General features: G+C 40.7%; 3 protein-coding genes and 1 long non-coding RNA gene across 12 annotated transcripts; 2 read left to right on the top strand and 2 right to left on the bottom strand.

Annotated features, from left to right (window-relative positions):
- Nucleotides 1-31932: 31932 nt before the first annotated feature.
- Nucleotides 31933-33312, top strand: NKX2-4 (NK2 homeobox 4). Its single transcript, XM_036321147.1, has 2 exons — nt 31933-32457; nt 32675-33312. The coding sequence occupies exons 1-2, from the start codon at nt 32034-32036 to the stop codon at nt 33310-33312; spliced, it is 1062 nt and encodes a 353-aa protein (XP_036177040.1). The 5' UTR covers nt 31933-32033.
- A 6381-nt stretch (nt 33313-39693) lies between these two features.
- On the bottom strand, nt 39694-127243 carry XRN2 (5'-3' exoribonuclease 2). 7 transcript variants are annotated; one of them, XM_036321215.1, is made up of 32 exons: nt 127237-127243; nt 110741-110746; nt 109907-109912; nt 108033-108162; nt 107839-107950; nt 105444-105555; nt 103694-103752; nt 103528-103617; nt 102084-102156; nt 101894-101944; nt 101233-101390; nt 94545-94619; nt 94325-94458; nt 94170-94227; nt 93979-94086; nt 90147-90191; nt 87177-87305; nt 83122-83240; nt 80451-80586; nt 78833-78940; nt 78651-78740; nt 77776-77848; nt 74066-74149; nt 73070-73167; nt 72352-72431; nt 70844-70900; nt 61802-61870; nt 61575-61706; nt 59143-59270; nt 47526-47589; nt 42738-42876; nt 39694-40238 (listed from the first exon to the last, which is right to left on the bottom strand). In XM_036321215.1, the coding sequence occupies exons 4-32, from the start codon at nt 108071-108073 to the stop codon at nt 40173-40175; spliced, it is 2688 nt and encodes an 895-aa protein (XP_036177108.1). In that variant the 5' UTR covers nt 108074-108162; nt 109907-109912; nt 110741-110746; nt 127237-127243; the 3' UTR covers nt 39694-40172. The 7 variants fall into 7 exon arrangements, with proteins under 7 accessions (XP_036177108.1, XP_036177105.1, XP_036177106.1 ...); XM_036321212.1 differs by lacking the exons at nt 109907-109912; nt 110741-110746; nt 127237-127243 and adding an exon at nt 124271-124458 and having other exon boundaries at nt 108033-108160; XM_036321213.1 differs by lacking the exons at nt 61802-61870; nt 109907-109912; nt 110741-110746; nt 127237-127243 and adding an exon at nt 124271-124458 and having other exon boundaries at nt 108033-108160.
- On the top strand, nt 124531-127088 carry LOC118662620. Its single transcript, XR_004969811.1, has 2 exons — nt 124531-124831; nt 125455-127088. It is a non-coding gene; the product is annotated as an uncharacterized LOC118662620 (long non-coding RNA).
- A 22391-nt stretch (nt 127244-149634) lies between the features above and the next one.
- On the bottom strand, nt 149635-269822 carry KIZ (kizuna centrosomal protein). Of its 3 annotated transcripts, XM_036322771.1 has the most exons (14): nt 269627-269821; nt 262639-262701; nt 256916-257081; nt 247165-247257; nt 229417-230062; nt 228721-229033; nt 209455-209568; nt 201802-201949; nt 184016-184181; nt 183057-183122; nt 160194-160295; nt 157133-157226; nt 151678-151721; nt 149635-149783 (listed from the first exon to the last, which is right to left on the bottom strand). In XM_036322771.1, the coding sequence occupies exons 1-14, from the start codon at nt 269713-269715 to the stop codon at nt 149680-149682; spliced, it is 2208 nt and encodes a 735-aa protein (XP_036178664.1). In that variant the 5' UTR covers nt 269716-269821; the 3' UTR covers nt 149635-149679. The 3 variants fall into 3 exon arrangements, with proteins under 3 accessions (XP_036178664.1, XP_036178665.1, XP_036178666.1); XM_036322772.1 differs by lacking the exon at nt 209455-209568 and having other exon boundaries at nt 269627-269822; XM_036322773.1 differs by lacking the exons at nt 256916-257081; nt 269627-269821.
- Nucleotides 269823-288358: the final 18536 nt, after the last annotated feature.

Here is a 288358-nt window from a genome sequence, read left to right as displayed (position 1 = left end):
ATGGAGGAGAAACACCTATACAGGACCTTTTTCAGATAAAAACTAAAATTTAAATATTGAGTATAGTTAGATAACAGTATTATATCTATATGAAATTTCTGTCTGATAATTATACTGTTGTTATGGAAGATAATGACCTTTTTCTTAGGACATGCACACTGAAATACCTACATGTAAAGGGGGCATGATGCCTGCAACCCAAATCATTAAGAAAGAGAAAGAAAAAGGATGAGAAAGCAATGGGGTAAAATGTTAACTAATAGTGAATGGTGAATGTGGCATCTGGGAGCCCTCTGTACTATTTTTTTGCAACCTTTCTGCAAGTTTGAAATTATATCTGAATAAAAAGTCACCAAACAGTCCTTAGACTCAAGCTTCAACTAGAGCTAATATCTTGTTTCTCTCTTCTATCTCATGCTGACTTCACTCCCTCATTTCACATTCATATAACTTCCAATTCCAATTACCTTTTTATTTCTCATCCATCTTGAGCTCCTTTGAGTTTTTAAAAATTCCCAACTCTCCTATAAAATCTTGATTTCCTGTGGGTTCCACATCACAACTCTCTCTTGTTTTTACCTACTCTTCCCACCTTCCCTGGTACATTCACTGACTACTCATCAAGTGGTTGTCCCCCAAGACATCTTCACTTTCTTCTTTCCATTCGCCCACCTCTCCCTAGACATTCCGTCCATTCCCATTGCTTTCTCCCAAGCAGTTCAATCCAGCCCTGGCTCTCTTCCAAACTCCAGAACCACATTATCAATAGCCTAGTTAAGAGCTTCTTGCAGATGTACCCAATTTTACCAAATAAAACTTATCCTCTCTCCCCCTTCAAATTGTCTTCTGTAGTCCTTATCTCAATCCCTAGAATCCACAACCACTCAGTTTAGCTTGGAATTGCAAGATTGCTTTAACCCATCTCCCTTCCTCACTTTGCCAACTCATCCTCTCCTCCACTCTGAAGAGCAGGGGCTGAGCCTGGCTGACTACTAGAAAGCCAGTAGAGTGGCTGGTATTAATGGCATCCAGATTCTTACTGGATTGTGGCCCAGATCTCTAGCATGAGAGTCAAAACCCTTCCCCCTCCAGGGGCAGCCTACGTCTGGCTTCACCCCCTACCACTTCTGCAGCACTCCTCATGCTCCGGTTACACTCAGCTTCTCCTGGATACAGGCACACCATGGTGTCTTATTCCTTTACTCCTCCTCTCATGCTATTCTCTCCTCTTCCCTAATTATCCACCTGATGACCCTACTCATCTCTCAAGACCAAGTTTAAATATCTCTTACACTACTAAGCCTTTCCTTATCCCTCCAGTCAGATTCAATTGAACAATATTTAATTCTCTGAGCTTCCACAGCACTTGATTTACTAGTAAACTCCTGTTTTAATGCCATCTGCAAACTAAAGTATAGCCCAATTAGTGGTGTACATACCTGTCCCTCTACACTTCAAGCTCCTAGGAGACAGAGCTATGTATGATGCTTTTTAAAAAAAAAACAACGTATGTTTTTATTGAGTTTTAGAAAGAAAGGGAGAGGGATAGAGATATTGATGAGAGAGAAACATTATCGATCAGCTGCCTCCTGCCCGCCCCCTTCTGGGAATCAAGCCCCTAACGGAGGCATGTACCCTGACCTGGAATCTAACTGAGACCTCCTGGTTCATAGGTCGACACTCAACCACTGAGCCATGCCCGCTGGGCTGATTCATTTTTTATTTCCAGGAGCTCCCAAGCATGTGGTAGGCTCCCAACAAGTGTGTAAAAGAACGTTCCTTTCTGCACGCTGTAATTACACCAGTTGCCCTGAGACATTTCTAACAAAGTCTGTTTCTCTTATTTTGAAGTGCCTTTGTTGGCAGCCCAATTACAGCTCTTCACTCCTTTCTCTACTGCTCAGTTTTGGCTCTATCCATGAGGTCCTGGCTTCCACTTTGGTTTTCACCTCTGTCCTGCCTTGCCTTGCCCCGAGTGCTGGTCATGCATTCTGCGCTATCCCGATGTCCCATCTTCCTCTTTCCTGCCCTCCTCTCCAGAACCTGGGCTTCTAGCGGAGGGGGATTACACCTTGACTTGGAGGAATGGGAAGAGCATTTAGTAGAAACCCTCTAATTTGCAAATAAGAAAACTGAGACCCAAAGAGGTCATCTACGCAGCTGGCAGCGGCCTTCTGAGTCCACAGCTTTTTCCACTTACGCTGCCTCTGTGAAGAGAGGTTTACATATCATCACTCATGATTATAAAAGTCTCCCCATCAAAGTCCATTTTACAGCCCTAGCTCATCTTTTTTAGTACCAGACAGTCATGACTCAATTTTTGATTGTATAATGTATTATATTTCTCTATGCTTGCTAAGTAGGTTTTCATGTATTGTAAATACCACAGAAAGACAATGCCTTACATATGGGAACTGACTAAACATTGGTCCTTATTTTGCCGGGGAATTGTAAAATAATAATTACCTGTGAAAAAAATCAGATACATTTTTCTATGCTATATTGTCTTCAACAACATTGGGTTTGATTAACGTGGGGGAAAAACAAAGCTGAAATGAGAAAAATAAAGTCATTTACATCCTGCTTTGTATGTCCCCAAAGAGGCTATAATGAAGCACAATTTCAATGATTGTCACAAAATAGGTAGTTCTCAGCAGCATACAAGATTCTCCATTGACCTGATTGTTCCTGGAATTCATTATAAAAGAAAGATAAGGATCATTTTCCTAGGATTACTGTCAAGCATCTGACTGTATAATCAACTACCATTTTCAGGTGTTTTCTGATCATAAAAGCACAACAAACAGAAAGCAGTGATTAGGAATAAATCCACAAAACACAATATTTAAACTTATTTGTCTATGTTTGTATTGTTCTGTCTTCTTTAGAATTCAAAAATCAAAGAAGGCAGAAACAACTTATTTTTGGATTCACTTTTACTTAATACTAGCTTCCTGTAGTTTATGTAAATATTTTTTTCCACTTCTTATATTTGGCATGGGTTAAATGCTTTATTTAAAAACAAAATGAATCTTTTAAACAATGCACGATCCATTTCCAAAATAAAAAAGCACATTCAGTTACAAACAAAAGTTTCATGATGCCTAATATGAACTAATTATATGATCATATATGTGATGATTTTCTCTCTCACTCGACATTAAGAGCCAGTAAGCTCAAATGTTCTGGTTTGGGTTCCTCCAAAGGCAGGTCTTGAGATAAGGATTTTAGTGCAAGTGGTTTATGGGGAAATGATCCCAGGATCCCCTTTAGGAGGGGGAAGTGAGCAGAGAAAAGAAGGAAGTCGATATAGGGTGCATTACTGACCAGGTCACCAGCATGTGCCACTGGGCTCAACCCCACTGGGAATTTCTGGGATACTATTAGAACATGCCTGAGAGTTGTCCCCCCTTGGAGATTTATATACATACCAACCCCCATCTGGCACAGCTTGAAGGCTGCTGGGGTGGGGAGGCATGAACTCCTCAGTATTTTGGCCTTGAGGCTAGATAAAACCTTCAGCAACAACATCAAGGTGCTGAGGGTTGGAAGCTGTAAGGTAAACATAAAAAGGGATGGTGAGTGCAAAGGAGATATGGGAAGGGCACCAACAGTTCCTGCTATAATACTTTAAGCCCATTTTTATCACTATTGCATCGCCTAGCAGAAAGTGTGCCATGTGGTAGATGCTCGATGTGAAATAAAGGGAGGAGGAAAGGAAGGGAGAAAGGGAAGGAGGGAGGGAGGAACGGAGGAAGGAAAGGAGAATGAAGGAGAAATTGTCCTTCTAAATTCATATACAACCTAAGCATCACACTGAAAATAAATAATTGATGGATCCCCTGGTTCATGATATGTCCATGTATTCTATGTTATATATCAAGTAGAGGCCCGGTGCACAAAAATTTGTGCACTCTGGGGGGCGTCCCTCAGCCCAGCCTATGCCCTCTTGCAGTCTGGGACCCCTCGGAGGATGTCTACCTGCTGGCTTAGGCCCACTCCTTGGGGGATTGGGCCCAAGCTGGCAGTCAGGCATCCCTCTGGCAGCCCGGCATCTCTCAGGGGATGTCCACTTGCCAGCAGGGAGCAGGCCTAAGCTGCAGTTGGACATCCTTAGCACTGCTGAGGAGGCGGGAGAGGCTCCCACCACCACTGCTGTACTGGCAGCCGTCAGCCTGGCTTGCGGTTGAGCAGAGCTCCCCCTGTGGGAGCACACTGACCACCAGGGGTCAGCTCCAGCATTGAGCGTCTGCCCCCTGGTGGTCAGTGCGTGTCATAGTGACCAGTCATTCCCAGTCTTTCTGCTGTTAGGGTCAGTTTGCATATTACCCTTTTATTATATAGGATAGAGGCCTGGTGCATGGGTGGGGGCCAGCTGGTTTGCCCTGAAGGGTGTCCCAGATCAGGGTGGGGGTGCCGCTGGGGTGCCTGGCCAGCCTGGGTGAGGGGCTGATGGGTATTTGCAGGCTGGTCACACCCCCTTCAGGGTGGGGGTCCCCCCTGGGGTGCCTGACCAGCCTGGGTGAGGGGCTGATGGCTGTTTGCAGGCTAGTCAAACCCCCTCCAATGGGGACCCCACCCCATGGAGGTTTGGCTAGCCTGGGTGAGGGGCTGATGGCTGTTTTCAGGCTGGCCATACCCCCTTTAGGGTGGGGGGTCCACTGGGGTGCCTGGCCAGTCTGGGTGAGGGGCTGAGGGCCGTTTTCAGACTGTCCAAGCCCCTTGGCAACGGAAGCTCCCAGCCTCTCCTTTTTTTCTTTTCTTTTTTTTTATTCTGGGTTCTATTTACCTTCTATAATTGAAACTTTGTAGCCTTGAGAGGAGCTTAGAGCCAGCCAGGGCAGGCGGGAGGGAAGCCTCCTGCTTGCTCCAGCTCCGTGGCCACAGACCGCTGAAAGCAAGTATCTGGGGTTTATTTACCTTCTATAATTGAAACTTTGTTGCTTTAAGTGGAGCTCAGACTGCTGCGGCAGGCGGGGAAGCTTGGCTTCCTCCATCATTGGGGCAACCAAGCCTCCAGCTCACTCCAGCTCTGTGGCTGCTGGCCACCATCTTGGTTGGGTTAATTTGCATATAGCCGCTCTGATTGGCTGGTGGGTGTGGCTTAAGGTGTAGCGAGGGTGCGGTCAATTTGCATGTTTGTCTTTTATTAGCGTAGATATTGCCCACTGTGCACCACAGCCTCCAAAAATTCTTTGAGGAAGTAAGAAATGCAATTGAAAAGTTAAACAGAAGCTAACCAGCAGAGAAAAAGTATACAAAAAAGTAAAAATTTTATCTTCCAGGTCATCAGGAAAACCATGCAATGATGCATGTTATTCACTGCAACATCATTTGTATAGCAAAAGACTGGAAACAACCTAAATATTTATCAATAGGGGACTAGTCGAATAGGTACATCCATACAATGGAGTGTCATCCAGTTGTAAAAAAATATATATTATATATAAACACTATTTCTTATTGCTTATAGATTTATTGCTTATTTTTTATCTGATAGTAGTATTATGGTTATTTTTTTAACACACTCATAAAAAGAAGCATTGAGAGGTACACTCCAGCAGAGCAAGAGATATAGGAAAAACTGAGAGTTCAAAAATAAACAAGCTGAACACAGATGCAAACATCCATAACATTTTGTGAAATCTATCGTTTCATTAAAGGATAATATAACTAGAGGCCCAGTGCTTGGGTCCCTCAGCCTGGCCTGCGGGGATTGGGCCAAAACCGGCTCTCCGACATCCCCCAGGGGGGTCCTGGATTGCTAGAAGGCGCAGGCCAGGCCAAGGGAGCCCACCAGTGCACAATCGGGGCCTGGGAGGGACCATGGGAGGGCTCCAGGGCGGGAGCTCCAGGGCGTGAGGGCTCCAGGCTGTGTCCGGCCCATCTCGCCCAGTCCTGATCAGCTGGACCCCAGCAGCAAGCTAACCTACCAGTTAGAGCGTCTGTCCCCTGGTGGTCAATGCACATCATAGAGACTGGTCAAACTGTCGAATAGTTGGACACTTAGCATATTAGGCTTTTAATATATAGGATTAAGAGAACTTTATCCCAGTACAGCAAGATTAGCTAAATATTTTCAAATAAGCAATGTAACTCACCATATTAGCAGAACAAATGAGAAAACCATATATGATTTTAATATATGCAGAAAAAGCATTCAGCATTTGTTCAAGATAATAATTCTCAAAAAACAACAACAACTCTCAGCAACCTAGGAATAGAAGAAAACTTCCTCAAACTGATGAAGGGCATTAGCAGAAAATGTATAGCTAACATAACACTTAATAGTAAAAGATTGAGTGATTTCCACTAAGACTGGAAAAAAGGCCGGGATATCTCCTTTTATCACCTCTATTCAATATTGGGCTAGAGATCCTAATCTTTGCTGTAAAGCAAGGAAAAGAAATAAAAGGCATAGAGATTGAAAAGGAAGAATTAAAACTGTCTTTATTAACAGATATGATCATATATGTAAAAATTCCAAAAGAACCTACAAAAATCTACTGGAACTAATAAATGAATTTCACAAGATCACAGGATACAAGGCTAATATGCAAAATTCAACTGTATTTCATACACTAACAATAATCAAAAATTAAATGAAAATATATCATGTTTAATAGCAACAAAATCATGAAATACTTAGAGATAAATTTAGTTAAGTCTATATAATATGTATACACTGAAATACCTAAAACATTACTGATAGATATTAGAGAAAACCTAAATAACTTTTATGAATTGGAAAACTCAATATTGTCACAGTGACAATTCTACGCAAGCAAATCTATAGGTTCAACACAATTCCAATCAAAATCCCAGTGAACTGTTTTGTTGAAATTGAGTATATCTGATGAAAGATCCCAGACCCTTTGATATTATATACCCATCCTGGATCCATTTGAAACCAGTTTCCTATCATCAATGACCAGAAATGAGAATGGCCACGATAAAGAAAAATGTGTATTATTTACAATCAGCCAACCAGACATCTCAATTCAGAATATTGCCTGATTTGGTATACTTTTTCTTTTTTTGTATATCTAATCTTTTAAATTTTTTGCTCAGAGTAACCCACTGAACTGACACCTGAATTCAACTTTGTTAAGGAAAGGAAAAATGAAAAATGGTGGCATAGGGAACTGGTAGTTTGCACCAAAAGGAAGGGGGGTAGGGGAGCGGGGCAGGAAGGAGGGAAAACATTTGGCTTTGGTGTGTAGTTTGATATCTGGTATAGTGATCCTTCCAACTTTGTTCTTCTTTATCAAGATTGCTGTAGCTATTCAGGGTCTTTGGTGGTTCCATATAAATTTCTGTTTTTAAATACATCACTCTTTTTTTCTTTTAATATATTTGTATTGATTTCAGAGAAGAAGGAAGAGGGAGAGATAGAAACATCAATGATGAGAGAAGGTCACTGACTAGCTGCCTCCTGCATGCCCCACATTGGAGATCGAGCCTGTAACCCAGGCATGAGCCCTGACCGGGAATCAAACCTCCAGCTTCATAGGTCGACACTCAACCATTGAACCACACTGGCCAGGCCCAACATCACTCTTTTGATTAGAAGATTATTGTCCCTATTTTAAGAGAAAATTTGTTCAACATTTTCCAGGTAAGCTGGACCAAGGACTGTTACTTTCCTATTTTGATTTTTAGAGGGTTCTATATTAATACCTTTTATATTTGCCAAATATGTCTAGTGACGTAATCCCCCAACTCCATGAACTTGTGAAATTCCTGTGGGTCTCTCTCTGGTTTGGAATTGCAACAAGCAGAAAAAATTGAATAAAAAGGATTTATACAGTGAAAAGCCCTTCAGTAATACCTTGAAAAACAAAGCAAACTATTTGTACATACAATAAAAGCCTAGTAGGAAGCATGGACCAAAAGATCAAAAAAGATGTAGTAGCTTGGAGTGGTGAACACACAATACAATAGGCAGATGATATATTATAGAATTGTACACCTGAAACTTACAGAATTTTATTAACCAGTCACCCCAATAAATTCAACAAAAAACCCCAACATGAGACAGATTAAAAATAAATAAATAAGTGCAATGGAAAGGAGTACAAAGACATAGTAGTATCAAAACAAAAGGGCAGAATAAAACTCTTTAAAAACAAATAACTACAACTGAAACCTATGACACAAGAGCCTAGTATTTGATAGGCTTTTACAGAATGCAAAATTCAATCACATAGCATAGCACTAAGTGGTGGTGGGGGAGGGGGAAGTGATATTTGATTCTTCAGTTTTCCAACCAATCATTCAGGCCTTGGAAATTAGTATTGAACATGAAGCCCAAGTTTTCTCAGAACTAAGTACGTTCGGGAGAAACTAAGATGGCGGCATAGGTAAACACCGGGAAATTGTCACCTCACACAACAATTGAAAATTACCGCAAAGGACTGAGCAAACATCATCCAGAACAACAGAAAGGCTGGCTGAGTGTAAATTCTACAACTAGAAGGAAAGAAAAGCACGCTGAGAGCCAGAGGCGCTGCGGAGGTGAAGTGCAGAGGTACGGCGGCTCGCGCGCGCGAGGAAAGGGGGTGGCACCTGAGGATGGGGCTGTCTTTTTGAATCACAAGCTCCCGACTGCTCTGAACTCCGCTTCTGGGAAGTCTCTGGGGACCCAGGACTCATACGGGGAGAAGCTGGTCTGTCCAGCAGCGGGCGAACTTGAAGGCGGCTTTCCCTCAGAGGTGCTTGCAGCAATTAGCTGGTCACTGAGACCCGCGACTCCAGGCGGAGAATCAGCCATAGCTCCTTGATCCGCCCTTTGATTCCCTGAGACCCCGCCCCACCCAGGCTGCGGCAGAGGCTTTTGCATGTGAATGTACCTAACTGCAGCCGAGCCAGGCAGACCCAGAACTTCCAAGAGAAGGCCCAAGGCCCCGCAGCGGCTTGCATTGCTTCACAGCTGAGCCTCTTCGTGGCTCCTGCTGTGTGGCCTCAGGCAGAGGCTGAATTAGCACCTCCTTAGATCCAGGAGCCACTGTACCCAGTGGTCAGAGGGGGACCATCCAGACTGCAACTCCTCAGATCCATAAGGGACACACTCAGGGAGCAGACTCAGTGAGCACCAAAGCCCCACTGAAGCAAGTCTTGCCCCAGAAGGGTGTCTTCAGCACAGAAGTTCTCCCACTTTAGACACAGCTGATTCTCACAGCCAATTGGCCTGGAGGTCAATTCCTCCCAGTGATCCTACAACAACCAAGGCACCAAGAGTGCACCAAGAGTGTCCACCCCAGGTAACTGGGGAGGCTGAGCTACTGGGCCCTACAGGACACCTGGCGCGCAGGGCCACTCTATCAACACAGGGAAGCTGCCAAAATGCGGAGACAAAGAAACAGGTCACAAATGGCAGAAATGGAGGAAAGCAAACGATTGGATATAGAGTTCAAGGCCACGTTTATAAGGTTTTTCAAGAATTTTATGGAAACCGCCGATAAATTTAATGAATCCCTCAATAAGTATAGTGAGACCATGGAGGACATGAAAAAGGACCAACTAGAAATTAAGCATACACTGACTGAAATAAAGAATAATTTACAGAGATCCAGCAGCAGACGAGAGGATCCCAAGAATCAAGTCAAAGATTTGAAATACAAAGAAACAAAAAATACCCAACCGAAAAAGAAAAAAGAAAAGAGATTCCAAAAATATGAAGATAGTGTAAGGAACCTCTGGGACAACTTCAAGCGTACCAACATCAGAATTATAGGGGTACCAGAAGGAGAGAGAGGGCAAGATATTGAAAACCTTTTTGAAGAAATAATGACAGAAAACTTCCCCTACCTGGTGAAAGAAATGGACTTACAAGTCCAGGAAGTGCAGAGAACCCCAAACAAAAGGAATCCAAAGAGGACCACACCAAGACACATCATAATTAAAATGCCAAGAGCAAAAGATAAAGAGAGAATCTTAAAAGCAGCAAGAGAAAGACAGTCAGTTACCTACAAGGGAGTACCCATACGACTGTCAGCTGATTTCTCAACAGAAACCATGCAGGCCAGAAGAGAGTGGCAAGAAATATTCAAAGTGATGAATAGCAAGAACCTGCAACCAAGATTACTTTATCCAGCAAAGCTATCATTCAGAATAGAAGGTCAGATAAAGAGCTTCACGGATAAGAAAAAGCTAAAGGAGTTCATCACCACCAAACCAGCATTATATGAAATGCTGAAAGGTATTCTTTAAGAAGAGGAAGAAGAAAAAGGAACTCTTACCATATGCCACAGCATGGATGGAACTGGAGAGCGGATAAATACCACATGATCTCACTCATTTGTGGAATATAATGAACAACATAAGCTGATGAATAAGGACTGATCCAGAGACGGAGAGGCATTGATTGGACTGTCGGGACTTGGAGGGAAGGTAGGGGAGGGTGGGGGTAAGGGGGAAAGATCAACCAAAGGACTTATATGCAAGCATATAGGCCTAATCAATGGACATGGACAACGGGGGGGTGAGGGCATGAGCGGGGGGGGGGGGGGGTAGAGGGTAACGTGGGGACAAGGACACATATGTAATATCTTAATCAATAAAAAAATATATTAAAAAAAAAGAACTAAGTACGTTCACAAAGATATATATATATATATATATAACTAATCTATGTTGAAGAACCCACTGAAATGAAATGGCCATTTACACTCTCAACAAAAGCAGGAATATCTAAAAAATAAATGCTCCACTATGTCAGTTTGTACTGATTACAGAAAATCTGAAAAGCAAGCAATCAGAGGCAGTAATGGCTACCTAAGGAGAGAGAACAAAGTTACTGATGATGATGATGGAATGATTTCAGGAGGAAATGAGAAAATCACATATCAACAAATAGAATCTTCACAAAGGAAAATAGCCAGAATTTATCCACTCAGTATTCTAGAAACAAATGCACTGCTGACATCTGATTCATAGAACATTAGTAACTTACCATGTAGTGGAAAAACTCAGGACTGAGGCATTACTGCCAGAGAAGTATAAGGTCATGATGCCCATGTGGCTGAGGAAGTATTTTAAAATCTGTCTCAATGTCTGGCAGGCAGGACTCAGTGATTGAGTATTGACCCATGAACCAGGAGGTCATGGTTTGATCCTGGTCAGGTCACATGCCCAGATTGTGGGCTCGATCCCCAGTAGGGGGCATGCAGGAGGCAGCCGATGAATGATTCTCTCTCATCATTGATGTTTCTATCTCTCTTTCCCTCTCCCTTCCTCTCTGAAATCAACTATATTTAAAACCTGTCTCAACACAAATGTCTGGGCTATCAAGGAGCCTCAGGTTAGGTGTGGTGAATACCCACATCATAATTATATAGACTTCCTGAAAAAAGCATTATTTTTTAAGATGTTTGGTTGGTTGTCTTTGGCTATTAGAACTACATAAACACCTTTGGGAATAAATTAGCATATTGTGGGAGTGAACTCTTCAATATCCTGGGTGCTCCCACCATTCGACACTTCTAGGAGCCTAAGGATATGTAAATGTGACTGTTCAATGGTTGGTGGTTAAAATAAGGAATCTGACTGCTCTCACCTTTTAAGCCACACCTCTCCCTCTGCCCCTTTTTGCCACCTGTGGGCAACCCACAGAAATCCTGGGTGCTCCCTCCTTTGACATCAGAGAAAGATTCAAACTAGGCAGTCCCTACCCACAGATAGGAACCCTCTCCCCAGACCTACCCTGACCACAATAAATATGCCAGTCTCTTTTCCTTGTTCTTGCACCACTTCAGACTTCCTTGAATGCCTGCCCTGCTCTCCCCAGACAGAGACCTCTATTCTGTATGTAATTGAGCTTTCATATCCTCTTGGTATTTGTAGCATCATCAATCTCAGTATCTGAAACAAATTTTGACAGGATGCCCATTCTATTTCTCAGAGTGACTACAATAGTAATTAATAACATATTGCTTAGTCAGTCTTCTTTCCCCTTACACAGAAAAATCCAGGCCAACTGGTTAGTAGCTTAAAAATGATAAAGATGGTTATATATTTGGTCAAGGCTGGAAACAAAAGATTTGTTCAACTTAACAAGAAAATTATAAGTTCTACTTTTCATTTACATATGAGATATTTGGGGCAATTCTGTAAACAACTGAATAGACACAACCAATGTCATCAAACTGAGCTCTTGGTTCTACTCAATGTCTATGGTGCTCATAAGATTCTTTTCAACAGACCCATAAAGAAGTGATTTCATGTCACCCTTCACCATTCAGCATGTAGAGTCAGCCTATATTTCTTCCCTTCATAAAACAGATTCTCTAAGCTTAGAAGATTTTTTTTAAATCACTAAAGCAGTAAATACATTTAAATATTTTTATAATCTTTGAGTTAAAAAAAAAAAGAGTGAAAAAACAGAAGCCACAATGGAGAAAATGCCAACACATTTGACTACATAAAAATTTGAGTTTATTTGGCAAAACTGCAATATACACACAATAAGACAAAGAGTTAATGTCTTTACTGTATAAAGAAAGAACTCTTACAAATTAATATGGAAAATATGAACACTACAGTAGAAAGAAGGTATGAACAGGCAATTTATAGAAAAATTCAAATGACTATCAAGTATATGAAATGATACTCCACCCCACTAATAGTCAAAGAAATGCAAACTGAAACCATAAAATACTGTTTCTCCTGGTATGGGTATGGTCTAAGAGAGGTGAAAAAGATAAAACTCAATGCTGGTGAGAGTGTAGGGAAAAGGTGATTCTTATGTACTTGGGGGAGCATAGGTGGTGCTGCTTTTCTAAAAGGTAGTGTGCATCAAAATATATAAAGTCCATCAATTCCACTTCTAAGGATACATCCTAAGTAAATCATCATTCAGGTGCACAAAGATGCACAAATACGGATGGTCACAATATCTAGAAATTGGAGCAACATGACTATCAGTCAATAAGAGTGTGGTGAAGTAAACCACACTATAATTATACAATAAAATGTCATGCAACTGGGAGTGTCAACATGCCATCAACACGGGAGTAAATAAAGAAGACTACAGTCTTTATTTACAACCCCATGTACGCTTTTAAAAATGCATAAATGAATCGAGAAGACTACAGACCAATTTTTAAAATGGCTGACTCTAAGAGTCATGCCTTGGAAAAGAGGGCAAGGGAGGCATGACCAAAGGCCCTGGGATCATTTGCACAGGTGCCTCCCTAAGAGACTGAAATTTGGAAAGTGGAGTGATGACGGCTGCAGCTCAAACCAGCTTCTCCTCTGGCTCCAGCTGGCTGCTGCGCCAATGGTTGGGTCGTTAAGGGTACAGGGAGGTGTCCTCCAATATAGCAGTCCCCATAACTAAGGTACCAAGAGCCCAATGAGGGTGGGTGCTGACTCAGAAAGCTTAGAAACATTTTCAGGTAGCACCACCCAGCGAGTTATTCCTGGCTATAATGCCCTCAAAAAAAGGAAGATGAAACGGTACACTGCAACACTGGGGTGGGGAAGAGAGTGTTACAAAGTGCTGAGGACTCTGTGACCCCCTCCCCCAAGGCTGGCTTAACGAGTTGTGCTCTGACCTAGGAGCGGGGATGGGCAGGAGGATTACTCACTTCATCAGGAAGGAAGGGAAATGACATGAAGAAAGGGGCAATGGCTTGCCTTCTGGGAGCTGTGGACTTATTGGGGCACAGGCCCTCAGAGGCACCCTCTGCAGGCTGAGGGTGCCTTTGGAAGAGAGGGAGCCAGGGCTTTGGCAAGCAGGAAACGCCACAGCACAGTGAAGGCAATCTAGAGACCCTTCGCAGGCGTAGTGAATGTCCCTATCTCTAAGCCCAGCTGCAACTCTCAGGAATTTGGTGATCAGCCATGTGCACTTTGGAAGAGAAGAGAATAGATCAGGGTTCTCTGGGTCACAGTAGAAAAACTTCCCTCTCATTTCTCTCCCATCCACAGCCATGGTTATCCCCAGGACTAAGTGATTAATTCAAAACTGAAGGCCCCTAGGGTGTAGGGAGGAGTACAATTTTTAGTGACTGATGCTCCATCCCTTACTCCCTGTACCCCTACCATCCCAACAATAGAGACAAAATCTACCTACAGCTGACGTACTTTAGACACAGAATAGCTAGTGGACTACAGCTCTTGTGTAAGGAACCAAAGAAGTCTGGCTTTGGATGTAGGCAAGGGAGAAGCTGGGGTTCCCCCAGTCTTAAAGTACACTCTTGCAACTCAAACTCAGGCCAAGCAAGATGAAGTTACACCAAAAAAACTAAGAGACTTTTATTAGGAGTTCAGGGAAAGAAATTTCTCAACTTTCTTAGTAATGCTTTACTCTTGAATAATTTTAATATTGAAACAGATTTTCTAGAAAATAGAAAGTAATTATGAAACCAGGATTGCATAAACGGTTTCATCATGATATCTGAAATTTTTTCACATGACATGTTAACATTTTCATCTCGTTATACTGGCACATAATTAGTTTCAGAATATAAGTACCAACATGTTAATCCAAATGTAATCTCTGCATTTTAGCTCCAAAATATAAATGCCAATGAGTTATAGTTGCCTAAGCCATTTTTAAAAGTAAAAAGAATACACACATCCATAGAGTTTTGCTTTGTACTCTTCAGCATGTCACAGCTTAAGTACTGAGATAATCATGGCAGTAAGTATTTGGTCTTAACCACATCAGTGAACTTTAAATTTGTGAGAATTATAGACATATAAATCAATGGAATAGAAGTGAGAGCTCAGAAATTTTAGATATATATGTATATGATGAATTGATTTTCCACAAACCAAAAAGGCAACTCAACAGCTGGTTCTAGAATAATTGGATATTCACTCACAAATGGAAGGAGGAAGGGGAGAGAGAGAGAAATGAATTTATTATTATTTTTTTAAAATATATTTTATTGATTTTTTTTTTTATAGAAAGGAAGGGAGAGGGATAGAGAGTTAGAAACATCGATGAGAGACAAACATCGATCAGCTGCCTCCTGCACACCTCCTACTGGGGATGTGCCCGCAACCAAGGTACATGCCCTTGACCAGAATCGAACCTGAGACATTTCAGTCCACAGGCTGACGCTCTATCCACTGAGCCAAACCGGTTAGGGCAAGAATTTTAAAAGTAAAATAACTAGATCCATACTTCCTTAAAAACTCACAAAAAAAATGACTGGAAATGAATCACAGACCTAACAGTAAAAAATAAAATTTTAAAAGGCGCAATTGAATTTTTTAGGTTAATGGAAATATTCCATATTTTTATTGTAATGGTGGTTACATCACTGTTTGCATTTGTCAAAGCTCACAAAACTGAACTTTAATGTGTGGATATTATATCTTAATTTAAAATCTGTAAAATATTATGAAAGGATCAGAAAGGATCACTTTAAAACCTATCAACTGTGCCACTAATATCACTTGTAACTTGTGTAAAACCCAAATTTTCTGGGCTCAGCTCTTTAATAAGTTCATTGAAGTCAGTATAATGGGTTCCTGGAACACAGCCTATATAAAAAAAAAAAAGGCTAATATGCAAATTGTCCCCTCGGGAGTTTGACCAACTGCTATGATGTGCACTGACCACTAGGGGGCGGCGCGGAATGAAGGCAGGCCCCGATTGGCCCTAATCACCGGCTGGGCCTCTAGTAAAAATATATTTGTAAATACATCTTGATTAGAGGGGGAGAAACAATGAATTATATAGAGTTCAGAAACCAGGAATTATAAAATTCAGAAACATTATTTAAAAATAATGTCTTATCCCTTGAAAACAACTTTTAAAAACTTGGTTTATTTTTTTAACCTTTGGGGATATAGATGTTTCTTAGAAATTAAACGGTAAGATGTAAAACAGGTAACAAAAGTCTTTCCCTGTTTTATCATTAGCAATAAAGCTTTTAGTGCAAAAGCAGTATAAAGCAGCCATACCACACACAAGCCTTGTATTGTCAGCAAGCTTACTACATACAGCAATTTCCAGCAATGGACATAAATCTTAAAATGTCTTGAATTGATCTCTTCCCTGCACATGAGTTCCTGCAAAAGGGGAAAGTCACTTACAGGAGATTGTGCACACGGCATATTCTCTTTCCTGTCTCACAGACACACTTACAAGCAATGTCACAACAGCCAAGCACTACGTATACATGCACACTTGCCCACTGGGGTATCACTGAGGTGCATTGCTAGGGGCCAGGCTGGTAACATATTCAGTCTTCTGCTTCGGAGGAGCTCATGCCTAACCCTTAGCTGCAAACTTGGAATGGGGTTCAGGACACCATATCAGTTTCCTCAAAGGCCACCACCATTATGTGTGTAAATGGATTTAAACTCTATTTAGACAAAAGTCTGGAAGAGAAGTGGGCTTTTTCTCCTTAGGAAAGTTTAAAGGACACATTGTCTGAAGAATCAAAGAATCTCCACATTGGAGGTTACCCAGAGCCACCTTCCATCCAACACAGTTCACACTTTACCTTAATACCCAAGGAGGTGCCACTCGGTCCCCTCTTTTGCATTCTCATCCTGGGGAGTAGGGGAGACTCGGTGGCTTTCCCAAACCAATTCACAATTAGAGATGGATTTTCAAGTTCATAAACTACCACCTACATGTCCAACACTGTTGAAGAATTTTGCTAGAAGGTTCTTATATTGAATTAAAATCTTAAGATCAATCTACATATATAAAATTTCCACTAATAGATCTTTTGAGGCCATCAAGAACAAAGCTAATCTCTCTTTTACATTATAACTTTCTAACTATTTAAAGACAGCTTTAATTTTCTATAACTGTTTTTTATGTAAGCTGGCAACTCCCAGAACAACAACAACAAAGAAGTCCTTAAACAAATACACAAAATTCTGCTGTCTAATAAGCAGTTTATTTAGTGGCTACTTAGTGCTCAGCACATTTCAACTCCAACATGTAAAGGGTTGAAAGTCATCTCTCTCCTCTTTATAAGATAAAGGCTAGAGAAACCAAGATGGCGGCATAGGTAAACACCGGAGATTGCTGCCTCGCACAACTACTTCAAAAATACAGCTAAAAGACGGAATGGACATCATCCAGAACCACAGGAAGGCTGGCTGAGTGGAAATTCTACAACTAGAAGGAAAGAGAAAAGCATACCGAGACTCAGAGGAGGTGTGGTGCGGAAGTAAAATAAAAAGGTGCGGAGGTGCATGCAGAGAGGGCTGGCGGCTGAGGACACGGTTCTCTTTTTCAATCGGAGGGAGTCTCAAGCTCTGAGCTCCAGTTCCGGGCGAGTCTCTGGGGACCCAGACTCATACGGGAGAAACGGGACTGTCTGGCATTGGTTGGAACTCGAGGGCAGCTTTCTCTCGGAGGTGCTCTCAGCGATTGCCGGGACACTGAGAAGCGGGGCCTCTAAGGGCAGGACTGAGAGCAGCCATAACTGCTCGCTCCGCCCTGTTGATCCCCTGGGACCCCACCCCGCCCAAGCCGTGCATGGAGGCTTTTGCATATGAAAGGCCCAGCCCTTTGCAATCTGAAAATTACTTAACAAACTGCAGCTGGCCCAAGGCCCCATGGCAACTTGCATTGCTTCACAGCTAGCTTCTGCTGGGTAGCCTCAGGCAGAGGCTAGATTAGCACCTCCTTAGAGATCCAGGAACCAGTGTGCCGGTGGTCAGAGTGGGACCATCAAGATTGCAGCTCCTCGGATCCATAAAGGACACACTCGGGGGCAGACTCAGTGAGCACCAAAGCCCCACTGAAGCAAGTCTTGTCCCGGAGGGGTGTCTCTAACACAGAAGTTCTCCCACTGCAGACACAGCTGATTCTCACAGCCAATTGGCCTGGAGGTCAATCCCTCCCAGTGATACCTACAACAATCAAGGCTCAACTACAAGAAGACTGTGCACAAAGTCCATAAAGGGGTTCACCAAGAGTGTCTACCTCAGGTAATTGGGGAGGCTGAGCCACTGGGCCCTATAGGACACCTAGCACAGAAAGCCACTCTATCGACACAGGGAAGCATAAAAAATGCGGAGACAAAGAAACAGGTCACAAATGACAGAAATAGAGGAAAGCAAACGACTGGATATAGAGTTCAAAACCACACTTTTAAGGTTTTTCAAGAATTTTCTAGAAACTGCCGATAAACTTAATGAGACCCTCACGAAATCTAGTGAGACCCTCGAGGTTGTGATAAAGGACCAACTAGAAATTAAGCATACACTGACTGAAATAAAGAATATTATACAGACTCCCAACAGCAGACCAGAGGATTGCAAGAATCAAGTCAACGATTTGAAATATGAAGAAGCAAAAAACACCCAACCAGAAAAGCAAAATGAAAAAAGAATCCAAAAATCCGAAGATAGTGTAAGGAGCCTCTGGGACAGTCTTAAATGTACCAACATCCAGATTACAGGGGTGCCAGAAAAACAGAGAGAGCAAGATATTGAAAACTTATTTGAAGAAATAATGACAGAAAACTTCCCCTACCTGGTGAAAGAAATAGACTTACAAGTCCAGGAAGCGCAGAGAACCCCAAACAAAAGGAATCCAAAGAAGGACCACACCAAAAACACATCATAATTAAAATGCCAAGAGCAAAAGACAAAGAGAGAATCTTTTTTTTTTTAATATATTATATTGATTTTTTACAGAGAGGAAGGGAGAGAGATAGTTAGAAACATCGATGAGAGAGAAACATCGATCAGCTGCCTCCTGCACATCTCCCACTGGGGATGTGCCCGCAACCCAGGTACATGCCCTTGACCGGAATCGAACCTGGGACCTTTCAGTCCGCAGGCCGACGCTCTATCCACTGAGCCAAACCGGTTTTGGCACAAAGAGAGAATCTTAAAAGCAGCAAGAGAAAGACAGTCAATTACCTACAAGGGAGTACCCATACGACTGTCAGCTGATTTCTCAACAGAAACTTTGCAGGCCAGAAGAGAGTGGCAAGAAATATTCAAAGTGGTGAATAGCAAGAACCTACAACCAAGATTACTTTATCCAGCAAAGCTATCATTCAGAATTGAAGGTCAGATAAAGAACTTCACAGATAAGGAAAAGCTAAAGGGGTTCATCACCACCAAGCCAGTATTATATGAAATGCTGAAAGGTATTCTTTAAGAAGAGGAAGAAGAAGAAAAAGGTAAAGATACAAATTATGAACAACAACACATCTATCAACAGTGAATCTAAAAATCAAGTGAATAAATAATCTGATGAACAGAATAAACTGGTGATTATAATAGAATCAGGGGCATAGAAAGGGAGTGGACTGACTATTCTTGGGGGGGAAAGGGGTGTGGGGGATGCGGGAAGAGACTGGACAAAAATCGTGCACCTATGGATGAGGACAGTGCAGGGGCGGGTGAGAGCGGAGGGTGGGAGGGGAACCGGGTGGAGGGGAGCTATGGGGGGGAAAAAGAGGAACAACTGTAATAATCTGAACAATAAAGATTTAATTTAAAAAAAAAGATAAAGGCTAACAAATTATCGGCATAAGAAACGTCTCTGCCCAAGAAACCAGAAACACCAATCAGAAAGGATATATGCACCCCTATGTTCATAGCAGCACAATTCACCATAGCTAAGATTTGGAAACAGACTAAGTGCCCATCAGCAGATGAGTTGATTAAAAAACTGTGGTACATCTACACAATGGAATACTACACTGCTGAAAAAAAGTAGTTCTTACCATTTGCAACAGCATGGATGGAACTGGAGAGCATTATGCTAAGTTAAATAAGACAGTCAACAAAAGAAAAAATACATGATTTCACTCATTTATGGAATATAATGAACAACATAAACTGATGAACAAGGACAGATCCAGAGACAGAGAGGCATCGATCGGACCGTTGGGCCTCGGAGGGAAGGTAGGGGAGGGTGGGGGTAAGGGGAGAGATCAACCAAAGGACTTATATGCATGCATATAGGCCTAACCAATGGACACGGACAACAGGGGGGTGAGGGCATGAGTGGGGGGGGGGGGATAGGGGATAATGTGGGGATAAGGACACATATGTAATAACTTAATAAAAAAAGATTGTATAGCAGAAAGAAAGAAGGAAAGAAAGAGGGCGGGGCGGGGCGGGGCGAGAAAAGAAAAGAAAAGAAAAGAAAAGAAAAGAAAAGAAAAGATCTGTTTGGTTGATTCCAGAATTACCCAGTTGATTTTCTTCCAAAAGGAAAGAGGAAGGTACTTACTTTAGGCTTGAAGATTCATGTATTTCCCAAAGGGAGAGTAATATTATTCAACATTTTGGATTTAGAATGTCATGGAACAAGAGGAAATTAAGTGAAGGGAAGGTGTCAGGGGATGTTGAAAAGACTCGGTCCTCAAAACAATAAATCTTTCTCTCCACAAGTCCAGATGCATCCCCACAGCTGTCCCCTTAGACATGTGTGGGTCAGCAAGTTCAGTGATACAGCATGGTATTTTAGAGAATATGTCCTTTTGCTTGTGCAGAAAGAAAGCAGTGAGCGAGAGCAAAAGAAAGGAAGCGATAAATAAAGCAAACATTTTTATGGAACAGCAACGATAGGTGATTTCATCTATTACTTAAACCTTATTTAATCTAACCGTAACGTTGTTACAGAAGAGAAAACAGATTCCCAAAAGATTACATAAAGGTTGCCAACAAATTTTACAGGTTAGTATAGCAGGATTCAAGTGATGTCTTTTTAAAAACTGTTTTCAACTACAGTTTACATTCAGTATTATTTTGTATTAGTTTTCAGCTGAAGTTTTAATTATAAAGCATAATTGCTTTTTACTATGCCATATTCCTCTAAAAGAAAAATAACAAGGATGAAAACGCAAATATATCAGAGTCCTACACTAAAATTTCTAGCTTGCATACTTAAGTGGTTATATTTCTTGGTTAATATTTTCTTTTTGGTTTTTTAAACAAGCAATAGTGTTTCAGTAAATGGAAGAATATTAAAGAGATACTAAAGTATGTATGTCAAACTAAACTAGACTGGTAAATTTAATGATTATCTATATTGGGGAGACATGTGGGGAGAAAAAGGTACATCATATACTGCTAACATTGATACAGTCTTTTCGGAGGGTAATTTGCAAACCTCTACCAAAATGTATAATAAACTTACCCTTTATTCCAATTTTACTTCTACAAAATTTATCCTGCAGAAATATGTGGACCAGTACATAAAGATCTGTATGTATGTTCACTGCAAACACTGTTTGTAATAGAAAGATAAAGGGAGAGAGAGAGAGAGAGAGAGAGAGAGAGAGAGAGAGAGAGAGAGAGAGAGAGAGAGGAAGAGAGAATAGAAACAGAAGGGAAAGGAAGGGAAAGGGAAAGGGAAGGGGAAGGGGAAGGGGAAGGGGAAGGACCTAAACTCATTAATAGGGGATTAATTAAATAATGTATAGTAAAATGATATCGTGGAATAACATGTGACTAGAAAGAATGAACATCCATGGTAACACACATTTGAACTACAAGCAGCATATGTATAGGCATTGATGTGAAAACTTATATAAAATATACAGGGTGTCCCAAGAAAATGTATGCACACTTTGAATGGGTTAAATCTGAAAAGAAAGAAACATTAATTGAGCTATCAGCTGTTAAATGTGCATACATTTTGTGTGTCGGGGGGGAGACACCCTATAGTTAAGCAAAGCAAGGAAATCAATATATGAAACTAGAGGCCCAGTGCACTGGTGGGATCCAGCCAGCCCCACCCCGGACCAGGGTGGGGGGCTGATGGGGGTGAGGCCAGCCAGGGGGAGGGGCCACGGGTGGTTGACTGGCCAGCCCTGCTCCCTGGTTGAACTCCCGGTCGAGTGGACAATTTGCATATTAACCTTTTATTATATAGGATGATACCATTATATTTTTTTAAAGAGTGAATAGCTGTTCTAGATGCATAAGGAAATATAACTACAGAAAATTTGTATTTACATGGACACACATAGAAAAACAGGTCTGGAAAAAAAACACACAGAAAACCCTTAATGATAGTGATTACTCTAGAGACAGCTGTGGGGGTGGGTATCTGTGAGGGTGACTTTTACTTCTACTCTAGCAGAGGTTGAAAGGGCTACAGGCAATGTTTTAGGTCTCTGTTGAAACTACTCAACTCTGACCCCGAGGAAGTAGTGTGGCTATGTTCAATAAAACTTTATCTATGAACACTGAAATTTTAATTTCACATAATTTTCATATCACAAAATATTATTATTCATTTTTTTCAACCATTTAACAATGTGAAAACCATTCCTAGCTCCTGGGCCCTACAAAAACAGGTGCAATATTCAATTTGGCCTGGAGGCCACAATTTTCTGATTTCTACTCCAGAGCTACTTTTTATGTTTTTTTATTTTTATTTTTTTAAAATATATTTTATTGATATTTTACAGAGAGAAAAGGAGAAGGATAGAGAGTTAGAAACATCGATGAGAGAGAAACATCGATCAGCTGCCTCCTGCACACCCCCTACTGGGGATGTGCCCGCAACCACGGTACACACCCTTGACCGGAATCGAACCTGGGACCCTTCAGTCTGAAGACCGATTCTCTATCCACTGAGCCAAACCGGTTAGGGCTACTTTTTATTTATTTATTTGTTTTTTATTTCAGAGAGGAAGGGAGAGGGAGAGAGAGGGAGAAACATCAATGATGAGAGGGAATCATTGATTGGCTGCCTCCTACATGCCCCCTACTGGGGATTGAGCCCACAACCCTGGCATGTGCCCTTGACCGGAATCAAACCCAAGACCCTTCAGTCCACAGGCCAACACTCTATCCACTGAGCCAAACCAGCTGGGGCCAGAGCTACAATTCTTAATACAAACCACTACTAAGCACTTGCAATGTGACTGGTCCAAAATGAGAAGTGGAGTGTGAAATCGTTTCTCTCTCCCCCCTTCCTCTCTCTGTAAAATCAATAAAAACATTTATTGTAAAGTACTGTTTCAAGATCAGCATGTGGATGCCAAGAATAAACTTCCTCTCTCTGTTATCAAGGGGCTCCCTTCTCAATTTTCTAAAGCACTCAGGACACCCTTAAGCATATGGTAATCACTTGATAAATTCTTGGTTCATAGAATTGTGTATGTTCATTCCAGATCTTTTCATTCTGGGGGATTTTTTGTATGAAAAGTAGAAAACTAGTAGAATAACATGATACGGTATCTTTTTTATATTTAGAGGGCTTTATGGGAAGTGACTACACTTTATAGTTTGACATCAAAGGACTGAACAAGGAACTGCAATTACAGTGACATATTTAACCTCAGTATAAGAACTTTCTAATAGCCAGACTGTAGAATAATAAGGTGGCTTTTATGAAGTCTTCTTGGAAATGTATGCAGTTTGTTTCTGGAATAGAAGATAACTACCTGGACCCTATCATTTTGCTCCCACCCCTCAGAGTTGCCTGATTTGGTATGGAGGTCTCACATTTTTTGAGGAATAGCCACTATAATGAGCCAACTTTAGGAAACAACTTCGCCCGCTACAGAATTTTACATTCAGTGCGCACCATGTGAAGCCCACCCCCACCCCCATGAGACATTTCTTTTAGAGCCAAGAGTTCTTCTTTCTCCAAGAAATCAGAGGGTTTTTCCTTCCAAAAAATGTAGGAAGTGTAACCCACTTTTTCAAATTAACCATTAGGATTCTTAGAGCCAAATTTGAGGCTCAACTATCAGAACTTGGTAGGCTTTGTGGTCTGAATAGTTGACTTTTTTTTACTCATATCTTAACTTTTTACTCTCGTAAAGTCCTTATTTATGAGGTCCTAATCCTGTGTTGTTGTTTTTTAATATGTTTTTATTGATTTTTAGAGAGAAGAAGGGAGATGGATATAGAGAGAGAAACATCGACGAGAGAGAAACATCATCAATCGACTGTCTCCTGTACGCACCCCTTACTGGGGATCGAGCCCACAACCTGGGCATATGCCCCGACTGGGAATCGACTGGCGACCTCTTGGTTCCTGGGTCAATGCTCAACCACTGAGCCACACTGGCCAGGACTTACTAAGTGTTTAAAGTACACAAATACATTTATTTATAATCTGCCTCATATCCTTTATGAACCAAGGTAGAGGAAGATTAAATGTAATTTTTTTTGCTTCATTAAGTTCCTCATGAGCCTCTATGTCAAAATATCTGTGAGAGAGATACAACTAACTTGCTTGAACACATAGAAATGTGGCAATTTATTCATAGAAAGCAAAGGACATTTCATAATTAGACTTCCTTGGTTTTCATAAATATTTACCTATGTTCATTTATTGCCTATGTAGTGCGACACAACCACATTTGGAATACTGAATGTTAAGAGCATCCTTAATTTCTCTTTCTGAAACTCCAATTTGATCATTTATGATCCATGACCAAATAATCTCTTTATTCCACTTAAATATTTTTTTCCATGAGCAAAGCACTTAACAACACATGTACATACTAAACCTAGGCTTTATGTGAAAATGATTTCAGAGATCGCTGAAACCCCAGGTTTCTTTTCAATCCTCCAGTGTCCTTAGAAAGCAATTCCTAAACCACCATTTCCATCACCCTTTTCATCTCTGCAAATTGTTGGTAAAAGCTGCATCAAGGCAGTCTGCCATCAATTTTGCTTACAATGGTAGCTCAATCATATATGCACTATCACTGATTATCCTAAAGAAATACTGCATTTAATAAAATCAACTCTAGAAGAAATCATCATATACACCAGACTATAGAAAAATAAAACTTCATTTGTGTAATAGTTTTCATTCAGATCTTTCAGAGTACTTGGTTCCATTAGTAAGCATATAAAGAACATATGAATATAATTACCTTGTAAAATATTCCATTATCGAATTCCTAGAACAATTTATGTATAACATAAGGTCCAGTGCACAAATTTGTGCACAAGTGGGGTCTGGCTGGCCCACTCCGATTGGGGCGATTGGGGCTGGGCCGGTTGGTGGGAGGGGCCATGGGCAGTTGGCAGGCCAGCTCCACCCCCTGGTTGAACTACCAGTCTAGGGGACAATTTGCATATTAGCCTTTTAATATATAGGATTCCACCTTAATAGACCTTTCACAGTTCAAGGTTTAGTTATTCCATTAAAAAATAAACTTTAAACAATTCTAAATTCCTCTTTTTTTAAGTGTGTAATTTTAAAAAATCTTTCACTCAGTGAGGTGTGCCATTTTTTTCTTAAGGTTAAGTTCATTTTATTTTAAAATGTATTTTGGATATATATGCTTTTTATTTTGGAAGGGATGATCTCCAAATGGTATATATTTCTTCTATCAGATAATTATATCTTTAAAAGATATATTGTATACCAATGATAAGCTGCTTTCATTAGGGCTGGTACTGATTTTCTCAAGCAACTCTTATTTCTCTAGCTTGGCATTTTTGGTTCAATACTAATAGCTGTGGTTTACGAAACTTTTGTGAAATTTCCATTATTTCTAAAAGCAATTCCCTATATAGTGACAAAATCAAACTACCTTTTAAATGTAGAACTTCATTTTCAAGAACTTAATAAACACTAGATTCACTGACAAGTCAGATTCCATTATTAGTTTACTTTACAAACTGGATATTTTTTAAAAAATATTTTTATTGATTTCAGAGAGGGAAGGGAGAAGGAGAGACAGAAACCTCAATGATGAAGAGAATCACTGATTGGCTGGATGCCTCCTGCATGCCCACAGTGGGGATTGAGCCTGCAACCCAGGCATGTGCCCTTACTGGGAATCGAACCATGACCTCCTGGTTCATAGGTAGATGCTCAACCACTGAGCCACCCCAACTGGGCATAAACTGGATATCTTGAAGTGATTATTAGTAATATCAAACCCATCTGACAGGTTAGTTGTGGTTTAAGACTCATTAGGAAAACCTGATGAGAGAACTTTTACCAGTTAGGCTCTCCTTATGATATATAATGTCCACATAAAATAGACTAAGTTATTTCATGTTAAGCTTTTTAATGCCAAATACTGATTCAATAATTGAATTGCTTAAAATCTATCAAAACAAAGAAAATTTTAAAAAATCTACCAAAACTGATATTGATGTATGAGGTGAACACTAGCCTACTGCTTCAAGCACAATTCTCAACCCGAAATGCAGAGACATATACAGTAAATACCTGTCAAATTTCTCCTCAATGTTAGCATTGCACAAAACAATAAAGGACAGAATAGGTCAAATTATTCTCTAATCTTGTCATAGTTCTTTTGTAAAATATATTTTTATTGACTTCAGAGAGAGGAAGGGAGAGGGAGAGAGAGATAGAAACATCAATGATGAGAATCATTCACCTGCTGCCTCCTGCACTCCCCTATTGGGAATGGAGCCCGAAACCTGGGCATGTGCCCTGACCAGGAATTGAACTGTGACCTCCTGATTCATAAGTCAATGCTCAACCACTGAGCAATACCAGCTGGGCCATAGTTATTTCTTTTTACAGGTAAAAGTTTATTAATAAATGCAGCAAATAATCAATGTATCCAACTATCAAAAATTGGAGTTTCTCTTTTAAGTAAGAGATATCAATAAATATAACCCAATTTCCTGATTCAGGTGTAAATACTGATACCTCCTTGATAATTACAAATTAATTTGTAAATATAAGGTGGTACATCTTTAATGGGAACTGTAGGAGAGGAAAAGACTTTACATTAAATTAACTGAACCTCTTAGATTTGGAAAAACTGAGAGCATATCAGAAACATTTTTAAAATATGTATTTTTTTTAAAAGCTATATGATTCACTCTAATCAGGTATGTGTAGAGCAAGCATGTCAAATTGCATGTGGCCTGCCGGCTGCGAGTTTGACATGCTTGGTGTAGAGATATGGTAGAACTTTTAGAATGACTAGCTCCTCATACAAAATAATACATGAAAATATGGCTTTGCTTCTAATTTGAAGGATTTTTTTCTATAAAAGAGCCATTTAATGACATTCTAAAACATATAAAAACCATCAAAGACATTGCTCAATTAAAATGCCATTATATTCTAAAAAGTTTTAAACTCTGTGTAAGCAAGATGTACAAGTAAATTTTTTCAAAACATTGCCATTATTTTCCATGTCATGTAAAAATAATTTTAAAAACAGAAATTAAATTTCTAGTTCAAACTCACAATCCTAGGGTGAGAGAGTTGTAACATACTAGGAAATTTTAATAGTTTACACGACTGGAATAGCCTAATGTTATTCTCTGTGACTGTAAAAACTAGTATTACAGCTGGACCCTAGAAAGGGTGGGAGCCTTCTACTTCTTGTTTTTTAGGAATCATTTAATTGAACTCATTATTATAATGACTTCAACAACAATAATGTCTTTGACACCTACCACTCATTCTCACATTGCATTAATAATCATGTTAACTTAAAATAATAGCTGGTCAAATAAACTAATACACTATTTTCAACCTAAAATATCTGAATCTCAGAAAAGGATGAATCAAGAGTTTTTATAGGAGTTAAATTACAAGAATTGCATTTTGTGATAAAAATATGAAAGGATGACTGTGTCACATAGAAATAACAAAGTCATATAAATACACATGTAAAATTATCATAAAGAGATTCAAAAGTAATTGAAGTGAATGTTCAAACAAAAAGCCTTTAGGACTGAAAAGAACTAAGAACCAGATTTTAGACACTGGTGAAATTAGCAAAAATATTAAAAATAATTAATCTGTGTTTCATCTCTATAGCAATTTCATTTCCTCTTTAGAACCTTAAAATTTGGTACAAAACACCAGTACCCTGACATATTTCTTTATTCCTTCCCAAATGCACAGATGATAATTTAAAGCTACTTCAAAAAATGAAGATTTTGTTAATTAAATTACACAACTGTTTTAAACTAATTACAAATGTTTCAAGTTTCTCATTTCTAAAAGGTGCTTATCTTCTTTAGTATCAAGCAGAAAGTTATATTTTCAAATACAGTTTGTCTTTATAAATAAATAAATTCATTACACATTAGAAATCTGTTTGCCACCCCAGAAAAACACTTCCCATTAAGTCCTCAGGCCCTTCTCTGAGCTTCGACAGCAAATCCCAACTCTAGGGAAGGCTCCTAGTACAGAATTATTCTGCCAAATATCTTTGGCCCTAAGGTTAACTAACCCATCAGAAATTTTCAACAGATACCACATTTTTGTCATAAAGCCAAGAAATCCTACTGAATTTTTTTGTTCATGAAAATTTCCCGTATCTGCAGAGCCCATTTAGGTTTTCAGAGGTAAGTGTGCTGTGTGAAATTGCAAAAACCTAAACTATAAAAAGGTACCAAACAATATAGAACATGTACACCTTGTGTGTAAAATGGTAGGTTTCCAGATGTATAGGACATCCCAGAAGAAACAGGTAACAGAGGTGCGGGTGCCTCTGAGGAGGGAGACTGGGAGGATGGAAGACAGGGTAGGAGGGACATCTCTTCTCACTGTATTCCCTTTGACAGCATTTGCTTTTTCTTCTGAGTGTTTTCTTTCCTTGTTTTTAAGAGGAAAGAAAACACTCCTTAGGAAGACATTTCCTATGGAATCCAATTTCGTCAATAGTATTCGATAATCTACTGACTATAAACTTCTATTCATAATTTCGGGAGATAATAATTTGATGAAACCCATTTGATGAAAAGCTGTGATGAAACATTAATTGGATTTTAACTTGTCTATATAAATGTACACAGGCATCCTCCAAACCAGCGGTCGCCAACCGGCGGTCCACAGATCACTGGTGGTCCGTGAGGTCCGAAAGGCTGGCGACCGCTGCTCCAGACTACATCTATTTTTGGAATAATCTGCACACATCCAAAAAGTCCAGCATGGAAGTATATAATTTCTGGAACAAGAAACAAATAATTGATAGGGAGAAATATTAAACATTGTGGATCCCCCCTCCCCCCAGAACTGCTCACCAGTGAAGGAGCACCATTTAGGCTGTAAGGTTCCCCAGCAGTCAGAAAGTGACTCTCTGCAGAGAGCCTCCAGATACGATAAAGTGCTGTTTGATTTAAAGATGGGAACCTTTCAGATGTAATGTACCTGTAGCAGAGCCTATCGTGTTGAAAAACAAAGTAAGCAACAACTTGTGGTATGTTAATACCACTTACGTGAGCTTCTATCCTGAAGTCCTATTAAAAAACAAAAGAAAACCAACAAAAAAGAACACAAAAAACTGCATGAGATAAAATGCATAGCCTGAAAACACAGTAAATAACAACAGTCTGGGGGAGGGGACTGTAATTATAAACATGTTTTCAATTTGGATAACTAATCAACTTGAAGATTATGATCTTGGGTTTCATTTCTGAAACATGCTTGAACTTGAAAAATAAAATATACTGGTTTGCAAGAGATGTGTATATCCACAGATGATACAACCACCACTTTTACTTACTCAGGTGTCTCTGAGGAAAGTTGGAACTGACTGACTTTCTACTGCTTTTTATTTAAGCTAACACAAGTAAAGAATACTGAATTAAACCAAAACTTAAAACTCAAACTACAGTTTTCAGGATCCCAGCAACCACTTAAATACACACGTAAATGCTTCTTTGTGTATCACTAATGGAAAAAAAAAAAAAAAAGTAGGCAATTCCAGTGCAGGCGAGAATGAAGAACTAGCCCCAAGTGTTTCAAGATCAGGAAAGACCTGTAAAAATAGCATCATGTTAAAGTTGAAGCAATACTAATCTTGCTAAGTCAATAATTGATGACTGCAAACAATTCATGTAATCTTGTGTTTTGTCCTTTTAGTATTTTAAAGTACTTCTTTTCACACTTGCCTTGTGGATACATTCTTCCCAGAGGTGACCATACTAGTCCCACCCCCAAAACCCAAGAGCAGATTCTTTGAAGTACAAAGGAAGAATGAAACAATGATTAAAACAACAAAAACAAAATCTTGGAGGGCATTTCACCCAAAGGGCTGAAATGGCACAGGAAAAGGATTAGCTAACACTGTCCTGCCTTCAAGACTTGTACTGTGAGGTTATACTGAAATGATTGGCGTACATATATCCTTTTCGTTTTTAAACAATAAAATCTTGCTTTAAAAAGCACTTTCCTTGTTCCTTTTCTTTCTCCTGCCCCAGTCTCCAGAAAAACTTAAAAACTGCAATGTCATTTTCCTTTTGTCATTATTTTTAACTGTAAGATTATCTTCAAACTTTAGTCGATATGCAGTGCACACTTCTTTTGTCTTATCGTGTTCTGCATTTGATGGAGAGTTTACAATGTCTAAATTCTTTGCTATGCAGGTATATTTGCAAATGAAATGATGATAACGTGTTTGTTTTTAAAGAGAAACTACCATATCCACTTGATTTCTGCATCCATTTTATATTTTTTCCTCAAACAGGTTATATTTTCCCGACAATAAAAAAAAAGACACATTATGAACAGTTAGAAATATTTGTACTTTGGGGTTTTTTTCCCCTCTTCTTTTTGATCATGGGAGTGATAGGAAAATAATCCCTAAGAATGAGAGAGAGAGGGAGAGAGGGAGGATGGAAGAGGGGGGGGGGAGGGGAGGCGAGAGAGAGACAGAGAGAGAGAGAGAGAGAGAGAGAGAGAGAGAGAGAGAGCGAGCAAGAGAGAGCGAGAGAGAAAGAGAGAGAAGAAGGGAGAGGGAGAGGAGAGAGAGAGAGAGAGAGAGAGAGAAAGAGAAGAGAGGGGAGGGAGGGAGAGAGAGAGAGGAGAGAGAGAGAGAGAGAGAGAGAGAGAGAGAGAGAGAGAGAGAGAAGAGAGGGGAAGGGAGGGAGGAGAGAGAGAGGAGAGAGAGAGAGAGAGAGAGAGAGAGAGAGAGAGAGAGAGAGAGAGAAGAGAGGGGAGGGAGGGAGAGAGAGAGCGGCGAGAGAGAGAGGAGAGGATAGAGAGCGAGAGAGACAGATCAGAGAGGGGGAGAGGGAGGGAGAGAGAGAGAGGAGATAGAGAGAGAGAGAGAGAGGAGAGAGAGAGAGAGAGAGAGAAGAGGGGAGGGAGGGGATGTGGGAGAGAGAGAGGGGAGAGGAGAGAGAGAGAGAGATCTAGAGAGAGAGAGAGAGAGAGAGAGAGAGAGAAGGGAACTGCAGAAAGCTGTAAAGAACTTTACAGGTGCAAATTGAACTTGTAACATTTTAACAAATACAAGTTACCCTCTTTGCCTTAACCAACCTCAACCTCCATTCCCACGGAGTAAAAACAGAATACTTACAAGTTAGCATCTGAGTGTTTGTGAGTGTCTGTCTCTCTGTGTTTTCTCTCTTCTTTGGATTCGGGTACTTGGAGCTAATTTAGAAGTGCCCGTTTGGTTGCCCACAAAATGATGCTGAAGGGTCTAGAGATGCATAAATTAGGAGCCCTACAATGGCAAAGGACGGTCATTGTACCTCTTCTCTTCGTGCGCTCTTATGCTGGAACCCAAGAGCTTTTTTTTCCCTTTTTTTTTTTTTAACACTTAAAGACGAGTAGATGATGTTGCGAGTGAGGGCGGCTTGGGGTGGGGGGGTAGCTGGAAAGGACGGCGCGAGCCCTGCACGCCCCCACCCCAATTTAGCACCAAATCTCCCGTCCCCAAGCATACCGGACTCGGCTACGAAGTCACTTTAGGGAATCAAGAGTCTGCACGGGCGAAGCTCGACGTCCTTCGCCTTCAGCCTGGACGCCGGCCTCGGGGTGTCTAATTCTGGTGCTGGGGGGCTGGGGTGACTGCCAGGGCAGAGGTGGGAGCACGCACAAAGCAAAGGGGGGGGGGTTGCTCTTGTCAAGAGACATCCAACTGCCCCCTTTCCCCTTTTTGCCTCGGTGATGGGGAAGGGGGAGAAGGGGCGAGAGAAAAAGATGCCAATGACCATTGTTTGCTCGTTGGGGCTGTTGCTCCGCCCCCCGAGTCTGTCGTCAACCTGGCGCGGGACTAAAACAAACCCCAGACCCGCAGCTCCGGGGGCTCGCGGCGCCTCCGACTGCTCCTCGCCGGCTCCGCGGCCGCGGCCGAGGTGGCGGCGACAGGCGGCCGCCGCATCCCGCCCGCGCCCGCCCCGGGGCCCCCTACCCGGCGGCCCGCCGAGCCATGTCGTTGAGCCCCAAGCAGACGACGCCCTTCTCCGTGTCCGACATCCTGAGCCCCATCGAGGAGACCTACAAGAAGTTCAGCGGCGCCATGGACGGCGCGCCGCCCGGCCTGGGGGCGCCCCTGGGGGCCGCGGCCGCCGCCTACCGCGCGCCGCCGGGTCCCCCCTCGCAGGGCCTGCAGCCGCACCCCATGGCCGGGCACAACGCGGCGGCGGCGGCGGCGGCAGCAGCGGCGGCGGCCGCCACCTACCACATGCCGGCGGGCGTCTCGCAGTTCCCGCCCGGCGCCGTGGGCGGCTACTGCAACGGCGGCCTGGGCGCCATGGGCGAGCTGCCCGCCTACGCCGACGGCATGCGGGGCGGCGCGGCCGCGGGGGCCGCCGGCTGGTACGGAGCCAACCCGGACCCGCGCTACTCGTCAAGTGAGCGGGGCCCGGAGCGCGGGACCGAGGACGGGCGGACGGCGCGGGCTCTCCCCGCCGCGGCGCGGGGCGCGTGGGGGCCGGTGTCCGGGCGCGCGGGGGGCGGCGGGTCCTGGGCTCCGGGCCCGGGGCGCGCGGGACGTGGCGGGAGGGGGCGGGCGGGGGGCGTGCAGCCGGCCTCGCGCTCACCCGGCTTCCCCTTCGGGCCCCTCCCCAGTTTCCAGGTTCATGGGGCCGTCGGCGGGCGTGAACGTGGCCGGCATGGGGCCGCTGGCGGGCATCGCGGACGCGGCCAAGTCGCTGGCGCCCTTGCACGCGGCGGCGGCGGCGGTGGCGGCGCCGCGCAGGAAGCGCCGCGTGCTCTTCTCGCAGGCGCAGGTCTACGAGCTGGAGCGGCGCTTCAAGCAGCAGAAGTACCTGTCGGCGCCCGAGCGCGAGCACCTGGCCGGCATGATCCACCTGACGCCCACGCAGGTCAAGATCTGGTTCCAGAACCACCGCTACAAGATGAAGCGCCAGGCCAAGGACAAGGCGGCGCAGCAGCTGCAGCAGGACGGCGGCCTGGCCCCGCCGCCGCCGCTGCCGCCGTCCCCGCGCCGCGTGGCCGTGCCCGTGCTGGTCAAGGACGGCAAGCCGTGCCAGAACGGGGCCCCGGGCCCGCCGACGCCCGGCCAGGCCGGCCCGCAGCCGCCCGCCCCGACGCCCGCGCCCGAACTGGAGGAGCTGTCGCCCAGCCCGCCCGCGCTGCACGGCCCCGGGGGCGGCCTGGCGGCCCTGGACGCGGCCGCGGGGGACTACGGCGGCGGCGGCGGCGGCGTGCTCGGGGCCAGCCTGCTCTATGGCCGGACGTGGTGACCGCGCGGGCGCCCTGGGCGGGGTCCTGCCCGAGGCCTGCGGGGTTTGCAGGACGTGGCGAGGATGGATGGAGGAGACGTGCCCACGCGGACTTCTGTGTCCGCGGCTACGGAAACGCACACACGGGTCACGGAGGGGGGCCGTCTCGGAACCGCTGCTGCGGGCGGGAGACAGCAGCAGCCCCAGGACCGAATGATGTGACATGCCAGGAGGCTCTGCGGTGGCGATCTCCTCCTTCCAGAAGTTCCAAATGATGCGAAAAGCTGGCTGAGTCCACACCCACCACATTCCTAGCCAAAGCTCTCTTGAGTTTTAAGTGTTGGAGACTTTGTTGGTGTTTGTAGTTCTAAAAATCAACCCAGCTTTAACAATGAATCTTTTTGAAAGTGGAATTTATCTTGGGAGATTAATTTTTGAAGAGCACCCCCCCCCCTTAAGTGCAATTTCATTAATGTTGGAAAGTAAATTGGTGGATCATGCACATAGAAACATTATTGCAGAGGAATTATTAAATGGAATAAAAGTAATCAAAATACTGCTTATATGGATTGATAGAGCTTTTTAAATTTAATGCTGATTTTAAAATGTTTTGATCATTATTTGGCAAATGAGTGTTTGCGTATTACCCTAAAACAAGACCCCCTTCCCACCTCCAGCCATGCGGTTCATCGTGGAGGGCTGTAAACTATTTTTTATATGGAATCTGGTCTCCCCAAATCAACTGATAAAATAAATACACTCATTCTTCTGTAGACATATTACTTACTCTTTCTAAGATATTTGCTTGTCTGATTTTGAATACCTTGATTAAATGCTAGGGAAAGCAAACACAATTGCTAAAATTGACATCAATTTATATTTCTAAGCATGCCAAGAAGAAGGAAGAGAGTAAGGTAACTTATTGAATTGTAGCCAGGATGTAAAGAATAAGTAACTAAAATTTGTATAATTTTTCCGTCATATTAGAACTTAACAGGGGTTGCACACCGATTTTGTTGGTGTTTTATTGTACAAATGTATTTACTCTTTAATATGCCAATTTATATTTCCTATGTTCAATGGATATTTAAATATAACAAAAGAAACTTAAGTGCTTTCTTGTGAAAGTCAAGTGGTCATTTCTTTTTCGCTGAGTTATATAGGTTTTGTTTTGTTTTTTATAATAGTTGACATGATGTTACAATACATCTCAATTAACGTATCATTGGAATAACTGGTGTTGGAGTAAAAATACTAAAAGCTAAAAAACCATGAACTTATAACATTAATGAAAATTAAAAGACATAACATGGATAAAGCATGATTTATAAATGATCGAAACAGTTACCAAGGAACCCAGACCTCTTCTACATGTGAAGAACTACAGTGTGAGGTTGAAACATTTTATTTCACTTCATTTTGTTTTCGTTTTTTCTGAATGTGCAAAGTGAATCCTTAGGAAGGTGTTTTAGCAGTTAAACGTGCACCTTTTCTAAACTATATTTTGTATAGTAAATAACAATAAACTCCAGACATTTTCACAGATGAAAAAAAAAAATACTAAAGTAGCAAGGGAACCAGCCTTTATCAAGGGGCCGTGAATGCATTTTTGGAAAATGAGAATTAATTTTTAAAACATCTTACATAAAAATAAATAATTTAAACAAAAAATAGTATGAAATGATGCAATATGCTTACAAAAAAATTCTCCCAATTTGGGTTTTTGCATGTTGATGAAATTGCCTTTCAAAATGTTAACTAAGCAAGCATAACTATTTCTGATGTGCTTTGATTCCCTCATAGTACCAGAATTCAAAAAATTTACTTCATTTACATCGTTTGACATATATATATATATATATTTAAATGTATAGAAACAGCCCCAAATGCAACAGAAACAGCTTATGGACTAAGGCAGTGGTTCTCAACCTTCTGGCCCTTTAAATACAGTTTCTCATGTTGTGACCCAACCATAAAATTGTTGTCGTTGCTACTTCATAACTGTAATGTTGCTACTGTTATGAATCGTAAATATCTGATATGCAGGATGGTCTTAGGCGACCTCTGTGAAAGGGTTGTTCAACTGCCAAAGGGGTCGCGACCCACAGGTTGAGAACCGCTGGAAAAAGGGCTCCAAGTAGAAAATAAATCTTGATGGACAGTTTTTTCCTTTATAATTTAGTTCTGGAACAAAGAATCCCTTAGACTAAGTGAACTCTGTATCAAAAGATCATTAAGAAGAAACAGCCTCTTTATACAATATTTTCTTAAAGTGTATTTGGTACAGGCATATCTTTTCCTTTCAGCGTTCTGTTAAGTAGGAAAGAACCCAAGCCACAGTAATTGCTGCAGAGGGCTTCACATTCTACACCCAAAAACTACTGAGCTTATGTGTGTGTGCACATCCTGAAGTGAGGATAAGGCTTGATTCTTGAAACATGAAAATTAAAAAGCATGTTTACTCTAGAACTCCACATTCTGATTAATGCAAAACAAGAACTTTTTTCCTTTTGCAATTAGTGCTTTGCAGATCTTTTGTAAAAACCAGAACAGCCAGACTAGGTGAAACTCATTAACTGGAGAGGAGGATAAGTGTCTTCAGGACCAAGAGGGAAGGTCTGAGTGGAACAAAGCCCCTTGGAAGTTTAGCAGAGGCCACAGCCGAACTCGATTTCAGAAATGCTAGCTGCACATGGGACATTCTCCTGTTTTGGAGGTTTTATGACAATCTAACTTATCTTTTCTAATTGAGACACAGGAATCAAAACCCAGAATCAAATTGCACGGAGGAACAACCGCAGGGATTGCAGGTACTTCTCTGTAATCTGTGTTGGGATGTAAATGCAAGTGTTATGTGTGTGAGAGTGTGTGCAGTGTTGAAGTGAACAGGAAGGGTGTTTTGTATATGGAAGGGTGGGGGTGTAACCCAGTTGTCTTCTATTTAAGGCTTTGCTTAGAACAAATAATCAATCAGACTTTCATCAACTGATGTTGTGTTCAAACTCATTCTGCTGGCGACTGTTTACTTTCAGTTTAAAGCAAATCAGACTCAATCCTGCTCACTAAGGGCAGGCAGCTTCCAAACACTTGCTTTGTTAGCTTCGTTGAATCCTGATGATTTAGAAAGACTTTTAGAATAAATTTGTGGACCACAATCACTTAAGAAACCAAAGATTGCATTTTTAGGTACGAATTTGTGCGTAAGAGAAATTTATGGTGGCAACATAAACTTAAGATACAGTTCAAAGTGAGAATTATATTGCCCAACTGTGTAACACAATACTACCATGTGTGGATAAAAACCTTCATCTAAATTATTTCACTTCGATTTTTAAAAATACTGCCACTTGCTATGCCCAAAACCAATGAGACAGAAATCTAGGGTAGATTTTATTAAGAAAATAAATAGCTTTTTACTGCTAGTGAGAACTGATGAGAAGACTCAAAAGACTATATTCTCGGGTCAGGAACTGGCTCTCCAGTACGTAGAGAGAACTGTGATTTCAAGATCACTTTGATTTCATTGTTTTTAAGTTAGGAGGTAATGGAAGCTTATGGGAGAGGTTTTGGGGATTCGTTTGTTTTTTACTTGGAAGGTTTACCTGCCATTGAGTGAAAGGCGATTGTTTTAAATGCCATGCAACCTAGTTTCAGCAATTGTTTGGGTGACTTCTCTAATACGACTTTAACCACTAATTTGCTTACCTCTAAGTTGTGCAAACTATTTTGTAGTAGTGAGTAGCTATATTTGATTTTCACACAAAAATCAAAGCGTGTTCTCCCTTGGCCTTATTTAATATGGTTTTGGGAAACAAGCTGCGCAAGCAAAGCGTTCAATTGAACCCTGAGTGGAGGGGAAACTCATCAAGAATGGGCTGCTTGTTATTCTATCAGTGTATTGACTTCTTTCCTGGTTGGAAGTAGTAGAGCAGTCAATCGCCAGCACGACCCTCCCTGGAGTGGGCAGGAAAGAAGCGTCCGACGAGCGCGATGGAGCCAGGCAGCCGCTCTGCCGGCTGGGAATAAGGAATCCTAGTGAATTCTCCGGAGAATGCACACAATTCGATTTTTAAGCACAGCTAAATTCGGTTATGTTCAGACTAAGAACTTAACACAGCAGCCTCGGAAGGGAGGACAATCTCCGCTCTTCCCTTTCAGGTTTCGGTGCATTCGTGCCGGGAGCTGAGATGAAACCAGTTAGATGGAGAAACTGCGGCGCTGAGTCCCGGAAGCCGAGAGGTGATGCTGCAATGTCCTGCTTGGGCCTGGTGGCGGCCGGGACACACGACCACCCCAAGGGTCGGAGATCTGAGCTTTCCGGCGCCCACCAGGCTCCCCGCCCGGCTCCCGGGGCTGCGGCGGCACGTCGGACCGGCGGGTCCGCGGAGGGAGGAATCGGAGCCAGGGCTTGGGGCACGCGCCCCACGTGCGCCGAGTCCGTGGGCTTCCCAGCCCGGCCGGGAGGGTGACCGGGCCCGCAAACCAGGACCTTATTTCTGAAGAGCCGCACCTCTGTTCCCACCGCATCAGGCTCACAGCTCCCGGGCGCCACCACCATCCCGCTGCGAAGTCGCCGTGCCCTGGTGGCGGTGCCCCGACCTCCAAAGCATCCAACCGACAACGCGCACTTGAGACCTCCAGCCACACCCCCAGCGTGCTGCCACCCAACCCCCTCCTTGTCCCGCGTCATCGAACTAAAGTTAACCTACCGGTCATTACACCCAATTTGCCTTTGTAACGCTAAATGGCAATTTAATAGTCATTTGTAGATGGCTTTGTACTTTAATGTGCATTACCTCATTTGATCTTGACGTAAAGGGAGGACCACTGCTCAGTAAGGGCCCTTAGCGCCACAATAAAGTCAGGCCCTTTCCAGGTTCTAAGGTCTTTAAGAATCTTTAAAGACTCTCAAAAACTTTGCCCTACTTAAAGGTAATATAATGGAGTACAGTTAATTATTTAAAATTGGTCTGTTAACTTTATTTACATCTGAATGTGGAGGGGAATGTTTATGGCTTTAAACATTGCATTTAACGTTCTCAAAAGCTTTCGCTTGTTGAAGTAACGGGATATTTTCTGAAACACTCAAAGATGGGGACAAGTTGGGGAGAGATGGAGGTAGAATGAGGAGAGAGGATGCCAGGGTGAAGGAATGGGGGAGGCTGAAGTGAGGGTTCAGCTATTGGCAGATGTCCTTCAGGGCACTCCACCTGTTAGGGGGAATCCAGCCTCAACTTTTCCATCAGGCTTTTTGCTTAGGCGTCTTCAAAAGGACACTATACATATTAATTTTAAAATTTAATTTGTTTTGAATAGTTACATATAATTGTGGAAAAGCCAAGTCCAAACGGAATTATTTTACAGACACACACGATAGCTTGAAACAATGCTAAACTAAACCAAAACTGAAGGTTGGAGAAAATACAGGTTCTGTAGAAGTGTGTGAGCTTTGGGTACCTATGAAGATATACACAATAAGACATTTATATAAGCTCCTTTGGAATATGCAATGCTTGATTTAAGTGGCTATATGTTTTTAATATCTGGAAGAGAAATTTAATGGAAGGCATTACTATCATTTTAATGTATTGTGAAGGGAATACATAATGGTTGTGTTAATTCCCAGTTGAGAAACTTTGTCTCAACAGTAAAGGTTCCTGCTCTATTCACCCATCACCAGCAATGAACCCAATAGCTTCAAAATACCTTCTTCTTTAAGATTAAGGTGAGATTTTTAACACATAGAATAAGATTAACAACTGTGCTTTAGTTGAATATTAAAGCAAAAATATCCTAAGTCAGCAGGTCAAAGAGAAATCTTATTTTACAACCTTAGGCTAGAATGGAAAGAAGGAAACACAGCAGCAAGAATCTTTAAATGTATTTGAATTTGTTGTGGCGATCAAATTAAAACGCATATGGAAGTGTTGTATGTAAACTCCAAGCATTAATTTAAGGAATTATAGTGTGCTTGGTAACAAGGAAAAAAATGAGTACAAATTGGAATCTATTAAGAAGTAATGCCAAAAAAATATGCTAAGGAGCATACACTATTTACTTATAAATTAAACTTCTCACTTTCCAACTTTTCTTAAAATTTTTAAAGTCCTTAAAATTGATACAGGAGTCTACATGAAATTTGTAAAATGTAAATAACTTATTCTCACAAAGATTTTATAGTTAGCAAAATCAGAAGCTGACAGACATACTAACATATGCGTTGGTTGGGTGGTCTTGCTGAGCATATCATGTTAACATCTATTCTTAACTGATTTTCTTTTGACATCTAATTGGTAGAAATGAACTGTTTTCTGAAAAACTAATTTTAGAAAAACCAACATGGGTGGCCAAGATTTTCAAAGTTGAAATACTCTAAAAGAATAAGAACACAAGAAACCAGAATTTTAAAATTTTGTTTGTTTTTACTAAAGTCCAGAAATTTCCGTAAGACAAGTACATTAATGAAATGTTTCCAAAGAAATACCGAACAATATATACTCTAATTGGCTGAGGGTTCCAGCTTAAGAGTTCATACCTAATTCTTGTGCATTAAAAATTAGCATGGATCTTAGATGATCTAGAATACACTGTGTTTTGAAATCCACAGCTGGTTTGATTTTTAACCATAATGAAAAACCAGTATTCCTATTCCATCAAAATGTTTTACAAGCAATAATAAATTCAGATCCACTGTATTATGCAACACACATCTTTGGAAAGCAACATAAAACAGTGAGATCAGATCAGTAGAAATATACAGTTAAAAGAAATACACAAAGTACTGCAGTTTTCTTAAAAACTACTACTTGAGAAAGAAATCTTTCCACAAATAGCATAAAATTGTAGAATGATGAAAGGATTTGGGAAAGCTTTACAAAAGCCTAATTCCAATTGTATCTTCCTGAGGGTGGTGGCAAAGGGTACTTCCTTCCTTCTCTGGGATAGCCCTGAAAATAAGCAAAAGAAAGAGTTTATTTTCTGGATTAACACCCCTGCAAAAAAATTAATTTTTCAGCTATATGGAAAAATATATCATAAAGAAGGTAAACATGTCTTAAAGGTCTATCACATAGAAGGTCTTCATTTATACCAAGCTTGTTGCAAAGTGGGACATCAGTAATAGCACAAATGCTATTACTGACAACTAACCAAACAAGCCTTATCAAGCAATTTAAAAATTCCTTACAATCTACACAAATGAACTATACAGAGTTAAGTGTTTGTGTAAAACCGTTTAAGTTCTCAATCTTCCCTACCATCCCCAGCAGGCCATACTGTGGTCAGGTAGTAGATGTAAGCTTCATCTTTAGATTTACACTAGGAAAGTCAATTTGCTTAACCAAGGTAAGAAGTCAGTGAAGGCCTAAATACCTATGAATTTTATGGTGGTTTTGATTTTTTTTAAAGCTATAAATAGTAGAGCACTAAGTAACATATTAGGTTATTACATAATTACTAGGAACATTCCTAATATCTCCTAGGTATGTTTGTAAATAATATTTCTGTACATCTTGAAAGACACACTGTAGGCTAAGGCCTTGTAGTCATCTAAATTTCACTATAATTTAATAGTGCTTCAAAAATTGTTGTTTTTTTTTTTTAAATAAAAATCAGCGGGAAAGAGACTGAGAAAAAGGAGATACTAAAAGATTTATAAATTAACCAAGTGGTTTTGATCTCCTGTCAGGGGTAGGGAACGTCTGGCCCGAGGACCACATAGGGTTCGCAAAATCATTTGGCCTGGCCCTGGCAAGGCATTAGGGGTGAGTTAATTAAATGTTTGACAAAATATAGCAGGCTAGTTTTTAAGCTGATAATTCTGTATGGCCTGAGAATGATGTTATAAATATCCAAATGGCCCTTGGCAGAAGAAAGGTTCCCCACCCCTGTCCTAAGTGAATAAGAATTCCACCTCCTGTAATAGCAGAGAGCTCCTTAAAAAGGGAGATCTCCTCCTCGGAAGGAGGCAGGAAAGAAATGAACTGGGTTCAGAAGTTCCCAGCTTTGCTGTCAAACTGCAAGTGTTTAGGGTTTCAGTTTCTGACTGGGAAAATGAGGTGAGTGGACTAGACATTCTCTAAGATGTCTTCTAGTTGTAAGTATGTCCCTGTTTCAATAATACTCATTATTTAGATTATCTAGTCTCAATCTATGATATGGTATTTACAGGTTTTCAAAGTAAAATTCTACAAACTGAGTCGAATAAGCTAATAAAATTCTCTCTAAAGACAATTAAGATGATTGTTTTCTTGTAAAGTGAACAGAGACACTAAGAAACAGTGTAAAAAAGACTTTTCTTAGCTATCAGAATAAGGGGACACATAGTAAGACCCTGAGTTATAAAATTCATATTCGAAGCATTGCAAAACGCCTGTAGGCAACACCAGGTAAGCAATTTGAAATCACTTTGCATCACCAAAGGTGCCAAACTCCACAAACCGCACACACTCTGAGCCACAACACTCTGATCCTGTTATCTGGCAAGAATTTCATGACAAAAAAAAGAATTTGATGACAGAGCATGTAAATACTGGACAGGGTATCAAATGGCTGGGGGACAAATAAAATGAAGCTTACATCTACTAAAGGTATCTAGGAATTATTACACTCATTCAATGTACAGCTGTTTACATTTGGTAGAAAAATATGTGGAACATTTTTTATGAAGGAGAGATTTTTTTCCATGAGGAGAGAGAACAGATACATCAAGACATAAGACTTCTAAGATAAATATACAGTTGAAAAGATAGATTCCTGCTTTCATTTTTCTAGGAAATTATCATCTATTATGAGAGACTTAATTTGTAGTAAAACAAAAAGCAATATCCTTAAAGGATAGATAAATAAGGTTTCTGGTAACTGACCACATTTGTGCTAAAGGTCATTGATTGCTATGATTAAAAGAGCTTTTACTCTGGAAAACTGTTCAGCATCTTCAAGGTATAATTTACTTAGTGAGGCAGATACTTGCTTAATATACATTTTTAATGAGGGACCCAAGTTCAGCTAAGCCAGCGGTTCTCAACCTGTGGATTGTGACCCCTTTCGGGGTCGAACAACCCTTTCACAGGGGTCGCCTAAGACCATCGGAAAACACATATTGAATATATAATTACATATTGTTTTTGTGATTAATCACTATGCTTTAATTATGTTCAATTTGTAACAATGAAAATACATCCTGCGTATCAGATATTTGCATTACAATTCAGAACAGTAGCAAAATTACAGTTATGAAGAAGCAACGAAAATAATTTTATGGTTGGGGGTCACCACAACATGAGGAACTGTATTAAAGGGTTGCGGCATTAGGAAGGTTGAGAACCACTGAGCTAAGCTAATCTATCAATATCTTATCCAGAAATGTTTTAAAGAAAATATGGAGCCCTGAGAGGCATGGCTAAGTACACAGTATGTTTTTCGTCCCACAGCCCACGCCATATCACCTGTCTCCCTCCACGATCATCGCGTCTGGGTGGATACCCGCCAGGCCCGGCTAGCATCTGGTATTGGTTTGGCTGAAAGCCTGCATTTTGGGTCTGGAGCATCCGGTTCCATGGCAGTAGAGGTTCAGCCCCAACACCTCTGTGGAAAAGCATCATGTGTGCATTACAAGTCAAGCATGTATCATTTTTGCAATCCAATTTTGCTGCACTTGTCATATGAGATGTATGGTATCAAAGTGGCCTTTGTATCCCCCATATCCAGTATAGTCTAATGTTTCATAAAGTATCAGCATTTATTAAAGAGTGTTTAAAACTTAAGTGATTCAGAAAGGCCTGACTTTTAAAAAAATATTCTGTTCATTTACAATTGTGAAATTTCCTTTTTAGTCATGTAAAGATTTGGACCAAGATCTCCAAGTTGGCTACATTTAAGATGCTATAAAGAATGAGGCTTTATTTTTAAAAATGTCCAGACTCATTCTTGGAGTCCATTCTTTCTAGTTAATTGCAGGTTGCAAATGAATTCTTACTGCTGAGTATTTTGAATCCAGGGTAGGGGACTTGGCTGTTTTTTCCCATCCATTATTCTGCTCAATATGTCAGAAGGTCTGATCGGGAGGAAACCTTTTCAAGTTCTATTGATGCAGCTCTCAATTGACCATGGTGACCTAGCAACATGAGCACTAATTGGCATGGGCTGACTGGCATTTGGTGTACAGTTTACATGGGAACACAAATTCAACAGCTTTTATAACCCAGTTTGCCGGCCCAGATTACTAGTCAAAAGAAATGTTTTAATTGTCTTCAAGTGCCTATTTTAACTTTGCAGATACAAAGCAACAGGTATGATGTATGAAATCATAATTTTAATTAATTCACAATGCAGCAAAGACATCTTTCCAAAGGCAATCACCATTTAAAACTTTCGCCTTGAGACATTTTCCTCAACTTCAATTTTATAGAACAAAAGCAAAATAAAAAATAAACAAAAGCAATATTCTCCAGTATATTTTAACATTAAGAAGCTTTGGGACCATTAAAGATGTTAGGAGGAATTACAATAAACTTTAAACTTGCTAAAGCACTGACAACCTGGAATAAGATTATAACTGTATCAGCATATGAATTTTACCTTCTGGGTCTTAGGGGAAAAAGCCCAAAGTTGGGCTCATTGGATAATGCATTCTTCTCACAGCTATTCAAGCCTAAATCAATCCTCTCTACCCCCCAATCTCCTCCCTTCTCTTGGACTTGCCTTATTTTTTTTTAAAACACCAAAGATGATTATTTTTGTGTGATAAAGAACAGCTCTCTGAAGAACTCTAAAAAGGTCAATGCTATTCTTGACAGTGTTGAAACCAGGGCTCGCTCTTGCTGTAAGTGAATCCAAATAAAATAAATCTACTTTTCAGAAAGAATATGCATATATTCGGGGCCTTTAATTATTTTTTGGGTTCATTATGAACACAAATGTATTTTAGCAAGGATGCTTCATCTGTTTAGTAGTAATAGCTCTGTGTGCAGAGACAGGAATGGTCTCTTCTGGTCTCTGCAGGAGTGAGGGGGTAAGGTTTCTGCTGTGACCAAAGAGGCTCATCAAAACTGGGCCATTAATGCAAAACACACACACCAAAAATGCAACTCACACATTGTAGTAACCGTAATCAATTGTTCTTAGTTTTACAATGATAAAAATCACTCAACTGAGTTAAAGGTAAATCTGTTAGTAAGAATCGCATAACATTATATAAATGTAATTTTATATTATTTTGTTTTAAAAATAGGTTAAGAACAAAGCACAGTTTAAAAACAAAGTTCTTTTTGTTTGGAATTACTAATTAAAATGTTGACAAAGATAAGTTTTATAAAATAATTTAATTAAAATTAAACAGAATGAACAAGGTAAGAGGGGCACAGAGGCATGCATGTTCTTTGTTTTTGCCCTTTACTGGCAGAAAGGTTTTTATTTTCTACAAGCTTTATCATATTTCTATACTAATTATATTAATTGATAAATACAAACTGAAATTTGCCTTGGAAAATACATATTAAATATGAGATAGAAGTGTTGAGGCTAACATACTTTAACTTCTAAAAATTACTAGCTACTGATTGAGGCAACAATTTCACATCAGAGATGGCAACAATATTCTTAAGTACCTAATTACTGCTTTGCAAAGTAGCTGGCAATGTGAAGTAATGACTCCAATTTGGATGTTTTTAATTTATACAAATGGCAATCAGAGTTTTTAAAGCTTTTCCATGACTAAACTTAACACCCGTAAGTAAAAGACTAAATGGCCACTTTAAATATGGCTAGAAAAGACAAGCCTCCATTGGCAAGAACATAAATAATGGGGCGGAACTCAAGTGATGCAGAATGCTGGACACCTCTGCGTGTATCATTAGGTTGTTTTTGTGTGGGGAGGCAAGGGGTGTGTGTGTGTTCCTGTTGTATTTTTCAGTGAAATGAATATATGAATTATAAATACTATCTCAAAGTAGGAAATAATTTTAAAAAGTGGCTTAGAAAAATATGTACACTGAAAATTTTCTTTTCCATAGGGTTCACAAGCAAACATTCAAAATAGTGCAATGGAAAAGCACTGAACTAAGGATCAGTACCTTGTTCTAGTAAGAATTTCTACTGTTTACTACTTGTGACATCTTAGCAAAGTCAAAGTGACTATGAGTTTATACTTTCCCCTCTGTCTCCTAAGGTTGGGAGGATGAGAATGACAAGTGCTACCACAATGAGTGACAGACTGTATTTGCTAATAAGCTAATGAAGTTTTTAGGATGACTGAATCCAAACTCTCTTTATGAATAAATGATGTATTTCTTAAATGACCATGGTTTAAGACATAAAACAGAACTGTATTATGCTCATATCAAAGTTTTGTTTTAAGGCCTGGTTTTAAGTTTCTGACTAAAGCTAAACCAAAAATGCCCCACAAAACTTGTCCTTAATCTGCTGAGTTCACAAAGTTAGTAAGGATAATACCAATACTTGGCTAGGACAGAAAAAACAAAAAATATGACGGACACCAGGACAATGGTAATAACCTGAGGAAAATGTTTAATGTGTAGAAGAACGAAAAGCTACTGGGAAAGGAAGTATGCCTCAGAAGTGGAAGGAGATCCTTTACATCCTTTGAAGTTCCTATGGCTTTACTGTAATATGCTCGGAGTAAGTATTCTGATGAGCTTTGTTCAAGTGAAAAATTTCTTAGTAAAGAACGGTACAGAAGGAAGACCTTAAGCAAGCTACTGAACTGTGTGAATTCATTCTTTTCCTCCTCTATAAAAATAACAGCATCGTTAAAGGGTTGCTAGGAGGAATAAATGAAGGCATGATTTTAAGAGCATGTTAGCACAGTGCTGACATTTTTGTAAGCAGATGATAAATGTTAGCAATTATTAGTAATACGAGAAAGAGGAAAGAAACAAAGTTAGGAAACCAAGTCTTAAAATCAAACTTGACAAAAGTAATTCAGAAAGACAGTTATTTAAAAAGAGATCAGCTCTTATGTGCTACTATGTAATTTAGAAAAAATTTACCCTTTACTCATTTAATTTGTTTGGAAATGGTACAACTCTGAGGATATTGAAATAGTACATCCAGTGTGCTTTGAGCAATTATATTGAAAACAAAACAAATACAGGTATTATCAGTTGTCTTAAATTTAAAATGCAGCTTGCAATAAGTAGTTGATACTATTAATAAACAATTGAATAACATGATTTATCTTTTTGAAGAAAATAATGAAGTTTTAGAGTCTTTTAGTCTTTAGTTTTCTTAAAAGGGGTGTAGCATTTATAACCCTATTCATAACAAAACACTTTTCATTTTAGATGTGAACAGATCAGACTGCTAAAACGCTAATGGAAAGGGAAACAAAACAGATTAGAATTAGGAAGGCAAAGAAGGAAGCCTTACTATGACAGAGCTTAATTCGTTTTAGCACTAACTGAGGCAGCACACCAGCATGAAATGATAAATTTTAAAACTGTCCTTTTAAAAATTATACTATAGCTGTTAATATAATTATCCTACAGCTGTTAATATAATTATTCATAACATGCCTAGTTGTCTTGTCATGTAGAGACCACCTGACTGAGAAGCACACAACTTATCAATGAAAAAACACATGTCAAACATCCCTTGTTATTAAACCATGTCACATTCTTCCTAGTCCATGGTACTTATTAGACTGCAGATCCCATAATCCTCTTCTGAGTCCCTTCTGCGTTTAATTCAGTTCAGTCTTAAGTAGTTAAAGAAACTGTTTTCAGTGGCAACTAATAACTACTGACCTACAGTGACACTGCCCTACAATAGGCTTGTCAGCCCTGAAAAAGTTGTACCAAAGAAGCTGATTAGAACTTCAAGAGGTTTGCAGCAAGAATCAATGGTTGGTCTGTGCTGTGCTGCATTACCAGCCCAGAAATGATAAAAGTGGAACACCATTAGTTATGCCTCATTAAGCTGCACAACCCTTCTAAAAAGAAATTTGTTTAGCCTTACCAAAACCTAATACAATTTTAAGCTCTCTGAGTTGCATTTTCCAGGGCACCTCAAAAGCTTCAATAAAATAAAGGCCAAGGACCAAGAAAAGTAGGAAAGTATATAAACATGAGCCTTTTACTTCAATGTGTTAACCATCTATTTTCCTAAAGAACAGGCACAAGAGAAACTGTTTGGGGGAAGAAAGTATATTTCAAAACAGAAACCTCACATGTTAAAGCGAAAAAAATATTTAAAAGTGATGTTTGCTTTATTATTACCTGTCAAATCTTGGCTGCTGGAAAAGGGGAGGAGGCCCTCGCCAGGAATCCTGGGGCCTCATATCTGAAAAATAAACAGGGAAGAGTTAAACAGTTTTTTGTGTTTTTGTTTTTTTTTTAAATAAGTAATCACTATTTAGCTACTCACATATTTTATAATTTAACTCTTGCGAAAATCTGAGACAATATAAACTGAGTAAACTAGCATATTTACACAGACTGGAAATGTAAAAAGATATTAAACAGGGTCAGTAAATTCATTTTGTTATTTTTCCTTCAGTAACAAAACGCAGTTTTACTAACTTTGGTCATTAAATTCACACATTGCTCTCTCTTGCTATGTATGTGTGTGTAAAGATATACATGTATTTGGTTTTCCCCCACAAATACAAATTTAATGTATAGTAACTTTAATAGAAATCCTGAAATTTGCCTTGTAAGTGTGTAAACTGAAAAGGAACCGTGACTTACCTAGCTATCATAACATAGAACGGAGAGCACACAATCTCTCTAGCATGGGCCAGAAATATGCGTTAATAAAGGGACCACCCACTTTTCCATTGTTTTCTGACAGTCAAACCTCTTTCCCTAACACCAATCTGAACTAGCAACATCTAGCTATAAGAAACAATTAAATGGCTACGCTCCTCAATATAAGTGGGATTAAAGGAACACTCCATAACACTGGTCAGCAGGAGAGGTTAGTAGCTCAGTAGGTTGGTATCAACCAACCGCCACTCTGGTCTCCAGTCTTGCAGTCACCTCAGCACCCTTCAGCAGGGTTTGTGTGTGACCTAATTAAAACAGCTGGTTCCAGGAGTTGTCTAATGAGTTCACTTGTAAGGACAGTAACCTCCTCCAGACTCTTGAGACCCAAAGGCAACAAGGCTTACCGTAATGTATTCAGGCTCACAGTTTAATGGAAACACAAACTAGAAACATGCTTTTCAAAATTACTTTCTTGAAGGAAAGAAGAAATGAAATCTTATCTTTCTTTAGATTTAGAACCCCCACCCCCAAATGCAATCTGGGTTTACTTAAAACAAAAACAGAAAGAAAGAAAAGTGAAATTGTGTTTTAAAAAGCCCCTGCAAAGGAGAATATGGAACAAAGTAAAGTACCTGGCTGCTCACAATAATTCCAGTGTGAGACAACTGGCTATTTCTGCCCCGGGCTTCCTCCTACCTCAGCTCCCTGACAATGCTAGCCTGAAACAAGTGTCCTAAATGGACAAGCTACACCGGGGGGAGCAGCCGTGACAAGCAGCATCTGCAGCTCCATAACCTGCTGGCCCTAGGTCCACGGAGCCAAACCCACCATATGTCTCTCTTGGAAAGGAACGGAAAAGCCTTCATCATCATTATTTCCAAGAAGAATCCTACTCTAACTGCAAGAGAGGTGGCATCTCCAGTTAATTTGAATTAAGTCCCTTTTGAATGTCTTAAAAACCAAACTAGTAGCAGTCAAACTGAGAAGCAATGCTGAAGAGGTTTCACAGTGGTCACTTTATATTCAAAACCTGAATGGGAACTCAGGAAGTTAATCACCACAGAACCCACACAAAACAGGGCAAGAAGGATCACTAGTCTAGGTCCAGAATAACTTCCAAGTCACTACTACAGACTGTACACTATGAGTAAATCATAATTAGAGAAGGTAAAACCTAGAAGACAACCATTATCTATGTGGTTTATTTCTATGGAAAAACTCAAGACATATTTACCTTAACACATTATACACTTTTCAATGTGTTAACTACGTATGAGAGCAATTTATTGAAAATAAAATCAACATTTGGGCTATTTTTCCTGATAATTACTTTGTTAAACTTGAAGTCCTTTGGTCTATTCAAAATTGTACAAAAATTAGGTTAGTGAAAATTAGGAAGTATTTTTAGTGTGTTACATATATAAAATTAGCTGAAATAACGAAAGTCAAGAAATACAGTGAATTTCATTCAGACTCCCGTCTAATGCTGTACTTCACATGTGCCAGAATCACTGTGGTCAGTGTGAAAACATGCCCCCTTTACCGTTAAGACTTAATTCCTTGACTCTGGTTCCAGGGTGTTTCTTTATAAATGGTATTGTTAAAGAACACCATTCTGATATTGTTGAGTGGTTGAGGTGATTAACATAATCTCCATGGTACTTACAGAAACTCCCATACAGGATCTCAATCACAAAAATTTAAAACTGAATGAAGATTAAAAAAAGCTTGTATATTTTTTCCTAGGAACAGTAGAAGTAGAGGGAATGTTACCACTATCAGAAAGACATAGTCATTAGATTCAAATATGCTACATGTTAGGTTAAGCACGCCAATATTTATAAGCGGAAGTGGAATATAAAGTTCATTAAGTATAAATGCTTTTTTTTTTTTGAAAGGGGAAACCTTTTTTTTTTAAAAAATATTTTTATTGATTTCAGAGAGGACAGGAGAGAGATTAATGATGAGAGAGAACCCCTGATTGGCTGCCTCCTGCATACCCCACAAGGAGGATCGAGCCCACAACCTGGGCATGTGCCTTGACCGGGAATTGAACCATGAACTCCTGGTTCATAGGTCGATGCTCAACCGCTGAGCCATGCCAACTGGTAAAAGAAGAAGCCTTTCAATAGTTTACCTATCTATCTATATAAAAGCCTTAAATGACCGTTATGACCGAACAACTGGTTGACCAGTCACTGTGACGCATACTGACCACCAGGGGACAGACGCTCAATGCAGAAACTGCCTCCTGGTGGTCAGTGAGCTCCCACAGCCAACCTCCTGCGGTCCCTCCCTCCCAGCCAGCCAATCTACTGTGGCCCTCCCCCCAATCCCCCTAGCTAACCTCCCATGGCCCCTTGCCGGCCAACCTCCCCGCACTTCCCCTTCCCTTCCCTCCCCCACCACCGGCCAGCCCTCCAATAGGCCTCATTTGCTGGCCAGGCCAAGGGGACCCCACCCGTGCAATTCATGCACCAGGCCTCTAGTACACCTATAAGTGCCCAGAAATATGGCAAAAATTCTCAGTCCATCACTTCTACCAGGTATGCCAGGTACTTCCCCCTCTATTTTGCTTTTATTATTTCTCACTTCCAGAACAATTTTGTTTTTCATATAAATAGATTCAGTACATGCAAGAAATATAGTTCTTTATTAAAACCTAAATATATTTTGCAAGACTTTAAAAACTGTGTCACAGAATTATTAAAACATCTCTTGCTTTCAGTCCAAAAAATTAAAAAGAATCAAAGACAAACTTCAAGGCTACCTTTAAACAAATCTCCTCATGTGGTCCTGAGCAAAACATATACAACCCTTAAGTATTTATGAAGAAGAAACATTTCCTAGTCCGTAAGTAGTAAGTACAAGGTAAAAAAATTACTATCATTCATTTGCATAGCTCTATGAGAAAGATCCATTTGAGAGGGAGAGAAAAAAATTCTGAGATAGTGAATTGCACTTCAGAAATGTATAGGCGATAGAAGAAAAATGACAGTTAATTTTTCCTTTGGTCTTTAAAAACGTATCCCTTTTCTAGAGCTTCTAAGACCACACAAACCAAGACTTTGTCAATAACTCAAGTGGCAATTTACCTAATCAGCATGGCAATCGCAGAAAAATTCCATATTTACTGATTGCCCTAATCAAAAATCACATTTCAAATGGGGCTAATTGACAAGTTTACAGTCTGAAATTAAGAGAAGTGATATATTAGGTTCTTCGGGTTATAGAAACAAAAATGCTCTATTCATACTTACTGAGTACTCAGGGTTGCACTTCACTCCAAGAAATGATCAAAAACCGGACAATTACTCATCAGCCAAAAACTACACATCAAACACAAATCAAAGACCAATAGTAAAAAACACCTCCAGCAGACACTTGACAGAGTTGGCAGTACGACCAAATGGCCCTTCTTGTGTGTAATTAAAGAAAATAGCACCCGACCAGCTTGCTTGGCTCAGGGGTTGAGAGTCAACCTATGAACCAGGAGGTCATGGTTCAATTCCCAGTCAGGGCACATGACCGGATGGTGGGGCTTGATCTCCAATAGGGAGCCTGTAGGAGGCAGCCAATCAATGACTCTCTAATCATTGATGTTTCTAATCTCTCTTTCCTCCCTTCCTCTCTGAAATCAATAAAAATATATATATTTAAAAGACAGCTATACTAAAAACATTTTACAAGACTGATAAAATGGTTTAAATGTTAATTTCACTAAAATTCTTTCTGACCAAATTTTAAAGTTCAAAATTATATAAAAAGAAATCAGACTTAATATTTTCATAGTACTTATTATGTACCAGGTACTGCTTCAAGTGCTTAATAATGTAAACACAGTTATTGTGAATATTCTGTGAGATGGGTATTTTCTGCATCATTTAAGAAATGAGGCATGTACCTTGGATGCGGGAACATCCCCAGTGGGAGATGTGCAGGAGGCAGCTGATGGATGTTTCTCTCTCATCGATGTTTCTAACTCTCTATCCCTCTCCCTTCCTCTCTGTAAAAAAATCAATAAAATATATTAAAAAAAAAAAAGAAAAAAAGAAATGAGGAAACAGGATTACAGACAAAAACCTGCTTAAGATCACAGGCTATTAAGAGACAGAGTGAAAGCTACAGGATAAGTTCTCTTAAACACTCCCACTACACTATGCTACTCCAAGTTTCACACGCACTTGCTGGCTGAGATGCTGCTTCATGTTATTTTATTTCAGAAGGACCAAAGAAGAACCACCTCCTCAATCAGGAGGCTCAGAGGCTTAGGGGTTTTCAAGAAGACAGGATTAGGGATTTTAAAACTTTCAACGTTTTGAAAGTTTAGAATTAACCTTATTACACACTAGAGGCCCAGTGCACGAAATTTGTGCACAGGTAGGGTCCCTATCAGCTGCCAGCCAGGGCCTCCCTTCCCTGGCTGCCAGCTGTGGCCGTCCTTTGTTCCACGCTGTACCTGGTGGTCAGCGCACGTCATTGCGAGTGATTGAACTCCCAGTCAGTTGAACTACCGAGGGGACATTTTGCCTATTAGGCTTTTATATATATAAATATCTAATGAAGACAGGAAGGGAAAATAAGTATACTTAACACATGTTTAACTACACTTTGGTAGTAAGCATCTTGACAAACAGGGATTCATAGGGAGAAGAAAAAAAGATCTTGGTTAAAATATTTGAAATCACTGCTCTTTTTAAAATGGTAGCACTACCCTAGAAGATTGAGTATTCAACAAATCATAAATATAAGGGATCAGATAAAAATTAAAATAAGATAAAGACAGAGAGGTAAGGATGAAGAGATAGATGGACTGAAGGACAGATAGTTCTGTCTGCATAAATATGAAATCTAGAGGTCACAATAGACCATGAAAAAATATGCCAGAAAAGTCTTAAAGACAGTAAAGAAAATAAAAGTCAAATCATATGCTGAACTATGTATAAAGAGTATGGGGGGAGAAGGAGGGGAAATCACAGAACATGGAATTTACTTTCTTGAAAGCAGTCATTTGTCTGGGCTTACCATTCAACTGTGACCATTTACTATCCAGCAATGACCATTCCAGATTAGGCCAATTATTTATCCAACACATCTCCTACAAAGGTTATCAGGGAATAATCTGTGTTATGTATTACATCCTTACCTTCTAGAAAGTTCAACCTCAAAACCCCAAGTTTTTCTAGGTTCTCTTATAACCGAGGACAATTAAAATTCATTGATCTATCTAAATCTTTCTTGAACTACTTTTTAAAATATATTTTTATTGATTTCAGAGAGGACAGGAGAGAGATCAATGATGAGGGAGAATCCCTGTTGGCTGCCTCCTGCATGCCCCACAAGGAGGATCGAGCCTGCAACCTGGGCATGTGCCCTGACCAGGAATTGAACCATGACCTCCTGGTTCATAGGTTGATGCTCAACTACTGAGCCACACCGGCCAGACATCTTCCTTGAACTTTTATATTTCTGGTTTATATGCAGATAATTCCCAATTTTCTCCCCACTCATCTTCTCTCTTGAGCAAGTAATGGACACAAATTTAACTTCTAGCAGATGACTTTAACCTCTATAAAAATCAGATTCATCATATTTTTTTGTATTTCTTCATCCTCCTGGGTTTCCAAATTCTGTTAAAGGCCTCATTAGTCACTCAGCTATCCACAGTGTACACATGAGCCTCATTTGAAACTTCTCTCTCCCTCACTTATCACATTCAATTATCCAACCCTTCAGATTCCTTCTCCACTCTGAATCCACTTGGCCACAGACAACTTCTGACCTTCATTAATTATCTCTCCCTAATCAGAACCACCATCAAGTATCTTCCATAACCAATAGAACTGTGGTTCTAGAAAGGAGGTTTAACTGCACTCTTCTACTTAAAATGATACTTTAAATGCTCCTACAAATACAGAGAAAAACTTGCACTCAAATTAATAAGAACATGCAATTTATGAAAGAAAAACTGATTAGTAAAAATGTGATCAAAGCAGCAATTTTTAAAAAAATCATGCTTTAAAATGAAGATATTCTTCCTTATCAAATTAGCAAGAACTTTTAAAAAATGATAACACCTGATATTGGTGGGAGTTAGGATATTAGAAATTGTCATCTATTGCTACAGGAAATATAAATGGGTATGCTCTTTTTTTTTTTTTTTAAATATATTTTTTTGATTTTTAACAGAGAGGAAGGGAGAGAGACAGAAAGTCAGAAACATCGATGAGAGAGAAACATCGATCAGCCGCCTCCTGCACATCTCCCACTGGGGATGTGCCCGCAACCCAGGCACACGCCCTTGACCGGAATCGAACCCGGGACCCTCCAGTCCGCAGGCCGACGCTCTATCCACTGAGCCAAACCGGTTTCGGCAATGGGTATGCTCTTATCTGGAGATTAATGTCGTGATATTAACCAAAAGTTCAGAAATTCAACATAACTTTTCATCCAGCAATACTATTTGTATAGTTTACATTTAAGTAAAAAAAAACAACACATAAAAAAACGTTAAAAATATTATTAGAAGCATATATGTTTAAAATTTAAGCAATATACTCCTAGATAACCCATCCTATCTAATAAAAGAGAAACATGGTAATTAGCTGTACTTCCACTACCCTTCCCATTGGCCAATCAGGGCGATATGCAAATTAACTGCCAGCCAAGATGGCGACTGGCAGCTAGGCAGCTTGAAGCGAACAGGAGGCTTGCTTGCTTCAGTGACGGAGGACTCCAACGTTCCCCGCCTGCCGCTGCCGGCCTCTGAGCTTGCAGTCTGAAACATTGTTACAAATATAGAAGGTAAACAAAACTCCAGAAACCTGCTTTCAGCCAGCCGGGATATCAGAGCTGGAGTTGAAACAGTGTTTCGATTATAGAACCCAAACAAACCAGATACCTGCTTTCAGCAGCTGGAGCCAAGCCTCAGAGCTAAAGCTGGCAGAGAATAAAAAAAAGAAAAGAAAAAAAGGAGCAGTTGGGAGCTTCAGTCACCTGCCAGCCTGAAAACAGCCCTCAGCCCCTCACCCAGACTGGCCAGGCACCCCAGTAGGGACCCCCACCCTGAAGGGTGTGTGACCAGCTGCAAACAGCCATCAGCCAGCCCCTCACCTAGGCTGGCCAGGCACCCAAGCAGGACCCCCAACCCTGATGCAGGACACCCTTCAGGGCAAACCAGCCGGCCCCCATCTGTGCACCAGGCCTCTATCCTATATAGTAAAAAGGTAATATGCCTCGCAGCACCGGGATCAGCGGAGCCGAGAGGCCTCCTGGCACCAGGCTCAGCGTGACAGGGGCAGCACCCAAACCCCCTGATCGCCCTGTGGCTCTGTGTGTGACAGGGGGCGGGGCCACAACCTCCCTATCGGCCCTGCTCTGTTCGTGACAGGGGAAGGCACCCCAACCCCCTGATCGGCCCTGCTCTGTGGGTGATAGAGGGTGGCGCCCCAACCCCCCCACCCCACGGGCCCTGCTCTGTGTGTGATGGGGTAGAGCTATAACCTCCCCATCGGCCCTGCCCTGAGTGTGACAGTGGCAGCGCCCCAAACCCCTGATTGGCCCTGCTCTGTGGGTGATAGAGGGGGGTGCCCCAATCCCCGCCCCCCCCGGGCCCTGCTCTGTGTGTGACGAGGTAGAGCCATCACCTCCCCATCGGCCCTGCCCTGAATATGACAGGGTGTGGCACACCAACCTCCTGATCCGCCCTGCTGTGTGTGTGACAGGGGGCGGTGCCCCAACTCCCCTATCGGCCCTACTCTATGACAGGGGGGAGCTCCTCAACCCCCTGATCGGCCCTGCTCTGTGCGTGACAGCAGGGAGCTCCCCAACCCCCTGATGGGCCCTGCTCTGTGCGTGTCAGGGGGGAGCTCCCCAACCCCCTGATCGACCCTGCTCTGTGTGTGACAGGGGGCAGCGCCCCAACCCCCTGATTGGCCCTGCTCTGTGCGTGACGGGGTGGTGCCGCAACCTCCCCATTGACCATGCCTTGAGTGTGACAGGGGGCGGTGCCCCACCCCCCCAATCGGCCCTACCCTGAGCGTGACTGAGGGTGGCATCGCAACCTCCCGATCCGCCCTGCTCTGTGCATGACAGGGGGCGGCGCCCCAACTCCCCAATCGGCCCTGCTCTGAGCCTGACCAGGGGCTGCACCTAGGGATTGGGCCTGCCCTCTGCCACCCGGGAGCAGGCCTAAGCCAGCAGGCCGTTATCTCCCGAGGGGTCCCAGACTGCGAGAGGGCACAGGCCGGGCTGAGGGACCCCTCCTCCCCCCCGAGTGCACAAATTTTTGTGCACCGGGCCTCTAGTCCTATATAATAAAAGGGTAATATGCAAATCGACCAAACGGCGGAACAACCGGTTGCTACGACACGCGCTGACCACCAGGGTGCAGATGCTCAACACAGGAGCTGCCCCCAGCCCCCAGCCGGCCAACCTCTCAGTCCTTCCCCCAGCAGCAGGCTCCAATTGCCTGATGGGGAATGGAAAATGGGGAACTAGAGCTGGGTGATGGCAGGGGACGTGGCCAGCAAGTGGGCGGGAACGGCTAACCTCTCGGTCTCACCCCCTGGCTGGAAGGCTCTGATCACCCGATGGCGAAAGAGGAACCGGGGGTGGGTGGCGGTGGACACGGGTGGTACCAGGCTAAGGGCCCCATCCCGCCAGTTGGGAATGGCCAACATCTCAGTCCCTCCCCCCCAGCCGGCAGGCTCCAATACCCTGATGGCGAACGGGGAACAGGGGGTGGATGGTGGTGGGGGGTGGGGCTGGCTGCTGGCAGCCAGGGAAGATGGCCCTGATCGCAGGCCAGGCCTAGGGACTGTACCTGTGCAGAAATTTCATGTGCCAGGCCTCTAGTGTGTATATAATTCTGAAAGTGGAAATCAGGAATATTATGAACTGAATGACAAGAATATATGACACAAAATAAAAGGAATATATATGACATGAAGCTAAAGTGAAATTCATAACACTCAAGTGCATATATATTAGATATGAAAGACTACAAATAAATTACGTTAAGTTTCCATCTCCAAAAATCAGAAAAAGAATAGCAATTTAATTCTAAGGAAACTAGAAGTGAATAAGGAAGACAAAAGCAGAAATAAATAGAAAACCAACATACAATGGGGGGGGGGGGGGGGGAGATGCCCACAAAGCTAAAAGTTAGTTCAATGAAAAAAAAACCACAAAAAATGAAACCAACAATGTTAAATAGGCCCTCACAACACTATTCAAGAAGAAAAAAGGAACAGTACACATTACTAATACCAGGAATTGATTTTAAAGTCTATAGTCATTAAAAAGATATTAAGACTATAGCATGAGACAACAGAGGCAAGAAAATACAATGTGATAAAGACAGCCTCTTAAACAGTGGTGGAAATACTGGACAGATAGATGAAAAAAAACCAAAAAAACAAACTAGACCATTTCCTTATACCTTATACAAAAATGAACACAAAATGGATTAAAGATTTAAATATAAGACATGAAACCATAAAACTCCTAGAAGAAAACAAAGGTAGTAGACTTTCTGACATCAGTCTTAGCAATATTTTTTTGGATGTCTCCTCAGGCAAAGGCAACAAAAGCAAAAATAAACAAATGAGATAACATCAAACTAAAACGCTTTTACACAGTGAAGGAAACCATCAACAAAACTAAAAGGAGATCTACTGAATGAGAAATGAAATTTGCAAAAAATGATTTATCCTATAAGGGGTTAATACCCAAAATATATAAAGAACTCATCAATTTTACATCAAAAACCAAACAATTGACATTTCTTCAAAGAAGACATACACATGGTCAACATTACACAGGCACATTACACAGACATACACAGGCACATTAAAAGATGCTCAAATATGTGCTGGGGGATGGGAGCGGCCAGGGAGAGGTCAATGGGGGGAAAAGGAGACATATGTAATACTTTCAACAATAAAGAATTTAAATTAAAAAAATTAAAGATGCTCAAATCACAAATAGTCAGGGAAATGAAAATTAAAACTACAATGAGATATCACCTCACACCTGTCAGAATGAGATATCAAAAAGACAACAAATAACAAGTGTTGATGAGGATGTGGAGAAAAGGGAATCATTGTGCACTGTTGGTGGGATTGTAAACTAGAATAGTCACTATGGAAAACAGTATGATGATTCTTCAAAATATTAAAAATAGAGCTACTGTATGACCCAGCAATTCCACTTCTGGGTATTTATCTGATTAAAATGAAAATAATTTGAATAGACATATGTACTCTTAAGTTCATTGTAACACTGTTTACAATAGCCAAGTTATAAAAGCAACCTAGGCCTGGCCAGTGTGGCTCAGAGGTTGATGATATCTGGTTAGGTAGCAAGCAGACAACCAGGAATGAAGAAGAAAGGGCTTCATGAAGAAAGTGGTTTTGAAAACGACACATGACTTAAGACTTTCTTGATAAGGCAGCACACAGCCACGGAGCTCAAAAATAACATTAAATGGGAATACAATTTAAAATTAATGCAAAATTTATGAAGCCTAACATTTAACTATTTTGCCCCTATTCCACTGCAATCCAAATGCCATGTAATTATTTTCATGGTTACCATTTCTGAACCACTTCTGTCCTCGAAACAAGTTATAAGGGGTCAGGAAAAAACCAGTCTTCTCAGAACCACGGTATTAAAGGCATATTCCTACCAAAGCAATGCCTAACTTCATATTTGGTGGTTCTGAGATACAATTTGTTCAAGAAAGGGACACTGGTTTCTTTCAATTAAGTGGTTGTTAATTACATATCTATTGCATGTGATGTAATTTGCCTCACTACTTGTATTAATAAACAGCAATGCATTCACGTATCTTTTTGCATAAGCTCACTCAAAAGAAGATTTATACACGAAAATAAGAAATCCAACTCATACATTCAATTAACTATTTATATACAGTAAAAATATCTTAAGACTACATGAAGTATTCTCTTATAATCCTTCTAAATTGTATGTTTTTTGTATATTTTTAAGACCACTATTTCTGCATGGATACAATGAATCTTTTTTTTAGCAATTAAGATTTAGCAACCAACCTTTGTGTAATATTCAATTTAGCATTTAAAATAACCAACTAGTAAAAACTTACTTGACATAAGTTTTGGAATCTGGGCTTGTCCTCTCAACAGCGGCCTGTATAAGTTTCCCTGATAATTTACAGGTGGTGGCGCAGCATTGCTGTAAATGCCAGTTCCTGAGCCTCTTGGCATAACATGGCTGTAAAAGAACCCACCCAACCAGAATAAAAAAATTATATCTAGAGATATCCATCACATCACAGCTGACACAAATTAAACAAGTGCTAGTTGCCATCTCTTTACGATAAGATCTAATTAAGATAACACAAATTTAAAAGATTATTAAGCAAGTTCAAAATAGTAGCTGATATTAATGTGACAGCAGATGTTCATTTCCCCCACCAAGATTCTTAATGGATAATCATTTAAACATTTATTAATTACTGTAAGCAAAAATTAGTTTATTCTTTTTTTGCATTGTATTTCATTTGTGCTCTATCAGTGTACAGTTGTCTCTTCGTACTTGGGGGATTGGGACTAGGACCACTTGGGGACACCAAAATCCAAGGAGTCCCTTATATAAAATGGTCTAATATTTGTATATAACCTGTATTTCCACATAAGCTATACCAGGGTATGCCTATGATCACTTCATTCACATGGACTCAGGTGTAGTACTTAACATGGGGCAAATTCAAAGTTTTGCTTGTGGAATTTTGGAAGCTTAACCCCCACAATATTTTTGATCCCAAGTTGGTTGAATCCATGAATATGAAACCTGTGGATACAGAGGGCCGACAGTATACACTACTCTACTCTATACCATGCTTTTTTCTTTTCCAATTTAATATATCAAACATTTCCCTATATCTTTCACAGTGTTCAGAACTGTAACATATATATCTGAACACATATATTCTGTAGATATATATATCTACAGAATACTTTCCAATGTTCATGTCTCATATTTTACTAAACCATTCCTCTCATTTAGTACTAGCATTACAGATAACAAGGCTCTGGAGGTAATTAGGCATGTAACTTTATGCTCCTCTACAATTATTTTCTCAGGATAAATTCCAAAAATTAGAAACTTGTATCTAAGTTAAGAGCATCTTCAGAACTCAGTACTCTACTTAGAGGTACTACTATGTTGCTTTAGAAAACAGTTGAAATAATGCAAAAAAATATCTTAAGAATATTTTAGCCCAGCCAGCATGGCTCAGTGATTGAGCATCGACCTATGAACCAGGAGGTCATAGCTCGATTCCCGGTCAGGGCACATGCCTGGGTTGCAGGCTCAATCCCCCGTGTGGGACGTACAAAAAGCAGCCGATGAATGATTCCCTCTCATCATTGATGTTTCTATCTCTCGCTCCCCCTCCCTCCCTCTCTGAAATTAATAAAAATCTATATTTAAAAAAAATAGTATTTTAAATTTGCATTTCTTTTATTATTAGGAATAAAGGCTTCTAAAACAATCAACCGCAACAGCTCACATTTCCAGTGTTGAGATCTATTCTAAGCATTTGCTAAACATTAGCTTAATCCTCACTACAACTTTATAAAGTAGGTATAATTATTATTCCCATTTTACATATAGGTAACAAAGGCATAGACTGGTTCAGTAACTTGTAAAAAAATATCAAGTGGTAGAAAAAGCATTTCAGCCCAGACATTTAGGATCTGAAATCATGCTCTTAACCACTTACTATGCCACATTCACTGTGCCTTACTATTCATTGTATTAAGTACATGCTGATGGTGACCTAATGTCTAAATCGTATTTTCAATCTTAAGGTTTTCCAACGTATTGAAAATATCTATTTATGAGTTATCATTAATTCATAAACAATAGCTCATTAATGTTTCCCCCAGCCTGTTGTTCTTTTTATCCCATCTTGTCACCTGTTATTGTTTTAAGGTCTCCCTCTCTATATGGAGTTCCCTCAGTAACTAGGAAAAAGACAATTAAATAGCTCATAAGGGCACAGTATAAAAATCAGAAATTCACAGAAGAGGAAATACGTTACCAGTAGACATGTTAAGAGAGAATCTAACAGACAAAGAAATGAAAACTCAACAACAATGAGGCACTGCTGTTCAAATAATGGTTAAGCAAAAATCTAGGAAACTGGTGGCTTTGTGTATTCACGTCCTGCTTAACACTTTAAAGGGATTCTGTCATTAATTCAGCTAAAACTTTCTTAAAAATAAAAAGATTGTTTTATTCTCTTGAAATAACTATCAGAACAATAGCAAAATTTTAAAAGAGAAAACAGTGGAATTCTCAAACAACACATAAAGTAATACATAAACCAAAGAAAGAGCAGTGAATTTAAAAACAGAAGAAAAACAGGGAAGGATGAAAGTCATTAAAATATCTGCAAAAAAGTTGTACTGAATAGTCTCATAAAGTATCTGTGGCATAAATACTGACTTAGTGCTTTGTGGCTGGGTCAGAAAAAGCAAAATATACAAATGACAGAAGCTTAACACTCACCCCAAAGTCCTGAATGCTGCCTGATCCAGGTGGACAGGCCGCCGGTCCCGATTAAAGCCAAGCTGGGGCTTCCACTGCCGTCCATTGCTGGATTTTTCCCAGTCACCAGGTTTCAGTACCGGTGCTGGTTTTCTGACCATTTGAAAATACAAGAGTTACAGGGATAAACAATGTTCATAAAAAAACAAATCTAGATAGTTTATATTTTATAACTGCGTTGTTGTTACCTTGCTCCCGGAAGCATTACAGCTTTAAAAATGTAATCTTCGGCAAACTGTGGGTCTTTAAAATTAATACTAGAAAAGAACAATACATAATTTAGTGATTAGCCTGATTTAACCACCATATAAACTGACATACTTCTCACGTTTAAACAGAATAACTAAAATTCACGTCTTCAAAAATTATTGTAGTCAATAAATATCTTCACCAAACTGTTGCTAATTCTTAGCCTTCATGTAACTTTCTGTGGGAAATTCTAGCTAACTGTGGGTGATCACAGATCTTTAGTAGACATGGCCTCAACTCAAAAAAATCTTCCATTTTGTTCAGTCCCTGGCAAAGACTCTCCCTCTAGCATTTTAAGGAAAATCAGGTCTTGTTGCAATAGGAAAAGATACGAACATCAATAGAAACATCCTATATAATTAAAGGATAATATGCAAATCAACCGAACGGGGGAATGACTGGTCACTATGATGTGCACTGACCACCAGGGGCCAGACGCTCAACACAGGAGCTGTCCCCTGGTGGTCAGTGAGCTCCCACAGGGGGAGCAATGCTCAGCCAGAAGCCCTGAGCAGGGCTCACAGCTGGCAAGCACAGTGGCGGTGGCGGGAGCCTCTCCCACCTCCACAGCAGTATTAAGGATGTCCGACTGCCAGCTTAGGCCCACTCCCCAGGGGGGATGTCAGTTGGACATCCCCTGAGGGCTCCTGCACTGCCAGAGGGCGCAGGCCGGGCTGAGGCCCTGCGCCCCTCTCCCCCACCCCCAGTGCATGAATGTCATGCACCGGGCCTCTGGTTTGTAAAATAAAAAAATACACACAAATATTTGGGGGGAGGGGGATGGCAAGGAAAGGGGTGACACTAAGCTTTCCAGTCGAACCCTGTATTCTGTTCTACTAATGGGTGTTTTATAATGAAACAGTCACATTTGAAAATTATGCAAAGACTTTTATAAGGCTGTACAGTCCAACTTTGAGTATAATAAGCTGGGTCAAACTTCCTCTCTGGTGGTATGTATATGAGTCCATTCAAAGGCTGGTAAGTATAATAGTTGTCCTTCTGACAAAGCAATGCCTCTCTGGGATCCTGGATGTGCATCTGATTTATACTTAAGGATGCTTATAACAGTATTCATCAGGTGAAAAAACTGTAAAACTTAAAGTGCATGAATAATAGAAACTATGCTTCTTCCTAAAAATACTTCGTTGGTATTTTAAACATTTTACTAATACAATAATGACACGGGAAAATATATATTTACAAGGGACTAGACATATATTTAGCAAAGGGTCACCAGTGATATTCTCTGCATAATCAACCATCTCCTTTCTTTCTTTGTGTTTTTTAATATTTTCCAAAATTCCTCCAATGATTACAAATTACAGTTTAAAAGGTTTTAATGAATTGGTTGACATTTGATTTACTGATTTATTGATTTATTGAATTAACACACTGAGGACTGATCACAAGAATTCTCGCTTCAACAGTGTTTTACAAAGTATCATACTTTAAGAAAATATTAGCTTGTAAAAACATGTAGTAAATAACTTCAAAATGCAATGGGTATTTAATTTTAAAGTGTTCCTTTAACATTTATGTAAAACGTTTTTTTGTACTCGTTCAATAGAAACTTATCTGGCCACTGGGTAAAGCTAGCAATAAAACTACTGGTCCGCAATAAAATATTTTTACTGATTTCAGAGAGGAAAGGAGAGGGAGAGATAAAAACATCAATGATGAGAGAGAATCACTAATTGGCTGCCTCCTGCACGCCCCCCACCTGGGGATTAAGCTTGCAACCCAGACATGTGCCCACGACTGGAATTGAACGTGGGACCCTTCAGTCTGCAGGCTGATGCTCCATCCACTGAACCAAACAAGCTAGGGCACTGGTTGACATTTTTTTTTAAAGTATATATATTTCTTTATTGATTTCAGAGAGGAAGGGAGAGGGAGAGATAGAAACATCAGTGATAAGAATGAATCATTGATTGGCTGCCTCCTGTACGCCCCCTACTGGGGATCAACCCCCCAACTCAGGCATGTGCCCTTGGCCGGAATCGAACCTGGGACCCTTCAGTCCACAGGCCGACGCTCCATCCACTGAGCCAAACCAGCTAGGGCATGGTTGACATTTTATATAACTAATTTTTTTTCTCTTCAAATACTGGCACTTAAAATTATTAGGACCCACCTGGCCGGTGTGGGTCAGTGGTTGAGTATCGACCTGTGAACCAGGAGATCATGGTTGTATTTCCGGTCAGGACACATGCCTGGGTTGAGGCTCAATCCCCAGTAGGAGGTGTGCAGGAGGCAGCTGATTAATGGTTCTCTCTCATCATTGATGTTTCTATCCCTCTCTCCCTTTTTCTCTCTGAAACCAAAAAAAAAAAAATTAAAAAGTATTAAAAAATAATTAGGACCCATCTGTTATAAACTTTCCTTGCAGTACGATTTAATTATATTTTAAGTACACAAAAATAGTTTCGTTTATCATAAAAATGCCATGAGCTCAAGAACAGCTGGGCTTCATTTACTCTATCTGTTCCTCTTACAACTCACTTTTCACTAGTAACTAACTGTCTTTATCGCAAATGTTTTCTATTGGGCAAGGTGGCATAGGCAGGGCAAGTCCGAACAGGCAGTGTTAAAAGTTTAAGAGAGTGATAGAGAAAACAGTTAAGTATTTGGTCACATTAGTGCTTTGCAAACACAAAGTAAAAAGAAAATTGGTAATAAGGCAAGATTTATAAGTAAAGTATCTCAAAGCAGTTATTTCTGTGTCAGCAGGACTTGTCAGCCCAAGCAACTTTCACAGTATCTCAAAGCAGTTATCTCTGTCAGCAGGACTTGTCAGCCCAAGCAACTTTTACATAGTCTCATGGTGGAAGTGGAGGTATAAACGCATTGAGCTTGCCTCTTCTTCTAATAAAGAGGAAATGTCTAATTAGTTTTATAAGGAATAAAGTGAAAAAGGCAACAACAGGCTTGGAGTCAAAGCATGTGTGTGGACACATCTCCCCCACACAAGTCTTTGTGAGTGTGGGATAATAGCATGTGTGTAAGCGGGTAGAGTAAGGAGACCAAGGAAAACATCATCATCCAAAAGGTTATGGTGATAGGATGGCGGAGGAAATAATGGAACAACGACACTGAAAGGGGTCCCAGGACCAAGGAGTAGTTCAGTTTAATTGGCACAGCCTTCTTAATAGGGATCTGGGAGAGAAGTAAGCCCTCAAAAATGATTTTGAGTGACTACAGCCTCAATTCTTCCAAGATACATAACTCGTATCATTCTAAAGGCACAGGACACAAACCGACTCATTACATGCAACAGAGGCTGTAAGTTCTCCGACTTAATTCTCAGATGGGACCCCAGTTGTGAAGGGCTGGATTGGAGTGCCAAAGTATGTGAACAGAGTGGGCAGTAAGACAGGATGGTTGAACTGGGATATTGTTGTGAAGGGCTTGTTCTGACTATGATGTGAAGCTACTTCAAGATGTCAGTAAGGAAGTAAACGCAATCAAAGATGCAATTCAGAAAGAACCAGCCAGCAGCAGTGTGTGAGAACAGGGGGAAAGAACCAAAAGGAGCTTCAACATGTGCTTGAGGTGGGAATGCTGGGCAAGCAGGGCTGGAAATGAAATAAAGAGTACATTCAGGTGAGGGCTCAAGATGAAGATCTGCAGTCATGCACAAAAACAGCTGAGACTAAGAAAATGAAGGAGACAGCCAAAGTAACAAGCTATCAGGGAGAAGAGATAATCCCAAGGCCACAGGGATAATCTCTTCTGAAGGACAATGGTTATGACAAGAGATTTAATAAGATAGCTGAAACTAATGCTTGGGGAAAACAGATCCTTTTATCTGGCAAATATGTGCATATGTGCACTTTACTGTATGCCAATTATTCCTCAATAAAATTGTTTTTAAAATTCCTTTATTCATGCTCAATAAGGAAAAATATTTCCAAGCTAATAGGAAAACTATCTCCAAGATCTTCCTTAGTTCTTCTCATAATCGTACTTAACAGAGTGATCTATATACTTAACACGGTACAAACCACTAGGAGACAGAAAAGGAGTATCTGAACCTAAGCGTGGAGGTCCCTACTGAAGGGACAATGGACACTATTAATGATCTCAAAGAGGAAAGCATTCTTTTCCATTGGATCTTTGAGAACAGTTTGAAGACTTACTCTTTTCTAAAATGAGTTAACCTTTCACTTATTAAGAGATTTTAGTATTTTAATTTGTTTCCAAAAACATATACTAAGAATTGTTTTTAGAAATAACTAAATAACAAAAGAAGCTAGAGCACAACTCAACTGCACTTTTCCAATGTGATAATATAAGCCACAACTTGAATAAACCTCGTAAAGGCAGGAACCCATTAAGCAAAAAACCAGAGTAACTTTCATTTCATCCAAATTTTGGAAATTCCTGAGTTTTTCAGATTTATGTAACTCAAATTCTTATAGGTAGAGGATTAAAAATAATAAAAGTTATCTTATTTAATAAAATACAGAAATAAAAATACTGGAAATCATAAAGAGGAAACAATCCAGATCAGGCCTTGACAAATTTCCACCACCAGAAACAAAAGTGATTAATAATGGAGAGTTTACCAGGGGAAGGAAAGCAGTAAAACCGAGATAAGACAGACGCACTGTCAGGGAGGAAATGAGTTAACAGAACAGCTTAAGGACTCAGCAGGCTACTGAACTAAGAGATTTGTGCTTTGATTTATATTGTTTCATCTAATTCGCTAAACAGGAGAAGTATTTTTAACCATTTGTTCCAGGTGGGAAAATGCTGACATACCCAGTATAAGGTTCTATCCACCAGACCAGCTCTGACCCAGGAGTAGCATAATGGATCCCTTCCTTGGCAGATAACCTATTATTTTCATCACCTGTCTTCATAAACACAGCAAGGACAAATAAATATAAATTTAAAAGCTAAGTATGTTTGAAAGAAAACTGAACAGTGGTTTTACTTGTACCACAAGCAGCACTTTAAAACTATTTATAAGAAGAAAATACTGTAGTAGTGTAGCCAAGTCTCAATGGAAAAGGAATAGAATGTACAACACCTTCTTCCAATTCAGTTCATTTTAAGAATTATCCTTAGAAAATTGTATTGTTTGAGAGTGCTAGCACACTTCACAAAGAAAGCAGAAAACTCAATATCAAGTTTAATTTTTCCTCTACCTTTTCCTTGTACATTCCCTAATTAATGCTAAATCAGCATACCAATGCAAACTGTTCTTATAGAGAAAATTTTATGATTCATACTAGAGGCCTGGTGCACAAAAATTCATGCACTCGTGGGGGTCCCTCAGCTCCTGCCACCACTGCTGGGCTCGCAGCTAACAGCCCAACTTGTGGCTGAGTGGAGCTCCCCCTGTGGGAGTGCACTGACCACCAGGGTTTCAGTTCCTGTGTTGAGCGTCTGCCCCCTAGTGGTCAGGTCGCATCATAGTGACCGGTCTTCCTACTCTAAGGGTCAATTTGCATATTACCCTTTTATTATATAGGATACTTAACATTTTAAAACACTTAAGTTTATATAGGACTTAAGACATCTTTTCTGACATTCTACCTGAAGAGGTTAAGCAGTTCAGTGTCCTATAAAGTACTACAGGCAGTGAAAGTTAAACCCTCCCAAGTGTTTCAACCATTAAGTCTGTTACTGATTGCATGTACTCTACTTCTTTCAGGCTTTGGATTTCAAACTATCTGCTTGCCAATTACAAGCCTTAAGATCATTACAGTAATCCTACATAATAAAAGGCTAATATGCAAATAGACCGAATGGTGGAACAAACGGTCATTACGATGTCCACTGACCACAGAGGAAGCACCACTCAGTCAGAAGCTGGGCTCATGGCTGGCGAGCGCAGCAGCGGTGGCAGGAGCCTCTCCCGCCTCCATGGCAGCACTAAGGATGTCCAAATGCCGGCTTAGGCCCGCTCCTAAGCTGTCAGTCTGACATCCCCCGAGGGCTCCCAGACTGCGAGAGGGTGCAGGCCAGGCTGAGGGACCCCTCCGCACCCCCCCCCCCACCACCAAATGCATGAATTTTTAGTGGTTATAATAAAAAGAAACATCTTTACACACATTCACATTTTTAAAAAAAACCTCCCTGTTGATATAAAACGTTCTATACCTTGGCTGATCCATTCAAAGGTGAAAAAGTTTGAGAAACACTCCTCTGAAAAAGTAAATTTGGGCTTCTTTTTTTTAATCCTCGCCCAAGGATATGTTTTCATTGATTTTAGAGAGAGAGAGAGAAAGAGAGAGAAACATCCATCAGTAGCCTCCTGTACGCACCCCGCCTGGGGATCGAACCTGCAACCTAAGTGTGTGCCCTGACCAGGAATCGAACCAGCAACCTTTTGGTATACAGGACAAAGTTCCAACCAACTGAACCACCTGGCCAGGGCAGTCTGGGCTCTTAGAAGACTTTGGTAAACACTGGTTCCAACACTATGAACAACTGAACTTTTACCTAAGTTTAGAACTGTGCTAAGATCTGACAATGCTAGTGATGAAAAGAATATACAAAGATTATATAAATTATAGATTACCTTTAAAAGAGAAGAAAAGTAATGGAGGGTAGGCTAGAAAAGGAAAGAGGATTCCAAATAATGGAAGAAGGCACAGAGGTTGATGGGATACTGAAAGGACCAGCCTGGGTAAGGAGAAGGTGTCCTTGAGGAACTGTGGGGGTTCAGACACAGAACTATAGCTTTGCCAAATGATGGCAGGCCTTGAAGAAGCAAGAGTGTAATTCTACCGGCACTACATCGTAACCAAAGTTTTCCAAAGGGCAGTAGTCTTCTAGAAAAATAAGCTTTATGTCAAATGCCAAGAGATTCAGTGGGAAGGAAGGTGGAATCAAATAAACCAGCTGGGAGATCACTACAGTAATCCAGGAGAGAAGCACAAAACAGGCTCACCGTGAAAAGAAAAAAATATTACAGAATAGTGGTGCAGATATAGGGAGTAATATCACATGAGAAGCTAAACTTATAAGAAGCTCCAAAGCCTGGGCAATGGGAAACAGGACGTCCAGGGACAGAAAGAACAAAGCAGCCAGGAGAACTGGTGAGGGGCAAAGGACAAAGAAGTTAGTTTGGAACATGAGTCTGAGGTAAACAAAGATGTGTGTGCATATATCTGTGTATCTACTCCAGAGGAATATAAAATTACACCAGGAAAATAACTTTTCTGTAATTTAAAATTATATGCAGGATTTATACATTTAAAGTTTACAAAGAATTACTCTAAAAATAAACTATGTCAAATTACAATGGTGGAGGAGAAAGATGGCTTAGTTCTATTCAAAATTAGGCTGCTAATAGGTTGAATGATTTATGAAATCAGAACTGGGGAAAAATCTTCTAGATTATAGTTAACCATATTCTCTATAGGTCCTTCTATGACTTTTGAGACACCTCAATAATCTCTATAGTATACTTTCTCAACACTAAAGATAAGACATAATGTGATGGGAAGAACTCGCCTAAACGCACCTGAGTTTGAGATTTGTTTTATAAATTTAATACTCTTGTGAACACCAAATAATACCAAAGGCTCTTTCAGGATCAAAAACCACCAACAAACAACATCATCATACAAACAAAAACTCCAGGATCTGTCAATTTTGTAACGCTTCCCTTGGGCAATATCTCTATCCTAATTAGAAAGTTGAGTAGGAAGGCCCTTGAAAACATGCACAGAAACTGAGAAACACAAGCAAACACAGAACAATCCAAAGAGAGAGCTGATGGGATTAACTGGCCTGAAGCTCTGTGGCAAGCCAGAGACCCCAAGGGCTAACACAGTGTCCACACCGGATCTGTGGGGCCAGACTGCTTGTAATGGGTACAGGAACACGGTTACAATTCTAAAGTCCACCTTTAATAAAAGAGCCCAAAGACAGAGTCAGGACAAATTATGTGTATGTCTAAAGCAACTAATAATATGGAAGATTTTCCATATTCAATGGTTTTCTTTAAATAAAAGCCTTTCTAGCATGCTACCTAAATCCATTAAAGATAGGAAAATAAACATGCCTATACTTCACAATGAGAAATCTAAAATATTTCCTGAGAGAGAAATAGTAAGAATGAGTGGGAAAGGAAGATTTAAGAAGTTTTTACAAAATCCTTTAACTGCTAGGATGTGTTTGCTTTACTCTCGTCTAAAGACTGAAGAAAATGACAACATAAACCCTGCCATCAAGATTATTGATTATATATAATAACTAGAGGCCCAATGCACGAAATTCGTCCAAGGGCCTTGGCCCCAGCCCCCGCCCACCGCTGCTGTGGCCGGGGCGGGTGTGGGGTGGGGGGGGCCTCTGCCACCTCTGCCTCTGCCTCAGCCCCTGCTGCGGCTTTGTCTGGAAGGAAGGACGTCCGGACTAATTAGCATATTACGCTTTTATTATTACAGATTATAGAAATCATTAAGTTTGTAGATCTTTATTCTAAATAGTCATATTACACTTTACATTATTTTACTCAATAGAAAAATCCTGTCACCAAAGAAATAAGATATAAATAAGTTTATAAATGAGCAGAAATTAAGAGTTTAAAATAAATTTTGATCGAAATCACCACAAATTCATCCTATCTCATCTTAATCAAAATAAAGTATACAATAGTTTTTAAAATTGTCTGTTATTTCAAAGCGAAGCAGTATGGGCCTCTGGTATATAGATCTTTGTTTGCTCATATACAGCAAACTGCTCCTAGAAATTCCTACTTTCTATCTCCTCCCACTTGCTAATCCAGGGAGAATTAGAGGTTGTCAGGGGAAACTAGAAAGCAGAGAAACAAGCTTGTTAAATCAGTAACCTTAACAATGTATGTAATTTAAAGTCAAGAGGCTCTGCTCTGAAGCCTGCAACACAGGGACTTCTTCAGTCTCAAAGCATTGGTGGAATAATAGCTGCCATTTCCTTGTGAATCGGAAGTCTTCTTAAACTTATTTGCAAGTTCAAAATGCCATGAATTTTGGAAAACTTACCTGATTGCAGTGTTCTGTGTCAGATCCCGTAACATGGGAACAGGAGAACATACTACTCTAAGGAGAAACAAGAGAAAAAGCATCTATTTGTAAAGTGTAGCCTTTCAGATAAGTGGAAATAAGATGTTGCTATGTTTCTTAGGCTTTAAGAAAGAGAAATCATTAAAAAACACCAGTAACTAAAATATAATAATTTATATCTTTAAAAAAGAAACCTATTTCCTTAGCTTGTAATCTCATCAACAGAAAACAATTATGGGCAAAGGGCTTATATCATAATTTGTAAAGAATATGTACAAATCAAAAGGGGGAATTGGGGAACAGAAAAATAAATAGAAAAAGAGAACAGGTATTTTATACATGAGGAAAACCAAATATATGGCTTCATTCTCACTAATCAGAGAAATGAAACTGTAAACATAACAAGATGCCAAGAAGTATCCATCAGAGTGACAAAAATTAAGGTTGTGACAATTTCAAGGATCTTGCAAGAACACAGAGTAACAAGATCTCTCACAAATTGCCTTTGAGATTATAAAACAATGTAATCACGTTAAAAGACCACCAAATATTATATAGAAAAAAAATGAAGATACGTATACTCTATGACCAGCAAATTCTATTCCTTGAGCAGCAGTTCTCAAATTCTGATCCCAGGACCCCTTTACATTTTTAAAAACTGATGACACTCAAACAGTTGTTTTTTGGTTTTTTTTTAATATATTTTATTGATTTTTTACAGAGAGGAAGGGAGAGAGATAAAGAGTTAGAAACATCGATGAGAGAGAAACATCGATCAGCTGCCTCCTGCACATCTCCTACTGGGGATATGCCTGCAACCCAGGTACATGCCCTTGACCGGAATCGAACCTGGGACCCTTCAGTCCGCAGGCCGACGCTCTATCCACTGAGCCAAACCGGTTTCGGCCTCAAACAGTTTTTATGTTGGTTATATCTGTCAATATTTATCTATTAAAAATTAAAACTAAGAAATTAAAAATTACTAATTTAAAGATACCAATAATACACCTATTACATTTAAGTTAAATAACATTTTTCATGAAAAACACCTATTTTGCAAAGCAAATAAAAAATAAATGAGATCATTGTTTTTTAAATATCTATATTATAGCTGATTTCTCTTATATGCTTCTAATTCAATCTCTTAAGGTAACACACTACATGTAGCCTCTGGAAAATTCCAGTGCACATTCAAGAGAGAAAGAGAAACAATAGTAAATAACACCATAATGTCTCCGTATTATTGTGAAAATAGTTTTGACCTCGTGGCTCTCCTGAAAGGGTTTAAAGAACCCCTGCACTCCCTACACAAAGTGGCACAGCTATTATGTCAGAGCTGGGCTTTGACTCCAAGTCCTTTTTAGTCCAACAAGTTTTCTGTTGTTTCATTTTTCTATTTGTAGAAAATAACACATTCATGGAACAAGGTAAAAATTCTAACTAAACTTTGTCCCAGTCATACCAATTATGCACAAATGAAAACTTACTGATCTGGAAGAATGGCTTCTTCATCCAAAGAAAACTTTCCTTGAATCCCATGACATAATTCAGGTGGTACATCCACTGGCTGTGGAAAAATGCATTCCTGATTATATATCCCAAAAGAACGAAAAGCAGGAACTCAAACATGTACTTCTACACCAAAATCATAGTAGCATTATTCTTAAGACCCAAAAGATGGAAACAACTTAAGTTTTCATCAACAGATGAATAGATAAGCAGAACATCGTGTATACATACAATGGATATTATTCGGCCATAAAAGGAGTAAAACTGTGACACATGCTACAACATGGATGAACCCTGAAAACGTGCTAAGTGTTAGACACAAAAGAGTTAGACACAAAAGAACAAATATAACTCCATTTATGTGAGGTACCAAGAATACGTAGGTAACATAGAGATAAAAAGTAAGAGAGGTTACCAGAGGCTGGGGAAGTGAAGAATGGGAAGATACTGTTCATTAATATTGTTTAATGGGTGCAGAGTTTCTAATTGGAAAAATGAAAATGTTCTGAAAATGGATACTGGTGATGGTTGCACAATATTGTGTATGGTCTTAATGCCATAGAATTATACACTTAAGGATGGTTAAAATAGTAATTCTGTTTATATTTTACCAAAATCTTAAAAATGCATTCCTGATTAATTAACCAAATAAATATACTGTCTAAAAACACTCCATGACTGAAAAAGAGACCATACCTCTGTGGAACCTGTCTGGTATAGCTCTGAGATGAAGTCATGGAGTTGATGATGTTTCCCTACAAATAAGACATCACCTCCAAGACTGTTTCTTCTAGCTGGGGACAAAGTAAGAAAAGAATGAAGGTTAAACAATTACATCTGCAAGAGCAATATTTATGAGAATGAAATAAGAAGCACCTATATTTTAAAAACTTAATTATAAGTTTATAAAAAATAATTTAAAAGCAATAAAACCTGCATGTGTGATCTCTAGAGAAAAAATACCAACTCTTTGGCAATAAGGTTTCAAATATCAATGACTATCAGAAAAAATTAGCACTAAGAGATATCTGAATATAGTATTATAAGATAAGGGACAAAGTTTCTTATTTACAAAGAACCAATATTTTTACTTTAAGAAATAAATATTCCCTGAGGAAACACAAATTATATCATGTAATAACAAGGGTACTCTAAGGAAGATTGATAGAGAAATTATTTCAATAGGTTTATTATACTGATACTAAATCAACTTTTCAGTAGAGCTCAGCTCTGCAATTTCCCAATACTTTTAACTGTCAGTAATATGACAAAATACCTCTTTTTGTGCAAAATAACATTTTAAAGTTAGCACTCTGAGGGCAAATGCTTTTGTTTCAATCTAACCATTTAAGAAAAGTTATTGTTATTTGGGGGAGATGATAGGAAAAAAAGAGAGAAAGGAAATTAACAATACTCTTGCAACACACAAAGTTAAAGGATATTCTTAAAATGATGTTTTCTTATAAATTTAATAAATATTTGTGACTTAAAATTTTTTATTTATTATTCAATTTATGGATAATAAATTTTACAAAGCAAAGTTAACTTTTGTTAAAAAGAGGTAAAATAAATGATTTATGTCCCATTTATTGGAAATTTGACAAATGAAAAAAAGGGGTCAAACTTTATAAGAAAATGTAAAGTCTACATTACACAGACTCAGTGCTGACCAAGTGAAAGTATAATTCTTACTCTCTTCTGGAGTGAGGTCTGGGTATACCTCTTCAAGGGCAGCTCGCAGCCTGCGCTCATCCACAAATGGCAACAGAGCAACACCTGGGGAGACAAATGTACACCAGCCACCCGGGCTATTAGAATCACAGATTCACCAATAAACATTTCTAGTGGGGTGTCCCTGCTAATATCAAAACATTTGGAACTGAACTCTATTCGCCAAAATTAAGGTGTAAATACTTTCCACTTTGTGGTATAAGAAAAGATCCTTTATATTTTCCACCCTTAAAATGGCTCATATGAAAAAACCACATCTGCTAAACCTTAACTCTCTGATGATAAAATTTTTGAATTAAATGAACAAGAGGTCCCCTGGATATCAGTCTATGTTCTAGCCTTACTTATACTAGGAAGTGCTTGGGCAAGCCAGTTAATCTCCCAAGGGTGTGAGCTTAGCCTTTCATTTTTCTAGGACTTAGTTTCTTCTTTTGTAAAAAAAAGAGATCATAACAACTAAAATACTCAGGAAGGCCCTAGCCAGTTTGGCTCAGTGGACAAAGCGTTGGCCTACAGACTGAAGGGTCCTAGGTTCGGTATCGGTCAAGCACACATGCCTGGGTTGCAGGCTCGATCCCCAGTGGGGGACGTGCAGGAGGCAGTCAATCTGTGTTTCCCTCTCAAATGGATGTTTTTTTTCCTCTCTCCCTCTCCCTTGCACTCTCATTAAAAAAAGAAAAGTATGTTTGTTTAGTGTCAAAAGGACACTATCAACAGAGTGAAAAGACAACCCACAGAATGTAAGAAAATATATGCAAATCATGTAATAGATTAGTATCCAGAATATGTAAAGCATTCATATAACAAAAACCCAATTCAAAAACAGGCTAAAGACGTGAGTAAATGTTTTTCTAAAGAAGACATAGAAATAGCCAATAAGTACATGAAAACAATGCCCACTATCAATAATCATTAAGAAAATGAAAGTAAAAAACATAGTGTGATACCAATTCACACCAATTAGCATAGCAGTTATCAAAAAACCAGAACTAACAAGTGTCGGCAAGGATATGGAGAAATTGTAATCACTGTGCATTGCTTTACTTTTCCTCTTGACAATTTATACTACAACTAGAGGCCCAGTGCACGAATTCGTGCACAAGTTGGGGGGGGGGGGTTTCCCCTCGGCCTGACCAGTGATCAGGGCCCATCGGGGCTGGCCAGGAAGAGGGACCACGGGAGGTTGGCCGGCTGGGAGGAGAAGCTGCGGGAGGTTGGCCGGCCGTGGGAGATTGGCTGTGGGAGCACACTGACCACTAGGGGGCAGCTCCTGCATTGAGTGTCTGCTCCCTGGTGGTCACTGTGGCGTCATAGCTAACAGCCGGTAATCTGGTCGTAACAGTCACTTAGGCTTTTATATATATAGACTAGAGGCCCGGTGCACAAAATTCATTCACGGGGGGAAGGGGGGGTCGTCCCCTCAGCCCAGCCTGCACTCTCTCCAATCCGGGACCCCTCGGGGGACATCCCTCTCACTATCTAGGACCACTGGCTCCTAACTGCTCACCTGCCTGCCTGCCTGCCTGATTGCCCCTAACTGGCCCCCCTGCCAGCCTGGTTGCCTCTCACTGGCCTCCTCTGCCAGCCTGGTCGCCCCAACTGCCACGCCCCCCCTCGCCGGCTTGGTCATCCCTCACACTCCCCCCTGCTGGCCTGGTCGCCCCCAACTGCCCCATCCCTCTGGCCTGGTCGCCCCTCACTGCCCCCTCTGCCGGCGTGGTCGCCCCACACAGCCTGCTGTTCAGTCGTTTGGTTGTCCCTTACTAACCCCTCTGCCAGCCTGGTCGCCCCACGTAGCCTGCTGTTCAGTCGTTTGGTCGTCCCTTACTAACCCCCCCGGCCAGCTCTGTTGCCCCACTCAGCCTGTTCGGTCGTCCGATTGGTTGTTTCGGATGTGACGGCCCCTGGCTCTTTATATATATAGATGATATAATCATCAAGTCACCTGCATGCTTATATATTTACTTATATTTAATAAACCCACATAAGGACTTATTTAAAACAAATATATTTACATATATTTTTACTTTACCCCCTCATATTCTCCTATCCTTCCTCTCCCTCCACAAAGCATCTTCAAAAACCATCTAATGCCCCAATCCATTTGCATACAACAAAATATGACCAGGGAGCACTTAACCCTAATCAATGGGTTGCATTTTCCATTATAATTTCATAATAGTAGTATGAAATTTCCATTATGACATAAAGTACAAATCAAACCTAAAAAAATCTCAAAATATAATATCCTATTTTTTAAAATATATTTTTATTAATTTCAGAGAGGAAGGGAGAGGGAGAGAGATAGAAACATCAATGATGAAAGAGAATCATTGATCAGCTATCTCCTGCTGGGGATTGAGCCTGCAACCCAGGCATGTATCCTTGACCACAATCGAACCTGGGACCTTTCAGTCCATAGGCCAACACTTTACCCACTGAGCCAAACTGGCTAGGGCAAAATATAACAATTTTAAATTGTAAATTATTATTTATCTCCCTTTGCCCCACAACTCTCTTTGAGTCATTTTACTGGTCATCTATACCACAGGGAACAACCAAATTAAAAGAGAGAAAACATGATTTACCAAACATGCTTATCATCCTAGAAAAATGTATGGTGGAAGGGAGGTTAAAATGATTTGATGAAAGGGGCTTACTGTGTGAAAAACTCTTTATTGTGTTTTACAATTAGTCATCACACACTTTATGAGTGTTAAGTAGCATCTTGAATTTAGTACAAATTTTATACTGCCACTAGAGGCCCGGTGCACAAAAATTCATGCACGGGGGGGGGGGGGGGTGTCCCTCAGCACAACCTACACCCTCTTGCAGTCCGGGACCCCTTGGGGGATGTCTACATACCGGCTTAGGCCTGCTCCCCGGGGGACCAGGATAAGCTGGCAGTCAGACATCCCTCTGGCAGCCCTCGGGGGATGTCCAACTGACTGCTTAAGCTGCAGTTGGACATCCTTAGTGCTGCAGAGGAGGCAGGAGAGGCTCCTGCCACCACCACTGCGCTCGCAGCCATCAGCACGGCTTGTGGCTGAGCAGAGCTCCTCCTGTGGGAGCACACTGACCACCAGAGGGCAGCTCCTAGGTTGAGCGTCTGCCCCCTGGTGATCAGTGCACGTCATAGTGACTGGTTGATCCAGGGTCAATTTGCACATTACCCTCTTATTATATAGGAGTCTTATAAATTATGTGAACAAAGGAATGAGAAATTAATATATAAGAAGTAAATTTTAAGTAATGATTAATGCCAAGTATTTAACCAAATTTTTAATACATTTTTCAAATGTTTCAATGGCGTACAAGTCAGTCTCCACAGACACTCTCTCTCAACAACCTAACAAGGTGTCAATGAGCTACTACTAACTGGAAGGAGCAAGTCCCAAGTCCAATAAATTAATCACAAAGGAGATGAAAGATAAGATGATTAATTGGGTATTTCAACCCAATTTACTGTTTATCAGAATGTTGCTATTAAAACTACCATTAATCATTGCTAATCCCAGGTTAAATGAAAAGACACTAAATTTTCACATATAATTCTTACAATATTTATCTTTCTTTTACAGTAATTCTTCCATTCTATAAATCATGTTTCTCACAGTTTTACCAAAAAGTTAAGATTATTTTAACAAAAAGAAATAATATCTAAATTTTACCTTGCCATGCATATTTCTTTCCATTCAAATCAATAGCAAAATCTTCAGGGTAAAAGTCAATTATACTGGAATCCTATATCAAGAAGAAAAGTAAAGATTCAAAACAAAAGTTACATGCTGCTGTTATACAGGCATTTGTTATACTTTTCATTCAAGTTATCAAGCCTGATGAGAAAATGAGGTTTCATTCCTTTCAAAAACCGTTAAGATATCAGGTGATTAATTCTAGGTCTAGTAAAACAAAATTAACAATATTTTTTTAAATGATGAAAAAAAAGCATTATTATAGAACTGTAGAGCTGACAACTGTGGACCCAAGACAGTGAGCAAAGAGTTTATTGACTGCAATAACTCCTCCTTCCCAGCTTGGTCTCATTCTTTTTAGCTAGCACACAAAACAAGCTCAGAGGTGATTTCAGGTAGGTCAGTCTTCTGAGCTCTTGTAGCCACCATAAAGGGCTGGAATAAGTCAAAACAGACTCAGAACAAAACAACTTGTTCTAAGTTCTACAGTGTGGTGAAGGCCTGGGTGCCTGGGGGGCAGTGGTGGAGGGGTCAATGGGGAAAAAAAGGGGACATCTGTAACACTTTCAACAATAAATATAAATTTAAAATAATGATGATAATAATAATAAAGTAATTTAAAAAATAATTTCTCCAAAACACAAGTCAATTTTATTTACTGAGTGGGGTACTGATGCCAAGGAAACAAGAGGTGGAAAAAGTAATGAAAAATATATAGTAGAACTCACATACTTTTACTTTGTTTCTATACTTTACTGTTTCAACTAAGATGCAAAACCAACTGTGACTAATATTAGTAAAACCTATGACAAAAACCCAGTTACCAACACACTCAAAATGCTAAGACTCACTGGATCACTCATGAGCTTTCGCCATGATGGAGGTAGAAAGTTACCACTTGCAGCTGGAAAAACTCCCATAAGTTGTTCCAGTGGTTTAAACTGCAAGAAAGAAAAAAGTTTCAGATAAGCTACACAATTTTTATCTAAGCCAAAATTCTATGAATTTAATGGCTCTAAATAATTAAGCTTACCGGTTTAGTGCCCTTCTCAAAATCAGAAGGCAAGTCCGCAATACCTTCAAAGTCTGAAGCAAATGGTGCATAATGGAACGGGTAATACCACTTCCAGGAAGCACAGCCCTCAAATCATTAATAACAAAACAAAAACAAAAATCTATGTTAATGATAGTCACAAATACAAACAAAAATTAGAATATTAACACACAACTTCTAGTATATATTCCATATATTAATTTTTTCCCACAAGTCCTAAAAGTTATTTTGATTAAATCTGAACTTTCTGCAAAGCATCTATAAATATTTAAAAGCCTATGCTAGTTGTCCCTCTGACCATTCGACCATTTGCTATGACATGCATAGACCACCAGGGAGCAGACACTCCAGCTGGTAGGTTAGCTTGCTGTTGGGGTCTGGCCTATCGGGACTGGGCGAGACGGGCCAGACACGCCCTGGTCCTGTGGTCCCCCTCTGGCCTCTAAAATATTTCTTCTAATTAATTTCCTCTTAATGTGCATGAATACGTGCACTGGGCCTCTAGTCTTTAATAATGAATTAACACCAAAATTTGTATTTAGACACAATATGGTTATGATTTTTAGCCTTAAATGTGTTTCAAGGCATTTCTCTACAACTCTAGAGCTGCCATTATCAAATATAATGAAGAGCAGCTGCAGCTTACACTTACTTGAGCCTATTTGGGTGGGTAAGGAACATCACTGAAACAGAGGTTGAGAGTAAAACAGCCAAAGTTTCATTTTACAATTCCCTATATTTTCATGTGACTTTCTCTTTACCATAAAAATACTTAAGTATACCCATTGAAAAGAAAACAAAAGCAAGTAATGAGGAGTCTTCCTGGTTTTTGACTCTGTGGCTAATAAATTAAAATCTTAACACTTTAAGAGCCCAGCCTGTTTTGTCCTCGAGATGGAAAGTATAGTGTCAGTCACCGGTGACTGACAGGGCATTTAACGTGTTAAAGGTAGGAGTAAAACATGAAATTAGAATATTTTACGATCAATACTATATTACTGTTTAGTGCATTAAATTACTTCCTACTTACCAACAAACTTCATCTACTCCCAGGTCACACCAAACTTAACTTGCTTCATTCTCAGAGTATAAAGCCATATATTATCTAACAGTATTATATCCCCTATGTTTACATAATCTCTCACCAGTCTGACATCTCAATTATTGAAGGTTTTCAGTCAGATGGAGATTACTCCAATTAGAATGCACTTCATGTAACATCACTACATTACATGGAGGCAATTATATCATGCAAATTCCTTTCAAATTCTTACTAGCATTTTCCAGTTTTCCTTTGTTCAATCATTTAGTGATTAGTAGTTATTCAGTTATTTTTTTTTAAAAAAACACACCAAACTTTAATCACATGAAAGCCAAAGTATACTCTATCACACAATTTAATGCTAAAATCCTTTAATGAAACCCAAATTAGCTTTGTTTATATACTAACATTTAAGGAACTTTACAAACAAGTATTATTTAAGGTTATGAACTTCTAAATAGGAAACTTAAAAAAGGAAGAATGGGCTTAATTTCAGAATATATCTCAATAATATACACTATTATAATATTTTAGAGAAAAATATTCTTTTTGTACCTGGTAATAATATCGAAGAACCCAGCAGAGCCCTTCAACATAAGATTGTACAACTTTACGACGAAATTTCTCATCAGCCGCGTCAACATCAAATTTGTTCTTGTAGTACCGCTGTTTCCAACCAGCTTCCCATAGCCTACAAACCAGTCAAAGCCAGTTTACATCGACTAAATACACTTTCAGTAATTATCTACCAATTTATTGGCCAAATCAATGTATATTTAATATCCAGGTGAAACGTAAATGAGTTTAACAGTAATGCAGCACAACTTCACTTAGTTATTTCTAAAAAGTCCACTTTCCCAGGATTTATTATCAACTTAAAGATAGCTAAACATCAAAAACCAAACACAAACTAGTAATACCATTATAAAACTACATTTAAAAAAAGAACAACCATTTATTAAACTACTTTAATAACACCTGTTTGCTCAAATTTTCATACTGTTTTACATGTAGTTTTAGACTGTGGGACAATTCTAAAACTACATTTTAAATTCAAATACTGAAATTTTATATTGATCAAGTTCTGCAGTTTAAAACATATTTAAACTGTACCCAAACAGTCAAATTACTTTTTAGGAAATGACTAGCACGATTCATTTTTTAAAAGGCAAAAAGTGGTTTATAAAAACCATTTCTGGGAACCAAGCAGAAATTATATGTATACCTACTCTATCCTTGGGCCACCTTACCCCTTTCAAATAAGAGGTGCTGTTGGCTTAAGGTATGTATGTACGTTCTACTACCGAGAAGCAAGTCAATCGATTCACTAAATTATCGCTAATCACCAAAAAAAGTAATGTAAAAACCCCTATTTTAACCCAAAGCATATGTTTTTTTAAGTACTCATTTCTCATACTCTGAGAGATTTAAACATTTTATTGAAGGAACACAAAAAAAGCCAAAAAAGCCCTAGCTGGTTTGGCTCAGTGGATAGAGCATCGACCTGTGGACTAAAGCGTTGGGTTCAATGCCAGTCAAGGGCACATGCCAATCAATGATTCTCTCTCATCATTGATGTGTCCATCTCTCTCTCCCCCTCTCTCTCTTCCTCTCTAAAATCAATAAAAACATATTTTAAAAAAGCCCCCCCCCCAAAAAAAAACTTTAAACACACACACACACACACACACACACACACACACACCCCAAAAAAAAAAAAAACTACACCAGCACAGATCAAGAACATCAAAATGATTCTCCATTTAAGAGCTATTTTCTACCATGTACCAGATCTTACAAATTGCAGTCGTGTTTCAGAATACACCATATCAATTTTAAGTTCTCACACTCAAAGTATTCATAGAATATCAGTAGGAGAAATATCTACTATCCATAATGTGGATTACCATTATTTACAGGAAATATCAATGAAATAAATGCTAAAAACTCCAAACATTTCTTTTTGTTATTAATCCTTACCTGAGGATATGTTTCCATTGATTTTTAGAGAGAGTGGGAGAGGGAGAGACAGAGAAACACTGATGTGAGAGAGACACATTGATTGGTTGCCTACTGCATGCTCGGGAATCAAACGGTGGACCGCTCAGTGCGAGGGTCAATGCTCTATCCATTGAGCCAAACTGGCTAGGGCCAAACATTTCTTGATAGAAGCATTTCTACCTTGATTATCCTCAGCAACAGGATTAAACAATAAAGTTCTAAGTAAATCAAGTTAACTATTAAGCTGGTATTAAACATGATGGCTACACAGTAAAACCAAAAGCACTCTAAGAAGAAAGTCCAGAGTTATAAAATCAGAGAATAAAAACTCAGATCAGGTAAACGTTCCAGTACAAGTCACCCCAGATCTCAGAATCTAATATCAAAGAATATTAGAAAAATGCAGTATCATACATGACACTTGTGAAGTTTCTTATCATAAATACAAACATACCAATCATGTCCCATAAAAGCAGTATGAGCTGTGGACCACTATTGTTTGTTTAACTGTGAAATTTATCATTTTGCTAAATTCATGAGTTTCAATTATTGAGATTGTTGGTCTTTTATACTTGGAGCCTAGGCTGCAAACCTGGATTTAATTACACAGAGGCTGTTAAACTTACTATATAATGACCAAAAACTTCTGGATAAATTAAATAATCAAAGTTTCCTATTATAAATTTTAAACAGCTAAAGGGAAACTTCTCTGCCATGAAATATAATTGTGCATATGCAAGTTTGTGGTTGTAAAATATATACATTTATTTCTTAACCAAATGTCGTTTGTTTATTTCATTTTGAGGAATAACCTTTTCAAATGAGAAGATTAAAGCAAACTATATTAAGGTATCCAAGTGTAACTGAACTTAGTAGGTTAAGCAGCTTGAAAATTTAATCTCAAACTGGTAACATTCAGATCACATAGTCAGAGCTAAACACCTCATGTCTAGCCGACCAAGTGCTTGGTCTCAGAGGGAAAAGTGGTTTGGAGGACAAAAACCTGCACGCATACTAATCTAGATACTTAGTTTTAACAGCAATAGTAGCTTATATATCTCTCTGGAATTTACTGACTAGTTTAAACCTTCACATTAATTACTGTGGATAAAAAGATCACAGGCAAGCATCTGCAGGCACTGCTGCTCTAAGCTAAATAGCATTAATTATACCACATCTATTTCAGCAATTTGCTAACAAAATGCAACCAAAATAATATCTTCACCTGACATTATCCTCTGGCTCAGGTTCACTGTCACTGTCATCTGCTTTTCGCTTCATTCCTCCTAACGGAGATGGGGAACCATCAGAAGTGAAACTTGTATTAGGAGATACTGAAGGACTCTGCAGACAATTAGAGCATTACAGAGACAGGATTTAATTATTCACTTCACATAAGAAGTCACATCAAACTGTTACCACCATGTTTCATGATACCACTTTTTCTTTAAGTTATCAAATAGATATGGTAAATATATTTAGAAAATACAAACACCAATCTTGGCCTACTTCACCTCCCCCCAAACAAGTAATATAGTACCAAGCTTACTCTTACACCAAAAAACAAAAAAACCCTGAACATTCTTTGGATAAAAACCGCTTCAAAATAAAAATTTAATTTTATACACTTTTAAAATTCTAAGACGAATATTTTTTTCTTTGGTGGTCCCCTCATGCTACAAAGTTATGATCACATTCCACTGATTACATAACAAAGTTGTAAATGGAAAAAACATATATGTACATAAATTCATAACAAATAACACATTAAAAAGTCAATACTAAAAAAAAAAATACTGGTGAGAATAAAGTAAAATAAAATGTTCTAACTAGTACAACCACTCTGAAAAGCAACCGTCTATAATAATAAAAGCATAATATGCAAATCGACCAAAACAGGCTAACGGCAGATGACCATCCGGACAACGTTCCGTTTGGAGTCGGGGCTGCGATGGTGGCCGAGGCTATGAAGGCCTATTCTTGCATGAATTTCGTGCATTGGGCCTCTAGTTTAATAATAAGACTCTGTCAGGTAACTGTTAAATTATTTTACATATACTGTTTTAAAATTCAATGCACAAATAAAAATCTACTAGTCATCTTAGAAAAATGTAGATTTTATTTCAGAGTTAGATACCACTTTAAAGTATTATCAGTTTTATCTTCTTCTATACCTAACTCAATGAACACAGTAGCACCCTAAAGTATCTTAATATTTAATTTAAAAATTGTAATCTTCTGCAACTTTACGTTGTGTGTTAAATGACCAAAAACATAAGTGGCAGAAAAGATTTCCATGGTAAAGGTATTCTTCTGTTATTCACAGTATACTAGATATTTCAAGTAAATTAAATTATTTTTAAAATGAGAACTGAGTCTCTCTCTTTTTTAATTTATTGATTTTAAAGTAGAGGAAGAAAGGCAGGGGGAGAGAGAGAAGGAGAAAGGAAGAGGGGGGGTGAGAGAGAAAGAGAGGGAGGGAGAGAGGGAAAGAGAAAAGGAGAGAGAGATCAATTTGTTGTTCAACTTATTTATGCATTCATTGGTTGATTCTTGTATGTGCCCCGACCAGGAATTGAACCTGCAACCTTGGTGTATGGACACAACGCTCCAATCAACTGAGCTACCCTGCCAGGACTAAGGAGGCTCTGTTAATACTATAAATAAAACCTTAGTATAAAGGCAGTTCATAAAATAGGCCAAGAAAAGTTACCACAAAGTAAAATTATATTTCATAGAGTATATAACACTTCCCTTTTTAAAATGTGTAATATCAATTTTATCATGATACTATATGGCCAATACTATAAAAAAAAAATACACCAATAACAATAAATTCAGGAAGGAACTGTTGTACTTGGAAAATGAGATGGGTATTTTTAGTCAGACAGATCTGAGTTTGAAATACCAAATCCAATCTTTACTGAATGTATGGACCTGGGCAATTTATTTAACCTCTGTCAGCCACTGCTTCAAATGGGGATGATAATGTTCTATCTCTTTACAGGTTATTGCAAGGATTAAATAAAACAATACATGTGAAAGACCAATAACATACTGCCTGCTGGCACCAAGTAGTTACCATTAATTAAGTTATCATTATTTTTTAAACCCAACACTAATCCATTTGGATCAAATTATGAGAATGATGTTCCTGTCAACTGTCTAAGTACAGAGTTGTTGTAAAAAGCAAACTTTCCCAAATTGACAAACAACATTTAAACTCTATCTTTAGATAAAAAGAATATACCTTCAAAAAAAAAAAAAAGGTGCTTGTTCTTCTTTAATACTAAATCTCTGCTGCTCTCCTTTCTGCTCTAGCTCTACTAGTAAAAGTATTCTTTCCTACTCCTATAGCCAGTTTGGCTCAGTGGATAGAGCGTCGGCCTGCAGACTGAAGGGTCTCAGGTTGGATTCCAGTCAAGGGCACATGCCTGGGCTGTGGGCTCCATCCCCAGTAGGGGGCGTGCAGGAGGCAGCTGATCAATGATTCTCTCTCATCATTGATGTTTCTATCTCTCTCTCCATCTCCCTTCCTCTCTGAAATCAATAAAAATATATATATTTTAAAAAGTATTCTTTCCTAAACATACCAGATTCATACCACCTCAAATTTCTTTTGAAAAAGCTATTTTTGCAATCAAACTTACTAAACTGAAACTGGTCACAGATATAATGAAACCACACTTCTGAATGCAACATTTAAAAACATATTTACATAATATAAATAAAGACACGAATAAAACCATATTTATGAGGAAACAAACCTATCTAATAGAACATTAACAAGGCAGACCATCAGTAGACACCAGTCAACTGAGACTAACACGCCCAAACATTTAGAAAAAATAAAACATAATCTTAAAGGCTCCCTTTAAATAAACTTCATGATTTTAAAGAAATTTCATAACTTCACTTCATAATTTTCTTAAACTTGGAACATTCAAGATGAAAATCCCTCCATGCAAAGACTCCAATAGAAACAATTGTGTCAAGTGGAATTAAGACAGGATCAAATAATCACCAATCTCTCCACTCCTATTTCCATGTCAGATATTAATCACTAATGGATCTAGTCCTGTAGAGTCTGAATATAGTTTTGGAATCCTTCTCAAAGCATGACAGCTGGCAAAGGTGAAACCTACTTGGCTGCCTGAGATTCAGAGAAAAATATTCTATCAGCCATATGGTGTTTGAGAATACTTGTCACTCTCAGTTCCTCTGAGGGGACTGTAGTCCCTTATAATCTTAAATAATGAACATCAGTTTTTTCTGTTTGACTCACGTGTCTCATTGCAATCCCTTTCACTGACCCTCCATATCCCATTCTGTTAATGGTGTAAGGAATAAGACAAGAAAACAAAAATCAAACAACAAAATACACAACAGAAACCTAGGCTGCTTCTCTCAAGAGGTGCAAAATCTCAGTTCTCAAATTTCAAATGTAAGGTCCTTAAAACTTTGAGGTGTGAATTTATGGCAAGACAAATCCAATCAGTCTCCTGATATGGCAAACATTCTCCTCATAGGATTGCCCTGTAATAAGGGATTTGAGCATCAATACAATAACTATCAGAATAATGAAATCTAAACATCCAAACTTAGGCTGTTTCCTTGGATATATCAAAGCAATGATTTACATACGAAACCAAACCTTACATACTATCTTGCCTTCTCTATAACACACTCTTTCTCTCATGCCTACTAGTCCAAAATAAGCAATAACTTTATCTGCCATCTGTGAATGTTGGTTGGTAGTCTGTTTCCTCACTCCTATTGCTGCCATGCCCATGTGCTCTGAGCCCATGGTCTGTTGCTACTATTACAGAGAGCTGAGTTGGAGAGTAAGAGTTTAGGCAGTAAAGAGTATCTATAGTATTCGAAAAATTGAGGAATACTATTCTCCAAAATGACCCTGACTGATCCCTGGAAGGAAAGGGGAAATAGGCAGCAAAACCCACCCATCTCTCTTGCTCCAGCTATGAGACGTTTGCATGTCCAAGTGATACTTCCAGCACCATCACCACCTAGTACCTTGGTCTCATTTAAATCACTGCAACCACTTAGCTATCTATACTTTATCCATTTTCTTTCTTTCATATTATTTAGATATTTTCATACTGATAAAAATAAACTTAACATAATTAAAAATATCGTAAGGCAAAAGAAATAGAAAAAACTATAAAACAACTCTAGGGTAAGTGATAAAATTTACACACAACTGCAAAGGACATGTGATAGTCACCACTCTTCAATGCCACATAAGAGTAGGTCACTTACAGAGTTATTCTGCATCCTCATTTCATAGGCTGCTTGTCTCGGATTATTGGCTACTTGAGAACCTGAATTTCTTGAACCCAAGGCATGAGGAGTCAATATTCCACCAGGAGTGAAAGCTGGTTGATCTCTCTAACATAAAAGGAAATAAATGTAGAAATTAAAATTAAATGACAACACAGATGACAGGAAGAAAAGAGGGCAACAAAATAGAGTCCCCACTGTAAGCACTTAAAAAGTGAAAATGGATTTCCATTCACATTACATAGTTGTTGACACTTTGATCTGATTGAAACTTACCCTATAAATAATAGTCTGCAATATTTAACAACTCTGAAAGTACAAATAACTCACTGTTCTGATATATACAGAGAATCTATCCCAGCTAATTAGGCTAATCTATTATGTTTATGTAGAATTTCAGAACACATTCAAGACAAAAAAAAACAAGTCAAGAGTTTGATTTATACTTAGAAATACAACTTTTATTTACTCTTCACTTTCCTAGAATTAATTCACTTTCCAATTAATTAGAGTTATGACTAAAGCTGTAAAAGTTAACAATCATGGCTGACTGATACAAGAGAGATTTTTTAAATAGACACTGACTGAAAGAAAATAATTATATAGAGGGTAGAAAATAAATATGCCCCTCCCATTCTAAGTGATTTTGAACCTACTTGCAATATTAAACAACTCTACTTGTTTTCTTTTCTAAATTCCTGAAATTGCTCGATTCCAACAAAATCTACACTAATAAAAGAGAAAAATGGTAATTGGTGTACAACCGCTACCCTTCCCATTGGCTAATCAGGGCAATATGCAAATTAACTGCCAGCCAAGATGGCGGCCGGCAGCCAGGCAGCTTGAAACTAACATGAGGCTTGCTTGCTTCATTGACGGAGGACTCCAACGTTCCCCGCCTGCCGCTGCAGGCCTCTGAGCTGCAACTCTAAGCAAGTATGTAACAAATATAGAAGCTAAACAAAACCCCAGAAACCTGCTTTAGTCCGCCGGGCTTCAGCCAGCAGGATCGCAACATTGTAAGCAAAGGCCAGAAACCTACTTTCAGCAGCGGAGGCCTAAGAGCTGGAGCCAAGCCTCAAAGCTAAAGCTGGCCCAGAATAAAAATTAAAAAAAAAGAAAGAAAAAGGAAAAAAGGAGCGGTTGGGAGCTTCAGTTACCTGCCAGCCTGAAAACAGCCCTCAGCCCCTCACCCAGACTGGCCAGGCACCCCAGTGGGGACCCCCACCCTGAAGGGGGTGTGACCAGCTGCAAACAGCCATCATCCCCTCATCCAGGCTGGCCAGGCACCCAAGCGGGACCCCCACCCTGATCCAGGGCACCCTTCAGGGCAAACCAGCCGGCCCCCACCCGTGCACCAGGCCTCTATCTTATATAGTAAAAGGGTAGTATGCCTCCCAGCACCGGGATCAGCGGAGCTGAGAGGCTTCCCGGCACCGGGATCAGCGTGACGGGGGCAGCACCCAAACCCCGATCGCCCTGCGGCTCTGTGTGTGACAGGGGCGGGGCCACAACCTCCCTATCGGCCCTGCTCTGTTCGTGACAGGGGAAGGCGCCCCAACCCCCTGATCAGCCCTGCTCTGTGCCTGATAGGGGGGAGCTCCCCAACCCCGATCGCCTTGCGGCTCTGTGTGTGGCAGGGTGCGGTGCCCCAACCCCCTGATCAGCCCTGCTCTGTGTGTGACAGGGTGCGGCGACCCAACCCCCCCCCCCCCCCCCCCACGGGCCCTGCTCTGTGTGTGACGGTGTAGAGCTATAACCTCCCCATCAGTCCTGCCCTGAGTGTGAGAGTGGCGGCGCCCCAACCCCCTGATCGGCCCTGCTCGGTGCGTGACACGGTACAGAGCCCCAACCCCCCTGATGGGCCCTGCTCTGTGAGTGACAGGGGACAGTGCCCCAACCCCCTGATTGGCCCTACCCTGAGCATGACTGAGGGTGGCATCAAAACCTCCCGATCACCCTGCTCTGTGCATGACAGGGGGCGGCGCCCCGACTCCCCAATCGGCCCTGCTCTGAGCCCGACCAGGGGCTGCACCTAGGGATTGGGCCTGCCCTCTGCCACCCGGGAGCAGGCCTAAGCCAGCAGGTCGTTATCTCCTGAGGGGTCCCAGACTGCGAGAGGGCACAGGCCGGGCTGGGGACCCCCCCTCCCCCCCAAGTGCACAAATTTTTGTGCACCAGGCCTCTAGTATAATAATAAAAGGCAGTCCCTAAACTCCATGAGTTTAAAATCTAGTAAGGAAGATAAGAAAAACAAGAACTAAAGAAGTTAAGCATGCAATTAAGAAAACAAATATCACTGCAAGAAGCCCCAGAGCGAAAAGAACTGCTCCACCTAGTCTATGAGCAGAAGAAATAGAGACTTTGTAGAAAAGGTAAGATGTGAGGGAGTCATGAAGTAAAAAAATCCATTTGAAGGTACCAAATGAAGGCAGTGATCTGAGTCTGGAGGTACATGGTGTATTAAGAAGGCAGAAGGGAAAAAGCTGGGCAGGTAGAATTAGACCAGATCATCGTGCACTCTGCATGCCAGATGAAGATAAAACTGTATTCTGAGGAATCTAAGGAGTTACTGGTGATTTCTGAGTACAGAAACAACAAAGTTTTGAGTGTCATGTTCTGGGAATACTAACCTGACAATGATGTAGACAAAATTTAACTTTCAAGAGGATACAAAAGGTTAACTGTTTTTATTACAAAAGCAATACCTGATTAGGATAAATGCCAACCACCCCCTCCTGCCCACCAATTGTATCCCTTCAGATGCTTGAAAAAGGACTTCTTTACTTTCAACCCCAGCATTCTTTCTCCATGTAAGAAGGCAGCTGGGGGAGCACTATGCCCCTATCCAACCCTTACTGGATAAGAAATAAAAAGCTATTGTAACAAACATTTTCCTTCCAAACTGTAAGTCATGCTATTGCCAATCTTATATTAATTAAAACTCACCTTCATTCTCTTTCTTTTTTCTTTCTGTCGTCTTCTAAAACTGTCCTAAAAGTATAAAATCCACATATTCTGTCAAATAATTACACAAAAATGTAAGAGTTAAACATTACCAGGAATGATTTGAGAGACAATTAAAGTTTTTAAAGGAAGACCCCAGAAACCTAGGTACATAATTAAACTAGGTAATAGACTATATGTTTAAAGTGCTGCTTATCAGAACTTTAGATGGGTAGAGAGCATTCTATATTTAGGTACAATTTAATTTTCCTCTTAATTTTTTTCAGATGGTTTTTATATCATTCCAGGAAAGAATGAAAGACTCATGATAAAAACTACTGGCTCTACCCTGGAGCGAACAGGCTACCAATGTGGAGAAGATACAAATAGAAAAACAAAGAATTCTTAAGCTGTAGTTGAAGTCAGTTAATAACCAAGATGTCAGTTTAAAAATATTGAGAAGACAATTTAATAGCGAGCCTCTGTTACCTAAAAAGGGCTTGACAATTTCTAACTCTGTAACATATATGACACAGTGGGTAAAGAGAGAAGTGGGCTCTATGCAAACACCACCCACACCCCCGGACTCTAAAAAGTCAATTTAATTAAAGGAAGGACATTCAGATGTTCACACTGCTTATTCTGGGCCAATTTTAACTCATAGGGAAGGGTCCAGACTGCATCATCAAGTTTTCAAAATGTAGCCGTGATTTCAACTGCATAGGGTTTGGGGTTGATGTTGCTTCCTCATCAGTTGCTCAGACCATTTTTCAACTGTTCAGACAAAAGGCCTAGGACTCAATCTTGATAGCTTTTTCTCACACCTAGCATTTAACCCATTAGCCAATCCCATTGGTTCTATCTTCAAAATATGCAGAATCCAACTAGCTCTTGTCACCTCCACTACAACTATACTAGCTCCCTTGGACCTGACTTCCTGCTTCTATCTTTGCCTCCATACAATGAGTCTCAATATTACAGCTAGTGGCCCTTTGATAATCTTGTCACTTTTATACTCAAACCCCTCCAGAGTGAAAGCTAAAGTCCTTATAATGACCTGTAGGGTCCTGCCAGATCTGGCCTGCCATCATCTTTCCGATCTCTTCTCTGCTCCTGCCACACTGGCTCCTTGCAGTTTTGTGAACATCTGGGTATGCTTCTACCGAGCCTTTCCACTGGCTATTCCCTCCATCTGAAATGCTCTTCCTGCAAATGTCTGCATGGTTTACTCCCTCCCATCCTTCAGGTCTTTATTCAAAGTCATCTGTGGGCATGGCACCCCCTAACCACCTTTTCTAGAATTGCAAGCTACCTATCACCACCTTCCCAGCTATTTCCTCACCTGCTTTAATTTTCTTCATGGCAGTTATCCCTAACACATTACACAATTTACTTAAGCTTTTGTGCTTATCATTCATCTCCCCCAGAAGAATGTCAGCACTGCAGGGTTAGAAATTTTTGTGTTTTTTTGTTTTGTTTTGTTTTGTTTGTTCTATCAGTTAACACTCGAATACTATCAGGCACATGGTAACACTTAATAAATATTTGCTGATAAACAGACAATATTTCTAAGGTTAAAAGGTTAAAGGGCAAACCTCAAAGCTCATAAAACAAAAAGCATCACATTTACCTAATTGCTCAATTTAAATAATAAATATTGATGCATGCCTCTTCTACTATCTGTTCTGCTAGTCAGTTAAATACCTATTTCTAAGAGTGGTAGTCACACCTATGCACAATAGGTCCATCTGGGTGCTATCAACTCCTTTGGAAATCTGTCAAAAGTGGACACACTTTCCAAAAAAATACATAGCACCATATACTTTTAAATGGAATTTCTGAGAGTTCATAAATTCCGCCCCCCCCGCCCCCGCCATGCCCAACCATACTGATGGATATCATATGATGTCAATGACACCAAAAAGACCCAAAGTTTTAAAATGTCCTTTTTGTCAGGCTGCTGAAAACCATTATTAACTAAATCTGAAGCACTCTGGTATCTATCAAATCCCATATAACCTGCCCTAATGCTAAATATCACCAATATTTAACAGTGTAAAGTCTGCTAAAGCCACATAAAAAGACTGTTGTAACATGAGGCTTTTACACCAAGCAGTACACACCACATATAGTTTTTTCTTAAAACATAAATGGCAGTAGGTCAAGTGGAGCCACTATAATTGTTGAAGACTTATTTAACAATGGCTGTCCTGGTAGACATTTGGTATCCCAGACAAAGTTAGTTCTGTTATTTGAATTTTACATATGAAAATTTCTTGCCATCACAGAAGATTACCAAATACCAAAAGCTTTGGATTGCTTACAATCCACTCACTCTTTTACTTAAAATGGTCCTCCAAATTCTAAAATAAGAGATCACTAGCTACAGTATACAAAATTGAAGAAAATATGAAATCTTGTCAGATACAATGACATGTTGTAATGTTAGGAGATCATGAAGCAATACAGCAATATTATGTTGCTATTTGCTTAAAATTGCCATATGACTTTTTATAAAATCAGTTCCCAAAAGGATTTCCTTCACTCTTATCTGCTACTATTATCTGCTCATTTTACCCACTGCTTGCCTCCCTTGCCCCTCCCCCACAACCCACTCAGCCTCCAAGCTGCTGCCCCTCTCCCACACTCACTCCCCAGGGCCTCTGAACCCCTGGCTGCAGACTAGGGGCCTGTGCATATCTGTCTCCTCTCTTCAGGTATTTCCTCCTATCTCTCTAGAACTGGCTCCTCTTTCTCCTTATATGCCCACATGTCTCGAGGTTTCTGTTGGAGGCACTTTCACTCCATACAAGCTCCCAGGGATTTCAAGTTCACACTTATGACTTGAAGTACCTCCTAGTCGCTAATGGTTCTCAAATCTCCTTTAAAAAAAACTTCTACTCTGAGCTTTACACATATCAATCAAATTGCTTTCTGGGCTTTTCTCCTTTCAGGTGTCCTGAATGCTTGAGGTATCACTCAAACTCAGTATCTCCAAAATGAAATTTGACTTCTACCTTGTCACCACCCTAACCTGCTCTACCCTCAGTACTTACTATGTCAGTAAATGGCACCAGCAAACTCAACTGTCCAGGTCAAAACCCCAAACTTCTCACCTAAGCCCTCCACACTATCAGATGTAATCAATTCCTAAGAGCTTTGTTTCCCACTTTTAAAAAAATCTTTATTGTTGAAAGTATTACATATGTGCCCTTATTTCCCACACTGACCTCTTCTAGCCTGCCTCCACACACTTGGCCCCAGGCCTTCATCACCCTATGGTCTGTGTCAATGGGTTATGCATACAAGTTCTTTGGTTGATCTCTTCCCACCCATCTACCCACCCTCCCCACCTTATTTCTCTCTTTTAAGTTTAAATTTCTTACTCAAAGCTGCAACCCTCTGCCTTGGCTGATGCAATCCAAATCACACCCCCTACATTCTACTACCAGAGTACAAAGTTCCTAGCTCTTAACCTGTCTTCCAGAGCATAAATATTTCCTATAAACATGGCAGCTCAATCCCAGCATTCTTGTAGCCTTAGAACCCTCATTTAATATCCTACTGATTAGACAGGTGTTTAGATTTCTATCTTAAGAATATGAAGAGAAAAAAAATTACAATGCAACTCACAGTGTACAACATATATAATTCCACAAAGCAAGCATCAAAACCTTTATAAAATAATGAAAGCACTACCACTCATGATTACAGTGATGTTCTATACACTATAATGATATAACAATGCACTCAAAGAGGTTAAAGTACAATCACAGGATCATCACAGCCTATTAGAGACAGGAGCAATTTAGCTACTGCAATAGAAACACTTTACCTCATCATCCTTTCTCTTTTTAAAAATGCTATCCTCAACTTCACCAACTGCTAACATGATCATCTGTACTCTTTGCAGATTGACATAACCACTTTCTGTAAGGTAACCCTGTAAGTAATAAAATACATGTAAAATGACCTTCTTATAAAAGCAAATACTTCTGTTTTAAAATTATTCAAGAGTAAACTTACCCCAGTTTTGTGTACCACATTTTTGTATATGTTGACCAAACGATCAATTGCACCTTCCCTGCCACCAGGAAACAAATATTATACATTAGGACTAGTATGCACTGTAAAGGCAAGGAGGCTAAAGCAAGTCTTAAAACCCACAAAAACACACATACCTAATTTCTAACGATGGCAGATGAGGAAGAAAGTCATTTCCCACAAAGAAGCACATGAAGACCCAGTCATCAATGCTCCTCTCAACATCAAATGTGAATGGAAGGCTGGCCATGGTGAGCTCTCTTTCCAAATACTACAACCAAAAAGGAACATTGGCATTAAAGCTATTAAAGGCACACTTCTCTTAGAGTACCAATTCCAATGATTATGACTACATACCTCACGAAGAACATTAAGACGAAGGAAGATAAACTCTCCCTCTGCGCAAGGAAGACTATCTGCAAGTTCATCGTGCTACAAGAAAGGGATCAAGGATTAAACATGTCCACTCTAAACTCTGTAAATTTTCAATCAGATAAATATGGCTTTTGTAAAAGCAGATCCATTTTAATACTCTATTTTTTAAAATAAAAAAAGAATTCACCATAACATCCTAAATAATAAAAGCGTAAAATGCAAATTGACCGAATGGTGAAATGACCGGTCGCTATGATGTGCACTGACCACCAGGGGGCAGACGCTCAATGCAGGAGCTGCCCCCAGTGGTCAGTGCACTCCCACAAGGGAAGCACCGCTCAGCCAGAAGCCGGGCTCATGGCTGGCGAGCCCAATGGCAGTGGTGGGAGCCTCTCCCGCCTCCGCTGCAGGCAGGCGATAAGGAGAGGTCCCGGACTGTGAGAGCCCCGGACTGCAAGAGGGATGTCTGCCTGCTAGCTAAGCCAGCAGGCAGACATCCCCTGGGGTTCCCAGACTACGAGAGGGCACTGGCCGGGCTGAGGGACCCTCCCTGCCACCCCTGTGCATGAATCTCGTGCACCGGGCCTCTAGTTTTGAAAATAAAAATTACCCATGATCCCAGTCACACTTACACCAAGGAGTAGCAAATGATTTTTTTGAAGGGGGACAGTAAATACTTTAGCTTATAGGGGTCATATATGGTCTCTTTCCCATATTGTTTTATGTTATATTTTTTTTGTTTTTTACAACCCGTTAAATGTATAAAAATCACTCTTAACTCATAGGCCAAATCTGCAATCCATTTAGGGCTGTAGTTTGCCAACTCCTTACCCACACACAACCAATATTAGCATTTTGATGTAAAGTCCTCTAGATCTTTCTCTGTAAACATATAGTATATTTCTTACCTACCTTTCTTCACTCAGCATGTCTTTTTTTTTTTTTTTTAGTATATTTTTATTGATTTCAGAGAGGAAGGAAGAGGGGGAGAGAGAGAGAAACATCAATGATGAGAGAGAATCATTGATTGGCTGCCGCCTGCACGCCCCACACTGGGGACTGAGCCTGCAACCCAGGCATGTGCCCTTGACCGGAATCAAACCTGGAACCCTTCAGTCTGCAGGCCGATGCTCTATCCACTGAGCCAAACTGGGTAGGGCTCAGCATGTCTTTTTAAAAGGTTCCATATATTAAAACAAAAACGCCTTTAGAAGGGACTGGATATAATCAAATAACCCAAAACATGTAGAAACTAGGAATAACTATAATATCTAAAACAAAAAGTTTAATATATTTGACTTGTAGTTCCTTTTAAGAAGCATAACCACTGAAAAAATAACTCTTACAAATAAACCATGTGTAATATGCATTACCTATAAGATCTAAGTCTCATGTAGATATGTTAGAAAAAGTGGAAATAATATAAGAGTATGTACATGCTCTTAAATGTTTATTTACTTAAAAACTTAAAATCTGATCATATAATTAGGTGGAGAAAAAGCATTTGACAAAACCCAGCATTCATTTATGATAAAAATTCTCAGCAAAGTGAGAATAGTGGGAACATATTTGAACATAATAAAGGCCACATATGATATACCCAAAGCCAACATCACACTCAACAGGAAAAAACTAAAGCCATTTCCCATACGATCAAGTTGTCCACTTCCACCACTTTTATTCAACACGAGAGGCCATATGCACGAAATTTGTGCAAGGCTGCCTCAGCCCTCACAGCCCTGGCTTCCTCTGGAAGGTTGTCTGGAAGAACGTCCGGACAGTCGTTCTGTTGTTCAGCCATTTGGCCAATTTGCATATTACACTTTTATTATTATAGATAGGTATTGGAAGTGCTGGCCACAGCAACCAAAACAAAAAAAAAGTCATCCAAACTGAAACAAGAAAACTGTCATTACTTATAAATGACATGACATAGAGAGAACACTAAAAATTCCACCAAAAAATTCCTCTTAAATAAATTCAATAAAATAGGATACAAAATTAATATTCAGAAATAATTGCATTTCTATCTATATATCTATATTAGAGGCCCGGTGCATGAATTCATGCATGGGTGGGGTCCCTTGGCCTGGCCAGCAATTGGGGCTGATTGGGGGGATCAGCCAGCCAGAGAAGGGACTGCAGGAGGTTGGCCAGCCTGGGGGAGGGACCACGGGAGGTTGGCCTGCCAGCTGGCGGGGTGTGGGGGGAGAAACCACAGGAGGTTGGCCGGCTGCGGGAGGTTGGCTGTGGGAGTGCACTGACCACTAGGGGGCAGCTCCTGTGTTGAGCGTCTGCCCCCTGGTGGTCAGTGAGCTCCCAAAGCGGGAATTCCACTCAGCTGACCAACGGGTGCCAGACGCTGGGCTCATGGCAGGCAAGCGCAGCTGTGGTGGCACGAGCCTCTCCCATGGACACGCCTCCTGCGCGCCCCTCCCTCCTCTGGCATCAGGACCAGAATCGGGATTGATTGGGCGCAAGCCGGCGGCTGCTTCTCCATCATGGGCGCACCAGTATCGTCCTAGGACAGGCACGTGGAGACCACAGCAGAGCGGCAGTGAGCCTACCAAGCAGTGGCGGCAGCAGGTACAGCGGGGCCAGGATGAGGGGGTTAGGACTGCCAGTTTCGGCCGAGCCCCGCAGGCCAGACTGAGGGACCCCACCGGTGCATGAATCTGTGCACTGGGCCTCTAGTATAGCAACAATGAACTATCAGAAACAGAATTTGAGAAAACAATCCCATCCACAATTGCATCAAAAGAAAATTAAATACCAAAGAATATATTTAACCAAGGAGGTAAAAGACCTGTACTCAGAAAATTACAAGACACTAATGAAAGGGATTGAAGAAAATAAAAATAAATGGAAACATATGCTGTATTCATGAATAGGTAGAATTAACATTGTTAAAATGTCCATACTACAAAAAGCATCTACAGATTTAACACAATCCGTATAGAAATACCAACAGCATTTTTCACAGACCTAGAATAATCCTAAAATTTAACATGGAACCACACAAAAAACAAAACAAAAAATAACAACAACAAAAAAAAAAACCACACAAATAGCCACAACAATCTTGGGAAAGAAGAACAAAGTTGGAGATAACATGCTACCTGATATCAAATTACACTAGAAGGCTACAGCAATCAAAACAACACTGTGCTGGCATAAAAAGACACGTAGATCAATGGAACAGAATAGAGTCCAGAAAAAGCTAAAGGAATCACCACCAAACCAGTATTACATGAGATGTTAAAGGATCTTCTTTATGAAGAAAAAAAAGATAAATAATATGAACAATAAAATGGCAGTAAGTACATAGCAATCAACAATTGAACCTAAAAAAACAAATAAACAAGCAGAACAGAAACAGACTCACAGATTCAGACAATGTTTTGACATTGCCAGACTGAGGGCGGGGGTGGGGGGAGGAGAAGGATGGGTGAAAAAGGTGGAGGAATTAAGAAGTTCAAATTGGTTGTTACAGAATAGTCATGAGGCTGTAAAATACAGCATAGGGAATATAGTCAATAACGTTCTAATAGCTATGCATGGTCTCAGATGGGTATGAGATTTATCAAGATTAACACTTAGTAAGTTATATGATGTCTAAATCATTGGGTGTACCTCTGAAACTAATACAATAGTGTATGTCACCTGTAATTAAAAAATGAAAAAGTATTTAAAAAATAAAATAAAATAAAATAAAATAAAAAAATGGGGCCGAAACCGGTTTGGCTCAGTGGATAGAGCGTCGGCCTGCGGACTGAAAGGTCCCAGGTTCGATTCCGGTCAGGGGCATGTGCCTGGGTTGCGGGCATATCCCCAGTGGGGGATGTGCAGGAGGCAGCTGATCGATGTTTCTCTCTCATCGATGTTTCTAACTCTCTATCTCTCTCCCTTCCTCTCTGTAAAAAATCAATGAAATATATTTAAAAAAATAAAAAAATAAAAAAATGGGCAAAGGACATGAGTAGACACTTCTCAAAAGAGGACATAGAGATAACCAACAGACATATGAAATGATGTTAAATGTCACCAGAGTAATAAAAATTAAAACCACAATGAGATTATCATCTCACACCTATCAGGATAGCTATCATCAATAAATCAACTAAGGCCGAAACCGGTTTGGCTCAGTGGATAGAGCGTCGGCCTGCGGACTGAAAGGTCCCGGGTTCGATTCCGGTCAAGGGCATGTGCCTGGGTTGCGGGCACATCCCCAGTAGGAGATGTGCAGGAGGCAGCTGATCGATGTTTCTCTCTCATCGATGTTTCTAACTCTCTATCTCTCTCCCTTTCTCTCTGTAAAAAATCAATAAAATATATTTAAAAAAATAAAAAAAATAAAAATAAATCAACTAAGAACAAAAAACAAATATTGGCCAGGACGTGGAGAAAGGGGAACTTTCATGCAAAATTTGCCGAATTGCAAATTGGTGCACCCACCATGGAAAGTACTTACAGTAAGGTGGCTCCTCAAAAAAATGAAAATAGCACTACTGCCTGGCCAATGTGGCTCAGTGATTGAGCACTGACCCATGAACCCAGAGGTCCCTAGTTTGATTCCCGGTCAGGGAACATGCCCGGGTTGCAGGCTCAATCCCCAGGGGAGGGGGGGCAGGGGTAATGCAGGAAGTAGCTGATCGATGTTTCTATTTCCCTATCCTTCTCTCTTCCTCTCTCTCTAAAATCAATAAAACACACACACACACATATATATTTTTAAATATATTTTTATTGACTTTTTTTTTTTACAGAGAGGAAGGGAGAGGGATACAGAGTTATAAACATCGATGAGAAACATGGATCAGCCGCCTCCTGCACGCCCCCTACTGGGGATCGAGCCTGCGACCAAGGTACATGCCCTCAACCAGAATCGAACCTGGGACCTTTCAGTTCACGGCCCAACGTTCTATCCACTGAACCAAACCAATCAGGGCTATATATATATTTTCTAAAGTAGAACTACCTATGGCCCAGCAATTCCACTTCTGGGTATTTAGCTGAAGAAATCCAAAACACTAATTCAAAAAAATACATGCACCAGTGTTCACTGCAGTATTATTTATAACTAGAGGCCCAGTGAACGAATTCATGCACCACTGGGGTCCCTTGCTTGGCCTGCGGGATCAGGCTGAAACTAGCTCTCTGACATCCCCCAAGGGGTCCTGGGTTGCAACAGGGCGCAGGCCAGGCCAAGGGACCCCCACAGGTGCATGATTGGGGCCAGGGAGGGACTGCGGGAGGGCTTCAGGGTGTGTCCGGCCCATCTCACTCAGTCCCCATCGGCCGGACCCCAGCAGCAAGCTAACCTACCAGTCCAAGATCTGTTCCCTGGTGGTCAGTGCACGTCATAGCAAGCAGTTGAGCGGCCTTAGCATACTACGCTTTGATTGGTTTAACAGCTAAACGGCCAACCAGACACTTAGCATATTAGGCTTTTACTATATAGGATAGCCAAAATGTGGAAGCAACCAAGTGCCATTAATAGATAATTCAATAAAGTGCTACACATATGCAATATTTGGCCATAAAAAAAGAATAAAATCTTACCATTTTCAACAACATGGATGGACCTAGAGCAGTGGTTCTCAACCTTCTGGCCCTTTAAGTACAGTTCCTCATGTTGTGACCCAACCATAAAATTATTTTCATTGCTACTTCATAACTGTAATGTCGCTACTGTTATGAATCGTAATGTAAATATCTGATATGCAGGATGGTCTTAGGCGACCCCTGTGAAAGGGTCGTTCGACTGCCAAAGGGGTCGCGACCCACAGGTTGAGAACCGCTGACCTAGAGGGTATTATGCTAGTGAAATGAATTAGACAGAGAAAGACAAATACCATATGATTTCACTTATATGTGGGATCTAAAGAACAAAATAGACAAACATAGATACAGAGGACAAACTGAGGGTTGCCAGATGAAAGGGGGTTAGGGGGCTGAGTGAAAAGATCTAGAGATTAAGAAATGCAAACTGATAGTTAGAAAATAGGGGATGGAAAGTACAGAATAGGGTATACAGTCAATTATACCGTAATAACTATGTATGGTGCCAAGTGGGTAGTAGAATTATCTGGAGGATCAATTCATGAGTTATATAATTGCCTAACCACTATGCTGTACACCTGAAACTAAGATAAATATTGAATGTCAACTGTAATTAAAAAGTATAAAAAAAGATGTAAAAATATTTTTTAAATTCATTTTTATTGCTGAAAGTATTACAGATGCCCCCTTTTTCTCCCCCAATGACCCACACTGCCCCCCCACCCCTCTGCCCAGGCCTTCCCCACACTATTGTCTGCACCCATATGCTTATATGCATATAATTCTTTGGTTAATCTCTCTCCCCCCAAACCCGCACACCTGCCTTCCCTGAGATTCATCAGTCTGTTCCACGCTTCTATGTCTCAAGAACTATTTAAATAAAGACCTTTAAAAGATACATCTCTGTGAGAGGTAACAGAGTAGTAGGTAAAAAACTAATCAATCATAATCTCTATCCATCTTAAAAATGAGGCAACCTAAGTATATTTATTCTCATTGAATTGTACACTTAAATTGGTTAACATTTTATATTTTATTACAATAAAAAATATGTATATTTTATTGAATAAAATTTTAAAATGAAGCAACTATCACTTCAAATTCTTACCTTTCCCTTCTTTTCTCTTGGCAAACCTTCACAGTCCTTGACCTCGTGTCCAAACTGATTACAAAGACCACAGGGTTTGGGTTTGTTTGGTTTGAATTCTTCTCTAATAATGGTAAAGTTGGGTTCGTGTGTAGCAAGGCCGAGCATGATGAGATCAGCTATCAATAACAACAACAAACTGAACAGTGAGCACTTTGAGAAGATCCTTACCTTAATGAAAGGCACAGGACATCATCAAAAAAGTAAAGCCCAAAGCAAAGCAAAGCCCAAAGGGGCACCAGCACAAAGCAAAGCCCAAAGGGGCACACAAATAAATGGCAAAGCCAAAAAGCCTAACACTTCCTAGCAGTCCTCAGCCAACAAGATGTCCTCCAGATATATGTGGGCCTAGAATTCAGAATACCACTCACAGTCAACACTTGGAAATTTTCCATTTTAAAGTTATGTGCAGCAATATTAAAAGTTTTGATATAAAATATAAACATAGGTAAATTAATTACAGATTAAACAACTCAAAACTAATTCCACTCCCTCTCAAACATAAAATAAGCAAGGCATTTTAGAATTTCTAGGCACCAATGAGTAATCAACTATTATACATCAACCCATCAAGTTGCTTTGGTTTAATCCAAGAGAATCAAATCCCAAAAAGGAAACTTACCATCTGCTCCACATAGGCAATGATGAGTGTTTGGGTCATGGTTAGGCTGAGCTAAAGAGGGGAAAACATATATTTATATAAATACATTTTATACCAGAGAAATGTCGTATTTTACAAAATGCTTTTCATATAATGGCTTATCTTTCTTTCTAATAAAACATATAACAAAATATTTATAAATCAGTTTTACCTCTTTGTCTTCTAATGTAATCCATGATTTTATGTTCTCCTTCACCAGGAGCACTAGCATCTGATAAAATAACCTATAAAAAAAGTTAACACTTTCAGTTCATCCCTAATTTTCTAGAACAAAAATTAACCGAATTGAGTATCTTAAAAATAAATGGAAATAACTCATAAGATAGCATATTAATTGGAAATTTTTCTTAATAAGATGTGTGTGTGTGTGTGTGTGTGTGTGTGTGTGTGTGTGTGTGTAAACCATCCAAACTATTTCATTGATCAACTTATTACATGAAATAGCAAAAATGAAAATTTTGGGTCAAACTCAGTCATTAGAAAATCTGATCAGTTCTTAAGTTTTTACTACTCTCACCACTATCCAAAGACATAGCTCTGAACCATGTAAGTCCAGGGAGTAATCAATAAAAGATATCTATTAAATACAATTTGCCATATCTAATTAATAGGGGGTAGGGGACTTGTAAATCTGAAATTTCATAAAAATTCATTTATATTTTACTTAAATACGTAAAAGAACAGAGACATCATTATTATTATTATTTCTTTTTTTTTTATTTCTTGGTTAATCCTCACTTGAGGATATTTTTCCATTGATCTTTTAAAGAGAGTGGAAGAGAGAAGGAAAGAGAAAGAAACATCGATGTGAGAGAAACACATTGTTTGGTTGCCTCTTGCACCCACCTCGACCAGGACCCGGGCAGGGGAAGCCTGCAACCAAGGTACATGCCATTGACTGGAATTGAACCCGGGACCCTTTGGTCTGCAGGCCAACACTCTATATACTGAGCCAAACTGGCTAGGGCGACCACAGACATTATTTAAAGGCAGAGCCCACAACTTTAATCCTTAATGTAATTGTATTCTTTATTTTTAATTGATTTTTAAAAATAGGAAGGGAAAGAGGGAGAGAGAGGGAAAGAGCAAGAGAGAGTGAGAGAGAGAGAGAAACATTGATGTGAGAGAAACATGGATTGGTTGCTTCCCACATGCACCTAGATTGAGGATCAAACCTGCAACCTGGGCATGTGCCCCGAGCAGGAATCAAATTGGCAACTTTTCGGTGCATGGGATAGGTCTCAACTAACTGAGCCACAATGGCGAGGCCATAATTTGATTTTAATTCAAGAAATTTTCATTTATAAATTACTTTCATGTATACACACACACACACACACATTTTTAAAATCATAAATCCCATTTTATGGCTTCATAGTGATAAGAAGAGGACAAAACTGACATTGAGAGAAAATTCAACTTTTTAAAACTGGGCCATGAAAGGCATCCCATTTCCAATAACCCTGAAAACTTCTTTCCTCGGACAGTCAACTAGCATTTGTCGGGGGTGGGAGGACAAATAACATCAATCATACCAAAGTACAGCCTCAAATGATCACCCTAATCTTTCTAAAGAACCAAGATATGAAACTTACTGTCAAATTTTTCCACCCAGGGTCATTATTTAAACGATCAGCTATGTAATAGCGAAGACATTTAGCAAGATTGTCCATGAATTCAGTTCCCTAAAATGATAGAAGAAAATAAATTAACTGATCACTTAAGAGTCAGCAATAGCTAGCAAAGTATGCGATTACTTACTGGTGTAATACAGTTGCTATCAAATCTTTCTTTTATTTCCTCTGGAGGAAGAAAGCCACCTAAAGAAAAAGAGGCAATATTTTGTTCTCCCCATAAAAAGTGAGGTAAATTACTCAATATTAAGCCAGAACAACAATAGCAAAAAGTTCAAGAACAAAAGAAAGAGAAGTATTGTCACCTGAGGAACAATGTTTTCCCTTTGGGGAGAAAATAAGATTCCTCCCCGAAATTTAAATTAAGCTTAAAATGACTGTCAAACAATATACAGTAAACAAAAGATACTATGTTGTTATATAAAAATATTAAAATGCTGACGTTCTTTCTAATGACCTCTGTAACAGCTCTCTCTCTCACATACTCTCACACATGGGGTTTGGAGTTTTAATTCTGATATATTCTTTAAATAAAGGTGCCTTAGTAAAACAAATTAAAATGCTGATTCTATCACAGCTTTATATAAGAAATAAAATTGTCAACTAGACATTAAAAAAATCCCATTTTTCCTCTATATCACTGATTAGCTTCTTCATAATATCTTCAAGAAAGGAGACATGTCTAAAATCAAAGACAATCTGTTACAAATACAAACAAGTTTTATAGTATTAATTAAAAGCTGCAGCCAAATAAATATATACCTGTATATTTCCAGCAAATCAAAATAACTTAAAAATTTATCATAGCTACAGCCCTGAGCTGACTACACTACGATATTTATTTTTTTAACTGCCAAGTACACTCTCTCCTGCGAATAAATTATGGCTTTCCTGGTCTAGCACACTGCCTTATGTAACAAAATAACAAACAAATGATCCTGCTACAACACTTCCCATCTCATACACAGGTGTCTTGGGAGAGAACCAGTCCCAGTGGACATCAGCACTCCTGATCTTCTTCCTCTCTGAGACTTAGTCAACTCCTACCTATATTCCCATCAGGAATGTCAAGTCTTTGGGGGACTACAAAGATGACTGTCCTCCATTCTACTCGCCCCTCAAATGGGAAAACCCTGGGTACCTCATTGCCTCAGCATCTGGTAATCAATCTATATTGAAAGAGTTTCTCCCAGGCTTCCTCATATAGACCTCTGAGTTCTTAAGGGAAGCAATAAGCAGGCCACCAAGACTGATGAGGAAAATATTTCCAGAAATGTAGCTTTCTAACAATCCCCAGAGGAAAAAGAAACACTCTTAATTTATTTCTATTTTACAGATGTATAAAAGTTAGCTGAAGCCTGGCCAATGCGGCTCAGTTGGTTGAATGTCGTTCCATGCACCGGAGGTCACCAGTCCGATTCCTAGTCAGGGCACATGCCCAGTTTGTGGGCTCAATTCCCAGTAGGAAGAGTGCAGGAGGCAGCTGATTGATATTTCTCTCATCAGGGTTCCTCTCTCTCTCTCTCTCTCTCTCTCTCTCTCTCTCTCTCTCTCTCTCTCTGAAATCAATAAAAACATGTATTTTTTATAAAAAGTTAGCTGAAGAGCTGCATGTGCCCTGAAAGGCAATGAAATCAGAATTCCCTCCTTTTATTTCCAAGTTTCCCTTTAACTATAGTGTGGAAATGAACAAGCTTATTAATGGCAGTAAAGGGTTCCATGTACTACTTTTCTTCAACAGTGAACATAAATCTTCCTTGCATATCCTGGGATCCTAATTAAATTAAAGCTCTGCCTAATCATAAGAAAACACTGTCACCCCATCCCCTTCTCCATACATCTTATAAAAATCCAACTTCAAGGAGCATATTCTTTACCTTTTGCCAGTATTTCTTCCCTGACTCGCTGCTTCTCTACTGCTGCTTCCATTCCTTCTTTGGATGCTCTGAACCTCCTAGAACGCTGTTGATTCATTTTAGCACGTGGTGCCTGAAAAAATGTATTTCATATTCAAATAATACCATTCAAAATATTCACAACTAAATCTACATTATTTTGAATCAGTTGTTCTTGTAAAAGTAGTACACTAAGATGGAAAAGATAATATGTCTAACAATCCTATCTAATAAAGAGGGAAGATGCTAATTGACTCTCACGCTGTTGCAAAGGTGGCAGCGCCCACAGCCAATAAGGAGGGAATATGCTAATTGACTGCCATGCCCTCAAAGATGGTGGCACCCACAGCCACAAGATGAAGTCCCCCAGTCCCCGCCGCCCCCCAGGCTCCCAGGGCCGGCCCGAGGCTCAGGTAACCAGGGCCGACCGAGGCTTGCGCTGCTGGCAGTGGCAGCAGCAGAGGTGTGATGGGGGTGTCGCCTTCCCCTGATCGCCAGGTGGCCTCTCACCCCTGAGGACTCCTGGACTGTGAGAGGAGGCAAGCTGGGCTGAGGGACTCCCTCCCCGCCCCCCCCCCCCCCAGCCCACTCCAGTGCATGAATTTTCATGCACCAAGCCTCTAGGCCTTCCATAACAGACAATAGACCTGAGAACTTAAAAGTTGGACCAAAAACCGAAAAGCTGAGCTCAAATGGATAGACATCCTATGAAGCCATAGCACTTAACACTCAGCAGGACCCACAACCTAACATCAGTTTCACTGGGTTATGGTTTCTCCACAAGGAAAGCTCATTTTACTCAAAGACCCAGCCAGCAAACAAAGATAGTTTCTACAGAAGCAGAATCAGGAAGACCTTCCCTATGTCCAAACCTAAAAAGGATGGTCTCCAAATGGGATTCACAACGCCACATAAGAGCAATAGAAAAAAAAAGAAAAAGAAAAAAGAGAGAAAACTACTTCTTGGGTCTGTAAGACCCCATGGCACTTCTACTTTTTATTTCCCAGAATGAGGTTCACAACGACTGCTCTATCTACAGTAAGGTACAACAGTTAAAAAGGGAACAAGGTTTTAATCAAATGCAATTTAAATCACCAAATAAGCTTGAATGAAGTGAGCTGGAATGTAAGGTTTTAAATTACTGAACTGAGTTCTGGGGTTGGGAGTCTGAAGTATCCTGTCCATATCTAAAATAAGTTTTTTTATGTTCTCTTTAAATAATTCCCGTTTCTGTAAAATGAGATCACCTAATTTCTTTCAAGTACCAAGTTCTATGATCTACATTTACCAAAAAAAAACCTGCAGATATGTGCATGCACATACACATACAAATAGCCACATGTTTTATACTTGATGTAGCAGTAAGGGCACACTAAAGTTAAAAATTTTCTTCAAGAAATTTAGCTGAATATGAATTGAAATATGCTCCAAATAAAACATATTCTTGTTCCTTTTATTCTTCACTCCACTTTAACTGTAACTTAACAAGATATCAGGCAGCTAAGATTTTTCACTGAGTAAATAGAACTTCACAGAACTTTCTGGATTTTCAAAATCATTGCATTATAGCCACTAGGATTACTGAATATAAAAGAAAGAAAATCTATTTGCTCCTGGCTAAACAAATTTAGGGTAATGATTTACCTTATTTTTCCTTGAACCCTGCTATGTAGTTTGCTAGTCATTTATAACCTAAGCTACTTGGTATTGTTATTAAGTTATTCCTCTCTTAAGTCATTTCAATAGCTACTTGCTGCCTATAGGATAAAATCCAAACTTCTGAATGTGGCAGGCAAGGTGAACTCAAGTCATTTGCTCTACTTCCCTTTCCAATCTAAAACACCTGCAGTCACCCATCAGTGTCAGTATGGTCAATAGCATGGAAGTGTGTTTACCTAGCACATCTGAGAAATCTGGAAAGTCCTCCTTCCCCATATCTGTCCAATCCATTCACCTCTACTGCCCACCAATATCCAATTATACTTTGCCCCTCAAGAAGTGGGACAGAAGTCACCTCCTCTCTATCTCCTAACTTCCCGAGTAGCACTGACTCTCTCTTCCCTCAATACCCTGCATATGTTATTTAGTGCCTATAAAGCTCATTAATTAGTAACTAACCTCACTCATTTACTTATGTGTCTGTCCCGTTAGTGGAAAGCCCTTCAAAAGCAAAGGCAGTCATCAATATCCCCAGCAACTCACAGTACCTGGCACAAAACAGGCACAAAAAATGTGTGAATGAATGATTGAAGGATGAGACTTTTTCAAATTGACCAGAGTCAACATTTTTCATTATTTAGCTGACTTTCGTTGTAGACATTGGGAACACAACAAAAGCAAAATTGAAGGAATCTAAGTTAATTTTTTTAGTACTCACCACTCCATCTATTGCCATGTAGAGAAGTCGTCGTGGTCTTACAATATTGAAAAGTCTGTCAATGTACTCAAAAATTGCAACCATCATTTCATCTTCGTTTTTCGGTGCTGGTCTATAACAACAAGCAAACAATGTAATATAATACAGTACTCCTCTGTAACTTGTGATATCAGTGACAAAAATGGGTTACGTACTTGTCTTCAGGATGAGTACAGGGATGGATGATTCCATTCATGTCCAAATACAGATTATCAAACTCCACATCATTTGGATTAGGTTTACTGGCATCAACAGGAACCTTTACACCATTGCATTCTTTGGGCTATGAGGAAGTGATAATAGTAGTTTGTTTAAGTCTAAATCAATACATCCTAGGCTCAGTATGAACCTGTTTCACTTCTGAATTATATTATAAAATAAGTTCTTTTACTCCCTAGTACAGTGATGGTGAACCTTTTGAGCTCGGCGTGTCAGCATTTTGAAAAACCCTAACTTAACTCTGGTGCCGTGTCACATATAGAAATTTTTTGATATTTGCAACCATAGTAAAACAAAGAGATTTATATTTTTGATATTTATTTTATATATTTAAATGCCATTTAACAAAGAAAAATCAACCAAAAAAATGAGTTCGCGTGTCACCTCTGACACACGTGTCATAGGTTCGCCATCACTGCCCTAGAACAAACTGAAGCAGATATTTCATCTATAGGAAATGATAGCTTCCAACACAACCAATTAATCGTAATTATGTGGGGGATATCTGTCAAATTCTCAACTCATTCAGTTGTCCAAGTGAGAAACCAGGGGAATCATCTTGGAAGTCTTTTCCCTCACCATCATCTCTAAATCCTGTCAATTTAATTTGAAAAATGCCTCTCTATCTCCTGTCATTCCTACTACCATTACCAACATCACCTAAAAGATCAGAACAGCCCTAGCTGGTTTGGCTCAGTGGACAGAGTGTCGACCTGCGGAATGAAGGGTCCCAGGTTCGATTCTGACCAACAGCACATGCCTGGGTTGCAGGCTCGATCCCCAGTAGGGGGCGTGCAGGAGGCAGCTGATCAATGATTCTCATCACTGATGTTTTCCTAACTCTCTATCCCTCCCCCCTCCTCTCTAAAATCAATAAAAATATATTAAAAAACAAAGAAAAATAAAATAATACTTTAACATTAAAGCCACTGAAATCCAATGAGTTATCTCTGTTACAGAATTTGCCAAGGAAAATGCCTTGGGTAGTAATAATTGGCTTTAAAATCTCAAAAAAAAAAAAAAAAAAAGATCAGAACAGTTTTTGTATGCACTGCTCCACCACTAGACTCTCCTATCTCCAGCCCACTCTTCTCTACTGTCAGTTTTCTTTCTAAAATCCAAATGTGGCTGTCTTAATCTTGCCTAATTATTCCAATGATTCCCGTAGCAGGAGCACACCAATGAGCCTGGACCCTTACTACTATCCTATCTTACCACAACATCAATCTGGCCCACCTTCTCTCTCTTCTAAGTTCCTGGAAAATGCTCTTTCACCTCTCAATGCCTTTGCACACTGCTTTTCCTTCTTCCTCTCTGCCAACACCCACTTCCTAAAATCTTATTAATTTTCCAGGGTCTAGAACAGTGGTTCTCAACCTTCTGGCCCTTTAAATACAGTTCCTCATGTTGTGACCCAACCATAAAATTATTTTCGTTGCTACTTCATAACTGTAATGTTCCTACTGTTATGAATCGTAATGTAAACATCTGATACGCAGGATGGTCTTAGGCGACCCCTGTGAAAGGGTCGTTGGACTGCCAAAGGGGTCGCGACCCACAGGTTGAGAACCGCTGGTCTAGACTGAGATCAAATGTCACTCACCTTGTAACACTTTGTATACTTCTTCCCCAAAACTAACTGCTCCTCCTTCTGCAGTTCCTCATTATTGTTAATTCCCTTATAGCACTCCCATGGTTTTATAGTTAATCTGTCATTCTAATCCAACAACACTGTGAGTTCTTCAAAAGGTAAGGACTGTGCCTTATTTACTACTAGAGGCACTGATATATTTTTGTAATGAACATTTCCTTTGCCCTTTCCTTCCAGAGATTCAGCAAATAGTAAGAATATGAGATCAGACTTTTACTGTTACTAATAGGAATCATTTAAAACAATAAGTTTTCCCTTACATATAAAGCATCATTTGTAATAGCAAAAAGAAAAAATGTGAACAATTTTAAAGCTCAACATATACATACTACATCCCGGATAGACCTCAGAAATACCCTGCCAAGTAAACGCTAGGCAAAAACTCCCATAAAAGATCCCATTTATGTAGTCCAGAAAACAAATCCAGAAACAGAAATAGACTGACTTCAATCTGAGGGCAAAGGAAGGGTGAGGGTAATAGGAAGTGACTGCAAATGGGTATATTTCTTTTGGAAGTGAAAAAAATGTTCTAAAATTAAATAATGGCAATTGTGTTCAACTCTCTATATACTAAAAAACCCCCACTGAGTTTGATACTTTAAATAGGTGAACTTTATGATATATACATTATATCTCAATAAAGCTGCTGAAAAAATAGTCAATTTAATTAGCAAAAAAAGCCCATGTATTAATAAACTTTAGTTGATAATCACAACTACACTGCTGAGCCAAAAAAGCAAGTTCCAGAAAAAAATAGATAGTATACCAAGTATAGAAAGTATAAAATAGACAAAACAGTATTAGCTATTGTTCAGGGATGACTACATAAGCGATGTAAGCACAGAGAAAAGCAAGGAATGAACACCAATGTCAGAACAATGATTATCTTTGAGAAGGATACAAACAAAACTGGACTTCAATTTATATTTATAATTGGAAATAAAGGATATGAAAAAAGGATTTAAGGGCATTCCAGGGAAGAAGCTACCAGACAGTATTCTACACATACATGCTATGAATCACAAAAAAAGGGGCTTGATCTGAAGCAGTGAATGCAAGTATATGGTTGTCTAACCACTATGCGATACAGGGGAAACTAATACAAAATAAAACTGAATATGAATTATAATTAAAAAATAAAACTTAGGAGAAACCAAGATGGCAGCATAGGTAAACACCGGAAATTGCTGCCTCTCACAACAACTTCAAAAATACAACTAAAAGACAAAACGGACATCATCCAGAACCACAGGAAGGCTGGCTGAGTGGGAATTCTACAACTAGAAGGAAAGAGAAAAGCACACTGAGACTCAGAGGAGGTGCGGAAGTAAAGTGCAGAGGTATGGAGGCGCACGTGGAAAGGGCTGTCAACTGAGGATATGGTTGTCTTTTTCAATTGGGAGGGAGTCTCAAGCTCCAGAATGCTCTGAACTCCAGTTCCGGGTGAGTCTCTGGGGACCCAGACTCATACTGGGAGAAACTGGGCTGTCTGGCATTGGTCGGAACTTGAGGGCGGCTTTCTCTCAGAGGTGCTTGCAGCAATTACCGGGACACTGAGATGTGGGGCCTCTTAGGGTAGGACTGAGGAGCCATAGCTGCTTGCTCCGCCCTGTTGATCCCCTGAGACTCCACACCACCCAAGCTCTGCGCAGAGGCTTTTGCATATGAAAGGCCTGGCCCTTTGCAATCTGAAAATTACCTAACAAACTGCAGCTGGGTCAGAGAGACCCAGAACATCCAAAAGAAGGCCTAAGGCCCAACAGCAGCTTGCACTGCTTCACAGCTGGGCCTCATCTGGGCACCTCCAAACCCCAAACAAAGAAGAGGAACCTGCAGATCTCTCCATAGCTCCTGCTGGGTAGCCTCAGACAGAGGCTAAATTAGCACCTCCTTAGAGATCCAAGAGCCAGTGTACCCAGTGGTCAGAGTGGGACCATCCAGATTACAACTCCTCAGATCCATAAGGGACACACTCAGGGGGCAGACTCAGTGAGCATCAAGCCCAACTGAAGCAAGTCTTGCCCCAGAGGGGTGTCTCCAGCATAGAAGTTCTCCTACTGCAGACACAGCTGATTCTCACAGCCAATTGCCCTGGAGGTCAATTCCTCCCAGTGATACCTACAACAATCAAGGCTTAACTAAAACAAGACTGTGTACAAAGCCCAAAAGGGGGTGCACCGAGAGTGTCCACCTCAGGTAACTGGGGAGGCTGAGCCACTGGGCCCTATAGGACACCTAGCACAGAAAGCCACTCTATCAACACAGGGAAGCATAAAAAATGTAGAGACAAAAAACAGGTCACAAGTGACAGAAACGGAAGAAAGCAAACTACTGGATATAGAGTTCAAAATCACACTTTTAAGGTTTTTCAAGAATTTTCTAGAAACCGCCGATAAATTTAGTGAGACCCTCAAGAAATCTAGTGAGGCCCTCGAGGTTATGAAAAAGGACCAACTAGAAATTAAGCATGCACTGACTGAAATAAAGAATATTATATAGAGTTCCAACAGCAGACTAGAGGATCGCAAGAATCAAGTCAAAGATTTGAAATACGAAGAAGTAAAAAACACCTAACTGGAAAAACAGAAAGAAAAAAAGAATCCAAAAATATGAAGATAGTGTAAGGAGCCTCTGGGACAATTTCAAGTGTACCAACATCCAAATTTGGGGGTGTCAGAAGAAGAGAGAGAGCAAGATACTGAAAACCTATTTGAAGAAATAATGACAGAAACTTCCCCTACCTGGTTAAAGAAATAGCCTTACAAGTCCAGGAAGCGCAGAGAACCCCAAACAAAAGGAATCCAAAGAGGACCACACCAAGACACATCATAATTAAAATGCCAAGAGCAAAAGACAAAGAGAATCTTAAAAGCAGCAAGAGAAAAACAGTCAGTTACCTACAAGGGAGTACCCATACAATTGCCAGCTGACTTCTCAACAGAAACTATGCAGGCCAGAAGGCAAGAAATATTCAAAGTGATGAATAGCAGGAACCTACAACCAAGATTACTTTACCCAGCAAGGCTATCATTCAGAATTGAAGGTCAGATAAAGAGCTTCACAGATAAGAAAAAGCTAAAGGAGTTCATCACCACCAAACCAGTATTATATGAAATGCTGAAAGGTGTCCTTTAAGAAGAGGAAGAAGAAGAAAAAGGTAAAGATACAAATACACATGTATCAACAAGTGAATCTAAAAATCAAGTGAATAAATAATCTGATGGAACAGAATAAACTGGTGAATAGAATAGAATCAGGGGCACAGAAAGGGAGTAGACTGACTATTCTCAGGGGGGAAAGGGGTGTGGGGGATACGGGAAGAGACTGGACAAAAACCGTACACCTATGGATGAGGACGGGGCTGGGAGGGGCAGGTAAGGGCAGAGGGTGTGGTGGGAACCGGTGGGGAGCTATGGGGGGGAAAAAAAGAGGAACAACTGTAATAATCTGAACAATAAAGATTTAATTTAAAGAATGAATGAATAAATAAATAAATAAATAGATAGATAAATAAATAAATAAAACAAAGTGGAAAAAAAAGGAAGCAGTGAATAGGATAAATGATAAGGAAAGCAGGTCAATTTTGGTGGAGGGGGGCATCTATGGAAGAAGATAATCTGATGACCCTCAAACAAAAACAAAGTCTACGAAGGTAGGAGGCTCTCTACCTCTTCATCTACTGTCTATACTCCAAACTCCACATTTTCCTTTTCCCTACACCAGAGACTACACTTAGGAGAATGGAGACCCACTTTCTTTATGCTCCCCAGCAAGCCAGTTAACAAATATTTTAGACTTGTTGGCCATGTGATCTCAACTCATAACTGCCTTTGTAGACTGAAAGCAGCCATAAGTAATATGGATATAAATGGGTATGGCTGTATTCCAATAAACTTTGTTTATAAAAATAGGTCACTGACTTGCTAACTAACCCCTGCCCTAATGCCTAGTGCAGCACTAGGCATATTACAGTTCTTCAATGAATGCTGAGTGCAGCTGTATGAGAACTTCTACTTGTACTAAGTAGAAAGTATAATATACAGAAGAGGGCAAGGTGGGTCCTAATTAAAAAAAAAAACAAAAACAACAACAACAACAAAAACCAAACAGCTCCAGGCATTCCCAATAAGAAAGCTACACATATTTTCCTTTCATAAGTACTATACATACATTCAATATATTAATTATGTAAATCTAGAAATTCTTTAAGAGAAGATTTTGATGCTCACCAAAGAAACTCACTCAAGAGCCCAGTTAAAAACAATGCCAGTGTGTCTGGGTTAAGGAGAGATCTTTAATCAATCAAAGGATAGCTGAAAGGAAAGCCACTCTGAACCCTATACCAATTAATTTCAAATAACAAATCCTTTGGGTTTTCCAAATGATAAAGTGAGCACATACTGCGGTTTTCTCTTTCTACTCCAAGACCACAAAACTAAACAAACCAACACACACCCGCAACTGTGTAAATTCGCTAGGAAAACCAGAACCTCTGTGGCTTGAAATGCGGAAAACTAGTGAATCTGACAAGATAGAGCACAGCCTAAAACATGCAGAGAGAAGCTCTGCTGCCAAGAAATGGGAGGCTAAGGCAGGGGGCTCAAGAGACAGCCTCTGGATGATCCATCAGCACCAGCAGCAGGAACAGCCAGGTGGACCATCTCTGCACTCTCCTCTCCGACTCCACATGGACAAGGCAACTTGAGACAGGTATTCCCAAAGAACATGAGTGTTTGAGAATGAAGGGCCATGAAGTGCCCTGGCTGACTAGCAGCTCCTCAGAGGAACAGGGAGCATGCCTACCCAGAAGGCTGGCAGTCAAGGTAGTTCTGTCCAGTAGGAAGCCCAATCCTCCTCCACTTCATGGAAGAAGGAGGGATATATATATTCCAAATAGGCAGCTGTGAAATTTCCTATTTGTGCAAAAAAATACCAAGGGATCAAGACAAAGAAGGTACTTAAAGAAGTAAAGATGGTTCAAATATATAAATAGTCTGAATTGGAAAAACAAAAAACTCCACAGGTTTTTAAGTACCGTATTTTCCCACATATAAGACGCCCCCCACTTTTCAAACCCAAAATTAAGAAATCAATATTTTAGCCCTAACCAGTTTGGCTCAGTGGATAGGGCGTCGGCCTGCGGACCAGAGGGTCCCAGGTTTGATTCCGGTCAGGGGCATGTACCTTGGTTGCGGGCACATCCCCAATGGGAGGTGTGCTGGAGGCAGCTGATCGATGTTTCTCTCCCATCGATGTTTCTGACTCTCTATCCCTCTCCCTTCCTCTCTGTAAAAGATCAATAAAATATATTTAAAAAAAAAAAAAAGAAATCAATATTTTAAACATTTTGCTGGTTTTCCTCTTAAGGCTTCTTCTTTTTTGGCATCTTAAGGAGTTGTTCTTCCTGTTTTCTCCACTGTCTGATCATACACTCAGTGGGAGGAGGTTCAAATTGTCTCTCTGCAGCTCTAGTTCCATGCTCTTTTGCATAGCTGATTATATTCAGCTTGAATTTTGCAGAGTAAGACAATCGCTTACCAGTATTTACCTTTCTATTTTTTGACATCTTTATGGGCTCAGAACGCTCTGGTCCCTGTTGCATCTGCGCACTCTCCACCTCCACCTCCAATTGCGGCATCAGCTGACGTTAGTAACAATAAGGCTCGTGATTGGAGGAAGCCTGTTTGACAAGGTATGGGCAGCTATGCACACACGAGGACCCCTCCTGGGCTGACTGCTGTATATAAGACGCCCCTTGATTTTCAGTCTAACAATTCTATAAAAAAATAGTGTCTTATACACGGAAAAATATGGTAAACCTCCAAAATGAATTTCTCACCAACCTACTGTTACAGTCAACGTTTTAAGGCTTTCTGGTTCGTTAAATGTGAGGCAGAAAACTACTGTTACTAATACCTAGGTAGATGTATTTTTGTTAAACAGCAGCATTTGAAAATTCATGAATCATGCCTGAATTTCCACTGGTATGAGAGTTCCCACTTTTGTAAGTCAGATACAAAACTAAAGAACTTGGTTTTAGATGTCCTTTAAACCTAGCCTTCAACCTTAAGACACTAGAAAAATAAGAGCAAACACAAAGCAAGGAGAAGGAAGGAAACAATAAACTTTAGAGCAGAAATTAATGAAACAGATAACAAAAAAAGCCAATAAAGAGAAAATTATATGAAACCAAAAGCTGGTTCTTTGGAAAGACTGACAAACCTTTGCTCAGTCTGACCCCCCCCACCCCCTCCCCCAAAAAGAGAAGATTCAAATTATTAGAATCAGAAACAAAAGAGAGGACATTACTACCATTCTTACAGAAACAGAAAGGATTATAAAGAAATATTATAAATAAATGTTGTATTTATTTGACAAAATGGACAAATTATTAGGAAGATACAAACTATAAGTTCAAGAGATAATTTGAATAAAACTGTAAGAAGTGAAGAGGATGAATTAGTAATCAAAAAACTACCCGTGAAGGGGGAGAAGATAGAGGTCGAATCTTGCACCTCTTCCCAGGGCCAGACTAGAAATAAAAATAAATTGGGGAACATTCACCCAGAATTACCAACTGAGATCCAGCTGAGGAGGAGACATATCATGAAGGATAGAAACTACCTGGAGACTGGTAGGAAGGGTGAGGTAGTGAGAGGGATTGACCCAGCTTCAAGAGTGAGGTATTTAAAAAAGAGTGAGAAGGGATCTCTAGGCTACAGGAGTGTTATTTCCCTGAAAAGATCAAGACCCGGAACCTAGGCTGGGCTCCACAGCCAGGAGCACCAGAGCTGAGAACAGTGGCCCACATAACATCCAGGAGACCCGAGCTGGTAGATGGGAGCTAGTTGAAGACAAAGCCTCAAGTTTTGTGTTGTTTTTTTAACCCAAAGCACAGGATTTTCGTTTGCAGCTACTCACCCAAGGCTTTGATGGGAAAACCCGAGGCTTTGGTGGGAAGCACTGGGGGAAAACGTGGAAAAGTGGTGGCCTAGAAGAAGGGCATTCGGTTATTCACCCCAAATCAAAACAGCCATTTTCCCTGAGGCACTGCTCCTCCCAGAAGCCACAGCTCAGAAAAAGGAAAAACTCCTGCCCTAGGTGATACAGCTGGTCTCACCCTCAGGAGCTCTGCCTGCCACATCCTGCATCTTGAACTTTGCAGAGGAGGCTCAGCAGAGGCCAAGCCTACAAGTCTGAACATTCTCAGGGAGTGTCAGTTACTAGACTCAGGGTAGGAGAGCTGATAGAAACTCCCAGTATCCAGCTGATCCCAATGGACTGCGTATGAGGATCTCCACCCAGGCAAGGGCAGGGAAATATTCTGAGACATTCTCAGAGGAGTAGTTCTGGGACAGGAAAACACACATACCACTTTCCTTGAAATCTGAACACCTCCCACTCACTGGAGATCCAGGGGTCTATACTTCCAATTCCACCTAGAGCCCTTTCAGAAAAAGATTTTGAGTGATTAGGATTGACAGGTGGCTGGCAGATGTAGGCAGACAGAGGGGGAGCCTGGGGAACCTGGAGAACTTTGCTGACCCATTCCTGGGCCCCACGGGGCTAACAAATCGACCTTTGAGTACAGTTTGACCCCTCCTTCACACAGTCAAGACCCACAGACTGTGGATCACTTGAAGCTTCAAACATGTCACTGAGACAAAGGAGGACAGTTCCTGACAGTGGTTAGCATTTAAGTACCTCCCGGAAAATCCAGAATTGGCAGAACAGTCAGCTGCAGTCAAGAGAAGAGCAGGCACAACTCTGCTGACAAATGCCACTTCACTTTTTTAAAAAAACTTTTTTATCTTCCTTATCTTCCTGCTTTATTGATTTACTGGAGGCCCAGTGCAGGAATTCATGCATGGGTGGGGGGGGGTCCCTTGGCCTGGCCAGCAATCGGGGCCTATCTAGACCGTTCAGGACCACCTTGCCTAGTCCCGATCAGGGCCCATTGGGGCCAGTCGACCAGGGGGAGGTACCATGGGAGGTTGGCTGTGGGAGCACACTGAGCACTAGAGCGCAGCTCCTGTGTTGAGCGTCTGCCCCCTGGTGGTCAGTGCACGTCATAACAACCGGTTGTTCCACCGTTCTGTTGATTTGCATATTAGGATTTTATTATATAGGATTATATAGGATAGTACTGGCTCCCAACTGCTCGCCTGCCTGCCTGATTGCCCCTAACCACCTCTGCCTGCCAGTTTGATGCCCCTAACTGCTCCCCAGCTGGCCTGATCACCCCTAACTACCCTCCCCTGCCGGCCTGATTGCCCCTAACTGCCCTCTCCTGCTGGCCTGATTGCTCCTAACTGCCTCTGCCTCGGCCCCTGCCACCGTGGCTTTGTCCGGAAGGACGTCCAGAAAACGTCTGGTCTAATTAGAATATTACTCTTTTATTAGTACAGATTGTAGAAAATGAAAACTTATTTCTATAGAGTCAGAAATAAATCAGTGGTTGACTAAAGATAGGCAGCAGGGATGGGTGGTAGGGAGGTGCCAGAAGCGGTCCATCCTTGCTGCTTGACACAGTCGCTGCAGGGAAGAAACATCTGCACAGCATATGTTTCAAGGGACCTGGTGTATATGGCATACTGTTCTGAATATGTTTGCTCCCCTTCTTAGCGCTATGTGTTCTAACCAGGGTCACCTCTCCGAGAAAGGATGTTTCCCCAGGTGGGGATTTTTCCCTGGAGTTAGGAATTAACAGGACTAACGAAGGGAATAAATCAGTAAAAACCCCTTAACTAAGTGCCAGGCAGGTAGTTAATCACCTTAACTATGAACAATCACGCTTAGGCTACATAATCTTTACTTAGGATAATCTCCTTCAGTTACTCCCTTGTAGCTTAACAGAACAGTAGAGTAGTGGCCCTGGAATGGAGATAACACCTTTGGAATAGAATGGATAGGATTAAAATCAACAGAACTAGATGGAGATGGGATTTTTGGCAAAGGTCAGATAAGAAACTATGGAAATGAAACAAGGAACTGTAGAAGGTTACCCAAAACATACCATGATGTGATTATAGAAGAATGCTTATAGGATCAAATGGTATAAATACAGATGTAATAGGAGAATAAAGAGAGAACCTGGCTAGAGAACCTAGTCTCCGGGTCATTCTTTCTTCGCCGACTACATCCACACCTTTGGGAATCCCTGGACCTGCTGGGGCTGGACCCCAATAGGGAGGAATAACAGAGGCAGAAGGAAAGTTTTAGAAGTGATTGATGTTCATTCTCTTGATTATGGTAATGATTTCATGAATAACACATATCAAATATATTAAATTGTATACTTTAAATATGTGCAGTTTGTGGTAGGCCAATTACCCTATCCTATCTAATAAAAGAGAAACATGGTAATTAGCCGTACCTCCGCTACCCTTCCCATTGGCTAATCAGGGCGATATTCAAATTAACTGCCAGCCAAGATGGCGGCCGGCAGCCAGGCAGCCTGAAGCGAACAGGAGGCTTGCTTGCTTCAGTGACGGAGGACTCCAACGTTCCTCACCTGCCGCTGCCGGCCTCTGAGCTTGCAGTTTGAAACATTGTTACAAATATAGAAGGTAAACAAAACTCCAGAAACCTGCTTTCAGCCAGCCGGGATCTCAGAGCTGGAGTTGAAACAGTGTTTCGATTATAGAACCCAAACAAACCAGATACCTGCTTTCAGCAGCCGAGGCCTCAGAGCTGGAGCCAAGCCTCAGAGCTAAAGCTGGCCCAGAATAAAAATTTAAAAAAAAGGAGCAGTTGGGAGCTTCAGTCACCTGCCAGCCTGAAAACAGCCCTCAGCCCCTCACCCAGACTGGCCAGGCACCCCAGTGGTGACCCCCACCCTGAAGGGGGTGTGACCAGCTGCAAACAGCCATCATCCCCTCATCCAGGCTGGCCAGGCACCCAAGCGGGACCCTCACCCTGATCCAGGACACCCTTCAGGGCAAACCAGCCGGCCCCCACCCATGCACCAGGCCTCTATCCTATATAGTAAAAGGGTAGTAAGCCTCCCAGCACCGGGATCAGCGGAGCTGAGAGGCTTCCCGGCACCGGGATCAGCGTGACAGGGGCAGCGCCCAAACCCCCTGATCGCCCTGCGGCTCTGTGTGCGACAGGGGGCGGGGCCACAACCTCCCTATCGGCCCTGCTCTGTTCGTGACAGGGGAAGGCGCCCCAACCCCCTGATCAGCCCTGCTCTGTGCCTGATAGGGGGGAGCTCCCCAACCCCGATCGCCCTGCGGCTCTGTGTGTGGCAGGGTGCGGCGCCCCAAACCCCTGATCGGCCCTACTCTGTGTGTGACGGGGTAGAGCCATAACCTCCCCATCGGCCCTGCCCTGAGTGTGACAGTGGCGGCACCCCAAACCCCTGATCGGCCCTGCTCTGTGGATGATAGAGGGCGGCGCCCCAACCACCCCCACAGGCCCTGCTCTGTGTGTGACGGGGTAGAGCCATAACCTTCCCATCAGCCCTGCCCTGAGTGTGACAGGGTGCGGCGCCCCAACCCCCTGATCCGCCCTGCTCTGTGTGTGACAGGGGGCAGTGCCCCAACTCCCCTATCAGCCCTACTCTGTGAGTGACGGGGGGAGCTCCTCAACCCCCTGATCAGCCCTGCTCTGTGCGTGACAGGGGGGAGCTCCCCAACCCCCTGATGGGCCCTGCTCTGTGCATGATAGGGGGGAGCTCCCCAACCCCCTGCTCGACCCTGCTCTGTGCGTGACAGGGTACGGAGCCTCAACCCCCCTGATGGGCCCTGCTCTGTGAGTTACAGGGGGCAGTGCCCCAACCCCCTGATTGGCCCTGCTCTGTGCGTGACAGGGGGTGGTGCCGCAACCTCCCCATCAACCCTGCCTTGAGTGTGACGGGGGCGGTGCCCCAACAGCCCAATCGGCCCTACCCTGAGTGTGACTGAGGTGGCATCGCAACCTCCCGATCCGCCCTGCTCTGTGCATGACCAGGGGTGGTGCCCCAACTCCCCAATCGGCCCTGCTCTGAGCCCGACCAGGGGCTGCACCTAGGGATTGGGCCTGCCCTCTGCCACCTGAGAGCAGGCCTAAGCCAACAGGTCATTATCTCCCGAGGGGTCCCAGACTGTGAGAGGGCACAGGCCTGGCTGAGGGACCCCCTCTTCCCCCTGAGTGCACAAATTTTTATATATAATAATAAAACCCTAATATGCAAATTGACCAAACAGCAGAACAACCAGCCGGTATAACACACACTGACCACCAGGGAGCAGACGCTCAACAAAGGAGCTGCCCCCTGGTGGTCAGTGCGCTCAGCCAGAAGCTGGGCTCATGACTGGCGAGCGCAGTGGCAGGAGCCTATCCCACATCTGCGGCTGCGCTAAGGATGTTCAACTGCTGGTTTAGTGGGAACGGGCCTAAGACATCAGCTGGACATCCCCCGAGGACTCCCAGACTGCGCGAGGGTGCAGGCCAGGCTGAGGGACCCCCTCCCCGAGTGCACGAATTTCATGCACCAGGCCTCTAGTATACATAATAAAGAGTATTCCAACCCAGCCTGTTGTGGTTCAGTGGTTGAGCACCCATCTATGAACCAGAAGGTCGAGGTTCGATTCCCAGCAGGGGCACATGCCCAGTTGTGGACACGATCCCCAGGGGTGGGGCATGTAGAAGGCAGCAGATCAATGATTCTCTTTCATCATTGATGTTTCTATCTATCTCTATCTCCCTTCCCCTCTGAAATCAATTTTTTTTAAAAAGAGTATTTCCTAGAACTGAAGAACATAAGTCTCTAAATTCAAGAGAGTCAACCAAGAACTAACAGTAATAAAAAAATCTACATTTAAGCACAAAATCATGAAAACTTACAATACCAAGAATAAAGATCTTTTAAAATTCAGAAAGGAAAAATAGATCAACTACAAAAGAATGAAACCAGAACATAGAAATTAAAAGCATGTTCTTCCTGGTTTTGACAATGGCTCAGACATGTATTAGACAAGTGAGCTAGAGCATATTATGTAACCCCTCCGTGTTTGTTTCTCATTATTATTATTACAAAGTAGTAGTCATGTAGTCAAATTAATTAACTTGTAAAGTGCCTAGAACAGTGCCTGGTAAGTGGTAAACATTACATAAGTAGTGTTAAATAAATAAACCAAATTAACATAAACTTCTCATTAACAATACTGGGTGACAACAGTTCAAAGAAAAATGCTTTCAAAGTTTTGAGGGAAACTAATTTTCAGTCAAACTCTATGCCAAGCTAATGATCATTTGTGTGTACAAGGGTAGAATGGATTCAGAAAAGTCACATCCCACACAGATTTTCTTGAAGATTCAACTGAGAATAAAAAACAAAGTCGAATTTAAGCCTGGAAAAATGATGATCAGAAAACAGTAACTCCAACTGAGGAAAGGAAGAAGCAACTTTCCAGGAAGTCTAAATAACCAAGTATGACAGAAATAAAGACCTCAAGAAGAAGTCTCTAAGAAGAAAGAGGATTTGAGAGACTATCTGATAAAATACAGTTTTGAGGGGGATACATGTCAAGAAGAAAAGAGAACGGCAATACCAAGAAAAAGACAAAAGTAGCTCAAGGAAAGAAACAGAATCACAGTACATAAGCTGAATTTGCACAATGACAGTAATCAACAATACTATTTTTCATTTTTCGTCGTTTAAAACAAGCCTATGTAGCCAAAGCCCTGGCAATTTAATATTGGATGCCAACAGGGCAGCAGTACAGCTAGCAAGCTTTGGATGACTAGTACGGGTGACAGGGCTAGAAAAAGTAATACCTAACCTCAAAAAGTGAAAAAAATCAAGGGTTATTTTATATAGGAGGTAGAATAAAAAAATAAAAGCATATTACTTAAAAGTTATAAAGTTTACCAATAATATGAATAAAAATGTCTTTTATGCCCTAGGCGGTTTGGCTCAGTGGATAGAGCGTCTGCCTGCGACTCAAGGGTCCCAAGTTTGATTCCGGTCAAGGGCATGTACCTTTGTTGCAGGCACATCCCCAGTGGGGAGTGTGCAGAAGGCAGCTAGCTGATAGATGTTTCTCTCTCATCGATGTTTCTGACTCTCTATCCCTCTCCCTTCCTCTCTGTAAAAAATCAATAAAATACAGATTTTTTAAAAAATGTCTATTATTAGGAGGGTTGGGGTGGAGGAAGGGGGGCTGCATAAGTGACCAAACGTCTTTGATCATAGCTAGAATTCAAGATAGGTTCAAAACCAATACATCAGGTATAAGCATGATACAGTATTTAGAAATAAAATCAAAACACTTAAAAGTGGTTATCACTGGAGAGTAAAAATTCGATAACTTAAAGTTAATGAAGTTCGTTAAGTTTTAAAACAAAGGAAGCAGGCACTGAGTTGAACAGTTTCTTTTTGAGAAAAACTCAAGGAATACTGAGAATGCCATCAAAACAAGGCTTCCGGTTCCTCCTTGGTTAGGAGCTGAACAAAAATCAAGACCTCACCAACCTAAGGGGGGGGGGGGGGGGGGGGGGGGGGATCAGGTCACAGTGACAGACGGCCACGTCCCTCAAAAAACGAAGGGGTAGGGGACATGATATGCCCCCCCACCCCATCCTTCCCAATCCACAAATGCTAATTAAGAGTACAAAATCGAACTCAGACGAAACCACGATAACAAGAAATACAAAACTCAAGAATAGACAAAAGTCTACGCACACACATTAACTAGCAATAAAAGTGTAACGTTCAAGTGTTCTCAGGAATTATGGCAATGTCCACGAGCATGCTGTCCAGCAGGCGGGGCACCTAGAGGAAGGGACCCTCCTACCTTGCCCTAGGCCAGCGGTTCTCAACCTGTGGGTCGCGACCCCTTTGGCGGTGGAACGACCCTTTCACAGGGGTCGCCTAAGACCATCCTGCATATCAGATATTTTACATTACGATTCATAACAGTAGCAACATTACAGTTATGAAGTAGCATAAACGAAAATGTTATGGTTGGGTCACAACATGAAGAACTGTATTTAAAGGGCCAGAAGGTTGAGAACCGCTGCCCTAGACGCTCTCAGGTGCTGCTTTTACAGCAGGATCGACAAATGGTCGCTCACACTAGAACACGTTTCAGGCTCCGCCAAGAAACAACAAAAAGCTCGCCGGCGGCGACTACTTTACACGGTAGTTAAAAGCTGGGATCAGCCAGCACATCCCTAACTAACTTCAGCGGACCGGCCCGACGTGGCCCAGCGGCCTCGGAGCCACTTCCGAAACCCAAACAGCGCGGGGCCGGGAGGAAACAAAGCCGTGGGCGGGGCCTTCCGGTCCCGGAAAAAGCGGGCAAGGGACGAGCCGCTCGCCGGCGGGTGCAGGCCACGCTCGGCCCCTCGCCCAGTCCGGGCCGCTCGCCGGGAACCCCCACGGCGAGTGCCGGTGCCCCACCGCGTGTGGGGCCGCCACTGCCCGCGGGGCAGACGAGGCGGCGCGGACCCCGGGGGCAGGGACTGGCCCGACGGCCGCGGCCTAGGCGCGCCAGGGCTCTCGGTTTTCCGCGGCGGTCGCCGGGCCCCCCTCACCTTCTCTTCTACGCAGTTGACGATGATGGACGGGTATTTGCGGCTGAGCCAGCGGAAGAACGCCGGGACTCCCATAACGGCGCCTGGCTGGAGGCGGCGGCGCAGCCCGTGGACGAACGTAACCCTTGAGACAGACAGGAGCGGCGGCCGCGGGCACGTGCACTTCCGCCCACGTGTTCACCGGCGACAGGAAGTGATGTCACGGGGCGCCGCGGAGGAAGCCGGGAAGACGGTTCGAGCCGGTGAGGAGGCTCCTGACCTGCCCGGGAGCTGTCGAGGCGGCTCGCTGCTTGTCCGAAGCGGGTTCGGAGGCGGAGCGGGTGGTGAGAACCGCGCCGGCCTCGCTTGGCGCGCTCGCTCTTGGCGGCGCCATCCCCGGCGCCCGAGGTCGAGCACGCCATCGCCGCGGCTCCCCCAGCATCTCTCCTCCGCAGCCCTAGGGCTCCCCTGGGTGGTCAGCTGCGCGCTGCGAAGGCCTCTGGGAAGCGCTTCCTTGCAGGTTTGGGTACCATCTCAGCTCGGAGTAGAGTCAAAGCATCGTTAAGTGTACTTCCTGGTTTTGTACGTACCTAACCTCAAAAAGTGATAAATCAAGGGGAACTTTATAAAGGAGGTGGAATACAAAACTAAAAGCATATTACTTTAAGTTATGAAGTTTACTAAAAGAGTGTTTTTTAAGTATTTTGCACTAACGATGGGTAGTGTATGTAACTCACTTTAGGTATTAGATGGAATCTAGCGGGCATTTAGCATCTAATTCAACCTTCCGGCTGCATTTTTGAGTATAAAATAATTGCTGATGTCAATCGCCAGCATTTATTTGAGCGCTTACAACGTACAAGCATAGGCGAAGGGATTATCTCATGTAATGGTTACTTGAGCCCTCTGAGGGGGGCAGTTATCGTCTCCATGTAACAGATGAGAAAATCAAGATGTACCGGGGTTAAGTCACTGGCTTATTCGCACGGCTGTGGTTCGGTCCACGTCAAGATCATTTGATCCTGTCCTTGCACTAACAGTATATTTTTATCCTTTGTTTTCTGATGGCTTCCAGTACGTTTTTTTCAGGCTGTAAAGAGGGAGGTCTGGAAGAGGACATATTCCTATCCATTTGCTCAAGCCTGGAAGTCTGTCTCCCTGGAATCCCCTCTTGGCCTGATGACAAATCACATTCAATCCTACAGGCTCACCTCAAGAGGCCCCTGTGGAAGTATTTCTCCTGCTACCTGGCATGCAGTAGTCATCGCCCCCTCCTCTGTGCTCTAATGCCACTCTGTTCAAACTGCTGGTATGGAAATTAGAGAAATGGTTAGCCCATGTTTTACTAAAGGACAGCGAAAACTGTTGCAGAGTATTATGTCTACGGTGAACTCCCTCATTTCTCCTGGAAACAGCCCCTGCTCATCAAGTATTTGGTCTCCCTGGGAGGTGCTGTGTTTTTATAGGAGCAGACACACCATAGACACTGGGTACAGGGATGGACAGCTGGACACATTGGGCCATGAAGTCTTTGCCCAGCCTTTTGAATTTCAAAACGGTAAGGAAGTTAAGGAAGCCCCTCCCAAGTAGTTGAAAGCTGAAAGATAAGAATGGATTTGGCCCTAGCTGGTGTGGCTCAGTGGATAAAGCGTCGGCCTGCGGACCTAACGGTCCCAGGTGCGATTCCGGTCAAGGGCATATGCCTGTTTTCAGGCTCGATCCCCAGTAGGGGGCGTGCAGGAGGCAGCCAATCAATGATTCTCTCTCATCATTGATGTTTCTCTCACTCTCCCTCTCTGAATCAATAAAAATATATTAAAAAAAACAAAACAAAAAGAATGGAATTGTTGCCAGGCTGTAATTAGAGAAGCAGATTTAAATCCCTGGTTCAGTGGTTTCTGAGTACAGCTAAGTCCCTCTTCCTACAAACCTGTCCAATTATTAACTCCATGAGCCAATAAATTGTCCTTTTGCCCTTAGCTATTTTGAGCTAAATTTCTATCCCTTGCAAAGGAAAAAGTAAAAACAAACAAAAAAACAGTAACAAAGTCTGTGGAGATGGGTGCTAAAATTGTTTTGCATAAAAAAGGTTTAAAAAAATTGGAATTTGGGGCACTCAGAAAAGGGGAGGGTGAAAGGTAGAAAGAAAAGGAAAATTGAAAGGTGGCAGGATTGATAAAGGCTAAATGTTGTGACACCTTCCCCAACCCAATGTTTCCAGTAAATTCTACCAGACTCAGTTTTGGTGTGGGTTTTTTTGTTGTTGTTGTAGAAATCGGAAAAGAGCATGTCTCATGTTTGGGTCACTGTAGTCTAGAACCACAGGGTTGGGCAACATAGCAGAACTCAAGAAGCAGAAGAGGCCAGGAGAGTTTACAAGCATTGGAAATAAACAGGAATATTGAATGAACCAGGCTTTCAACTTCTGCAGGCTGGGTACCAGGAGGTTTTGATACATTTTTGCCTAGACCTCAAGGGGGCGGAGTAAGGCCCCAGCTGATATCTGGACTTTATTAATATGAAGAATAATATTAAATAATATAGACTAGAAACCAGCATGTTTGTAAACATTTATTTTAAAGCCCTGTTATTGTAAGTATAGTGAACTTTAAAAAATATTTGTCTACTATTTGCTCTCTGGATTACTAAATGCATCCTTGTTGTCAGTATCCTTATAAAATTCATCGTGAATAACCTGATGTGTTTTAAATCATTGTGATGGTTAATTTTATGTGTCAACCTTACTGGGCTACAGAGTGCTCATATACTTGTTCAAATTTTTTCTGGGTGTTTGTACAGGGATGCTTTTATTTGGAATTAAAACATTTTAATGAGTAAAGCAGGTTGTCCTCCATAGTGTATGCATGTGGGGTAGGAGGGTGGGAGGGTTGCTCACCCAGGCAGTTGAAGGCATGAATAGAACAAAGACAGACCTCTGAACAAGAAGGAATTCTGCCAGCAGATTGCCTTTGGGCTCAAACTGCAACTCTTCCCTGAGTCTTCAGCCTGCCAGCCTACCCCATCAGATTTTGTATTAGCCAGCCTCCACAACTGCATGAGCTAATTCCTTAAAGTAAATCAGCCCCTCCCCCCACCTATCTCTCTGTGTATTTGTATGTGTAATGTATATGTAAATACACACACATATAACCCATTGGTTCTGTTTCTCTGGAGGACCCGGGCTAATACTGGGCAAGATGTTTAACCTCTATAAACCTTAGTCTCTTCATCTTTAAAATGAGGATTACACAATTCACAGGATTTCTGTGAAGATTCAATGATGCAACACTCAGAGCACAACTCAAAACATGCTAAGCACCCAGCAAATGTTAGCCGTTGAATGGTTATCTGTTGGGTTTCACACTGTTTGACTTGAGGAAACCCCACGATTTTAGTAGCATGTTCCACCTAAAAGGTTTTGGAACCTCATTTTTCCAGGCCCCACCTAGTGTTCACTTTCTAACATCAAGGCTGTCTCCATTCTCTGTTTCCTGCTCATTTCCACCTTACTGAGTTTATACAGCCAATTCAATTTCTACTCGTCCTCTCTTCCCCTCGTCTCCAAAAATCTCCCCCGGCACACAAGGCCAAACTTGGTTCCTACCCACTCATCTTCTACAGTACTCCCTGACTTATAAGATATTACATCTTACATTATTTCCTATATTATTTGTGAACGTTCTCTTTCCTCTCATATACAGGCATGCCTTGTTTTATTGCTCTTCACTTTATTGCACTTCGTAGATTTTGCATTTTTCAAATTGAAGGCAAGACCTTCCACCAGCAAAAAGGTGACAACTCGCTTTATTGTGGTGGTCTGAAACCAAACCCACAGTAGTATCGGCAAAGTATGCCTGTATCAATAAACCAGGCTTTGCTGCAGTAACAAGTAATGCCTGAAATCTCATTAGCCTACCATATGTGGAGTTGGGCTACTCTCCAGTGCTCTGCTCCATGTGGTGACTCAGGGATCCAGCTGCTTTCATCCTGTGGCTCTGCCAGCTCAACACCTGACCACCACAGTTGCTTCTGAAAAGGAAGACAGGACAGGAGGGCTGTCTTAAGGTCTGAGCTTGGTGGTAGCTTACATTATTTCTACTCACATCCATTTGACCCAAACCCCAGTCACATGATCCCAACCCAACTGCAGAGGAGATTAGGAAATATAGTCTTCCTGACTGCCCAGATTAGCAAAAGGAAACAGGATTGGTGAACACATAGCATTATATCTGCCGCACTTCTTACGTTGCAAATCAAAGTATTAAATACTAGAGGCCTGGTGCGTGAAATTTGTGCACAGGGTGAGGGGGTGTCCCTCAGCCCGGCCTGCACCCTCTCCAATCCAGGACCCCTCAGGGCATGTCTGACTGCCTCTCTAAATCCATGACCACTGGCTCCTAACTGCTTGCCTGCCTGCCTGATTGCCCCTAACCACCTCTGCCTCGCCCCACATCCAGGACCCAGGATTCCCTCCTCCTGGTAGTTGCAGGCACCCGAGACCTGGGCTTCCCTCCCTCTGGCCAGCTGCAGGCACCTAGGACCCAGGCCGGCTTTGCCCAGGCCAGCCACAGGTGCAGGGGACTGTGGGTGGGCCGCAGCCACAGGCACCCGGGACCATGTGACGGGCAGCTTGTCCCTCTACTGGGCCGCAGGCGTAGGCATAGTTGCTGGCGCCTAGGACCGCGGGGTGGGCGGCTTGTCCCTCTCCTGGGCCACAGGGGCAGCTGCGGGCACCCGGGACCGTGGGGACCGCAGGGCGGGTGGCTTGTCCCTCTCCTGGACCGCAGCCAGGCTGGTCCCCATTCCTCTCTCGCGAGCTCATTTGTGCCTGGCTGGTCCCCATACCTCTCTCCCCAGTGTTGAGTGTCTGAACCGTTAAGGTGTGACAGCAATTATGCATATTAGCTCATTATTATATATGATATACATGGTCCACAGTCACTGAAACATTATGATGGGGACTATAAGCAAAATAAGTTATTGGCCTCAAAGAGCCTACCATCCTTAACAAGGACAAGATACAACCACAAAATATGAAATAATAAAATAAGTTACAATTCTAGCAATAAAGTCTTACTACAGTGTATGATATAATCCCAAATGAACTGCACAAATTATTATTGCTACAGACATTTAGAAAAGATAGAAATCTAGTCATCTAATGGGGTCTTCAGAGATAATAGGGAGGAAACAACAACACTGAGTCTCAAAATGTCAAATTTGATTGGAAATGAGAGTGGAAGGAACACTCCCTCTAGGGATGTTTGTTTATCATGTGGGAATCCATATTCTCAAATATTTTTATTGAATTGAATTCTTAAAGCGGTAGTTCTCAAAATATAGTCCAGAGACCCTTTCAGAGGGTCCATGAGGTCAAAACTTCTTTCATAATAATACCTGCATTAAGATGTGACCCACCCTCTTCACTCCCATTCCCCAAATGTGTTGTGGAAATTTTCAGAGGCTCTGTGACATAGATAACTCAACAGATTGAATGTCAGAAGCAGGTGTGGCAATCCAGTTGTCTTTGATTAAGCCAGATATTGAATTTTAAAAATGTGGAACAATGCCAAACTTCTTATTAATTGTTTTTAAGTTTGGGAAAATATTGTTATTTTCATAAAAGCATGTTAACATGGGTTTCTTGCTGTTTTCAAGTGAATTAACCAATGAGTATTTTTAAATTTTTTTCATATTTGACTTCTAACCTGGTAATATGTTGATAATATCCACCTAGACAAAAGATCCTTGAGGTACTCAATAATTTTTAAGAGTGCAGCCCAGCTGGCATGGCTCAGTGGTGGAGCCTCAACCTATGAACCAGGAGGTTCCATCACAGTTCGATTCCCAGTTAGGGCACATGCCTGACTTGTGGGCTCGATCCCCAGTGTGGGGTGTGGAGGAGGCAGCTGATCAATGATTCTCTCTCATCATTGATGTTTCTATCTCTTTTTCTCTCTCTCTTCCACTCTGAAATCAATAATGATATATTTTTTTAAAAAAAGAGAATAAAGGAGTCCTAAGACCAAAAAATTTGAAACCTCTGTCTTAGACCGTAAAAACAGAAATGAAGTCTATAAGTTCCTGCTCTTATAACCCATCCAAAGCTGCATTTTTAAATTTCTAGGATTTTGTCTCAATTGCTCCTTGCTACCTACAACAATCTGCAATCATTATAAGCAAGTGTAATTCACAGGTACAAATGAACATGACATTGGAGAGCAAATATATAAAACGCTTGTTTATATTCCATTTTATACTCAAGGAACTTAAGAATACAGCTCAGGCCCTGGCCTGTTTTGCTGAGTGGTTAGAGTGTTGGCCTGCAGACTGAAGGGTTGCGGGTTCAAACCCCGGTCAAGGGCAAGTACCTGGTTTGCAGGGCTGTTCCTGGCCCAATTGGGGTGCATTTGGAGGCAACCAATCAGTGTGTCTCTCTCATATTGATGTTTCTCTCCTTCCCCCCTCCTCTCGTCCTTCCGCTCTCTCTAAAAAATTAATGGAAATATCCTCGGGTGAGGATTAACAAAAAAGAAAAAGGAGGAATGCAGCTCAGAAATGTAGATAGAAGAAGGTAATACTGTACAGAAATGTAGGTATCTGAAAGATGCATTTTAAGGCCTCAATATGTACATAGAGCTGAATGTATTCAGAAAGATTTAACTCCAAACTTTCTCAGTCTATGTTACACCTCAAGTTAACAGAAGACATAACAATGAGTAATGGACCCCAGAGTGTGAAAGAAAGGAGATCTGTAGTCAAATAACTTAGGGAGCTCTGGGTTAAATTGAGCTAAACAGGCAGCATTTCTGTGGCCATATTAGAACCTCTTTGTATGCCTCATTTCTATATTTGTCTAACCATAAAAACCTTTTTTTTTTAGGGGGAGGGCAAGATATTTCATATATCCTTCAGATACTTTGGGAAACAATGCTGTCTGTATATAAGTGTGGATAGGCCACTACTGATGTTTTAGCAAGCTTTGGCTATATGTACTTAGGTTTCAAAGAAAAGAATTTGCCCAAAACCACGAATCTAAATCCATGCTTGTTATTATATGAATTTAGATGGCAAATCCAGGCTCTAAAATATAACCCCAAACAGTCAAAGCCACTAGAACATGATTTGTTTGTAAAGCAGGTGCAGGAAGTCCTAGATCCAGTGCTACTGAAAGGCTCCTACTAATTCATTCCCTAATATGACATATGAGAAAATTCTGGCAGATTCCAGTTTCAGGCCACAGGTTGTATTGTCTCCTAAAGCAAAAGATAGGAAGTTGACAGAGGAACATGTTTCAAAGAGTTGAAAAGGTAGTAATTCCCTTTCGGGACATAAACCGAGGATGGAAAAGACCTCGTTTAAAGAATAATAAAGAGTAAAGAAGTGTTAAAGGTAAGACCTCAACCCTACAAGCTGATAAGCAGACCCAGACATTTATTTATAGTGACATGAGTGACATTGATCTGCTTTTCATTAGAACATCTAATCCACTTGTCAAGGTGTATCTTACACGGAGAACCTGATTTCTGGTCAGAGTTGGCAGGCTTCAAATACAAATGTGACTGCCCTGGCTGAAATTCCTGATTGAAAAAATATCATTGAGCCGTAGCCGGTTTGGCTCAGTGGATAGAGCATCTGCCCGCGGACTGAAGGGTCCCAGGTTCAATTCCAGTCAAGGGCATATACCTCGGTTGTAGGCTTCATCCCCAACCCTGGTCAGAGCACATGTGGGAGGCAACCAATCAATGTGCCTCTCTCACATTAATGTTTTTCTCTCTGTTTGTCTCTCCCCCTCCGTTCCACTGTCTAAAAATTAATGGAAAAAGAAAAAAATATCGTTGAGTTGTGAAATCTTTGGGTAAATATATCAACTCAACTTCAATTTGCCTCAGAAAGGCAACATTGTCTAGAGAGGGTCTTGGCTTTGTGATAGAAATTATGGTCTGTCAATTAAAGTAGAAGTGGAGATAAATTACCCTAATTAGTCTCTAAATGCAATCATAATAGAGTTGTAGATGTCTCTTCCTTACCCCGAATTGGTAACACAGTCCAAGTTTTAGGAATTGAAAATCAGGATAAATCAGGAACATCTACAAAAACTACATGGTGGCAATAGTTAAGGAACTATGGGAGGTCAGGGTTCAGTTCTCTCTTAGGGAGCTTGTATAAATGAGATAAGACAGAACCACACGTAAAATAGAGATAAATGAATAGAAGAGCAGTTCAAGAAAAAAAAAAGTCCATGGTTATTACCAAATATATTGAACAGCACTTAAACTGCGAATGCAGAGGAGGGGAAGAAGAAAAGGTTGCTGCGGTAGGGAGTCAAGCAAGAATTTATGGAGGAAGTGAGATTGGAAACAAGTCTTTCTTGTGGTTGTTAATCCTTGCCTGAGGATATTATTTCCATTGATTTTTTAGAGAGAGTGGAAGGAAGGGAGGGAAGAGGAGAGAGACACTGATGTGAAAGAGACACATCGATTGGTTGCCTCACGCACGTGCCCCGACCAGGGCTGGGGATAGAACCTGCAACCCAGGTATGTGCCCTTGACCATGAATTGAACCCAAGACCCTTCGGTGCACAGGCCGACACCTCAACTACTGAGCAACACTGGCCAGGGCTGGAAACAGGTCTTGATGAAAGAGTAACATAAATAAGATCTTCACCCAAAATGATATGTCATCAAGGCCTCTATATGTACAGGCCATAGTGAACCCCTCTCCTCCCAGCCCCCCTCCCACCCACGTGTGTGCATGTGCGCGCACACCTACTCTCCTATTCCTTGTCCACATGCTTCTTTGGTCACTTAATTCACACCGCCAGCCACTGTTCTTCAGTGGAGGGCTGTTCGACCACAGGGCTGCCCCTCGGCTTCATACCAGATGACAAGCATTTTAGAAACATCTCTCCTGTTTCCTCTTTGTCTTGTGCCCAGAACAGTTCTTTTATTTTTCTACAAGTCAACTGTATTAGGGTATAGTTTACAAACATTAAGTGCATCTATTTCAGGTGTACAGTTCAATGAATTTTGACATATGTATACATTTGGGTAACCATCACTAAACCAAGATATAGAACAATTACAAATGTATACACTTCGGTAACCACCATAAATACAGAACAATTCCTCTGCCTCAGAAAGTTCCCTATGCTCCTGCAGTAGCAACTCCCTCCTCACCCCTGGCCACAGGCAGCCATTGATCGGCTTTATGCCCCTATAGATTAGATTCATTTTTGTAAAGTTTCCTATAAATAAAATAATACTGTTTATGATCTTTTGTCTGGCTGTTTTACTAAGTGCTATGTTTTTTAAATCCACCCATGTTGTGTGAATCAGACACTTTTTTTTTTTTTTATCAGTGTGGTATTGCTGTAGATGTACCACAATTTATTTACATATTGACCTGTTGTTGCATATTGGGTTGTTTTCAGTTTTTTGGGAACAAAGTTTCTATGAACATTCATGTGAAATTTTTTGTGGAAATACACTCTCATTTCTTTGGAGCAAATTGTAGAATTAAGTTTTCATGGTAAGTACACGTTTAACTTGTAAAAAACTGCCAAGCTTATTTCCAAAGTAGTTGGACCATTTTACCTAAATATATACATGATGATATAGGAATGGCCTCCATGGGCATTGTTGTCATTGTCAACAAACTTGGAAGGCCCTCTGATTTCTATGGAATGGAATTCGCACTCCTTAGTCAAACATCCTTGGCCTCCACCATTGGCCCTTATTTCACTGTTTAGACTTTGCCTTTCACTACTCTTGTATATGTTCATTTCACTCATTCACACACCTTCCAACTATTTGCTTCCAATTAGTTGAGCTACCTATAAACAACGGTGCTTCCAGGGCTGCAAAGGAATTTATACTAGTTTAGCTCCTCTTCTTGCCTCATTGTGTGTGTGAACTATGGCACACGTTCACCAAATAGTCAGGGTTAGGCACCAACTTCAATGTGCAATCCCGCCAAATTCTTCATACAAATTTCAAGACATTATTCATCTTGAAATTTTACTTGTTTTTAAAATAAAATATATATTCTTTTATTGATTTCAGAGAGGAAGGGAGAGGGAGAGAGGGAGATAGAAACATCAATAATGAGAGAGAATCATTGATTGGCTGCCTCCTGCACACCCCACTTTGGGGATCCAACCTGAAACCCAGACATGTGCCCTGACCAGGAATCAAACTGTGACCTTCTGGTTCATAGGTCGATGCTCAACCACTGAGCCATGCCAGCTGGGCTTATTTGTCTTTAAACATGCCAAACATGATTCTAGGATTTCAGAAATCCTATTTTTGAAGGGAGGGGAGTACAGAGGGCATTCTCTTTTCATAGATTCCATCCACAAACATCTAGTGAGCATCTACTATGAACAGAGGTTTGTGAGAGACAAATATGGGCTTGGGTCACGGCAGCAGTCTAAAGGAGGGGAAGTAGCAGATGGTTCTTAGAGACTCTGAAGTGACTAAGTGAGCTGATGCGATTTTAACTGAAGCACAAACTGGAAAATTGGAAGAACAGTTCATGACAATTACAAAGAAGAAAAGAAATGCAGCCCACCTCGCCTCATTATTCATTCACTGCTTAAGCAAATAAACTTAAATCCTCCATTCAGTGATGCTGAATTTTAATGAAGTCTGTCACTATTAGAAGTATCGTCATGGGCAAGACTTGGCCCCATAATGTCTCCTGGGCTCAGCTTGTGGTTTCTTCAAGATAATGCTTAAAAAAGATGAAAACAAGGATGGAGGGGAAAGGAACTGTGCGTTGAAAAAATCACCAGTGTCCCATTTTGCTTGTAAGACAATGATATCAATTTGAAGGAGAATATGTTAATTTAGGGTGGAAAGTTTGCAAGCACTATTTCTCATTTCTTCTATTTTTTAAAACCTGCTTTGGCCTGTTCTGTGTATCACCATATTCTTTTCTGAAATGAATCTTCCACCTGGACTAGCACGGTTCTTTGTCCTAACACATGTTATTTAAATAGAATCATTCAAGAAACTTGAATAAGAACTAAAACATAGAATTGAACACTTGTGTTATGCAAAAGATGAGTCATTATTTGGCTCAAGGCTGCACAATGTGGGAGCTGCTCTTACTCCAGAATTTAGTACAGCACAATAGCAGAAAGCCTTAAATTAATTAGTGCTCTCAGAACTGCAACAAAGGTAAGGATCCAACAGCTTTTCTGTGAGTGAATGGCGGTAACATGTTTCTGTATTTCTATCATGTATTGCTTGCTGAAGGAGAACCAGCTGAAAAATCTCTATCTCTTGTAGAGAGCACTTTAGCCGATGATTAGGGGAAAAAAGAGGATTCTTATGACACCAAAGACCAGGAACATTTTTCATGCAGCTGATCCGACTACCCAAGGTAAATCAAACGACCTAAAACTCCAAAGAAAATGCCTTCCCCTTCTGTTTAGTACACAGAGATCCCACAATGTGTGAGCCTCACTTTTATTGTCTAAGTCATAGTCAGTCACTTTCTAAAATCTCATTTGTGTTTGCCCCGCCAGCACTGGTAGGCTATGAATGCCCCTTTCCTAAAAGATCCTGCACTGGAGACAGGGGCAGCCCGTCTCCAGAGGAGTAAGACACCAAGACACCTAAAGCTTGAACTTGACATATTGATTCAAGTTAAAGGGCCTGGCTCCTAAACCTCCTGCTATGTGGTCTGGAAGGAGGAGCCTCTACCACTCTCACCTGTTAAAGGAGTTGCTAAACCAAGCTACCTTAGGATTCTTCTGGCTTTAACAGCCCAGGGTTAGATGCTCCCTCCCTTGTCTGGAGGCCTGGGACATTTGTGATCTGCATTTAATACATTGATATACGTGGCCTCATTGCAACTTGTGTTCAGCTGTGTGGGTCTTCCCTTCCAGGAGTCACTGAATGCATTCAGTAACATTTGACAAATCTTGACTGAGCAACTGCTGTGCCAGACTCAGTTGTGGGTGCTAGATGTTCCGCATAAAATGCCTGTCCTCCTAGATTTACAATCTTGCTTGTGGTAGGAAGTGGGGTGGGAGAGAGAGAGGCACCAAATAAGCGAAAAAACAATGAATAATATTGTGTTGAGTGGTGACTTCTATGAAAAAAAAAAAAAAAAAGACCCACACAGGGTAAAGGGATGGAGAGTTACAGTGGGGTGGGGCCTCTATTTTAGAGTCAAAGAAGGCCATTTTTTTCACTTTTTAAAATTGGGGTAGCACTAGCTGATTTGGCTCAGTGGATAGAGCATCGGCCTGCGGACCAAAGGGTCCTGGGTTCGAATCTAGTCAAGGGCACGTACCTTGGTTGCAGGCTCCTCCCTGGCCCCCTGGTTGGGGAGCGTGTAGGAGGCAACCAATTGATGTGTTTCTCTCACATCGAGTTTCTCTCTGTCTTTCCCACTCTCTCTAAAAATCAATGGAAAAATATCCTCGGGTGAGGATTAAAAAATAAAAATAAATAAATAAATAAATAAATAAAGTGGGGGTATAATTGACATATATGATTCTCACACCTATTGCAACATGCGGGTTTTCCCCCCACACCACCAAGCAATTCTCTACACCAGCTGGGTGTCCTACAATTCAACACAATTGTGACACTATCTACCTGGAGATAGTGTCAGTGCTCACAGATTAAGGGCTCAGTCCTACACGACTCTTCTCCCCATGACCCCCCCAGTCCCCAGGTCAGAGGCCAGTTGCAAGTTCAGGTTGTCACCAGTGCTTCTGACCCACAGGCGATAGACTGGAGGCTTCTATGACCTGCTCCTTGGGGTCAATTAATTTGCTGGGGAGGTTCACAGAACTCAGAGAAAAATTTTACTTACTAGGTTACCAGTTTTTTACAAAAGGACACAATTCAGAAACAGCCAGATGGAAGAGATGCTTAGGGCAAGGTATGCATCCATGTTCTTTGAGCAGCCACTCTCCTCAAATCTCCGCATATTCGCTAACCCAGAAGCTCTCTGCGCTCTGTACTTTTGGGTTTTTCAGGCTTCACCTAGTAGGCATGATCAGTCATTAACTCCATTTCCAGCCCCTTCTCTCCTCCCCAGAAATTAAGGGTGGGACTGAAATTTCCATCCCTCTAATCCAGTGGTTCTCAACCTTGGCTGCACATTAGAATCACCTGGGAATCTTTTTAAAATCCTGATTTCTGGGCCTCATCCTCCGGAAATTCTGTTTCTTTGTTATGGGGCGGGGCCACAACATTTGTAACAAAGAAACAGAATTTCCGGAAGATGAGGCCCAGAAATCAGGATTTTAAAAAGATTCCCAGGTGATTCTAATGTGCAGCCAAAGTTGAGAACCACTGATCTAATCAAATTGCTTCCCCATCCTCATTAACATAACAAAAGATACCTGTTGCTCTCCTCCGGCAATTCCAAGAGTTTGAAGAGCTCTGAGCCAGAAACTGGGATGGCCTCCAAATATGTATTTCTTATTATAAATTAGAATATCACAGCATACCATACGATGAACAGTTCTTTTTCTTTAACCTTTATTGTTGAAAAGTATTACAGATGTCCCGTTTTCCCCACTGACTCCTTCTCCTGCACCTGCCTCTCCCTCCCTGCCCCAAACCTTCACCACACCATTGTCTGTGTCCATGGATTATGCTTATATGCATACAAGTTATTTGGTTAATCTCTTCCCACGACAGTCTGTTCCCTGCTTCTATATCTCTGGCCCTATTTTGCTCAAAATGAACAGTTCCTAAATGTCCGGTTGGGCTCTGACAGCTGTACAGACCTGTAGGAGTGCAAACATGTCTGAAAATGTTGTGGCACTCTTATGATCCCCTTCCTTTGAATTAGGACTGGCCTTTGTGACTTAATTCCAAGGCACAGAATATGGCAGAGGGATATGGTATGATTTCTGAGGCGAGGTTAGAAAAGGCAAGACAGCTTCCATCTCTCTTTCTCCCCCTCCACAATGCAGTGAGGAAGCCCAGGACACACACAGAGGCCGGGGGTAGGTGTCTGGCCTACAGCACCAGGTGAGGTCCCACTCAACAACAACGTGAACCACTATGAGTGAATGAGCCTTTGGATAATCTTAGCCCCTAGCCTTCAAGGCTTCTAGCTGAGGTCCCAGGCATCGCAGAACATATTGTCTCTACTGTGCCTTATCCAAATCCCTGTTCCACAGAAACTCTGAGATAATAAATAGTTGTTTTGATCAACTGAGTTTGGAAGCAACTTGTTAGGCTGCAATAGATAACAGAAACAACACCCATGTAATGAAGCATGGTAGCAACCATGCTTGGGTAATGTTTAATATTTTAACCCTGCTGATTTGGCTTCTGTAATTATTTGCTTGCTAAAATAATAGAAACGTTATTTTGATTTTCTGAACTTATATAAGTTATCCCATTTGATTGGATACTCCATTGGTTGTGATTTGAATACCCCATTGATTGTGATCTTACTGGTCTTTCCAAACACATTCCTCTGCACCTGGAGACCAGGACTGCACAATTACTTTAAATTGCCTCAGTGGCTCCAGATAATGTGTTTCCATTGACTCAGTGGTTCCCAAGACCTGAAACTATAATTAATCTTTGTAAATAACTAACTTGCTCAATCTAAGCTTCTGTAAGAAAATGCTTTTTTCCAAACCAGGTTCCTCATTCCAAACCTCGAGATGTAGTCAATACCTTTGTGATATTTGCCTATATAAATCTGATGTTTTGGCCAAGGGGGCACTATGAGATTTGGAGAGCATTGCCCCCTTGTAGTACCGACTTCGAAATAAATGTGGCTCCTTAATTCGACTTCTTGAGGCGTCCTTGTGTAATTCACGGGGTACACTACAACATAATCACCATCCAAAATAAAATACAGAGTATTTTCATCACCTCTGAAGGTTCCCTTGTGCTCCAATTAATTCCTCCCTCTACCCAGAGGCACCTTTTTCTAAGTTTTACTGTCATAGCTTGATTTTGCCTATTCTATAAAGGTCAGGCCCTTAGTTTGAAATGAGTTTTGATTAGACACCTAGGGGAAGTAAGGGAATGAATGATCCATGCAAAGACCCATAACATCTAGGCAGAGGGAGCAACCAATGCAAAGGCCTCCAAAGAGGAATATGACCGGTGAGTCTGAGGAACAACAAAGAGGCTAATGTGGTCTGCACGGAGGGAACAGGAGAGAGGAGCTGGGAGTCGAAGCAAGATCAGGTTAGGTAGAGTCTTGATGACTAGGGTGAGGAATTTAGGTTTTATTTTGAATGAAAGGAGAAGCTATCAGGAGCTTTTAGCATGGGAGTGGCATGGTATGACTTATGTTTAAAAGGAATCTGGAAGTTATTTAGAGAATTATGGGGTGGCAAAGGTGGAAGCGGGGTCAACTGAGTGGTGGGTTAAAGACTACCACAGATTCTTTTTCATTTGTTCCATGGTGAGGTGGGTTTGTTTCCCATTACTTGAATCTGGGCAGGTCCTGTCCCTGCTTTGACTAAAAGAATGCACAGAAGTAATTCAGTGTAACTTCAAGGCTGTCCTTGAAGAAATCTGCAGTTTCTCGTTCAGTGCAGTTCCTTCTTAGAAATGCTGTGAGAAAGCTGAGCAGTTATGCGGTGACGTAAGACCCATGTGAAGGGAAACCAGCACCCGAGGCCTCGTCTCCAGCTGAGCTCCCAACTGGTCAGCCATCACCAGCTGCCAGCCCTGAGAAGTAGATCGTCTTAGTCTTTCTAGCCATCCGAGCACTCCAGCTGGCTTCACATAAAGCTGTAGAACCACCTGGTCAACCCACAGAATCATGAAAAATAATGAATGAGCTGTTATTGCTTTAAGCCACTCATTTTGGGATTGTTCAATCTTTGGAAATAAATAAATGAAACAACTTGTTAGGAGACCATTAGTGTGAGTGGCAGGTATTGGTGGCTTGGCTCAGAGTAGGAGGAGTGTGACAGGCGCCTCTCACAGACCTCAGAGAGGTGCTATCAGACAGCCCCCTGAGTCAGGGGAGAGGATGTCCCCACCCCAGTTCTTGTCATATAAATGAATTTAAATGAGTGGCTCCAGATGATTGTGTTGTGATAAAGCCAATTTATTAAAAACTTAAAGCATGCACATTTATTAAAGAAGCAAGGCAAGCAAATCTATACATCTGGCTTAGGAAGTGCCGATGGGCTCTCAGCTAATCTGAAGAACCAGGAGAGTGGGAGGGATTCTGCCTCATATACCCTCCTGTCTAGTTTTTCTTTGTTTGTTTGTTTGTTTCATGGACACAGACAATTGGGTGGTGAAGGCCTGGGGCAGGGTGGAAACTGGGTGGAGGGGGACAATGAGGGAAACAAGGGGGACGTATGTAATACTCCCAACCATAAAGATAAAAATAAAATAAAGTTCCTGTGTTAGATACCTTGTTACAGATTAACTGGGAAGATTTTGCTTTCCTTTGTTATGGCTTGCCCTGAATTTATGAGAAGCACCTGGCAATTAAATCCCTAGACTGCTGGCTTCTCTGTTTAAACAATGGGATGAGATAAAACCTTCCCTCTGCCTCCTTCCTCCTCTCTGCTCTCTGTTAGTTGGTTTTGGGGTGATTTAGCTATGTATTCTCTAATTGCATTAAGATTCCTCCTCCTCCCCCCTCTTTTTGGCATTCTTTTGTGAGAAGGAGAGATTTTAACCCTTTGTTCTCAAGATAATGTCCTGCTACAAGTGGCCTGCAAAACTTTTTGGCTTTGTTTAATTTTCCTGCCTCAGTTTCCCTATGTCCTCCTACCCGAAATTTTCCTAGCTTTTCATTGTCTACAACAGGAGTAGAGCAATGAGAAGAGAGATGACAGGATTTGTTATTGTGGAATAAGAGAGAAAAGAAACAGAAATGACACCAAGGATTTAGGGTTTAACTCTTGGAAGAATCGAGTTGTCATTGACTGAGATGAGAAGAATGACAGAAGAGCAGGTTTGGGAGAGAAATCAAGGATTCTGATCTGGACATGCTTAGTGTGATATACCATTAGACTTCCAGGCAAAGTAGGCAGGTGGACCTGTGAGTCTGAAATCCAGGGGAAGACTTACTTGGGCTGGAGTGAATGACGTAGGAGTGGTATTTAAAGTCATGAATGTGGATGCAATTACTTTGAGCTAGCAAGAGAAGAGATTCTTGCCTTGGCCGGTTTGACTCAGTGGATATAGCATCAGCCTGGGGACTAAAGGGTCTCGGGTTCAATTCTGGCCTGGGTTGTGGACTAGTTCCCCAGTTGGGGGCAGGAAGCAGCCCATCGGTGAGCCTCTCTCATCATTGATGTTTCTATGTCTCTCTCCCTTCCTCTCTGAAATCAATAAAAACATACTTTTTTAAAAAAGAGAAGAGATTCTTACTTCAACATTTAGGGGTAAAAAAGATAAGGAGAAACCTCAAAGGAGAATGAAAAGGAGCTGCCAATGAAATAGGAGGGAAATTAAGAGACTGTGTCCAGGAGGCCAAGAGAACATGTTTTAAAAAGGGAGTGAAGCTCTAGCTGGTTTGGCTCAGTGGATAGAGCATCAGCCTGTGGACTGAAGTTGTCCCAGATTCAATTCTGGTCAAGGGCACATGCCTGGGTAGCAGGCTCGATCCCCCATAGGGGGTGTGCAGGAAGCAGCTGATCGATCATTCTCACTCATCATTGATGTTTCTATCTCTCTCTCCCTCTCCCTTCCTCTCTGAAATCAATAAAAAAAAAAGGGAGTGAACAACTGTGTCCAGTGTGGCTGATGCACTCCTTGAATGCAACTATGAAGCCTACTGATAATACTAATCATTTGATATTTGTTGAAACTTGCTCTGTGTCTGAGTATCTAATTCATGTTTACTGATGTTGCCTGCATCAAAGGTGTGTAGTATTCTGTTCAAATCTTTTATATCTCCCCTTATTTTTTGATTTTTTTAAATCTATTCATTACTGAAAATAGCATGCTAAAATTACACACTAGCGCAGTGATGGCGAACCTATGACACGCGTGTCAGAGGTGACACGGGAACTCATTTTTTTGGTTGATTTTTCTTTGTTAAATGGCATGTGAGTATATAAAATAAATATCAAAAATATAAATCTTTGTTTTATTATGGTTGCAAATATAAAAGAATTTCTATATGTGACAGCACCAGAGTTAAGTTAGGGTTTTTCAAAATGCTGACACGCCAAGCTCAAAAGGTTCGCCATCACTGCTCTAGTGGGTGAATTTTTTTATTTCTTTTTATAGTTTTGTCAATATTTTTTCCTTTACATGTTTTGAAGCTATGTTGTTAGGGGTGTTCAGATTTGGAAATGTTACAATATTATATCTGTACTAGAGGCCTGGTGCACAAAATTCATGCAGGGGATAGAGGGGAGGCCCCTCATCCTGGCCTGCACCCTCTTACAATCCAGGACTCCTCAGAGGATGTCCCTGCAGGATCAGGCCTAAACCAGCAGTGGGACATCCCTCTTGCAATCCGGGACCGCTGGCTCCTAACCACTCACCTGCCTGCCCGCCTGATCGCCCCTAACCACTCTGCCTGCCTGCCTGATCACCTCTAATTGCTTGCCTGCCTGCCTAATGGCCCCTAACCACCTCTGCTTCAGCCCTGCCACTGTGGCTTCTTCCAGAAGGTCATCTGGAAGGACGTCTGGAAGGTCGTTTGGCTGTCCAGTCTAATTAGCATATTATGCTTTTATTATTATAGACGAAGTGACTTTATTTTGAGAAATGCTTTTTTTGTCATAAAAATCTAATTTGTATAACAATAATGTAGATATACTAACTTTATTTTTAATTTTTATTTATTGTTATTTAAAGTAATACATATAGTATTACATATGTCTCCTTTTCCCCCTACTGACCTCCCTCCAGCCAATTCACTCCCTGGCACATACCCTCACACCCCTAGTGTCTGTGTCCATTGGTTATGTTTATATCTAACTTTCTTTTGATAACTGCTAGATATATATCCCATCCTTTTTCTTTCACTCATTCTGTGTTCTGATGTTTTTTATGTGTTTCTTTCAAATGATAAATAACCCTTTATTTCTTTAAAAAAATAAAATACATCCAGCCTGTGCCAGCCCTCTCAGTCTGGGTGCCAGACAGGAGAGTTAAGAAGCGATCCTTAGATATCCAGCTCCGTTAAGCATACAAGTGACTCCACCTTCAGTATTGAGGTTATCACATGCAAGACCCCAAGCAAGAACCACCAAGCTAAGTAGAGTAAACCCACCGAACTGTGAGAAATAATAAAAAAAATCGTCTTTTCAAGCAATTAAGAATTGAAGTGGGTTTTTACACATCAATAGGTAATAAGGAGAGAAAATGTTTTAGTATCAGAACAAATAGAAGAGTGGACATTTTTTTTTAAAAAAGCTACTGATTTGACTATATATAAGGTATTATATTTTTGTACGTTAAACTAAAAAAATTATAAATTATATAGGAAGATACAGGCAGACACTGCTTCAGGTGTCCTGAGAAACAAGGGCTCTAGCCCCATAAAACTAGACATTACTCACTCTTTGGGGCATTGCTAGGCTCACAAGTGGCTGGTGAGGTCTCCAGGGGGTCTCTCTTCTTCCTTATCCTTTAAAAAAACTACAAACCAGAGTTAAGTTTAGTGGGTCTGGGATTGAGGGACTAGGCAGCCAAAGGCTGGAGCAGGAATACCACGGCCAGAGAAACAGAGCTGGAAGTATTAGGTCAGAAATAGAATATTGGGGACTCACTATAATTATAAGAAATATTAAACATGCTCTGTTAACCATGATTGTTTTGTTCTGATTAGAGAAAGCACATTCTAACCTGGCTGGGATTTGTACACCCTGGGACATGGGAGCTACCATTGGAATGCAATCCATGCTCCTTTCCTGAGAACTGCCTGTCATTATGGAAAGATTTACAACCTCGTGGCTGAAACAATCTAATCCTGGAGGCACCCACCCTTTGCAATCTCCAACCCCTATTGCCTGTAAGCTGGTCTGGAGGTACCTGGAGGCACCAGCCCTCTGTGGACCCTCTCCCCCCAGCTCAGCCTGCATTGCTTGTAACCGGTAACCATTATTCCATGCCTACTCTTCCATGACTGTGATTCTTACCTTCCCATGTAATCTTTGCCCCTCTACCCAATACAAGTAGCTGGCTTATGGGGAGAGAGAGAGCAGGTTTTTGTGGATGACCTGCTGCTCTCCCATACTGCTGGCAGTATTGGAATAATGCTCATATATGACTCAACCCTGTCTCTGCTTAAATGACTCAAGTAATGACAGGCAGCCCTGCCCCCTTGGTTGTCCAGTTACAGAAGCAGCAGAGAGTGCTGAGCCGTGCTGTCCCCAAAGCCCCCTTTTCTCTGACTTCTTCGTTAGTGAGCCAAAGCAGCCCAGCCTAGGCTCATTTCCCCACCTGGTCCCTCTCCTGTTGCTTCTTCTGTCCTAGGCCCTCCCTTGTTTCACTGTCCCCAGCTTTAATAAGGATCCTCTAAAAATCACCTGGACTTGTGTTGTGAAATCTTTCCTGCACAAAGTCAGGAACACACTACTGGCCAGTCCTAGGACGATCCCCTCAGGGTCAGGTCCCACTCAAGTAACACTGTCACATTCTGAACTCATATGGGCCAATGTCACCTCCCAATTTCTTAGAAGAGGGGCTAAGAGTGACTTCAAACTTGGGCTTCTTCAGGAAATTGTAAAGCTAGGAGCTGTGAGGAATGCTTTTCTGATCAGGCAGCACAGGCAGCATGGAGATCCAAATGCTCTGTATTTAAAGATGAGCTCAGGCCAAATTTCTTCCTGCTCATTCCAGAGCAGGGCTTGAGAGTTCTAATGGACGGAGAGGCTCTTCAAGGATCTCCAGTTTGCTTAGCAGGGACCAGATTGACCTTCTGTTTTGAATCAATGGTTCTTCCCCTGAGAGCACACAGAAGATCAAGACTGCAATCTGTCCTTCCTCCTTCTTTTCTCTGTGTAAATCCTGTCCCAGTTCTCCCAGAGCAGTTTCTTTGGGAAACGTTTACCTGTGACTTCCAAGGTCCTAGTGATGGTCCGTGGGGCTCCTGCAGGATTCTGTTTCTGAAGGTTTCCAGGGGTAAAGGGTGGAGGGGAGGAACCATCTAAACCAAGGGCCATGGCCCCTTCCTTCCAGGCAGAGGACTCAGAGGAAAAGGACTCCACCTTAAAGGATTAACATCATGAATAACCTTTGGAAGTTCCTGTAAACATTTTGCATTTATGAAATTAAAATAACAACTGTCCACATGATGTAAAGGCAATATAAGCTCACCAAGCACCTTCAAGAACCTTCCATGCAGCATCAATAAGAAACTTGTGAACTTGTTTGGCTTCAGGACCAGATAATGTGCAAACCAGGAATTATAACTGTGCGCATGCCTGTGTGTATTGTTTTTCTTCATGCAAAAAATAAAAATGTTGTTAATGGTCTGACTAGGTTCCATAACTAAGTACTCACCAGTGGATGTGAGAAATTCCCATGCCACTTCTTCAAAGGAAATCCCTTTCCTAGGACTTCCGCTCTTTCCCTCCTCTAGTGCCTACTACCCAGGTTGGCCGTGCAGACCAGGATGATGCCCTGGGGATGGAGGAGGAGCAAAATGGGAAGGACCTGGATTTTTTAGTGTGCAAGAGCAAAGGCACCTGCCAACCTTGGGGTTGCTGATGAGAAAGAAATAAACTTTCATATATTAAAAGCTACTGTATTTGGGGGCCAATTTGTCACAGTAGCTAAAACATTACCTAAACAATTTACAGGGATACACACCAAATTCATCTCTTCGTTTATTTGGCCTGGCATCATATCTAGGGCATACCAAGCTCTCCAGAATGAACGCTCTTGTTAAACGAGTGCTTGAATAATGGTTACTTCTTATATTATGCAAAAATGCCCATGAGAAAGGTTTGAGCATTGAGACGGATGCAGGCCTACCTGGAGAGGGAGAGAGAACTAGTCCTTGCCAAGAATTCGGACCAGGAGGCAGGACTGATAGCATTCGAATGGCACCGGGACATAGGATATAGTTTGATTTCAGTTAATTCATACAGTTGCCAGAGGTATGCTTGCAAGTGCTGGGAAGACCTGGCCAAGGGGGCCTTATGAATGCCCTCGGCAAACTACCATGGCGATTACACTGTAGGGTGCTACACAGTGCCCCCTTGCTCTTTTCTCTAGCACATTCTCTTGGTCAAGGAGCATCCAGCATTAAATTTGGGAATGCGGAGATGGCAATTGTATTGCCCATCAGTATCATCTGTCATCATCTTTGAGCTGCCAGTGTGACAGCTGGGGAAGAGCAGGATCAAGTTGACTGGCAGAATGTCTTACATCTAATGAGTTTGTGCACAATAATAGCAAAATAAATAAGACTCTAGAGGAATTCGGTTGTTGCTGGCATTGCGAAGTGAAATATGGCCTTCCCGGAAGCTCACAGAGCCATCTGTCATCAAATATCAGTCTCTGTGTCAATGGCTGGACTGGCCCGAGGACATGGAAGACCTCAGTGGGGGAGGGATAAAATGTTAAGGGAGCTACCTTAAGGAGCCAGAGATTTCCGGATGATTTGAGGTAAACATATAAAACCACTACCCAAGGCAGTTAGACTTGAAATCTTGGCTGCTGAACACTAGTAGGTCTTTCAATGGGATGCGTTCCTGTTCTCTCACTTGGGGTAAGTACTTGTGTAACATAATCCTTATCTGCTTGCATCTGGGCCTAGAATTAGTGCCATCCTCTTTGATGTATTTTTGCCAGTTTGATACATCAAAATCTGATTGTCACCAAAGCACTCCGCTGCTGCCACAACTGCTAGTGACAGGAATACCGAAAGTGGATGAAAGCTTGAGAATTGGATGAAAGCTGTTAGTATGTGTCGTTGTTCGGTCCCCTCATTTTTTTGTTACGGAAAAGGATGAGGGAACTCACAAGCTGTCACAAATAGAGAACTGGGCCTTAAAAATCTCATCAGTCAGTCACACAACGGAATGCCGAAGGTGTGAAACCACATGGTAATGAGGAAAGTCTGGGAGGACACAGTGGCGTGTTGACCATTTAAAAAGGAAGTGCAACTAGAAAAGCAATTCAAAGAGACGAGAAGTTCAAGGATAGCCAAGTCCTAGTGGCAGCAAATGCAGGAAACTTCATGGCTCTTATCTGAGTGAAGTTTTCAGCTCAGATTGGCCCTGATGGTGTTTATGCCTGGAGACTGTCCTTTCCCACTGCTGATGGGAGGCCCTGCATAGGCTTCTTTTGGGAGTTACAGGGACAGTAAAGTGAGGTCGACTTTGGTGTTGCAAACTCAAAGAATCCACCTCTAGATATGGTTTCCCTGTTTAGAGTAACTGTCCCCCAGCATACTATCCTCCAGGACTAGCACTGGTAGATATTTACAACAGATACGGTAGAACGATGCTCAACATCAGTTCTAGCCTCTGCTTGTATGCTTTGCTATGGCCTTACCAGAAGCTCACAGAGCCATTGTCATCAGAACCTGAAAAGCTAAAAACTACATTTTCTAGATTCCCTTGAAGCTTCGTTGTGATTTAGGTAGGTCCTACCAATCAGATCTACTTGTATGACGTTTGGAGAGTGGCTGTGAACGGGGAGTTATTGTTTAGTTTCAATTGTACAAGATGAAAAGAATTCTGGGGATGGTGATCGTACCACAACAGTGTGAGTGTACTTAATGCCACTGAATGGTACACTTAAAAATGGCTAATATGGTAACTTTTATGTGTATTTTACTATAATTTTCAAAAATTTAAAAAAATCATCCCACTGTTGTACACATATAAAAAGGAAAATATGGGCCAACTAAATAAGTTAATTTCCAGTTTGGTTCTGGGAGGAGTTTCAAGCAAGATCCACCTACTCCACTGCCATCTTGAGCCGATACTGAATGAATTTCTTTTTTTTTTTTTAATATATTTTATTTATTCTTTACAGAGAGGAAGGGAGAGGAATAGAGAGTTAGAAACATCGATGAGAGAGAAACATCGATCAGCTGCCTCCTGCACACTTCCCACTGGGTATGTGCCTGCAACCATGGTACATGCCCTTGACTGGAATCAAACCTGGGACCCCTGAGCCAAACTGGTTAGGACCTGAATGAATTTCTTGATAGTTCCCTTCCACTTCACTATACTGCCTCCAAATGTCTTTGCTTTCTTGGTGGTGTCCTTTATAGTAAAAATAAATAAATAAATAAATAAAAAAATTTAATTTTGGTAAAGTCCAATTTATCTAGTTTTCTCTATTGTTATTGCTTTTGGTGTCATATCTAAGAAACCACTATCTAAAGCAAGGTCACAAAGATTTACATCTATGCTTTCTTCTAAGAGTTTTATATTCTTACATTTAGGTCCTTGATCCATCTGAAGTTAATTTTTCTATACAGTTCAAGGCAGGGACCCAACTTCATTCTCTTGCATAAAACTATCCAGTTGTCCCAGCATCATTTGTTGAAAAGACCAATACTTTCCCTATATAATGGTCTTGGTATCCTTATCAAAAATTAAATGAACATAGCCCAGCTGGTGTGGCTCAGTGGTTGAACGTTGTCACTATGAATCAGGTCATGGTCCAGTTGGGGCACATGCCCGGGTTGCAGGCTTGATCCCTGGTGGGGAGTGTGCAAGGGGGGGGGGGGGGGAATCAATGATTTTCTCTCATCATTGCTGTTTCTATCTCTCTCTCCCTCTCCTTTCCTCTCTGAAATCAATACAAGTATATTAAAAAAATTAAATGATCATAAATGTAAGGGTTTATCTCTGCATTATCAATTCTAGATTATATATAAATCAATATTTCATTGATCTATATGTCTGTTTTAGTACCACACTGTCTTAATTACTGCAAGTTTTTAGTAGGTTTCAAAATTGGGAAGTGTGAGTACTTCAACTTTTTCTTTTTCAAAACTGTTTTGGCAAATCTGGGCCCCTTAACATTTCCATATGGATTTTAGGATCAGTTTGTCAATTTCTACAGAGAAAACAATTTGAATTTTGATGGGTACTGAATTCATTACTTTGCTTTTTGATAACACTGAAAAATGAATATGCTACTTCATAATCTATCTATATATATAAAAGGCTAATATGCAAAGTGTCCCCTCAGGAGTTCAACACGGAGACTGGGAGCTCATTCACTCGCTATGACTTTTGCTGACCACCAGGGAGAGGTGCAGAACGAAGGAAGGCCCCAGCTGGCAGCCAGAAGGCCCCAATCAGCCCTGATCCCCGGCCAGGTCTAGGGACCCTACTCATGCATGAATTTCATGTACTGGGCCTCTAGTTATGCCATAAAATTTCAGTGGAATAGCAATGTGGTCCCAAGTTTTCATATTAAACAATTAGAAAACTTTTTAAAAGGACTCATTTATTTTGGAAATCACATATGAAGACAGGGTTTCAATTTGTTTAAATACTTTATTTGAAGAACAGTTACAGTTTATTAGTCATAAAAATCATCAAAATCATCCGTGGATGTGCTATGGTCTCTAGGACGTAAAGCAGCTTCAATTTCTGAGTTAGTGTCATCAGACTCACCCCAGAAGGCTGGAAGAGAAAAGAAGACAGCTATTTAACATCTTGGTACCTTGATTAGCCTGGTTTAATTAGCTGGACTGGTTAATTGGAGCACTGGTCTGCAAAAGGCCTCCTAGGGACACCATGTGATGTACCTGACCAGATACACCTGGAATGCATGTCTGTACTGCACAAATTTACATATTTTACAGTGTGTTCTATGTATTGTTATGGAAAACACTTTACAGAATACTTCTTTTCCCTTCCGTGTGTCCAACTCCTTACTGTAGGATTGGGATTTAAAATCAGGATTAACACAGAAGCAGGATTACCTGGGTATTTTATTAGGTCTGATACCACTTCACTGAGCTGCCTCTCCACCTTGATCTCCCTCTGTTCTTCACTCTTGTGAAGCAGAGAGGAGAAGAGAAGAGGTGCTTTACACTGGCACAAAGGTCTGGGTACACATGGTTTATTTTGGAGGTAATCCTGAGAATGATGGGGGTTAGGAGAACTGGGAAAGTGACACAGGGGCCGTTAATGAGAAAGGCTGGTGGCGGTGGTCCTACAGGGGATCCTCTGAGAGACTGCAGAACTCTCCTTAAATTGTCCAAAGAATAAGGAAGTGAGATAATTTATCCACCAACTTCCATGTCTCCTTGTGTGAGGGTTGTTCTCAACCAGGGCATCTACTCCCTGGCACTTTGGGCTGCCCTGTGAGAAAGGAGCTTTATCTACTCCTGTGGTCAGATAAAGCCCTCAGGTGGAGAGCCACAGCTGCCTGATGTAGAAGGCCAAGGGCATGCCAGTGAACTGCTGAGGGACCCCCACAGTGATCAGACAGGATGTGGTGGGGATACTGTCTGCTACACTGACAATCTCCATGACTATCAATACCTACATGGCATCACCTGTCAGCTCTGTGATGCCTTCTAATATATGACTCCAATATCCTTCTACCAACCTGGTAAGGTAAGTATTAATATCTGTTTTACTGATCAAATTGAGGCTGTAACTGGCCAAACCATCATCAGTGGCTGGTCAAAGCCCAGAGTCTCACTTAGGTCGTCTGACTCAAATCCATGTTCTCAATTATAACCCACTAGAAACGGTTTAAGGAGACAGGAGTAGATAGAGACCAAGCTCAAAAGGGAATATCCTAGAATGCTATGTGAAAGGAAGGTTAGACTCTCCTTGTAAGCTGGGTGTTAAAGGTTGAATAGGAGCTTGTAGGCTGAGAAAAGAAAAAGGAACATTACAGAGAAGGAGTAACATGAGCAAAGGCACACAGCATAAGGCTGTGATTAGACTCAATGAGGATAAGACTCTTGGAAGAGCTGCGCTGGAGAGTAGGGATGGGGCCAGACAAAAAAGGGAGAAAGTATAGACTTTATCCTGTAGATGGTGGGAAGGCATTGGCAGTTCTTAATCAGGAAGGTAAGAAGGTTAAATGAGGTTGTAGATGCTGGTGGGCAGGTGTAGGACAGTCAGGAGTTGGGATGAGGTAGGATATTAAAAAACCAGTTTGAGTCTCCTGCAAGAGCCCTTCATGTCTTGAGAAGTGGGTGCTTGCAGGGCACTGGCAGTGAGGATGGAACAGAGGCAAAAAACATTTCACAGGTAGAATACAGTGCTGGTAATCAATTATATGCGGAGGTCAGGACTCCCTGCATATTCATACTTGCAAATTAAAATGCTATGCTTCTCACCTATGGCACCCATGTGCTCTCAGGTCACAGCCCTGTCACTGAAGCCCTCCAATCCCCTCACAGATAACATCCCCCCAGGGAGAGTTAGTTGCAAGGACTGCCCTTGTGATCACAGATGTGCTTCATGGCCCTTACACCAGAAAACAAATACATGTCACAAACAGGTCTTTTGGTCAGAACAGAAAATGGCAATCTGGTCTCGTTACTTATCTTACCTTTAGACTTTAAGTTGGTAGTTAGTTTCTTTTTGTTTTCATGACTGTAAAATAAAGGAATAACCTGAGTTCTAAAGAAAAAGATAACCAGACTAATATTTTTACAAAAAGCACCTTAGGGAAGAAGCACATGTTATTCACTGAAAGGCCAGAAAATTTACATTTACTCCCCAACTTTTAAAGCAAAAAGAAAATGTCAGGCCTGCTGTGGCCAGAGGCGTTGGCTGATGCTTTGGTGGGAGGGTCCCTATTACAGCAGCATCGCTGCTGCCCCTGAGTGTTGGCTCTGCAGCAGTTGAGTCAGACTCCTCCCCCCGCCCCCCCCCCCCCCCCCCCCGTGTGCCAAGGGGCATTGCACACTGTGCTGTTTCGGAGAATGAATGCAAGGCAGTGAGACGAGGACCGATTTCCCCTCAACAGTCTCTGGAAAAAACTAGTGTGTAAAGCGTTAGCACTTGTAGACAAACTAAAAGAGAAATACCTGAAGTAGGGAGTTCAAGATGGTAGGATACAAGAAGTTGATGAGGAAGTTAAAATACTTATCTTCATCAAGCCAATACTTAACGTTTTAACAAAGGAGTTAAAAATAAACTCTCACTTTCCTTAGTTAAACATGTTAACATGTGGCAGAAAAAAATACAATTATCCTAGAAATCCATGTTTAAGTCTCCGTGTATCACATGCATAAAAATGCAAGTGTCTAATGCATCTAATATCTAGCAGTTTGTTTGCTAGAGCCAATCAAACAAGAAACTGGCTCTATGGGATATGATGCCCACATCAGTGCTCCTTTTCAAGAGCTTTTGCAATTTTAATGAATTTAAAAGTCTCCTGTGGGAGCATCATTCAATTTTTAAATTATACTTAAATTCTCTAATGTTCAGCCCCACAACCACATCAAAATTACAACTAACCTACAGAACAACCATCACTGAGAACCACCTAAAATATAGCGGAACTGAAGTCCTCAACTAGGGATTTAAAGAAGAAGCCACATGAGATAGATAGGAGGGGCAGAAACATGGAACAGGCTGGTCCCACTCCCACGTATGGCGGTTTAAAATCAGGAGGGATATTTCAGCTGTGGAAGTCCCCCCTGAGGTGCTAGGAGTCCCAGCCCTACACCAGGCCTCCCAGCCCAGGGTTCCAGAGCCAGGAAGAGAAGTCCCCATAACTTCTGGCTATAAAAACCAATGGGGAGTGTGGCTGAGGGAGATAGAGGCTGCTGGAGTCCAAGGCAGTTCCTCTTAAAGAGCCCCTGCATGGACTTACTCAGACTCACTCCTGAGCTCCAGCACTGGGACAGCAGCTTGAAAGGAATCAGGGGCATACAGAGAGGCTCTGAATTGGCTGGTAGCAGGGGTAGAGAGCATCCAGCCCATGGGCCATATAAAGCCCATGAAATCATTTGTCTGGTCCTAACAAGGCATTAGGGGTGAGTTAATTAAATGTTTGACCAAATGTAGCAGGCTAATTTTTAGGTTGATAATTTTATATGGCCCTTGAATGATGTTAAAAATATCCAAATGGCCGAAACCGGTTTGGCTCAGTGGATAGAGCGTCGGCCTGCGGACTGAAGGGTCCCGGGTTCGATTCTGGTCAAGGGCATGTACCTGGGTTGCGGGCATATCCCCAGCGGGGGATGTGCAGGAGGCAGCTGATCGATGTTTCTCTCTCATCGATGTTTCTGACTCTCTATCTCTCTCCCTTCCTCTCTGTAAAAAATCAATAAAATATATTTAAAAAAAAATATATCCAAATGGCCCTTGGCAGAAAAAAGGTTCCTCATCCTTGCCTAGGTCCTGCCAGGTTACTTCCTATTACTTTCCAAAATTCTCACTCTTTCCCTATGCATTGCCACCCTCTGGTCAACAAAACCAGCATCTCTTGCCTGGATCTTTTTTCTTTTTTTGAATCCTCACCTGAGGATATTTTTTTGTTACTGAATCTAGAGATTGATTCTGGAAAGCAGAAGGCAAAAAATAATCCAGAAAAAAAAAATCCCAATGAGTATCCCTGCAAATCTATAAAAACTAATTTTAAGTTTCAGAGGCAGACCAAAGTCTGAGACATTCTAATTCAACAAAGTCTGAGCGCCCCCTGATGGTTAACCAGGAGCCCTGCAGCAGACACTGCTTTTTAGCTGCCTGGGGTCAACTTGCTAACTAACTCCTTCCATTTGGCTAATCAAGCCATTGTTCTTTTGTGCTCTGTGTAGAAAAGAAAGAACTATACTAGTTTATGATGAAAAGCATGTGGATTATTTAGGAAGCTGCTAATTCGGTAGAATTTAAGGAGAATGCAGATTTGCTAAGCCAGAGATGCAGATGGGGCTTTTATATGAGAACCTAAAGCGCATCCAGAAAAACCTCATTTTTATTTCTTTGTGATCTTCTTATCGCCCCAGGAGGAAATGGCATAGTGACCAGGCAAGAAGAGAGACACCACGGTCCCCAGAGCATCAGCCGTAGCCTGGCGCCCTCCCCTGGCCGCTCCCGTAGCTGCAGGGCTGGTATGGAATGCCACCCAAGGAGGCTCTGCCAGGGTGCCTGCGGTGGTTGGATGACCTCTGCTACCTTTCCCCCCAGCAATTAAGTTGTAAGCACACATCCTTTTCTTTTGGTAAAATGTTATCTCGATCCAACCAGTAAACTGAAGTTACCCGACAGGCTGTTAACATATACTCTCCACTGAACAAATGGATCTGGGAGAGTGAAAGCGGCTTCCCGGGGAAGGTAGAGCAAGACAATGTTTGCAGAAGAGAGGAAGCTCTGGCATGCACCCCGAACAAAAGGGAACAAGTGGTCTTTACGCGGAGAACAGCTTCCTATTAGGACTCACTCCTTCGTACATTATGCCTTTCATCCCCACTCAACCACAAAATGATTTTGCCGAAGCAAATACAATAGTAGAAAAAGATTTACACTGAAAGAATCTTTAATAATAAACTGTTGCCGATCTGCCTGCTTGCCTGTGATTTATAATACAATAAACATCGGATTCTATTACGGCTCATGCACTGAAGCTGCTGTTCTGAAAAATGGAATATGAAAGCACCCGGACCGCACCACCATCACAATGAAATGAGCATGTATAAATGTGCTAAGAGTATCTCTTTGCATCTTTTATAGCTTGTGTGTATTAATCTGTAACGCTTATTAAGAAAGCCATTGCTATGCAAAGCAGCACCCAATCCCTTTCTCTGGCTTTTCAACAGAGTGCACTGTTTAGCCAATAGGACGGACCCTCTGGCCCTCATTCTGCATTCATCGCAGGCAACATTTGCACAATGTATCTCTCAAAGGCGGCTGAAAAGAAGGCCTTAATACTCATGTAAACAACTGCAAACCAATTACTTAATGAATCAGGCCCACACATAATGAGGTGCAGACAAAGAGCTATAAATGTATTTTTGCGCCCAAGCCACTGCTTTAAAGTAAAATCCCTCGGCTGTAGTTTGGGCTTAACTAGCACATCATAATTATTGTCTCTAGGACATCAGAGGAAGCCATTTCTTTTTTTTTTTTTTTTTTAGGTCCAGCGGGTTCTTTTTTTTTCTTTTTTTTTTTTGAGGTTGCTCATCAGCTCACTGACAAAATAGAGCAAAGAAGAATTTTTAAAAGTGCTACAGCAGCACTGCACTGTTATGTTTATTCTCAAGTACTGGTTTCGAGACCACTTGTAAAAGCAATAAAGCACGAGGAGTGACTGTAGTAAGTGGGATCTTTAAATGTAAGCCTCTAAGAAATTTCAGTGAATTCAGGCACAAACAGCAAAATCAGAGCTCTCCAAAGCCCAGGGTGGCGTATTAACAACAACTCACCCAGCACAAGAACAAAACCAGAAACATCCAACCCAGGACTTGGCGCCCAGACCTTTTCCTCACTGGATTAGAAACAAGGCTTCCGTGAGGAATGTTTTTTCTTAAAGGGGGTGATGTGATTACTTGTAATTTATTTAGGAAATTAATTTCATGCAGAAGAAACAGTAATAACAAAAGGTCCCTGACTCAAACTGAAAAAAAAAAAAAAAAGAAATTGCTTTCTATAATGAAATATAGGAGTAAGACATGAAATGATCAGGCTGAGAAAATGTTCTGCAGAATCCAACTGCTTTCTGAATGTATTTAAAAATTGCCTGAAGAATACATATAAAGAAAAGTTTAAGAAGGATTGGGTTTTTAATGCCTCCAAAATATAATAAAAACATTTTTAACCATCTTTAAAAACTAAATGCTTGTATTATTATACCAAATTGTAACCATTAAATGCTAAAAACTACCTGTAAATTTGTCTTTTAAAATTCCTTCTAGAAGACCTAAAACTTGAATTTATAGTATAATCATAAAAATATAATACTTTAATACACTTCCTGACCCATAATTCATTTTATACGTACATCAAAAACATGGATGAAAATCCAGGTATTAAAGATAATAATTTCTGATAACTACATGAGTAATTCCCTAAAATTAAACTTACCAGGTTTCTAAAAGCAGAATTCAATTTTAAAATATCATTCTTTTAAAAATATATTTCAGGTCCTAAAAATATTGTAATGTTTTTTAAAATATAAATGAAAACATTTTTTTTTTTTTCATTTTAAAACACTATTATTTCTGGATCAAATCACTTTATCTTATGGGATACCAGAAATGTGAAGTTTCTGTTTTAAAATTTGGGCTAAGCAGTTAATTCAAATGTAATGCAATCATCCAAAGGACTTTTTAAATGAGAAATGTTACTACAAAAGGAAACTTGTAGTAACTTCTAAATGATATTCATCCCAAAGCAAAAAGGAAGGTACTTCATCAGACGCTTGCTTCTATTCCCATCTATAAATTCTTGCTAATTGACTCATGCCACTGCACGATTAGCATTTTATGTTGATGACAAATCCAGCACACAACTCACTTATCATTGCTTGGAAAACTTAAAGTGCTACAGTTAAGAAAAAATGTGAAGAAATAAATTTTGTTCTTTATGGAAAATAAGGAAGAAAAGATAGAAAAGGAAAGTATAATGTAGCCCAAATACTTAGTACAAAAGAGGAGTACAAAAACAAATAGCCAGCAATGCTGTATGTACATCAGCTGTCTCAGAAAGAAGAAACGGCCACTTTATTTCCTTTAAGGTCCGATGTTTTCTCTGCCCCTTTCCATTGTGTGGTCTCTAAGCAGCCCTACTGCGAGCAGCTGTAGACGCTAATTTGTGGTTCACTGAGGTGTCAATTGAGTCTTAAACCAAGGAAACAACAGCTGCAAAACAATACTTGGCTCTGGTGCAAACATTTTCAAAGGTAGGCTGAAGTTTCAACTGTTATTTTAGAGAAATACCAGAACCAGAACCTTCCATCAAGTCACACAACAAAATAACATGTAGCTGGAGTTTGATTCATTGCATAGTGACATTTCTCTTCTTGTTGCCACCATTCAGAAAGGCTTTCCTGACTTTACCTTGACAAAGGACTTCTTTCGCTAGATGAAAAACTAGTTTCCGATGTGATTTTGTTAGTTGTCGTCTTCAATGTACCACCGCCAATGTTCAAACCTGTGACAAGCACCAACAGGAGAGGGAGCATTAGCCTCCATATAGGAACAGACACAACGAAGAAAGAAGGGGCCTCACAATAACTTTGGTAAAATGTCAACAGAGGAAGATGCTGCTCAAGCCACAGAAAGCAAGGGCGCTTTTGAGGCAAGAAATAACAAATTGGTAGAATACTGAAAAGAAGTGTGTGTGTGTGGGGGGGGGGGCGGGGGGGAGAGGGGAGGGTTTCCCAGTGAAACACAGAAGCCACAAAAAGTGAATAAAATCATTCAAAGAACACCATTTTAAATGATCAAGATGCACGGGTAAGCACATGGATCCCCACTATGGCATCGAGCTCTGGATAATTCACATTGTTATAACACACAGGCACCAACTCAATGGGTGCAAGGAGCCAGGTCTCAGAAATAACGGACACTCCAGGAGACAGCTGCCCACACCACCCACCTTTTAAAGCGCCTCTGCCAAATCCTCTGTTTTTCCATCTTGCAGAGGAGACTGAATCTCCACTGAAAACCGTCAAGGCCACTCTTTAACCAGCCTGACAAGGTTGATGGGGAAGATGCACAATGCACCTTTCCCCTGGAGTTGGGGAAACCCCATGATGCCCCCAATTTGCGGGGCAACTCCTGGCCTATGCCTCCTGGGAGTCATCAGCCTCGGATGTGTTTGTTACAAGTCTGATTCTTAACTGGCAGTTGCCCAAGATCACAGATAGAGAGTGCCAGGGCAGCTCAGCAAAAGGCATTTGCTGACTTTCTACCCCGTAATCGGCTTGCCTGCACAGAACCTCTGCAGCAGAGGGATTCTCTTGATAACGTGTCCATGTGCAGCCTGCACAGGTCTGCAGGTGCTTACCAGGACCTGGTCATTTCAGATAGGAAAACAAAGGCACCAGGTTTAAGTGGCTTTCTTTAGAGACAGGTCCAGACACAAAAAAACTAAGACATCTGGTGTAGAAAGTAATTAAAACATGCACCGCACTTCAATCGTTAGACTTGGGGGTGGCTCCTGAGTTGAGAGTGCACATGCCCATTACCACCTGGAACCGTGCTGGGTAGTTTAACAAGGTACTTGGCTTCCTCTGCCCTCTGAGCCTACTTCCTGCTTCTTTTTGGAGCTCAGAGAAGTCCCGAGGATCAGAGTGAGAATGAGAAGGAAAAAGTAATGCATGACCAAAATGCAAAAGAAATACCAGAGGCAGTGTCTAACTACAATGACTGCCAACACTATTAGAAGCACTAAGAAGATCCAAATGATGACAATTTAGAATGTTGCAAACACATAGTGTAATTTTAAGTGTAGAGTGAGAAAATTGAATCTAGGGATACTTGACTACAAAACCCATATAGTATCACTTCACTTACGAATTAATTAACAAAATATGTTTAATTATTAATACATTAATACTATAATTTTGATACACATCCAACAGACTACAACTTATATCATATTTACTCATCCTTTGAACCTGTCCAATGAACTATCCAAAGTATACTTACCAATAACAAATCTGTGGAGTCGCCTGTGTATGTCTGCTAACCAGCTATAATGCTCAAAAAGAGACATTACTTTCTTGGGGCCTTGCTTATAAAATGAGGGGGTTGAATAAGTTCCCCTGGGTTCTAATTCTGTGACTCAAATGTGAAGAAGGAGATGAAAAGCAAACATTTAAGGGCTCACAAGTGCTCTATCTCTCCCAAGTGATGAAGACTTCTATTGCAGGCAGAGGCCCTATTTTATACCTGAACAAACTACAATGTCTCATGTTCACAGAGTTCAAATCACTGCCACCACTGCGACCACCACATGCCAGCCCTCCTGGAGGCTTTTCTCCAACAGGCACAGGGCTGGGTACTTAAGCTACAGTGGCTCACTGAATCCTCAAAACAACCAAAATAAATTTGGCAGCAACCAATTCTAACATTACAATTAACTAGGAAATAGCTTCAAAGACAAGTCTGATGTACCATTAAGTGTGTCTCTCAAAAAAAGTGTCTGTCTGGTGAACACATCTTTGAGACAGTTGGGAAATCTGAATATGAACAGGAAATCATGTGATATTAAGAAGTCATTTTTTGCCCTAGCCAATTTGGCTCAGTGGATAGAGCACTGGCCTGTAGACCAAAGGGCCCTGGATTCGATTCCGGTCAAGGGCACAAGTCTGGGTGTGGGCTCAATCCCAGTAGGGGGCATGTAGGAGGCAGCCGACTGATGATTTTTCCTCATCATTGATGTTTCTCTCTCTCTCTCCCTCTCCTTTCCTCTCTGAAATCAATAAAGATATATTTAAAAAGATCATTTTTTCATTCTGATAGATAAGAATAATGGTATGGTGTCTTATGTAAAAGTAACATTAAAGTGTACTTCCTTCAGTATTAATCCATTTATTTTCACAGAGGGAACTGAGGTGACTTATACTAAAAACGTGTAATAAAATGAAAACCAGTGAAAATCATAAAAATACAATAAAATATTAGAAAACAGAGAAAATTACACTTAAAACAAACATCCCAGATTGTCGAAATTACATTTAAGCTTAAAACTAGTTTTTACTGGGATTTAGTCTTCTCATCTAAAGAACCCCCAAATACCTCAACATTCTGGGTAGCCTAGGATGGTGCTCCCATTGATGGTTAGGAAACTGGAAGATGTGGGAAGAAAAGGACTGGACGTGACTCCTGTGGTACTTAGGGACACGTTGCTCTCATGTGCCTGCAGGCAGAATCCCAGGGTCTGTAAGCGCCATCACCTTGAGGGGCCAGAATGTATCCAGGAGGGAAGACTTCCAAACTCGTGTTCATTAACAACTGGAAAGGTACTGGCTCATTCTGACAGTGACAGTTTGTTACAAAGCAAATTCCAGAAACCTTCAAAGAATGACCACTCTTCCCTGAACCCAGCACTGGCCACCACCCTGTGTTGTCCTAGACACTGATTTCAAGGGCTGGATCTGCCCTTGCTCACCTGGAAGCTGTGAGGCAGAAGCGTCCTTTTGGAGTCTGTCCTCAGTTTGATCTGCATTATCCTGAAGGGCAGACTGCTTCAGCCACTGGTAGACTTTTGTTTCTATTGATGACAAAAAAAGGCACAGAGATTTGGATATCTACATGCAAAAGAGAGATGGACCCTTACCTTATATCATACAGAAAAATCAACTCAAAAATGATTAAGGACTTAACTGTGAGACCTAAAACTATTAAACTCTTAGAAGAAAACACAGGATAAAAGCTTTAGGACAGTGGACTTGTCAATGATTTCTTGGATGACCAAAGCACAGTCAATAAAATAAAAACCGACTAATAGGACTACTACAAACTTAAAATTTTTGCATGTCAAAGGAGACAATCAACAGAGTGAAAAGGCAAGCTATGCAATGGGAGAAAATAATTGAAATAATATATTTGATAAGGGGTTAATATCCAGAACATATAAGGTACTTATATAATTTGATAACAACAAAAAAATAAAGCACTTTATTAATACTTTTTAAACGCATGAAAATTGTTTCTGTACTGCCTCTTTTAGGTACTCTGAAAACAAACAAAAACCAATTTAGTTGAACGGAGTTTTCAAGACTCAAAGACAAGTTGTGTGAGTTTATCTGAGATGGCCAAATGCTATTCATTATTCTGAGTGGGTCAACTCATGGTAAATGGTTTCTCTCCACTCCGGGCCTTGCAGAAGCCACTACAGAATGAACCAGAAGAAACAGCACGGATTCCTTGGTCCGTCCTTTGGCTACTTCGAAGCACTCCCTGCTCTGCCTCTCAGGCTCTCACATTTGAGTGCCGGGTTTCTAGGCTGGGTGAATGGCAGGAACCTCAGGAAGAATAGTCGTAGCAGGATGAGCTCAGAGACCCAGAGCTGAGAAAAATCTAACCAAGACTGTTGTGGGGACAGAAAGGGCATACACAGGGAGCAAAGCGAGGTGTGCCAAAAGGGTCAGCGGCAGCCCAGACCTGGATTGGGTTCACAGGACAGACACCCTTAGCCCTGCAGGGCTTCTAATGGCATCCACTGTAAGTTAAGGGGAGAAGGTTGTTGGGGAAAACAGTACATAAAGATCACATATGTGAAGGAGCCAAGATACAACCTCGCCCACTACCTCAAGTCTCAAGGATACCTGGATGGAATGGAACATGGAGAATTAGTTTTAGCACAGAAATAACAAAACAGCATCCTATGTAGAAACAAGGGAAGATGGGTTCAAGAACACAGATATTACAGACACACTGGACAGGGCATTGTAAATGCAGACACTTGTGGGGGGGCCAAGCAGGAACCACACATAAAAAGTGACTCTGGTCAGGTGAGAGCAGCGGGAGTGGTGAGCTTGTAGCAGGCTGGAGGGCCATGCCCTGTCCACTGCGGAGAGCTATTCTCTGACTACAGCCAATTGCTGCCAGCTGGGAAAGTGGGCCTCGTCTCGCCAGATTCTGCCTTTGTAAATGAAAAAATAAAAACTGCACAGGCCGAACAGAACCTACTTGCAATGTTGAAACTAGATGGTGAGCAATTTTTATTGTGCTACAAGAAAACTGTGAAAAACTTCAGCCAAGCTAATTTAGATGTTAAAAAAGCTCACTCCGTTCAAAGAGTTGAGAGACCCCAGAACATATTATCAAGGGAGGCTGCAACATTTATTCAGAGATTTCTAAGTCGCTCTCTGTATCAGGTGGACCAGATTTGAGATTCTTTGGACACAGTGTATGCTTTTTGCTAGGGGGGCTCAAACAATTCAGACATCCTCCAGGAATAGTCTAGAAGAGTTGGCTAGGAGGCCAACTTCAAAAAGCAACAACGGCAAAGCTAGGGTCTTAAGGTTTCTGGCAACTCAGGCTCAGGCTTTTGATAGTGAAGAATCAAGTGTTGAAAAGCTGCAAATTCATAGTTATTAAGTGAATTAATGAACAAACAAGGGGCAAAAGTAGCAAATCTAGAGGTTCAAGTTAGCATGCTATAAACAAGGTAGGGGCAAGGTGTGCATAATTCCAAGGGGAAAATACTTTAATCTTCTCAACAGGCAAGTAAACTCTCAGTCTGTAAATTTGAGGAGTGGGTGGCTCCTTAGAACTCCAGGGAAACACTTCCTCTTATTCGTAATGTCAAACTCTCAGTAAACTATTGAGTAGTGAAAAGTATTATAGAAAACAACTATTTCTAAAGAATATAGTTCGTTCTTTTTCTCTTTCTTTTTTCTTTATTTTATTTAATTTTTTCCAATTACCATTTATCCCCTCTATGCCCTCTTCCACCTCCACCCCCATCACCACACTGCTGTCCATGTCCATGAGTTTTCGCTCTCTCTTTTTTTCTTTTTTGCTCAATCCCTCCACTCCCCTCAACACCCTTTCCCCACTAGAGCTGTCTGCCTGCTAAGTGAAATAAGCCAGCCAGAGAAAGACCAGTATCAAATTATTTCACTCATATGTGGAATTTAATGAACAAACTGAACTACCAAGCAAAATAAAGACAGACTCATAGACAGAGAGCAGACAGATAGAATACAGTTATTTTCAATTAGAATGTTCCAGTACACACAGAAACAAGCATGCTTGCATGTTCCAGCTTTAGGTTCTGGATTCTCAGTCAAGCAGCTATTACATATTCAAATCTGTGTCAAGATTTAGTTTAAAAAGTAAAAAAGATTGTCATTTAAAACAAAAAATAAGGCAAGGGTCTGGGGGGCTAAAATCTACCCTTGCCATTAATTCCAGACTGATAACACAATTAGATAAAAATATTTTCCTACTTCCTTATATAAGCTAGCAGAACCCAATCAGCCATCTTCCTACAAAGTGGTAATGGATCTCTGAGACTGTTTTTTTTTTTTTTTAATATGCATTTTGTGTCTAGAGAATGGAAACAGCTAAAGAAACAAAGTGAAACACACTGCATAAAGGGAGGTAGGGGAGAGATGATGAGAAGAGAAGAAAGAAAAAGCCTCAACTTCTTATCTTTTATTCTCTTTTATATGCAAATGTACACCTGCTAAAATACTTCTAAATCTACAAATAAAAAGAAAAAGAAAATATCTGATGAACAAGTGCTTTTAACAACCTATTACAAGAGCCTGATAAGCATGTGGTTCATCAGCTTCTATGGGGTGTCTCTCAGGCAGAGAATCTGTCCTGGGCTTTTGCAGAAATGAAAAAAGAGTTGGGTCTGGAAAGGGAATGACAAAGGGAGATGCAAACAATACCATCACTACAGCTAGCAAAAACGACCTTGCACTGACAAAAAACTGGGCATCTCTGAATAAGGAAGGATAAGTGCCATTCCTATATGAAGTGTGTAGAATTTTAAAAATTAAATTTAAAAAGTATTTTCTGTCCACTGAATTTCCAGCTGCTGTTACTTTTCATGTATCTCTACATCCATGCATTTTTTTTTTTAAATACAATACACTAGATGTGTTGCTGATGCAGCAAACCCAGTTGTCTTTGCAAAATAAAACAAAAATTGTGGGATATATTTCTAAAACTAATTCTAAAGATAAATATTATCACTTAAAATCCAGAAACCACTTGTCTAGTAAACTGCTCAAATGAAATTGAGAAAATAGTAAGATATGGGTGCTTTCACAATTCTGAAAATACTTATCTATATTTAGGAATTTTTCAAAGGCCATAAGTCTGCGTGAATGTGAGCAGCACAGGTTGGGTCCACTTTTCACATCCAGACTTCCCACTCCACCAGGAGTCCTGGGCCTGTGAAGCTACTGTCAAGGTTTCTTTGTCCTCTCACAGAGAGGGCTGAGGCACAGAGAAAATCCTAAACCATATGAGTGAGTTGCCTGAAGCTGCTTCAGAAAATAGATATTTATATCATATTCTTAATTTCTATGGAACAATTAAACAATTACGGCTGAAAATAAATGTCAGGCTTATAACTGAACTTTAATGAATGTTCCAAAACTGAATTGAAACAATTTTGCTGGCATTGCTTCACATGTAAATTTATAACCACAGTCTCTGACACTTAATTGTTCAATCATTGGAGGTGAATTTTCAAGTTTCAAAGTCGTAGAATCTTTGATTGAGTAATCTTTATCAGGAAGTTATAGTTTATTGGTACAACTAAATGATTTAAAAATATTTTTAGCAATTTGTACTCAATTTACATAATGAGAAGAATCAGAAATAAAGATATTAATATTATCAATGTCATTACCTATAGTAGGGCCAGGAATAATCATTAATTAAGATGAACCAGATGTTAGGGATGTAAGATATGAAGACATCCCTCCTCAGCTCCTGTAGTGGAGGATGGAATAGTGTCTCCCCCCAAACTCCTATCCACGCACGGATGCCTGCCAAAAAATGAAACTAGACCACCTTCTTACACCATATACTAGCATAAACTCAAAATGGATTAAAGACTTAAATGTGAGACCGAAACGAAACCATAAAACTCTCAGAAGGATACATAGGTAGTAAACTCTCTGACACAGATTGTAGTAATATTTTTTTCTGATCTATCTCCTCGGGCAAGAGAAACAAAAGATAAACTAAACAAATGGAACTACATCAAGCTAAGAAAGTTTTTGCACAGCAGAGGAAACCATCAACAAAACAAAAAGACAGCCTATTGAATGGAAGAAGACATTCACCAGACACACCCTATAAGGGGTTAATATCCAAAATTTATACGGAACTCATATAACTCAACACCAAAAAACAAACAATCATTAAAAAATGGGCAGAGGACTGAATAGACATTTCTCCCAAGAGGACATACAGATAACCAATAGACATATGAAAAGATGCTCAACATCACTAATCATCAGAGAAATGCAAATTAAAACCTCCCACCTGTCAGAATGGCTATCATCAATCAATCAACAAAAAAGTGGTGTGGTGAAAAGAGAACCCTCATTCATGGTTGAAGGAACTGCAAATTGGTGCAGCCACTATGGCAAACAATATGGGAGAACCTTAAAAAATTAAAAATAGAACTGCCTTATGACCCAGCAATTCAACTTCTGGGTATTTATTCGAAGAAATCCAAAACACTAATTTGCAATGATATATGCACCCGTATGTTCATTGCAGTGTTATTTACAACTAGAGGCCTGGTGCACAAAATTCACGCACAGGTAGGGTCCCTAGGCCTGGCCTGCGATCAGGGCCCATCTTCCCCGGCTGCTGGCAGCTAACACCAGCAGCCAACATTGCGGTCACCCTCTGTGTGTGGGGCAACTGGCAGGGTGATTGGGGCCCTGGCGCCTCCTGCATCAGCAGCCACCCACCCCCAGTTCCTGGTTTCCCATCAGCAATCAGGGCCTGTCGGCCAGGGGGAGGGACCGAGAGATTGGCCATTCCAGCCCACTTGCCAGCCCCACCCTCCATCGCCACTGGTCACCCTCTGTGTGTGGGGCAACTGGTGGGACGATTGGGGCCCCGGTGGACATGCTGCCACCCACCCCCCTGTTCCCCATTCCCCATCGGGCGATCGGAGCCTGCTGGGATTGAGAAGTTGGCTGGCAGGTCCTGATTGGGGTCTGCAGGCTGGGGGTAGCTCCTGTGTTGAGTGTCTGTCCCTTGGTGGTCAGTGTGCATCATAGCCAATCGGTCGTTCCATCATCCAATTGATTTGCATATTATGCTTTTATATATATATATATATATATATATATATATATATATATATATACATACATACATACATATAGATATATAGATATAGATAGCCAAGATATGGAAGCAACCTAAGGACCCATCAATGAATAATTGGATAAAGAAGATGTGATACATATATACAATGGAATATTACCCAACCATAAAAAAGAATGAAATTTTACCACTTGTGACAACGCTGATGGACCTAGAGGGTATTATGCTAAATGAAATAAGTCAAACAGAGAAAGACAATTACCATATGATTTCACTGTTATGTGGAATCTAAAAAACCCCCCAAAAACCAACAAACAAGAAATAGACTCATAGATACAGAGAGTTGCCAGATTGGAGGGGGGTTGGGGCCTGGGTGAAAAAGGTGAAGAGATTATGAAGTACAAATTGGTAGTCACAAAACAGTCATGGGGATGTAAAGAGCAGCACAGGGAATATAGTCGACAATACTGTAATAACTATGTATGGTGCCAGGTGGGTATAGACTTTGGGGGGGGGGTGTCACTTTGTAAGTTACATAAATGTTTAACCACTATGCTGTACACCTGAAACTAATATAAAATGTCAACTGTAATTGAAAAAAAATTCATGTCCACCCAGAACCTCAGGATGTGACCTTATTTGGACATAGGTTCTTTGCAGATGTAACTAATTAAGGCTCTCAAGATGAAATCATCCTGGATTTATGGTGGCCCTAAATCCAATGACAAGTGTCCTGAGAGGAAGCGGAGTGGACACAGAGACACAGAAAAGAAGGTGATGCAAAGATGGAGTTTTGTTGCCACAAACTAGGACCCACCAGGAGCTGAAACAGGCAAAGAAGGGTTCTCCCTGGAGCCCCCAGAGGGAGTACAGTATTGCTGACACTTTGATTTTAGACTTTTAGCATCCAGAACTGTGAGATAATACATTTCTGCTGTTTTCAGTTTGTAGTGCTTTGTTACAGCAGCCCTAGGAACATACATTAGGCCCTAGGAGAGTTCACTGGTTTTGCATCCATGGATTCAACCAACTGCAGATGAAATATATATTAAAAAAATCCCAGAGAAAGTTCCAAAAAACAAAACTTGAATTTGCTACTACACTAAATCCGAGCACTACATTAAATCCATGCGAATGAAGTGATGTGTTGGCATACCCTGCTGTAGCTCATATGAAAATATAATGCCTTTTTATATAAGGGACTTGAGCATCTGTAGATTTTGGTGTACATAGCGGGGGGAAGGCATTGCTAGGGAAACGGGTCCTGGAACCAGTCTCCTGAAAAGACACCAAGGGATAACTGAAATACACTCCCTGACCCCTGGTTTTATTAAAATATCTAACGCCCAAGCTATTCACTCTCTCCACTTGAGTCTCTTATGTAAAGTGAGAGTATTTCACAACATGACCTCCAAGGGCTCTTTCAGCTTTGAGACCTCCTGCCCCATGGTTCTCAAACCTGGGGAGTCACCTGAGTGTTATAAAAGGCTGATAACTGGCTCTTGCCCCTAGAGGTTCTGATATAACTGGTCAAGGGAGGATCTGGGGCATAGGCAAATTTTAAAACACCACAGAGGATTCTATTGTGCAACCACCGAGAATTTCTCTAGGCATGTAGGAGTTCATTTCCTTGACTACAGGGGCACCCAATCAAGCGCACTAGTCAGAAAATTCTTTCATTCTTTAATAACTACATTAAATAAACACCGCTACCTTGCAACATCATGAGTGAGGAATGCTTTGCTATAGAAAGGAGCAGGCTGTAGGCTGAATGGGGGAAGTCCCAGCAGCCTGACCACTACCATAGAAACAGGGCCATGTGACCTGCAATGGGCAATGGTGGTTCCTTGGTTTTGCATGAATTGGGGGTCCCCTATCTCAGGTGCAGCAGGTAATACGTCTTTACTGATTCTTGAACATTTCTGGGAAGGGACAAATGAGGAACAATCTTAAAGTCTCAGCAGTGGAGGTATCATGCCACTGTACTTTGGCAGTCCAAAGTTATCACCACAGTCTTTTCTCTCAAGATAAATCTAGTCACCAATGACAATGTGGCCATTGTATGTTTTCAGCTCTTTTCCAATTTGATGTCAAACTCAAGTAATAATGTTTTGGCAAGCACTGCCCAGGACCCCAAGTGGCACCCTTCAAATTTATGCTGACCTCCCACAAAGCTTCTAAATGGAGCACCTTAGCATGACTTTGAATGTTTCAGCTTGCCAAAGAATACCAGTGAGAAATGGCAGTCAGGCAACCACTTTCAACACAGCTTGACCATGAGAATTGATGTCAAAAGAATAAGAGGCTGAATGGACATTCTCAGAGGTTTAATCCTCTTGAGATAAAAGCTGAGAGCCCTTTTCACATGGAGCTTAAGGAGATGAGTTTTGCCAGGATGGGCACGTGGGTGGGAAAAGTATTGGTGGAGTGAATAACTGAAAGAGATAGTATTTTAGCCTGAATCAACAAGCATTTAAAGAAACTCCTTTAATACTCTCATTTTTATTCATTTGTTTGACATAATGAGTGCCCACTGTGTGCCAGACACTGTGTTAGATGATTGGTTTGTATGACATTTAGCATAAGCTGCATCATTTGCTAAAACTAAAATTCACTTCATTCTCAAAGGTAAATATAATTGAACACAAATAAAATTGTCAATGTGAGAACTTCCCCTTTGTGGTTTAAGTAGTTCAGGAGTCTTTCCCTCATAATCTAGATAAGCATTGCTTTAATCCTGGCCTAAGTGTTTCAGGGGAACACTGACCTGAATATCCTCCTATCAGCATGTGGTCTCAGGCCTATGTGTACCCAGATTTGCTGCTCTTTATAAAGGGCATAGCTCTCAGTACAATCCATACTCAGAAAACCTTGCAGCCTTCCAAGCTCTGTAAACCCAACACAAGACAAAGGAAAGTAGGGCTATCTGTGTTCATCATTACTCTCTAAAGCATCCTTGAAGAGTTAATCTTTTGTTATGATATACGCTGATGTTTAATTAATCCAGGCATCCTGATGCAGTTCTTAAATCCTGAAGTTTGAGTTCTAGTCAAGATCCAACACACTAGCTATGTGGCTCTGAGCCGGACTCAACCTTTCTAAGTTTCTGTTCGACCATCTTCAGAATGTTACTAATATTTACCCCACAAGGCTGTTGTGAAGATTAGAGAAGACAGATGCTTAGTGAGGGCAAAGACCCAGTCTTTTGCTGTCCTGGTATTTCCAAGTAAAGATGTTTTGTTACATGCAAATGATATACGATTTACTACATATATAAAATTACACATTTCATAGATATCAACACTAACCTTTAATTTCTATCTGAATTCTTTAGTGGAAATAACTAGATTAGTAAAAAGGGGTAGACTGTGTTAGGAATAGATCACAGGCTGTGAGAATACTTACTTTGGTTGTGTGTACGGCTGTGTGTATGGAAGGGTTTCTATGTACACTTTAGTACAGGTTATAAAAGCTAGAGTTATGAAACCCACACTTGCTATAATGGTGATTAACAAAGCAGATACCTTCTAAGTGATGACAAACTCTTAAGGATGAGCCCCCTCTTATAAAAAGACTGATGTGAGGGCGTACAAAGGAAGTAAGAAAGGGAAAGAGAGAAATGAGAATGTTGGCACCTTTGATTTCTTTGATATGGACAGAGAATCACAGTCTCTTAACATTGAAGGTGGGTCAGAATTCCCAGAAATGAGAATTCCTTCCACAGTGACCCTTTAGAGAGCAGGTTCCTGCCATGATTCAAGCACCCAGCACAGAACCCCACAGCTGGAAGACACTCAGTTTGATTTTCCTGATAGGAAGAGCCAGAAAGTTTTTCTGTTATCGAGCTGTCAATTCCTTCCCTACAGCACTCACAAACAGGGTCTCCTGAGGTACACTCTATAATTATGATCGATTAATTTTCTGCCGTGTACATGGCAGCTCTGCAAGTATTTAAAGATAACTTCTGTGCCCTTCTCAAGTTAAACTTCCCCAGGATCCTCATTGTTCTGAAAATGGTATAACTTCAGACCCACCCATCCATTCTGCCCAACCTCCTGGTGGCCTGCTCTGGGTCCCAGCTCTGCTTCTTTCTTTACTATATCCCTTCTGAGATGGCTGCAAAGCAAATGAGGTCACACAGAAGGATCCACATTGATGAAGACTGCTTCTGGATCACTGACAGTTACTACTGTGACCTGCTAGTCATCAATTCAGGGAGCAGCTTTAACAAAGTAACTTAATCATAGCATCATCTGGGTTTAGTTACATTAAAGTAGCCCCAAGTGTCTTTATTAAGCAATCTTATCCACAAGGGAGACTCCCACAAAAAGAACTACAGGAAAATGTTGATGATAATTCTAGCGTACTGATAAAATTGGTGCCCTCATTAGACATAAGGTTTTAAATGTTCCACATGTATGTGTGCATATTTCCCAAAATGTGTTCCATAGAACATTAATTCTGTTGGCTTCTGTTAGACAAAGTATTCCATTTTCAAATCATTATTTGATTCTAGGTTCCACACTTTTAAATGGTTCATTTACTGAAAGTCTTCTAAAAGTCTTCAACATGCTCCTGTGCATGGTGCATGCTGCAGAGGGAGAAAGACCAGATGGTTTAGCCACAAGATATGTATTCCTTGCAATGTCTTCTGGGAGGAGCAATACACAGAACACATTTGGGGAAATGCTGCATCAGATCATCAGCCTTGTAAGGCAGCACATCAAGGGAGGACTACCACCTGGTGATGAGGAACCCTGCAATGCCCTCACCTGTGTGCACATATGGCAGAAACAGTTGGGCCTTGACCAGAGAGATCCCAGGAACCATTTCATCAGCTTTTTGTGATTTTTCTCTAAGGGCTTCTTCATGGGACTAACTAGATGTTCCAAAGGTACCATGGAACTCTCTTCAAATATATATATTTTTATAAGTAAACATACTTCTGGATTCAAATCATCAACTGAGTTCTACCATGGGAATTTCTTGCAGAAACTAATTTAGTGGTACTATCAGGAAGTGTGGTCTACGAGAATTATGGTAGCATTACAGCTCAAGAAGGCAAGCAGCTGTCAGAATAACAAACAAGCTGGAAGTATCCAGGTGCCCTTCCAGGACTCATCTCAGGTCTATGCTTTTTGTGGCACTGCACCAATTGCCCCTGCTTCTTTTCCATCTTGAGTTTGCTTTGTAAGGTTCCTTTTAATTAGATGTCACTGGTTTGAAATGCTGGTGATTGTGAGGCTAGTGCATAAGAACAATTCTACTACTAATATTCAGATGAATATTATTAGAAATAACAACTAACATGTATGAGTGTCTAGTATATGCCTGACATTTTCACATACATGACATTTCAATTTTAAGGCAATATTGCCAGGTACTACGCATGTCTGCTTTTCCAATACAGAGGCTCAGAGTGGTGCAGAAATGATCAGGGAATAAAGAGCAGACACTGATGGCTGATGCCGAAGACAAGGCTCAACTGCCACATTTCCTCAACCCCCAGAGGACAGCCTCTGGTATATTCCTTTTTAAAAATATTCTAGAACGAATTCAGCCCATACAAATAGGAATGCCTCAACAGAAGTATTATAAATGGGAAGGCAGAATCTATCTTAAATCAAACTATATATTTGCCTTACTTTACTAAAGGCCAAATTTCTAAATAGCATGACACATTACAAAAATTTAATAAAGAAATGATGGTAAAGAACTTAGTATTAAGCAGAACCAAGGTGCATGAGGCCCTTAAACATTAATTTCATGAGAGATAACAGTGTGTGGGGGGATAAGAAATGAAGTGTGGTGGCAAGGACAGAATGGCAATGCTTGAACAGAGTAAACGGTTTTAAAATTTTGTTGTTGTTTTTGATGTCTCCCAAGCTACTTTAAGTCTAGTATTCTGGCACACATGTGCATAAAACATTACAAAAAAACAAAACAAAAACAAAAACAAAAAAACCCTGCCAACTGCCTTCCACCTGTAAATAAAAAATAGAGGGTCTGTTCCAGTCTTTGGAGTGAGTAGTATTGTGAAATAGAGGATTACCTTCTATGACCCCACACAACCTGCTCCCAGAAGGTTATTGCACCTGTACAAGAGCTCGATTTGGTCAGAATTGAGCCTAAATAACCGACAAAAGGGCATCAGCTCAGGTTTTTAAGAAGACCATTCCACTGAGTCTCACAGATATTTACTACAAAAGGCCACCCCATTAAGGCTGGGAGTCATAGAAGTTCTATCTAATACATAGAAACAAACTCAAAGAGACAACTAAAAAGAAACAGCCCCCAAATGAAAGAAAAGAAGGAATCTCCTGAAAAACAGCTAAATGAGATGGAGGTAAGCAATTTATTAGACAGAGTTCAGAGTAATGGTTATAAGGATGCTCAATGACCTTAGTGAGAACTACAAGGAAATTAATGGGAACTACAAGAAACTGAGTAGGAAATACATCAGCATGAAAAAGGATATAGAAACCATGAATAAGAACCAGTTGGAAATGAAGACTAGTATATCTGACATCAAAAATACGCTGGAAGGAATTAAAGGCAGGCTTGATGAAGCAGAGGATCAAATCAATAATTTGGAAGACATGGAAGAAAAAACACTCAGAGGAGCAGAGAGAAAAATATAGTTAAAAGCATGGGGACAGTATAATGGAACTTTGGGACAATATGAAATGGAAAAACATCCTCATAATAGGGGTACCACAGGGAGAAGAAAGTGAGCAATAGCCAGAGAAACTGTTTGAAGAAGAAATGACAGAAAACTTCCCAAACCGGGTGAAGGAAAAAGTTACACTAGTTCAGGAAGCACAGAGAGTTGCCATCAAGATGAACACAAGAGACATACACCAAGACACATCATAATTAAAATGGCAAATGTCAAAGATAAAGAGAGAATCTTCAAGGCAGCAAGAGAGATAGTCAGTTACCTCAGGAGTTCCCATAAGGCTGTCAGTTGACTTCTCGACAGAAACACTACAAGCCAGAAGGGAATGGCATGAAGTATTCAAAGTAATGAAAAGCAACAATCCGAAACCAAGACTACTCTTTCCAGCAAGATTATAATTCAAAAATTAATGGTGAAATAAAGAGCTTCTCAGACATAAAAAGTGCTAAAGGAGTTTATTACCACCAAACCAGCATTGCAGGAAATGCTAAAGGACAGTTCCAAGAAAAAAAAAAAAAGAAATAGAGGTACATAGGGATAAAGAATAAAAATGGCAATAAATAAAAAAAAATCAATAATAACCTTAGCCCTGGCCAGGTTTGCTCAGTGGTTAGAGCATCAGACCATGGACTGAATGGTTGTGGCTTCAATTCCCAGTCAAGAACTCGTACCTAAATTGGAAGTTCAATACTTGGCCCCAGTTGGAGTGTGAGCAGTAGGCAACCAATTGATGTGTCCCTCTCACGTCAATGTTTCTCTCTCTCCCTGCACTCTTCTGCACTTCCACTCTCTCTAAAAAAATTAACTGATAAATAGCCTCACTCTCTGGATGAGGATTAAAAAAAGTAATACCCTTAAATGTAAGTGAATTAAATGCTCCAATCAAAAGACATAGGGTACCTGAGTGGGTAATGAAACATGACCCATATATATACTAAAGGAATTTATTACCATCAAAACATGACCCATATATATGCTTCTACAAGAGAGCCACCTCAAACAAAAGACTAAGACAGGATGAAAGTGAAGGGATAGAAAAAAAATATTCTATATAAATGGACACAAAAAAGGGGGTGTAACAATATTTATATCTGACAAAATAGAGTTCAAAACAAAGACCATAAAAGTGACAAAGAAGGTCACTACATAATACAAAAGGGACCTATCCAAAAGGAAGATTTAACTCTGGTAAACATATCTGTACCTGATATAGGAGCATCTAAATATATTTTTAAAACTTCTGGAGGACTTTAAAGGAGAATTAGAAAGTAATACAGTCATAGTAGGGGACTTTAATACACCACTAACATCACTAGATAGATTTTCAAGACTGGAAAAAAAATCAACAAGGAAACAGTGACTTTAAAAGACACATTAGATCAAATAGATTTAATTGACATTTACAAAACATTTCATCCCAAAGCAGCAGGGTATATATTCTTTTCAAATGCACAAGAGACATTTTCAAAGACCACATTTTAGGACAAAATAAGCTTTTACAAGTTCAAGAAGACTGAAATCATATCAAGGATCTTCTTGTATCACAATGGCATGAAACTATAAATCAACTACAATAAAAAAACCTCAAAACATTCAAACACATGGAGGCTAAATAGCATTTTATTAAACAATGAAATCAAGGAAGAAATAAAAAACTTCCTGAAAACAAAAACACAACAACCAAAAATCTATGGGGCCTAGTTATGAGAGGGAAGTTCATAGCATTATAGTCCTCCCTCAAGAAATAAGAAAAAGCTCAAGCCCTAGCTGGTTTGGCTCAGTGGACAGAGCGTCAGCCTGAGGACTGAAGGGTCCCAGGTTCGATTCCAGTCAAGGGCACATGCCAGGGTTGTGAGCTCAATCCCCAGTGGAGGGCATGCAAGAGGCAGCCGATCAATGATTCTCTCTCATCATTGATGTTTCTATCTCTCCCTCTCCCGTCCTCTCTGAAATCAATAAAAGTACATATATATATATATATATATATATATATATATATATATATATATAGAAAAAGCTCAAAAAAATGATCCAATGCTACAACTTAAAGAGTTAGAAAGATAACAACAAGAAAAGCCAGAGGAAGTAAAATGAAGGAAACAATAGAGATCAGAGTGGAAATAGATGACATAGAGACTAAAACAATAATACAAAAGATCAATGAAACCAAGAGCTGGTTCTTTGAAAAGATAGCCCTCGCTGCTTTGGCTCAGTGGATAGAGCATCAGCTGTGGACTGAAGGGCCCCAGGTTTGGTTCTGGTCCAGGGCACATACCTGGGTTGCACGCTCCATCATTGAGGGCATGCAGGAGGCAGCCTATCAATGTTTCTCTCTCATCATTGATGTTTCTATCTCTCTCTCCCTCTCCCTTCCTCTCTGAAATCAATAAAAATAAATATATTTTGAAAAAAAAGATAAATAAGATTGGCCAGAATCATCAAGAAACAAAGAGAGAGAACCCAAATAACTAAAATTAGAAATGCAAGAAAAGTAACAACTGACACCACAGAAATACAAAAAATTGCAGGAAAATATTATTAGTAACTATATGCCAACAAGTTTGACAGCCTGGTCGACATGGACAAATTCTTGAAAAAATATAATCAGAAAACCTGAATAGACCAATAACAACTAATGAAATTGAAGCAATAATATAAAATACTCCCAGCAAACAAAAGCCCAGGACTGGATGAATTCACAGACCTGTTTTACCAAATAATGAAAGAAGAATCAACACATATTCTCCTCAAACTATTACAAAAAAAATTGAAGTGGAAGGAAAAAGAATTACCGGCCAATATCCCTGATGACCATAAGATGCTAAAATCCTCAACAAAGCATTAGCAAATAGATTCAACAATACATTAAAAATATCATACACTATGACCAAGTGTGATTTATTTTAAGGATGCAAGGCTGGTAAAATATTCACACACCAATAAATATGATATATTATATTAACAAAATGAAGGATAAAATCACATGATCATATCAATAGATGCAGAAAAAGCATTCAACAAAACCAAGCACCGATTTTGGATAAAAACTCTCAGCAAAGTGGGAATAGAGGGAACATACCTCAACATAATAAAAGCCATATATGACAAACCAACAGACAATATCAAACCCAATGGGCAAAACCTAAGTGTTTCCCTCAAGAACAGGAACAAGACAGTTGTTCACTTTCATCACTTTCATTCAAAATAGTACTGTTAATCCTAGCCACAGTGATTAGACAAGAAAAAAATAAAAGACATCCACATTGGAAAGGAGGAAGTAAAACTGTCATTATTCACACATGACATAATATTGCACATAGAAAACCCTATAAATTCCACTAAAAAACTACTAGGTTTAATTAATGAATTTGGCAAAGTAGTAGGATACAAAATCAATACCCAGAAATCCGTGGCACTTTTATACAGTGGGGCCTTGACTTACGAGTGTCCCGACTAACGAGTTTTTTGAGATACCAGCTGTCTCTTGGCCGATTTTTTGCATTGAGTTGACAGAGTAATTTGAGTTAACGAGCTCCTTAACAAGCTCAGTCTCGGAACGAATTAAACTCATAAGTCAAGGCCCCACTGTATACCAATAATGAACTCTGAAAAAGAAACTTCAAAAATCCCATTTACCAACAGCAACTACAAAAATCAGATAACTGGGAATAAACTTAACTATGGAGGTAAGTAAAAGGCCTGTACTTGGAAAACTATAGTACTTTAAACAAGGAAATAGAGGAAGATACAAACAAGTGGAAGTATATACCGTGTTCATAGAGTGGAAGAATTAACCTCATTAAAATGTCCTCACTACTCAAAGCAAACTACAGATTTAACACAATCACTACTAAAATACCAATGGCATACTTCACAGATCAAATATTCCAAAAATTTATATGGAACCAAAAAAGACCTTGAATAGCCTCAGCAATCTTGAGAAAGAACAAAGTTAGAGGGATCACAATACCAGATATCAAACTATACTACAAAGCCATTGTAATCAAAACAGCCTGGTATTGACATTAAGAACAGGCATCTAGACTAATGGAACAGAACAGAGACCCCAGAAATTGACCCACGCCATTATAATCAATTAATATTTGACAAAGGAGTTAAGAATATACAATGAATTCAGCTAATATGGCTCAGTGATCGAGTGTCAACCTATGAACCAGGAGGCTACCGGTTCAATTCCTGGTCAGGGCACATGACCAGATTGCATGCTCGATTCTCTCTCAATGAAGTCTCTTCAATGAAAGGTGTTGGGAAAATTGGACAGGTAAATGCAAAAAGAAATGAAACTAGACCATCAACTTACACCATAAACTCAAAATGGATAAGAGCCTTAAATGTAAGTCTCAGAACTATAAAAATTCTAGAAGAAAACATAGGCAGTAAAATTTCAGATATCTCACGTAGCAGTATTTTCACCAGTACATCTCCTAGGGCAAGGAGAACAAAGAAAGTTAAACAAATGGGACTACATCAAACTGAAAAATCTTCTGCACAACAAAATGAAAAGGGAACCTATGGTTTGGGAGAACATATTTGCCAATGATACATCTTGATAAGGGGTCAATTTCCAATATATATAAAGAACTCATAAAACTCAACAAAAGAAGACCTACAATCCAATTAAAAAATGACCAAAGGACCTGAATAAACACTTCTCCAAAGTGGTCATACAGATGGCCAAGAGAAAAAATGCTCAATGTACTAATCATCAGAAAGATGCAAATTAAAACTACAATGAGGTATCACCTCACACCTGCCAGAATGGCTACCATCAACAAATCAACAAATGATAAGTATTGGTGAGGATGTGGAGAAAAGGAAACCCTAATACACTGCTGGTGGGAATGCAGACTGGTGCAGCCACTGTGGAAAATAATATGGAGTTTCCTAAGAAAATTAAAAATGATACTGCCTTTTGACCCAGCGATCCCACTTTGGGAATATATCCTAAGAAACCCAAAGCACCAATCAGAAAGGATATATAAACCCCTATGTTCATAGCAGTGGTATTTACAAAAGCTAAGATCTGGAAACAGCCCAAGCGCCCATCAGTACATGAGCGGATAAAAAAACTGTGGTACATTTACACAATGGAATACTAAGAGGCTATAAAACAGAAGGATCTCTTACCCTTTGCAACAGTATCAATGGACATGGAAATTATTATGCTAAATGAAATAAGCCAGTCAAAGAAAGACAAATATCACATGACCTCACTTATATGTAGAATCTAATGAACAAAAGAAACTGACAGACAAAACAGAAGGAAGCAGGGCAGGATGCGGTGTGGGGAAGAGGCTAACTAAAGAATTTATATACATACTAGAGGCCCGGTGCACAAAAATTTGTGCACTCGGGGGGGGGGGGGGTCCCTCAGCCCGGCCTGTGCCCTTTCACAGTCTGGGACCCCTCGGGAGATAACGATCTGCTGGCTTAGGCCTGCCCCCGGGTGGCAGAGGGCAGGCCCAATCCCTAGGTGCAGCCTCTGGTCGGGCTCAGAGCAGGGCCGATTGGGGAGTTGGGGCGCCGCCCCATCATGCACAGAGCAGGGCGGATTGGGAGGTTGTGATGCCACCCTCAGTCACGCTCAGGGTAGGGCCAATTGGGGGGTTGGGGCACCGTCCCTGTCACACTCAAGGCAGGGTCGATGGGGAGGTTGTGGCGCCACCCCGTCATGCACAGAGCAGGGCCAATCAGGGGGTTGGGGCGCTCCCCCCTGTCACTCACAGAGCAGGGCCCATCAGGGGGTTGGGGCACCGCCCTCTATCACCCACAGAGCAGGGCCGATCAGGGGGTTGGGGCACCGCTACTCTCACACTCAGGGCAGGGCTGATGGGGAGGTTATGGCTCTACCCCATCACACACAGAGCAGGGCCTGTGAGGGGGGGGGCGGTTTGGGGAGCTCCCCCCTATCAGGCACAGAGCAGGGCTGCTAAGGGGGTTGGGGCCCTGCCCCCTGTCACACACAGAGCCGCAGGGCGATCGGGGGGTTTGGATGCTGCCCCCTGTCACGCTGATCATGGTGCTGGGGGCATATTACCCTTTTACTATATAGGGTAGAGGCCTGGTGACTGGGTGGGGCCGGCTGGTTTGCCCTGAAGGGTGTCCTGGATCAGGGTGGGGGTCCCCACTGGGGTGCCTGGCCAGTCTGGGTGAGGGACTGAGGGCTGTTTTCAGGCTGGGAGTGACTGAAGTTCCCAACCGCTCCTTTTTTTCTTTCTTTTTTTATTCTGGGCCAGCTTTACCTTGAGGCTTGGCTCCAGCTCTTAGGCCTCCGCGGCTAAAAGTAGGTTTCTGGCCTTTGCTTACAATGTTGCGAATCTGCTGGCTGAAGTCCGGTGGTATTTGTTACAATGTTTCTTTAACTGCCCGCTCAGAGGCCTGCAGCCGCAGGCGGGGAATGTTGGTTTCCTCCAACGATCCTCCGTCACTGAGGCAACCAAGCCTCATGTTAGTTTCAAGCTGCCTGGCTGCTGGCCGCCATCTTGGCTGACAGTTAATTTGCATATCTCGCTGATTAGCCAATGAAAAGGGTAGCGGCCGTACGCCAATTACCATGTTTCTCTTTTATTAGTGTAGATATGCACAGCCCATGGACGCACACAATAATGCAGTGAAGGCTGGGATGGGGTGGGGACTGGCTGGAGGTTGGCAAAGGGAAGAAAATGGGGGGCATCTGTAATACTGTTAACAATAAGATAAAATGTAGAAAATAAATAAAATTAGAACTGCTAACTATTTTTTAAAAATATATATTTTATTGATTTTTTATAAAGAAGAAGGGAAAGGGAAAGAGAGCCAGAAACATTGATGAGAGAGAAACATCGATCAGCTGCCTCCTGCACACCCCCCACTGGGGTATATGCCTGCAACCAAGGTACATGCCTTTGACCAGAATCGAACCAGGGACCCTTGAGTCCACAGGCAGACGCTCCATCCACTGAGCCAAACTGGCCAGGGCAAACTGCTAACTATTGATAGACCAATGATAGGTTGTTGGAATTGCAATTTCTTTAAAACTTTTAATGGCAAATAGCTCTTATTACTTCTAGGCTCATCGTACCTCTTTCTGCATGATGAGAAGGAAGCTTTGAAATCCTGGTACTTAACTTTCTCTTCTCTTATAAAGAAACTAGAGGCCGGGTGCACTCGTGCACTTAGGGGGGGTGGTCCCTCAGCCTGGCCTGCGCCCTCTTGCAGTCCAGGAGCCCTCGGGGGATGTCCACCTGCCGGCTTAGGCCCACTCCCTGGGAATCGGGCCTAAGCTGACAGTCAGACATCGCTCTGGCAGCCTGGGAGCCCTCGGAGGATGTCCACCTGCCAGCTTAGGCCCACTCCTGGTGGAGGAGGGAGGCCTAAGTCTTCAGTCGGACATCCTTAGCACTGCCAAGGAGGCGGGAGAGGCTCCCTCCACCACTCCTGCACTTGCAGCCACTAGCCTGGCTTGTGGCTGAGCGGGGCTCCCCCTGTGGGAGTGCACTGACCATCAGGGGGCAGCTCCTGTGTTGAGCATCTGCCCCCTGGTGGTCAGTGCACATCATAGCAACCAGTCATTCCTTTAGGGTCAATTTGCATATTAGCCTTTTATTATATAGGATTCTATGAGGCAGACACAGAGAACTGATTGCTGGTTGCCAGAGGCAGGGGTAGGAGGTGAGCAAAATGAAGGGGGCAAAAGGTACATATTTTCTGACAATTAAAACCACAATGAGATATCACCTCACACCTGTGAGAGTGATTATTATCAGTAAATCAACAAACAGCAAGTGTTGGCGAGGATGTGGAGAAAAGAGAACCCTTAAGCATCGTTAGTGGGAATGCAGATTGTTGTAGCTGCTATGGAAAACAGTATGGCGGTTCCTTAAAAAATTAAAAATAGCCGAAACCGGTTTGGCTCAGTGGATAGAGCGTCGGCCTGCAGACTGAAGGGTCCCAGGTTTGATTCCGGTCAAGGGCATGTACCTGGGTTGTGGACACTTCCCTGGTGGGGGATGTGCAGGAGGCAGCTGATCGATGTTTCTCTCTCATCGATGTTTCTAGCTCTCTCTCTCTCTCTCTCTTCCTCTCTGTAAAAAATCAATAAAATATATTTTAAAAAAAAATTAAAAATAGAACTACGATATGGCCCAGCAATTCTTCTTCTGGGTATTTATCTGAAGAAATAGAAAAAACTAATTTGAAAAGATATATACAACCCTATGTTCATTGCAGCATTATTTACAACAGCCAAAATATAGAAGTAATCTAAGTGTCCATGGATAGATGAATGGATAAAGAAGTTGTGGTACATATACACAATGGAATACTACTTAGTTATAAAAAAGAATGAAATTTTATCATTTACAACAACTTTGATGGACCTAGAGGGTATTATGCTAAGTAAAATAATTCATACTGAGAAAGACAAATACCATATAATTTCACTTACATGTGGAATCTAAAAACAAAATAAATAAACAAACAAAACAGAAATAAATTCATAGATACAGAGAACAAATTGATGGTTTCCAGATGGGGGGAGCTGAGGGGTGGGTGAAAAAGATGAAAAGGATTAAAAAGTCAAATTGACAGTTATAAAAATAGTCACAGGGATGTAAATACAGCTTAGGGTATATAGTCAATAATATTGTAATATTTATGTACGGTGTCAGATGGATACTAAACTTATAGGGGTGATCACTTCGCAAGTTATATAAATGTCTAAGCACTATGTTGTACACCTGAAACTAATATAGTATTGTATGTCAACTGTAATTAAAAAATAAATTTTTAAAAGGCCAAAAGAAGGTAGAAATTTCCAGTTATAAAATAAATGTCATGGGGAGGTAATGAACAGCATGGTTACTAAGGTTAATAATACTGTATTGCATATTTGAACACTGCTAGGAGAGTAAATCTTAAAAGAAATCTTTAACAAGAAAAACATTTATAACACTGTGTGGTGATGGATGTTAGCTAGACTTACTGTGATGATCATTTTGCAATGTGTACATATATTGCATCATTACACTGTATACCTGAAAGTAACATAGTGCCATATATATCAATTATACCTCAATCAAATTTTTATGAGATAACATTTGCAGTAATTTTTGGGAGAGTCATCTACTCGCAGCAGGGGCTGATTGAAAATAATACTTAAGCGACAAGTAGGAATGGGCAATGAAGCCACTTCCTGGTTTCTCCTAATAAGCTTTTATACTTTTAATTGAAATAAATTCAGAGGTTATTAGATTCTTATGCATTCATGGGTAAATGCAAGGGAAAAGCACCCAAATAACTTATTGGTTATTTGCAGTTTGGGATCATTAACACTTCTATTAAAAAAATTAAAGTCCTGGCCAGTGTGGCTCAGTTGGTTGAAGCATCATCCCATGCATCAAAAGGTGGCAGGTTCAATCCCAGGTTGGGGCATTTTGGGGAGGCTTCCAACTAATGTTTCTCTCACTCTCTCTCCCCCTCTCTTTCTCTAAAAATCCATTAAAAAAATAAAGAGGGAACTTTACCAGAGTTTTCTCAAAATGAAGAATAAGAAGGCAATAAATATGTAACTGGGAAATGTTTAAAAGAAAAGAAAACCTCTGCATTTTGGAATGAAATATTATCTGATGTACAATACACACAATAATTTCTCTACTATAAACTCCTTTTTCAAAACCAGAGTTCATCACAGAAACATGGGCTTAAAAAATTAATCATCAGGCCATGAATTGTACTGCCATAAAAGAAAGCCATTCTTTCCTGCATATAAACAACATTACTACAATACATACAGATGCGTGCCTCAGTACCTTGGTGCAATGGTGTATTTACTTGTATAAATATTTAAAGTCAGACCTTTGAATTTATAATGAAGTAGCACAGCACTTTAAAAAACAAGGCACTATTAAATTTAGATGCATGACAAATAGAATTCTGTTCAGAATACTAATTGCTGCTGTTGATATTCTAAAACTAAAGTAATGATATTCAGATTTCATCTTAATAAGCCTAATACATGTGCAGAAAACTTAATAAGTCTTGATGAAGCCTTATTGCTAAAATTGTGTATTTATCAGCCAGGCTTTGCAACTGAGGCACAAGCAAGCTTCCTGTCTGGTACTTTTCCCCTTGCTCTTATTTTAATGACACTCATTCAATTATCACAAGAAAGAAAAGAGTAAATTCAGAAACATCTGTAGTTTACCATATAATGACTGGGTGTTCCCCATGGAGACTGACCCTTGCACAGACGCAGGTGCTGAAAGGCTAGGTGATGGGGGATGCTCGCATGTGTAAATGTATAACATGGTTATGAAGAATTCAATAGACACGGTTATTTTCCACCTTAGTTTGTGTTAACGTTAAGTTTGCACATTATAATTATGTGCTCTTATAATTACTCTCCTGCTCCAGCATGTGGTATTCAAATATACATGCTCTTAGTGGAGTTCACATATCACCAACCTAGAATGTAATGATTATATAACAAGGTTGAATTCTGTGTTTGCAACTCTTAGGCAACCATAACTTTACCTGTGATTGGAACATTTGCTGCCATGCTTTCTTCCTTGCTCTCATCTCTGCAGGCACTTGAAACTTCTAAAAATCAAACACATGACAATAAAAATATATGTCAGGGTTATATTTATGGACTAGACCTTTGTTTGATTTTTTTTAAAACTACCATTCCTATTATTTTCACTGTCTCCCCACCTCCTTTTTTTTTATCCTCCAGTTTATTTCTTGCCTGAAATAGTACTGTTCCTTCTAAAAGGAAAACTTTTCTAAAACTAAGGTATCTCTATGCTGTTTTCATGAAAAAATTATTTAGCCTGACATCTATCAAATTTGGAGGGGGCTTAAAACAGTGAGTCTTAAATTCTGTGCATGTATATCAACTTCTGAATACATCCCGAGTAACTCATTGCTGTATTGGAAATACCACTATAGTGGCTTACTGAGATATTTTAATAGTAATGTTAAAATAGTCACAATTTCTGGATACTAAAATTTTAGAGGGCATAAATTCATTGATTCGTACTCATCAGTTTAGACTTTTATAATACTGTGTTATAAAGACAACCTTAAAAAGAATGTTTATAAATTATGAGTAAATTCTACTAAGTGATATCAAAAACTTTACAGTACTTTATGGAATCATTTTAATGGAATCATCTTCATCTTTGTAGGATGGTCAAAATTACCTACTGCCCAGTGATTAGTTTTGTTAAGATTTCATAACTTATAAAAGCGTAATTTATTGGAAATTCAGTAACACTGCAGCCCTACAATTAGGTTTCCTATCCCTGTGAGACTAAACAAAATCATATATTTATTGAAAGGCGGTATGTAAAACAAATAACCTATTATGCATATTAAAATCTGAGGTATTCTCTAGTCCCCTTTATTTTATAGGTACACCTTGAGAAAGAAGGTGTCACGTTGACTCTGAATGGGTTTTTGCTGTGGACCAACCCTTTAACAATAGTTACCTTGTTCCCAGGTAAGAACTCTGTTGAACCACGGAGTGTATTTTGCTTCCTTTACTTCACTATTGCCATTCAGAATGGATGGCAAGCTGCAAGATGATTCATTACTGTGAATGGCTGACCTATCTTCACCCTCTTCTGTAGGGGCTCTTTTCAATAATGCTGTTGCCTACAGTGTTTGAAAGAAAGCACAAAGAAATAACAAACTGTAGCTATATTCCCCTTGTCTCAAAGACCCAATCTTCAAATACAATTTAGGTTAAGCTTTACTTAGGATTTAATTTGCTTTCTGACATTTAACTGAAATTAAAATGTCTTCAAGATAGAGTAACATCTGATTATTTTCCAGCAGAATTTAATTCTTTGTAATAACGTATATTAGGAATAATACTTTCTTTTGGAGGACTGAATCTTATGCAGAAGTGTTTTTCTACCTGTGAAATATGTGTGTGAGGTGCGACCGCCTCTGTTAATCTGGGCTGGTTTACCCAAGATTTTCTCTTTCATTGCATGAGCCCTTCAGTGGTTTGAGAAAGAGATCTGGAAAAATGTGACCTTGTGGTATCCTCATTCCTCTACAGATAAATGACCCCTGAACTTCCCCCAAATGGGAAAATTGCGTAAAAACTTGGTGGCTGAGGAGGAGTCACTAAGCAAAAAAAGAACTGTTCTAAATGATAATCTTCAATCAAGAATAAAGTTGCTCTGTTGCTAAGTCTGCTGGGGAGCCTGGGAAACTTAACCACTATACTGTTTTCCTGTTTTCAAAGGGCACTGAACTGTCCTTTCACATCACCTCATGTACTGGGCAAGGAGGTGGGCACAGATTTTATCACAGCCAAATTAAGAGGTAGAGAAAAAGTGGCAATTAACAGGATAGGTTAATATCTCTTAATTCGCAGGTCAGCACTCTTAAAAATATGCTGGTAACAAGAGTAAAACCACCAATGATAGCATCGTCCTGCTGCCAGAGTATGTTTCTTTCTCACTTCTTACTCAGAAGTGATTTGCCCAGGCGGTTGGGAGAGGGAACTTTGATGAGTTGCTCACTTTTCATTGGTATCTGACAACAATAGTAAATACAGTGCAGTGTCCAACACAATCTGTGGGAAAGGGAGGTGAGATTCTACACATTAATATGAAGAATGGAGCTGGAGCAAGCTTCACAGGTCATGTTAGTCCAAGGGTGAAGTAGTTACAAAAGAATTTTCCAGTAAACAAGAGGGAAGATGATAATCTTTCCTTGTAATTAACATGAAAGAAGGCAAAAATGTCCTCACAGGGGGAATCACTGAGGCAGAACATGGAAGATCTGACCTTGTAAATTTGGTTTTGAAAAACACAGCCACTGTTATCATCGGCCTTGATATCCTTGCAACATACTCCTGCCCTCTGCCCTCTGCCCTCGCCAGGACTGTATGGCTTCCTGGGCCCTTGGCCTATCCTAGAGGATGGATCAGCTGATTTCAGGGTATTTAAGAAGTTGTAGTCTCCTTGGCCAAAGGACTTAGTCTCAAGTTAGCCTTGGGATTCCTCTACATGTATAAAGTGATCCCTGGATTTTACTCTAGTTGTGACAAGTCTCTGTTGGGGTGATTTGCACAGTATCCTGTATCTGCAGACTGGGGTTCAGTAGAGTGTCCTGCCCTTGAAACTCAGGGCTGGCTCCCATAGAGCCCCAATCTCAGCTGCCTACAAGAACCATTGCTCTGCACCTGCTTCTAGAATCTTCCAGAAGAAAGAGGTGAAGAGTAGTACCAGGTCTTTGACTGCCATATGCACCATCCTGGCATGCCTTATTTCTAGATCCTGATCTAGGCTGTCCCCAAGGAGACTTAAGTTCCGACTCTGTGTGTCCAATAATCCTGGGTATATGAAAAGCATTTTAGAATATGAACAAAAAGAACTGACCAAAATTCTGTAGTTATAAAGGTATAATTTTCTCTTTCTGATATTTCAAATAATTCAATCTTCCGGAGAGCACTTCAAATATGCATTTCTCCCTCATATTACCTTATGCAACAACTGTAACTAATAATTTCTTGGCATGAGTTCAAGATAGCCATTGTCTTAAAACACATCTATACTAATAAAAGCCTATGGGGTCGTCACGCCCTCACACATGAGAATGGTTGATTTGACTCTACTGGCCATGGAGCCAACAAAGAGAACAGCAGATCTCCCCAATGGGTAATCATCCATCATAAAGAAATCTACAATATAAGTCTCTAAGGAGCAGGGAATAATGATAAGCAAGGACAGAAACAAAAGTCAAATTCAAACAAGTAATGGTCTGCAGTTTGTAGTCCAAAACAAATTCTATAGAGTCAGGAAAAACATCTGTATTATTTGCAGATCTTTTTGAAAGACATATTTCTAAGGAAGCCCCCAATGTGAATGATTTTTCAGCCTGAGACTGGAAACACTAACCCATACAGCACCAGAACAAAAGGCCAGGGAAGAGTGAACAAGCTGCTCTCCACATCTCACACGGGGTTTGAAAGCACTCACAAACTGAAGTTCCCTATCTGAAAAATGTCACCAGACAACAATGTTACCATGGGCCTTCTGGTAGTGCTTATGAGTGGACTATGCATGGGTTGTTTTTTAAAATCCTCATTTGAGGACATGTTTTTATTGATTTGAGAGAGAGAGGAAGAGAGAGAGAGGAAGTGAGAGAAACATGGATGAGAGAGAGAAATATCAATCGGTTGCCTCCCTTAAGCATCTGACTAGGGATTAAACCTGAAAACTGGGTATGTGCCCTAACTGAGAATCAAACCTGCCACCTTCTGGAGGACAAGATGATACTTCAACCAAGCCACACTGGCCAGGGCTGCATGGGTTTTAACTTATCTATTAACTCATAAAAACTCTGTTTGATTTCATACATTTGGAAGCCAGGAGCAAAGACTGGAGACTGTCTCACTGTTCTCAGCAGTCTGAAGCCTAAGTCAATACCAATCAACTAGTTCCACACTTTTCTGCCTTCCCAGAAGCCAGCAGAAAGGACTCAGAAATTCAATTAAAAGGCACATATTTGCAAAATGACTGATAGTGATAGCTCCATATTTCAGATCTTACAAAAGATAAAAGTGTCCTATTAATTATACTGAACAGGATACCTAGAATTATTGGCTCAATTCTACTAGAAATTTTCTCCAAGTTCAGTTTAAATATGAATCCTGCTAGGTTTGGAATTCCGAGAGTCATCTAGGCTAACTCTTAATTTATATGTAGAAACTTATCAATTGTGATACTCAAATGCATAAATAGATAAATGAAGATATTAATGAAAAAGACTTTGTGTCCAAAACACCATTAAGAAAAATAAATGGTGAATATAAAACTGCTCAAATATTACAACGAATTGTACAAATGTATATAAAAAGAGTTCCTACAAGTTAATAAGAAAAGATATTACTAACCTAATAGAAAAATGAGCAAAGAACATGAACTGGCAAATTATAAAAGAAGAAATACAAATGGCTAACAAATAGGCAGGGGAAAATTTGACCTCAACTGTAATTAAAGGTCATATGAACAACAAAAATTGGATGTCATTTGTACTTTTCAATTTGGTGCTAAAAAATGTTGATAGTACCCAGTTCCATAAAGAGTTCAAAGAAATGATATTTTCATCCATTCTTGGTAACTCTGATGACTCTTCCAGAGTAAGCAGTGCAGAGCAAAAATACCTAAGAGATTCACATAATTTTTGACCTAAAAACTTTACATATAAGAATTCATTCTAAGGAAGTGGGATGGGTATTTGTAAAAACTGAATTGCTCATGTTTTCTGAAACCTTTATCTAGAGAAAAAATTAAAAACAACTTAAATCAGCGGTTCTCAACCTGTGGGTCATGACCATCAGAAAACACATATAGCATATCAGATATTTACATTACGATTCATAACAGTAGCAAAATTACAGTTATGAAGTAGCAATGAAAATAATTTTATGGTTGGGGGTCACCACAACATGAGGAACTGTATTAAAGGATGGAGGCATTAGGAAGGTTGAGAACCATTGAAAATGGTCAACAACAGGAGTCTAGTCAGAGAAACTGGAATATTCATAAAAGAGTATTTGGACAGCCATGGGAAGTTATGTAGAACATGTGATGATTAGAAAAGAAGTTCATTTGTGACAAGTGGGAAAAAAGAAGCTATGTACACAAACAATGTAACCCATGTCAATACATTAACTATCAAAAACCATACACCTCAACGTCAAAAGGTTAAATATGGAGAGTCAGATAACGGCAATTTTCTTCTCTTCTTTTTGGTTACCTTCACATTCCAAGTTGGTATGTTTTTTTTCCCCTGCTAGTAGTAGTTGGTATATTTTTTTCCCCTGCTAGTTTTTTAAAGAATACATATGCTGGATAGAAAAGAATCAAGTTTTTGTGATGGGAGGACAGCATGGCGGATTTACAAACACAGCAACCACAAGTAACCATATAGGATGGTCTGAAATTAAAAGTAATTCATGGTGGGTATCTTCCCTGACAAAAGTCAATCTTTACCTTAACTGAGCCTATCTGATGTCTTTAGGCATATAAAATAACATACTTTTGGGATAGCAAAGTAATTTCTGCCTTTCCTGGATGCCTCAGAATACAACCACTGGAGAAAAAAAAAAAGTAGAGACCACAAATCCCCTTATTGTTACTGTTATCATGTTAATTGTTGACTGTTAACTATCCTATAATTACAAATGTGATTTGTTTTACTTTTTACCCAATCCCAGAGATTTTGTTTTCTCCTGCCTCCCTAATCTATAACCAATGAATTTCATGTAACACCTTTACATCTTCCTCTTTGATTCTGATGTATAAAATAAGCAGTAAAACTGCCATTTTCCAGAACATTTCCTCAATCTATTGAGATTTTGCTTCCCGGCAACTGTTATCAGTTTGGCTGAAATAAACTCATAAAAATGCAATAGGTTTCAACATTTCTTACACTGACATTTACTTGCTGCAGTTGGCAGGATTCCAAAGCAGCTCATCCAGGACCACCCCGTGAACCTGGACCCAATGCTAGGTACCAGCAAGGGCCCATTGAGCCCCACTGGCTCCCAACCTCACATCAGGTAAACTTGGGTGAGTCATCTCTTTGAATTCACAACCTTCCCTTGCTTGTGGTAGAGGGCCTGACTTTATTTGAGCTGTTCTTAGAAAAATCTTTGAGGTGGCACTAAAGGATAGGAGTTGAGATGGGTGGCTGGTTTTAATTTTGTTTTTTTCAATTGGAACTACTTAACTGAAAATCTGAACAACAACACTTTTGTTGGATAAATGAAAGCCTGAACTCATTTGGCTCTGAAGATAAGGGGTACTTCCTCTCTCCAGCTCGAACTTCAGGTATTCTTAGGTGACTAAGAATCTTTGTGGAAGTGTCAGAGGGTATCCCTCACTATACGCATGAGTCTCAAAGGGAATTCCAAGCCAACTGTAATTAAATAATTGACTTGTCCTGGAGTGTGAGTTGGTTACTTAGTGCTCTGAGTCCTCACAGTGGTACCAGACAGCTAGGAGAGAAATCAAGACACATAAGATGGTTGAAAAGTGACTGGGGAGGTGACAGCTCCTTGGAGCTCAACCCATAAGCTGCACACTTCAACCCACCACACAACATCCCTAGAAATTTGTTCAGACTGTAGATATCCAAAGAAAACTAAAATTAACATGGGAAATCACGCCTGTAAGGTTGACGGACCCCAAAAACCTTAGCTTCTGTTACCCAAAAAACTTTAGCTTCTGTTAATACTCCTGCAGGTTATGTGTATAATTTGTATGGAACTTCAACTTGCAAGTATCTATAGAAATGAGAAAATTTAACCAAAAATGGTATCAGCTTAAAAGTGCCAAAGTGAGGGATTTTTGACATGTCCAGATTGATTTTTCTGCATGCTCAATAAGAAAAAGCCAGCTCTAAAATTAAACTGAAAGAATGAGAAGCTTATCTTGATTGAAAATTAGAAGCTTCTAGGAGAGGCTCAGATAAATTATCTTTTCTACAGGAAGTTAATAAGAAAATTTTAGAGACTATCTCTGAACTAAAGAAGGTTTCTGAAGCTAATAAATGCCAACACTCCTTCTACAGCTCTTCCATTATATCCTTTGCTCTCTGAGCTACCTTGTCCAGACTTGCCCTCCCCCTACCTTCTTTCTTTCATTTATATCTTCTCTACTACCAGTTTCTATTGAACTAGGGGAAAATGAAAATAGAAATTCAGACAAGGATAAGCCAAGAATTCTAGCAGCTCCCTTCAGGGAAAAAAAGTCTCAGGTAGAAGGGAACCAGTGATTGTATAAGTTCCTTGGGCCATAACATAATTAAGAAGGACCTCAATGGGTACAAAGGAATTTGTTAGAACATATGATCCTGGCTATTCTGACCTGTTGCAAATAATATACCTACTGGTTTCTGAAGAAGGGCAATAGAATGGCTGAATAAGGTTAGCTGGCATATGTATGTAGAGTGTTTTTTAAAACAGAGACAGACTAGGAAAAATGCAGGGAATTAGCTCACTGGCTTTACCAAGCCATACCTAACATTTCCCCTGGAAAATGAACGGGACCTATCTCCAGCAATGTAAAAGAAAGCCCGATGAGTCAGTGCTTGGTATCTTTGAACGTTTTGAAAAACTTTCCAACAATACTCAGGTCTGTCTCCAGATAGTTTTAACAATCATCAAAATGATCCCTTATTAAATTTGACATTTTTGGAAGGACTAGATGAAGAGCTTGTAACTCTGGTTAAACAATATAAACTGTCAGACCACACATAATAAAGAACTGGCTATTCTGCCTGATGAACTATGTAAAACTATTTAAAGGAGAGAAAAAGATAAATCTACCAAAATCATGAACTTACATCTCCAACAATTAAGCAATCAAGTCAGAGGTACACAAAGGTCTCTTAGAAAAGGATAGAGACGAGTCTATTTTTATTCTAAAACGCCAGGTTGCTATAGAAGGATTGTAGAAAACTAAAATAGAATTTAGAAAAAGAAAAACAATAGAAGCAAGCATAGAGCTACTCTGAGGACTATGAGAGAGCATTTCTCCTTCTCCTTACTAATACTTTAAGGTAAATTAAAATTATCATAAAGGGAAATTACTAAGGCCCTTGGAGATACTGGGGTTATTTTATCCATTCTTAGCCCTCTTCTTCAGAAGAAAGCTTCTGTACAAATGGTAGGGGTATCTAATTAACCAAGGACTATTGTTAAATCAGAACCTATCCCATTCCAACTAGGGAATGTTATGGGCAACATATATTTTTACTATTCAGATCAGTCTCAATTCACCTAATAGGGAGAGGTTTTCTTGAAACCCATGATGCCCACATACTAGTATCCTTTTTCCCAGAAGGGTGAAATGTATTTAGAACTAAATGAATTGGATACTGAATCAATTGGAAAAATAATGATTTTAAAGAAACTTCTACATATGGAAAATAATCTTAAGACTGTTTGTTGCAGGACATTCCAATGCAATGTTGGGCCTTTCCAATGGCAAGATCAAGTAAGTCACTCCTATTAAAATAACTATTTTTATTTTTTTGGTTAATACTCACCTGAGGAAATCTTTTCCATTGACTTTTAGAGAGAGTGGAAGGGAGAGGGAGACACAGAGAGAGAAACACTGATTGGTTGCCTCCAGCATGCACCCTCGCTGGGGCTGGGGTTCGAGCCTGCAACTGAGATATGCGCCCCTAACTGGAATCTGACCCTTCAGTCTGTAGGCTGATACTCCAACCGCTGAGCCAAACAAGCTAGGGCTAAAATAACTATTGATAATACTTTGCCTCTACCTAATATTCACCAATATCCTTAAAGACCTGATGCACTAACTGGAATTAAGCCCATTATACAAGATTACTTAAAAGGGGGACTTAAAATTCCATGTACAAGTCTCTGTAATTCTCCTATCCTTCCAGTAAAAAAACCAAATGGAAAAGGATGGAGATTTTTTACAGGATCTTATAGCTATAAATAAGATAGTTATTCTGAGACATCCTGTGGTTCCATTTACCTTATTATCAGCTCTTCCTGGGGACTGCCAATATTTTTCAGTAATAAATTTATGTAGTGCCTTTTTCAGCATTCCAGTAGAAAAAGACAGTCAATATCTCTTACCTTCACCTGGGAAGACTGCCAATTTACTTGGACTGTAAGGCCCCAGGAATATACAGAGTCCCACCTATTTCTCCCAGATATTAAAAATTTATTTAAATGATGTTAAATTTCCTAGAGATTCCACTTTAATCCAATATGTGGATGATTTACTTTTGTGCTCTAGGACATTACTAGACTCCCCAAAGGACACAATTTACCTATTACAACAGCTAGCTGTAAAAGAACATAAGGTCTCAAAGGATAAGCTTCAATTTTGCTTACCTCAAGTAAAACACCTTGGCCATCTCATAACTAAAGATGGGCTACTGATTAACCCCGAGAGACTCAGAGGAATCCTATTTTTTCCTCTTCCAAAAAGAAGAAAGCAGCTTAGAGAATTCCTGGGTTTGACTGGATATTGTCGCAGCTGGTTTCCAAATTTTTCAGTAATGACCCATCCTCTACATGTCTTATTAAAGTCAGATCAACCTGATCCAATTCAATGGAACCCCAAAGGGAAACAAGCCTCTACAAGGCTCTAAAGGAAGTATAATATAAAGCTCCTCTTCTGGGACAACCTACTTACAAATTTCCTTTCTTCCTTTTCACACATAAAAATAAAGGGAATGCTTTAGGAGCTCTAACTCAGAAACATGGAGATCATCATAAACCTATAGGCTATGATAGTGAGCAATTAGACTCAGTAGCAAAAAGGGTCCCTCCCTGGATGAGGGCCATCTCTGCTATAGCCATGTTATGTACACAAACAGAAGAGATAGTTATGGACTCTCCTTTAACTATTCATGTTCCTCATTCTGTTGAATCTTTACTGAACTTTCATCACACCCAACACTTCTCTGTCAGTCCATTGGCTTCTTATGAACTACTCCTGCTTTCTGCACCTAATATTACTTTTACTTGGTGTAACTGTCGAAACCCTGCAACTTTGTTACCTGCTTTACAGGATGAACACACCCACAATTGTGTTTTGCTTACTGACCACCTTCTTGTTCCTAGAAATGGTTTACAGGAAACGGCCAGTGATAATGCTGATTTAACTTGGTTTAAAGATGGATCTTATCTGAAAGATAAACGGGACATTACCGAGCTGGATATGCAATAACTTCCATGGTCGACATAATTGAAAGTTTCTATCTACCTGAAATAAAATCTGCACAGTAAGCTGAACTAATTACTCTAACTTGGGCTTGTCAGTTGGCCAAAGATCAAGTAGTCAATATTTACACTGATAGTCACTATGCATTTGGTGTAGCTCATGACTTTGGAATGTTATGGAAGCAGTGAGGCTTCTTAACTTTCTCTGGGCAGCTCATGTAAAATGGAAAATTGGTTGCAGAATTATTAGATTTCATTCAGCAACCCAAACAATTAGCAATTATCAAAATCCCAGGACACTCTAAAACTACCGCCATGGAAGCAAAAGGAAACCATTTAGCCTATGCTGCAGCTAGGCAGGTGGAGTTTAACAGTCAAGTTATTCATACCTGAGAATGCTCCTTGCTTTCTATTAAATCAATAACTATCTTTTACAGTTCCAATAGAGCTGTGGAAGAAGAAAAAACGATATGGCAACAAAAAGGGGGAACCTTTGACCCAGGCAAACAGAAGTGGCTTGACCCAATCAGAAATCAATCTCACCAATAGGGGCCCAACTCCCTATACTGAGCTAATACATTGGAGACCTGAAAAGATGATTTAATGGAGTAAACAATATTACTGGAAACTTTCTCCTACTGTAGCTCATAAAGAGTACAGTGGATGTTCCATTTATTCAAAATATAACCCAGGAAAACCAATTCATAGATCCCAATGACATTTTCCACTTCCTTTAGGTCAATTTGAGGTATGGCAATTATATTTTATCCAAATACCACCATTTCAGGGATACAAATATATATTAGTTATGATTTATATGTTTTCTCATTAGTTTGAGGCATTCCCTTACAGGGGAACAACAGCCTTAATGGTTGGTAAATTGTTATAGGAAAAATAATTCCTAATTGGGAAATTTCCTCTGAGTGAATCACAGTGACCATGGTCTCATTTCACTGGGAGAATAATAAAATCCACAATTGTTATTGTGCTTATCAACCTCAGTCCTCTGGTTTGGTGGAATGTAGCATGGTACAATAAAAGTTCAACTAGCCAAAATTTCAGAAGCCTTTAATCTCCCCTGGACAAAAGCTCTCCCTATAGTGCTCCTCAACCTAATATACACTCCTTTTGGTAAACATAGACTTTCTCTTTATGAAATAGTCACTGGATACCCTATGCATCTGCATGAAAGTGCATATGAACCAACTTTACTAAAAAGAGACATTCTACATTATTGGTGAGGAATAATTAATCAGTTTAAAGAGATCAATAAATTAGTAACTAATTCATTTCACAGTATATTCCCTGAGAAGAAGAGTTCAAAGACCATGGCTTATAACCAGGAGATTTGGTCTATTGGAAAAGACATCAAGAAAAAAAAGACTCTCTCCAACTTCATTGGAAGGGACCTTACTAGGTATTACTAACCAACCCATGCGCAGCCAAACTCAAACGAGTTTACTCATGGATACACATTTCTCATTTAAAAAAGGCACCTAACTGCACGAAAGGATCTCTACTCCTGTCTCTGACACCTATCTCCATCTACAGCGAAGATCAAATATTTTTTGAGAAGTTGCTCCAAGACACCAACAAGGCGTGTATGCTCACAAATTGATGTTGAAAATGGTTAAATTTGTTCTTTGAACTTCTCTCAAACCTTATATCACCTAATTGCTCTTATATCACCTAACTGTTATTAACTGAATATACATAAAATGACTCTTCTATTGTTACTATCCTCCTTATGGTTTCCTAACGGAAACAATATCTGTCTCCTCAGGCCCCCTTTCTTATTAGATATAAAAAATTTAACTTGGGTACCTGCTAAGCTTTCTCACCTACCAGACGATATTCTGATTTTCAGTTATGATAATAAAGTTAACGCTTTGTTGAACCATGACCCCCTGGTTCATAGGTCGATGCTCAACCACCGAGCCATGTTAGTGGGCTGATGTATCTTAAAAGCCCAGGCACCTCAGTTAGATCTTAAGCTTAGATTCTCAGTAGTTCAACTGGCTGGCATAGGACCATCCTCAGTAACACTAGAATACTTCCAATGGGAATTAGATGGGCAATACTTAAAAATAGCAAACAATGGGAACCCAGCTCACTATCTAATTGTAAAAATCAAAGAGGTGAATGGTTATGTCCCCAATCTATATGGGATACTGAATTCACCCAATCCTGGCCTATTGTATTTACCCTAATAAATAACAATATATGGTATACAGAAAAAGGACATTTTTAGGGAAGGGTTAGGAAATTCTTTTGTTATACTAAGTAATTTTTATTGTAACAATCCCAAATATACATGGACAACATAAACATTCAAGCCTATGAAGAATTTTGTGAGTTTATTTGAACCAAACCTTGTCCACAATTGTCGGGAAGCAAAATCTCAATGGATTGAGATAATGCTCCAGAGAATGGCAGTTTCACACCTTATTTTATACATTACAGTCAAAAGAGGAGACATAAGTGGACAGATGGGAGGCGGGAGAAAGCAAAGCGGGATGGGGGAACCCCTGGGATTGGATAAAAAGTAAAATGACAGACACACACTTCTTTCACTGAGGTGGGTGCAGGATAGTTAATAGTCAACAATTAACTCAATGACAATGAGGGGATTTGTGGTCTCTGCAGAGCGGTGCCTGTGCTTTGAGGGTTCTGGAAAAAGGAAAATTCCTTTGACATTCTAATGATATGTTATCGTAGATGCAAAAAGATAAGAAACAGGCTCACTTAAGGTAAAGATTGACCTTTGTCAAGGAAGATACCGGCCTAGGGCATGACTACCCACCATAAACTGCTTTTAGTTTAAAAAGTTTTAATTTCAGACCATCCTTGTGGTTATTTTAGGTCTGTGAGTTTGCAAGGTCACCATGCAGGCATTCCCGGAGCTAGTCAGGTAGCATGTGGCCCCTTTTTGTCCACAACATTGAATACTATGGTAATATGACATAATACTGAAATTATAAGCAATTAAAAGCAAGGGAAAGTATTCAGATGAATATTCAAGAGAGAACAAGAAACCAGCCCATCATTTAGGGAGAGGTGAGGGGATTCCTTTGACCAGTCACATGTCTGATTGATGTGTGTGGGCAAAAGGACCAACCTATTCTACCAGTGACACCAGCAGATCACTCTGCTTTGTTTGGAGTTTTCCCAGGTGGAAACAAACATCATTTAAAATAAAAGGGTATTAAGGCTCTTTGTATTTTAATGAAGCACCCAACTCATTTTTTTTTTCATATAAAGTAATTACAAATTTTTTTGATTTAAAGTATGCAGCTCAATAATGTAATTGCCTAATAGATTATGCGGGTGCTGTGGACCTTATCAAGTCTTGAGCGGACATAATCCCAGTTTCAGAGCTTAATGATGTATTTACTCAAGAGATGGATTGACTCCCGCTGACAGCAAGGGGACCCACAGGTAAACATCATTTACTTGTGCTGTTTAATTAGCCATTTACCCAAGAGATCAAAGTAAATATTTCTGAGCTTCATTAGACTCTTACTTAACCAAGTAATTACTAGGAAAGCTTTCTTAAATTTTGAAAAATCTTTAAGAATTTTATCTATAGAGAAATATTTAACCCATATTATTTACTAAATGTATATATTGTTTCAACGCAGGATAACAACTCCGAGATACTTGATTTTTGCTAATTGTAAACGGATGTTGCATAAACTAAAACAGTCCTAGAACCCACAAAAGCATTTTAGTCCTAAAGCTCCCAACGCTTGCCCTGCCCACATAATTTTGGTAACAATTTTCATTGTTGCTGTGCATTTCTTCATTCAGAACCTAACCATTTGTGAAACTGCTGCTTTACGTCCATCTTTAAGCACAGATGTTGTCATTAATTTATTGGTAATTTTATGATTGCCACTAAGATGAGATCATGATGATTTAAAGGAACATAGCAGAATATCATTTGATTCCTGAATTTTTAACTGGGCAGCCTCCTCTCATTAATAATGGAGTTATTATTTGAAAATTTTAAGTGGGTCGGTTGTCTAGAACTTGGAATATGTTTTCTAATATAAACAACACCCTTTAAAAAAAGTTTAGATAACAAAGAGCATTCAACCAATACTTATTTCACCCTTGACACAGCTGATGTGATGTATGAGACAGGCTAGTAAGCCAGGACAGGTGGAATAGGGAAACTGGGACAGATAGCTGAAAAAACGAACAAAGCAATTTATAGCAGATATAGAAGGTCACCTCCTTAGAAATAACATCTAGGCCTCAGTTGTATTTCAGCTCCAGACCCAGAAAAGCAGCAAAACCAGGTGGGCAGCACCAGGACCAGCTGCAATGACTGACAACCCCCTGCCCTGATACTGACCAATCAGTAGAGACCAAGGCCTGGAGAAGCACAGCTAGAAAACTGACGAATATTCTGCTGAAACCGTCCCCTGAGACCTCCCCTAAGAATCCCACCTTCAAGAAAGAGATAAAGCCTCAAGACAAAGGGCCCAGCACTCACTCTCCCTCTGGGAAGCAGCCCCTGACATTCTCTATCCTCTCTTCCCCTGCTTCTCCCCCAACAGACATGCCACTCCTAAACTCCAAAGGACCCCATGAGGCTTGCAACCAGGGGAGCAAATGAGCAGCTCATCCCAGGCTAAACCCCTAAACTTGTACCCAAGGCCTCCTTTTCTCTGATTTCCCAGAGAGCTAAGGCAGCCCAGCCTAGGCTCTCCTGCTGCTTCTATGCTAAGTCCTTTCTTGTTTTATGTCCCCAGCTTCAATAAATGTTCCCTCATAGTCATCTGGATTTGTGTTGCGAAATTTTTCCTGCATGAAGTCAAGAACCCACACACTACAAGCGAGCCCTAGGCAGACCCACCAAGGGCCAGGTCTCCTTTCCAGTAGCAGTACTTGTTATAAACTATTTTATTACAGAACTAGAGGTCCAGTGTATAAATTCGTACATGGGTGGGGTATGGGTGGCCCAGTGGTTGGCTGGCCGGCCCCACCCTCTGGTAGAAATTGTGGTCGGTTGAACTCCCGCCGAGGGGACAATTTGCATATTAGCCTTTTATTATATAGGACTAGGGGCCCGGTGCACGAAATTCGTGCACTGGGTGTGTGTGTGTAGGGGGGGCAGTGTCCCTCAGCCCAGCCTGCCCCCTCTCACATACTGGGAGCCCTCAGGCGTTGACCCCCATCACCCTCCAATCGCAGGATCGGCCCCTTGCCCAGGCCTGACGCCTCTGACAGAGGCGTCAGGCCTGGGCAGGGGACCCTCATTTCCCCCCATCACTGGTTCTGCCCCCAGCCCAGGCCTGATGCCTCTGGCCCAGGCATCAGGCCTGGGCAGGGGACCCCCAGACCCCTCCGATTGCTGGCTCTGCCCCTTGCCCCAGGCCTGATGCCTCGGCCAGAGGAGTAGACCCCCATCACCCTCCGATCGCCTGATCGGCCCCTTGCCCAGGCCTGACGCCTCCGCCAGAGGTGTCAGGCTTGGACAGGGGACCCCCATCTCCCCCCGATCACTGGCTCTGGCCCCCGCCCAGGCCTGAGGCCTCTGGCCCAGGAATCATGCCTGGGCAGGGCACCCCCATCTCCCTCTGATCGCTTGCTCCACCCCCCGTCCAAGCCTGACGCCTCTGACCCAGGCTTCAGGCCTGGGCAAGGGGACCATCATATCCCCCCAATCCCCGGCTCCGCCCCCCACCCAGGCCTGATGCCTCGGCCAGAGGAGTTGACCCTCATCACCCTCCAATCACCAATCACCGGATCGGCCCCTGGACCAGGCCTGAGGCCTCCGGCAGAGGTGTCAGGCCTGGGCGGGGGACCCCCAGCTCCCCACGGTTGCAGGCTCCGCCCCTGCCCAGGCCTAATGCCTCTGGCCTAGGCGTCCGGCCTGGGCAGTGGGGACCCACAGCTGCAGTGGCCCCGCAATCGTGGGCTCCGCTTTAGGCCCAGGCAAGGGACCCCTAGCTCCCGGGACTGCCAGCTTCAACCGTGCCCAGCTCCCATCGCTGGCTCCACCCCTACTTCCTGCTATCACTGGCCAGGGTGGAAAAGGCACCTGATTCTCCAATCATGGCTGGGGGGCAGGGCAAAGGCGGCCCCAGGGCCGCCTTTGCCCTGGCCCCCCAGCTCTTAGCTCCCCCCTGGGTTTCTGATCACTGTCAGTGTCAGGGGGCTTCTTCCTGCTTTCCCTTTCGCCTCCCTGCATTGTGCCTACATATGCAAATTAACCGCCATCTTGTTGGCAGTTAACTGCCAATCTTAGTTGGCAGTTAATTTGCATATAGCCCTGATTAGCCAATGAAAAGGGTAGCACCGTATGCCAATTACCATTTTTCTCTTTTATTAGTGTAGATAGTACTAAATGAAATGGGCAATGAAATTTGAAAACAAAATCCTTCTTAAGATCTACATTTATCAACAGTTATGGAATGGATTTAGAAAACATAGGTTCTGTTATTCCTAAAAAACATTATTCTTTCTGAAAGAACATTCACACAAATGGTATCATACCTCAGCCAAAACCAAACTGTTATTTACTGATTCACACATCATGCAGAAAATGAAAATGTTTTCAAAAAGGATATACACAGGTTATTTTTTAAAAGGAGCATCGTATCCTTGAGATGCATATGGGGGCTCTATCTGTAGCTGTAATAATTTACTACAGAAGAAAGAAAGATGAGAGGAAGGAGGCTCGAGAAGGGAGAGGAGGAGAAAGGAGAGGAGAGATGAAAGAGCTGGAGAAGAAAGAGAAGGGAGGCAAAAAAGGGGGGGGAGAGAAAGAGAGAAATAGAGAGAAAATGGGAGGAGAGAGAAAAGTAAGAAGATGGGGAGAGAAGGAAGATGAGGATGAGGTCTGAAACAGTATGATGGTAATAACACATGTGAATTTGGGTTGGTAGGTATATTGTATCATCCTATGTATATATGTTTGATATACTTTTAAAAAGTCCTTTTACTTTCTCTCCTACTCTGTGTCTCTTTTTAAAATCTTCATCCGAGGACATGCCTTCTATTGATTTTTAGAAAGAGAGGACGGGAGAGGAGGGAGGGAAAGAAGGGAAGAGAAACATCGATGTGAGAAAAAAACATCGATAGACTGCTTCCTGTACGTGCCCCCACCGGATATTGAACCTGCAACTTACGTATGTGCCTGACTGGGAATCGAATCTGGTGCATGGGATGATGCTCCAACCAACAGAGTCACCTGGCCAGGGCCCTTCTACTCTTTTTTAATTTAAGAGGCAAGGAAAGGGCAGGGACTTGAGATCTGAAAGTTCCTGGAAGACTTGAGGAGAGATGGCAGAGGCTCTGGACATACAGCAACACAAGTGCACAGCTCTGAGACAGAGGTGGCAAGGCTCCAGGAGGGGCACATGTAGAATCCTTGAACTATGTGCATGATAAAAATAACAACTTAAAAAGGATCAAAGACAGAAAACCCTATATTATGCATATGGAGGAGAAACAATGATTTGCAACAAGACAAATTCATATTAAACTTAGGAGAAAAAAGACCATCTCTTTGACTATGGCTTTTCTAGGAAATGACAAAGACTACAATGGGAATGCTCTAAATCTCCCCCCCCCCCCCCCCTCATTACCAACTCCTAAGTCTGGCCCCTCCTTGTCTTGTCTGAACTCCTACAGGGTTCCCTCTTCCTGGTCTCAGTCCTAATCCAAGCAGGTGACATTCACCAAAGCACTGCAGAATCTTAGTATAGCCCTGCTCAGAAAGCTCCCATGGCTTTCCAACATCTATTCAACTAAACATAAGCTCCCTAGCCTGGCCTGGACCCTGCACAGCTGGGCCAGGGAACACCTTGGACTTTCCCGCCCACTATCCCCAGCCTGGTGCCCACACTTCGGCCACAGAGGATGACCCTGCTCCATTTCCTGAATATATGCTGGCTTTTCTGGTCTGTTCTCTGGCTCATAACAGTCCTTCCCTCTCATCCCACCCTGTACTCATGGCCTGTCAAAATCTTGTCAGTCTTTTAAGGGTCGCCTCCTCCTTGCCCCGTTTCTTCCATTGTAAAGTCTGCCCTCATTGCTGCTCCAGATAGGTTGGCTCCCTTTTCTGAAGGCCCACATTTTTTGCCATTTTCTTATTACATGCATCCCACTATGCCATTCCCCAGAATAGGGCCACGTTTTATTGATGTCTTTCCCTCCAATGGATCTGGGATGGTGCCTGTGTACAGAAATGGATTGATACATAATTGCTGAATTGACATGAATGACCAATGTGTTTTGAAAGTACAGAGTGAAGAAAGAAAACCAGAATGCTGTAAGATGCTTCTAAGCTCCTTGGAAAATGTTGTGGTAGATGTGTTTAATTAGATCTTACATCTAGAACCCAAATTAACTTTATGTAAGGAAGTGAGATTCCTACACAAACAATATGCAAAAGGCCTGAGATCAGAAAGTTAAAACCAACCACAAAACCTCATTTATTAGTTATTTTCTAAATATGTTAAGAATGTAACTATTTCCTCAAATCATTACCTTGTACATCTTGAAACTTAAAAAAAAATGACTAACCTTTGTCCTCTGGTCCACATGGTTGACTGGGAAAACTTCAGACAGTTTAGCTATCTCTTCTTCGACAGAATTATAACGTTCTTTCAAGGTGGCAACACCCTGACTCAATGGTGCCCCTAATAAGCCTGAGGCCGGTGCTTGGTCAGATCTATAAAACAGAAACAGGAGAAACATTAGAAATTTGTAAGTTTGGGTTCTTATGAGATTCCCACATTTTAAAAGGCCCCATAATCAAGTTAGTAGAAGGTAATCCAGAAGAGCCTGGAACCTAATTTATTCTGGACTAAGGACATTTTTAGAGTCCAGGTACATTTAAATTTTTTATTACTTTATTCTGGTTATCATTTGATTGTTAGACAAGCAATCTCAACTTCGGCTGTGCAGTGGAACCATCTGTGAAAATCTGTGAAATGTAACTACCTGGTGCCACCCGCTACAGAGTCTAGGAAAATAGGTCTGGGGTGTGACCCGGCCATAACAATTTTTTTAAGGCATACAGAGTGCTCTAACGTGCAGTCATGGCTTCAAATCACTGCATAGATGGCCATGCTCCTCTTAAATGTCATTAAAAGAAATAGGTCACATTTTCATCTCAGCAATGGTTTATCTTGGTTATACTCTTACTATGGTCTACTTATAATTAAAAATATTAAGGTAGCATTAGGAAAGAGTTAAAAAGTAAGCCAACCTTGCATGTATGCTATGGTATTTGGATGCTGAAAGGAACCAGGGCCCCTTAGAAAAATTCCCTATTCCAGTTCTGGGGCAGGAAATGTACAAGAGAGCCTGGAACACCTTATCATACCAGAAAGGAAGGAAGCTATCAAAGGCTACTGAGTCATGTCAAAAGCCTCAGGAGCTATCTTAGAGAGGGGATCCCACTGGCCAAAGATGGCACAATTTGAGCACCAAAAAGAGTAATGGTGACAATGGACTGACATAACTAGTATATAGAAAGCCATGACTTCTTTTAAACAATAAAAAAAAAATGAAATTAAAATGATTTAGCCTTAAAAAGGAAAGAAATCTTGCCACATGCTACAATAGGGATAAATCTTGAGGACATTGTGCTAAGTGAAATGAGCTGGCCATAAAAAGACAAATACTGTATGATTCCACGCACATAGGATAGTCAAATTCATAGAAAGAGAAAGGAGGATGGAAATTGGAGGAGAGAGAAATGGAGAGTTGTTTAATGGTATAGATAGAGTTTCAGTTTTGTAAAATTAAAAAGTTCCTGCCCTGGCTGGTTTTGCTCAGTGGATGGAGCATTGGCCTGCGGACTGAGGGATCCCGGGTTCGATTCCGGAGAGGAGCACGTGCCTGAGTTTCGGGCTTGATCCCCAGTGGGGGGTGTGCAGGAGGCAGCCAATCAATGATTCCCTCCCATCACTGATGTTTCTAACTCTCTCTCCCTCTCTCTCTGAAATCAATAAAAATATTTTTTAAAAAAGTTCCAGAGATTGGTTGCACAACAATATGAATGTACTTAACACTACTGAATTGTACACTTAAAAATGGTTAAGCTGCTAAATTTTATGTGTGTTTTACCACAATAAAAAATATAAACAAAATAACCTTTGGATGCTGCTAGGGCAACAATTTGTTATTCTGAAAATTGTAAGTAAAGGGATAGAATCACACATTTATCCTGTTTTTGTGGAAAAAAAGTACATTTCAGAGTTACCAAGTAGTTGATGGGAAAAGTTCTCCCAACTAATAAATGCAGAAGAATGAATGAATTAGAAAAACCACCATTTTGGAAGTCCAAATTAATCAATGCATGTAGGAAGTCATCATAATTTTGTGACTGCATAATAGGAAACTTTATATCAGAGCATCGTCTGCCAATGCTCGAATCCATGGATTAGTCTTAGCAACACTAACAATGGGATGACCAGACATGTGATGCCTGAGGAAGTGTAATAAAAAGTACAAAAAATCAATGAAACCAAGGGCTGGTACTTTGAAAGGATAAAGAAAATTGATGAACCGTTAGCCAGACTCATCAAGAAACATATAGGACCCAAATAAATAAAATCAGAAATTAAAGTGGAGGAGTAACCATTGACAACACAGAAATACAAAGGATTGTAGGAAAATACTATGAACAGCTATCTGCCAACAAGCTGGACAATGTGGATGAAATGGACAAATTCCTAGAAAAATATAATCTCCAAAAACTGAATCAGGAAGAATCAGAAAACCTGAATAGGCCAATAACAACTGATGAAATGGAAGCAATAATAAAAAAAAAATTCCCAGCAAACAAAAGCCCAGGTCCAGATGGCTTCATAGGGGAGTTTTTCCAAACATTCAAAGAACTAACACCTATATTCTTCAAACCATTCAAAAATATCCAAGAGGAAGGAACACTTCCAAGGTCTTTTTATGAGGCCAGCATTACCCTAATTCCAAAACCAGATAAAGACACTACAAAGAAAGAGAATTACAGGTCAATATCCCTGATGAACAGAGATGCTAAAATCCCCAACAAAATATTAGCAAGTATATTAAAAAGATCATACACCATGACCAAGTGGGATTTATTCCAGGGATGCAAAGCTAGTACAGTATTTGCAAATCAATAAATGTGATATATGACATAAAAAGACTGAAAGACAAAAATCACACGATCATATCAACAGACGCAGAAAAAGCATTTGACAAAATCCAACACCCATTTTTGATAAAAACTCTCAGCAAAGTGGGAATAGAGGGAGTATATCTCAACATGTAAAGGCCATATATGGCAAACCTACAGCCAACATCATACCTAATGGGCAAACAACTTATTAAAGAAGGTTCTTTATTTTTTTATATATATATATATTTTATTGATTTTTATAGAGAGGAAGGGAGAGAGATAGAGAGTTAGAAACATCGATGAGAGAGAAACATCGATCAGCTGCCTCCTGCACATCTCCTACTGGGGATGTGCCCGCAACCCAGGTATATGCCCTTGACCGGAATCGAACCTGGGACCTTTCAGTCCACAGGCCAACGCTCTATCCACTGAGTCAAACCGGTTTCGGCATTAAAGAAGGTTCTTAATTGTGACAACCTTTGCCTGACCTACTAACCCTTCATTTTTCCCAAAACTTGAATGAAGTGTCATGTATCACTAGAATCCATGAACTTATTTAAAACTTCCCAGAATGATTCTAAGGCAGGGGTGGGCAAACTTTTTGACTCGAGGGCCACAATGCGTTCTTAAACTGGACTGCAGGGCCGGAACAAAAGCATGGATGGAGTGTTTGTGTGAACTAATATAAATTCAAAGTAAACATCATTACATAAAAGGGTATGGTCTTTTTTTTTTTTTTAGTTTTATTCATTTCAAATGGGCCGGATCCGGCCAGCAGGCCAAAGTTTGCCCACGGCTGTTCTAAGGTTTCTGGCTGGTTTAGTAGCAGCCCCTTCAGCAACTTGCCTCTCTTGGTTCTGACCAGACGTCACCGATGTCATAATGCTACCCAATTCCTTTGTTCTGATTCCATGTAAATAAATTTATATTTGCATCTTTATTTTGTTTCACAACAGATTTTCCTACTAGAAAAATGCACTCACAGGCCACCAGCAAATTTTAGCCCATTCAGCTGGTATATTTCTCATAATGAATAGATCAACTGTGTTTCTGTCCAGAAAGCATGTTTAGGTAGGTTGAATTAAACTTGAAAACAAGTTGAATTAAAATGAATTAAATCAGTTAAATAAGTAGGGATGGATTACTTATCAGATACCAGCCTGTCTGGTGACTGTGCACATGGTTTTTGCAGAGGCAAAGCCAAGGCAAGGCTCTGGTTACTAATAACCCTGCCAACTGAAACCATTATTTGAGTCCTGGCATGAAAAAAACAGTTAAGTTTTCCTATGATTATTACCCAGATTTCACAAAAAGATAAAACCCATTAATGACTTGCATGGAGGCAAATAGCAAATAAGCTATTGAAGGAGGTACAGCATCTAGAATTTGTGACTTCTGAACAGTGACACCAACGCTTAAAACACAAAACCAGGCGTTCTTGCAGATTTATTTCAGGACAGACTGGGCAAGGAGTGCAAGAGCCATGGCTGTCCTTGCATGCAGTCTTGCCCATGGTTCTACATAAACACACCAAACCAGAAAATCTACAAAGTGACTTAAAGGAATTTTTTCGCTTTTGTGTACTTTACATTGGAAAGTTTATAAACACCAGTGCCTCACAGAAAAACAAAGTTTGATGTCACCTAAGTTATATACTCCTCTAAATAAAAGACTAGCCTTTAAATAATCTACAATTAACTTCATATGCTTGGAATGGGTTCTGATCAGAAAACTGCAATTTAAACAAAGTGTACCAGAATTTCCAACTGGTTTACAAAAGATTGGTAATTTGACGGAAGTTTTAAATGCACACAAAGTAATAAATACCCCCGATTTTTTTTCTGAACATAAGCCGTATATGCTATACTCCAAAAAATATAAAGATGACTCAATTTTTCATCATGAGTTTGGGAGCACAATTGGGCAATTGTATCTGAAAGTAGCCACTAACAATTAGTTGCATCTGGAAAAAAAAAAGGGGGGGTAGTCTCATTAGGGTTTTGATATAAAACTACTTATTAAGTAATTATTTTAATGTTAAATTTTTTTCCAGAAGGCAACAAATAAATTTTTTTATCAATTACCCCAAATGACATGAATAATATTTTAATAATTCATCATTGTCTAAAATAATAACTTGGTCTTCTACCTAATAAGAGTAAACCTTTTATATGAAGAACTTTGAACACTTAGTCCTTGATATAAGAAAAACCAACAACGATGATAGGAATTTTTTGTTTTAAGTTGCTTTGTTTTGTGAGCAGGAATTCATTCTTCATACTCTCTTTTAGCAGATGCTCTGGGGCAGATGTCCCATTTTATAAAGGAAAGAGACAGCTATCAACTGCCATGGTTTGGCCAGGGAAACCAGCAGGGCTGCTGCCACATCAAGCACGGCTACAGGCTTTTATGAATTCATGACCTGTCAGAGCCTTCCCATTCCGCCCAGCTTAGAATTCCGTAATTGAAGGGTCATTAACAATTAAGGAACAAAAGTAGGTCACTCTTTCCAAATCTGTGTTTCTGGAATGGCTTATAAAATTGACCACTGAGCTGCTTCAGTCCAGGGGAGATTGCAAAGCAGACGGGAATATTTCACTTAGGGGAATGGCCCAGCAATAGCTGTGCGGGGTGGAGGAGCCCAGAGGGTGCCTAGATGAAGAAGTCTATGGGAGAGCCTGATGCCATGATGAACACTTGTTAGAAAGAATCTATATTTAAAGACACAATTGCTCATCTCAAAGGTCATATAAACACTTGGCACTTTATCCAAGGCTACAGAGTAAACCAGTGATAATCCATGTGCATGAATCAGCATCCTCAGTCACACACAGGACAATTCTATTTGTAACAGAACAAAACACTGACAATAGTAACCATTCCTGACTTCTTTATCTGACTTTAAAAATGATTGTGGTACAGAACCTGTCTTGAAGACTCCAGATATTAATTTTGAAATTTGTGTTGGTCATAAACAAGGATCATTTCTTACGGAAGGCTGATTTATACATAACTGTAGATCAACAGTCATATAAAATGCAACCTTTCATAATGGAAAGCAATGCTCTATTATATATGTTGAGAAACTATAGCAAATGTTAGTCTAGTAGATGTAAATATTATATCTTATCACCCACAATCACAGTTTGGTAGCCCAGGTTAAGAGAGTCACACAATGAATCATTTAGTCTAACAAGTCAGTTTGTACAGGGAATTATAAATGCATATATGCTTTCTATGCCACATATCATGATTATGGTTTATGCAAAGTAGTATATCAACAGACATGAAAAGCAGAGAGAAAGAAACAGCGGCCTGATGAGCGAGCCTTACAACACACAACCAGAGTGCAGATACTCCTCCCAGCAGCTTCTTGTACCACCTTTGTAAAGGAGTACTTTTATTCACATGATAAAAACCATGAAAGAGAATTTTCTTGCATGTCTCTTTACTGCTTTAGATTGAAAAGTACTGGTCAGGAAGGCCATTTCCAAGACTTTCCATATGTGGAGAATGCTAGTACAGATGCAGAAGGTCCTGTAAACACATTCAGGACTTACAGACCTCACCCTGTGGTCTGTGAAACAGAACCATATGATTGGCCAAGGTTTTCCGTGACAAGGTCCTTTCAGAGTCCATTATCTGACTTCTCCTTACTCCTTGATGGGATCCAGCACACACTGCACTTATGCTGAATTATAGTCTAAAGAAAATCATGTTACCCTTCCTATTTATATCATTAACATGAAACAGCCTACTGGCACATTAAAGGAAGAGAAAATGGCATTGGATGTAAGACAACTAGACCCAAAGCCCCATGTACTCTCTCAGCCTTTCAGATGGGCTCTGACAGACATCTATTGACCATGCGCGAGTAACAACTTGTTCTTTACTAGTAAACGGTGAGAATGTATTTTAATAAGGGGAAATACAGTCAGTCCTCAAAATCAAAATCAGGGCTAGGACACAGGTAACATTCATGCAACATGAATTAGGCACCTACCAGGTGCCATTACACATATTACACATTTATATGAACTCAATAAGTAGCCCAGATGCCACAAAGCTTCTGAGGACATGGAAGGAAACCCAGATAGCATAAAAAGTGGGCAGAGGGTATGGAACAGAATTCTGATTGTCTTAGGATGCACAAGAATCATGACTCTGCCAACTACCTGTTGACAAACTTCTCTCTCTCGTCCCAGCTTTATGGCCATTTAAGACACATACTATGAGCGGTAGATCTCAAACTTGAGGGATTAGAGTTCCCGTAGGGCTCACTGAAACCCAGATGGCTGGGCACCACCCCAGATTCCTTATTCAGAGGATCCTGGGTAGGGCCTGAGAAGCTATGTTTCTGTCCCCAGGTTTTATTGATGCTGGTGTAGGTACTATACTTGCAGATTGTAGATCTGTATCTTCTAGATTGGGAGCCTGTATCACTAGCATGACCTTGGAAATTTAGGAACTCATTGGGGGTTTGGACATGCCAAGGACATCCCTCAGGTCAGCGGTTCTCAACCTGTGGGTCATGACCCCTTTGGCGGTCGAATGACCCTTTCACAGGGGTCACCTAAGACCTTCCTGCATATCAGATATTTACATTACGATTCATAACAGTAGCAAAATTAGTTATGAAGTAGCAACGAAAATAATTTTATGGTTGGGGGTTACAACATGAGGAACTGCTTTAAAGGGCCAGAAAGTTGAGAACCACTGCTTTAGGTGGTGGTTGCAGTGGGTTATATGTTGGATTGCTCTTTAAGGTATGCTAACATAACATACCCAACAAAAGCTACCCCTGTTCTCTCCCGCCAACTAAGCCCTTAAAACGTTGCGATAAGCAGGGATTGAATGGGTATATCCAGTTAGCAGTTAGAAACAAATACATTTACAAAGAAGCAGATGGTGATGTTCATAAGAGTTAAATCGAAGACTACAAGTGTGTACCCTGTGCTGACAGTGTGGACGAGTGTTTTGCAACTCTGCGACTGTTTTCTTGGAAGCATCGGGAACCTGAATGGCCACCCCACCCCAGCCCAGCCGTAGTTTCATGACAGTAATACCTGACTTGCTTTCCATCGCTGCCACCCCCTGGGGAGAGTCTCAGAAGCTGGGGAAGGACAGCTGCTTCGAAGTCTTCAAGGTCTTCTTTTGGAATGTCACTGTGATTATAGAGCCTATAAAATAAGACAGGTGCTGCATGAGATGTTTATTTAAGCACAGACGGCCAGCTTCTAGAATCTGTGGTGGTTCTTCATGGTTTATTGAAATATATCTGTAATATAATCTAGACATAAAAATGCAGCAACTAGACGGTCTCTCGACAAAGATGTAAAACAGGGCAGTTTGAAAAACTTGTTTGTGTGTACGTGGCAGTTTTAAATCCATCAGAGGAAGTAACTTTTAACCCTTTGAAGACTTCAAATCCACAGCTGTGCAATGTCATTTCACAATCCACCTGACTGATAGGAATGCTAGATAATCTCAACAGCAGAAAAGGCTAATTTTATATTGTCAATCATAACAAAGTTAGATCTCCACAACTCAAATGAAATTTACTTAAATTGTCACTGCTAAGAAATTGAAAACTGCTGGCTGAAGTATAGGTTATGGCCTCCATTTCTGAATGCAGAAAGATGACTATTATTTCTCCATTTAGATCCCATGGAAATAAAATTTTCTTTATTCTTAGTAAGAACAGGAAGGCATGGAAAGAGGGATTTAGCCTTCATAATCTATTTCCTTTCTCCTGAGGGGCTTGTAGAGTCTAACAGTTGTTGTTTTTTCCCCAGCTTTTTTTTTCTCTCTCTTTACTGATTAAGGTAGTACATATGTGTCCTTATCCCCCCCATTGCCCCTCTCCCCCCAACTCATGCCCTCACCCCCCTGGTGTCTGTGTCCATTGGTTAGGCTATATGCATGCATACAAGTCCTTTGGTTGATCTCTCCTGCTTACCCCCACCCTCCCCTACCTCCCCTCTGAGGTTTGACGGTCTGATCGATGCTTCTCTGTCTCTGGATCTGGTTTTGTTCATCAGTTTAGAGTTTAACAGTTTTAGATTAGGTTTGTCATGGTATTATAGTAGCCTCCAAACAGATTGGTTATAACCTGCTTTTTTTAAAAAAAGTGTATTTTGGGGGAAAATGATTTTAAAAAGCTATGGGAGAAGATATTAAAGACAAAGACAGTATTTTATGTTTTTATTGAGCTGATCACACACGTAGTTGGGAATGTTCAATACATACCCCCAAAAGAAAATGAAACAACATATAAAACAATATGATCATCTAACTGACATGACAAGGATGAAAGAGACTCACTCTATCCATCTATTGGAGGGTGAGTAATAAGTGCAGGCTCAAGCCCACCCTCACTCTGAAGCCCTTTACCCTGGCCAGGAAATACAAGTCGGCCCCATGGGTTCAGGCCTGTTCTGGACTCTGGGCCACCCTGTCAGTGCTCCAGAATCTAGGGCCTAATTCTTTCTGAAAGGCTTTATCCTGTCACCACTCAATTCACAGAATAACAGCCTGTTCTTAAGGTGAGCCAATTTCAGAGCAGTAAGGGAGAGCACTTAATCAATGAGAAGACAATAAGGAATTGCAAGGGGGTAGAGAGACAGAGCTCCCTGCCTTCATGGGGGGTAGGGAGGTGTGAGGGATGATGGGGGGGCCGGGGGCTGGACAAGAAGGAGGATAATTGGGCAGGCAGGATTTAGATAGAAGGGGAGATAACATTTCCAGCTAAGGACCAGCACAGGCAAAAACAAAAAACAAAAAACAACAACAATGAGGAATCACTCACCTGTCAGAATGGCTACCATCAACAAATCAATGAATGACAAGTGCTGATGAGGATGTGGAGAAAAGGAACTCTAGTACATTGCTGGTGGGAATGCAGACTGGTGCAGCCACTATGCAAAACAGTGTGGAGTTTCCTCAAAAAATTAAAAGTGGAACTGCCATCTGACCCAGTGATCCCACTCCTAGGAATATATTCTAATAAGCCTGAAACACCAATCAAAAAGAATATATGCACCCCTATGCTCATAGTAGCATTATTTACAATAGCTAAGATCTGGAAACAGCCCAAGTGCTCATCCGTAGATGAGTGGATAAAAAAGCTGTGGTACATTTACACAAAGGAATACCATGCAGCTGTAAAAAAGAAGGCTCTCTTACCCTTTGCAACAGCATGGAGGGACCTGGAGAGTATCACACTAAGTGAAATAAGCCAGTCAGAGAAAGACAAGTATCACATGATCTCACTTATATGTGGAATCTAATGAACAAAAATAATCTCACAAACAAAACAGATCCAGAAACATGGGAGCATGGAACAGACTGAGGATTCTCAGAGGGAAGTGGGGGGAGGGAAGAGATTAACAAAAGAACTTATACGCATACATGCATAACCCATGGACACAGACAATAGTGGGGTGAAAACTAGGGGAGGGGGGAGAAAGTGGGAAGTAGGATGTTAATGGGGGAAAAAAGGGAGACATCAGTAATGCTTTCAACAATAAAGATAAATGGGGGGGGGGGGGCGGGGGGAAATGTGCTACAAGAAAAAAAAAAGGCGACAGGAAATGCCAGGGGAAGAGAGGTGCGGTAACCAGCAAGGACCATGAGCCTTGCAGCCAGGGGAGCAATGGGCAGCGGCAGCTTGTCCTGGGCTTACCACCTGAACCTGTCTCCAAGGCCCCTTTTCTCTGTGTAGCCCTTCCCTTTGTATATCCCCACCTCACCTCCTTTTCCTTAACACTAGATTGCCCAAGGAAGTCATTTTGACTGCTTTTTAATTTCAATTAGGAAAACAATTATGTATATAAGGACACAATGTCTTAGAATTTTGTGACTTTTTGTACAACATATAAATGCGTTTATTAATAATTGTAGTTACCTCCCCCTCCTTCATTTCTGGTATATATATATATGTGTTATACCTATATTGCCCAAAAGCAGTCATTTTGACTGCTTGGGGTGGGGGGTGGGAATTTTAAATAATCAAATGACTCTTATTATTGAATTGAGTGATAACAGTTCGGCTCTGTATTGAAATAAGTTTTCATTTTTTTTCGATTACCGTCACATAACATACAAGTACATGATAAATTGTCGATACTTGATAAGTTGCAGTTGCTCAATAAGCTAAACTAGTACTTGTTATTCGAACCTTTATGCAGTGATACTTGTTCTAATAAGTTGTTTATTTTATTTCTTTTGCGCCCTAAATTCATGAAAGAAATGTCGAATAGAAGTGAGTTATTGGAAAAGCTAAGGAACATAAGTGAAGAGTGCTCCGATATTATTCTTTCACAATGCAGTCATTTTGACTGCTTTTGGGCAGTATAGGTATATACTAAATTTCAGTCTTTCTAGTGTTAAATAAATTCAATTTTCATTAATCACTGAATGAGATGGCTATTTAACCTGCCCATACACTACCACGTTAACCTTTCAGTACCCCTTGCTGCTTGCATACTGTACCCTCCCCACCCCCAATACCACCATGGTATGCCAGTACTCAGTAACACCTGATAGTCCAGTCCGGACAAATGCTAGATAACCTCTGTTCTTTTCCAATCTGATCAATCCAAGAGGGAGGCTTAGCCTAGCTCATCTCACACTTGTCTAGGAGCTTCTCTGACTACCTCATTAATAGGATCTCTCCTATCCCTGGTTCCTTTAGCACAATTAGACAACATCCTACACTGCACTATTCTCTAGTTATGTCATATCTGCCTACTCTGCTCAACAAAACCAAAAGCTAGTTTAGAACAGCAACTGGATTTCAGAATTTTTATTGTACTGTAAGCGGCACATAGCACTCGGCACCCTTTGCACTGCTGAAGAAACCCTTACACTATGTGTTGAGTGACAGGTCAAGATTTAAACCTAGATTAGAGAAATTGGTGATACATCTATTTTTACAGTCTGTGTTTAGATGTTGGTTTTATACCAGTCTGGGGCTTCCATGGGTGACAACAAGTAATCAATAAGATGCCACCAAGCACTGTCTGCACCGAGCTTATGGTCTACTCTAGACTAGCTCAGAACCTTGTCTGGCTAAAAGATGAGCTGGTCTGTGCTGCGGATTTTTAACAGTTAGTTATTAACAAAAGGAAGGGAGCAAAGAAACCAGCCTCATTATGTAGGAAGAGGCAGCTTCACAGTCCCCAGGGAGTCCATCTGACTGGGGAGTAGGGGAAATGGCACAGGGGAAGTCCTATCAGTGCATGTGCAATAGAAGCCAAACGATAAAGCAGAACTATGAAGCTTGCACAGTAGGAGCCAAAATGGAGACCATAAAGGGGGAAGAGAAGACCCTGGGAAAGGACTGGGTAGGATAAGGGCACTAAACCCCAGAAAATCCAAAAAAGGAATTGGATGGTAGGAGGGTACTAGCACAGCTCCAGGAAAAGCCAGGAAAGAGATAGTTTGAAAGAAAGCCTGCACCTCCTGAAACACCAGGAATTAGAGTAAAAGCTTAACAAAGGCCCGTCTGGGTGGGCAGGGCAGCTGTGCAGCCTGGGAGGCACTGAGCCTTGGTGACAGACATACAATGAGCGAAACGAGGCACAGAGAAGTTAAATAACTTGCCCAAGGTCACACAGCTAAGAATTTTCTTTTTTTATTATTAGTTAAGGTATTACAAATGTGTCCTCATCCCCCCCATTAACCCCCAACCTCCCCCCCCCCACACACAAACTCATGCTCCTATCCCTCTGTTGTCCATGTCCATTGGTTTGGCTTATATACATGTATACAAGTCCTTCGGTTGATCTCTTCCCCTTACCCCCTTCCTCCCCTACTTTCCTTCTGGGGATTGATAGCCTGATCGCTGTTTCTCAGTCTTTGGGTCTGTCCCTTTTCATCAGTCTATGTTGTTCTCTATAATCCACAAATGAGTGAGATCATGTGGTATTTATCTTTCTCTGACTGGCTTATTTCACTTAGCATAATGCTCTCCAGTTCCATCCATGCTGTTGCAAAAGGCAAGAGTTCCTTTTTTTTTTTACTGCAGCATAGTATTCCATCGTGTAGATGTACCACAGTTTTCTAATCCACTCATCTGCTGATGGGCACTTAGGCTGTTTCCAAATCTTCACACAGCTAAGAATTTTAATGCCAGCCAGGAGCAGAGACTGAGCTGGACTACTGGAGCCTAAGACACTGGAGGTGACAGCACTGCAACTCTGGGTCCTGACCCTCCTGGGCCAGTGGGCACAAGTGCAGGCCTGCAGCCCAGAAGCTGAACTTTTCCCATTGCAAGACGGAGCGGAACCACCTGGTCATGGATGAGGCATCAGGCATGACGTACCAGGGGCACATCAGCAACGTCAACCAGTTTCTTTTGCTGGACCCACCAGTGAAGCCTCCCGTCAAGTGCGACAGCCTTTTCAGGGGCCTCTGTGCCCTGTGCACCCTTCTTTCTCTTGGACGGTACTTTTGCTTTCTTTTCTCCTAAACTCTGAGGGTCCCCACGAGACTTGAAACCAGGGAAGCAGAGGACTTTAAGGACTCTCTTCTTGCCTCTGTAACTTCCTGTCCTGAGTGAGAGCAGCCCAGTCTAGGCTTATTCCTGTTGCTGTGGTCTGGGCTCTTCTATCCTAAGCCCTCCTTTGTTTTTGCTCTAATAAATCTTGCCACTATCACTCAAATCCTCCTTCGAGAGTGTCCCTGAAATTCCTTTCCCACGGCACTGTAAGAAACTATTTTTGCCAGTAACAATACCAGACTAGTTTGCAAATATACATCATATACATCAATTCTTTGCTGAAAATAACTCCACTAAATGATTCACACACTGTAAAAAGCTGAAGAGTAAAGACTATGTATTATAAAAACACTATTGTAGAATCCAAGATCCTAATTTCTTTCATGTCTTCTATTTGCATTCCTATGGTCCTGGAACCAACAGGCTGAGCCCTACCCTCAGCTTGTTCTCTGGGAAGTCCAGCAAGTGGGCAAACCTTCTAGCTGACAAGTAATTGTTAGAAACACAAATGACACTTTATTTATTTTTTGTTAATCTTCACCTGAGGATATTTTCTCCATTGATTTTTAGAGAGAGTGGGTGGGAGGGAGGGAGAGAGAAAGAGAGAGAAAGAGAAACATCGATGGGAGAGACACACATTGATTGGTTGCCCCCCTGATACACCCGACCAGGACCGGGGATTGAACCTGCAACCCAGGTACCAGGAATCAAACCAGTTACCCTTCGGTGGGAAGGCCAATGCTCTAACCATTGAACCATGCCGGCCAAGGCCACAAATGACACTTTGAAGGGGTATATTTTATTTTACCCAGTAACAGTTAAAGCATACAACTACATTTTGGGGTGTCTAAATTGAAAGCAATTGCTTTCTAGCTTCATTTTCATCTTTCAATCTCACAGAATTTGGGCGATAATTTAGAGAACAACTCTACTGCAAGATAATGTGAACACTCAAATTAAGGTTTGTTTTTGTTTTATTTTTAAAATATATTTTATTGATTTTTTACAGAGAGGAAGGGAGAGGGAATAGAGAGTTAGAAACATCAATGTGAGAGAAACATCCATCAGCTACCTCCTGCACACCCCCCCACTGGGGACGTGCCCAGCAACCAAGGTACATGCCCTTGACTAGAATCGAACCTGGGACCCTTCAGTCCGCAGGCCAACGCTCTATCCACTGAGCCAAACTGGCTAGGGCAAGGTTTGTTTGTTTTAAAGTGAGTTAGAAAAAAAAGTTTCTCTGCTTTTTATTTCAGTATCAAAACTGATAATTATTTCTTGGCAAAAATAACCCAGTATGAGGACTACAGAAAATAAACTTTTCTTTAACTCTACCAGATAACTTTCACACATTCCTGTGGGTATTATCTTTTGGGGGACTTAGAATTTATGTGTTTCAATTGTAGTGCTACAGGCTGAGCTTACAGGTTTTATATTCTCTAGGGGACAAAAGTCTCAAAATGGTATGGCAATCACTGACCATAAATAGTTATGTGTTTGCTTAAGTAATTTACGTAATATAATGCTACGTTTAAAAGGTTTTATAAAATTCATTTACTGTATTTTTAATGAGACTGAAGAATGGTAAGTACTATAGTTAGTCACATCCCGAACAAAGTTTTAGGAAAAAAATTGTCTTTAACAATGACAAATAAAAAAGACACATCTTTGTGGAGGTGACCATAAGCTATGGGTGTGTTATTCAGGATGAACCCATGCACAGAAAGGTGGGAGAGAGACAAAGCAACCCTCCTTTTTTCCCTAATTCCAATGCAAAAACAGTTGCCTCAAAACTCCACTACTTCCTCCTCCCGGTTTGATCCTACTTTGATCTTTAACAACACATGATTTGTATAGAAAAGTTTACTTTTAAAACTATCACTTTATCAAGTTCTAGTTCTTTTTTTTTTTTAACATTTAATTCTCAAGGAAATTTGTTGATTCCAATGAACAAGATTTAAAATCCTCCCATGACCCTATTTCTTAAGTTTAAGCAGAAGTAACAGAATGCACTCATGTATCAAACACTCAAAAGACCACAACTGCTACAAAATATAACTAAGGAGCCAGAGGACACTGTTGTCACTCAAAACTGAGACTCTAATTCAATTTGTGTAGCTTACTGGTCATCCTGAAGCAATTCAGCACCTTCACCAATAAGAGAAAACCTTCAGTGACCTCCCACCCACAGGTACACAAATATAACTGAGAAGCAGAGAGGTCCCTAGAAGCTCTACCTCTATAAAGATGCAAATTAAGGTTTAAACAGTATAACAATTGGCTGGAGCTAATCCTTTTACAGAGGTGTAAATGGCTATTGAGATCTGAATTCTAGGCTGCTAGCTTTTGTTAAGGAGCATCACTGACCAATTCCACCCAAGAGTAATGCCCAGCCACAAACTCCGGGACTGTCAATAGTTTCATAAAGCCAGTGCAATTTGTTTGCTTTGATATCAGATTTCCTGACCATAAATCCAAATGTGTAAATATAAACCACATCAAGAATTAGTGCCCTGGGAAAATAAACTGGAGCGACTATCTCAAACCTGACCCCCAATGGCTGGAACAGCTGTATGTGCGGCCACAGTGAAGTTTGTATAGGGGGTTTTGTTTGCCACACAAAACAGTTGTAGAAAGGACAAACACATACATAGTTAAACAGTCTTTTTCTTTTAATGGGCAGTCTAACGAAACCTATGTTTTGGTGGCTACCTCAGTTCCCATTGTGCGGCCCCTTGGGTGGTCCCTTACAGGGGGCCACTCGAAGGAAGCACAATGCCTACAAGAAGGGAAGGAGGGGACCGAGACACAAAGGCCAACGGAGCAGGGCGGGCTGCAGCAGGCTGCAGACCAAGGGTCAGCCAACGGGCTCCTGTTCTTTACCCAGGAAACAAGGGCTCCTTCTCTTTACCTGCAAACAGTGTGGTTAAGCTGACAGCTTGAATCATGGGCTACATTTTGTAGGGTACCGTCCATCTGGGTTAAGGTCCTCTTTATTGTGACAGAGCCTGCACAAGCAAAACCCTTGCCTTTTCCCCCACTTTGGCCTCATAACCCGACCTCATCATTCTGTTCCATTTTTTTTCCCCCTTAATGAGGCACTGGGAGGCCTGAGAGAGTTTATAATAGATGTTTCCCTCCACCCTCACACAGGGATAACTGTTTGAACCATAATGTGTTTTAGCAGCCAAGAATTACTTGTGATGGCTGCAGATGTGCTTTATGAAATGGGTAAGTGTTCTCAATCCATTTTCTCTTTGATAACTATGGATCCCATACTTAACATCTGGGCTGATAAAAATTCTCCTTGGTAGGAAGGTGAAGTCCAGAATGATTGCTCTTGTTCGTTGGGTTTCTTTTAAATTGGCACTCACTGTCTGGCCAGTGTGGCTCAGTGGTTGAGCACAGGCCCATGAACCAAGAGGTCAGGGTGAGATTCCTGGTCGTGGCTCATGCCTGGGTTGTGGGCTCTATCCCCAGTAGGGGGTGTGCAGGGGGCAGCTGATCAATGACTCTTTCTCATCATTGATGTTTCCATCTTCCTCTCCTTACTCTCTCTGAAATACATATTTAAAAAAAAAATTAATTTTAAATGACCAGAGGAGTGTCATTATTAGAGTGTTACCTGTGCTCACCAATCGGCGGTGCACACAGATTTATGAAGCCAGTCACCTAAGGTGACCCGGCCTTAAATATCTGCTGCAAAAAAGAACATTGAGGGAAAATGTTTGATTGTCATATAACTTTATACCTTCAAAAATTCAATATAATCAAGTTCTCATTTTGGAAAAGTTTAAAAAAGACTATTAATTAACCAAGGAGACAAAGAACCTGTACTCAGAAAACTACAGGATGCTGAAAAAAGAGATAGAGGAAGACATAAACAAATAGAAGAATATACCGTGTTCATGGATTGGTAGAGTCAACATCATTAAAAAGTCCATACTACCAATAGCAATCTACAGATTCAATGCAATCCCCACTAAAATACCAACGGCATATTTCAAAGACCTAGAACAAACTCTCCAAAAATTCATCTGGAATAAAAAAAGACCTCGATTAGCCACAGCAATATTGAGAAAGAAGAACAATATTGGAGGGATCACAATACCAGATATCAAGCTACAGTGGGGCCTTGACTTACGAGTGTCCCGACTAACGAGTTTTTCGAGATACGAGCGGTCTCTCGGTCGATTTTTTGCTTTGAGTTGCGAGCTAAAATTCGGGTTACAAGCCAGCTTCAGATACCCCACCGCTAGTTGGCGCAGCGACCGTCACAGTGAACACCACAACATCAGCCCAGTATCACGTGTCATTGTAATGGTGAAAATTGATTTGACATACGAGTAATTTGAGTTATGAGCTCCGTCACAGAACGAATTAAACTCGTAAGTCAAGGCCCCACTGTATATTACAAAGCCACTGTAATCAAAACAGCCTGGTATTGGCACAAGAACAGGCATATAGATCAATGGATCAGAACAGAGAACCCAGAGATTGACCAAAGCCATTATGCTCAATTAATATTTGACAAAGGAGGCAAGAGCATACAATGGAGTCAAGACAGTCTCTTAATAAATGGTATTGGGAAAATTAGACAGATCCATGCAAAAAAATGAAACTAGATCACCAACTTACACCATACACAAAAAAACCCTCAAAATGGATAAAGGACTTAAACATATGACGGGGAACCATACAAGTTTTAGAAGACTCCATAGGCAGCAAAATAGCAGACATATGTCATAGCAATATCTTTACTGATATAGCTTCAAGGGCAATGGAGACTAAGGAGAAAATACACAAATGGGACTACATCAAAATAAAAGCTTTTGCACAGAAAAAGAAACCAACAAAACAACAAGAAAACCCACTGCATGGGAGAACATATTTGCCAATGTTATCACCAATAAGGGTTTAATCTCCAAAATTTACAAGGAACTCATACAACTTAACAAAAGGAAGATAAACAATCCAATCAAAAAATGGGCAAAGGACCTAAATAGACACTTCTCAAAAGAGGACATACAGAAGGCCAAGAGACGTATGAAAACATGTTCAAAGTCACTAATCATTTGAGAGATGCAAATCAAAACAACAATGAGATACCATCTCACACCTGTCAGAATGGCTATCCTCAACAAATCAACAAAGGACAAGTACTGAAGAGGATGCGGAGAAAAAGGAACCCTCGTGCACTGCTGGTGGGAATGCAGACTGGTGCAGCCACTGTTGAAAACAGTATGGTGTTTCCTCAAAAAATAAAAAATGGAACTCCCATTTGACTCAGTAATCCCACTTTTAGGAATATATCCCAAGAAACTAGAAACACCAATCAGAAAGGATATATGCACCCCTATGTTTATAGCAGCACAATTCACCATAGCTAAGATTTGGACACAGCTTAAGTGCCCATCAGCAAACGAGTGGATTAGAAAACTGTGGTACATCTACACAGTGGAATTCTATGCTGCTATAAAAGAGAAGGAATTCTTACCATTTGCAACAGCATGGATAGAACTAGAGAGCATTATGCTAAGCGAAATAAGCCAGTCAGAGAAAGATAAATATCACATGATCTTATTCATTTGTGGAGTATAATGAACAACATAAACTGATGAACAAAAATAGAACCAGAGACATAGAAGCATCGAACAGACTGTCCAACCTATGAGGAAAGGCAGGGGGTGAGGGAGTAAGAGATCAACCAAAGGACTTGTATGCATGCATATGAGCAAAACCAATGGACATAGACAGTAGTGGGAGGGAGGGCTTGTGCTTCGGGGAGAGGGTGGTGGGGGAGAGGTTAATTGGGGGAAAAAGGAGACTTATGTAATACTTTAAACAATAATTTTAAAAAAACTTAAAATAATACTTCTGTTTATTAGATGTTATCATAATCAGTTCTGTAACTAAACTCTAAGAGGGTACTTCTGGCAAAAGGGTATCTGACAGTGAGGCAGGCCAGTAAGCCAGGACAGTGGAATAGGGAAACAGGCATACAGCTGAACAAACTGACAGAGCAATTTACAGCAGATACAGGTCACTTCCCTAGAGATAACATCTAGGCCTCAGTTGTATTTCATCTTCAGGCCCAGAAAAGCAGCAAAACCAGGTGGGTGACACCTGGACCCGCTGCAATGACTGACGACCCGCTTTCCCTGACACTGACCAATCAGTAGAGGTCATGACCCTGAAGGAACATACCTAGAAAACTGACGAATATTCTGCTGAAACCCTCCCCTGAAATCTCCCCTAAGAGTCCCACCTTCAAGAAAGAGATAAAGCCTCAAGACAAAGTGCCCAGCACTCGCTCCCCCTCTGGGGAGCAGCCCCCACCATTCCCTTTCTTCTCTCCTTCCCCCACTTCTCCCCCCACAGACATGCCACTCCTAAACTCCAAAGGACCCCATGAGGCTTGCAACCAGGGGAGCAATGGGCAGCAGCAGCTCGTCCCAGGCAAACCCCTGAACCTGTCCCTAAGGCCCCCTTTTCTCTGACTTCCCAGAGAGCTAAGGGAACCCAGCCTAGGCTCTCCTGTTGCTTCTATGCCAGTGATGGCGAACCTATGACACGCGTGTCAGAGGTGACACACGAACTCATTTTCTTGGTTGATTTTTCTTTGTTAAATGGCATTTAAATATATAAAATAAATATCAAAAATAAGTCTTTGTTTTACAATGGCTGCAAATATAAAAAAATTTCTATATGTGACACGGCACCAGAGTTAAGTTAGGGTTTTTCAAAATGCGGACACGCCGAGCTCAAAAGGTTCGCCATCGCTGTTATGCTAAGCCCTTTCTTGCTTTACTGTTCCCCGATTTAACAAATGTTCCCTCATAATCACCTGGACTTGTATTGTAAAATTTTTCCTGCACAAAGTCAAGAACCTAAACACTACAGGCGGGACACAGGCAGACCCTTTCTGGTCACAATAATTTTAGGAGAAAAAACCTTGCTGGGGCTTAATGACAAATGGGGGATCATAAAATCAGACTTGTGTTGTGCAGTGACATGTCTGTCTGTCTTTATATGTATGTATACATGTGTCTGTAAGAGAACAGACAAGGAACTCACACTGGCTGGCAAGGGTTACAGAATGTGAGGGGATCCAGGGACAGAAGAAACCAGAGGCACAATGAGATGGTGGACGGGCTTATGGAGGGCTTAGGTAGTGGTCAGACCCTAAAATAAGTCAGTATGTCACTTCTCCAGGATAAGTGAGTCTCCTAGGGGCCAATTAACTCTGAGGAATGGGAATGGGGTCCAATACAGTCACCCTCCACTGAAGGGGAGCTCAGATCAGTCAGGCAGATGTCTCTCTGCAATCTGACTCAGTGCTCAGGGTCCCCCTCCATGATGACCATGAAATGGGAGTGGCCGCACCCAGGGAGGGCACCTGCAGGAAAGGGACAGGCACGGAGCTGTTAATGGCCTCCTGCTGTATGAGTATCTATAAATCAAATATTACAGGACTACTGCAAAGATGATGCTGGATTGCTGCTGGGCCTTTCAAAGGGTCAGCACTAAATTAAAGTGAAGAAGTGAAACAATTTATTATTCAAATACTCATTCACTTAACAAGCTGCTAAAAGAATTCCAAAGACAAAAGAAGAAACAAGAAAGTAGATGATAACAAATTATCAGTAGAAATGAATAAATGGATTAAATGTAGAGGAAAGTCAGGGAGGATGAGAGCAAGAAAACAATAAAAGCTAACTGGGTAGACCCTAGGAACCAGGTGAAAAGCTTTTCTTGTTAGTGTCAGAGTTCAAGGGGCGTCAGACAAGCACATCCCTAATTCCGGGTAAGTACACCTTTCCTGAAGCAGGACAAGGTAGCTGGCTGCGCATGTCTGGGATGAAGAGATGAGGAAAAGACCTACTATCCCTGGCTGTGTCCCTTGGCCTCAGGGGTGCTATACTCTGCCACGTGAGCCACTCCTTTGGTTGAAGTAACAATAGTTCCCTAGAGATGGGCCATGGTACCTTGTCTACAAAGCCTTTGCTTAAACTGCAGTTCTCCCCTGAAATCTGGAATGGCTAATCTTCTTCAACCAATCATCACAGCTATCCTGGTAATCTACTGCTGTGTAACAAGCTAACCCAAAGTTAGTGGTGCAAAACAATAACCAACAGCTTTTTGTTATGCGCTATGCTCATGGCTTCTGTGGGCAGGAATCTGTACAGGGCACAATGCAGGGGGTTCATCTCTGCTCCTAGGGTAAAGGAAACGAAGGAGAAAATAAACAAATGGGACTACATCAAAATAAAAAGCTTCTGCACAGCAAAAGAAACCATCAGCAAAACGAAAAGGGAGCCCACTGTACGGGAGAACATATTTGACAATGACACATCTGATAAAGGATTAATATCCAAAATATATAAGGAACTCATACAACTTAAAGACAAATAATTGAATTAAAAAATGGGCAAAAGACCTCAATAGACACTTCTCCAAATTGGACATACAGATGCCAAGAAACACATGAAAAATGCTCAAGGTCACTGACCATCAGAGATGCAAATTAAAACGACAATGAGGTATTACCTCACACCTGTCAGAATGGATACCATCAACAAATGACAAGTGCTGGTGAGGATTTGGAGAAAAGGGAAGCCTAGTACACTGCTGGTGGAAATGCAGACTAGTGCAGCCACTATGCCAAACAGTATAGCTTCCTCAAAAATTCAAAATGGAACTGCCATTTGACCCAGTGATCCCACTCCTAAGAATATATGCTAAGAATCATGAAACACCAATCAGAAAGAATATATTCACCCCTATGTTCATAGCAGCACAATTTTCAATAGCTAAGATCTGGAAACAGCCCAAGTGTCCATCAGTGGATGAGTGGATAAAGAAGCTGTGTTACATATACACCACGGAAAACTATGCAGCAGTAAAAAGAAGGATCTCTTACCCTTTGAGATAGCATGGAAGGACCTGGAGATTATTATGCTAAGTGAAGTAAGCCAGTCAGAGAAAGACAAGTATCACATGATCTCACTTATATGTGGAATCCAATGAACAAAATAAACTGATGAACAAAACAGATCCAGAGACATGGAAGCATGGAACAGACTGATGAATCTCAGAGGGAAGGAGGGGGTGGGGTGGGGTTGGGGGGTGGGAAGAGAGTAACCAAAGAACTTATATGCATATATGCACAACCCATGGATGCAGACAATAGTGTGGCAAAGGCATGGGAGGGAGGGGTCAATGGGCGGAAAAGGGGGTGTCTGTAATACTTTCAACAATAAAGATAAATTTAAAAAGATAATAATAGAAAGGAATGAGATTTTAAAAAAGCAATAGATGGGATCAAATTGGATTATTTGAAGAAATTAATAAAATAGACAAATCTTATGCAGACATGATCAATAGAAAAACAGGGCAGACAAAAAATTATGAGAGAAAAGGGAATAATTATTGACACAGTAGACATTCTAAAATATAAAGTATGCTCACAAATGTGAAAACTTAGAAAATAGATCTCTTTATAGTACATTATACATTTTCAAATTTGACTCAAGATGAATGAAAACCTGAATATACATATGAGCACTGAAGAATAAGTAATCAAATAACAATTGAGGGAATTGACATCAGTAGACCTGCCTTGCAAGAAATGTTAAAGCAAATTGTTCATGCTGTAACCCAGCCGTGGGCAAACTACGGCCTGTGGGCCGGATCCGGCTCGTTTGAAATGAATAAAACTAAAAAAAAAAAAAAAAAAAAAGACCGTACCCTTTTATGTAATGATGTTTACTTTGAATTTATATTAGTTCACACAAACACTCCATCCATGCTTTTGTTCCGGCCCTCCGGTCCAGTTTAAGAACGTATTATGGCCCTCGAGTCAAAAAGTTTGCCCACCCCTGCAACCTCTGCAAGTGCTTCAGTATCCCCCACACCTGCCTTTGCTCCAGGCCACCCACCTCCTCTGACTCAGGCCAGCAGCCTGTGGTGAGATGGTTGGCAAAGGCTGGGAACCAGGTTTCAGTTGGTCAATGGGGATGTCTTTTAACATCTGTACAGAACCCCCTAGTGGTAATGACCGCAATTACTGCTTATTTTGCTGAGGATCAAATCTCAGGAATACTGCCTGGTTCTGGACTTTTGCAGTGTAAACCAAAATAAAGATAAGGAAAGTCTTAGTTTTTTTCAGCTCAAAATAGGTAGCGAACAGGAGAGGCACAGGCGAGAATGGGGAATGAAGTGCCAGGTAGAACATGAGGGGATACACTAATAGCCCTCCTGGCTGGCACAGGGTTATTTTTTCGAAAGCGTAATGCACAACCTTACTTTGGGAACAAAAACCAGAATGGGGTGACGAGAAATATCTCAGGGGCCACCAATGTTGAACGGCAGAGGCCATGTCCAGGAAAAACAAGTGATAGTGGTGAAGGAGAAAAGCAACCGAGAAAAGATACCTGCAGGCATCATCACTTCTGAAAGACACTGGATCTAAAATATGCTTCCAGATCCACTTAAAGCGAACTAGGGTAAATTCGAAAAGAACACAGTTGGAACCTATTATTCCAGGCAATATAATTTTCAGCAGCAACTCTTTCTCAGCTGCAAGAACTTTCTATATTTAACTTTGAAGAGGGACTAAATTAAAATCAAAATCACTGGATGAGATCAGCTTTTTATGACCTTGAGAAAGCAAGGCTTTCATTTGACTTAAAAGGCAGCACTACATTTTGCTCTCAGTAGTACTCCAAGGGAGAAAGAACAAAGGAGCTTTGCAAGTACTTCGTTCAAGCTTGAAGAAGGGCACATAGCACTCCATCAGCTTATCTGAGGTTGGAAGGCACAAAAATCAATATGGACAGAGCAAAAGGTCAAACTGGCACTGCTTAGTTTTATTTCCCTTTTCTAATTAAAGAATCAAATTTGCTTCTCGATCTTCCTTATTCAACCTTATAAAATTTATCCTTGATGATACTGCCATTATTTAGGCGGTAGAGGAGGGAGGTAGCCCAGGATCCTAGTTCAGAATGCAGACTCTGGATCCAGATAAGCTATTTTGTGACTGAACATAACCTCTCTGTGTCTCAGTTTCCTTCTCTATAAAATGGTGCTGATAATAGGAATAAATAATTATAAATGAAGCGCTGACACAGGCCCTGGCACAGAGGTGGTGCTATTGATCAGTACATCGCCGTCATGCTTGTGATGTGTGTGGTAGAGCACAGAAACTTGGAGCATGACCTGTCAGTTTGGATGCTAGCTGCTCTTCCAACCAGCTCTGGGACCTGAAAAGGCTCTTTAATCTTTCTAACCTTACTGGAAACACTCTGCTTGGTGTCTGCAGCACACCTCGGTTCTCCTTGGTCTTCACTAAGCCTCGCCTCAGATCCTTTTCTGGCTCTTTCTGCTCTTCCTGATCTTGGATACGGAGTCAGACCTTGGTCTGCTTTCCTAGTTATGCTTACACCCTAATGTTCTTCTCAGGGAAATAACTTTAAAATGCTTATACTCTGATTCAGTAAAATTACAGGATACAAAATCAACACACATAAATCAGTTGCATTTCTCTACATTGAACAATCCAAAAAGAAAATTAATAAAACAATCCCATTTACAATAGCATCAAAAAAAATAAAATGCTTAGAAATAAACTTAACCAAGGAGGCAAAAGACTTGTATACTGAAAACTACAAAACATTGTCGAAAGAAATTAAAGAAGACAGAAATAAATGAAAAGATATCTTGTGTTCATGGGCAAAATCCCAGTGGCATTTTTTAAATAAATAGAAAAACAACCCTAAAATTCACATGGAACCACAAATGACCCTGACTAGCCAAAATGATATTGAGAAAAAAGACCAAAGCTGGAGGACTCACACTTCCTGATTTCAAAACATTACAAAGCTACAGTAATCAAAATAATATAGTACTGGCATAAACACAGATATATAGAACAGAATAAATCCATGCATATACAGTCAATTAGTCTTTGATAAGAGTGTTAAAAATACACAATGGGAAAAATACACAAAGTCTCTCTCTTCAACAAACGGTGTTAAAAAACTGGATGGCCACATGCAAATAAATGAAAGTGGATCCATGCTGTACATCATAAACAAAAATAAACTCAAAATGGATTAAAGACTTAAATGTAAGACCTGAAACTATAAAACCCTTGGAAGAAAATATAGAGGGAAAGCTGCCTGACATTGGTCCTAGCAACAATTTCTTGGATATAACACCAAAGCACAGGCCACAAACACAAAAATAAACAAGTGTAACTATATCAAACTAAAAAACTTCTGCACGGCAAAGGAAACTATCAACAAAATGAAAAAGCAACCTACAGAATGAGGGAAAACGTTTGCAAATACTATATCTAATAAGAGATTAATATCCAACATATATAAAGAACTCATATAACTCAATAGCAAAAAAATCCAATGAACAATGTGCAGAATGATCTGATTTTTTCCAAAGAAAACAAACAGATAGCTAACAAGTACACAAAAAGGTCCTTGACATCACTAATCATCACGGAAATGCAAACCAAAACCACAATGAGATATTTCACACCTATTAGAATTGCTATTATAAAAAAGAAAAGAGCCCTAACCGGTTTGGCTCAGTGGATGGAGCGTCGGCCTGTGGACTGAAGGGTCCCGGGTTCGATTCCAGTCAAGGGCATGTACCTTGGTTGCGGGCACATCCCCAGTGGGGGGTGTGCAGGAGGTAGGTGATCCATGTTTCTCTCTCATCGATGTTTCTAACTTTCTATCCCTCTCCCTTCCTCTCTGTAAAAAAATCAATAAAATATATTTTTAAAAAAAGACAAGAAATAAGTGTCAGCAAGAGTGTGGAGAAAAGGGAATTCTATCCTTGTGCACTGTTGATGAGATTGAAAATTGGTTCAGAAGTTACAGAAAACATTATGATGATTCCTCAAAAATTTAAAAATAGAATGACTATATGATCCAGCAATTTCACTTCTGGTTATTTATTCAAAAGAAAGCAAAAGACTAACTTGAAAAGATATATGCATCCTCATGTTCACTGCAGCATTACTTACAATAGCCAAGACACGGAAGCAACCTAAGTGTCCATCGATGGATGAATGAATAAAAAAATATATGTATACAATGGAATACTATTCAGGCACAAGAAGAATAAAATAAATCCATTTTCAATTCTCACCTGAGGATATTTTTTCCTTTGATTTTTTTAGAGAGAGTGGAAGGAAGGGAAGGAGGAAGAGAGAGAGAGAGCGCCTTTATGAGTTAAATACTATAAGTGCTCAAAATATATAACACTGATGTTATTCCAAGTTAACATGAAAAATTTCAATGTCCTCATATTTACATTCAGAAAGGAAAGCTGGCTTAGATATACCCTCAGAAGAATTCATTAACTCCTATTTAATCAAATGACCAGAATACTACTTTGGCAAGTGATGTAGGGATTAAGCAACTTAATTAGATATAAGTTCTTAGTCGCTAAAGCTGAATTCCTAGTAAGTTTAACAGTTTGCTACTTTGTGTGCTATCAGAACTTTAAAATGATTTATTTTCTAAAAAGATGGAGGGTAGGGGGAATAACTTATGAATTAACCAGAGATTGTTGGGATATGATTATAAACTGCTAATCACCTTAAATTCAACAATAATCAGATTTTTAAAGCTACTTCATAAAAAAGGAAAAAAAATAAAATTTTATCTAAAAGACTACTTATGAGACTTAAGGAACTTACACATTCATGACTGAGTGTGCAATAATACATTCCATGTGAACTGGTCTCTAAAAATGTCTATAATTCAACACAGAACAGTGAAAAAAAAATTGAATGGCTTACTGTCTTGGTGAGTTAGTAGAGGATTCCTTTTCTGAATCAGGAGAGCTCATGGTTTGCAAAATACAATTATGTTTTTCAGTGGATGGGGCATCTCTTTCTTGCTTGGAGCGGATTAATTTTAAGGCCTCTATTCCATCTTCTCCCTCCATCTTGTCACCTGGATTTGGTTGTGGTTCCAGGCTCTTTAAAATCAGATCATCTTCACTTACAGAAACGGTGAGGTCACTGCTGCTGTTCAAACTGTCCTCCTCCCACTCTTCCTGCATTTTTCGGAAGGGCTTCTGTGACTCTGGGTCTGCATGAGGAAGATGATCTGTAAGAGGGGATATGATTAGATTACTGATCACTAACCTCAGGGAGAAGCAAGGTAAGATGTTCCACCTCACAGACGGAATTACTTCACATCGAAAAGCATATAGCAACAATCCACAACTCATTATAGTATATAAAAACTCATTAAAATATTTTTTAAAATATCACAGTGGGTTTAAAAATGAGATTAATTTTTTTTGCAAAGATATTTCCACATGCCCACTTAAGAACTCATTAGAATGGAATTTGTTGGCAAAGACACTATTTTGTTTTTTGACAAAGATTAAAATTAGTGCATATTTTGTTCTTACATAAGACCAATACCAACTAGAAAAACTAAATACCAAACAAAAATCAGCAAATAATCTCAGCCTCTCACCCCACCTGAGAAAACTTCCCCAGCGGAATGCTTGTCTTGGGAACACTTGTTTTCAGATGCACAGTACTCTGAGACTGATAGCAGAGAGGTAGGCGGTCTGGCTCTTTCTTCCTTGACTTCAATATGTTTTTGTGTCAGTATTTCTCTCTCCGATCCCTCTGATCTGCTGGAACTGTCACACTTTAAATCAGTGGTTCTGTTCTCTGGACTTAATCTTTCCTGTAACGGGGAATGAAGTTCAGCAGAATTTTTGCCTTCAGATAAATTACTCTTGCCATGACGTGTGTTGCTTCCTATCTCCAGGCAATGAGTTTGTTCCTCCTCAGACAGAACGCTGGCTGTGACTAGCATTTTCTCACCAATCTGAAGAGATGTCTTTCCATCTATTTTGTCAGACTTATTTAAGCACTCTGTGTCACTATTAGTTTGTACTACATAGCTGTCTGTCACATTACAGTTCTGGGCTGTCTGTTGGTGTGAATGTGGGTCAGGAATTGAAAAGTTCTTTGTGGGTTGGGGAGATTTCTGCTCTGTACTGAAATCTCCAATGCTTGAGACGGCTGACATTTGGCGGCCCATAAAGCTTGTTGCTGGTTGATACAATCCTCTTGACATGGCTGTTTCCGAGTTAATTCCTGCCTGCACTGCAACCTACAGCACCAAAAGAGATGTGAGTTAAGCATATTTATTGTGCATGAATAATTAGGTTGTTCAAGTTGTTTTCAGAAATGAAATGAGGTAAAGGAAACATGACCAATGAAATCAACAACTACTACATTTTATAAATCTTATAGCTTCCTTCAAAATGAAGAGCAAAATCCAGTATAGTCCACACTACTTACTTTTAATAACAACATTGGTTCAAAAAGCAAAATATTGTTCAGGAACTATGAAATCTGTATTTTTCAAAAAGAGACGCATACATTGCATAACAATGTGAATGCACTTAATTTCACTGAATTGTATACCTAAACATCATTAAAACTGTAAATTTTATGTTATGTATATTTGACCAATTTTTTAAAAAGCCATGTATTCTAACCACTTTCCACAGACAAGTTTGAAATTGATGGAGCTAGGGAGATATTTGACAAAGGGGGGGGGGGGGGGGGACAGGAGCGGGTAATATAAATGACTATTGTAGGTTTCAAAACTCTATTTCTAGTTTTATGTATAATATAAAAACTTTTAATAATCACATTCAAGATTACATTAAAATATATGCATATGCGTAAAATAATCATAATTTCCAGTCAAAGGGCAAATAACAGGTTTTTTTCTGAACGTTTTCAAGTACTTTTAAAGATGTTTAAAGCAATTTAAATTTATCGGCATGTCTACAGGGAGAAGAACATTTTTCTCTTTCTTAAAAAAGAGGTGAGGGGGAGGAAGGAGTGGAGGCAGAGAAAAATAAGCAATTGGTTTCGTGGTTTGATGAAGGACACACATGGGAAGAACTAGAAGTAACAGGTATGAAGCTTTTCTTCCAAAGGGACCAAAGTATCTCCACATACATAATAGAATTTAGTTCACAGACTCCACAGAATTGATGGGAAAGTGTATTTGCATCCCTCCTCTTCAGATGGAAACCTGGGGTCCAAAATTTAAGAGAGAAAATGTCATACACATAGTTGCAACAGAATCTAAGTCTTCCTTCTCTTCAAGTATATTGTCTCTTCTACTCCCAAAAATGAAAGAAACAACCTTGAAGTTAAAAATAAATGAACAGGCTTATTTCGTTTAAGTCAGTCACAGAAAGACAATTATCACATGATCTCACTTATATGTGGAATATAAAGGACAAAAACCAACGAACAAAATAGGTCCAAAGGCATGGAAGCATGGAACAGATTGACAGATCTCAGAAGGGAGGGCAGGGCAGAGAATAACCAAAGAACTTATCCTATCTAATAAAAGAGAAACATGGTAATCAGCGTACGACCGCTACCCTTCCCATTGGCTCATCAGGGCGATATGCAAATTAACTGCCAGCCAAGATGGCGGCCGGCAGCCAGGCAGCTTGAAACTAACATGAGGCTTGCTTGCTTCAGTGACGGAGGAAACCAACGTTCCCTGCCTGCCTTGCTGGCCTCTGAGCCTGCAGTTTGAAACACTGTAACAAATATAGAAGCTAAACAAAACCCCAGAAACCTGCTTTCAGTGAGCCTGGATCTCAGAGCTGGAGTTATACAGTGTTTCAATTATAGAACCCAAACAAACTAGATACCTGCTTTCAGCAGCAGAGGCCTCAGAGCTGGAGCCAGAGCTAAAGCTGGCCCAGAATAAAAAAAAAGAAAAAAAGGAGCAGTTGGGAGCTTCAGTCACCCGTCAGCCTGAAAACAGCCCTCAGCCCCTCACCCAGACTGGCCAGGCACCCCAGTGGGGACCCCCACCCTGAAGGGTGTGTGACCAGCTGCAAACAGCCATCATCCCCTCATCCAGGCTGGTCAGGAACCCCAGTGGGGACCCCCACCCTGAAGGGTGTGTGACCAGCTGCAAACACCATCATCCCCTCACCCAGGCTGGCCAGGCACCCCAGTGGAGACCCCCACCCTGATCCAGGACACCCTTCAGGGCAAACCAGCCAGCCCCACCCATGCACCAGGCCTCTATCCTATATAGTAAAAGGGTAATATGCCTCCCAGCACCGGGATCAGCGAAGCCGCGAGGCCTCCCAGCACCAGGATCAGCGGAGCCGCGAGGCCTCCCGGCACCGGGATCAGCGTGACAGGGGGCAGCGCCCAAACCCCCTGATAGCCCTGCGGCTCTGTGTGTGACAGGGGGTGGGGCCACAACCTCCCTATCTGCCCTGCTCTGTTCGTGACAGGGGAAGGCGCCCCAACCTCCTGATCAGCCCTGCTCTGTGCCTGATACGGGGGAGCTCCCCAACCCCCTGATTGCCCTGCGGCTCTGTGTGTGACAGGGGGCAGCGCCCAAACCCCCCCCCCCCCCCCCCCCCCCCCGCCACGGGCCCTGATCTGTGTGTGACAGGGTAGAGCCATAACCTCCCCATCGGCCCTGCCCTGAGTGTGACAGTGGTGGCGCCCCAACCCCCTGATCGGCCCTGCTCTGTGGGTGATAGAGGGCGGCGCCCCAACCCCCTGATCCACCCTGCTCTGTGTGTGACAGGGGGCGGTGCCCCAACTCCCCTATCGGCCCTACTCTGTGAGTGACAGGGGGGAGCTCCTCAACCCCCTGATGGGCCCTGCTCTGTGCGTGACAGGGGGGAGCTCCCCAACCCCCTGATGGACCCTGCTCTGTGTGTGACAGGGTAAGGAGCCCCAACCCCCCTGATGGACCCTGCTCTGTGCGTGACAGGGGGCAGCGCCCCAACCCCCTGATTGGCCCTGCTCTGTGCGTGACAGGGGGTGGCACCACAACCTCCCCATCGACCCTGCCTTGAGTGTGACAGGGGGCGGTGCCCCAACCCCCCAATCGGCCCTACCCTGAGCGTGACTGAGGGTGGCATTGCAACCTCCCAATCCGCCCTGCTCTGTGCATGACAGGGGGCGGCACCCCAACTCCCCAATTGGCCCTGCTTTGAGCCCAACCAGAGGCTGCACCTAGGGATTAGGCCTGCCCTCTGCCACCCGGGAGCAGGCTAAGCCAGCAGGTCGTTATCTCCCGAGGGGCCCCAGACTGCGAGAGGGCACAGGCCGGGCTGAGGGACCCCCACTTTGCCCCCGAGTGCACAAATTTTTGTGCACCGGGCCTCTAGTATGCATATATGCATAATCCACAGACACAGACAACAGTGTAGTGAAGGCCTGGGGGGTGAGGAGGGGGTGGGAACTGAGTGGAGGTGGAAGTGGGGGGCGGAGGGGGGGACACATGTAGTACTCTCAACAACAAAGATTTTAAAAAATGAAGAGGGATGTCAGAGAAATTGTGGAACAAGGACCTCTCAAAATTGCTCCACAGAAGAAATAATAATGCTGGAAAACTCTTTAGGATATCTTTTCAGAACTCTGAAAATTAACCAAAGGCTTGCAGCTATCTGGGAAGAATTTATGGTGTTTTTAACTTGCTTTATTTCCATTTCCCCACCTCAAATCTGTGGTAACCTTGAAAACTAATAACCTGAAATTACAGCTTGTAAAACAGCAGCCTAGCAGACATGGAATGGAGCAGAGCAGGAATAGAACTCATTCCAAGCCTCATTCCCAGAGAACTGCCATTATTTGAACTGTCTGGTGTTTCCCTGGAAGACAGCACCAGACTGTCTTTATTTGACCGGACATAGACCTGACACATTGTAAACTGCGTTTTCTCTGGGGCGATTTATTGAAAATAATCAGAGGCAAGTTTTTAACACTGAGGTTTCCTAAGGCAGTGGATAACAGTTGGGCAACTAAAAAAGTCTTAAGAGGAAAAGCTGGTAAATGTGATATCCATAGTGTGCTTTAAAAGGCTTGAAATCTAGATAATCAGCCACATGTAAGGGCTGTGAGCATGCTCAGGAAAAGTCTGAGAAGGGCCTAAGCTTTCATCTGAGGTTGACCTTGAGGCTTTGTACAAGCATAAAATGAAGACTAAGGTAAAGTTTTAAACTGCCTGATGAGTGTTGAAGGTGTGCCCCACCATACACCTAAAGCCCTTTGGCAAAGACTGTGCAACTTACTGGTTTCAGACATTTAAAGAAAGTTTTGTCTAATCATTAGTTGGTCACCAAGCTAATTGAACAGAAACTTTAGTGATCATACATGGCAAAGTTCAGAAAGTCACTAAACAAACAAACAGCAATAACAAATTCGGAGCGGGGGGTAGAGGGGGAGAATCTGATGTTCAGAGTAGCCATATTTTATTATTTAAAATGTCCAAACATCCACAGAAAATTATGAGATATTAAAGGAAGCCAGAAAGTATGGTCTATACCAGTGATGGCGAACCTTTTGAGCTCGGCGTGTCAGCATTTTGAAAAACCCTAACCTAACTCTGGTGCCGTGTCACATATAGAAATTTTTTGATATTTGCAACCATAGTAAAACAAAGACTTATATTTTTGATATTTATTTTATATATTTAAATTCCATTTAACAAAGAAAAATCAACCAAAAAAATGAGTTTGCATGTCACCTCTGACACGCGTGTCATAGGTTCGCCATCACTGGTTTTTACACTGGAAGAGGGGGGAGCAGACAAGCCCAGACAGTGGACTTACTAGGCAAAGGCTTTAAATTAGCAATTTTAAATATGTTCAAAGAACTAAAGGAAAGCATGTCTGAAGACTAAAGTATTCGAATAATGTCTAAACAGAGACTATCAATAAAGAGATAGAAATTATATTTTTTAAAAGAATCAAACAGAAATTCTGCAATTGAAAAGTACAATTGCCAGAATATAAAATTCACTACAGGGGCTCAATATCAGATATGAACAGGCAGAAGAAAGAATCAATGGGCCTGACTATAAGTCAATTAAGATTATCCAGACTGAAAAAAATAAGAAGGAATGAAGACAACTTAACGAGTTTCAGAAACCTGTGGGATACCATCAAACTTATCAACCTATGCCTAATGAAAGCCTCAGAAGGGGAAGAGAAAGAGAAAGGTGCAGAAAGAATTTTTTTAAAATGATCATGAGGAGAACCAAGATAGTGGCGTAGGTAAATGCTGGTACTCACTGCCTCCTACAACCACGTCAAAATTACAACTAAAATACAGAACAACCATCATTCAGAACCACCTGAAAACTGGTGAAATGGAAGTCCTATAACTAGAGAAATAAAGGAGAAAGCACAGGTGGAGAGGGGTAAAGTGGGGGGGGGGGGGGGGAACAGGGGTATCTATACTCTCAACAATAAATATTTTAAAAATAAAAGAATAAAATAAATTAAAAATTACTGTGAAAACTTCTCAAATTTAGAAAAAAAAGCATTATTCTAAATATCTAAGAAGCTCAATAAAGTCCAAGTATAATAAATTCAAACATATCCTCACCTAAGCACATCATAATCAAACTATTGAAAGTCAAAGAAGGAGGGAGAGTCTTAAAAGCAAAAATAGAGAAGTTATTCCTCACATACAAGGGATCTTCAAAATGATTAACAGGTGATTTCTCATTAGAAACTGTGAAGGCCAGTAAGGAATAGGATAACATAAAGTGCTGAAAGAAAAAGACGGTCAATCAAGAATCCTATATCCACCAAAACATTCCTACAGAAATGAAGGAGAAATTAAGGCATCATTTGCTAAACAAAAACAGAGAATCTGTCACTACCATACCTGTCCTACAAGAAGTACTATAGGATGTTCTTAAGGCTGAAATGAGAGGACACTCTACAGTAGCTCAAAGTCTAAGCAATAAATAGCACTAGTAAGGGTGACTATATTGGTAAATATAAAAAATAGCATAAATATGTTTTTGTTTGTAACTCTCTTTGCTCCTCTATATAATTTAAAAGATAACTGCATTAAGTAATGATTATAGATCTATGTTGATGAGCAGCATCTATCTATCTTTCTATCTATCTATCTATCTATCTATCTATCTATCTATCTATCTATACCTAATATGCAAATAGACTGAACAGCAGAACAACCAAACAACTGAACAACCAGTCGCTATGATGTGCACTGACCACCAGGGGACACATGCGAAACATGGCAGGTGTCGGCAGCAGGCGGCAGAGTGCAGAACATGGCAAGCATTGGCTGCGGCAGGATGGTGGAGCAGGTGAGCAGGGGCGCCAGACCAAGGCGGGGTGCTGTCATTGGGGCGAGCCTCTGGTGGTTACTAAAAATTCTTTGCTCCCGTGTACTGCAGTCCTGCCTGGTGCTTGTACCTGCTGCCAGCACCAGCCCCGCTCACACCCACTGCCAGTGCCGGGCACCGGCCCCGATCACTCGGCACCATCAGTGGGTGCAAGCAGCATCTGCCAGCCCCAATCGCCCCTGAGGGCTTCTGCACCTCTCCCTGCTCCTGAGGGGTGATTAGGGCAGCAGTCGCCACTCGCACCCACTGACAGCGCCGGCCCCGCTCGCACCCACTGCTGGTGCCAGCCCCAATCACTCTGCACCATCAGTGGGTTTGAGCAGGGCCGGTGACGTCAGTGCATGGGAGCAGCAGCAGTGGGAATGGGGCTGCTGGCAGACATGGGACCAGGGGTCACAGTGGAAGGGGCCAGGCAGCGGCATGGAGGATAGGCCGAGACCCACCCCTGTGCTCACCACAGCCTCTCGGTCCACAGTTCCTTTCAAGGTGCACGAATTTATGCACTGGGCCCCTAGTATAAGATATAAAGACATAGGTTATATTACAATAACATCACAAAGGAGCAGGAAAGAATTGAAGCTATACAGAATTAAAGTTATTACATTCTATTGAAATTAAGTTGGTATTAATACAAATTGGATTATTATAAACTAAAACATAAATTATAACCCACATTAAAAGAAATAACAGGCAATTAAAATGGTACACTAGAGCCCGGGTGGTGTGGCTCAGCAGTTGAGCATCGATCCAGGAACCAAAAGGTAACTGCTTCGATTTCCACATGCCCAGGTTGCGTGCTCTATCCCCAGTAGGGGTGCATGCAGGAGGCAACTGATCAATGATGTTTCTCTCTCATCGATGTTCCTATCTATCCCTCTCCCTTCCTCTCTCTCTAAAAATAATAACAATAATAATAATAATAATAATGATAATAAATAAATAAATAAATAAAATGGTATACTAGAAAGTATTTAATGCAAAAGAAGGCAGTTTTGGAGGACTAAAAAAACCATAAAAATATAGACAACAAAGAGCAAAATGGCAGATGCAATTCCTGCCTTTTCTGTAATTACATTAAATTTAAGTAGACTCAATAATAAAAATAAAGTTAGAGATCGGCAGAATGGATTAAAAAATCATGATCTAACTATTTGCTGACAACACTATTTTACATTCAAAGATATAAACAGGATGAAAACACAGGGAAAGGAAAAGACATGAACAGAGCCTCATGAAAAAAAATAGTGTTACTATGCAAACAGTAACCAAAAGAAAGCTGGAGTGGCTATGCTAATATCAGACAAAATAGACTCTAAGACACACAATCGTTATTAGAGACAATGGATATTTTCTGATAAAAGGGATAATTTGTGGAAAAGACATTGCAATTAGAAACATATTGTATAAGTAACAACCAAGCCTTAAAATACATGAAGCAAAAACTGAGAGCATTTAAAGGAGAAATCGACAATTTAACAATAATAGGTACGTCAACACGCCACATTCAATAATGAATAAAACAACTAAACAGAAGACCAATAGGAAAATAAGAACTTGAACAACTATAAACCAACTAGACCTAACAGACATAAAGAAGACTCCACCTACCAACAGAATACTCAGACTGCATAATCTTCTAAGTGTACATGGAACATTTTACAGGATATGTTAGGCCACAAATCGTCTCAATAAATTAAAAATATATTAAAACATAAAAAATAAAAAGCAGAGAACATGATTAGAAAATGAACAATAGAAGTGGCAGGAATAAGCAGAATGATTCAAAGATGTCTTGAATCAAAAATAAGATTCAAGACTTATTTTTAAATACCAACTAACCAAACAAAATAAAACACCTAAATAAGTCCCAGAAAAAAATGAGGGGGTGGGGAATAGAAACCTATTTTGAGATCTCAGAAAGGGGTCTGAAAGCGGTCTACATCTCCAACCCTGTCATTTGTACACTGATAATACTGAACGCAAATGAAAATTGTTTCAGGTAGCTTTCATTTACAACTTCTCATTCATCTTTCTCCAATGAGACTATAGACCAGGGGTGGGCAAACTTTTTGACTCGAGGGCCACAATGGGTTCTTAAACTGGACCGGAGGGCCGGAACAAAAGCATGGATGGAGTGTTTGTGTGAACTAATATAAATTCAAAGTAAACATCATTACATAAAAGGGTACGGTCTTTTTTTTCAATAGTTTTATTCATTTCAAACGGGCCGGATCCGGCCCACGGGCCGTAGTTTGCCCACGGCTGCTATAGACTATGTAATGGAGTGAATGTTTGTGTTCTTCCAAAATTCCTATGTTGAAGCCTAGTGTGGCTATATCTATAGATGGGGCTTCTAAGAAAGTAATTAAAGTTAAATGAGGTCATAAGAGCAGGGCCCTAAAGCAATAGAATTAGTGTCCTTGTAAGAAGAGACACCACCAAGAGCACACACTCTCTGGACCCAGCCACCAAAGAAAGGCCATGTGAGGACAAAGAACAAAAGGGACATCTGCAACCCACAGGGAGAGCCCTCACCAGGCCACAACCCTGGAAAAAAAAGAATTAACACCAATCCTTCATAAACTCTTTTAAAAACAAGCAAGGAAGAAATACGTCTCAACTAACTCTATGAGGCCAGTCTGTGACACTGAAACCAAACAAAGACATTATTAAAAAGAAAAGTACATACCAATATTTCTTATGGATACAGATGTAAAAATTTTCTTTTATATCCCTGAGTGGGCACAAAGCAATGTAAAAATTCTTAACATAATACTAGTAAACTAAATTCAGCAACACAGAAATGGGATCTTATACCAGCACCAAGTGGGATTTATCTCAGGAATGTAAATTTGGCCAAAACCGGTTTGGCTCAGTGGATAGAGCGTCGGCCTGCGGACTGAAAGGGTCCCAGGTTCGATTCCGGTCAGGGGCATGTGCCTGGGTTGCGGGCACGTCCCCGGTGGGGGATGTGCGGGAGGCAGCTGGTCGATGTTTCTCTCTCATCGATGTTTCTAGCTCTCTATCTCTCTCCCTTCCTCTCTGTGGAAAATCAATAAAATATATTTAAAAAAAAAAAAAAAGGAATGTAAATTTGGTTCAACATATGAAAATCAAGTAATGCAATATACTATATTAATAAAGGTAAAAGCTCCAAAGACAGAAAAATCATTGTTAGACAAAGTCCAACATGTGTTCATGATAAAAAACAAACAAACATGCAACAAGCTAGAAATAGAAGGGAACTCCCTCAACCGGATAAGTACATCTATAAAAAACCCCTAGCACACATCATAGTCAATGGTGAAAGACTGAAAGCTTTCTCCATAAGATCAGGATTAACATGAGAATGTCTACTCCTATCACTTCTATTTAACACTGCTCTGAGATTATAGCCAGGGCAGTAAGGCAAAAAAATAAATAATCAAAAAAAAATAATAATAAATAAAAAAGAAAGAAAGGAAGGAAGGAAAGAAAGGAATCTAGATTGCAAAGAAAGAAGAGATATACACCCCTATGTTCAAAGCAGCGAAATTTAAAATAGCTAAGATCTGGAAACAGCCTAAGTGCCCATCAGCAGAGGAATGGATTAAAAAGCTGTGGTACATCTATACAATGGAATACTATGCAGCTGTGAAAAAGAAAAATACTATGCATTTGCAACAGCATGGATGGAACTAGAGAGCATTATGCTAAGTGAAGTAAGCCAGTCAGAGAAAGATAAATATCACATGATCTCACTCATATGTGGAATCTAATGAACAACATAAACTAATGAACAAAAATAGACCCAGAGACATGGAGACATCAATCAGACTGTCAAACCTCAGAGGGAATGAAGGGGAGGGTTGGGGGGGGGGATCAACCAATGAACTCATGTATGTATGTGCATAACCCATGGACAAGGCAGTAGAGTGGTGAGGGCTTTGGGAGGAAAGAGGGGTTGGAGAGAGCAATGGGGGGAAAGGGGACATATGTAATACTTTCAACAATAAAGATTTATTTTTTAAAAAAGAGATACTACCTCTATTTGCAGATAATATGATCTTATACAAAGAAAAACCTAAGGATTACACAAGAAACAATGAGAACCAATAAACAAGTCCAGCAAGGTTGCAGAATCTAGGATCAGCACAAATATAAATAATGTATTTCTATACATTAGAAATTGAAATTAGAAAAACAATTCTATTTTAATAATAGCATCGAAAAGAATAAAATACCAAATAAATTTAACAAAGAAGTAATACTTGTACACTGAAAACTACAAAACATTTATGAAAGAAGTAAAGACCTAAAAAAATGAAAAGGCATTCTGTGTTCATGGAACCTAAGACTTAATAGTGTTAAGATAAAAATATGTCCAAATTGATCTACATAATCAATGCATCTCTATCAAAATCCCAAGAGCATTTTTGTAGAAATCAGCAAGCTAAAATTCTTATGAAAATAACTACAAGGAACCCAGATTAGCCAAAACGATTTTCCAAAAGAAGAGCAAAGTTGGAGAACTCACACTTTCCAATTTCAAAACTTACTACAAAATTAGGGTAATTCTAAACTGTACTGGTATAAGGATAAACATATCGATCAATGAAACAGAACTGAAAGTCGAGAAATAAGTCCATGTATCTACAGTCAATTGACATTTTTAGAGACATTATTTTTAGAACAGTTTTAGGTTGCTGGAATTGGTTATTTCTCCTCCTCCACATTTGAAGGCTATCATTCAGCCATAAAAAAGAATGAAAGCTTGCCATTTGTGACATAGACAAACTTCGAGGGCATTATGCTAAATAAAATAAGTCAGACATGATATCTTTTATATGTGGAGTCTATAAAAACAACAACAAAAGAACAAAACCCCAAGGTCATAGATACAAAGAATACATTGGTGGTTGCCAGAGGTGGAGGGTGGAGTGATGGGAGAAATGGATATACTATTAATTTTTTTTAGTTTAAATAAATTGAAAAAATATTGGGAGTTGGGGAAAATGATAATGAAGCAAATGAATATGACTGCAAATACTTATTAGTAAACAAACAGTTTACTAATTGCGAGTTCATCTTTGCTGAGGAAAAAGGAAGAAAACATACTTAAGGAGATATTAGCAAGTTTAGAATTAATATAATGATGTCATCATTTTTAAAGCAGGTGAATCTTGACCATTATTATACTTTGAAAAAACATATTTGTCATATCTCATGTTTTATAAAATATTGAAGAAATCTTTATTTTTCTTAATATATTATTTTTTTTCACAGACAAGGGAATTGGGAAGGTGCATGCAGAATGGAAATAGAACTGTCAGACCAGTTTCCAGCTTTTCACACAATACAATTATTGCTCTTAGTTTCTATGTAAGCAAATCCTTAAGTTACACTGAGATTTCAAAACAAAATCCCGCAAAGAATTCTATATAATAAAATGCTAATATGCAAATTGACCAAATGGCAGAATGACTGGTTGCTATGACGTGCACTGACCTCCAGGGGGCAGATGCTCAATGCAGGAGTTGCCCCCTGGTGGTTAGTGCACTCACACAGCGGGAGCGACACTCAGCCAGAAGCCAGGCTCACGGCTGGCGAGTATAGTGGCAGTGACGGGAGCCTCTCCTGCCTCCATGGCAGTGCTAAGGATGTCTGACTGCCAGCTTAGGGGAGCAGGCCTAAGCCATCAGTCGGACGTCCCCCGAGGGCTCCTAGACTGTGAGAGGGCAGGCCGGGCTGAGGGACACCCTCTCCCCCCCACAGTGCACAAATCTCATGCACCAGGCCTCTAGTTTACATATAACGATCTTAAAGAAGGTATTTTATTTTACCATGTGTTATGAACTGCATTGTATCCTCCCAAAGTCTTACGTTGAAGCCCCAATCCCCAACCTGACTATATCTGGAGATGGGGCTCTTAAGGAGGTAATTAATGTTAAATGAGGTGATAAGTGTGGAGCCTCAGTCCTTAGAAGGGGAAGAGACACCAGAGATCCATCTCTCTTCATGAATGTGCACAGAGAAGAGGCCACAGAGGACTCAAAGGGAGAGTGGCCATCTGCAACCCATGGAGAGAGGTCTCATCAGAAACCAACCCTACTGGCACCTTGATCTTGGACTTCCCAGCCTCTGAACTATAAGAAAATAAATTTCTGTTGTGTAAGCCACCCAATCTGTGGTATTTTGTTATGGCAGCCCCAGCTGACTAAGAACACCATGCCAATGTGATTTTTAACTCTTCATTTTTGTCACTGTAATAGATTACTTAATTTTCACAATTAAAACCAAAAAAAGGCATTTCTGGCCATAAAATCCAATAGTTGTTGAAACTACCTAAGTTTTAAAATGGATCCATTAAATTTAGGTTTCAAAAGTTATGTCCTATAAGTTATTTTGAAGAACATGTAACTATAAAATCAACCTATTATGAGTTGTTACTAGCAGGTGGCTTTACCTCCCATTTCTTTAATTCATAGGTAGCCTCTATGTGCCCACAGCCCTTTCCACTATCCTGGATAACTGGTAAAAAGCCAGCACCAGAGTATGGCTACCCAAGTGGAGAACAAAGATGGTGATGACAGTGACGGTGGTGAGAGTAGCAACAGGGTTAGTGAACATTTGTCAAGCAATTACTAGGTGTCAAGCAGATTTATACCCATTATCTATTTTAACAGTCAAAACAACCATTATCATTATCCCCACTCTTGTAAGACTTAGCAAGGTTGAATAATCTGTTCCCAGTCCCAGGATTCAAACCCAGATATGAGGACTACAGTGTTCTACCCCCTTATGCTACAATATTAAAAACTGAATGAGTTAAATTCTGTTGAGTGTTTCCTTCCCACGTCCCCCATGGGTCAGGGTTTAGGAACTGGAAGCAGAGCCGCACACAAATGAAAGTGAAAAGACAAGAGATAATTTGGAAATATTGGGGGACCAGGCGGGCAAGTCCAACTCAAGGGGAAGGACTTCCACCCGTGCTCAGGCCTCACCAAGCTTTTATTGATCTGGGATGCACCCATACCATAGCCCTTAGGCAGGTGACACCCTGCAACAGGCAGACTAACCCATCAGCAAGGATTTACATAATAATAAATGGGGGAGTAGTTTCAGCTACCACTGTCTGGACAAACAGAGGTGGCGCCTAGCTCCGACCTTTGCTAGGGCTTCAAAGGCACCCAGCCTTCAGGGGGTTCTCTGTCTATGTTTATCAGATAGTGAAGACAATAAACTGTTTCCCACAAAATTCAAATTGTGTTACTGAAACACAGCTTTTTAAAAAAATGTTTTTATTGATTTTTAGAGAGAGAGAAGGAAAGGGAGAGATAGAAACACCAATGAGAGGGAAACATCAACATCGACTGGCTGCCTCCTGCACGACCCCCACTGAGGATAGAGCCCATACGCAGGCATGTGCCTTGACCAGGAATCAAACCAGAGACCTCCTGGTGCACAGGTTGATGCTCAAACATTGAGCCACACACGCTGGGCACCATAGCTTTTTTGAAACAACAGCAACATAAAAATCCCCAATAATGAATCTGAACTCTATTTCTAATTTCTTACTAAGTTCAACCAATACAAACTCAGATCTACTAAATAGACTCTAAATGAAACTTGTACCTGATACATAAAATCAAGTCCATGTAGTGTACATGAGAAGTGTAGGAGAAAAGCAGATAGAAGTTTCAAGAGAAATTCAACATCCCTAAATTGGACGAGTAGGTGATTTTCAAAAAATATATACACACACACCCTAGGACAGTGATGGCGAACTTTTTGAGCTCGGCGTGCCAGCATTTTGAAAAACCCTAACTTAACTCTGGTGCCGTGTCACATATAGAAATTTTTTGATATTTGCAACCATAGTAAAACAAAGACTTATATTTTTGCTATTTATTTTATATATTTAAATTCCATTTAACAAAGAAAAATCAACCAAAAAAAATGAGTTCGCTTGTCACCTCTGACACGTGTGTCATAGGTTCGCCATCACTGCCCTAGTATCAACCTTTTCCCAACACCCCTAGGCCTAAACCACTGCTTTGATCAAAACAATACAAAGTTAAGCCATGATTTTCAAGTGAAGAACAGATGCTTGGCAAATGTCACAGAATAGCAAGACAAGAGCCCTTTCTTTTACAGTGCAATTTAAAATGCCCTATTTATTCTCCCTAATTTCCAAACAGGGTGGCTCGGGATATAAATGTATCTCTTATCGTTCCCTGTTCACAAAAGTAATGTGCAGATCTACATCAGAGAGACAGAACTCCAACTCCATTTTCTAATTCTGAGAGATTTTAGTAAGGATAGAAGCAACTCATAGTCTACCACAATTAAAAGAGCAATCTCACCCACAGGCAGGCTCCTTCTTCTTCAAATGCATTAACCAAATGTCCAGTCCTTTTTCACACATTTAAATTGTCTTACTGTATTAACACTACTAAATTAACTGGAGCTTTTATTTCTAGATGATTACCAAAAGAGGGATTGCTAAAATAAGCTATGTGTATATTTAACTGTGATAGTTACTGCCAGATTCCTTTCCAAAAAGTTCTAGGCACACACACATTATTTTCACACTGTATGAAAAAGACTGTCTTTTTCTAATAATACAGTATTTAATAGAATATAAGTTTAAAAAGTTTAGAAAGTCTTCCAAAGAACAAGAAATCAATACTTGTTCTGTGGCAGCTTCTGTAATCCCTTATACTATCAGAGGGAGAAAAGAAACAGTGTTTTCCGCAAAATTTGTCTTCCTATTGCTGAAATGACTTGTTTCCTTTTCCCCTTCTTATTCACTTTCTCTCTCCTTCCTATCACTCCACTATACGATGTGCAATTCCTTCACTACCCAGCCTTCATGCCAGCAGATCAAACATCACCTCCTCTATCAAGCCATGGATTATTCATTTCAGCGGAGGAATATGTTCTTTCTCCACATATCTCATGTCTGCTCCTATACACACTATCCCACGCCTTAGAAAGAATAGCACGTTGTGGAAAGCACCTGAAGGGCAAGTATTGTGGCATTCACTGAAGGGCCTACTGAGGCTTCTCAAACAGAACACTTGCTCAAAAACTATTTACTGACTTCAACCAGTAAGACTATCACTATTCTCTGCTTCAGGCCAGTCTCTGGAGACCAGTGACTCTGGGCAGAGACTAATTCATTCGACTCCTAAAGAAGTGGAGTGCAGATTTCCACTGAGAAACAACATAACTCATGATAAGGAACTCTCCTGGAATTAGTATCACTTAATAAGGATTAACCAACTCATGATTTTGCTGAAAAATATTTCCCTTTTAACTGATGGAACATCAATGGGAAACTGAAAAAGGCAAGATATAAATTTCTCAAAATATTACCTACTTGATTCTTACATACAGTCAAAGCTTTTAAGGAGATGACACTTTTCAGTATAAAGGAAAAACTTCTCTTCTAATTATTCTATGTAATTTTTTAAGGAGTTGTCAGCGATATATCTCTACCCTAATTTTAAATATGACTGAAAAGGAGACTACATAACTATATGGAAAGTAAGGAATCAGTTGTAAAATAGAAAAATAAAAGTCTCTTGTTGTACTTAAGTACCACTGACACTGCTGCACTAAGAATGTGTCTATCAGGAATGGCATAGGAAGATAAACCAATTTATAGATTAACAACACATCAATTATTTCATGACGAAATGTCAAACACAAACACTACCTGAATGGTTTATAAGTCTATCACATCACATCATACCATCTTTGACATACATTTAATGTCATAGAAATCATTTATCATTAAAGGCCTTTTTATATAGGTCAGGGTTACTGGAGCTTGGTGTTTTGTATCTTATAGCTTAAAGAATGTGCCAAATTCTAGGTTTTTTAACTTTTTAATCTTTGGGAAGGAAAACGAAAACTTCCTATAAACTCAGATTAATGCCTGCTAATGCCCAGAAATAAAAAGGAAAACTAAAACCTTCCTCCTACTATAAAAACAAAATAGTGTGGCCTCTGTTTCTTTTCTGATAAGAGTCTTAAATACCAAACAGTTAACTGCATAATAACATTTACTGGCAGCCAGGCAGCCTGCTTAGCAGATATATAAAGCAGGTAAAAGAAGAAAAAGTTAATTTCTTGGCTGAATGATTCCATCGGTAGCTATAGGGCAAACCTGAAAGTCTTTTAGTAAAGTAGCAGTTGATTCTTCTATCAATCTGTAGCACACATACTCTTCCAAGGAAAGCATTAAATATGAAAATCATATCCCGTTATCATCTGTTTCCAGCTTTCAGCCCAGTAAGCTTTTCTTAATGAATGCTGCAGCCTAAGGAACAAGCACGCTGTTGGCTTTTCTGAATAATGGAGTGATGCTACCATTTTTGCTTATTACAATATCGACTGGCTGAGGGGGTTTCACACATAGTCACAAGTGACTACTCTTGCCAGCATGCTCCAAGTTATTACAAGATGTTTTTAGACATTTCATCTAAAAGAGCTTTACTGCTTTTAGTGAAGAAAACATCTATGGTCTTGAACAGAATCATTTATATGGAGATAGGGGGGAGGATTAGAAGCCTGCATTATGGCAGATACATAGCAGAATTTATTTAAGTATTCCTTTCCAGTCTTTTTGTCTGTTGCTTAGATATGCAATCCTTTCTTTCCACTTTATCTGTGAAAGGTTAAAATGTACAAAATTATAGATACAAAAAAAGAAGCAAATGTCACATTTTGTTTACTTTTTCATTTAAAATGTTTCTGGAACTAAGAAAAAAGCAGCTATAAAACATTATCTAGAAAAGCACAATTTCACCTCCTAACAACACTGAGGTTTTCTTTGGAATCTGTTTTATACCCACCATGCCTGTCTTTCAGCAAATTTAACTGAATTAGACATTAAAGCAATCGTCTATAAGCAAAAGTCTTCAAATAATCACTTAAGGTTTACTCAAAAATATCTTTGTAATAAGATGATTTTTTAAAAACAATATCTTAAAAGATGAATACTACAAAAATGCTCAGTTAACAGAAACTTTAACATTTTAATTTGTTACCTTTTCTGTGTCTTCATTTTTCAGTTCACCTTTTATTCCCAGGCTATCTTTTGAAAGTAGCTGCATCTTCTTAAATTGAGCCTCATATTCAATCTAAATATAAACAAAGTTTGATTTTTTTGTGTGGATATTATTACAACTAGCACCTTTCTCTCTTTTTCAGTCTTTACAGAATAGAAGGAACAGTGAAGTAGAAAGTAAAACTGATATTGCTAAGAAAGTCAACTTATCTTAGAAGACAATTTCACAAATAGCACATAAAAAAGCTGAATTCTAGTGTTATATGTTTTTAAATAAAATAAAAATTGATGGATTTTTACTTAGTCTTTCATCAATTTAGGGAATAAGATCTTGATATACTAACCTATCATGAAAATTCATTTACTTTATTATGAAAGTAATATCAGACAGTGTTTTCTCTGAAAAGTTTTGTCCTGAACAAAGGAAACGAAATCAATCTTACTTATCTGTATATCTACATATCATGGCCCGTCCTACTAGTAACAGCAACAGAGTAAATTATTTGCTAGATTATCAACTTAATACTAAATCTGTTTTCTATGAATAAAAATGCACTGTAGACATCAATGATTGGCACCATAGGAATCAAGTTTGCTCTGCCACTAATAACTGCATAAAGATGACTGCATCATTAGCACACTATAATTAATTAAAGTGATTCCATCATAAAATAACTTTTTCTTAGTCATTAAAGTCTAAAAAAGTCACTGAACATGGTCCATCACAGGTGTCAGAACATTTTCTAAATTATGCAGTGATGCACTGCAATTACAAACACACCTCTGAACATAAAGTAGACCTGGGCTTTGTTTTGACATACCAAAAATCAACAGATAATAATAACCAAAGTTGACTTGTTTCCCTCAGAACATCTTAAAAGGTATTATATACTGCCTTTTTGTTAATAACAGTTCAGGAAGAATTGCGGTTTTCTCTATCAGAATGTTATTAACATGATACATGGCAGTAATTATCTAAATAGATACCGAAGTAAATAAAAGTCTCATAAGGCCAGAACAAACAATAAAATGAACAATTAAGAAAGTACATTTTATATCTCTCTGTTCTAAATCTACTCCTTTGAACACAGAGATATTTAATTTTTAACCCATGAACCTTCAACAAGCAAAGTATCCAGATTCCAAGGCAAAGTATCTTTAAAAAGGAATGACAACTGTCAGAGGGGAGGGGAGTGGGGGAACTGGATGCAAGAAGGTGAAGGGATTAGCAAAAAAAAAAAAAAAAAAAAAAAAAAAAAAAATATATATATATATATATATATATATATATATATATATATGCACACACACACACACAAACATAACCTATAGACACAACAACAGTGTGGTGATAGCTAGAGGGAAAAAAGGGGGTGGGGGCTAGCTGGAGGTGGGCAAAGGTGGGGAAAATGGGGATGCAAAGAGACTTTGCTTGGGGCGATGGGTGTACAATGCAATGTGCAGATGATGTTTTATTGAGCTGTACACTTGGTTTTGTATATGGTTTTGGGAAGCCACGTCACCCCAATAAATTCCATTAAAATAAATAAATAAATAAATGCAAATAAAAATATTTAAAAGAGGGGATGTGGGGTGGATTACAAAGTAAACAGATTTATTAAGTAATCAGAGGTTAAGCAGAAATTCTTTGTTCCGGTGACTACAAATGTTTTCTTCTGCTCTTTGAGATCAGTTACCAACATGCACTGGGCATTGCACCTGATTTCCTCATTATGGAATCATTTTAGAGCCATATCTTCCAAAGACAGAGCATGTTCGCACGGGAACGTAAGAGTATTATTCAATTCATTTTGCTGATGCAAAAAAGTGAATATCGCATTAGGGCTTCATAAGGAAAGTATCTTAAAGAGTCCAACTTAGATTGTTCTCAATGAATCTGAAAAATTTACTGAACTATAGGTACTTTCCTAAACTAATAACTCAAATAAATACTGTTCAATATATTTGAAAAAAGTGTTACTATGACAAACTGGTCATTAATACAAACTGGAACTCTGCACCACCTATGACCATGAATTTCCACCTAAAACTGTTCTACTCTCTTTCTTTGCCTTGTATTTATATATACGATACTTATTTATTATCCATACAATCTACCCCCTGAACACTGGAGAGCAGGGGTTTTCAAACATGCTCTGCAGGGGCAATAAGTCCCCCTAGTTCTACTTTAAACAAAGGGTTTCACTATGTTTAAAAGTTGTGCTTTTTTTCTTTTTAAGTTTGGAAAACACTGTATAGGTGAATCTTTCCAAGACTTGCCCAGCTAAAAAAATGTCTAATAAAATAGAAGAACATGTGTCTCTGCATGCATCTGTTTCTCCAACTATCAGTCTTTCATGTTTTATTACCAATTTCTCCTCTGATCAGATCTCATATGTTTCTCCTAGTTCCACAATACATCGGGGCTTAACTGCATCCCTTCTCTCTGGTGCAGACTCCCAACCCTGTTCTCTTCTTGCCATGTGGCCTAGATTCCTCATAGTCAGATCTGCTGCTCCAGGGGCCAAACTACCCATGACACAGGAACATCTGCTGGTCCAGAGCTTCTCTAAGGATAATTCCCTAACTCCCCTGGGAGAAATCTATTTTAATAAACCCAAGAGCATTGAATTAACCCATCAGGTAACTTGTTCTGTTACTGTATTGCTTCACAGCACTGGGCTTGGTGCTGCCCACCTAAATTTAGGAGGACCTTTCTATTCACTTCCTTACTCTGCACTTCTATTCAATTAATGAAACCTGTTGATGATGCTCTTCGGTCATGGGAAGAGAAGAAGAAGGCTCTGGCAGATCTTTCAGGTCTCTGGGATATCTTTTTATTCTTACAACACATCCCTTTTCCATTATGTTTCCTTCTTCTGTATTTTCACTCACATTCCTTCAATATTTCCTCATCGTATTACTACTTGTATGAAAGTGCTACCACCATTACCTTTTTTTTCATAGTTTTTTTTTTCATTGGTCTTTGGAATTGCACAGTAATTCTCAATTACAAAACTGAATAGACATTTAAGATCAGCTTGGCCTGACTTCCTCATACTAGATTTGAAGAATGGGTACAGAGAGTTACATAAACTGTCAGACTTGACTCATGTGAATATGAAAGGTGGAACTAAGATTCACTATCTTTTGTTTTTCTCCTACTTTTTTCCAGGCTTCCTCTTAGATGCTAAACCAAAAGATATGGAGGAACATTTATTTGTTCAATTAGTTCATATTAATGGGCAAGACACTTTGGCAGATAAAAAATGGGCTTTCCTACAGATTTTGTCCTTCATGAAGCTGAAGGTCATGCTCTGCCTAAACGGCTGTCACAATGCTTAGCAGTAACTGAATGAGAGCTCAAATTTTCCTCAAATTTTATCTTAAATATCTATTCAATATTATAACTGAGAATTACTATACAGTTCCAAAGACCAGTAAAAAAAATACCACAGTAGTTCTTATGTAGTTGTTCATGAAGAGGACACGGATAAATAGAAGAATTAATTTTCAATCAAGTAGGGAGTCTCAGTGCTTACCGAGTGCTTATTATGTGCCACACTCTGGGTCAGATACTGAGTACTAAAATGATGACATGGAGCTCATAGTGAGCTGAAAGAACAGATGCATGAAAAATTATAATACCATGGAGGTAGTGCTTACTGAGATAATTATGACACAGACCTAATACAAGAAAGAGGGAGAGAGGCCTTCTAGTTGAAGGATGTAGGAGATAATGTGGTACTTTCAAGGAAATGCAGATTGTTCAGCATCTTTAAAATTCTATGGGTGTGTATAAGTGAATGAGTGTGTGTAAAAGAATGTGTGCACACATGTGTGGGAGATAAAAATAGAGAGAAACAGTGGGAAGACAATGGGGGTAATAGATATAGAGGGAAAGAGATGGGGAATATGGAGAAAACAGGAATGGGAAATGGGTGGGCCCTGGGAAGAGAGGGAGACAAGAATAGGGGAGAGGGCAGAGATAGGAGAAAAAGATGGGGATGGAGAGAGGGTAGAAGGGGACAGAAATGTGTATATGTCTGCATTTGTGTGAGAGAGAGACACATACAGAATGTGTGTGTGTCGGGAGACTGAAGCAGGCAGAGACCAGCCTCCGGTCTTTGTCTTGAAAAAGCTGAGCACTCAAGGATTTTAGGCAGAGGAGAGACATAACCAGGTGATGACCTCCATGCTTGGGGACCTTCCCTGAGTGCCCTGATATGTCTGCCCATGGCTGGCACTGGAATGTGGAAGGCTAAAGCAGATGCTGGCAATGCTCCATGCAGGTCCCTGGGACCTTTCTGGGAGCTCCAAAGTCCCAGAATCCTTCTCTCTTGCCCAAGTTTCCTCAGAACCTGGGGAGGCTGCTCTGCCCACAGGAGCACATGGTTGATTCTCCATTACCTAAACTCCTCCCTCATCAGTCCTCAATCAATGACACTTGGAAGCCAATGTATGCATATCTCAAATGCTTTGAACCATTTGCCAGTTTCCCTGAGGTATTAAGTTCCAGGTGCCAACTACAGTGGTTGGCTTAATAATGTGCCCAGTTCCAGTTACCTGCGCTGCCCTGACTCACTTTCCTACTTGCTAATGACATTCCTTGCACTTCCCAAAGTTTCCACTTACATTTAAACCTCTGTCTCAGGGTAAACATTGGGGTGGACCCAATCTCGGGCAATGGCAAGGAGCACGCAAAGGAAACTGCTCTAAGGACCAACTTGGGTCCTTCTATAAAAGTTGCCACTGTGGGGGACAGGGGGACAGAAAGGGAGAAAAGGACGCAGTATTCACAGCATTACTAACACTACTATTTACATTCTGGAACTGAGTTTACTCAGCCTCTTTATCCATCTGACAAGTGGCAGTAGAGTCACAGCACTTGATTTTCAAAACTACATGAAAGACTTAAAAAGCCCTGAAAATTATTACTGGCCCCCAAAATAAAGTAGCATAATTCATTAAATCAGCTGAAAGGTTTTTTTTTTTTTAAGCTTTTAGTCCATTTAAAAAATTTACCATTATATAATAAAGTGGGCTCAGTCTTACAAAGAGGGAGCAATTCACTTTAAATAATTTGGGCAAAATCCCCACTTCTCCCACACTGCTTCATTTTGTTTCACTTTCAGAAATTCTACCAGTTAATTAAAAGTTCATGTACAAGAACTATATTCAAGGGGAAATACCCTATCAGTGGCATGTTGAGGTATGTGGGAAATACACTATAAACGTGCTAATCAGAACAACTTCCTACTGAAATTTATACAAGGTCAGTCAGCAAAGGCGATAAAGATCTGATACCTGTGCGTGGGCAGGATTAAGAGGAGACAAGTTCTAGCATACCTAAGACCTCTACTCAACAGTGGCACAAAAGGAAGAGCCAGAAAGAAATGAGAAGATGCCAAAGAAAACATCCTCTACTCTAAAACTCTGCCTACAGCTTGCTAAGCTAAGTGGTATCACTGCCTGGTTTCATGAGTACACACACTGGTAAAGCATGTGAACTTGGGTGACTGCCAAAATACAGTTCTCCATGGAACTCAACATCTCTCCTGACTGTAGCTACACGATCTGCTCTTTTATGCTATCAGCAGATTTATTTTTTTTTTTTTAAGGCATGGCCCTAACCGGTTTGGCTCAGTGGATAGAGTGGCAGCCTGCAGACTGAAGGGTCCCAGGTTCGATTCTGGTCAAGGGCATGTACCTTGGTTGCGGGCACATCCCCAGTAGGGGGCATGCAGGAGGCAGCTGATTGATGTTTCTTATTGATGTTTCTAACTTTCTATCCCTCTCCCTTCCTCTCTGTAAAAAAATCAATAAAATATATTAAAAAAAGACATGCCTTATCCAAAATTCAAAAAGTAAAATCTATATATTCATTGTTTATGAATAAAGCTTTACATCCTATCTAATAATAGACAAACATGGTAATTAACCATACATCCACTATGCTTCCCATTGCATAATCAGGGCGATATGCAAATTAACTGCCAACACAGATGGCGGCTGGCAGCCAGGCAGCAGAAGCGAACAGGAGGCTTGCTTGCTCCAGTGATGGAGGAAGCCAAGGTTCCCCGCCTGCCACAGCCGGGCTCTGAGCTCCAGTCTAAGCAACAATGTTGCAATTATAGAAGCTAAACAAACCTCAGATACCTGCTTTCAGCCAGCCGGCCTCGGAGCTGGAGCCACAACAAAGTTTCAATTACAGAAGGTAAATAAATCCCAGAATAAAAAAGAAAAAAAAAAAGAAAAAAAGGAGAGGCTGGGAGCTTCAGCTGCAGGCTTGGCCTGCCTGAAAACAGCCCTCAGTCCTTCATCCAGGCTGGCCAGGCACCCCAGTGGAAACCCCCACCCTGAAGGGGGTGCAGGCAGCCTGAAAACAGCCATCAGCCCCTCATCCAGGCTGGCCAGGCACCCCAGTGGGGACTCTCATCCTAAAGGGGGTACAGGCAGCCTGAAAACAGCCATCAGTCCCTCATCCAGGCTGGCCAGGCATCCCAGTGCGGACCCCCACCCTGAAGGGGGTGTGGGCAGCCTGAAAACAGCCCTCAGCCCCTCATCCAGGCTGGCCAGGCACCCCAGTGGGGACCTCCACCCTGAAAGGGGTGCAGGAAGCCTGAAAACAGCCATCAGCCCCTCATCCAGGCTGGCCAGGCACCCCAGTGGGGTCCCCCACCCTAAAAGGGGTGTGGGCAGCCTGAAAACAGCCATCAGCCCCTCACCCAGGCTGGCCAGACACCCAAGCGGGACCCCCACCCTGATTAGGGATACCATTCAGGGCAAACCAGCCGGCCCCCACCCGTGCACCAGGCCTCTATCCTATATAGTAAAAGGGTAATATGCAAACTGACCCTAACAGCAGAAGGACTGGGAATAACTGGTCACTATGACACACACTGACCACCAGGGGGCAGATGCTCAATGCAGGAGCTGCCCTCTGGTGGTCAGTGTGATCCCACATGGGGGAGCTCTGCTCAGCCACAAGCCAGGCTGATGACTACCAGTACAGCAGTGGTGGTGGGAGCCTCTCCTGCCTCCTCAGCAATGCTAAGGATGTCCGACTGCAGCTTAGGTCTGCTCCCCGCTGGCAAGTGGACATCCCCCGAGGGCTGCCAGGCTGCCAGAGGGATATCTGATTGCCATCTTAGGCCCAATCCCCCGTGGAGCAGGCCTCAGCCAGCATGTGGTCATCCTCCGAGGGGTCCCAGACTGAGAGAGGGCACAGGCCGGGCTGAGGGGGACCCCCCCCCTCACCGAGTGCACAAATTTTTGTGCACCGGGCCCTTAGTGTTTCTATAAATACAATGTATCATTCTTTCTTTAAGATGGTCCCTTTTACTGTTATTCTTTAGTAGTGCATTATATACATGTTTTTTTTACATATCCTATTTTATACAACGGGTGCTCTCAATATAAAAATATTGATAATATTGATAAGGATAATTCTTCCCTTCAAATTTCTCCTTCTCACATTCGATTATAACAAGAAATCAATAGTTATAGAAGTATAAGATAAAATTAAAAAATCACCATTGCAAAACCTCCCTTATGACTGATTCAGGCATCGTTAATAGATCTTAAAATCACTAAGTTAAAAGGCCGTTGAGGAATAAGAGTCCCATGATGTCAAACCGTCACCCCATAGATTTATTTACTAATTTACAGAGGAAAAAAGTACCTTACAATAGAGAGAGCTAGAGACTGGCATCTTAACCAAGGCATCAATGTCAGCCTCACTCAGGTAGGACCACCTGATATCATAGATGATTAGCCTCCTGATGGGATGCAGAAGAATATAACCTCAGCTGTGGCTGATTAATTAAAAATTCAGTCCTGGGCGTCACATTTTAAGTACTATTCAATGGCCAGGTATGGCTAGTGGCTACTGTATTGGACAGCATCATTATATAGAGAACATTTCTATCACTACAGAAAGTTCTAGTAGGCAGTGCTGGTCTAGACTAAATTTCTAGTTTACAGGAAATATGGGAGATGCTATACAAGTTTATTTATTTCATGAAAAGGTAGGTTTTTTGGAAAAGACAATAATGCTGGAAAACATAGAAGGCAGCAAGAAAAGAGAAAGACCAGATATGAGATGGATTAATTCCTTAAAGGAAACCACAGACATGAGTCTATAGGAGCTAAGAAGGGCTTTTGAGGACAGGACACTGTGGACATCACTCACTCATAATGTGGGGTTGGAGTCACTCAACGGCATGTACTAGCTAAATGATACCTCAAAGACATAACCAGTTAAATTCAGAATGTGAGTCATTCTACAAGCCTACCCTTCTTCAAAAGCCAGTGTTATGGGAAAAACCACACAAAAACACAATAACCAATGTAATGTGTGAACCATGGTTGGCTCCTGGTCTGGAACTGGGGAAATTTAAATATTGACTGGACATTAAGTGATATTATGGAATCATTATTAATTTTCTTGATGTGATAAATGGTATTATGATTATGTAGGAGAATGTCCATTAGGGGAGAAATGTCATTGTGTCTGCTGCTTAGTTTCAAAAATACACACACACACACACACACAAAGCAAGTATGGCAAAATATTTAAAAGTACTGCATCTAGGTAGAGAGCATAGAAGCTGTGTTAGTCCATTCAGGCTGCTATAACAAAACACCCCTGACTGGTGGATTACACACAACAGAAATGTTGCTCATAGTTCTGGAGGCTGAGAAGTGCAAGATCAAGGCACTAGCACGGTCACCTTCTGCTGAGGGCCCTCTTCCTGGTTCCCAGCCAGCGCCTTCTCACTGTGTCCTCACATGGAGGAAGGGGCTGGGAGCTCTCTGAAGCCTCTTTTAGAAGGCATTAATCCCATTTATAGGAGTTCCTCTCTTATGACTTAAAGCACCTCTCAAAGGCCTCACCTACCATACCTTCATTTTGGGGGATTCGGATTTCAACAAATGAATTTGGGAGGAATACATTCAGACTGCAGCATGAATGTTCATTAGGACAATTCTTTTAATTTTTTGTATGTACTTGAAATTTTTACAATAAAAGGCTGGGGAGAAAAGTGCTAGAGGAAACAAAAGAAAGGGAAGTACTGAAGCCACTTTTCCTATAACCAGTATTCAGTGGGTTAACATGGGCAACAACGTCTGAGCAACCCAAATGGTGAGAAAAAAGGCCTTGCCCTTCACACTCGGCATAATTTGTAGAGCAGAAAGTTGCCAAGCACCTTAAGGGAATGGGACACCAGAATCAGAAAGGGCTGCTAAGAGCAGTTGCTCTGGCGCACACAACGAGGAGGAGCATGAAGGCAAACTCCTCAGGGCCAGTTCTATCCCCTCAGTCTTCCCTCAACACACTGCCTGACCAGAACACAGGGCCACAGAAGAAAAAAAACATTCAGAGGGAACTCTATTGCTGCTCAAATTCAACCATGAGTCCAACAAATACCATGTGCCAGGTAGTGGCTAGTGATGTATGTGCCTGTTTTAAGTTAATCCATATGGCACAACAGAGTATAGATATTCCATTAATTCCTCAACTAAAGTAGGAATCTGAAAAGATGCAGCTTCAAGTGCTCTCATCAAAATTTGGCCACGTGCTAATGCATAAAGAAAATTGACAATCTTTTAGAGTATAGATGAACTGAACATTGTGACTGCCACTGATCTGAAACGTAGTGCTCATTATTTCTGATTTTAGCAAAAAAGGATTTTAGAAAAAAACATAGTACAAAACAAGATGTCACCTTTAGTTCTTGAAGCTTCTCTGTACTTGTGGTGGTAAAGTGTCCAATATGAGCTTGGAAATACTCAAACTGCTTTAAATATTCTTGGTTTCGAGTATGAGCCATCTTTTCTGATTCACATATTTCCTTCAGGTATTTCTTTAGTTTTACATACTTCAGCTTAACTCTAGAAAAATAAAAGCAGATTTTTAAAACAACAAAGTCAGAATCTGACTTAGGAGAATTTTCTTTTTTAAGAAATTGAATTTGAAGATGTTTATTGCATTCTATTTTTGGTGGAAAAAAACATAACATACATTTATTTAAGCACAAACTTGTGGAATACACAAAGTGAAACTGGGGAAGAAACGATTTTCGTCTCCTAGTCCATTTCTGAGGACTAAATCATGAACTGCTTCACTGAAATGAAATATTTCTTGCAACAGTCAGCACCAAACTTAATACTTATTAGTTTAGAAGAATTTTCTTTAACAAAACTGTTAGTGAGACAATGTATACTATATTATTTTCCCCAAACACTGAAACCTAAAGGACAGAATGCATATGCATTTTTAGAAAGAGGAAATTAATGCAACATCACTGAGGTATCACATCTAGGCATCACTCTCCTGAGAAATATATATAAGACCATATTATAACATTCACACAGTAAAGATTTATATGAATTTCTTCCTAAAAAATAAATGTGATTCCAAGAGTGGTGTCTATGTGGCCAAATTCAGAGCAAAAGCCCATTAGAATTCTTTTAAATGACAATCTCAAAACTACCTGCTCTATGGAAATCAAACTATAAGCCACAATCCATAAACATTAAAAAAGTTTGAAATTTAAAATAAAGAGCTCTCATTAGATATAATTTTAAAATTTTGTTCGAAATGGCAACAACATACTATATTATTAAAGTACTAGAGGCCCGATGCATGAAATTCGTGCAAGGGGCTAAGTCCTTGCAGCCTTGGCCAGCCCTTGTAGCCCTGGCTTCATCCAGAATGTCATCCGGATGGTCGTTCTGCTGTTCAGTCTAATTAGCATATTAGCTCTTTATTATATAGGATTTTATAATAAGTTATAGACTGTAACGCTACTCAAAATGTGAAAAAACCTTTAGGGACTCATCCAACGTGTAGTATCAAAGAACTCAGGATATGCAGCCCACTCACAGAACCAACACTGCTATCTCTGGCTCTTTCTTTTTCACAAGTACATAAGTCATAAAAATACCAGTAGCATTTGTATTGTTGTTTCAATAAATTATTCAATGGTATTCTATCAAGCAAAAATAAATTGAAAACCACAAAAATGTTCACCCTCAAAAGCAGATTTGCAAAGATGCTGAAGATATTAAAAATTAATCTTTAACAGATCTTAAATCTCTACACTTAAGCCAATAATTTTCAAGAATTTCTTTATTGTGCTAATAATTCTGTGCTTCGATCTTAGTTGGCTGTCCCCATTTTTCCTTATGAACAAAAACTCAAGAGTGGTTTTACTGCTACCCATGTCTACCATTTTCAACGTAAGTGACAATAATGAGGTAGTACCGTCTTTCACACGCAGGTGTTTGGTGAAGCTGCTGGTGGTGGCCAGTACCCACCTGGAATAGGTACAACAGTAACCATGCCCTCTCCATAAAAGTCTAATTTCATTCCTGCCCTTACATTAACCTTCAAAGCTAACTACATAAGTAAGTTATCTATCCATCCATGCAATCATTCATATATTCAGTGCTCTGAATATGAAAGCCACTCAGTGAGGTCAACAGGGAAAATAAAAAAATGAGATAAGTAACGAAAAAAACAATCCCATTTACCATTGCACCAAAAAATTAAGATACCTAAGAATAAACTTAACTAAGGAGATAAAAGACCTGTACTTGGAAAACTACAGGACATTGAAAAAAGAGGTAGAGGAAGACATAAACAAATGAAGAACATACCATGTTCATGGATTGGTAGAATAAACATCATTAAAATGTCCATACTACCCAAAGAAATCTACAGATTCAATGCAATCCCCATTAAAATACCAATGGCATACTTCAAAGACCTAGAACAAACTCTCCAAAAATTCATCTGGAATAAAAAAAGGCCTTGAATAGCCACAGCAATCCTGAGAAAGAAGAACAAAGTTGGAGGGATCACAATACCAGATATCAAACTATATTACCAAGCCACGGTTCTCAAAAATGCCTGTACTGGCACAAGAACAGACATATAGATCAATGGAACAGAACAGAGAACCCAGAAATAAACCCAAGCCATTATGCTCAATTAATATTTGACAAAGGAGGCAAGAGCATACAATGGAGTCAAGACAGTCTATTCAATAAATGGTGTTGGGAAATTTGGTCAGATACATGCAAGAAAATGAAACTAGATCACCAACTTACACCATACACAAAAACAAGCTCAAAATGGCTAAAGAACTTAAATGTAAGACGGGAAACCATAAAAATCCTATAAGACTCCATAGGTAGCAAAATATCTTTGCCGACACAGCTCCTAGGACAATGGAGACTAAGGATAAAATAAACAAATGGGATTACATCAAAATAAAAAGCTTCTGCACAGCAAGAGAAACCATCAACAAAACAACAAAAAGGCCCACTGCATGGGAGAACATATTTGCCAATGATATTTCAGATAAGGGTTTAATCTGAAAAATTTACAGAGAACTCATACAACTTAACAAAAGGAAGATAAACAATCCAATCAAAAAATGGGCAGAGGACCTAAATAGACACTTTTCGAAAGGGGACGTACAGAAGGCTGAGAGACATATGAAAACATAGTCACTAATCATCCGAGAGATGCAAATCAAAATAACAATGTGGTATCATCTCACATCTATCAGAATGGCTATCATCAACAAATCAACAAATACAAGTACTGGCAAGGATGTGGAGAAAAAGGAACCCTCGTGCACTGCTGGTGGGAATTCAGACTGGTGCAGCCACTGTGGAAGACAGTATGGAGTTTCCTCAAAAAGTTAAAAATGGAACTCCCATTTGACCCAGTAATCCCACTTCTAGGACTATATTCCAAGAAACCAGAAACACCAATCAGAAAGGATATATATATGCATCCCTATGTTCATAGCAACACAATTTACAATAGCTAAGATTTGGAAACAGCCTAAGTGCCCATCAATAGATGAGTGGATTAAAAACTGTGGTACATCTACACAATGGAATACTATGCTGCTAAAAAAAGAACTTTCACCATTTGCAACAGCATGGATGGAACTGGAGAACATTATGCTAAGTGAAATAAGCCAGTCGGAGAAAGATAAATATCACATGATCTCACTCATATGTGGGATATAATGATCAACATAATTTGATGAACAATAATAGATTCAGAGAGAAATGGCAGGGGAGGGGAAGGGTTAGAGAGCAACCAAAGGACTTGTATGCATGCATATTAGCATAACCAATGGACACAGACACTGGAGCAGTGGGGGCTTGCCCAGGGTAGGAATGGATGGGGGGGGGGGAGATGTCAAGTGGGGGAAAATGGGACATATGTAAAACTTTAGACAATAAATACATTTTAATAAATGAGATAAGTAAAATACAGTGTAAGGAATGCTATGTGGGACAGTGCAAGGGGCTCTGACAGGACTGGGCAACCCAACCTAGTTGAAGGAGTCAGGGAAGCCTTCCCAGCAGAAATTATTTTCCAGCTGACATGAAGGTTGGTTAAGACTTAATCCAAAATTGGGGAAAGCAACAGTGAACAGTCAAGGGAAAAACACTGGAGCAGAGGAAGTAGTATGTAGGAAAGTTCAAAGATGAATAACAGTGATATGACAAAAATAATAATAAGTAATATTGACTCTCACTCTTGGTCAGACACTTATCCCTATTTGATAGATAAAAAATGGAGACACAGAATGTTGAAGTAATTGTCCCAAGGTCACACGGCTAAGAGCTGGTGGGGTTCAGGCTAAATCGAGGGACTTGGCAACAGAATCTACCTGTTTACACTATACTACAAAAGATCCTGTCGTGCTTCAGAAACTGAAGTTTTAGTCCATGTAAAATGTAAGGGAGAGGCTGGCAGGGTCAGATAATGGTGGGCATGGTAAGCCCTTGTACCAGATACTTCCCATGCCCTCCTCACATCCTCCTGACCCAGCTTTTCTTCTACCAGTCACGGCTGCAGCAACCGGGTAGCACCTGCCTCAGCTGTGCCTGGTATCTTGCTTTCCCAGGGCTGCTTTTCTGAATTTGCAACAAGGAAAACCTGGGTATGAGAAGGAGTTAACACCCCCTGCCACGGCCCTGACCAATGGGGGTCAGAAACCAGGAGGTAAAAAGCCCCCCTTTCCTTCCTTGCGCGGACACTTGTGAGGAGCAGAGAAGCGATCGACACTGTGCCTCTGAAGGTCAGGAGGGATCAGCCCCAGGTGCCCAGAGCAGTGACCAACTCCTACTTCATTCTTCCCAGCCCTGCTCTCCAGTTTTATGTGACCACTTCCTGAAAAAAAACAAAACTACTACCCACAAAAACAAAAACAAAACACCTACCACCTACACACAATCCTTGTCTCAGACTCTGCCTTCTGGGGTAACCAGGTTGAGGCAGCCATGTGAGACAGGAGTTTATCCTACAGGCAGTCAAGGAAAGCATCTTTTTAGAAAACCATACCCTGTGTCTCACAGGAAACAACAAGAGCTTGAGAGTGGGGAACAAACTCAGAAAACTGATAGCTTGATAAAGGTTCCCATAATTCTCTCGCCACCATTATGTCAGGAAGTTGTCTCAGAACAGGCCACAGAAAGAGTGCACACTCTTTCTTCTGCCCCTTTGGCTGTGGGCTAGAAAAATGGCAACTGCTATGGATCCTCTAAGACCTGGGCCCACTTCTGAGGCCATGGCATCCACAACACTGCTATTTCTTCCATCATCTTGTAGCCTCTTCTCGTCCCTCCTAGAGCCCAGAGACATGACTGTCCTCCCTGCTGGTGCCTTTGGAAGTACACTAAATCTTAAAACCAAAGAATAATGTGGAAGATCAGGAAATAAAAGGACCTGATCGGTGGCTTGGTTTTAAAGCACTCTTGGCTTCTCTCTCTTCTGGATAAGATGTTTTCATTTTTCACTCATTATGATATGAATAAATTCCAAACTTAGTACTATCATAGCCAGAAAATTTCCATATAAGTAATACTGGCAGTAACACTATACATTTGGCTTAAGGATGAAGTTCAGTTTCCATATTATAGAATTAAAAGTAAAAGTTTGCTCTCAATATTAGAGTAAGTAACCTAAAAAGGATAGCATGTATATTATTTATTGTCCATAATAACTTTAACATTCATTGTCATATATCTGGGAACAAATGGGACACTATGTAACCCTGCCTAAAACAGTTTGTTGAAAGGTCAGCTATAGTAATTATGCCTTAATTATTACACAAACTTAATGGGTAAATTGTTAACAAAAAGATAGCAGACTATAATGTGTCTAACTCTTAAGCTGTTTAAGAAAAATAGACTCCAAATAATGAAAAAAAAATTTTATCTTATGCTAATTTTAATCAAATTTATTCTTACATTTGATAGTCATTATATTGCAGTGTTTACTTGAAACTATTACATATTAAAAATAAGAGAAGGGTAAAAGTTCTGCAACTATGGTATTTACAACATAATTAGGGTTAAATTTTAATTAACATAGCAAAGTGGCTTAAAAACTGTTACCACTGTCATATCTTACCTGTATATATTAGACTGACTGTATTCATAAAGTTTCTTTTCCAGCTCCAATCTCTTCTTTTCACTGTAGTACAGAAAGAAAATATTTTATAAATAATTATACTGATAAGTAATTGGCTACTGAATTTAGAATATGGTCGCCTTTGAAATCACACTTTTGTGAGAATGCTCTCTGGTCTAAGAAGCAGAAAATGCTGGCTGTATCTGAAACTCAAGACCTAAAATTACTTAGTCGTCACCAGGGATGTCTAAAAAGCAAAGAGGACACTAGCACAAAGCAGAAACAACAAACTTCTAAAGTAAATGGGGAATGCCTTAAGAAAAGGCTGAGAGCCAGGTTCATTCATTCAAGTATTTCTTGAGTACCATGATGAGCCAGGCAATAAATAAGTTCTAGGCCTAGAGACTAACATGGTGAACAAAGCAACCAAGAACCCTGTCATCAGGCAGCTGACACTCTAGGGGGAAGGACAGACAATAAACATACAAATACGTAAGATGTAATATGGCCAGATATCTCTGCGATGGTGGCACATCAGGACTGGACATGATGCTTCCACAAATCCACCTTGGACTAAAGACTGGTGGCTTGCTCTGCTCCCAACCAGTCAAGCTTGGGCAGAGCCAAGTGTCTGAGTTAGGAATAGGTCTGAAAAAATAAACCTGGCCTCACTGACATTTAGTGAAGACCAGGTCACCTAACACTATTACTTCAAATTTGGGGGAATTTCTTTTTGTAACTTTGTATCACCACCATGATTTGTCATTAACTGCTATTCCCTGGAGCTACCACCAGTGAAGACTTAGCCTTGATGTTCAGGTCGGCGCTGGAAATAAGCGAGGAGAAAGCTTACCCTGCATACCCGGCCTGGGCAAGAAGGGGGGGAAACTGGAGAGGGCAGCAGCCAAAACCTAGGGACTAGGGGGTGAAACTGCTGAATGGGAAGCCATCCTGATCCTCAAAAGAGCCCTTGGGAGGTTTACCCACAGAAGGCTCCGCATGACCACCGCCAAAGTCCCGGCTTCAATCTTGTCTAATTGAGGTCACATTGCTAATCTAAGTTAACATGAACTAAAGGCCGAAAGAGAAATCATATAATGTCTGAGAGGAAAATGTTATAAAAAATACTGTGAATCAAAGACAAGGAGTCCAACAGAAGGCGAGCTCAGGTTGTTCTCTTGAAGGAAAGGGGCTGAGCCCACATTCCATTTATGAGCTCATAATCCGTTTGTTTTTCTTTCAGATAATTTTTCCTTAAATAAAAAAAAAAAAGCCCCAAATTTACTCTGTTAGCTATATGATAGGTTAAGTAAATTTCATTGTTTAGCACAATTTAACTGAAATTCTTTTAATGGAAAAATGGGATATAAAATCCAGATACCTAATCTTTGCTTGGGGAATATAACCTATTCCTTAGTTGGGGGTATGCCTATGTTAAAAAAAGAATCAAAGATTAAAAGGAAAAACTTATTAAAAACACAATTTAAAAAAACATTTTTATTGATTTCAGAGAGGAAGGGAGGGGGAGAGAGAGATAGAAACATCAATGATGATAGAGAATCATTGATCGGCTGCCTCCTGCACACCCCCTACTGGGGTTTGAGCCCGCAACCGGGGTATGTGCCCTGATCAGAATCAAACACGGACCCTCCGTCCACAGGCCAACACTCTATCCACTGAGCCAAGCCGGCTAGGGCTAGAAACACAATTTTATTTTATTTTATTATATATATTGTATTGATTTTTTACAGAGAGGAAGGGAGAGGGATAGAGAGTTAGAAACACTGATCAGCTGCCTCCTGCACACTTCCTGCTAGGGATGTGCCAACAACCCAGGTACATGCCCTTGACCGGAATCGAGCCTGGGACCCTTCAGTCCGCAGGCCGACGCTCTATCCACTGAGCCAAACCGGTTAGGGGTAGAAACACAATTTTAAAATGAATAGTTTCTCATACGTTTTTACTTAATAAGACAACTTAGAAATGAAGGAAATATGGTACAATAGCAATTAATGAAGAATGAATGACTGGACAGTGTAAGCAATTTGTCATTAAATTACAAGGACAAAGACACTCTTAAATGCATCTATGGCCTTGTGCCCTTGGTGTCATGCTTCATATCTGTGGTGTTCCTGTCAAGAAAGTATGACCAGTCTGGTCATGAAGAAACATCAAGTGGACCCAGTTTGAGGTTCACCCTCTGGAATGAAAGTTGTACTCTGTGAAACTCTCAGGAACATGAAAAACAGGGAAAGACTGAGGAACAGTTCCAGACTGGCAGAGACTACAGCGGCATGGCAACCAAACACAACATGGGTTCACAGAGGGGGCATCATACTTATAATTCTAAAATTATTCAGAAAAGACTAATAATTTTAGATAGATAAGTAGATAGAAAAAAAGAAAATGTTGAATTGAGAAACCTAGGTGAGGGGAATATTAGAGGTCTTTGTCCTACTTTCCAAATCTTATGTAAACTTGAACTTTAGTATAATTTTTAAAATTCAACTATGACCTGTGAAACAGGTCCACAGACTGGATATCCATCAGCTCCCAAGCAACAAATTCTTTTTATTTTTATTGACTTCAGAGAGGAAGGAAGAGGGATAGAAACATCAATGATGAGAGAGAATCACTGATTGGCTGCCTCTTGCACAACCCCTACTGGAGATTGAGCCCACAATCCTGGCATGTGCCCTGACCCAGAATCAAACTGTGACCTCCTGGTTCATAGGTTGATGTTCAACCATTGAGCCACACCAGCTGGGCAACTAGTTCTTTTTAATAATGAATGTTAATAATGATCAACTTTGTTCCTGCTTAACCTTCTATAGATACTGGTCATTTGGCCAATTCAACACCAACAGGAATTCCTATTTGGAGTGGCAAAGAAGGAAACTTTATTTAGTGCAAAACAGCTCAATTGCAATACAGGCTGGCTGTGAAGCAGCCCTGGAACCAGCCCCTCTCAGGATGCACAGCTCTGTTCCACTCTTCTATTGTCTGATCCACTCTGCTCCTGCCAGACTAGACATCTTTGGTGTTGCACCTCAGCCAGGGAAACAGTCTTGGGTAGAAAGGGCAAATGAACTCTCAAAGACAGAAGGAACCTGGCTTACAACAGAAATCCCCACCTCTGATCCCTAATTGGTCTATTCTCATGCAAATGAGCACACCAAATCTTCCGTTTGATTGGTCCAAAAGGCACTGTCCTGATTGGTCAGGATAGAGCTGCTCTGGTTGGTTGGAGCTGCACAGCTCTGACTGGATGGGGAACACCTCACTCCTACTGGTTAAAATAGGATTCCAGAGACTCCTTGATAATAAGAGCCGGCTCAGCTGGCAGGAACACAGTGCATGCAGGCAGTTCAGTTCACAGGCAGGCAGTTTGGTGCAGGTCTCTCCTTCAAGGGCAGTTTGCATAAGAGGTCCCCGTGTAGAAACAGCAGCTAGGCTGTTTTTGTTTTTGGGGTGTTTTTTTTTATGTTTTTGTTGTTGTTGTTTTAGTTTGAGCCCACTTAGCCACTAGTAGCCCTTCTTAGTAGGTGTCTTCTTTCTCATGATTTACAATACAGACATCTGCTGGCCATACTTGTTCTCTATGGTGACACTTCATACACTGAAAAGCCACAATCAAACACCTCTTGGCCTCCTATTCCAGGCAAAATGATTACAATCTAATCAATTCTTCAACCCAGGCCGTTTCTAGCCTCATCATCCACGCCCCACCACCTCTGAATGCTGTCTTTCATATATGTTTTAAATTTAAGACTTAAAACCATATATTTACTCCAATAAAAAGCCAGAGAAAGGTATATTTGGAGGATCCTCTTGCAATTTCTACACGTTAAATCTTTATTTCAGTATCTTTGAAACATCCAGCCCTGGGACGGGTACCCATAGTTTGTGGTTTCAGTCACCTGAATCCCCACCCCCAAACCCCCACCTCCAATCTTTTTAACTTTTACACAGCTGGGCAGTCATTAAAGTGCAGCCATGTTTACTTTTCTCCTTTTAAGCCACTAGTTATTCTGCTTTTGTCTCAGTACCATCTTCAGCGTCACTCAACAAATATCTCAGTGTCAATTTCTGAACTATTATGATAACTCACAGTGAATCAATAATGGCATTGAGAAAAACTGGGTCTGGTTAATGGGCCTCTTAAAGGAACGTTTTTATATAATTGCAAGAGTCAATTCCACTTACATGTTTCTACCATGCCTGCAGCACTACGCACACTGTAACAAGTCACTTTACTAGGCTCTTTCAGATTCAATGATTGACTTTCACCACAGTGCAGAGAAAACGCTGTATACAAAAAGGAGACGTTTTAGAATATAAAATCGCATCTGTGTGACTACAGCTAAGATAATTTGAGCTACAAATACACCGGCTACAAGGGAAAAGCCCATTATTAGACCAGCTAACATTGCAATGACCCACCTCAAAGAGGGCCGAGAAAGGACATGTTGTTTTTTTATCTTATACTCCTAGGAAATTTTTTATAAAGCGAATACCCAGGATTGCAGCCTTTAAAATTACTCTTGAGTTTTAAGAGACAATGGTCCTTTTGATCGCTGGGATTGGTTAAAAAAAAGGGGGGAGGCATTCAAACACTCAAATAGAAAGCAATGATATTCAGTTTGCTCTGCAAAACTACACATTTCAACTCTTTTATTCCGAGGCTCTTTACTCCAGTAGAGACGAAAAGAAAACCCGAGGCCTTACTTTACATATTAATCAGGCTCCTCATTTCTGGTGAAGAACTAAGGTTCAAAGAGGCTGAATGACCTACTCAAGGTGACACAACTGTTCAAGGACTAGAACCCAGGTTTCCACGGTTCTACTGCAGTTTTCTCTGAATCCAAAGTTATTTGCCTCTGTATTTATTAACTATGTGCTAGAGCTAGTTACAGACTTTTAAAATAAAAAGTGAATATAGGGGAACAGAATTGTACTGACTTAAAAATAAAACAAACCTCCAAATCCAGAACCATGAATAGGTTATACAATTTGACTCAAATTCGTTATATAATTTCAACAGCCTCACCTTGCTACATAGTTAAGTATTTAATGTGAAACATAAAGTGAGCAATAATAATGACATAGTTATACTTCAAGGACTATAAACAGCCAGGTGTTCTAACAGAGGAAGCAAAAAATGATAATTCACAATTAGTTCAAAAAGAATGCCATTTGAACCAGTAACATTTTGAAATTTGAACTTGGGCTAAGCCCGGCTGGTGCTTGAGCGTCAACCTATGAACCAAGAGGTCACCAGTTCAATTCCCAGTCACATGCAGGAGGCAGCCGATTAATTTCTCTCTCTCACTTATGTTTCTCTCTCTCTCTCTCTCTCCATTCCTATCTCTCTAAAAATCAATAAAATCACTAAAAAATAAAAAGAACTTGGGCTAAGAGGTACACATAACTAAAGGCCTGGAGTAACTCAGCTACTCTTTTAAAGAACAGAGTCAAAAAACACTAATTTACAGAGCAATGTCTCATCTCTTAATTATCAGGTATGTGCAGACAGTTAATATCATCTTTGAAATATCACACTGTCCACTTTTCCTGGTTACTTGGAAAATGGTCATTATTTGGTCTCAATGTGTGGCTACTGGGTTCTATACAAGACATTCATAACTCCTGGACACTAGCTGGCTGACTTTGGCATTCCTTCCATTCATTCAACAAATACTTATCAAGCCCCTTCTACGTATCAGGTACTCTATCACAAGGTAAAGATCCAGTTAGATATAATTCCTGTCCTCCTGGAATTCTCAGTCTGGGCAGGGAGCAAGTCACTTAAAGCTATTATCTAGAGTGCTGTAAGAATCCAAGGTCACATAAGTCAGGGAATGGGTTGTCAGTACTTGGTGCAGAGGATGAACTTCAGGAAGAGATTTTTTTAAAGCTGGAGATGAAGAGGTCACTGGGGTGCATGATTAGTGGCATGTCAGAAAGAAAAGAGGATGTAGAAAAAGATTAAGAGGTAAAATATGATTAGGACAATTAAGAAGGACTATTGTAGATGCTCTATAAATATTTTACAAGAATCAAAGCTAGCATAAGATGAATATAATTCCTTTCAAAAATCACTTCTGCCTTTACCTGACATGTAATTGTTGTCATTTTAGAACTGTCACACACACACACACACACACACACACACACACACACACACAGCTCTCCTCTTCACTAAAATGATTTTGTAACTTTTAACACTCATTAAACGTGTTATCATTAGATCCAAAGATCTATTTCCTTTCAACTAATGAGATTTCTAGTTTCAATTAATTTAGGAGCTACATAATAGTTCCAACAACTTATCTTTGATGTGATTATTTATAGTAAATTACTTCATAATTTTCCCTCTTATGTGCTTAGATCTTGTTTTCTGTGGTTCTCATCTTTCATGTCTTAATCAAGTTATTAATCAAGGTATCTTGGACCCTCTGGAAGCTGCACTTCTCTCGCTGGAAATTTCATCCTTGCGCTGGGTATCTTGTCCCCCAAAGTCTTCTGTACTTAAGCAGGGCATCTCTCTCTCTCTCTCTCTCTCTCTCTCTCACACTCTCTCTCTCTCTCACACACACACACACACACACACACACACACACACACACACGTGCTCCTGGACCTGTCATCTTCGCTGCAGCGCGCTGCCGCTGCCGGGGTGGGATGACAACTTGAAGAGACTGGGAGGAGGCGTGTGGATGGGACTGAAGACGTTCACACACTCGCTTCACCAGAATGACAGGCAGGAGAACTCCCACTCTCACTGCAGCATCCCGCCGCAGGAGACCGCCAACAAGTGAGGGGTCTCCGGTAAACGTGGTCCTCCAGGCGTCACCCGGAGCGTGGGGACCTCGGTGCCGACCCGGGCCCAGGGAACCACGGGCGGGAGAGGGGTAAGAAACGGGGGGTGGGCACCAGCTGACCCACGGAGCTGGCCGAGTCCCCCCCACGCTCCGATAGGCCGTACCTGTCCCGCAGCTCGAGCTGGAGGCGGCGCAGCCTCTCGTAGTACTCGGGGCTCTCCGGGAGCCAGGGCGGTGCGGAGGCCGGGACCATGCTGCCGCCTCCGCCGCTGCTCTCGCTTCCGTCCGCCTCTGACCACCCGGGAACTGGAGCTTCCGAGGCAACGGCCCCACCATGCACCGCGGGTAAACACCGTGCCCCAAAGCCGCGCAGGGGGCGGAGCTGAGAGGGGGCGGGGCGCCGTGGAGGGGCGGAGCTGAGAGGGGGCGGGGAAGGGGCGGGGAAGGGGCGGGGCAGACGGAGGCCGACTCAGAGCCCGCGAGCTGAAGGCTGCCTGCTGGTGGGGAGGGTGGCTGCGGTGTGGGCTCGTTACCGAGGCCTCTCCGTCCAGAGCCAGGCGTCTTCCTTCCCCCTAACCCTTCAAAATTCTCACAGGAGAGATGCTAGACCTCCAAGCGGAGCCCTTTTCTGAGCGCCAAGTCAGAAAGCCACCCTTGATCTCGGCCCCCACGAGGATGGGGGCTGGGTTCAATCTAGCCGCACACTTTTCTAGACATGAAAAGGATCAGGGCGGTGGGTACCTGGAATGTGTGTGTAAGGAGGGAGGTAAGCTCCAGGCAAGCATCGTCCCTGGCCCTGGGGCCACCTTGCCTTACATGAAATGTCATGACCAGATAAGGGCCAGAGCAGGCTCTGTAATATACAGAAGCCCAGGATTTAATAACTACTGATGTTACTTTTACTTAGTTGTTATATCAAAGCATTATACCAAATGGATCCCATGGTAGTATACAAGGTTTACCTTATTGATTTTAGTGCAAACAACATTTTACTACAACCCTGGAAGGGATGAGGGAAAAAAAAAAAAAAAAAAAAAAGCATGTTTTTAGGATTTTTTTTAGGTCTACCCTCATCCAGAATAGTTTTTAGAGGATAATAAAAATCCTCCAAACAATTAACATAACTAATTATTTTCCACAAATACACAAAGTAGATGAGGCAATCACTTAACATCCCAAATTTTTATTAGGCCATTTTAGGAATGTCTAAACTATAATTTAACACTAAATAGATAATTCAAAATAATTATAATTTGAATTGTATGGTTGATTTATTAATGACATGAAAAATCTAGATGCAGGATCCCCTTTATTAACAAAAATACATAGCAAACTAAGTGAATATTTCTAGAATACTTAGGCTAAAATTATGCATTCTAAATGGTAACAGACTTTTAAGAAATGTGGAACTCTTCACTTGGAATATTTAATTTGCTAGAGCACTCTTGTAATATGGTCCTAAATCCCTTTATATTAGCAGAGCTGATTACCATACACAGCTCTGCTTTGAACTACCTGGACTGCAGAACATCAAGTCTGCCTAGATTGGCAAATGTTCCAATAGGCCACAAAACGTCTTAGCTGGAAGTTAGGAAGAATCTAGCCTCACACTCTTTTCTAGACAGGAAAACAGATTGGGAGAGGTAAGGAATTTGACCAAGGTCACACAACTGGTAATCTATGTAATATTAATGACTCTAGCTCAAAAGATGGGTCCTTAATAGCCCCATTAAACAACCACAAGGAAAGCCTTGTAGTCATAGGATCTTAGAGTAAACCATATGAAATTACTGTTTTTTGCAGCTCAAAAACAGTTGACTCAATGAATGAGAAATTGATTTTAGAAATATGTTGACATTATAATTTTACATTTTAAAATGTAAATACCATGCAATTTTTAAATTAAAGCCTGTATATATGAGCTTGTATATATGAGCTTGAATATTGTAGTAGTTTCCCAGGGTTGCCATAATAAGGTACTGCAACTGGGTGCTTAAACAATAGAAATGTTTAGTGTCATAGTTCTGGGGGCCAGAAGTCTTGAGATCAAGGTGTTGGCAGGATTGGTTCCTTCTGAGGGCTCTGAAGAAGAATCTGTTCCATGCCTCTCCCGTTTCTGTTGATTGCCAGCAATCTTTGGCATTCTTGGCTTGTGGATGTATCACCTTAGTCTCTGCTTTCATCTCCACATGGAATTCTCCCTGTGTGCATGTGTGTCTCCAAATTTCTCTGTTTATAAGAACACCAGCCATATTGGATTAGGGCCCCATCTTCCTCCATCTTAACTAATTGCATCTGCAATGACTATTTCCAAATAAGGTTACATTGCGAGGTACTGGGAGTTGGGACTTCCACATATGAATTGGGAACACAATTCAACCCATAACAGACATAAACATGGCAAATCATTTCATTTTTGCAATTACTATGCAGAAATATTAGACATCCTATGCTATTGGAAAATTTACTTTGTAAGTAGAGATGACTCAAAAGTAGAAGGTGGGTGAAAGGATGTGATGTCACAGGCATGTGTGTATGTAACCTCTCCTGCCACTGAGCATTTACACTGGTGTAACATTCATTGCCTCATTTTTAAACCCCACGACAGCCTTTTGAGGGTACACACATCTAAGCAACTGGCTTAAGATCATGCTGCCCAGAAGTAGTGCTAGAATTTGCAAACAGACTTGTTCCAATTCCAAAATTTATCCTTTCTTAGCTTCCATATCGAATGGAAGTGTAATATTCCTACTTGGCACTGAGAGGGAATACATTTCTCATCCTTTCTAGCAGTTAAATGGGTCTATATGACCTGATTTCGCCAGTGAAATGTGAGCAGAAGTGATACAGCCTCTTCCAGGCCTGGCCCCAAAATATTCTGCATCCTCTTCTCCATTTTTCATTAGTTGCCCAGCTAGAAGCAGAAGATCCAATGGAGAACTGTGAGGGTCTGGAAGAAGAGTGGATAACTAAAAGGGCACAGGAATGCGTCTTGGGCAAGAAATAAACCTTATGTTGAGTCACTGATATTTTTGGGTGGTTTGTTTCAGCAATGGGCATTACTTTTCCTGACTAATACACAAGCATTCTATGCAACAGTTACACAAATGCATCAAGATATCTTTTCACAACATTCTCATTGAGGACTTATGTGACTATCCAGATGGTCAAAGAAACTACAAACCTGAAACTCCGAGATTAAGAGTCAGTAGAGGAGGAAAGAGGCCTAAATAGTGAAGGCAAAGCCACAGTGAAGAAACTTCTAAAATAACTCTGTACAACGGGACTTTCAGAAATTATGGAAATGTTCTATCCTGTGTTGTCCTATATGGTAACCACTACCTTCATGTAGCTATTAGGCAATTGAATATGGCTAATGTTGAGGAATTTAATTTTTAATTTTATTTAATTTTAATTTCTGAAAATTTATATTTTAGAGGGCACATGTATCTAGTGCTACAGTGTTTGACAGTGCAGATCTATAGATAAAGATAGAGACAAAGATGGATAAGCAAGGTTGGGGCAAGGAGGGGGTGTCATAAGTCACCAGGAAGTGGAAAGGTAGGAAAGAGAAGGTAAGATGCCATTCTGAGGGGAACTGTAATGGTTAATTTTATGTATCAACTTGGCTAGGCTATGGTGTCCAATTGTTGCTGTGAAGCTATTTTTCTTCTAATATGTGACTAGAGGCCCGATGCATGAAGATTCATGCAAGAATGGGTCTTCTTTCCCCTAGCTCTGCCTTTCACCTTTGCTCCAGCCCAGAGCTGCCTTTCTGCTTTCCTATGCTGCCTAGAGGCCCGGAGGGCTGGGGCAGTGCGGAAGGCCTATATCATCACCATGGCAACAACGCAAGTGTCCCATCCTGCCCCTGGCCTCTCGGCACCTGCATATGCAAATTAACCCACCATATTTGTTGGGTTAATTTGCATACTCACTCCTGATTGGCTGGTGTGTGCCATGAAGGTATGGTCAATTCGCATCTTTCTCTTTTATTAGTGTAGATTAACATTTAAATCAGTAGACTTTGAGTAAAGCAAATTATCTTCCATAGTGTGGGTGGGCCTCATCCAATCAGTTGAAGGCTTTAAGAGAAAAGACAGATCTCAAGAAGAAGAAGGAATTTTGTCTCCAGACTACCTTTGGACTCAAAACTGCAATATCAACTACTGCAGATAAGTTTAGCCTATGGGCCTTACCTATTGACTTTGGACTTTCAAGCCCCTACAATTTCTCTCTCTCTCTCTCTCTCTCTCTCTCTCTCTCTCTCTCTCTCTCTCTCTCTCTCTCTCTCTCTCTCTCTCTCTCTCCATATATATAGATGTTCCTATAGATATATAGATATTTATATCTATCTTAACTGGTTCTGTTTCTCTAGAGAACCCTGACTAATACAGGAGGGCATGAGGTTACTAAGAGCCTTTTTTCTCAAAGGTATTTGTAATAGCTAGTTTAAAACAATATGAATTGGGTAAAAATTTCAATAAAAAATTAAAACATAAATTCCCTCATTTGATTTTATATCATGCAAACCAACAACTAATGTGTGGGTCTCAGGAATTACATGAAAAATGCCAAGTAACAGCAAAAAAAAATAGAATAACAGAATGTTGAATGGCTCTAGCCAGAGACTTGCTTCTTAAATGAGATTAGCTCAGTCTCACAGCTCTTGCATGCCTATGATTTCCAATGAAGTCCTTTAATTTGTACTTTTGTGAGGTCTTCAGGATTATCCCTTATTGACAAGGAGGAGTACTCAGAGGCAATACTTGTGGCACCAAAACTTTGTACTCTTTTCTCCCTGCAGGACTGGCTGGTGGCTTGGTTCTGCCTGGGAGGGACTGATCCACAGCTCTGGATCCCTGAGTACTTGAGCAACACCCCTGCATCCATGGGTGCTAATGTCACATATGAACAATCTTTGAATGCTGAGATTCTTCTTAAAGATCATTTGGTGGATTTCATAATTGTCTGCCACGTGGATGCACTTCTCATCAGGGTTCAACAAGTACTCCTAACAACAAGGATTAGAAACAAAGGGTCACCCTATGCCTGCCCTTACAACTCACAGGCAGGTTGAAACTAAAACATTTTGCATAATAAATACCATTTAATTTGTTGGCTATTTGTTTATGTTTACAAGGCAACAGGTCATCTAGTATAGAACACGCCACTTATCATCTGCAATTATTCATGGCATGTGTCTTTGTAGAAATGTTGCCTTCATTCATTCCTGGGGCACTTGGATGGTGACTGCCTCACAGAACATTGTCCTTGTTCCAACAAACTCTTATTGTGTCTTAGAAAAGTATAGAACACAGAGGTTGAGAATTTTGGCTCAGGTCCCGTCTGCATGGTATAGCACCACCTCCTCTTATAAGCTGTGTGACCTTGAACAGATTAATTAACCTTGCAGTGCCTCACATTTCTCACCTGTAAAGTGGTGATAGTACCAGTGCCTTCCTCTCAGGCTTGTTGAGAAGATTAAATGCGACACACTTAGAATCATGCCTGGTAGTGTTAGACCTCAATAAACTTACTAGTACACTGGCATCACATCTTCAGAAGGCAAGAAGAATATCCCTGTGGAAGATAAGAGTCATCAGAGGTAAAAAGTTAGTTCTCTCTCCCAAAGACATTTCCTAAACTTCCCCTTGATTCTTCTTTATCAATGCTGCTTTCCCTGCACTCACATGCCCACTCAGAGGGGTCCGGTCACATGAACTCATCACAGATGAGTCAGTAGATGACATTCCGTTGGGAACCTCAATTGAGATTCAGTTTCACTCCTTTTGTGTCAACACTGGCAGTTGAAAGATTCCCAGCACGTCACCCCTCAAGTATAGAAATCCAGTAACTTAATTACCTTTTTAAAGAGCCTCTCTCCAAATAGACATTTTGAGGAACTGGGGGTGGGGGTGGGGGGGGGGGGATTGTGACTTCAATGAATTGGTACTGGCACATGAAATTGGAGTGACACAACTGAGCTCATAGCTGTCCCCCCCCCCCCCCAAGTTCCTTTCCATTAGGAATTCATGCCCTGTGTGGCTCCTCCCACAATGAATCAGGGCTAACTTGTGTGATAGTTTGTGTCATCCAAAAATGTCTCATTTTATCATAAACCAGCCACCATATTGTGAAGAAATCTGAGTAGTCCTGAGGAAGGGACCATTTGAAGAGTAACTGAGGCTTCCTCCTAACAGCCAGTACCAACTTACCAGCCATGTGAATGAGTGGGATTGGGTCTTTCAGCCCTGTCCAACTTCCTGATGACTGTGGCTCTAGCCAACATCTGACTGCAACCTTGTGAGAGACCACAAGAAAGACTGGTAAGCTAAGCTGCTCTGGAATTCTGATCCATAGAAATCATGAGATAATAAAAAATACTTGTCATTTTAAGCCATTAAGTTTTGGGATGATTTGTTACGCAGCATTAGGTAACTGATACACCTGAGGTGGAATGGCAGTGGTTGAAGAAGTCAGTGATTATTATATACCTACTATCTTAGCCATAGAGTCATCTGTGGGAATCATCTTCAAAATTCACAAAAATGCTGTAAAGTGTGTGTTATTATCACTGTTTTATTGAGGCTCAAGGGGTTAATAAACTTGCGAACGATTTAAGTCCATGTGCTCTCTACTGTATCATTGAATTTCTGTAGTGGGATACCCTTACCAGGGATGGTGTTGTGCACACAGTTCACTATTTGCTCTCACTTAGCAGCAGTAACAGTGCCCTAAAATGTCTCATACTTACTTTGCAATTCTACCTTGGAATGCATAAGTCACCCTTATGCATCCAACATTTCATTTTTCCTCTCACATGTTTCTTTCCTTTCTTTTTAATTTTATTTTTCAATTACAGTTGATTCAATATTATTTTACATTAGTTTCAGATGTATAACACAGTGGTTAGACACTTATTTAATTTATGAAGCAATTCCCTCAATAATTCTAGTACCTACCTGGCACCATACATAGTTGTTACAATATTATTGACTATATTCCCTATGCTGTAATTTACATCCTTGTGACTGTTTTGTAACTACCAATTGGAACTTCTTTTTTTTCATGTGATATTTTTTCCCCTCTATTGATTAAGATATTACAAATGTGTCCTTGTCCCCCCAATTACCCTCATCCCCCCAATCCTGCCCTCACCCTCACCCCCTGTTGTCCACATCCATCACTTATGCCTATATGCATGCATACAAGTCCTTCGGTTGATCTCTTACCCCTCCCTCCCACCACCCAACCCTCCCCAGCCTTCCTGCTGTAGTTTGACAGTCTGTTTGATGCTGCTGTGCCTCTGTATCTATTTTTGTTCATCAGTTTATAATGGTCTTTATTATCCATAAATGAGTGAGATCATGTGGTGTTTTTCTTTCATTGACTGGCTTATTTCACTTAGCATAATGCTCTCCAGTTCCATCCATGCTGTTGCAAATGGTAAGAATTCCTTCCTTTTTACAGCAGCATAGTATTCCATCGTATAGATGTACCACAGTTTTCTAATCCATTCATCTGCTGATGGGCACTTAGGCTGTTTCCAGATCTTCACCATGGTAAATTGTGCTGCTATGAACATAGGGATGCATATATCCTTTCTGATTGGTGTTTCTGGTTTCTTGGGATATATTCCTAGAAGTGGAATCACAGGGTCAAATGGGAGTTCCATTTTTAACTTTTTGAGGAAACTCCATACTGTCTTCCATAGTGGCTGCACCAGTCTGCATTCCCACCAGCAGTCCACGAGGGTTCCTTTTTCTCTGCATCCTCTCCAGCACTTGTTGTTTGTTGATTTGTTGATGATAGCCATTCTGACAGGTGTGAGATGATACCTCCTCATTGTTGCTTTGATTTGCATCTCTCGAATGATTAGTGACTTTGAGCATGTTTCCATATGTCTCTTGGCCTTCTGAACGTCCTCTTTTGAAAAGTGTCTATTTAGGTCCTTTGCCCATTTTTTGATTGGATTGTTTATCTTCCTTTTGTTAAGTTGTATGAGTTCCCTGTAAATGTTGCAGATTAAACCCTTATCGGTGATATCATTGGCAAATATGTTCTCCCATGCAGTGGGCTTTCTTGTTTTGTTGATGGTTTCTTTTGCTGTGCAGAAACTTTTTATTTTGATGTAGTCCCATTTGTTCATTTTCCCTTTATATTCCAATGCCCTATGAGCTGTATCGGTGAAGAAATTCCTTCGGCATATGTCTGAGATTTTGTTGCCTTCGGATTCCTCTAGTATTTTTATGGTTTCCTGTCTTACATTTAAGTCCTTTATCCATTTTGAGTTTATTTTTGTGTATGGTGTAAGTTGGTGGTCTAGTTTCATTTTTTTGCATGTATCTGTCCAATTTTTCCAGCACCATTTATTGAAGAGACTGTCTTGACTCCATTGTATGCTCTTGCCTCCTTTGTCAAATATTAATTGAGCATATTGGTTCGGGTCGATTTCTGGATTCTGTATTCTATTCCATTGATCTATATGTCTGTTTTTGTGCCAGTACCAGGCAGTTTTGAAAACAGTGGCTTTGTAATACAGCTTGATATCAGGTATTGAGATCCCACCTACTTTGTTCTTCTTTCCAATTGGAACTTCTTAATCCAGGGATGGGCAAACTTTTTGACTCGAGGGCCACAATGGGTTCTTAAACTGGACGGGAGGGCCGGAACAAAAGCATGGATGGAGTGTTTGTGTGAACTAATATAAATTCAAAGTAAACATCATTACATAAAAGGGTACGGTCTTTTTTTTTTTTTTAGTTTTATTCATTTCAAACAGGCCGGATCTGGTCCGCGGGCCGTAGTTTGCCCACGGCTGTCTTAATCCCTTCACCTTTTTAACCCAGTAGCCCATCCCTCCTCCCCTCTGGCAACCATTAGTCTGTTCTCTGTATCTATGAGTCTGTTTCTGTTTTGTTCATTTGTTTGTTTGTTTTGTTCTTTAGATTCCATGTATAAGTGAAATCATATGGTATTTGTTAGCTCTGTCTGACTTATTTCACTTATTCCACTTCTTAACTAGTGTGAATTTCACTGCAATGAACACGGGGGTGGATATATTCTTCTGAATTAGTGTTTTGGGTTTTTTCAGATACATACCCAGAAATGGAATTGCTGGGTTATAAGACACTCTCATTTTTAATTTTTGAGGAACCTCCATACTCTTTTCCACAGTGGCCACACCAAACTGCATTCCCACCAACAGTGCAAGAGGATTCCCTTTTCTCTACATCCTCACAAACACTTGTTTGTTGATTTATTGATGGTAGCCATTCTGATATAGTAAGGTGATACTGCATTGTACTTTTAATTTGTAATACTCTGACAATTAGTGACATTGAGCATTTTTCTTATGTCTATTGGCCATCTGTATGTCTTCTTTGGAGAAATATCTATTCAGGTCTTTCCTATTTTTTAAGTTGGATTGTTTGTTTTCTTAGAGTTGAGTTGTATGAGTTCTTTACAAATTTTGGATTTTGACTGCTTACTGGATGTATCACTGGTGAATATCTTCTCGCATTTAGTAGGTTGTATTTTTATTTTGTAAGTGATTTCATTTGCTGTGCAGTCTTTTTAGTTTGATGTAGTCCCAATTTGTATTTTTTTTCTTTTGTTTCCCTTGCCTGAGGAGATATATCAGAAAAAATATTACTAAGAGAAATGTCACAGAGTTTACTGCCTATGTGTCCTTCTAGGATTTTTATGGTTTTGAGTCTTACATTTAAGTTATTAATCCATTTTGAGTTTATTCTTGTTATGGTGCAAGAAGGTGATATAATTTCATTTTTTGTATGTACCTGTCTAAATTTCCAATTCCATTTATTGAGTAGACTATTTATCCCATTGTGTGTTCTTACCACCTTTGTCAAATATTAATTGACCATATGAGCATGAGTTTATATCTGGGATCTTAATTCTGTTCCATTGATCTATAGGACTGCTTTTATGCCAGAACCATGCTGTTTTAATTACTATGGCCTTGTAGTATAGTTTGATATCAAGTACTTCCAACTTTGTTCTTCTTCCTCAAGATGGTTGTTACTATTCAGGATCTTTTGTGGTTCATACAAATTTTTGGAATATTTATTCTAGTTCTATGAAATACACCATTGGTATTTTGATAGTGGTTACACTGAATCTACTTTGGGTAGAATGGACATTTTAAAAATCATTCAAAATTTTTTTCAATTATAGTTGACATACAATATTATATTAGTTTCAGGTGTACACCCCAGTGATTAGACATCATAAAACTTACTAAGTGATCATCCTGATAAATCTCATACCCATCTGACACCCATAGTTATTAGAATATTATCCATTATATTCTCTATGCTTTGCTTTACACTTCCATGACGATTCTGTAACTATTAATTTGTACTTCTAAATTCCTTCACCTTTTTTACTCATTTCCTCAAAACCCCTCCCATCTGGCTATTGTCAAATGTTCTCTGTACCTATGAGTTTGTTTCTGTTTGGATATTTTTATTTTTGTATTCAATTGTCAATAAATATGTATTTATTGCCATTTTATTGTTCATATTTTTTATCTCCCCCCCCCCTTCTTCTACAGAAGACCCTTTAACATTTCATGTAATACTGGTTGGGTGGTGATGAATTCCTTTAGCTTTTTCTTGTCTAGCAAGCTCTTTACCTGACCTCCATTCTAAATGATAGCTTTTCTTGGTAATCTTGGTTGTAGGTCTTGCTATTCATCACTTTGACTATTTCTTGCCCTTCCCCAATGGCCTACAAAGTATCTGTTGAGAAATTAGCGCCCTTGTAGGTAACTAACTGATTTTCTCTCGCTGTTTTTAAGAGTCTCTCTTTGTCTTTAACTTTTGACATTTTAATTATGATGTGTCATGGCATGGTGTGGGCCTCTTTGGGTTCCTCTTGTTTGGGACTCTCTGTGCTTCCTGGACTTGCATGTCTATTTATTTCACCAGGTAAGGGATATTTTTCTGTCATTATTTTTTCAAATAGATTTTCAATTTCTTGCCTCTTCTCTTTTCCTTCCAGCACCTCCATGATGAGAATGTTGGCACACTTGAAGTTGTTGCAGAGGCTCTTTACACTATATTTATATTATTGGATTTTTTTTCTTTTTGCTGCTTTGATTGGGTGTTTTTTGGCTTCCTTATTTCCAAATCACTGATTTGATTGTTGGTGTCCTCTACTCTACTGTTGATTCCCTGTAAATTCTTCTTTTTGTGAACTGTACCCTTCATTTCTGACTGGTTCTTTTTTATGGTTCTTATGTTCTTTTTCATGCTGTTGAAGTTCTCACTGAGTTCCTTAAAGGCTCCATTATGTTCCTTGAGTATTCTTATAACCATTGTTTGAACATTGTATCTGGTAGCTTGCTTTTTTCTATTTCATTTAGTTATTTTTCTGGAGATTACTCTTGTTTCTTCATTTGTGACATGTTTCTTTGTCTTCACATTTTGGCTGTTTCCCAGTGTTTGTTTCTGTGTATTAGCTGCTATGTCTTTCAGACTTGGTAGAGTAGCCTTGGGCAGTAAGTATCCTGTAGGACCCAATGGTGCAGCCTCCCCAGACACCTTAGCTAGGTGCTCCAAATGTACCCTGTGAGGATGTGTGTATTGTTCTGTTGCAATTGAACCTTAATTGTTATTGTCATTCAGAGAGCTTGACCTCAGGCCAATCAGCTGTGAGGACCAGCTGCGACTACTGTGGAAAAGTTGTTGTGCAGGAGTTGACCCTACATAGCAAGACTTGCTTCAGTGGGGCTTTGGTGCTCACTGAGTCTACCCCTTGAGTGTGTCACTTGTGAAGGTGGTAGGGTTGTAATCTGAGTGGTCTGAAGTTGTTAATCAGGTACTCTGGCTCTGGAGCCTCCCAGGAGGTACAGAATCAGCCACTGCCTGTGCCCTGCTTGGGGCCACCCAGCACAAGCTACAGAGTGATCTGCAGATGACTAATACTTGTGTTGGGCTTAGAAGTACCCAAGAGAAGCCAAGCTGTAAGCCAAGATGGACTGCCACTAGTACCAGGCCTGGGGCCACTTAGCAAGAGGTACAAGGCATGCTAAAGCCAGCTGCTGCTTTTTGAGAGATTTTAGGAAAGTCAGAAGCATATGGCAAGAGAGGCCAGTTTTAAGGAAAAGCTACTAGAAACGACTTGGATGAGCTCTCAAGTTGCGTGGGTTGAGATCTCAGGGAATCACATGGCAGGGCAAACAGTGTGAGCCAAGTGGATGGAGACTCAGATATGGTGCCATCTGTTGACCCTGTTGAGGTGAGGGTTCAGAAAATGACCAATGGCCTCTGCCATACTTTTATCTGGAAGAAAGCTGCCCTCCCAGCTCTTGCCACGATGCTGGACAATTCAGTTGTGCCCCCCACCCCCACCCCCATATGTCCCTGGTTCCCTTCAAGCTACTGCCCCAATGCTGGAGCTCAGAGTAAGTAAATCCAAATAAATCCATGTGTGGGCCCTTTAAGAGGAACTGCCTGGAACTCCTGTAGCCTCACTCAGACACAATCCCTGCTAGTTTTTACAGCTGGAAGATTTGGGCACTCTCTTCTCAGCACTGAAACCCTGGGCTGAGGGGTTTGGTGTGGGGCTGGGATCCCCTCATTCCGCAGGAGGGGCTTCCACAGCCAAGTTATCCCTCCCAATTAAAAACTTCCACACTGCCCTAGCAGGTGTGACTCCATAGGTTGAGCATTGTCCCATGCACCAAGAGATTGCTGGTTTGACACCTGGTCAGGAAACATGCCTGGGTTGTGGGCTTGATCCCCAATGAGTGGGGAGGGCGTGCAGGAGGCAGCTGATCGATATGTCTCTCTCTCTCTTCTTCTTTCTCTGACATCAATTTAAAAATATTAAAAACAAAACAAAACAAAAAAGCTCTGCCACACATGGGTGTGGGAACAAACCATTTAGCATCGCCACCCCTCCTACCAATCTTGGTGTGGCTTCTTCTTGAATTCCCTAGTTGTTGGACTTCCATTCAGCTAAATTGCAGGCCATTCTGAATGATGGTTGTTTTGAAGACTAGTTGTATTTCTGATATGGCTGTGGGAGGATTCCAGTATTGTATTTACCTATGCTGCTATCTTGCCCAGAAACCTAGAATGGACATTTTAATGATTTCAATTATTCCTGTGCAAGAACACAGAATATGGTTCCATTTATTTGTATCTTCAATTTCTTCCTTCATGCTCTTAATTTCTGAGTACAAGTCTTTTGCCTCCTTGGTTAAATTTATTCCCAGGTATTTTTTCTTGATGCAATTGTAAATGGGATTGTTTTCTTAATTTCTCTTTATGGTAGTTCTATTTCTTTTCATGTGTGTGTTTTAATGTCTTCACCCAAAAATGACTTAATGTTCCTCATGAATCTGTGGGTTGGCTGATTGGGCTGACCTGGGTTACATATTAGCTGCACTCAAGCAGGAGTTCAGCTGAGTCTGGAATGTCCACAATGGCTTCACTATTCTATCTGGATCTTGATATAACAATTAGCAGAACCTCTCTTTCCACATGGTCCTGTATTATTCAATGATTTGGCTTCTTTCTAAAGTCTCTGGCTTCTAAGAGAGCTTTCATGCATTTCATTATTTATTTTTAAAGTAAAACGTACTGCAACATTCAATTGCAACGTTATATAGTGAAATTACCTGGCCACAACCCTCCAGTTTCTTTTCTCAGAGGCAACCACTTACCCTTTTCAAATTAGTCTTCCTGTGTAATTCTGAGCACAGATCTATATCTATGTGTCTGTGAATATATGTATGTATATTCATATTTCTACATTTCTACTTATATATACATACTAGTATACCTATTACATCATTTAAAATATAAATGGTAGTATTTTTATACACTTCTGCATCTTATGTTTTTGCTTAATATATTTTGCAGATCTTTCTATAATAGTATATAGAAACCTACAGATTTACCCCATTTTTAAACAGCTATATAGTGTTTCATTTTATGGATATTACATAAAACATTTCATTTTAAAAATTTGTTTCTTGTTAAAATTTTTTATTTATTCATTGATTTTAGAGAGAGAGGAAGGGAGATTCAGAAAGAGAGAGAGAGGGAGAGAGAAAAAGAGGATGAGAGAGAGAGAGAGAGAGGGAGAGAGAAACATCAATGTGTTGTTCCACTTATGTATGCATTCATTGGTTGATGCTTATATGTGCCCTGACCAGGGATCAAATCCACAACCTTGGCATATCTGAATAATGTTCTAACTAACTGAGCTACCTGGCCAGGGCTATGGAACATTTTAATCAGTCCTCTTTTGATGAACCTGTTTATATTTTATATACTATGATATTGACAGTGTTTGTATTTAATGCACTAACTTCTATTTAATTTTTTAATTGACTTAATGTCACAGGGTTAGGCATTTTTCTGTTATAACACAGCACAGCAATACTAGTTGGTTATTTGTCAAATGTGTACATGTACCATGCTTGCAAAAGCATGTGGTCTGGGAAATGCTGCTGACCGATACCTCTAGGCTTTGTACTTGCATCATTAAGTCAGACTTAAAGATGCGCTCTACTGCTTTAAGTCTCCTCTCGCCAGTTTCCATACAACTATTATTACATTATCTTCGAGAAATTATCCCTTCTTGTCGTCAGGGACCAGCACCTGAGCCCCTCCCTCAATCACTAGCTGTGTACTAGTATATGAAGCTTGAAACCATGTATAGTGAGATCTGTACTTTGTAATCCCAGCTTTAGGGGACAAGCGTGGCAGAGTCAGTACTGCACTGGTAATGTCCAAAACTTGACATTGTTTTATCAATTGTTTCAAGTGTATTCCTCCATATTTGGTAAGACTAAAGGTCATAATCTACAGCCAGAAGATTAACTCTAGTTCTTCTACTAATTAACTTGATCATCTGTCAATGGCCTACCTTGGTTTGATACCCAAAAGCAAATCTCAAGACAAGGTTTTTGGGGACAACTAATTTATTTAGGAGGTGGTCCCAGGAAGTGATTGAGAAAAATGAAATAGGGAAGGGAAGGAAGCAGAGAGAAGTTACCTTAATGAGCATGTTACCACTGTGTTGAATTAACAGTGGCTCAATTCAATAGGGACCACTAAGGGACTATGTAGAACAGAACAGAATCATCCTGATCAAGAGATGAGAAAGTAAGATCTTTATTATCTACCCACTCCCCCTCCTCATTGGTGGAGGGTTGCTTCTGGTGGGGTCTTAACCCCCTAGTGTTTTCAATCTTCCATGCACTTTTCCAAGCAAACCCAGGACCAGAGAACACCTTCAGGTAGAAAGATGTAAGATGCCCTTGGCTGAACAGAAACTATGAAGTAACTTCAAGGACAGACCAAGTAGAAATGCAGAATCTGTTATGTTTAGAAACAGCATTATGTTAGCTAAAAAATAAGCCTTTGGGTCCTTAATGGAGTACTTCATGATTGGTCAACAAGTAAAAACTTTCTGAGCACTTGCTCTGGACCTAAAGCAGCGGCTCTCAACCTGTGGGCCACGACCCCTTAGGGGGTCGAACGACCCTTTCACAGGGGTCGCCTAAATACATCCTGCATATCAGATATTTACATTATGATTCATAACAGTAGCAACATTACAGTTATGAAGTAGCAACGAAAATAATTTTATGGTTGGGGGTCACCACAACATGAAGAACTGTATTAAAGGGTCGTGGCATTAGGAAGGCTGAGAACCACTGATCTAAAGGGTGCTTAGCACTTGGGAGCACAAAATGCTTCCATAGGGAGCTTAGAATGAGGCATGTACTATGAGCTTGCCCTGGGTGGGCCTTTAATTTACATAATTCCATCAATCCAAATATAATGTGGCAAGGTAAGCATTATTATCTTGAGGCTCAGAGAGGTTAGTTATCTTGTTCAAGGTCCTACAGCAGATAGAGAAATAGAGGTCAGCCCATGGTCATGTACATGACAAAAGCCCTCTCAACTGGCTAAAGAGGAGCAGGAAGGCCAGTCTGTGTCTGATTTCTGGTTTCTACATTCTTTCTGAGACCTAATAGGTGAGTTTACCAAGGTTGTAGGGTAAAACATCAATTTACAAAAATTGATTGTATTTCTATTGACAACAAATAATGGAAAGTTGACATTTTTAAAATACCATTTATAACAGCATAAAAATATGAAATACTTAGGGATAAATTTGACAAAAGATGTAAAAGTTCTATACAATAAAAACAGTGAATATTGCTGGGAGAAATTAAAGAAGATCTAAGTAAGTGAAGAAAAATATTATCCTCCAAGTTGATCTAGAGATTCAATGGAATCACAATCACAATTTCAGGAGGGTTTTCTTTTTTTTAGAAATTGACAAGCTGACTCTAAAATACATGAGGAAATGTAAAAGATGTAGAGTAGCCAAACAACTTTAAAACAGAGGGAAGTTGGAGAAGTGAGACTGATTCCAAATCTTATTACAGGGCTACAGTAATCTACTACTTGCTCAGAAGGAAACTATTCAACTCCATGGCTTGTTTTGAAGAACTTGGTTGATGCACTCAGAAACTGAAGGGTGTTGGGACTAGGAATGAACAGTCTCATCCTGAACCTAAGTCTTGGACCAATTGGTTGCCTTGTGATATTAGCAGCTGCAATGTATTCAAGAAAATAACTTTTTAACTTGCTGATTACATACTTCGTGATATTCTAATTTTTGTGTTGTAAGATTGGGAACAACACTTTTTCCAGCTGTCTATATCACTGAGCAGAAACTGTAAATCTATGGAATGAATTTAAAAAGTAGAGAAGATAAAATGATTCAGTAGTCTAAAAGGAACAACATGAAATGAAGAGAGAGTCTCAGGCCAACTGAGCTTCAGTCTTAGAGAAACTAAGATTGCCATGAAATCGTAGAGCGTGAGTCAATGTTCTCTATCACTTCTCCATTTTCAATACTCCACAAGATTCCTTCAACACTCTAAATTGCATATCTTTCTTAAGCTTCCTTGAATATTTCAAGGTGAAATTTCTCTTTAGGAACAAATTTCTAATGCACATGCTGGATATTGTAGCATCATTGTCTTTGGGTAATAAAAGAACAGAGAGGGAAAGCATTATCTCTTCTGGGAGTAAAAGAGAAATATGAAAATTTCCCATGACTTCTCAAATCTCAGAGAATGCACCTGGGCATTCCAAGAGTAGGAGAATAATTGGACCTTGTGTTATTTCCATTAAGATATTCAACTACATCTCCAGAATATTTTGGCTATACCATTGAAGAAAATAATTACTTCTTGTTCGTAGAAAGCCTGCAGACAAGGTCAGTGTCATTATGTTTTACAAAAGCATCAGATAAAAGCTCCCTCATCATAAAACCACAGAAATATTTTCAGGTTTATTGTAGCTTTATAGAAAAAGCAGAATAAGGCCTCTTTCACCTTAACCTACTAACTAATTAACTCTATAATTCTTCAGGCCCTACAGTTTTTATAATTTAGTAATTGGTTCATATTATCTTTTTCATTAATTATTTCATATTTTGCTTGTGTTAGTATTAATAAAACATGTATTATCAATTTAACCACCACAAAATATTCCATCCCATTAATGAGTCTTGGGAATTTAAGAACAAGAAAGTTTGAAGGTACCTGAAAGGTAAATCTGGAAGAAGATATTCACTAAGGAGATGATGAAACTTAAGTCCAGGGCAGCAGAGTACAGTAGACGATGCCAATTCCTGTTCTGATGATCTCCTATTGCATGACAAACGAGTTTTTATTACCTCTCAAGGTTCTGTGGGTTTACTGCTAGATCAGTTAAGGCCTATCGTTGGAGCCAGTAGAGTCATTTCCACTGTGTTCTATTGGTCAAAGCAATCATGGGGTGCACCCAGACTCAAGAGAGTGGAGAAACAGATTCCATCTCTGGATGAGAAAGTGGCAAGGCCCCACTGCAGACTATATTGGCTGGAAGGTTTAGTTGGACATTTTTGGAAAATATAATGGCACTCACATTTGATGCACACTAGCCCACCATCCAAATGCCAGCACCTGCAACTCTTTGCTTTAGGGCTTCTCTGGGACCCAGAGCATGCTCTGCTTCTTGTGGCAGCAATGAAAAGTTAACACCCAACCAATGCCTGACAGGAGTTGGATACTATGATTCTCTTGCTTCCCAGAGTTCCTCTAGCAGGATTAAGCCAAAGTTGCAAACAATGGTAACTTGCTTAGTAATCCACTATTTCTTTGCTCTGTTCCCCCTACTGTGTTGCTTCCTGAGAGCACCTCCAGGAAAATTGACTTGCCTTCTAATCTTTGTCTGAAGGTTGCGGGGAACCCAAATCAAGTTATAGTAACTTGTCCAAAGTCAGGGATAAAACTAGAGGCTGAGCTGACCCATAGTCAGTATTTCTCATATTTGTTACATTCTGGAAGGGGTTCAGAATATTAAAATGCTTAACTTTATTGAGCGATTGAGAGAAGACTTACAAAAAAGAAAAATTTGAAGTTTATATGTTAGCTATCTTTTAAAAAACACACACATGTTCTTATAGATTCTAGAGAGAGATTTTAGGGAGGGAGAGAGAGAGAGAAACATTGATCTGCTGGCTCCTGCACACCCCCTACTGGGAATCAAGCCCACAACCTGGGTATTGAACCAGCAACCTCTCGGTGGTGCATGGTACATGGGACACCGCTCAACCAATTGAATCACACCAGCCAGGACTATGTTAGCTATCCTAAAAGGAGGTTGTTTGGAAAGAGCCACTGGAGTAGGAGTCAAAAATGTGGGTTCTTTCCCTTTTGCTCTGTGAGTCATGAGCAAGTCATGCAACTTCCCGGAACACAAGTAGGAGAGATTAAATTCTCAGCCGGCAGTCATATACCATTTGACTCTCATTCTACACTTCAGAAGAAAATGACCTAGTCCACC

The sequence above is a fragment of the Myotis myotis genome, unplaced genomic scaffold (genome assembly GCF_014108235.1).
Source record: "Myotis myotis isolate mMyoMyo1 unplaced genomic scaffold, mMyoMyo1.p scaffold_m19_p_9, whole genome shotgun sequence".
NCBI classification, from domain to species: domain Eukaryota; kingdom Metazoa; phylum Chordata; class Mammalia; order Chiroptera; family Vespertilionidae; genus Myotis; species Myotis myotis.
Note: the sequence above shows the minus strand (reverse complement) of the source record. Positions and strands in the feature narration are given on the sequence as shown.

Excerpts from the sequence above, each read along its gene's own strand:
- KIZ (XM_036322771.1), bottom strand. The coding sequence starts at position 269,715 with ATGGTCCCGGCCTCCGCACCGCCCTGGCTCCCGGAGAGCCCCGAGTAC. Across the intron at positions 184,182-201,801 it reads ATGTGGACCAGAGGACAAAG|GCAACAGCATTATTGAAAAG; the intron begins GTTAGTCATTTT and ends CAAACACTGTAG. Across the intron at positions 149,784-151,677 it reads TACCAACTTAAAGTCTAAAG|CCTTCTGGGGTGAGTCTGAT; the intron begins GTAAGATAAGTA and ends TTTCTCTTCCAG.
- NKX2-4 (XM_036321147.1), top strand. The coding sequence starts at position 32,034 with ATGTCGTTGAGCCCCAAGCAGACGACGCCCTTCTCCGTGTCCGACATC. Across the intron at positions 32,458-32,674 it reads GGACCCGCGCTACTCGTCAA|TTTCCAGGTTCATGGGGCCG; the intron begins GTGAGCGGGGCC and ends GCCCCTCCCCAG.
- XRN2 (XM_036321212.1), bottom strand. The coding sequence starts at position 124,345 with ATGGGAGTCCCGGCGTTCTTCCGCTGGCTCAGCCGCAAATACCCGTCC. Across the intron at positions 105,556-107,838 it reads ACATGGCAATAGATGGAGTG|GCACCACGTGCTAAAATGAA; the intron begins GTGAGTACTAAA and ends ACATTTTTTCAG. Across the intron at positions 78,741-78,832 it reads TTGAGAAGGGCACTAAACCG|TTTAAACCACTGGAACAACT; the intron begins GTAAGCTTAATT and ends TCTTTCTTGCAG.